This window comes from Hemitrygon akajei, chromosome 6 (genome assembly GCF_048418815.1).
Source record: "Hemitrygon akajei chromosome 6, sHemAka1.3, whole genome shotgun sequence".
In the NCBI taxonomy this organism is placed as follows: Eukaryota; Metazoa; Chordata; class Chondrichthyes; order Myliobatiformes; family Dasyatidae; genus Hemitrygon; species Hemitrygon akajei.
In genome coordinates this window covers 41,704,453-41,929,087 of record NC_133129.1, presented here as the reverse complement: position 1 = coordinate 41,929,087, position 224,635 = coordinate 41,704,453, and the positions used below count along the sequence as shown (strand labels likewise).

The 224,635-nt window shown below is 41.9% G+C and overlaps 1 protein-coding gene across 10 annotated transcripts; it reads right to left on the bottom strand.

Moving 5' to 3' along the window:
* Positions 1–215: 215 nt before the first annotated feature.
* On the bottom strand, positions 216–208,949 carry lhfpl2b (LHFPL tetraspan subfamily member 2b). Of its 10 annotated transcripts, XM_073048224.1 has the most exons (7): positions 208,806–208,949; positions 204,148–204,207; positions 174,438–174,518; positions 74,762–74,867; positions 42,384–42,597; positions 40,509–41,297; positions 216–3,692 (listed from the first exon to the last, which is right to left on the bottom strand). In XM_073048224.1, exons 6-7 carry the CDS (start codon positions 40,936–40,938, stop codon positions 3,436–3,438), a joined length of 687 nt encoding a protein of 228 aa, XP_072904325.1. In that variant the 5' UTR covers positions 40,939–41,297; positions 42,384–42,597; positions 74,762–74,867; positions 174,438–174,518; positions 204,148–204,207; positions 208,806–208,949; the 3' UTR covers positions 216–3,435. The 10 variants fall into 10 exon arrangements, 9 of the variants coding, with proteins under 9 accessions (XP_072904325.1, XP_072904323.1, XP_072904322.1 ...); XM_073048222.1 differs by lacking the exon at positions 42,384–42,597 and having other exon boundaries at positions 204,144–204,207; XM_073048221.1 differs by lacking the exon at positions 42,384–42,597.
* Positions 208,950–224,635: the final 15,686 nt, after the last annotated feature.

Here is a 224,635-nt window from a genome sequence, read left to right as displayed (position 1 = left end):
AGCTTTCACCTGAGTGTTGTGTCTCTTCACTGCTCTTCATTTCCTTAATCACCTTAATAGCTTCTTATTGAGTGTATATGCAAGAAGTGTGATGAAGAATACATCTTTTACAGGATTAACTGTGTTCCCAATATTACTTCCTTTTATAGTTGTTACCCCCAGTTAGTTTCGAGCTGCTGTTGTGAAAAAGAAAAGTTACACAACTGAAAACCCCATTGCAATTATGAAATGCAGAGCTTTAATAATCCAGATTTGCATTCAAATTTCAGCATTTTAGAAACGTAAAAAGAAATACATACAGCACTGCTGAATTTTCTCATTAAGTAAGCGATACGGTAAATGGCCAGCTTGGACAGTTTCTGGGTTACTTTGGCTCAACCACTAAACTAGGTTTTCAGAAATGAAATCTTCATATGTAGTTACATACACAGTTGCAGTGTGGTAAGTGGTTTCTCTAATATTTGTATTGGAGAGCTGAGATTAATTTTTACTTTGGAGTTTGCGTTTAGTAAGTCTCATCAGCAAACTACTGAAGAATAGTAAGAAACTGACTGAGACCGTACTATATAACATTATATCCAGCTGACCATTTAACAATAAACTATCACAGTATTTCATCATGATGGCAGAACTCTTATCATTACAGTGTAAGTAGCGTGCAAAGTAACCTTGAAAGAGAGCTGAATAAAACCATTATTCATTGAAATTTATTACACCAATTTCCCAATTCGTACCTCAGCATCTAACAAAGGTTAATATAGCAGAAATGTTGTTTTATAACAATATTGATTGTTCATGATTAGTGGTTGAATGTCACACCCTTTTCTCAATCATTCTTATATACATATTAAATTTGGTATAATAAAACAAAAAAAGAGAAGTTGAGGAAAACCACTGATTTATCAAAGAGCATGATGGCAGTTTAAAAAAAAGCACCAGCACCTGAAAGGTTCTTAAAGCATTTTTGCTCTTTTTTGGTTTCTACAAATTCTACACCACATCGTAATAGATGCTCCTTACCCTAGGATGGTGGGTATATGGAACAAACTGCCAGAGGAAGTGGTAAAGGCAAGTACAATTACAATGTTTAAAAGACATTTGGACAGGTTCATGGTTAGGAAAGCTAGAGTGATTATAGGCCAAATACAGTCAATTAGGACTACTTCAGGGAGACATGGGATTTGGCAAAGATGAGTTGAGCCACAGGACCTGGTTCCATGCTGGATTAATCTAACTCCAAAGGAAGGTCCTGAATCTGCACCCTAGGTTAGTAAGGGATAACTCAATTAAGGGTTACATCTACCTCCCTTTACTCAGCAGCAACTGTTGTTTGGCAGCTTTGCTCAATCCAGCAAGTGCTTTTGGAAAACCAAAGCACAAAGCTCAGGCGCAGGTGTTGACTGGAGTTTGGAAATCTGGATATTCCACTTTGACGTGACAAAGTGAACACCTGAGGTCACTAGTTTAATAATACTGTTAAGGAATTGCTGGATAAAGGGATATATATAGTGGCTCCCGCAACAAAAATGAGTAAGTTTCTTTGCATCAGCCTGAATCAAAATCTGTTCTCTTTTTACCATGCACAAATGCTCTATAAACAATTTCAATTTCTTTATTAATTATTGCACATATTTCACACATGGTGTAAATTTTAAATAATGGCTAAAATCTTAAAAGACTATGGCACGTGACATTAAACATTTTGAGCTATGTAATTAATACCAGCCAGAATTCTTTTTTATTTAAATGTGATCAATATAGAATCACAGAACAAATAAACACAGGTTTATTGGCACAGATAATATTTGGCGAGCCAGTTTCTGCAGCCCATTCGTTTTTCTTACTCACAATCAGGCAGTAAGTCTTAGGAAAGACTTCCTTCCTTATTTCCTTCCAATTTTCTTCCAAAATAGTTTAATTCTGTGGTTACACCACCTAGTCTTTGATGCATGTTGCCGCCAGTATTTTATTATCACATAACAAAGCCAGTTAGTCATTAAGAATACACTACGGTTGCTTTGGCTTCCCAATCTCCATTCTCCCCATTGCAACACTTTCACAAAATCAATTATGTTGGTAATCTTGAAAAATATCAGTTCTTGAATGTCCATGAAATGATTATAGGGGTGAATTTTTAAAATCAAAATCAACTGAAATTCTTACACCTCACAGTATTATATGTAATTAGCAGTGGATCATAACAAAGTCAATCCAAAGAGTAATTTTGATGGAAATGGCAATGAATATACCCAGTGGCCGTTTGCATTGAAAGTTGCTCATGTAAATATCATTTGAAGTGACCAAATACAGGCAATATTAAAAGGTGTAATGGTTCTCAGACATTCACACTGGTATTAAGCCTTAAATGAGGAAATACTAAAGAGCATCAAAATTGAAGCAATGAAAACTTTTAGCGCTGAGTAATTGGCACTGATGGTAAATACCAACTTCTAAACTTCAAGTTGCTTACTAAACAGGTTGAGGTTTTCTTCAAATAGGGCAGATTCACAGTTCATTTAACGTTAGCTTCATGCTGACCTTGGACTGCTGTTGAGCTAACAAGGTTAAATCTATTATGACCATCTCAAAAGTATTACATAAAGGTGGAGTGCATTAAAACAAGTTTTTTTCTAGCTAATATTCCATTGCCCTAATATTTAAAACAAAATGTCCCACTGAAGAGATTTGTATCTAGATCATATGTGAATTGCCTCCTTATTTTGAACGTTTGTCTTACTCATGCTCCTGGGCACATAATTACGCCATAAAAACTTTTCAGTCAGTCCACTGTACTTACCAAGAAGGGTAATGTTGAACAATTTCATGCATTGTACCTAAATAGTTTGGGTGACTTTCTTACTAAGGTGCAAGCCACTCATTTAATTAAAATATGATATTTTTGCCATGGTGTTCATCAGTAAAATTGGAGATAAGATCAATGCTGCACATGTTATTTCAGAAAGACTCATGGTTGTAAATATTTAATGATGCAGGCTGCATTCAACAGTGAATGAAATTTTAGACTGAAAATTTGTATCCTTTGACAATTTAAAATATTTTCTTAATTATCCATCAGTGTTTGAATGCACATGAAAGAATTTCGATCACCTCTAATGTGAGTTGGCTTTGACTTTTAACTCTTTACATATCCAATACTGTGATGCAGACAGGCTTTTAAAAATGAAATTCCAGAGTCTGACATGAAAGAGCAAGATAATCATTTTCATCATGAAAGCTCTGGTTTGGTATGTGACACTTCCCGTATTATATCAATCTTGGATTGGAAGTAAGGTCCAAATTGTTGCCACTTATGCACACACATACACATGAATTATAAATTCAATGTGGAGATAGTAAGTCACCAACATTTCTGGTCCCCCATTTTTAAAAACAAAGAGAAAAGCTACCCCAAAAGCTGAAATAGAAGGCGTTTTCTCACAGCAAACAGATGAGATTCTTCCCTTCTTCAATTTCTTCCTGTACTTTATCACTTGACGTTGCAATCTCTGCTTGTGCAGATAACACTGCACAAAGGAATGTGAGGACTGTGCCACCAACTGCTGTGTAAAAGGCCCAGCCCAGCGAACAGGCACCTAATTGATAAGGTGAAACATCTGGTCCACAATAGTCCATGACCTTCTGAGAACCCCATCCAGCAGGATACAGGATCAGGCCGAGAATTAGGAAGAGGCCTGAAAGAAATAACAAATGAAATACTTAAATACACAATCCAAAGTATTGCTGTTCAGACATTGTGCTCACATCAAGCTGAATGATATATTTTTCCAAGATTCATTCACTTCGCTCACTTTCCCTCGCTAGACAGAAACAATTGGTAACCATTAGTTATAGAGGCAAAATGACTATATTGTTATGCATAAAGCCATATCAGTATTTTCTTCTTGACTGTGTGATCATTAAAATTTAACACAATCCTGAGCTTGTCAGATGTCCACCATTAATTTCTGCAGAGGCTTCAATGGATAGAGCAGGTCCATAGGCTGAACCGTCCAACAGAGACTGCAATGCAGTATCTCTAGCCCGAAAGTCCAGCTACTGCCCTCATTCGTCTCTGATGCTGGTCACCACAAAACAGCTCCAAATTACCAGAGTTACCTTGCCAAAGGTGCAGGAAAAAAAACTGTTCGTACTGTTAGATTCAACAGACACAGATGCACAAAATAAAAGCTAAAAATTGTGGCCAGAAGCCATAATTAAAATGCCATACAACTTGATAAATATTTGAGGACCACCTGAAGACTAATTGATTTACTTTGATTTAAAACATTCCTTGAATGTATTTGATAGAATCTCCTTCATTCATTACATACAACCTACAACTTGAAGTATTTACATTTCTCAAGCAAATCACTTCAGCAATACTTCTCCTGTAGTTTTCTTGCCTGCTACAGAAAATAAACATGAGAAATATTCTACTTTAAGGGAAATTTATATATAATATTTTACTCCATTTTAAACAAAAATGTTAAATTAAAATAATATGCACCATAATGCTATATGCACTCAGAGGCTACTTTATTAGGTATATCTATTTGTGTATACACCCAGATAAATGTGAGGTGGTTCATCAAATATTGATGGCAGAATACAGTATTAATGGTAAGACTCTTGGCAGTGTGGAGAATCAGAGGGATCTTGGGGTCTGAGTCCATAGGACACTCAAAGCAGCTGTGCAGGTTGACTCTGTGGGTAAGAAGACATACAGTGCATTGGCCTTCATCAACTGTGGGATTGAGTTTAAGAGCTGAGAGGTAAAGTTACCGCTACATAGGACCCTGGTCAGACTCCACTTGGAGTACTGTACTCAGTTCTGGTCACCTCACTATAGGAAGGATGTGGAAACCATAGAAAGGGTGCAGAGGAGATTTACAAGGATGTTGCCTGGCCTGGGGAGCATGTCATATGAGAATAGGTTGAGTGAACTCAGCCTTTTTTCCTTGGAGCGACGGAGGATTAGAGGTGACCTGATAGAGGTGTACAAGATAATGAGAGGCATTGATCACGTGGATAGTCAGAAGCTTTTTCCCAGGCCTGAAATGCCTAACATGAGAGGGCACGGTTTTAAGGTGCTTAGAGGTAGGTACAGAGGAGATGTCAGGGGTAAGTTTTTTCTTACACAGAGAGTAGTGAGTGCGTGGAATGGGCTGCTGGCGACTGTGGTGGAGGTGGATACAATAGGGTCTTTTAAGAGACTCCTGGATAGGTACATGGAGCTTAGAAAAATAGAGGATTATGGGTAACCCAAGGTAATTTCCAAAGTAAGTACATGTTCGGCACAGCATTGTGGGCTGAAGAGCCTGTATTGTGCTGTAGGTTTTCTATGTATATACCTGTTCGTTAATACAAATATCTAAGCAACCAATCACGCGGCAGCAAATCAATGCATTAAAACATGCAAACATGGTCAAGAGGTTCAGTTGTTCAGACCAAACATCAGAATGGGGAAGAAATGTGACTTTGACCATGGAACGGTTGTTGGTGCCAGACGGGACAGATGGAATTTCTCCGAAACTGTTGATTTCCTGGGGTTTTTCATGCACATCAGACTCTAGACTTTACAGAGAATGGTGCGAGAAACAAAAAACACCCAGTGAGTGGCAGTTCTGTGGGCGAAAATTATCTCTTAATGAGAGAGGTCAGAGAAGAATTGTCAGACTGATTCCAGCTGACAGGAAGGTGACAGTGACTCAAATAAGCACGCATTACAAGAGTTGTGATGAACACAACACACCAAATTTTGAATTGGGTGGGCTACACCATAACGGAACATTACTATGAATGGTAATTTTGGAATCTTGTTTGCTTTGTTTGTTGTCTTTTCTCTAAATTCATTTCAGAATTTGAACAGAATACTACCTACAACAAATTTGCAGACATGCACAAAAACAATTGTGGCACAACTGCAATCTGGTAATTATATCTGAAATTCTTGTTAAAAGTTTGTAAGATTTTGTATTGAAGTGTTACATTGCAGGATTGGGGGGGAGAAACATTATCCTTCACATAATGTATTATACTGAAATGCTAAGAGTTTGTGAGATCTAGATGAGTACTGGAATCGTCAAGGTGTAGAAGGCTATTGATCAAGGGCTGTTGAATGCGATTAGTAAATATAGGTACTATATGGTCAGCATGTATACGGTGGCCTAAAGGGCCCATTTCATGCAATAAAACAATAGACAGGTGTATGACACAAAATAAACATTTACTTTAATCTGGTTCTATAAGAAACAGGGAGGAGCTAGTGTTTCTTAAATTGGAATTGAGTACAGATATGAGGTCCTTAGTAAAAGAATAGTGAACTCCAGATTGAGGTGGTTTAGGGGATGGGGGTGGGATGGGGTAATTGTATGCTCTTTATAATAATTTCTTACATATATTCATGGGTACAGAGCCTGATGCCCAAAAACATGCTCATTGCAGACTGTGTGTTCTTTTTAAATCAAGGCTCAGGAGGGATGAAATAACAGTAAAAATTTTACTGTTCATCAAAACTGACAACTTGTAATATAATGAATTCAGTATGGAACTACGCAATTTTCAGTGCTACTTTAAGAAATTTGTGGAGATTGCCCACATCCATTTCGTGTAAAACACACACCACTAGCAGACAAAAGATATTGTTATGTTTTCTTTGGAATCTAAATTTCAGGGGAGAGTACAGCACCCAGAAAGAATATGTCTGCTCCATTCTCCATAATCTAAGACTGATTCTTCACTTTGAAGTGGTTCAGTATCTCATTGTATCACCTTAGTATCTTTTGGTATAATTCAAACATTACAAAACATTGCCACAAGCAGCTTCTTCAACATCTTGACTCAACAAAATCAGGAACATTTATTCCCAAGCAGAGCCTCTGCATTAAGAAATGTACTTAAGAGATTTTGTATTTTATCAAATTAAACACTTCAGAACATTTGGACTTGGGTGCAAATTTAAGAAAAATTCATAAATGTAATCTTGAAGCAAGGTGACAGCCAAGAAGATGGGATTAAAAACTGGCACCACTAAAGTGCCCATAAGGCTATCTGATCAGTATAACCAAGCAAGTTCACCAGTTCTCTTTTCCTGACAGTATCTATCCATTTACGATTTCAGGCTAATACTGCTACTGCGTTCTGAAATTTTTTAAATTTAGCAATACAGCGTGGAATAGGCCTTTCCAGACCAGACTATCTCAGCAACCCCACAACCCTGATTAACTCCAATCACAGGACAATTTACAATGACCAATTATCCTACCCAGTAGGGTCTTTGGACTGTGGGAGGAAACCAGACCACCCAGGGAAAACCCATGCACTCTAATGGGAGGACGTACAGAGTGGCACTGGATTTAAACTCCAGACTCTGGAACATCTCAAGCTGCAATAACATCTCAGCTACCATGGGGTACGCGTTCTTGCAACCTGCCTTAAATTCTGCTCTAATAATACTGGTCTTGCTGGTTATGGCATGCTCAGAAATGAAGAAGAATTTTGTTATAATTCTTAATTGGTGTAATTATGATGTAGTTCCCTTCATAACAGAATTATAATTAAATGGAAAATGGACACATCATGTAAACCCATTAACAGCAAACGTCCTTGTACATATACTTACCACAAAGATCAGTCAATTGTTCACTTCTACTAAAAACAAACATTTGCTAAACAGGTCCCACAGCTAGTAATTTATCAGCTACAATGATCAATAATTAAGCACTAGCATGCATCTTCATGTTCCTATTACATTAAAGATTCAATAAATAATGTTTAGTTTCCAAGCATGCCTTTCTCCTTTAATTCTTTGTCAGAAGACAGACTTAATCACTCATTGGTCTTAATGCACTGATGCAGTGGTTAAGATTCTGACAGAGAAACAAAGACCAACACAATACACAAGGTTCATAAAATTAGAGAAATGTGCAGCAACAGCATATGATATTGAAAAAATATTTAAATAACAGGGCTCTTAGTCCTGTATTTTCCCCCTATTTTGGATGAGAATTTAACCTGATTCAGCTAGTATAGCTGAAGATCAAAGAGACAATGATAATGGATGGGGATATTGTTCATTCAGAAATGGAGGAAATAGTTTGATAAACTATGAACAAATACTTAACAATTAACAGACAGGAAATAGTGATAATGCAATTGTTTAAGATAATTTTTCAAAATCTGCTTTTAACATTAAAAGTTAAACATTTTAGAGGTATAAAACACAACTAAATTCATTAAGATATATTTCAAGTTCCTGCGAAAAGAAACAGATGATGACTTGATACTTATCAACCCTGTAGTTTATCGAAATACTATGCTATGAATGTGTTACTGTGCAGACAGTTGGGCAGTCAGGTGTAACCGCTGAATATCGTAAATCTGCCTAGATTAAACAGAAAACATTACAGCATTGTACAGGCTCTTAGGCCCATGATGTTGTGCGGGCCATTTCATCTAACCTCCTCTACGGTCAGTCCAACACTTCCCTCCTACATAGTGTCCAGTTTTGTAACAACCATGAGCTTCACGTTGCATGTGTATGAGTCTGTACATTCTGCAGAGATGCAAACTCACTGAGTACACACACATATTACAGTGACAATGAAGGTGGGATAGCAAAGAACCACAGTCTTCAAAGTGATGTCAGAGCAATTTGAATGACTGCATGATTATGTTGGTGGGACAAGACTGAAGTACAGACTCTTTCATGGAAGAAAGGTAGCAATGCCAACCTTTGTTCTGGACAAGCTTTGTAGCTAGTGCAGCGAAAGACAGGAAAAAAAAGCCAGTTCAGCCCAGATAACTTGTATTGGAAATCTTGGAGGTTATGGCATGCATAGAAAAATAGAAAACCTACGGCACAATACAGGCTCTTTGGCCCACAAAGCTGTGCCGAACATGTCCTTACCTAAGAAATTACCTAGGATTACCCATAGCCCTCTATTTTTCTGAGCTCCATATACCTGTCCAAGAGTCTCTTAAAAGAGCCTATCGTATCCGCCTCCACCACCATTGCCAGCAGCCACGGCAGCCACCGTTGCCACGCACTCACCACTCTCTGCGTAAAAAACTTACCCCTGACATCTCCTCTGTACCCACTTCCAAGCACCTTAAAACTATGCCCTCTCATGCTAGTCATTTCAGCCCTGGGAAAAAGCCTCTGTCTATCCACATGATCAATGCCTCTCATCATCTTATACACCTCTATCAGGTCACCTCTCATCCTCCGTCGCTCCAAGGAGAAAAGGCCAAGTTCACTCAACCTATTCTCATAAGGCGTGCTCCCCAATCCAGGCAACATCCTTGTAAATCTCCTCTGCACCCTTTCTATAGTTTCCACATCCTTCCTATAGTGAGACGACCGGAACTGAGCACAGTACTCCAAGTGGGGTCTGACCAGGGTCATATACAGCTGCAACATTACCCCCGGCTCAACTGATGAAGGCCAATACACTGTATGCCTTCTTAACCACAAAGCCAACCTGTGCAGCAGCTTTGAGTGTCCTATGGACTTGGACCCCAAGATCCATCTGATCCTCCACACTGCCAAGAGTCTTACTATTAATACTACATTCTGTCATCATATTTGACCTACCAAAATGAACCACTTCACACTTATCTGGGTTGAACTCCAACCGCCACTTCTCAGCCCATTTTTGCAGCCTAACAATGTCCTGCTGTAACCTCTGACAGCCCTCCACACTATCCACAACACCTCCAACCTTTGTGTCAACAGCAAATTTACTAACCCATCCCTCCACTTCTTCATCCAGGTTATTTATAAAAATCACCAAGAGTAAGGGTCCCAGAACAGATCCCTGAGGCACACCACTGGTGACCGACCACCATGCAGACATGACCCGTCTACAACCACTCTTTGCCTTCTGTCTTCTGTGGGCAAGTTCTGGATCCACAAAGCAATTTCCCTTTGGTTCCCATGCCTCCTTACTTTCTCAATAAGCCTTGCATAGGGTACCCTGTCAAATGCCTTGCTGAAATCCATATACACTTCATCTACGGCTCCACCTTCATCATCGTGTTTAGGACCTCTTCACTCGTCTAGCCATTTCAGAGAATGTTGTTAGTTCTAGGGTTAGGGCAAAAATGCTCAGAGTGACACCACATACAAACAACAAAAGGTAACTTTTAGTGGAATGGATTCATTTTATTGATGCAAAATTGTACAATTGATATCCCTTTTTAGTAATGCAATAGATGACAATTTCAACCCAAATGCATCAGAAATTGCAGGAAGTTAAAAATGCGGATTCCACTGCTTGACATAGCGACAGACTTCCAGCAACTCTACATTTTTTCCAAAAAAAAATCTGCCGGAGCATATGGTTTTCGACATGGCATTGTGGGGTTTCTTGTGTTCAGACTAACTTTTGTGCACATCTAGTCCAAATTAGTATACATGGAATATCTAATGCTCAGTTGAATTTCCCCATGGGGATGAATAAAGTATCTATCTATCTATCTATCAAACAGGCATGGAAGATAAGATACCTCCATAGTAATGGCTCCTAAATAACCTAAGGAATTTTAACAGGCAAGCAACTTTTAGTGTAAATGTGGTTTACAGACCCTCAGCAGGGAACTAATAGCAAGACTCAAACTTCTGTGTCTTGTCATGGCCATGAGCAGCATGAAAAGTAGAAGTGGTCAGAATTCCTGCTCTGGTTCCAACGGGAATCATTCAGCTTAAGTATATCAATTTACAACAGCAAGGTGATTTAATTGTAGAAAGCAAGGAAGCATACTGTCAATATGCTGGGAAAGGCAGAACATTCCCAGCAACCATTCATTTTAACTCAGCCCATTGGTGGCGTAGTGGCGTCAGTGCCAGACTTCAGAGCGAAGGCTCCCGAGTTCGAATCCGGCCGACTCCCTTGCACGTTTTCCGTCCGTCCTGGGTTGAGCGTCTAGCTAGCAACTCGGCCTTGTAAAAACAAGAAAGCCTGCTAAAAAAACACTGTCATGACGGCGTCCCAATGACTCCACTCAGAGTTAAGGGCTTTCTTCTTCTTTCTATTGTTATGTACCCCTCGGGATCATATTTTCTGTGGACAATCACTGTAAAATGTCGGGAGAATGAGACTGACTTTTGGACACTGTTTGAGCTGTTACAAAGAGAGGGAGGGAGGTGTCCAATGCAATGAGAGAGAGAGACAGACAGAAACTGCTTGAAAGATTGATGTTATGGTTTCTCTACAAGTTGCTTACCTTTCCACAAGGACACTTGCCTGCTCGTAATGTTCTTACGGAGAGAGGAGGGCGGAGCACATGGATGGACAGCTGGGTCCAACATGTGGACATAAATACCAGGTCCGATGATACACACGGACAGACACACGGTTTCGGACACTGAATGAGCTTTGTTGCACCCACAGGAAGGTGGGGTTTGGCGGATCGATTCGGGGAAATCGATCGGTGGCTCTCGCAGTGTAAAAAGGTGTGACCGGTAGGGAATTATTTCTGTGTCCACCCTTGCCTGGGTGATAATTCCATCACTGAAGAACAGTTGCACGTGTTATGGTCATAGTTGTGACAACAACAGGGCTTCGGAAGACAACGGGAAGATCGACAGCATCAGCTCACCTCTCCCCCTCTCTCTCCAATGTTATTCAAATAACTACCTCGAACTGAACGGAACTCTCTTCATCATCATAAGACTATATCCATCCACCCCTAGGTTTGAAAGAGCCTAGTTTTGTTCCTATTTCCACACATATCATTGCTAACCTTTTTAATATACCTGCATTTATAGTACTGTATTGCATAGTTACTAATAAACACTATTAGTCTATAGCAATACCAGACTCCAATGCGTTTTCCATTTCTGCTGGTTCTTTAACCCGTCACGGGGTACGTGACACTATTCATTTTAATTCCACTTCCCATTCCCAACATGACATGCCAGTCCATGGCCTCCTCTACCGCCATGATGAAGCCGCTCTCAGAATGGAGGAGCAACACCTCATATTCTGTCTGGGTAGCCTCCAACTTGACAGAGTGAACATCCATTTCTCTAACTCCAGTAATTTCTCCACACTCTCCCTTCTCTCTTGTTCCATTCTGGCTCCCCTCTTACTCCTTCTCTTCTCCTCATCTGCCTACCAACTCCCTCTGGTGACACTCCTCCTCCTCTTTCTCCCATGGTCCACTCTCCTCTCAGATTCCTTTTTCTTTAGCCCTTTACCGTTTCAACTTACCACTTTCCAGCTTCTCACTTCACCACCCCTTCACTCACCCACCCACCCACCCACCCACCTTCCCCCTCGCTTGGCCTCACTTAACACCTGCCAGCTACATTCCTCCCCTTCTCCACTTTCTTATTCTGGCTTCTTCCTCCTTCCTTTCCAGTCTCAATGAGGGGTCTCGGCTCAAAACAGCGCTGGTTTATTTCTCTCCATTGATGCTGCCTGACCTGCTGAGTTTCTGCGAGTGTTCAATAAATTAAAGCAGTATCAATGAAGCAGTGTCTCAAAAGAAAGGAAACATTTGTACAACAGAAAACAGCCTGTGGAAAGTGGCTAATGTAAGTACTGCATTTTTAAACAACAAACATAATACCATTGACAATACTAAAAAATAAAGTTAAAGATTAATAGTCAAGATATCCATTTGAGTATGGCACTGTCAGTGAATTCTTCACCATGGAGTGACACCTGTAGAATCACAACAAAAAGCACATTAAGGCTGAGGACATATTTAGATGAGACATGGAGAACATTAGGACAAATATAACATGTTGCCTTTTATAAATGTAGAAAAGGGAAGCTCCCACTAAAGCAGCTAATGATCTGAGCAGACCAACTCGGCTACAGAGAGACCCTCTGAAAGTGTGAACTTGGGATTGCATCTAATATGAATAGTCCATTACCAGGTGTAAAGACAATGTGAAGAAATTCAAGGATATTAACACAGACATGTTAAAAAAAATCAATTTGTTATAAACCAAAATAAATGCACTGCAAGCTCTGGTGTGATACAGGTTATTGGTGGAAATGTCACAAAGAGATTGAGCGATATTTATTGTGGTGCTATTGAAGGCAATCTGGCTTCGTAAAATCTATAAAGTGATTCTTAATAAAACAGGTAGATAATGAACAATGCTCTCTTCTCAAATCTCCAGATAGTCACTGCAGATTCAGTGGGCTGTAGAATACATTTCTATGTAGCATCTCTGTGATTTTTGCTGAATCTGGAAATGTTTCGTACTCTAACAACACTTGGATACCTGGTTATTCTTCAAGTTCAACACAATATCTTCACTCCACATACCAGCATCAGTAAACGTGAGCATCTGCTCAATTCGTAAATACATTACATCAGTTTATTTTTCATTTAAGAAAGGGAAGCAATGTAATATACAGTGCCTATAAAAAGTATTCACCATCCTGGGGAGTTTTCATGTTTTATTGTTTTACAACATTGAATCACGGTGGATTTAATTGTTTATTTTTGACACTGATCAATAGTTAAAGTGAAAACAGATCTCTGCAAAGTGATCTAAATTAATTATAAATATAAAACACAAAATATCTGTTTGCATAAGTATTCACCCCCTTTAAGATGGCACACCAAACCATCATTGGTTTTAGAAGTCTCATAATTTAGTTAAATGGAGATCTGGTTTTGGAGACTGTGTGCAGTCAAAGTGTTTCAATTGATTGTGGTAAAACTACACCTTGGAAGGCCCAACTGCTAGTGAGTCAGTACGCTGGCGAAAACTACACCATGAAGACATAAGAACACTCCAAGCAATTCTGTGAAAAGGATATTAAAAAGCACAAGTCTAGAGATGGATATTAAAAAAAATCCAAGTCACTGAATATCCCTGGGAGCACAGTTAAGTCAATCAAGACACGGAAAGAATATGGCAGAGCTGTAAATCTGCCGAGAGCAGGCCATCCTGAAAAACTGACTGACCATGCAAGGGCACTAGTGAGGGAGGCCACCAAGAGACCTATAATAACTCTGGAGAAGTTACAAGCTTCAGTGGCTGAGATGGGAGCTTCACCAGCCGCAGCTTTATGGGAGAGTGGCAAAGAGAAAACCTCTGTTTAAAAATCTCGCATGGGATCTCAACTAGTTTGCCAGAAGGCATGTGGGAGACCCTAAAGTCAGCTGGAAGAAGGTTCTATGGTCCAGTGAAACTAAAATTGAGCTTTTTGGCCATCAGACTAAATGCTATGTTTGGCTGCATCATGCTGGGGGGGATGCTTCACTGCAGCAAGTCCTGGAAGGCTTGTAAAGGTAGATGGTAAAATAAATGCAGCAAAATACAGGGAAATCCTAGAGGAAAACCTGGTGCATTCTGCAAGAGAACTATGACTTGGGAGAAGATTTGTTTTCCAGCAAGACAATGACCCCAAGCATAAAGCCAAAATTACACAGGAATGGCTTAAAAACAACAAAGTTAATGTCCTGGAGTGGCCAAATCAGAGTCACAACCTCAATCCAATTGAGAATTCATGGCTGGACTTGAAAGGGCTGTTCGTGCACGATCCCCATGCAATCTGACAGAGCTTGAGCAGTTTTGTAAAGAAGAATGGGGTAAAATTGCAGTGTCCAGATGTGCAAAGCTGATAGAGACCTATCCACACAGAGTCAACACTGTAATTCCCTTCATAGGCGCACCTACTAAATACTGACTTGAAGTGGGGGTGAATACTTATGCAATCAATTATTTTGTGTTTTATATTTGTAATTAATTTAGATCACTTTGTGGAGATCTGTTCTCACTTTGACACAAGTCTATTTCTGATGATCAGTGTCAAAAAAAGCCAAATTAAATTTAAATCCACTGTGATTCAATGCTGTAAAACAATAAGCCATGAAAACTTCTGGGGGGGGGGATAGGGAGGGGGTGAGTATTTTTATAGGCACAGTATGTAAATGCATGACATCATTTATGCAGGTTGTCATGAGTGTATTGCTGAGTGCAGGTCCACAGTATAACCTTTTGATTCTCACATGTATTAAATCGATATGTGCAGCAATAAACTTGTTAGAGATTAGGAACTCACTGCATATGCACCTTTCATATCCTTTCTTTTATGATAGAATCTCACTTCTGTTTAACTTCACACTGTTAACTGGTATTGATAAAAGTACTTTTGTATCGACGGACTGACTCCGTGAAATTGATTAAGATGTTGATGTGAAGTAACCGATTAAATTTTAACTGAGTGCACACTAATACACTTCATTAATTTGTTTCTAGCAGGCAGCTGATCCAAGCCAGAAATCATGATGTGAGTGTTACAATGATTAGTCCTAAGCACATAATTAAACTGAATGTACGTCCACAATGATTACATAACCAGTTAAAATAACCTGAGAACCAAATCAGTGACAGCCTTTCAAAACAGTATTGCTGAGGTTTCCCTTCTAGTTCCTCTTGGACTTGAACCAAGATTTGCTGTTGAGTTCTGTGTGGTGTTAATTCCAGCACGAATTTACAAGCTAGAGGTAAGACCACCACCTCATCAGATGATGAATGGTGTTATTTCCTTCATTCTGCCAGGTCATTTCTGAGCAGAAGGGTAAGAGTGGGTACAGACCAAGTGGTTCATTAGCTCTAGCCAACAAACAGGAACTCACCACTGTGGAAAGAATGGAACTACATCAATATGCTAATCCAGCTAAAAATCAGGTTTATTTTGTAGAATACTGTATTTAACAGAGGCCAAAGTAAATGTTGCACCATACTGGGGTATAATGCTTGCTGCCCCATAACCGCAACTCACCTTCAATTTCCCAAAGATAGTGATTAATCCCCGGAATAGCACTAACAATAAGCTGTTGTCCTTGTGTGAACTTCTGTTGAATGCCAAGAAACCTTGGCCAAAAAAAATTCTGTTGCATAGTTGAAATTTTTACACTCAACATATGAATTTTATCAAATTGTCTTCAGATACACGGACTTCCGGATGCATTGCATTCAACTCCTTTAGATATCTGGAGTGCATCAAGAGTTCAACTGAGAGCTGTGAAAATTGTGGACTTCAAATGGTGAAATAGAAAAGGTGCATAACAGTGAAAAAGTTGTCAGCCCCTCAATTGCTGGATGTCTAAAGCAGAAAGATTTCCTTTTTGGAAATAAAACAATTAAGAGTCTTCAGGCTTAGCTGGAAGCACCTGGTTCTTCCATGGGAAAAAAAACACAGCTGCTGTACGCTGAATCAAAAATGTGTAGCAATACAGAAATTATTAAATGCTTAACCCATGAGCACTCAGAAATAGTTCAATGAATATTCACCATAGTGCCGTCAAGAACAATCTACTCATGCTTACATCATGATTTTTCTGACGGAAAAAGCCTTTCCATAGCATCACAACTCTCCCATAAGATCAAGTGTTTAATCGACATGTTTATGAAAGGATGCTTAGCTGCAGTGTGAACTATTTGTCAAGCAAATGTGTTGAGATTAATAAAAAGCTCAGTAGCAGTTCAAAGTACCATGGAAGGAAGAATATTACTCACCCAGAAAACCCAAACAGAAACTGTTGTTTGAGACCAGTGAGCTCTCTTTATTAATGTTTACTCATTGAAGAAATATTGTCAGACCTTTTCATCTCAGTGAAAGAAATACCTGTGGTAGTTACACCACAAGAAGGGTTGCTGCTCAGAAGCCATATGAACATAGAACGCTACAGCACAGTACAGGTCCTTCCGTCCTTGCCATTGTGCCGAATTTTTAACCTACGGTAAGATTAATTTAACCATTCCCTCCTATGTAACATTCCAATTTTTCAATCATCCATGTACCTATCTAAGAGTTTCTTAATTGCCCTTGTTGCATCTGCCTCTACCTGGCAGAGTGTTCCACACACCCACGACTCTCTGTGCAAAGGACTTACCTCTGAAATCCCCTCCCCTATGCTTTCCTCTGGTCACCTGAACATTTGGCACTCTTGTATTGGCCATTTCTGCCCTGGTGAACACGGGGTTATTTTGTGACTTTGCAAGATGAGCAGGTGTTCTTGTGTTTAATATGTTGGATGAATTGTTGGGACAGACAAAGAGGACTTGTTCCCCCCCATTGGGAGAATAAAGAACAAGGAGCATGATATTAAAATTACAACGAGCCTGTTCAAGAATGAAATTGGGAAATTGATAGGGGAGAAATTCATTGGCACCCACCAGCATTAGATGCATGAGAGAATATAAGCCAATGGCTTCACACACAGAAGGATTTGACTTTAATTAGGTTAAAATAGTCTCATGGTACATTATGAGAAAATTGTTGAGAAATGAACATGCACAGATCATTAAACTAAAAAGCTTGAAGCATTTTTTTTCTGTTTCTATCAACTATTGAGACGAGACCGCAAGTTTTTTTTAAAACCACTTTTGAAACTCGAAATCGCTGACCTGTCACCAAGGAAAAGGACAGAAGGACCTAAGGAACATTGCCACCTGCCCATTCTCTCCAGGTTAAATTATGACTTGGAAATAAGATTGCTCGCCCTTCATTACCACTTCCAGTAAATGCTGGGTTTATCCTTATTCTCATATTTGAATTTGGAGTTAACTCTTTATACCCAAGATGTATCTCAGTAAAGCAGTGTAATTTATCCACTTTAAGTGGAAATCCGATTCAGAACCTCATTCTTATTAATTTTTAGTGCCCTAAACAAGCCCAGGTCTCAAGGCAGCTCAGAGCACACAATCTGACTGCTGATGCAGTAGCTCTATTGATTCTGCTTCGATTTCAATGTCTCCTATCCACCTGGTCTTCAATCCACACTCATGATCCATTCAATATCATCGCTTGTGTCCGAAACTTTTTCCACAGTGTATTCCAGAGATGCACTTGGAAAGTCCTTAGTCTTCATGGCTGGCCCTGAGAGGGAGTGCGATACTCCTCCAAGTGACGGCATGCCAGTAATGCACTCATGTGGAATCCATCAATGAAGAGTGGGGACAGATGATCCATCAGCAAACCTTGGATTTCTGCCATCACCAACAAACCTGTGGTTGTCAGAGATTTCCACGGTTTCAGTGACTGAGAGCTGCGGATCAGAACTTCTTGATTTGAGCACTAAGATCTGACTCACAAGGCAATTTTGCTTAATATACTTCACTCTGGAATTTAGTTCAAATTCAGCACATTAATACCAATGCTTACTGCTCGTCAACAAATTCTAAGCACTATCACCCTTTCATGGCACTGCTCAGGGCCTATACTAATGTGGACACTTAGGACGCATTAGCTGGACAACACACACAACATGCTGGAGAAACTCAGCAGGCCAGGCAGCATCTAAAAAAAAAAGTACAGTCGACATTTCGGGTCAAAACCCTGCCCAAGCCCTGCCGAAGGGTTTCAGCCCAAAAAGCCGACTGTACATTTTTCCATAGATGCTGCCCAGCCTGCTGAGTTCCTCCAGCATTTTGTGTGTTTTGCTCGGATTTCCAGCATCTGCAGATTGTTTTCTTGTTTGTTAGCTGGAGTGCTGGCTGAGTTATTGACCAAAACACTGCACTGCTCACTTACACCAAGGTCCTCCGTGGGCAAAAGGAACAGAAAGTCCTCCAAGCTCTGGTTGCAAGCCTGTTAAAATCTGGAGAAAACTGAACATCTTCCAATAAGCTAATTACTAATGCTCACTTACTTCATATATCTTATTTTTATTACTAAATGAAATAAGTGATCTGCTTGGGTGATTTACCCCAGTTATGTCTTTAACCAACAATTCCAGCACTCCCTCATTGAGCGTTGGAAACAAGGGACCAAAGTTGGTATGCAGTTAGAGCAATATCAACATGCCAAGCAAGAAGTCCAAAACTTCCAAATACGGAGGTGCCAACAGTAACACCTAACAAGCAATGTGCAGCGAACTTCATTATTACTTTTCTAAATAATTACTTATGTCATGGACAGGAACTGATCTTATTCGGGTTTTCTTCATGACATAATTCTACAGCATAAAAAAACTCATGATTAGGAAAATGGAGGGTATGTGGGAGAGAAGGATCAACCTCGGAGTAGGGTGAAAGGTCGGCACCACATCCTGGACCGAACGGCCTGTACTGAGCTGCACTGTTTTATACTCCATGATCCACTCCTCTCCACTTCATCTTGTACATTTCCATTGCTGATTAAAGGGAGGGTGGGAACCTACGGGAACAAAAGTTAAAACTGGCCTGCTTCTGCTGCCGAACACCATTAATAACGAGCAGCTGAAGAGTTTACCAGGCTGATATTTGGAGTTAAACGCCGTTCTGTTATTCACTTGGTAACCTGAGGCCACTTTAATGGCCAACTATGGGCACTTCATCTCGTAAATCCAACCGGACATACAGCAGAGACCGCAAAAGAAAGCATAAGGAATTAAAATTATTATGGGCGGAGGCGCAGAAACGAGAGAGAAGAGTTGTGTTACTCTAGATTACATTTGGATGGTTGATATGTAAAATAAAACTAATCTCTCAGAATACATCTTCCTGCCAACTATAATAAAAAGAAAACTGGCTAAAAATCCCTTCAGATATTACAGTCATTTTCAGCTTCATGGGAACAAAGAAGAAATGAATTAGATAAACACAATTTCCAGTCATGCTGTGTCATTCCAGAAACTTAACCAGACATGAGTCACCTTTGTGCTCCTGACAAGATTGCTACATCAGACACACAGGATGACCTTGGAGTGTTGTGGGGAAACTTGAATCACTATCTTCTGGGAACAAATCGTTGGGTACTCACAGGAAAACATGGGAGTCAAAACTGGCTGCCAACTTAGCCTCATTTTTTAAGGCCCTTCTCAAAATGACAGTTGATTCTCTTACCAAATATTGATCCACCACCTCACATGGTTCTCCTGTTTGTACAGCACTGACCACAAAACGGCATTGCACCACACTGCCCAATATCCTTCCCCCATCCATTCATTATTAATAATCTAGTGAGCTCACCCAGCATCACCTTGCAAATCCAAATATCACTGCCCTTCCAAATACCACTGTTCGAATCCTCATCTGTTCTATCTAACCATTGCTGCCTCTACTGTCTTTGTTCATCAATGTGATATCAAGAATGTGCAGTACTGTACTCAAATGATTTTAGGCCTCTGGTGCATATTGCAGATGCAAACGGGGAATGGGAGCTGGAGGGGTCAATGATTACAGTCATTGCTTTCTACTGCTACAGCCACTAGAGTGCACTGGTTTCTCTGCAACTTTTGCTATCTTCAATGGAACCCTATCACCAAAAGCATCTTTACTGCCCCCCCCCCAACTCTCCGCTTTCCACAGAGATCTCACCTTCTATGATTCCCTCGTCCATTTGTCCCTCCACTAAATCTCCCTCCTGGCACTTATCCCTGTAAGTGTAAGAAGTGCTACACCTGCCCATTCACTTACACCCTCACCTCCATTCAAGGTCCCAAACAGTCCTTCCGGGTGAGGCAACACTTCACCAGTGAATCTGTTGGGGTTGACTACTGCATCCAATGCTCCCTATGTGGCCTCCTCTACACTGGTGAGATCTGACATAGAATGGAGGACCGTTTTGTCAATCACCTTTGCTCATCTGCAAAAGGCAGGATTTCCTGGTAGCCAACTAGTTCAATTTTAACCCCAATTCCCATTCCATCATGTCAGTCCATGACCTCCTCTTCTGCCATGATGAGGCCACTTTCCAGTTGGAAGAGTAACACCTTATATTCCATCCAGGTAGTCTCCAATCTGACGGCATGAACAATGACTTCCCCAACCTCTGGTATATTTTCCGCCTCCTCCACACCTCTTCTTCATTTCCCACTCAATCTTCAGTTTTTCCCCACACCTCCCCCTGGTGCCCCTCCTTCTTCTCTTTCTCTCATGATCCACTCTCCTCTCCTATCAGGTCCCTTCTTCCACAGACCTTTACCTTTTCCACCTGTCACCTCCCAACTCTTCATTTCATCCTCTCCCACCCCCCACTTTGCTTCACCTATCACTTTCTAGCTTGCATTCCTACCCCACCCCACCCCCCACAACTTCTTATTATGGTATCTTCCCCCTTCCTTTCCAGTCCTGACGAAGGGTCTCGGCCTGAAACCTCAAGTGTTTACTCCTCTCCATAGATGCTGCCTGACCTGCTGAGTTCTTACAACATTTTATGAGTGCTGCGTCAGAGTACACTGAGATTTCTAAGCTTGATTACCCCAATTTGAAGTATGTAATTCCACAAAAGGTCAACTATGAATACAGAATCTGTTGCATGCTTTATCAGCCTGTGTACTTCGCCCGTTACTGTGTATAAATTCCTATACATTTATAACATTAGTGGTCCACACACACTGTGCTCAGGCTCTGACGATTTCTGTTGTTACGTGACAACTTTAGTAAGCCATTTCCAATATAAATTTTGAGATAAGAATTGACATTGGTTGCCACACATGCGCACAGGTGCATAGTTTAATTAGTTTCCCGGCAACCTGGGCCAGTGGTTCGAGCCTTCACCTGAACGGTGGTCCTTAGCTTGAGGGATGTAGCAGGTAATTACTGGATCATACAACTGGACAACAAAAGCAATCTTCACCAGTCATCATAAACTACCTGCCAATCAGAGCATTCCAACGCCAGTTTAATTGGCCTGTTTTAAGAATAACTCAACCATTTACCACAAAGTAAATTTATTATCAAAGTACATATACAGTACGTCACCATACACAAGCCCGAGATTCTTGCTCCTGCGGGCCTACTCAGTAAATCTATAGATAGAAACTATAACAGAATCAATGAAAGATCAACTAGACTGCATAAGACAACAAACTGTGCAAATGCAAAAATAAATAAATAGCAATAAATAAATAAGGTTGTCTCCCCTGTCACTGTGAAAACGGGGACACCTCGTTCTCCATTATTAGGGAGAGAGAGAGAGCCTGTAGTATGTTGAATTACCGGGTGAGTGAGTAGCCTCTGGGGTACTGCAAGTCTGTGTCTTTACTGAAGCTTTGCTGCACGCTTGAGTGCTCGATGGGGGTGCCGATGCTTTTTTGCTGGTGGGGGGGGGTGGGGATCGTCATTTTACAGCTGTTTACATGTGGAAGAGGGGAGCTGGGGGGGTTTGGGGTTCTAACATTTAACTGTCATTCATTCTTTGGGGCACTCCTCTGTCTGCATGGATGGTGTGAAGAAAAAGGAATTTCACGATGTACATTGTATACATTTCTCTGACATTAAACGTACATTTGAAACCTTTGAGAACATGAAATAACAGTCCTACATCTCAGTGGAAGGGCAAGTGAGCGTACAGCCTGATGGTTGAGGGTAGTAACTGCTCTTGTACCTGCTGGTGCAAATTCTGAGGCTCTTTTACCTTCTATCAGAAGGCAACAGCAAGAAAAGTGCTTTCCTACAAGAGTGTTTCATGTAGATGTGCTGGGTGTTTGGGAGGGCTTTACCTGTTATGTACTGAGCTAAATCCACTACCTTTTGTAGGATTTTCCATTAGAAGGCATTGGTGTCAAGGCATACCAGGCTGTGATGCAGGCAGTCAATACACTCTCCACCACACATCTGTAGAAGTTTGTCAAAGTTTTAGATGTCATGCCGAATCTCCGCAGACTCCTATGAACGTCTATGTAGAATTTAAGGCTCATGTCTTTCGTGAAATAAGGAGGCTGATTGTTTTCCACATTTTAACCTCACCTACATAAAATAGGTTAATGATTACTGTAGTTATAAAATTTAAGTAGAAAATGCATTGCAGAATTCCCCTTTGCAAATGCAGCACTGACCTTTGTAACTTCAGAATGACAGTAATAGCTGTGGAACACATTTCACAACCACTCCAGAGCACACCCAATGCTCAGAAGCAACATGGTTTGCATATGCTGGGCATATTGGAACACGAATTAACACACCACACTGCATTGTAACAGAGTCAGGAATAAGAGTCAATATTATGTGGTGGATTCCTGCATTCTCCAAGTACTTAATCCCACCCATCCCTGCAGGCACTGGGAAAGTGGTAAGCCGCAGGTTTCTAATTGGACAGCGCAGATTCCGTGGAAATCCCTTCTCGCTGCTTTAAATAGAGATCCCATCCAAATCGAGTGCTGGAATGGTACAAACTATAGGAAAGATGTGTCCTGGTTCTTGTTGCATTACACAGGAGGCAGCATTCCAAAACCTCAGCCAGGGGTTAGGCTGCACGTGTGAACTAGTATAATGCTGATTTATTCAGGGCATTATGGTGAAAAACAATTCTGTTCATCAGTGCCTCAGTAGGGGTCTTTTCCTAATGAACACTCACTGTTATTACTCTTTGGGAAGTCATTAGTGCTGATGTTAATTGCAGCACCCTTGTCTTCACTATGGCTTAGGTTAGCTAACTCAACATAAATTAGAAATCAAAACAAGGAAATGTCCAGTTCTGTAAACTATTAAGCAACTGAGCTACCAAAACAGAAAGTAACACAGAATTATTTTTTCACCACTGCACACAGAGCCACTGCAGAATATCTGATTCCTGGCTCCTGAACCAGCATAGATACAATAACCTCAGTTACCTCAACACAGAACTGGTTTCACAGCCCATGGACTCACCTTATAGTCACAGAATTAATTAATTAATCTGTTTATTTATTATCTGTTTTTTTTTGTATTTTCACAGTTTGTCTTGCTTGCAAACTGGTTGTTTGTCAGTCTTGGTGTGTAGTTTTTGGTTGGTTACATTGAACAATACAGCTCAGGCCCGACGACTCACAACATTCTGCCGAATGAATTAGTAATCAAATGGCCAACTCATTGACTTCCATTTTGCCTAGACCACGCCTGTAAGATTCAAAATTAAGATGTGCGTTTCTGAAAGAGGTCTGGATTAAAGTCAAAGGACAACTGTGATTTAATTATGTCCGGGGACAAATGTGATTTAATTATGTCTGGGTTAAAGTCTGTAAACAAATGTGATTTAATTATGAATGCAGAAGCCCTGACAAGATTAACTGTTTGTGGAATCATTGAAGTCCTGAGATATGGACTATTGTTTTACAGAAATGTGTAAAAAAACAACTCCAAATATGGAATGGGATAAGACTATGTACCTCCCGAGTCAGGGAGGGGAGGGGTAAGGAAGAAGGATAAAACCTGCTGCCCTGTAAGGTTCAGGGTTCCCTTCTCTGAAGGGGCCCAGCTCTGCAGAACTGTTAATAAACTTTGTTTCCTTGAATTTGTCTTGAAGCCATTATTCGGGAGCGTGGCTCGTTTCTGACAACTTGGGGGCTCGTCCGGGATCCACACTCCAGCCGTGAGGGGGGCAAGGAAGGACATCGGAGAAGGTGCACCCTGCCGAGTTCGGCAGTCCCTGATTCCTTGCTCGTCGCCCCGCGCGGCTTGAGCGAGTGATATCCGGCGGACTCAAGGAAACAAAGAGGGGTTGTCGAGGCAGTCGAGACAGTGAGTGATCGAGTAATTTCTGTGCACAGGACCCAGGTAAGAAATTGAATTCCTGTAGAGACGTAGTACACAAGAATCGTGGAGCTGCGGGGTTCCTGCAGGTGGATCCTCCTGTAGAGACGTAGTACACGAGAATCGTGGAGCTGCGGGGTTCCTGCAGGTGGATCCTCCTGTAGAGACGTAGTACACGAGAATTGTGGAACTGCGGGGTTCCTGCAGGTGATTCCTCCTGTAGAGACGTAGTACACGAGAATTGTGGAACTGCGGGGTTCCTGCAGGTGGATCCTCCTGTAGAGACGTAGTACACGAGAATTGTGGAACTGCGGGGTTCCTGCAGGTGAATCCTCCTGTAGAGACGTAGTACACGAGAATCGTGGAGCTGCGGGGTTCCTGCAGGTGGATCCTCCTGTAGAGACGTAGTACACGAGAATTGTGGAACTGCGGGGTTCCTGCAGGTGATTCCTCCTGTAGAGACGTAGTACACGAGAATTGTGGAACTGCGGGGTTCCTGCAGGTGATTCCTCCTGTAGAGACGTAGTACACGAGAATTGTGGAACTGCGGGGTGCCTGCAGGTGAATTCCTGGGTGATCGCAGGAATACAGGTTCCGGAATTGGACAGGAGTGACCGAGCTAGGTGGGTCACATTCAAATTAAATTCCTGCAGAGACGTAGTGCACGAGAATTGTGGAATTACGGGGTGCCTGCGGGTGGATTGGAACCGGGCAAGTCCTCGAGATGGGGAATAAGGGGTCTAAGAGAGAAAAGGGTAAAGGAAATCCAGGCGCCAACGATGAAAAATACCCCAGGGTACCCCCTGATAGTCCGTTGGGACGGATGTTAGAAAATTGGGATTATGGGAGGCGAAAAGGGAAGTCAAAGAAAAAATGATACAGTACTGTGAATTCTGGTCCCGCCAGCCGATCCAAGGGTCGGCTGTGTGATGGCCTAAGTTCGGGTCTAGCGAGGATTGGGTACAACAAGCCCTTAATCTGTACGTGAATTCAAAACCTAACGTTAAACCCGAAGAAGGTGATTATGCCCTATGCTGGTTACCAACGACAAATAGTTATAAATTGAAAACGATAAATGAAGGGGGACAGAAAAAGAATACATGGGAGGTGCTCGACCACCTGCCCCCCCCCCACCGCTCCGCAAATCGAAGACCCTGAGACGGAGGTTGGCCAACAGCTGATTCGTGTTGAATTTGTATCGAAAGCATGGCCAGAAAAAAAAACTGGAAAAACTAGAAGATTGGAATACTAAACCCTTAAGTGAACTACTTAGGGAGGCACAGACAGTGTTTGTAAGAAGGGATGAAGAGAAGCAGAAGACGGCAAGGATAATGGTCCAGACAGTGCGACAAGTAACCGCAGATAGTAGAGAGAGAGACAGGGACCATGGTTGGATCGAGGTAGTAGCCAGGAGCAAGGAGGAGGGCTAAGGAAGGCTTTAAGATGTTTTCACTGCAACGAAGAGGGACACTTCAGGCGCGAGTGCCCCAGATACCGACGGGAAGTGCGCTCGTATGCCATGATGGAAGATGAAGACTAGGGAGGTCGGGGGTTCCACCCCTTGGGGATGAATTATCGGCAGGAACCCCTGGTAAATTTAAAAGTAGGTCCCCAAGGGTCAGATACAACTTTTATGGTAGATTCGGGTGCCGAAAGATCTAGCGTAATCCAGATACCTCCCGGCGCCCGAACTGGAACAAAGGTAATGGGAGTATCCGGTATTGGAGGCAAAATAATACAAGTACCTGTTATAGAAAACGTGAAAATTGAACATGAGGATAGGGTAACGGGACAGGACCTACTTTTGTTACCCTCTGCGAGATTCAACCTGCTTGGGCGGGATCTGCAAGTCAGGCTAGGCATCGGGACTGTGCCCAGGAACGGGAAGATAATGGTACAGCTGTTTGCCCTCAGGGAAGAAGACGATAGGAAAATAAGCCCGGAGGTATGGTACCAGGAAGGGAACCGGGGGGGTTTGAACGTCCCCCCTTGCAAATCTCACTATTACCTAACAGTTCGCCAGTACGGAGAAAACAGTACCCTATTTCAATGGAAGGAAGAAAAGGGCTGCAGCCGGTGATTGAAGGACTGATCGCTGACGGACTACTGGAGGAATGTATGTCACCGTATAATACCCCAATACTCCCGGTGCGAAAGCCAGATGGGACTTATCTGATGGTACAAGACCTGCGGGGCCTAAATGCAGTAGTCCAAACCCGATACCCGGTAGTGCCCAACCCTTACACACTGATGAGTAAGATCTCCCCTGACCATGAATGGTTCAGTGTAATAGATCTAAAAGACGCCTTCTGGAGTTGCCCGCTAGAAGAGAGCAGTCGTGACATGTTTGCGTTCGAATGGGAAAATCCTACGACAGGGCGGAAAAGACAACTCCGGTGGACGGTCCTGCCACAGGGGTTCACCGAATCACCTAACCTATTTGGGCAGGTCTTGGAGCAAGTACTAGCAGAATTCCAATGTGCTCCAGAGAGCCAACTGCTACAGTACGTGGACGATCTATTACTATCCGGGCCAACACAGGAAGGGGTGCAGGAAGACACCATCAGACTACTGAACTTCCTGGGGAAGCAGGGGCTACGGGTCTCAAAGAAAAAGTTACAATTTGTAGAAAAGGAAGTAAGGTATCTGGGACACCGGGTCAGTAAAGGACAGCGATGCATTACCCCAGAAAGGATAGCTGGAATAACGGGAATGTCACTACCACGTACCAAGAAGGAGATACGCACCAGTTAATTTGCGATGCACTTGATATCGAATGGAAGTACCATACCCCGTGGCATCCCCAGAGTTCGGGAAGAGTAGAACGAACGAACAGCACCCTAAAGGCACAACTGACCAAGTTGATGTTAGAAACCAAACTACCATGGACTAAGTGTCTCCCTATTGCCCTTTTAAGAATACGAACAGCGCCCCGCAAGGACATAGGAATATCCCCATATGAGATGTTGTTCGGACTCCCGTATTGGAATAAGGTGGAAGGGTACCCCAGGCTACAAGGGGGTGATATCTTTGTAAGGGACTATTTACTGGCCTTGTCCCGTTCCTTTGCAGAACTGCGGAAAAAGGGTCTCTTGGCCCAGACTCCGCTGCTCGATTTTGCTTTACATCAGATCGTGCCTGGAGATTGGGTTCTGGTAAGGACCTGGAAGCCGGAGAAGTTACAGCCACAGTGGGAAGGCCCTTTCCAGGTCCTGCTAACAACAGAGGCGGCTGTACGGACAAAAGAAAAAGGGTGGACACACGCATCCAGGGTAAAAGGACCGGTGAAGCCCGAAAGCCGCACTGAGTGGACCTGTGTTCCCGGTGAAGAACCGTTGGTGGTGAAGCTAAAAAGGCAGCAAAAATGAACTCTATGTGGACTGTAACATTATTGACTGTAATATATTTGATTCTATATGTCGGGGAAATTGAAGGGAAATGTGACAAGTGCAGAACCGTGGTACGAGTGGGGCAGAGGGTGTTCCCAGGATCCTTCGTATCCCACTCGCATGTAAATGGCCGTTGTTATGATAAAAGCAGAAGAGTGTTGGGAAAATGGTAAGCTGTACTATCAGGTCTATAATAAAGGCGGTTGGTGGCGAACAGTACTCTGGATGGTGGGAAGTGGATTAATGAGTCTGATGCTTTTACCCTGCCTCATTCCCTGTGTACAAGCACTAATAAGACGAAGTGTGTCACAACTTCAGGCAATAGCAATACCTCAGCACGGCACTGGCATTGGAGCTGTTGGCAAAACAGCAGAGTCAGATGCGAACAGCAATATACCAGAACAGGCTGGCTGTGGATTACCTATTGGCCTCTGAAGGCGGGGTATGTGGGAAGTTCAATCTTACAAACTGTTGCCTTAAGATAGACGACAGTGGAAAGGCCGTGTTAAAAATATCCGACAAAACTCGGAAACTGGCCCACGTGCCAGTACAAACCTGGAGATCCCTGGGGAACATGAGTTGGCTAGACGGGCTACTGGGAGGTAGTTGGTGGCGCACCGCTCTCCTAGTAGCAGGCGGGGTTCTAATGATTCTCTTACTTTTGCCGTGTGTGATTCCTTGTATACGAACACTGATCAGGCGCAGTATATTCCAGCTCCAGGCAGTAGCGATACCCCAACATGGGACGAATGAGCTAAAGATTATGCTATTAAAGAAGAAAGTTGACCCTCACGAGGGGGCGGAGGAAGGATGGTGGGCCCCCTGGGAGTGAGAGAAATGCTAGCTGAAACGCACATCTTAAAAAGAAAAAGGGTGTTATTGTAAGATTCAAAATTAAGATGTGCGTTTCTGATTAAAGTCAAAGGACAACTGTGATTTAATTATGTCCGGGGACAAATGTGATTTAATTATGTCTGGGTTAAAGTCTGTAAACAAATGTGATTTAATTATGAATGCAGAAGCCCTGACAAGATTAACTGTTTGTGGAATCATTGAAGTCCTGAGATATGGACTATTGTTTTACAGAAATGTGTAAAAAAACAACTCCAAATATGGAATGGGATAAGACTATGTACCTCCCGAGTCAGGGAGGAGGGGTGGTAAGGAAGAAGGATAAAACCTGCTGCCCTGTAAGGTTCAGGGTTCCCTTCTCTGAAGGGGCCCAGCTCTGCAGAACTGTTAATAAACTTTGTTTCCTTGAATTTGTCTTGAAGCCATTATTCGGGAGCGTGGCTCGTTTCTGACCACGCCCTTGCATTTTTTTTGTTTAATGATGTACGGCTGCAAGAAACTGGATCTTGGGGGATTATATGGTGACATATAATCCATGTAAATTGATAATACATTTACTTTGAACTTTGATGTGAACCTCATTAAAGCAAAAGAGAGATAAGCGGTATTCACGTCCCCCAGGTTAAGGGTAACTAAAAAAAAACCCTGAATATTGGGCTCCCTAACTTTCCAAATGCGTTTTCACCTCCCTCTGATCAGCATTGGAAAAGTGATAGGAAGTTCAACAAATTGATCCCTTTGGAAATACAACATTAGGCAATAAGCCACACCATGGTTGTGAAGAATAGATTAAAGCTAATTGCTCAGACTAATGGATCAGGGTATTCAAGTAGATGAATTGGATTGGTTTCAGCCACCATGCCTGAAACAAAGCAGTGGCTTGTCTACATTTACTTCCTCGGTTTCTATGTGAAGGCCAACCCTTGACTACAGCAGTGAATGGTCTTGCTGTGACCTTCCTTTTCTACATGATGTCTGGTCGTTAGACCTTCGCTGGTCACTGTCACTTCTCCATTTCCTGAGTCATGTTGTTGTCATAGGTTAGGCTAACAATTTAGAAACATAATCTGGGAAATATTCTGAAACCATACAAGATTCATACTAATCCTACTGTTCCCATATAATTTTATATCTTCACAAGAAAGTTGTCTTTCCTCGTTATGTTAGCCCACTGGGCTGAGCATTTATTTACTGCTGGCTTTGTTCTATTCACTGTAAGCCACAGAACCCCTTTGCCCATTGGGATTAGTGCTTTACCTTGCGGTGTATTCCTGACACAAACACTCTCCGGTTATATATGCTGCATTCATTTTCATTCTCTGGGGACAGATCCATTTCAGGTATCTCTGCTCCATTGCAATTCCCAAGAATTCATGTACATTACCTCTATACAATGATATTTGTCGCATTTCTAGCCCCCGGTGACATTATCTTTCTGAATCAGGGTCAGTTGATCCCTCCTTCTTGGCCTGCAATTCAGTCTAGTGTAAGATCAAATTTCCACCTCACTCCCCGCCATCCCATCTTTTTCGTGGCCTCGAGGTTTTTTCTAATTGTTCGCACTTTGTGTAGATTTAGCTCATCTCTCTCGTGCCTATTGGTCCTGAATGTACTTGTTATTTATGACAGGATTATTACTGTTTTCACATCAGAATGCCATTCTCAAGTTTCCTTGATGAACTCCTTCCTTCCCAAATATCAGAAGACAAGATAAATGTATTTTTAAGCTTTATTATTACCATTTGCTTTCATTTCTCAAGGTAAATTGCTCCAGCCCCAGAGACAATTTACGACCTCATTGTCCTTTCAGCATGCAAGCCTATCATCCTATGTGCAATCACTATCAGTGTTAAAATTCACTGCCTTTTGAACACAATGCAGGCAATCAACACTGCTTGCTCTAAGCATGGTGTAGTATCTAATGACACAGAGGGAGATCCATCTACAAGGGCTGCCATACAATACCTGAAAAGGCTTCTTGAAAGTCACCCTTTTTTTTCCCACACAGAGCTTTCTGCTTCAAGCATTAAAACAACTCCAATGAAAAGGTACTATTCAATCTAAAATGAAGGATTTGCATTTTTAAAGCTCCTTTCACAATTTAAGGATGGCCCAGTAACTTCATTGTTTTCACAGATGATCTGATTTCTCAAAGCAAATTTTAATTAGAGTCCTTTTTCAACTGGGCCACATATCCTAGGTTCAATGTAACGCCCTCACCTCTGCATTGAAAGTTATGAGCTCAAGTTCTGCTCCAGAGACTCCAGGGCCTTTTCTCAAACTGAACATCAGTCCAGTAATGAGGGAAGCTGCACTGTCAAAGTTCTGCAGAATAAGATATTAAAATCCAAGTCCTGTCTTTCGTTAAGGTGGCAGTAAAAGATCAAGGGCACTTGAGTATACCAACATAATAAAAAAATATTTTTAAAAGCTTGTTTGCATGAGGATTTGTTTGGAACAGACTGGAATAAATGCCCAATTTGAATTCCAGAGTGAGGCTCCCTCACCTCTGCCCCTCAATGCAGGAGCCCCTCAGGGCTGTGTCCTAAGCCCCCTCCCTTACCCATGATTACATCGCCACCCACAACTCCAATGTGCTAATTAAATTTGCTGACAATACTACATTGATTGGTCTTATCTCAAATAATAACGAGGCAGCCTACAGAGAAGAAGTCATCACCCTGACACAGTGGTGTCAAGAAAACAACCTCTCCCAAAGTGTCACAAAAACAAAGCAGCTGGGTGTGTACTACAGGAAAAATGGAGACAGGCTAACTGCTATTGACATCACTGGATCTGGGGTTGAGAGGGTGAACAGCCTCAAGTTCCTTGGCATACACATCACCGAGGATCTCACGTGGTCTGTACATACCGGCTGGGTAGTGAAAAATGCACAACAGCACCTCTTTCACCTCAGACGGTTGAAGAAGTTTGGCATGAGTCCCCAAATCCTAAGGACTTCCTGCAGGGGCACAATTGAAAGCATCCTGACTGGCTGTATCACTGCCTGGTATGGGAACAGTATTCCCCTCAAGCGTAGGAATCTGCAGAGAGTGGTGCAGACAGCCCAGCGCATCTGTAGGTGTGAACTTCCCACTATTCAGGACATTTACAGAGATAGGTGTGCAAAAAGGATCATTGGGGACCTGAGTCACCCCAACCACAAACTGTTCCAGCTGCTACCATCTGGGAAACAGTACCATAGCATTAAAGCCAGGACCAACAGGCTCTGGGACAGCTTCTTCAGACTGATTAATTCATGCTGATACAATTGTATTTCTATGCTATAAATGACTGTCCTGTTGTACATACTGTTTATTACAAAGTACTATAAATTGCACATTGCACATTTAGACAGAGACATAATGTACAGATTACTCAAGTACGTGAATGATGTTAGAAATAAAGTCAATCCAATTCAATGTGAAACACTGAGAAATGATCAGATCCTACCTACAGCGCAAGATTCATCTTTCAAATGTTTGAGGAGCAGTATTTGATATTTTACAAACTATAGCTCCACTATTCCTAGAATATCGGTGTTAAAATATTGTAGAAATTTTAAACGTATAACTCAAACTTTCTAAAAGTATAAATGCACTGACCACTAGGTGAATGACCGACTCCAGATGTTTGAAACACAGCTGGCAAAATGAAAGACAAAATATCTTTAAACTCCTGGGAGTTAGAAGTTTGGACACGATGACAGCAGCAATAGGCAGAACTGCCACTCAGCAGTCAACGTGACACAAGATACAAGTGATGTGATTCATGTGTTCTCAATCACCAACTTGCTGGAATTCTAGGCAATACTGCAAAGAGTTAAAGAAATACAGCGTCATTCCTACACCACCAGGCATTATCTCGACAAATGGTCACTGTTGTTTTCATAACACTCATAAACATAAAAATGCTAAGAGCTTATCTTTTACTTTTCCAGTGGTTTTTATCTTTCCTGAACTTTAGAGAAAATTTCCTGGTTTAACCAATTGGTGTCTGAATTTTTTTACCATATTTTTATAAAATGAACAATATTATCAGATGTGAAAATTCAGAAAACTCAAAATAACAACAGCTCATATTATGAATGGCTTGCATTCATGATGGTTTAGTCTTTATATGTAGTTATTTTATCGTTTTTTGGTATTCAGTGGATTCCAGTTATTTGGGCTAACAATTAATCAAGGCAGCTGCTTATTTGGGACAACTCTTAAAGAACAAAGATGAATTGATAAAATAGCTGGGTTTCTCTTCGGTTATTTGAGAGACTATGCTGCTTAACTGGGACAGGAGACTATTGGCGAACTGTTTCTAATTAGCGTCAGTCACGTGCCATTGTACGGCCATTAGACACTACACCGAGCTTAGAGCAAACACTTTGTAAATAGTGTTGGCTGCACGTGTTTCTGTTCAGAAAGCAGTGATTTTTGACACTGATAGTTGGTGAGAAATAAGCAATAAGACAATTCAGAACTGTTTTGCTCACCGCCGTTCCAAGCATTCAGGTTTGGAGATACCAGAAATGGCGGGGAGTGAAAACGAAACTATTTCTCTACTTCAACAAGTTAGATTTGGATGATGCAATCGTTGAAAGCCTTGTATGGAGGCAGTCCGTTATCTCCATGAGGTGTAGGTGCTGACTTTTTAAATTCACAGTCAATCAAAAGAACACGCCAGCATACTCTGGATTAGTTCCTCCGTCAGTAACTATTAGGAACATAGCACTGTAGTAGTATTAGTACTGTTCTAATTTGTTCTCTGTTTCATAACTAATATATAATTTGTTTCTCAGTTAAATGGTAGATTGTCTTTTTTATATCTTTTAACTATTTCCATGAAGCTTTGACTAATTGGAACAGAATGTACAGGCCCTGATGTGTCCTGATTAACCAGAATCCACTGTAGTAGTATTTGCAAAGGGAAAGCAGAGTCAAATAGCGAATGTGTATATAGCTTTAAGAACTACGTTTTCTGTATGATAACGCCTTTAACACATTGTTCTAACTGCCAATGCAGTCAGTTAGTTGAGTGTTTGCTGTTAATGAAGGACTTTGAATATTAGCTCACTCCTCGTTACTTCTCGTGCTAACCACCCAGAGCTCTAAACACGCCTCAAAAGACAAAACAGATAGAAAAAGCAATGGGAAAGTATGTTGCTTCCAGCCTGCCAGGCACTAAGATCATGGCTGATCCTCAATATCAAGAGGAGTTTCCCATACATACATATCCCACCCACTGTGTGGACTGCTTGTCCCACTCCCTTCAGGGAAGAGGCTACACAGCATCCACACCAAGGCCACTAAATTCAAAAACAGTTACCACCCTCAAGCTGTCAGGCTGATTAACACCTCCACCCATTAGTCCACCCCATTAACCCCACCACCAGCACATACACATCACCTAGTGTCACTTTATGTATACACAAACTGTATGTAAGTTATTTTGCATTTTGTTTTATAGGATTGCTTTTATATTTATTTTGGTTTGTATTGGATCCAGCATAATAGTCATTTTGATCTCCTTTACACTCGTGTACCGAAGACTGGCAATAAGGAATCTTGAATTGTCACAAACATCTGAGCCCCTGGATTCTTCTAAAGAGTGACAACCTCAAGAATGAAGGCTTTTTCCACATTGTAAAGAGCTGTGTTGCTGTCAGGAAACAATGACCCTCATTACCCTGCTAACCACCTCATTGGTCCCTCATACCCTAGCTGGTAGGACAATGGAAACCTCTCATTGTGAAGAAAGTTCCAGTTTAGCTTGAACTAACAACTTCAAATTCATTATGAAAGCAACACACAAAATGCTGAAGGGTCTCGGCCCAAAGCATCGACTATACTCTTTTCCATAGATGCTGCCAGGCCTGCTGAGTTCCTCCAGCACTTCGTGTGAAACATCAAAACGTCAGGCAACATCTATGGAAAAGAATTAACAGTTGATGTTCCGGGCTGAGACCCTTCTTCAGAACTGACTTATAAATGACTTGCTAGCTAAAGTCCTTTGGCAATTGGAGTGAGATTCCCTTGATTATATTTCTCTCAGGCACTCTAATACAGGAGAAACTGATACCACCATGCTTCCCTCTTCACTGTGACGATTGCTAAAACAGGTAGAAAATGCGAGGACTCTGAAGAGATTACAAAGAAGCAAAACAGCAAACGTAGTAGGAACTATGAAAGCAATAATATGCAAATTTTAAAAAATGTAAACCAAGTTTTGCAATTTCACTGTTAACACTTTAACGGATTAAAATTCTTAGGGATAATTATAATCGCTATTCTTGATTGTGGTTCAGTGGTAAAGAATAGGGTCTTTTCACGATTGCAAGGCACTGCTGGTTATCCAGAACAGTGAGGTCTGCCCCACTAGTAAGCTGCCCGATGGCGACGGAGCAGGACTTGCCGCAAACCGTGTCACAGCCCGCTTCAGCCGCCCAGGGAAGATGATGTCGGGTCGGTGCACGATCCAACAAACAGTGGAAACGAATGGCTCGGATGTTCTTATTGTGTTCGTAAATCCCCGTTGGACATCGGTAATGCAGAATACTGCGAGTTTGATTCACTGGTTCAATTGTGAAACCGACGGCAGGGGAGCTGCATGGCCTTGGTTGCGGTATGGACTAGGCCCGCATGCCTCGGGGTTGCCCCTTGCAGCCACCGGTGCTGGCTGTGCGCTACTGGATTCCAGACTGGGTTGGGGGCCAGCCCCACCCATCAGGGCTACCTTCCAATGTCCGCTTGGTAAAAGACAACCTGGAGTACGTTCGTCCGCAGCTGCACCTATATGAGATGAGGAACTGCTGCAGGCCTGTTCTTGCCAAAACGTGGCTCCACAACACCATCCATGCACCATCAGTCTGCAGGCCGTGACACTCAAGGCCTGAGCTACAAAATTATTTTTTAATTTGTTTTTTCGTAACTTGGGTTTTCTGCAATCATAATTATATGTGCCACACGTGTTGTGTGACTGTTGATTCTGTGTTTTGCACCCTGGCCCCAGAGGAATGCTGTTTCGTTTGGGGCTGTATTCATGTGTGGTTGAACGAGAATTAACTTGAATTTGAACTTGATATTGCCATTGAAGGACTAACTGCTACAACATTACTATTCCAAAGTTATCTGGCTGTAACTTGGCAGAGGCTTGCTCTGATAGTGAAGCAATGGGATCCCACACACAGACAAATTCTCAATAGTATTTAAGCTCTCTGCTTCCATATCTTGCATAGTTATAAAAGTACTCCACGTGCTCTCTGCCTGAACCACTGCAGTAGCTTCACAGTCAGGCCGGGAATGACACGATTGCAGATAAATGGCTGGACTGCCATCCAGAATCCTGACTACCAATCTGAGACACGGGTTTGAATTCCTTCATGCCAACTGGGAGTCATCACATAAATTTACAATAAACAAACCGGCATCTGAAATGGTGACTCTGTCGAATCATTGACTAAAACTTCTGGCTCACAGAGGTCAGTGAGGGAAATCACCTCTCCTTATCATAATGGTCCATGTACAATTTGCAAATCAGCAGTGTGGGTGACTTTTAACTGCACTCTGAAATGGTTTAGTAAACCATTCACCCTAGTAGCCAGACACAGATGAACAATAAATGCTGCCCTGACCAGTAGCATGTAAGCCCCACAGATGAATAAAAAAAACTCCTGAGGGAACAGTAAAGATTTGAAAGAACTCAAAAAGCACAAAAATATAGAAACAGGAAATAGGAACTATTCCCTTTAAAGCCCGTTCTGTCAATCAGTACAATCATAGCTCATTCCTTATCAGATTCTCCATTATCTCAGCTATCTCTGCATCCACATGTTTAGAATTCCAAAGATTTACAATCCTCAGGAACAAAGACGTGATTCCGCATTGCAACAAAGCCAGGACCCCTTTATTTTACACTCTCTACATCTACCCTGGCAATCCATCAGAATCTTGTGTTCACATCTCGCTCTTCTATAATTCCAAGGTGTTTCGTCCACCATCCTCGATAACATCTTGGGGTTCACCACAGGTCTGGATGTGACACTTACACAAGCTGTTAATCTACAGACCCTACAGAGTCACAGCGGAAACATTCTAAAGACCAGCATATAACTAGAATCCACAAGAAAATGTTTTAAAATTACATTAAGGAAAAAAATTAAACGAACATGTGGACTTAGTGAATATTTATACAATGAGTCATCAAATCGTACGTGGGAGGTTTATTATCATGGAGATGGTTCATAAGTGGAAAACTGGAGGATCTGACGAAATGTGTATCTTGAGCTTTAACCTGTGCTTAGTCATTTCCTTCGCACAGTTGATTATGTGGCATTGCATGGTTGCAATCTGGGGAAAAAATGTTCTTTAAAGCAAACCGTTCATGTAGAAAATAGAACATAGAAGTCTACAGCACATTACAGGCTCTTCGGCCCACAGTGTTGTGCTGACCTTGTAACCGATTTTAGAAACTGCTGAGAATTTCCCTGCTGCAGAGCCCTCTATTTTTCTAAGTGCAATTAGAATAACAGAAGGAAAGCTTGGAGAAGCACATATTTTTCATTAATTGTTCAGTTATTAGAAATTAGTCCCCTATAATTTGACATGGAAAACTTATTGTGCTCTAAAGACTGAAATAAACATGGAAATGTTCTTTCACACATTCATATATTTGTATTATAAAAAGGCAGTTGTTAGGACCAATTATGAAACTGCCAGAGACCAATAAGAAACAAAATAGATTTATACTGACATTGTCACAATCAATTCCACCACCCCAGACATTCTGCTTTCTCCCCCCTTACACAGAGCAGAAGATACAAAGAGCCTGACAGCATGCACTAGCAGGCTCAAGAACAACTTCTACCCAGTTATCTTAAACTATTAAATGGCCCCTTAGGACGATAAAGTGGACTTTTGACCTCACAATCTGCATCCTTTTGGCCTTGCATACTTCCTCTGATACTATAATAATTTATTCTGCATTCTGTTATTGTTTTATCTCCGGCTACCATTGCTATAATGAGTATGACAGCTGAACTACCCACAGTGCCTCAGTATAAGTGACAAAAATAAACCAAGTTACCAATATTCACGATGCAATATGCTGAAAAAATCTGTCAATTTCAGCGCATTGCTTATCAATACTGCATGGCATTTTCACACAATCTTACAGCACTTGGATCCAACCAGTCCACGTCAGCCATCTATTCCAACTTTCATGCTGAAAGTAGTTGCAATTTAATAGCCTCCCATCTCCTCTAAAAAGGTGGTAGTTCTGCAAGGAAATGTTAGTTTGGAAAGTTAATGATGGGATGGGTGTGCAGGTTGCCATATTAGGTTGTTGTGGTCTGCAACACGGACAAGTCAGGACGACATGCTGGAGATTAGGGTGGTGTAAAGATAATGAATACTTTTAGATGGCAGACATCCCGTCCTGTGTTTCTGGGCAAACCAGGATGCTCCAGGAGTTACTGATTGCTGATCCTGGGAAAACATGGCTTACGTCGTCCTGAAGAACTCCAAACGGAGCTTTGAACAGAGAAATATGCCCTGAGTGGAGATTGTGTCAGCTGTATAGCACTGAGTCCAGCCTCAAAGCAAAATTTCTGAAATGGAAATTGTTAATGCATTTTGCATCAAAAATGTGTTTTATTTCTTAATTATATAATATTGAGAAACAAACAATATGCTAACTACTAGTCACACATTTTAAAACAACTACTTATAGTAACATACCACATTTGGTACCCCATTCCAGGCACCTACCATCATCTGTGTGATAAAACTCGCCCCCCTGTATAATCATATATTATGGACATGTCTCTGTTCTGGCAGTGAAAGTGTTGATCCACCAGGTTTATGAAGTGCATTATTCGTGTTCTGGACAAAATCATTCGGCACCCTCAAATACCACTGCCAGATAGCTTGCTGGAACATTACCTCTTTGTGGCACTTCTCCCCGTGCTGAAGTACTCGACCAACAGCTTTGCACCCACCTCACTCACGGGAGACAAACTGAGGCAGAGTCCATGTTCTCATTCAGGAGTGTGCTGCACATGCTCTCAGCTGGTATGTGGAGGGATTGACCCAGGGCGGCAAAGGAGGGAAATGTGCCGCAACTGATCCAGGGAAGGGGCTGGGGGGTGGTTTAGACATTGCTCATATTGCCTGCTGCAAACTCAGGTGTTGAGTACATCCAGTTCAAATTTACTGAGGCCACAAACAATTGGCACAACTCAGTACTATACCTGGCTCTGAATGAATTCACCTGAGACGCTGAATTCTGAACAGTTAATAATTAACAGTTAGCATCTTTTATTAGAAAAAAAGGCTCCTGATAAAACAAGTGTAATTTTTATATGCAGCACACGCACACAAAATACTGAGAGGAACTCAGTAAGTAAGGCAGCATCTATGGAGGGGATTTAGACTCTCAGTGTGAAACGTCAACTGTTTATTTCCCTCCAGAGATACTGCTGGACTTGCTGAGTTTCTCCTGCAACTTGTGCATGTGGCTCAAGGTCTCTAGCACCTGCAGAATTTATTCTCTTGCAATGTTCTTTGTATGAATATAAATAGAGCGTGGGAAGCACACACTGTACTGATGGAGGAGGGCCGTAAATGCTGTAGCAATGGAGCAGGACAAGTGTCAGTTGGAGCAGAGCAGCTGCAGTGCCATGCTGACGACACCACTGTCACAGGCCGAATCAAAAGTGGCGATGAATCAGCATGCATGAGGGAGATGGAAAATCTGGCTGAGTGGTGGAATAAAAGCAACGTTTTACTCAGTGTCAGCAAGTCCAAAGAGCTGATTGTTGACTTCAGGAGGAGGAAACCAGAAGTCCATGAGGCAGTCCTCATCGAGGGACTGGAGGTGGAGAGGGTCAGCGACTTTAAATTCTTTTGTGTTACCATTTCAGAGGACCTGTCCTGGGCCTGGCATGCAAGTGAAGAAAGCATGGCAGTGCCTCATCTTCCTTAGAAGCTTGTGAAGGTTCAGCACGACATTTAAAACTCTGACCAACTTCTATAATTGTGGGGTGGAGAGAGTATACTGACAGGCTGAATCACAGCCTGATATGGAAACATCAATGACCTTGAACAGAAAATCCTACAAAAAGTAGTAGATATGGTCCAGTCCATCACGTGTAAAATCCTCCCCACCACTGAGCACATCCACATGGAGCCCTGTCGCAGGAAAACAGGACTCCCACCACCCAGGACATAGTCTCGTCTCATTTCTGCCATTAGGAAGCTACATGGGCCTCAGGATTTATACCACTAGGTTCAGGAGCAGTTACTACCCCTCAACCATCAGGCTCTTGAACCAGAGGGGATAACTTCACTCAACTTCATTTGCCCCATCACTTTAAAAAAACTGTATCAGGCACTGCCATCTATGGAATCAAAAGGGCGAGGCACGACACGTTGGAAATACATAAGAGGCTTTATGTCTTAAGGTCATTTTATCTTTCAAGGAAGGAACCACGAACAATGCACATTGTATACAAGGTCAGGTATGCAGTGGAGTGCTGCTCTTGGAAAAAAAAACACGCGTTTTGGAAATCTTGACAGCCTGTGTAATAATGAGAGCAAACTTCAACAAACCCCACAAATCACCTGAGGGTAGTCCTAGATACAAGACAATCGGGTAGTAATTCGCTGCTGAGTTGGGTTAAACAGATGTATATACGATACCACCTTACAACAATTGTTCTGATTGAATGACAGCAGAGTTACTATCAACATGGACAACAGCAGAATTTAAAATTATATTAACAAATTTATCCTTCCTAAAAAAATAAAGAATTCCTAAGTGGTCTATGGAGGTACAGTGACTAATCCCCATGAAGTAAAGCTTACCTGCAATTCCTTGTAGTAATCCACAAATGTTAAAAATACTTTTCTTCAGGAAACTCTGTACGCACATGGTAAAGACGGACACAAAAGCCACAGTGCATAGAATGAGAATCCCCGTCGCCAGGAAAATAGCAGTGGCTCGCCAGAATCCACTGGCAATTTCATTAAAGCTTTCGGCGTACGGACCGCACAGACTCCCTCGCTTTGAGTTGACCTGGTGGGTCACCTTGATGCAGCGGCTGTATATACCCAGAGTGGGGCGGTAAGGATCGTTGAAAGTGCTGGAGCGGTTTGCCGGAGCAGGCGTGCCGTTCGCCTTTGGCCTGCCCACCAGCCAGTCTGCACTCATGAATGCAATCAGTTCAGCAAAGGCCACCACTATACTTAGCAGGGTCCATAGCATTGAGCGGCAGGTAACAATCACATGACACATGATTTAATCCCAACAGGTGCTAGGCCCTTCTGCACACAAAAAAATATCTAGGAAAGTATTTTTCAGCTAATGAAAAAAGAACCAGAATTGAATGTCCTCCAATAGTTGAGATGTCAGTGACAAAGTAAATCCTTACTTCAACAGAATTAAATCAAATGCCACAAATCTCTTCAGCTATGTTCATTGATCAACTGGATCGTCTTTTGATTTGGTGCTCAGTGGTTGCTTCTTCCTCTGATCCTTAGCTTCCAAAGGTCTGCCTCTTTATCAGCGTGCAGGCTGGTACATGATGTGATATTCCACGAGAGAATGTTTCAAGGTCTGCCCACAATTCCGTTCATTATTTGTAATAAACACACCTACAAGGAAATAGAGAGAGAGATTACATGTTACATTGGTATAAACCCCGCCCAGAGAGGGAAATTGATCCAACTTTCTGTTAAATTCTAAAGTATACCCCATGAGGTTTAACGAGAGGTTAACGAGAAAAACTGACTAGAAACCTGCAACACTAAATTGTTTGTATTCTATGCTTGCTTGTTGCTTGGAAACAAGTCTCTGCTGCTTTAGGGATTAGTACACTTCAGAATCATAATTCATTGGACAGATTTTTCCTTATAGTTCTCAGCACAGTATTTTTAAGGTAAATTGCTGTACATAATCAGAGAATGAACGAGTGAACGTTTCTCTTCTATGTGACTCAGGCTCAGGGACTGCCTGCCTTCTTAGAGATCAGATTTGGTGGAAAGGACTAGACTTAATGAATGGAAAGTCCCGCCAGGCTTCATCTCATTCATACTTCGAGGAAGGCAAAATACAGGGAAGTATTCTGTATTTAAAGCCCTCACATTTTTAAAAGATTAACCTCAACCATTTGTTTGCAGGGATTTTTCATCCAGCCAGTAGTCTTACTTTACAAGCTTCTTCCAGATCCAGGGTTTATAATGTGACAGTGCCTTCCAGGTGGAACAGCACGAGATTTTGAGGTTCGTACGGTTGGATCCATTGGATAGCTAATCAAGGTGAAAGACTCAAATTAGCATGCAAAATACAAGTTAGAAATCAGACATTCCAGTTTGAATATTATTTCATAATATGAAATGAGTACTGTTAAATAAGGTTTGTTGTCGTTCAGATGTTGAGTCCAACTCTTTGTGACCTCATGGACCATAGGTTTTTCATGGCAAGATTGGCAGGCCTTTCTTCCGCACAGATACTGCTGCTGCCCAGGTTGGGACCCAGCTGGGTTTGAACTCAGGTCCAGCTGCCTTGAAGTCCAGTACTGCTGCCGCTGCACCACCAGCCATATAGTTCTGCTAAATATACCCATGGAAGTTAATTCTTTGAATGTCTATTTGGATTGTACCTTCCTTTCCACCCAAGGAGGCACTGAATGAGACTGGGTTACATCATCCTTGGTGCAGGCTCATCATCTTGTATCTCACCTAAATGTGTCTCAGACAATCCGGATTTAAAAGGGTCATTCAACTACGAAGGCCATCACGGCTGAATCCATTTGCTAATGCAGGTCATTGGACAATATTCAGGAGAATGCCTGGCTGACTTTCTCCCAACAACCAATACCACTTCCAGCTCAGTTCAGATGAGCTAACTGCATACAGAGCAGATTAGTCCTGAGGCCTTGAGTAATGAAGAGACCTAGATTCAGAAATAAGGTTTATTATACTGACATATGCTCAGTGGCCGCTTTATTAGTACACCTGCTCGTTAATGCAAATATCTAATCAGCTAATCGTGTGGCAGCAACTTAACGCATAAACGAACGCAGATATGATCATAAGGTTCAATTGTTGTTCAGACCAAACATCAGAATAGGAGTGAAATGTGATCTTAGTAACGCTGACTGTTGAATGGTTGTTGGTGCCAGATGGGGAGGTTTGAATATCTCAGAAACTGATCTCCTGAGATTTTCATGCTCCACAGTCTCTAGAGGTCAGAGAGAAAGGTATGAAAAATAACATCCAGTGAGCAGTAGTTCTGTGGGCAAAAACATTCTGATAATGGAGAGATCAGAGGAGAAAGGCCTGACTAGCTCAAGTTGACAGGAACTGAAATAACCACACGTTACAACTATGGTGTGCAGAAGAGCATCGCAGAATGCACAACACATTGAACCTTGAAGTGGATTGGATACAGCAGCAGAAAAGTGCGAACATACACACAGCGGCCACTTCATTAGGTACTCCTGTATATCCCAAAATTTGTCTTGTAGCAGTGGTATACTGCAAGACATAAAAAAAACTATAATCTACAAAAAATAGCACAAAAGAGGCCTTGTTCTGAGATCTTAGGCTCGGATTTAGAAGCCTAAGATCTTGGGGCTCTGAAGACAGACGGATCAAGGGTCGATGACACAGCAGAAGACCCATGTGTCCTCGGGGGAGTCAGAAAATCTACTGCTGTATGTCCAAAGACCTGGGATCTTTGAGATCTTTGGGAACAGAGCTCGGAAAAAGCGACGTAACTGACTTTTAACATCGGAAACCAGCGAGTTGAATGTTATGTCTCCCCGTGCGCTGTGAAAAACAGCGACACCTCCTTTTCCCTTATTAGGGAGAGTGAGCCTGTGGTATGTTGAATGCTGGGTGAAACGTGAAGTCTTTGGGATAACTGCAAATCTGTGTGCTTGGTGGTGGGTGCCGATGCTTTTTTTTGCTGGTGGGGGGAGGGGGATCGTTGCTTGCTGCCGTTTACGCGTGGGAGTGAGGGGAACTGGGGGTATTTTGGGATTCTTACATTTAACTGTTGTTCATTCTTTGGGGTACTCCTCTGTTTTTGTGGATGTTTGCAAAGGAAAAGTATTTCAGGATGTATATTGTATACATTTATCTGACATTAAATTGGACCTTTGAACCTTTTTCCCTGCAGTGAAGGAAATACAGTACATAAAATCACGAAGATAGATAGATAGATAGATAGATAGATACTTTATTCATCCCCATGGGGAAATTCAACATTTTTTTCCAATGTCCCATACACTTGTTGTAGCAAAAACTCATTACATACAATACTTAACTCAGTAATAATATGATATGCATCTAATCACTAACTCAGAAAGCATTAATAATAGCTTTAAAAAAAGTTCTTAAGTCCTGGCAGTTGGATTGTAAAGCCTAATGGCATTGGGGAGTATTGACCTCTTCACAGACAAAGTGAATATTATATTACAGTACAGTACTAGTGCTGCAGCTCGATGACCTTTGGCTCATGAGGGAGAGTGAGGAGGTGATAAGACAAGAGCTACAGGGAGAAGTTACCCCGAGGTTGCAGGGGACAGGTAACTGTAAGGAGGAGGAGGGAAAATGTACACCTGTGGCCATTCCCCTCAACAATAAGTATATAACTATAGATACTATTGAGGGGACAAACTACCGGGGAGAGCCACAGTGACCAGGTGTCTGGCACCGAGTCTGGTGCTGTAGGAGATTCTTTAGTCAGAGGAACAGAGACGAGGTTCTATGGGCACGATGGAGATATCTAGATGGAATATTGCCTTACCACTGCCGGGATCAGGGAAGTCTCCGATCATGTCCATGGCATTCTCAAGGGCGAGGGTGAGCAGCCAGAAATCTTGGTACACATCAGCACCAATGACATAGGTAGACAAGGTGAGGAGGTCCTAAAGAGATATTTTAGGGAGCAAGGTAGAAAGGTGAGAAACTGGACCTCCAGGATAGTAATCTCTGGATTGCTGCCTGTGCCATGTGCCAGCAAGAGCACAAGAATAGGAATGATTTGGCAGGTGAATGCATGGCTGAGGAACTGGTGCGGGACAGGGGTTCTGATTTACGGACCATTGGGATCTCTTCTGGGGAAGTTATGACATACACAAACAAAACGGAGTACACCTGAATCAAAGGGGGTCCAATATCCTTGTGGGCAGGTTGGCTTGAGTTGTTGGGTGGGTTTAAACTAATCTGGCAGGGGGATGGGAACTGGAGTGATAGTGCTGAAGATGAAATGGTTGGTTTACAAACAGCAGCAATGTGTGGTGAGATTCCTAGCAAGGAGAGGCTGATGATAGGGCAAAATTGTATCAATAAGAGTTGCAACGTAAAAGGGGGACAAAATTGAAAAGGATGAACACAGGACTGAAGGCGTTATACTTGAATGCGGGCAGAATACAGAATAAGGCTGATGAACTTGTAGCACAGTTAGATTGGCATCACTGAATTATGCCTGAAAAAAAGGTTATTAATGTCCAAGGATACACACTGTATCAAAAGGACAGGCAGGAAGGCAGAAGGGGTGGTGTGGATCTGTTGGTAAAAAATGAAATTAAATCACTAGAAAGAGGTGACATTGGGTCGGAAGGTGTTGAATCGTTGCGGATAGAGCCAAGGAACTGTATGGTAAAAAGATCCTGATGGGAGTTATATACAGACCCACAAACAGCAATAAGGAGGTGGTCTACAAGTTATAACGGGAGATAGAAAATGCAAACCTAAAGGCCAATGTTACCATAGTTATGTGAGATTTCAATATGCAGCTAGATTGGGAAAATCAGGTTGGTGCTGGATTCCCAGAGGGGGTATTTCTAGAACGCCTACAAGGTGCCTTTTTAGAACAGCTCATGGTTGAGCCCACTAGGGGATCAACTATTCTGGATTGGGTGTTGTGCAATGAACCAGAATTGATGAGGGTGCTTAAGGTAAAAGAACCTTTCAGAACAAGTGTCATAATATGATCCAATTCACCTTGAAATCTGAGAAAGATAGGCTAAAGTCAAATGTATCAGTATTAAAGTGGAGTAAGGGAAATTACAGAGGCATGAGAGAGGAGTTGGCCAGAACCGATTGGAAAAGAACACTGGCAGGGATGACAGCAGAGCAGCAATGACTGGGAATTGTGGAAGCAATTTGGATGGCACAGGAGATACACATCCCAAAGAGGAAGGAGGATTCTACAGGCAAGATGGCACAACCATGGCTAACAAGAGAAGTCAAAGCCAACATGAAGACCAAAGAGAAGGCATATAATATAGCAAAAATTAGTGAAAACTTAAGAGGATTGGGAAGCTTTTAAAAACCAACAGAAGCCAACCAAAAACCTCATTAAGAAGGTAAAGATGGAATATGAAAGTAAGCTAGCCAATAATATAAAAGAGGCTACCAGAAGTTTCCTTAGATTCATAAAGTGTAAAAGAGATGGGAGTGGGTATCGGACCACTAGAAAACAATGCTGGAGAGGTGATTATGGGGGACAAAGAAATGGTGGACGAACTAATAAGTTTTTGCATCACTCTTCACTGCACATGACACTAACAGTATGGTGGAAATTCCAAGCATCAGGGGCCATGAAATGTGTAAAGTTACCATTATTGGGGAGAAAGTTCTTGGGAAACTTGCACTCCCACTCTGTTTCCTGCCAATCAACCAGTCGACTAGGATATAAAAGCAAAGATGTAATGTTGAGACTTTATAAAGAACTGGTGAGGTCTCACCTGGAGTATAATGAGCCGTTTAAGGCCCCTAATCTTAAAAAGGATGTGCTGAAACTGGAGAGGGTTCAAAGGAGGTTCACAAATATAATTCCTGGATTGAATGGCTTGTCATATAAAGAGCTTTGATGTCTCTGGGCCTGTATTCACTGGAATTCAGAAGAATGAGGGGTGATCTAATTGAAAGCGATCGAATGGTGAAAGGCTGTAATAGAATGAATGTTGAGAGAATGCTTCCTATTATGGGAATATCTAAGAGTATAGGACACAGCCTCAGAATAGAGGGACCTTCTAGAATGGAGGTGGGGAGGAATTTCTTTAGCCAGAGAGTAGTGAATCTATGGAATTCGTTGCCACAGACAATAAGGCTGTCTTAATGTATACTGTATGTATATTTAAGGCAGAGGTTGATAAATTCTTGATTGGTCAGGCATTAAGGGATACGGGGTGGGGTGGGGAGAGTGCAGAATTCAGGAGATTGGGGCTGAGAGGAAAATGGGTCAGCCATGATGAAATGGCGGAGTAAACTCAATGGGCCAAATGAGCTATTTATGGTCTTAAAGGGGGCCTGAGGAGTAATTTTTTCACACAGAGGGTTTGGTGGGTATTTAGAATGAGCTGCCAAAAGAAGTGGTAGAGGTGTGTACAATTGCAACCTGACATTTATACAGGTATGTGGCTGGGTAAGGTATGCAGGTGTATGGGCCTTTCTGGTAAATATGACTCGTTCTGAAGGCACCTAGGCTAGGATGCAAGGTTTGGGCTGAGGGGTTGGTTCTGTGCTATACGACTCAACAATTCTGAATACAGTTAATTCAAAACAGTAGAGATAGCAAACATTTAATTGTACAAAATCTATTGTTAATTTCACATCAGCTATGACCTGATAAGGTCAGATAAATGGATAAACAGAGGAACACAATTCACAATTGCAAGGGAGAACACCAACATTAAAAAACAAACCTACAACAATGAGTTCAAATCGGACCATGGGGAAAAAAGATCATCAGCCTTCGTTGCTCAGAGAATAGATCTCAAACAGGAATGACATACTCATAAGAAGCAGACAAACAAGTGGATTTGTCCAACAAATCCCAAGGGTAAGTGCATGGTCACAAATAATCATTGTCTAATGGGGTCAGTGGTTATCAGCACTTCCTGCTGTCTATAAACAGAAAACAAAATAAATGTAAGAGGGAGGGATACCAGAAGTGATGAGTAAGTGGGCACAGCAAAAGGTTGTAAATCACTGGCCAATGTCATCAAAAATCCACTAAGTAGAGTGCATAACACCATCCAGAACAGAACAACGTTATTTTCCATACAACTTTACCAGCTTGGGAAAGATGGTTTGTTTAACCTGATGGCAAAGGCAATATTTTATTTTATAAGTCACAACATTCTCCCTCACGACTAATGCTGGCCAAACTCCTGCGTGTTTCCAGTAATGTCTGTTTATATCACGTTCAACTTCATGGAACATATTTGCAACTGAACAAAACGAGGTTCCTCCCTGCATGATTCACCCACAAATCATATCACACAGAGCACATAAAATATAATTCAAAGTTAATGAAGTGCGGCACAGATAAACAGCAAACAGTTCGCTGTCCTGGTGACGAGATCTCGGTGGTGGCAGGGTATTCATTAGCCGAAGAGAAAAAGCTGTTACCCAGTCTGGCAGTCCTCGTCCTGATGCTCCTGTACCTCCTTCCTAATGGTAGTGAGTCAAAGAGATTGTGGGATGGGTGGTAGGGATCCTCAACAATGCTTTGGGCCCTTTATATACTAAAAATGTCAAAAAGGTGGGAGGGAGACCCCAGTGATCCTCCCGGTGGATTTTACTATCCTCTGTAGGGTCTTGTGGTCTGCTGCCTTGCAGTTTCGGTGCCACACAATGATACAGCCAGAGAGGACACTCTCAATGATACTCCTGCAGAAAGTTGTTAGAATGGGGGCGGGGAGCCTTGCCTGTCTCAGTCTCCTCAGAAAATGTAGACACTGCTGTGCCTTCTTGACTAGTGAGGAGGTGTTGTAGGTCCAGGTTAGATCATCCGTTATAAGCACACAAAAGAACTTGGAGCTCTTCACTCTCTCCACTGCAGAGTCATTGATGTGCAATGGAAAGTGCTCGACCTGAGCCTTTATGAAGTCCATTATCATCTCTTTTGTCTTGTCCATGTTGAGACTCAGGATGTGGTTCTCACACCATTTGACAAGCATCTCTACCTCCTTCCTGTATGGTAATTCATCATTGTTGCTGATGAGGGCAAACCGTATCAGCGAACTTGATGATGTGGTTTGAGCTGAATCCGGCAACGCAGTCGTGAGTCAGCAGCATGAACAGCAGTGGGCTGAGCACACAGCCCTGGGGTGAGGGGAGAGGGGTCACCAATGTTCAGTGTCATTCAGCTTGGAACTTTGCTGCCAACTCAAACTGCCTGAGGTCTTTCCATCAGGAAGTCCCAGTGATAGAGAGGGGTGATGGGTCCCATTGAGGACAGTTCACCCACCAGCCTCTGAGGGATAATCGTTTTAAACACTGAGCTGACATCAATGAACAATATCCAGGTGTTTGGGCGATCATTTTCAAAGTGCGACAGGACAGAGTGGAGGGTCAGGGCTATGGTAATATCAGAGAACTGGCTTGGGCAGTAGGCGAACTGGAAAGGGTCCATTGTAGCTGCAGGCGGGATTTCATATGATCTATTACGAGCCGATCAAAGCACTTCATGATTGTTGAAAGTCAGTGCCATTGGGCGGTAATTATTTAAGCCAGTTACCATCGCTCTCTTGGGTACTGGAATAATAGCAGCTACCTTGAAGCCTGCAGGGACAGTGGACTATATCAGAGATATTAAAGATGTCCACTAAGCCCTGGTAGCTAGGCCGCACAGTCCTCAGCACCTGACCGGGTATGTTGTTTGACCCCAGAGCTTTGCATGGGTTTACCCCGGCCTGGACCCTTCTCACCTTTGCTGGGGCCAGTCAGGGTGCCTGTTCCTCAGGGGCAGAGGGATCTTTCCTCGATATCACATCATTCATTGCATTAAATCTTGTACAGACGGCATCCACCCTATCAGAAAGGGAGGCGTCACTGTCGTTGATGCACAGGGTGGACTTGTAATCTGTTATAGTTTGTACACCTTGCCATGTGCACCGTGTGTTCCTGGTGTCACAAAGGTGTCTATGGACTTTCTGTGCACACTCATGCATTGCCTCCCTGATGGCACGGGACATTGCAGCTCTTGCTGACCCTAAAGTCGTCCTACCTCACGACCTGAAGGCAGCATCCTGATCTCTAGTTAGCGCATGAACCTCTGAAATCAGCCATGGTTTCTGACGTGCCCTGGTAGAGTAGTGTTTAATCATGGTAACATCCTCAATGCATTTTCCTATGTAGCCGGTCACCGATCCCGCATATTCATCAATGTTGACGTCATGATCGTAGGTAATTGCCTCCCTGAGTATACACCAGCCCTGCAGCACTGTGGTGGTACCTTCTGGCCAGGTCCTGATCTCCCTGTAAAATGGTTTGACCAGTGGTCTGTGTGCATGGATTAGCAAAATAGATATACACTCTGAGTATCCAAGGTGAGGATGGGGTGCCTTGTGGGCTCCATGAACATTGGCATTAACCAATACATCTCATATATTCTCTCCTCTAGTTGTGAGGTTGACATGCTGGTCGAACTTTGGCAGGGCCATTTTTAAGTTGGCACGATTGAAGCCACCAGCAACAGTGAAGACACCATCGAGGTGAGTGGGTTCAAGGTTGTGGTTAGTGGTGCAGAGCTCCTGCACCACATTCCCAGCACTTGGGGTTGTGGGAGGGGGTGTAAACTGCCACTGTCACAATAACAGTGAACTCGCTCGTAAGTAGAAGGGCCTGCACTTCACCATTTAAATCTCTAACTACAGTGAGCCATTACTACAGAGGTAGTCACAAAACAGTTCTTACTGACGTAGACACACAATCCTCCTCCATGAGTCTTGCCTGAGGTCACAGCAATTCTGTCTGTCCAAAAGGAGATTAGGCTTTCTAGCTGAATAGCGGAGCCTGGAATGGTTCCTGGAGCCATGTTTCTGTCAGGATGAGTATGCAGCAGTATCTCTTCTTCTGCTGGTTTAGATTCAGACACAGGTAGTACATCTTAGCGTGTAGAATCATTGGGAGTGCAGACATGCAAAGATCTGCTTTAAGTCTCACTTCCAGATACCAAAGTATTCATTGTGTTTCTGTGTTCTCGTGGGCCATTTCTAATGGTCGCTTCCCCGAGAAGCTGTAGGAGGCCGCAGCATGGTCTGAAGGCCTACTCCATGTGATAGATAGATAGATAGATAGATACTTTATTCATGCCCATGGGGAAATTCAACATTTTTTTCCAATGTCCCATACATTTGTTTTAGCAAAACTAATTACATACAATACTTAACTCAGTAAAAATATGATATGCATCTAAATCACTCTCTCAAAAAGCATTAATAATAGCTTTTAAAAAGTTCTTAAGTAGTTTACTTAGATACATTAAATACAATCAACCCCGGCACTTTAACATATCTTACTCCTGGCGGTTGAATTGTAAAGCCTAATGGCATTGGGGAGTATTGACCTCTTCATCCTGTCTGAGGAGCATTGCATCGATAGCAACCTGTCGCTGAAACTGCTTCTCTGTCTCTGGATGGTGCTATGTAGAGGATGTTCAGGGTTTTCCATAATTGACCGTAGCCTACTCAGCGCCCTTCGCTCAGCTACCGATGTTATACTCTCCAGTACTTTGCCCACGACAGAGCCCACCTTCCTTACCAGCTTATTAAGACGTGAGGCGTCCCTCTTCTTAATGCTGCCTCCCCAACACGCCACCACAAAGAAGAGGGCGCTCTCCACAACTGACCTATAGAACATCTTCAGCATCTCACTACAGACATTGAATGACGCCAACCTTCTAAGGAAGTACAGTCGACTCTGTGCCTTCCTGCACAAGGCATCTGTGTTGGCAGTCCAGTCTAGCTTCTCGTCTAACTGTACTCCCAGATACTTGTAGGTCTTAACCTGCTCCACAAATTCTCCATTAATGATCACTGGCTCCATATGAGGCCTAGATCTCCTAAAGTCCACCACCATCTCCTTGGTCTTGGTGATATTGAGACGCATAACCATAACTACACCGCACTTTTGTTATCCCTCTCGCTAGCAAAATAGATTTGCAGGTTTTAAGTGTTCTTTATGATCAGCAGTGCTTATTGCTCATAAAAAAGACAAACAGGATAAGAAACTTCACCAACACAAGAAATTCTGCAGATGCTGGAAATCCAAAGCAACAGACACAAAATGCAGCAGGTCAGGCAGCATCTATGGAAATGAATAAACAGTCAGTGCTTCAGGCTGTGATCCCTCTTCAGGACCGTTGATTGGAGCCGGAGAGGCTGCTGTGACCAATGGCCACAAAGTATCCAGGCAACAACTGTGGCATCTGAATCTCCCATGATCAACACCATGGGCAGATGATGCTGACGAGTGGGGTGATGTAAAGACCATCACTGACCAGAAACTTACTTGGACCTGCAGCCACAAGAGCAAGTCAGAGCCTGGGAATTCTACTGCAATGATTCAATATTGACTCATTAAAACCCAACAAAATTCAAGATGACCCAGATTCCACCTCAACAGGTCATGAGACCTCTAACTGGCAAATGACAATCAAAAGCTTCAGATGCTGGAAACCTGGACCAAAAATCAAAAAAATGCTGGAAGCTCTCAGGCGGACAAGCATTCTCAGTGGAAGACCCCTAATCAGAATACAGCAGGACAGTTATCCTTAAATTGTGGAGGATGATGATTGGATAAAGGGATAACTCTGAAAACGTGAGATCATAGATTGCCATGGGGATAAAATTGTGGGTGAAGTCACCTAGTTACTAGATTAATGAAAAGAGGGTTAGTATTAGTGAGTGTAAAGTGTCACAACCACAGATTTGGCAGCGCAATAGATATGGCAATTGCGCTTGTGAATTTGCACATGGAAGGTAATTATTATTTAATCGTGATAGTATTCATTCTTGTCCATTCTTGTCATCTTAGTGCTTGTCGAGACTTGGACAGAGCACAGCAATGCTTCGCTGCTGCTTTGCATTCAGCCTTCCCTGAGATATTGGACTTTCAAATCAACTGACTCTGAAGACTAGTGGTATTTTTTTAACGTTTAGATGTTCTTTTCAGCTGCAGTGTAGGCTTCATTTTCCTTTTGAGAGTTTTAGTTAACAGCCCTCTTTGCGTTTATCGCTTTATTTTCCCTTTAACACCGTTCGCATTAAAGCCTGTGAACTATCGACCCGCTTCAGTGTCTCTCACTCCGCACTTGGGCCATATCCGAACACGGTAACAGAAAGTGGTCAGCTCAGGTTGATCAGGTTCCTCGGTACGGGGATGGATGTGAAACTTACGTGGAAGCATTGTGTCAATAAAATACTGGGAGATGGAAGGCTGTCCTTAATGTGCTTTGGAGTTTGATGGGGAGGGGGGTTAATAGGGCACCTATGATTACTTTGTACTATGAATTGATTAGAGCAGTGTTCGATTATGGCTGTGTTGCATGTGGGTCTGTTGCTCCCTCACTGCTGGATGTTATTCAAACCCAGGCTTTATGTCTGTGTTGTGTTGCTGTTAGGTCTTCTGTCTCTGCTCTGCAGGACGAAATGTCAGATGCCATTGTATTTGCAAAGATTGCAGAGGGCTATGAATTATTGGGTTCACCTCAGTGGTCATGAGGATGATCATCCAACTATGAAAATATTGAAAGATTATCGAGAACCTTAAGATTGCAAGATTTGCAGCTTTGGGTGGGAAGGAAATGATTAGGTAGAGAACATGGTTCTGTCTAATACTGCCTATGTTCCTCACGTGGCTTTATCCATTATTTCTCCCTGGCTATTTCCTTTACTCAGGGTAGACTTGACTCTTCAGGAGAGACTGTCACAACATTTACCTAGGGTAGATTTGACCCTCTAAGAGAGGCTGTCAGAACATTTATCTAGGGTATATTTAACCCTCTGGGAAAGACTGTCAGAACATTTACCTAGGATAGATTTGACTCTTCATGACAGACTGTCAAAACATCTACCTAGGATAGATTTGACCCTCTGGGAAAGACTGTCAGAACATGCCCAGAGTGTATCTTAATAGGTAGTGGTGAACATACGTGCACCATCAATATTATGGAATGGTTCCAGTGTTTGCAGATGGCTCTAAAGACCAGTGTCACATAACACCAGGATGTCAATTAGAAACATGTTATCTAATATACTTAGACCATTGAAATGGTCTCAATCCTTCTTGCATTGCAGTGGATAGATGATGTACAGCCTAACTATGTTGTCCTGATTTCGTTTCTGTATTGTGTAGTCTTAAGGTGGCTGTGTCCAATAGCTGTCCAGATGTTTTGTTGTAAGTTAGACAAACATTATATAGGAATGTATGTCTGCTTTTTGTGGATCTCAACTCATGTAGGGGTAGAAGAAAGTGAAGTAGTCAATAGGCTGGCAAAACAATCTATGGAAGTCAGTGCTATTCATAATGATATTCCACTAAGAAAGTGGGAGGCAGAAGTTCAAATTAAGAACCATGTTCTCTCGATCTGGCAGGGACTGTAGGACAAACAATTGAAGGAGAGACTTTTATATGAAATTTAAAATAAGGTTACTTCACATTGGAGGAGAGAAGGGCCAGAAGGAAGTTATAATTTCTCAGCTTAGACTTGGCCATACTGGTTTAAATGCCACATTGGTAAACATTCTTCAGGTGAATGCAGACAGTCTCATCTTCTAAAGGCAGTCTCACAAAAGTGTTATTAAAAACAAGGGAAAATCTGCAGATGCTGGAAATCCAAGCAACATACACAGAATGCTGGAGGAGCTCAGCAGGCCAGGCAGCATCTACAGCAAAAAGTACAGAAGACATTTCAAGACCCTTCAACAGGACAGAAGAAAAAAAAGATGAGGAGTTAAAAGATGGGAGAGGGGAGGGAGAAAACAAGGTGATAGGTGAAACCAGAAGGGGAAGGGATAAAGTAAAGAGCTGGGAAGTTGATTGGTGAAGGAGGTATAGGGCTGGAGAAGGGGGAATCTGATAGGAGAAGAGAGGGCAGAAGGCCATGCAAGAAGGAAAATTGGGGAAAAACACCCAGAGGCAATGAACAGGTAAGGAGTTAAGTTGAGGGAAAAGGGGATGGGGCTGGTTATGGGGGGGGGGGGGGGGGGGGGTATTACTGGAAGTTTGAGAAATCTATGTTCATGCCATCAAATTGGAGGCTACCCAGACAGAATATAAGGTGTTTTTCCTCCAACCTGTGTGTGGCCTCATCGCGAAACGTCGACTGTACTCTTTTCCATGGATGCTGCCTGGCCTGCTGAGTTCCTCCAGCATTTTGTGTGTGTGTGTGTGTGTGTGTGTGTGTGTGTGTGTGTGTGTGTGTGTGTGTGTGTGTGTGTGTGTGTGTGTGTGTGTGTGTGTGTGTGTGTGTGTGTGTGTGTGTGTGACATGTATTATTGGAATGTAGAGTATACGAGTGGGGGGGGGGAGAAGGCAGACCCTAGTAAGTAATATTGTTACTTTTGAAAAGTTTAGTAGGGCAAGGGCAAAAAGCACAAGAGAGGCATAAGCAAGTATTTAAATTCTTGGATTGATTAATACAATTTAAGTCAATAGCATTGGGGGCTTATATATTTATTTAATTGGTTATTATTATCCTTATTATATGTAGTATTTCTTCTTAGTGAGCGTTGGTGGTGGGTGTTAGAATCACTCCCCTGAACCCTCCTCCCAGGGTCAGTAGGTGGCAGTAATGCACCTTTTTAGTTGGTCTGACAACCGCAAGTAAAAGCAGTAGGAGGAGGTCAGGTCCGGTCATTTGGGGGAGAGACAAAGTCCATATTATAATAGATGACTTGCAGTGGAACTAGTTAGTTCTGATTCTACAGAGAAAACAAGTTACCCAAGTTCAGAAGGCTGCATTATTTGCAGATGGGAGATGAAAATCTGATCTTCATGCTTGTATTAGGCCTCGTTACAGTACAAAAGATCACAGATGGGAAGTTCAGAGAGGGAGCTGGATGGAGAACTAATTGTGAATAAAAGCCTAGAGAAGTGTAAAAAAGCCCTTAATGCGCTTAGATGGGTGTGATTGAGGTGCAAGAAGGAGATCACTTCAACAAATTGCTTTAACCGAATCTATCTTTAATTGTGGATGTATTACTTATGGGTCAGCCTCAGCAGTGGTCTTAAAGACCCCAGATAAAGTTCAAACTCAGGCATTGAGATTATGTTGTGGTGCTATTAAATTTCAACATTACTGGTAGAAATGAGTTAAGAACCTTTATATGTAAGCAACGCGCACAAAATGCTGGAGGAACTTAGCAGGCCAGGCAGCATTTATGGAAAAGAGTACAGTCGACATTTCGGGCCGAGACCCTTTGGCAGGACAGCTGAGTTCCTCTAGCATTTTGTATGTATTACTTGGATTTCCAGCATCTGCAGATTTTCTCTTGTTTGTGATTGGATTACCTTTATATTTACGCAGTTATAGTTAGTAATGGTTTATTGGGTTAACATAAGAGGACATAAAATTGATCATCTAATATTGGCAATCTTAGTAAGGTGCTGGGAGTACTGTAATTAAAAGGTTATCAGTTTTGGGTGGATGGGAAATGAATGGGCACAAAATCTTGGGTTGTTTAATGTGAAATATGGTCCCAGTGTACTCCTTCATGGTTTTTCCCTTTGCCTGTGGTTGGTTTAAGCTTTCAAGAAAAGATAACAATGAGGAACGATTGTATATCAGTGGCACAGGAAGTTCAGCAATGTATGCAAGGCTGATATAATGGCTTCTTACATATCTGCACAGATTATTCAAAAGATCCAGTGACAGGTCTTACAGATGTTTCTGTTAATGTTCCACAATTTCAGGTGCGTATTCAGAAAAGATTATCAGACAAAGTATCAGTATTCACGTCAGAGATGGTTGATATCATTTTAGCCTTGGAATGGGTTGAAGAAGTACATCCTGATTATGTAAAGTACTTCCATGGTCTGATTCATCAGTTTTTGACATCTATTAAAACATATTTCAAACTGTAGGCCAGTTATTCTTCTGGAGATTGAGCCTTCAGGGTCTGGGCTTGTGTATCCAGTTCTTATGGGTTCCTGCCCGTATCGAGGCTGAGGGAAACGAGATGGGAGACACTCTAGTCAAGCAATCACTTAAAAGTAATGATATAAATATAGTGGTGCCTTTGCATAAGGGTGTGGAGGAGAAAGCTATAATTAAAAATTCTATTCAATCACAGTGGCAACAAAGTTAGGATCAGGAAAAGAAAGAACGGCATTTACATAAAGTTCAGAGGATGGTGGGAACTCAACTGGAAGTTGGGTATAAAAAGAGGGACGAAGTTATATATTTACATATTGGACATACTAGGTTGAATAATTTCTTGTTCAGAGTTAATAAGTATGATACGGCATTAATAGGGAGTTCACTTGTCAAGAAATGTTGCAGCATAAATTGTTTGAATACCATTCATATGAAGTGCGAGGGAAACATTAAACTGTTGAATTAAGATTTTTGGGGCAGACACAGATTAAATGGAAAATTTGCTAGAATATCACCACCATCATATTGTAAATAGTGTATATTTGTCTTTCTGAAAAGCATTAGACTTTTTGATGTTATTTTAATTGTTTGGGGGGGGGAATTTAGTGGGTATACATCCCATCTCTCTGCTCTACACTCCAACTCAGTGGGTGGTGGTAATGCACCCTATGTTGGTCTGCCAACCACCATTAAACTTTACAAGAACTAACGTGGCAAACAACAGCAAGCTCAGTGTGCCCTGTGTAGGTGCTCCAACCAATATTTGCTCGTGTTTTTCTCTCTCCACTCACACTGTCAAACCTGGGCACTTCCTACAGCTCAGTATTTTTCTGCTGTCACTTTCCTTTGTGTTTGCTCTCTGTAGCCCTCATTCATCTAATGACCTTTGTAAACCTGCTCTCCGATTATAAAGATACTCATTTTGCCCTAGCCATTCAGTGATCAATAACCAATTTGTCTCCCCACCCCCCACAGTTCTGAGTATCTTCATTGTGAAAATTTAACTGTTTCTTTTCCCACAGAAACCACCCAACTCGCTCAGTAGCTTCTGTTCTTATTAAAAACAACAAAGACTACTTTTACTTTGAAAAAGGTCCCGTGTTAGATTTTACTATCCTGTGTGATGTCGTCATATGCATGTTCAGGGTCCTCATGCTCATCATCGGAGAATCCTGCTGTTGATGCTGAAGACTGAAGCCCAGCGGCCAGAACCCCGGGGAAGTCGAAGGCCCAATGACTGAGTCCACGGATTGAATGGAGGTTGTAGACCAGCGATCGTGGGCTTGGAAGGCTGTCTGTACGGGTAGATGGGAGGAAGAAACGGGACTTGTGTTGCTGTTGCTCGTGTTGCTCTGTGGGCATGCTTTGTTGGCACTGGAATGTGTGCTGACACTTGGCCCCAGCACATCCTTAGGTTGTGTTGGTTGTTAATTCACTGTATGAACACACAGTGCATGCTCACGGCATGTTTTGCTCTACATGTGGTAAACAAATAAATCGGAATCTGTTGAACTTCTTGATCTGGTTGAGTGATAGGCAGCTGCTGATTCATTATGCACTGGGACAAAGCCACCCTGCCTGCTGGTCATCCACTGCTTGTTCATTTTGATATCTGGCAGAAGTTACTGTGGTACAAACAATAGAAAATGAAAGACTGCTTCATACTGTTACCATTGAAAGGCAAATCTCCAGACGGTTGCAGTAAATACAACAAGAACCTCCACTTCCTGATATGATCAATACTAATAGGTCTAACAAGTCAACAATCCCCATAAATATATATAATCTCTTGAATTCCCATCTTCATATTTAAGCTCAAAGTTCAAAGTACATTTATTATCAAAGAATGTATAAATTATACAAACTTGAAATTTGTTTGTTTACATGCTGCTGCAAAGCAAGAAACCCGAAAATCCAATTTAAAAAAAAGAGACCAAACCCAGCCTTCTCTGTGCAGAGAAAGAGAAAAAAACAAATCATGGAAACAATGGAGTCGAGCAACAGCAGCAGCATTTCAAACCAAACGGAGTCCTTAGATCCAATTCCCCGGAGCAACCCAAAGCCTCGGTTCCCCACATCACATTGGTGGCAAATTTCCACATACAGAAGCTCATTCAGGAGTTCTAAGCAGCTATCTGCTCATAGGCAAACTATCAAAAGTGAGCCAAATCTACTTTTATTTAAAACACACTCACTCACTCCAGAGCGAGGATTGCCAATGTCAATTGAACCTAAATTGATCACTGCCTTTAAGACTAGCTATAAGCAGGCAGGAAATACTTTCCCCTTCTTTCTTAATGGCAGAATGCTTCTCCTTCAAGCTGGCCACTGCCTGATTAAATGTGATGGATAGCTTGCTACTCCGATCATGTGACCTCTATATTGACATTGAGATGAAGGACTAGGGTTGAGAGGGTGAACATGGGTACACATCACCACGAATCTCCTGTGGTCTGTACGTACTGCCCGTGTGGTGAAAAAGACCCAACAGCACCTCTTTCATCTCAGATGACTGAAGAAGTTTGGTATAGCCCCCAAATTCTATGAACTTTCTATAGGGGCATGATTGAGAGCATCTTGACTGGCTGCATCACTGTCTACTTTGGGAACTGTACTTTCCTCAATCATAGGACTCTGCAGAGAGTGGTATGGACAGCCCAGCGCATCTGTAGATGTGAACTTCCCACTATTCAGGACATTCATAAAGACAGGTGGGTAAAAAGGGCCCGAAGGATCACTGGAGACCTAAGTTACCCCAACCACAAACTGTTCTAGCTGCTACCATCCGGGAAACGGTGCCGCAGCATAAAAGCCAGGACCAACAGGCTCTGGGACAGCTTCTTCCACCAGGCCATCAGACTGATTAATTCAGGCTGATGTTACTGTATTTCTGTTATATTGACTATCCTGTTTGTACATAATATTTATTATAAATTACTATAATTGCACAGTTGAACAAAGATGTAACATAAAGATTTTTACTCCTCATGTATTTGAAGCACGTAAGTAATAAAGTCAATTCAGTTCAACGTGTGCATAGTGTTCTCTGATTGTGGGTGAGCTTGGAGAAGATACTCGTTGGATGAGAATAAGAATCCAGCACCCACTCACCTTGTCCACTGCACTGGTCTTAGTGTAAGTGAAACATCACTTCACTGAAGAGACAGGCATCAGGGCATCAATAATCTCCCATATTGTGAAGGATCTTCCAAAGTCAGTGATGGTAAATGAGGCAGCATGGAAACAGGCATCTCTGCCCACAAAGTCCACATCGACCAGCAGAGAGACTCAAGGTTTTGTTGGGAGGTGAACCCAGATGACCTGAATCTAGACATCTTTCTGTCAGCTGCTGTCAAAGATTCTAACTACCAAAGTGCATTTATTATCAACAAATGTATAAATTATACAACCTTGAGATTCGTTAGCTTAACAGGCAGTCGAAAAGCAAGGAACCCAAAAGAATCCAATTAAGAAACTATAAGACCAACCCCATGTGCCCAAAAAGAAAACACAAAACAGATCACGCAAACAAAAGAAGCAAGCAACAGTCGATGGATGGACTTGTGGAGTCTCGCAAAGGCATCAACTCTTTGAGAGGACTAGCTACTGAAGCAAAAGAAATGCTCTATTAGAAGCATAGAAAACCTACAGCACAATGCAGGCCCTTCGGCCCACAAAGTTATGCTGAATATGTCCCTACCTTAGAAATTACTACAGTCACCCATAGCCATCTATTTTTCTGAGCTCCATGTACCTATCCAAAAGTCTCTTAAAAGACCCTATCGTATCCACCTCCACCACCGTTGCCGGCAGCCCATTCCACGCACTCACCACTTCTCAAGGTCTGCACTTGGTAGACTTGTGTCATGCTTCTGGTCCTGTGGTTTGCATGGTTTGTCTGATAATAGGACTTAGTCCCTTTCGGACAGGAAAGGGTGGGTCTTCAGCAAGTGATTGCTCTTCAGAGTGCAGAGGGATGAACTCAATGATGATATCTGCAGCAGTTGAATCTGGTTCATTCAATTGTGACTCAAAGCATTCCTTCCGTCTGGTTCTGGAATCTTTCCTGAAGGAGCATCAACCTTGGGGTGCTGTGGGTCTGAGGAAAGCACCTCACATCACACTTACCTATTCAAAGCTTCAGCTGCCACCACTTACCTTTGATGAAAAGGAATCTCTTTGCGCTTCAACCTGTATTAAACAAGGAGCCCAGGTACTTGCATTCTGAAAGGCACAGAGTTCCGACTTAAAGACTGACGGGTCTACAACGATTTTGTTAATGGTTCCTTGTTCACAGCCGATGGAAAAAAAATCATTTAATCTGAACTTGTCCCCTATGCATTGCTACTAGATGAGAAACTCCTGCAGCTCACACACACTCACAAAGAAAGGAACCATTGTCTTGCTATTCCACAGACACGGAAACAAAGGCAAAGGCATTTGCTAATAGTTGCTGTATAAACGTAGAAAATTACCACCCAGTACTGTATCCAGCCTAAACTATTTTCCCTTGAATTCAGAAATATTAATCCTCAATTCATTAAGCTGTCCATTCTTTGGCCAAGGTCAAAGTGAATGACTTGCCAGTTGTAACAATGAGTGCTATTTTGCAGCTCTAGTGTGTTCGAGGGTACAGAGTTGTGTTCTGCCAATTTTGAGACTCCAGACAAAGAACTGCATATGGCCATCAATGCTACTCTGTCAGCTGACTTACAGTAAATCACAATCCAATTGGTGGTATGGCAGGTTGTCAGTCTTAACCTCACTGAACACTCTTTCAGTTCAAAGCACCCAGTCAAGTTGCCCTAGTCACAAAGAAACTCACTCAGCAAGAACCAGAACATGGGACTTAATATTCAGTGCTTTCTGGTTGAAGATAAAATGCACAGCATCATAAAATCAATGAAAAGAGAGCTCACAGAGTCAATAAATCAACCTGGCAGCAACACCAACATCAGCTGCAAACCCAGCAAATAGAAGAGAAAGGGAGGGTGTTTTCCCTGTGCATTTCCTCAAAAGATGAATTATCAAGAACTGCAGAACTGATTTGGAATTAGGATCCCAGAAATTCAAATGCACACAATATAGAAATGAAAAACAAAATAATGACCATTATTTCATAGGGGTTGGAATTCCTGTCTTTAAACCACTTATCTTTGTGCAAGACAGTGGCACCTTGCTAAAAAGGAAGAGAATGAATCTGGACATTCTCTCAAACCTGTAGTTCAGGTAGCCCAAAGCTGGACATCCATGAGGTGTAGCGACCCATCAACAGCAGTAAAAGATATACCATACCACAACCTGTAACCTTATGATAGATATGGTAGAGCATATCCCCTGCTCTACCATTGCCACCAACCTCAGAAATCCTTCTGATTCACTGAGGGCAGAATGGGAAGCCAGAAGCAGCATTCGCTGTACCCAAGATTGAGGTGACATCCGGTAGAATAGCAGGTATTATACAACATTTACTAAAAGGAGGTGGTGGCTCCAAAGACATCCCCATCCTCAATGGTGTCAAAGCTCAGAATTCCTGTGCAAAAGCTGCTGAAGGATTTACACAGCCAGGTTCAGCTAAAAGTGCCGGGTGGATGATCCATCTTGGATTCTTCCTATCATTACCACCATTTCAGGGGCCACCCTCCAGCCAAATCAAGTGACATCAAAAGATGGTTGAAAACACCGGATACAGCAAGGGCTAAGGGAGCAGGCTGACTGTGGTATATTGAGGAAGTGCTCCTGAACTCTCCATTCTTCTAGCCAACTCGACCAGCCAATTATTATCCTGGAATTACCAAAAAAATGTGCAAAAGTGTAGTTACTTCAGTACTCAACCTTATTGATTGGCAACCTCTTCACTCCTTGATATGCAGTAGCTGTGGTGTGCATAACATTTACAAAATGCACGGTAGTTATTCACCAAGCTTCTCTGACAGTACTTCCCAAATCAGACATGGGCTTTGTGAGTGAAGCCAGAGGGTATTAGTAGATGGTTGCCTCTCTGACTGGAGGCCTGTGACCAGTGGAGTGCTGCAGGGTTCGGTGCTGGGCCTATTGTTGTTTGTCATCTATATCAATGATCTGGTTGATAGTAGTTAACTGGATCGGCAAGTTTGCCAATGACACCAAGATTTGTGGGGGGCGGGGGGTGGTGGGGGAAGGAAGGCTATCATGGCTTACAGCAGGATCTGGTCCAGCTGGAAAAATGGGCTATAAAATGGCAGATAGACAAGTGCGAGGTGTTGCAGTTCAGTGGGACCAACCAGGTTAGGTCTTACACAGTGAACATTAGGGCACAGAGGAGTGCAGTAGAACAAAGTGATCTGGGAATAGAAGTTCATAATTCATTGAAAGCTATGTCACAGGTAGATAGGGTCGTAACAAAAGCTTTTGGCACATTGGCCTTCATAATTCAAAGTACTGAGTACAGAAGATGGGATATTATGTTGAAGTTGTATAAGACATTGGTGAGGCCTAATTTGGTGTATTATGTCCAGTTTGGGTCACCTACCTACAGGGAAGATATAAATAAGGTTGAAAGAGTACAAAGAAAATTTACAAGAATTTGGCTGGGTCTGGAGGACCTGAGTTATAAAGAAAAGATTGAATAGGTTAGAACTTTATTCCTTGGAGGAGATTTGATAGAGGTATACAATATTATGAGGGGTATAGATAGGGTAAATGCAAGCAGGCTTTTTCCACTGAGGTTGGGTGGGACTACACCAGAGGTCATAGATTAAGGATGAACGGTGAAAAGTTTAAGGGGAACTTGAAGGGAAAACTTCTTCACTCAGAGGGTCGTGAAAGTGTGGAATAAGCTTCCAACATAAGAGAAGTTTAGATGGATACATGGATGGAAGGGGTATGGAGGGCTATGGTCCCAGTGCAGGTTGATGAGAGTAGACAGTTTAAATGGTTTGGCATGGACTGGATGGGCTGTTTCTGTGTTGTGCTTTTCTGTGACTCGATCGGCTACCTCTACCACCAAGGCTAAGGGTTTCAGATACACGGGAACACCATCATGAGAGGATTCCCCTGCAAGTCACAAACTGTCCCAAGTCAGAAATGCATCACTGAGTCCAATCCTTGGAACCCGAAACTAACAGCAGCATGGGAGTACTTCACCAGAAGTTGAAGATGGCAGCTCACCAGTACTGGGAGGAGCGCAGAATGCTGGCATAAAGGCAGTGGCCACATTCCGAAAAATAATATTTTTAGAAACTATTATTTTATGGTGGAGAGCCTATCATTTGTTTTTTGACACCAAACCTCAGAAACAATGTATGGGCTTGTGCTCATTCAGAAGTATAATACGAGCGCTTAAAGTGTTAAGTTATGAGGGTATTGTACAAAAATGCTGGCTTTCTCTTCAGTTTGCAAGGTCAAGGGGTGGTCTTAAGACATTTTAAATAGTGAAGTTTTTATTAAAGTTCTTTGTAGTTCTCTATTTTCCATGGCAAAGGGATCCTGAACATGACAGCATAGCATTAAGCACAGACTATTCATAACCAAATCTCTGTTTTCACATGAAGGCAATTAAAATCTGGCACACACATACTCCTAAAATACCACTGTTACTGAGTTAACTACAGCTTTCAAAGGCCACATCAATGGTGATGTGTAACAAAGGCAAGAAACTGCTATTGAGAGATACAGTAGACAAGATCTCACGAAAGGGCAGAATAGGGAAGGGGGCTGGAAAGCCCATTTCTGCACACGCAGTGGAGAGGTTAATTCAATCACATTCAACGTCAAGGTGCAACTTCTGACCAACATTACACAGGTCAGCGAGAGCCAAGTCAGTCCAAAACGAAAGCCATTCCAATCTTCAGAGAGCAGTGCTCCCTCGGCTGTACGACTCCGCCAGGCAGCAGCCTGCCTTTGAATGATAGTCCTCTCTCACTGTAGCAAATCAAAGTTTGTTAACTGTTCACTCCAGCAGCCATATTCTCGCAACATGCCTTATGCCCTGTAACTGTACATACATTTCACGGAGTGCTGACTTGCAGGAAAATAAAATTCTAAACATGACTGTGTCGCTTGCCAGTGTGGTTTTATCAGCATGAAAAAGCTATTTATTTTCCATCCGCATGTAATCCATTTATGGGATACATATGGCTCACACTTACATAATTGACAGCAGAACTAGAGCTTGACCATTCGGAATGCCAAGTGATACGTATTCAAGATTAGACAATACGGCTTCACTACAGCACCGAGTCAGAGCTCGAGGGCAAAGGTGCAACTTACCGAGACTCGGTCAGCTGGAGACGGCGCATGAGCCATTGCGCTCAAATCTGAAGCAGGACGAGTTTATGATGCTGTCTGGTTTCATTACACATCATCAGATAACTCAACTCAGAGATGGTTCACCAAAGCAGCATGAATGTTCAAGGGGAAACCCACGAACCCAGATGCCACATGCATTACATTAAAGCACCACTCCAGTTTACACTGTTTATTGATGTAAATTTGAAACAACTTCAAATACCAACAAGGACAGAAGCTCTTTAATCAATTATATACTGTGCAGTGGAAAAAAACTGCCTAGGAGTAGCAATGGACCATTATTCACTACGGTTCGTTGGTTGGTGGGGGAGGGGTGCAGATGAATCAGAAATGGCAATTTTGAATTCACACTGCAAGTTCAGTATATTGATTTACTGAGTTTAGCAGTTTCTCTGGCAATAAGGAACAGATCAAGGAGTAGGTCCAAAACATCTGCACTTTTCCCAGCATAGCGAGAGAGAGTGAAACCTGCTTAAAGATGGGCAATCTTCCCCCATGTTCCTGTGCTCCTTTTAACCCCATGTAGTAACAGGTTGTCTGTAGGTGCCAAAGACATGAACACGTCTTTATTTCTGTAACTCAAGTTAGGAGAACAGCTTGTGAAAATCAGGACAGGACAGGAGGGAACAGACAAGCCAAGCAAATACCAAAAAAAGGGATAAATAAATAAATAACTAATGTTGAGGACATTAGCTGTAGAGTCCTTGAAAATAGTTCTATAGGTTGTGGAATCAGTTCAGTGTTAAAGTGAGTCAAGTTATCCACACTAGTTCAGGAGCCTGATGGTTGAAGAGTAATAACTGTTCCTGAATCCGGAGGTCTGGAATCCAAAGCTCCTGTACCTCCTTCCCAATGGCAGCAGCGAGATGAGAGCATGGGTGGATGATGGGGATCCTTGATGACGGATGGTCCTTGTAAATGTGCTCAAGGGTGCCAAGTCCTGAACTGGGAAAGGGCCACTCATGTGGCCTGGAATCCCACAAATGCCACACAAGCATTATATGTTAGCAACATGAAGCACCTCGGACTGGAATGTCAACTGTGTACGTTATGTTTTGTAACTCCAAAACTGATGGAAAGAAAAACACAAGAGCAGCAAGAGGTCCCGGCAGCTCTTCCACGGTGATTGTAGCAGCTGATGCAGGAAGTGGTTCTGACAGTGCTGACCACCTTTCTTTTCTAACAATTTACTCTGCCCTCCTCAACTGATCGATGCATCATCTCCAGATGACATCATATACAATCTCCACGGTGCAGGAGAGTGGTCCAGTTCTGTCCTTAACCTTTCCAAGTACCAACTTCTGATCACCTCTGTAGTTCCTCACCAGGACTGCTTGTCCAGAAGTGAAACATCAAACCTCCTTGTATGAGGAGCCCTCACTTTGCTCCGCTGTTTGACTGGCATAGTCCTTCTGAGATTGTATTTGAGGAGACCCAAGCGTGAACACAAAGGATGACCCAGGAACAACACAGCTGATGAGTTACTGCATTGTGAGATGCAAAGAGGAAACTGGTGAGATTCTGATTCAGTGTCACTGTAGTGTGCTCTTTAGACTCTGGACAAACCTTTTTGTCATGTCATTTGTAGCTGGGCGGTACGGTGCAGATGTAATATGTCTTATTCCACTCACTTTCAGGAATGACTGAAACTGTTCCGTAACAATTTGCGGTCCATTGGCACTGGCTAAGTGTTCTGGAACACCAGTCCTTGAGAAGAGGCTTCACAACACATCAGTGTGTGAGGCTGTAGTGGAGGTCATTGGGAACACTTCTGGCCACTTTGTAGCTGCATCCACTACTACCAAGGAATTTGTGTCCATGAATGGTCCGGCAAAATTCACATGAATCCTCTACCAGGGCAATGCAGGGTATTTTCAGTGATGGAGAGGCATTGCTCTTGACTTCTTCTGGATGTGTTGGCATCGCAAACAGCACAAGGCAAGCTGCTTAGTCTGCTGACCAAGCCTAGATGTAGCTTCAGCTCTCTGCTTGGATAGTACAACAACTCTCAATCCTTTCATAAGGCAACCCCCCCGAAGGGCAAGTTCACCTTGGTGCTGGTAAGAATGGGGCTGCACTTTCCAACCACTTTTGGTGACCATGTAGACCTGAGACAGTGTGGAGTCTTTCCCGGTTTCCCTTTGGATCATCCAAAGATGTGTGCGTGGAATGGGCTGCCGGCGGCGGTGGTGGAGGCAGAAATGATAGGGTCTTTTAAGAGACTCCTGGATAGATAAATGGAGCTTAGCAAAATAGAGGGCTATGGGTAAGCCTAGGTAGTTCTAAGGTAGGGACATGTCCGGCACAGCTTTGTGGGCTGAAAGGCCTGTATTGTGCTGTAGGTTTTCCATGTTTCTATGCTTCTATGTTTCTATCCCTGCCCGTAAAAAGGAGACTTTCAATTTGCATTAGAGAGGATATGTCAAGAGAAGTGTCCTTTTATGTAAATTTTTAAGGTATTTCCTTTTCCAAGGGTAAATGGGACAATCCATCAGCATTTCCAAGATTAGTCACAAACACAATAAAGTCTTGAAGATGCTGGAAATCCAAAGCAAGGCACACAAAATGCTGAAGGAAATTAGCAGGTCAGGCAGCATCTATGGAAAAGAGTAACCAGTCGATGTTTCAGGACAAGATCCTTCTTCAGGATTGGAAAGGAAGGAGGAAGATGCCTGAATAAAAAGGTGGGGGGGAGGGGAAAGAGGTGAGATGAAAGGTGATAGGTGAAGCCAGGTGGGCAGGAAAGGTCAGGGACAGCAGAAGAAAGAATCTGAGAATGGACAATAGGAGAAAGGAAGGAGGAAGGGACTCCGGGGGAAGTAATAAGCAGATGAAAATAAGTAAAAAATCAGAGTGGGGAATAGAGGAAGGGCGGGGGTTAATTTGGCCACCGGAAGGAGAAATTGATATTCATGCCATCAGGTGGGAGGGTACCCAGATGGAATACAAGGTGTTGCTCCTCCACCCTGAGGGTATTGGAGTATAAAGTTGCAGTGTTTGCTGTGTAACCAAAACTATGTAGTCAGCTTCGTGTTTACTATTTGCTATGTATGTATCCAATTTAGTAGGAGAATGAAATCTCTGTATTGTCTCTGTACTATTGAACACATCAGTGACTTAAGAATGTAGCCAAATAAGAAGATAATGGTGTGTTAATGAGAGACTAGCTAAGAGATAACTGTAGCCAGGGATGAGGTAACACGTGGCCCAAAAAGTAGATTAGAACATTAAGTTAATGGGTAGAAACAATAGTGGGAAGTCGGGAGCTGATGTACTTGTGATACGCAACTGTAGATATGCTAATGCAACTAAACCAGGAGATTGCTATAAAAAATGCTATGCACAAGGATCGGTGGGCAATCAGCGACTAGCTCACTGACTGTCTCAGCTTTGATTTGCAAATTAAAGTTTATCACTTCTTGAAGAATCTTCTGCATCTCCTGGTCGTTTGTGGGGCACAAGAAACCATGACAAGGGTCGCCTCATCTTGGCACAAGAGAAGGCCATGGATCAACATGTCAGAATAGGAATGAGAATCGGATTTAAAATGTTTGGCACCAGGAAGTCACACTTGCGGCAGATGATGCAGAGGTGCTTGACGAAGCAGTCCCCCAATTTGCGATGGGTTTCACCAATGTAGAGGAGACTGCATTTGGAACAATGGGCACAATAGATGATCCCAACAGATCCACAGATGAAGTGTTGCCTCACCTGGAAGGACTGTTTGGAGCCCTGAATGGAGGTGTACGGGCAGGCATACAACTTAAGGCTGTTTGCAGGGATAAATGACTGCATGATTAGTCATCCTCTTGAATTCAATCCTGCTAATTGTGTCCTCCAGGAAAAGCACATCTCTGCATTTATGCTTCTGCTGTTGATGGAAGACCCTTCTGTGGATTGAAAATGGACACTAGTGGTTGATGATCAGTAATGAGGGTAAACTCACTCACATACAAGTACTAGTTGAAACGTTTTATACCCCAAACCAGACTCAATGTCTCTCTATCAATCTGTGTGTAAGTTTTCTCTGCAGCAATAAGGAAACATGATGAAAAGCTATGGGGCATTTACTTCCGTCACCCATAACATGCGACATGACTGCACCCATACCATAAGATGAGTTGTCACAGACAAGATTCACTGGACGATGTGGATCATAACGTGTGAGTAGTGTCTGATGACACCACTTCCTTTGCATTTTGGAAGGCCACCTCACATTGCTTTGTCCATTGCCATTTCTTTCCGATGTACAGTAACAGGTCCAAGGGCTGGAAGAGTAGCCAGGTTTGGCACGGACATGTTATAGTAATTGACAAATCCTGAAAAGGACAACAACTAAGACACATCCTTTAGCCTTGGGACATCCTCCACTGCTTGAATTCTCTCAGCTCACTTGTGTAATCCTTGTGCTTCGATGGTGTGACCACAGTAAGTGAAGCTTGATTTAAAGAATTCACACTTGTTATGTCATGCTTGGAGCCCATAATCTTCTAATAGTTTTAATGCTGTCTTGAGATTTTGGAAATGTCCCTTGTCACCCACACCACTATCAATGATGTCATCCATGTAGCACTGAGAGCCAGGACAGCCTTGAGGCACTTGGTCTATAGCTTTCTGCTGGAGTGCAGGTGCAGAAGTTACTCCAAATATAAGTCTATTATAGTGATAAACCCCTTTGTGACCGTTTATGGTGAGAAACACTTTGGACTCTTCCACCTCCATCTGTAGGTAGTGCGCTTTGCTGAAGTGTTTCACTCCAGAAAGTTTTGTAAAGATATCCTCTAACTTGGAGTTGCAGTTTCCAACTTGGTTTCAATAGTCACTTCAAAACCCCAGAAAACCAGAGTGGATGCAATTCCAAAGAAAAATTTCCATGAGAAAGACCAAGAACCTCCTGATGACCTTCAGCTCACTACTGATAAGTCACTTTGGGCAGATGAGGCTTGTCAGCCATGGTTGGCAGCTCAGCTAGGAGAAGGAAAACTCTGATCTCAAAGCTCTGCTGCCTTGCGAGTATACCCGCTCATGGGGAAGGTTTCAGGAGTAAATCACAGGGAAAAGTCAGAAGCTGGAGTCCCTAAGGCAGATCAACGCTTACTGGCAACTCCTGCGATGTCTCTGTTGTTCCTCGTGATTCATCAGCTGCACGGAGACAACAGCTTCTCTCCACATTGTACTGCTCTGTCTTGCGTATCATATAGGCAGCTAGAATGCCATATCTACGGTCAACCACGAGCAATGGAGAGTCTCAAAAACACATATATAAAGATTTGTGAATGAAACACATGAACATTTAAGCTGGCTCTACCCACACAAAAAGATAGAGATCTCATGATAATATCTTCATAACAGGATTCAATACTTCTGTGACTTAATTAGGAATTGAGACTTCATGGAAAGCAATGGGATTATATCATTACTAAAAAGCTTCTAAATTATGTTAATTGTAGCACCTGGAACCTTCCCAACTTGTACTCTATGAGCATGTGATTTAAAGTAATACTCCCACAGTTAATCTTCCATTGGTTTAAAAACAAAGTACGAAGAGTGAAGCCATAAATCGTTTCAATTGCCAAGTGTTTTTCTACAAGAGTATGACAAAGGAAAATTCTCTTCTCATGAGCACAGTAGATTGTCAGTGAGAGCCACTGTAAAAAAAAAATCATTCCTGGCATTCGGAAGCTAGTGGAAACATATTTGAATGGTCAGCACTTGAAAAGTACAGGATATGTTATTAAACATGGCAAGAGGAAATGGGTTCTAAAAGTTTCCATAATATCCGGCAGCACCTGCAGCATTTATTTCCTGATCACTGAACCTATTCTGTAGATAACAATTAGGTTTTCTTTATCAAAGCAATCTAATTGGAAAAGATGACCAGCTGACAGAAAGGAAGATTAGCTTCTCAAATCCTGTAGTAGGAGCAAGTTTTATTTCCAGTGACACGAGTCTAAGATGTTTCCCAGAGACAACTGCTCTCCACTATTCCGTATGGTACTTGGCCGAAGGTTCTGCCTCCCATCAGCTCTTCCACAGCCATTAAATAGGCCGAGTGATCTCATCGTCATATGGCTCGCTGTGGAAGTTACGAAGGCAACATAGAATGGTAGTTGGTGCCAATGAGTGTGTTATCATAGAAGAGCCACCTCCAACAAGAGGTGACGAAGGAGCCTAGAGGATATCAGCTGTCTGTCAGTACAAGAAGCAGGTGGCGTCAGTGCCCAGGAATTGACACCCTGGTTAGGAAGCAGCTCACTACCTGGTGGCCACGTGCCTCACCACTCAGCCGACATCAGCTGCTTCACAATGTCCAGTTTGAGTTTTCAGACAAGATGAGTGGAGGAGGTGAAGAGGTGGAAACAACAATATTAAAGAAAAAATATTGCAGCTGTGAGACGGGATGAGATTTTAGTGGAACGAGATGTTATGGGTTGAATTAATAATGTGAAGTTATCCTCTTTGAGAGAAAACAGAGAAGCAGATTATTTTTGCTGTGAGAGATAGACAGTGTTGCATTCAGTAGGACCAGGGTATCCTTGTACACGACTCACCAAAAGCTAACGTGCAGGTGTAGCAAGCATTGAAGACAGACAGTAAGTTTGCCTTTATTATAAGGATATTTGCATAAATGAGTGGAGATATCTTGCTCCTGTTATTAATGGCTCCAATGGTGGCATCACGTCTAGAATACCGTGTAGAGATTTTGTGTCCCCACCTTAGGACGAATAAACTTGCAAAAGAGGGAATTCAGTAATGGTTCAACAGGTTGATTGCTGGCATGGAATGTGTGCTCCTGGAAGACAGACTAAGTAGACTAGGCCTCCACCATCTGAAGTTTAGGTGAATGAGAGATGATCTCACTGAAGCACAACTATTTTAAAAGTGTAACAGGTTAGATGCAGGGATAATGATTTGTTTGACTGATTTGTTTTACGTTGCAGTATTAAAGGGTCAACTGTTCAAATCTGAGATGAGGAGAACTCTCAGAGTAACTTAAAGTTTGAAATTTGGTCACTGAGTAGATTCAAAAAGAGATCACTAGGATTTTCCACATGAAGGAAATCAAAGAAAATCGAATCAGTAGAGGGAAATGTCATCAAGGAAGATCAGCCACTCTCCTCTCTTACCAGATTTCTTTTTCTTCAGCCCTTTACCCTTTCGATCTATCGCCTTCTAGCTTCTCACTTCATCCCCTCCCCCACCCACCTACCTTTCCCCCTCTCCTGGTCCCACCTACCATCTTCCAGTCTTCTGCTGCCCCCTTACTTTTCACTCCTGATGAAGGGTCTCAGCCCAAAATATTGACCATTTATTCCTCTCCACAGATGCTGCCCAACCTGCTGGGTTCCTCCAGCACTTTGCGCATGTTGCTCTGCAAAAGATCAGCCAGGACCTTACAGAATGGTGATTCAGTCACAAGGCCTATTCTGCATCTGTTTTCTTATGCCTCCACACCAGCTTTGTCCTCAGGACCAGGGTTGAGCAAACTTCTTTCTTAGAGGCAAGAAAAATAGTTGATATTTCATGTCAATGAGCAATCATCATGCTTTTGGACTTTCAAACCTGGACCTCTGCCAGGACAGGCTAGTGAAGACAGATCAGATCAGCATAATTCTTTAAATTGTCCTCTGAGACTTCCTCCACAAAGCCACATTGCCGAGTCAAATCTTACAGAAATGAGCAGAATTCTGTTTACCTTGGGACTCATATTTGTCAAACTAAAGTGTCAACTGCTAGTAAATTTCATAGAATTAACCCTACTCAGCCAAAATGCTTTATGCTGATGTTTAGATTCCTCCAAAGCCTCATCCCTAGTTACTTCATTTTACCCTTCTATCGTGTTCCTCTTAAATACACTCCAGTAACCACCTTCATTACTCCACTTGGCGGCAAGTTACTAACTAACATCCTCACCAGGTAAATCAGTTTACCCTCTGGATTCTATTGCATGGTTTCACAAGTAAAATGGTGGAGGCATTTTATGTTTAAGAAAAACCATAGCAACACATTTATTGAAGAGCAAATACTGAAACAAAGTGCATCAAAAATCCTTTACCTTTGCATCAGACCAGCCTTTTAAAGTGAACCCCAACCTAATGTTAGTGGTTGTGAATTCTGTATGTTTCCACCAATTACATTACCCAACACTATAATCACTTACCTGAATGGAAACTTATTTGCAGCTTATGAGTTTATTACTCTGCTGCGCAAATATTGAAATTATACCTCTAACTCTTGGTGCCTAGATTGCACAATATATCCTTGTAGGCACAACTCTCAGTCCTGGTAAGTCTAGTTCCCCCCCAATTTCACCAATGTCTTTGCATAAAATGGAGACTCTACTTAATAGTACTTGTCCTAGCAGAGGTCCCCTTTGAACACCCTACTTCCCATCTTCTCCAGTGCATGCAATGAGTTTTGACCCAAAGCGGAAATGCTAGAAACATTCCGTAGGTCTGTCAGCATCTGTGGAAGGAGAAACAGTTAATGTTTCAAATCTGGATCATCAGAATTGGTTCTATCCATCTACTCACCAGCTTCTCTCTACTGAAAACTAATTCAATTTTCTCTTTCCCAGTTGTGATCAAGGGTCTCAGACCTGAAGCATTCACTGTTTGCTTTTTCAAAATGCTGCCTAACTCGCTGAATGTTTCCAGCATTTTCTGTATTTACTTTTGACCCCTAGAGCCCACTTTGTTGGCAGCTAGCGATTCATTCCATGACTTGGTCTCTAATCCACTTGCTAATGACTTTAGCTACATGTGCCTTAGAGACCTTTGAAAGATCCAATTACGCACCACATCCACTTCACCACCTTATCTGTAATTTCTGTTGCAAATAATACAGATAGATAGATAGATAGATAGATAGATAGATACTTTATTCATCCCCATGGGGAAATTCAACATTTTTTCCAATGTCCCATACACTTGTTGTAGCAAAAACTCATTACATACAATACTTAACTCAGTAATAATATGATATGCATCTAAAACACTAACTCAAAAAGCATTAATAATAGCTTTAAAAAAGTTCTTAAGTCCTGGCAGTTGAATTGTAAAGCCTAATGGCATTGGGGAGTAATGACCTCTTCATCCTGTCTGAGGAGCATTGCATCGACAGTAACCTGTCGCTGAAACTGCTTCTCTGTCTCTGGATGGTGCTATGTAGAGGATGTTCAGGGTTTTCCATAATTGACCGTAGCCTACTCAGCGCCCTTCGCTCAGCTACCGATGTTAAACTCTCCAGTACTTTGCCCACGACAGAGCCCGCCTTCCTTATCAGCTTATTAAGACGTGAGGCGTCCTTCTTCTTAATGCTTCCTCCCCAACACGCCACCACAAAGAAGAGGGCGCTCTCAACAACTGACCTATAGAACATCATCAGCATCTCACTGCAGACATTGAATGACGCCAACCTTCTAAGGAAGTACAGTCGACTCTGTGCCTTCCTGCACAAGGCATCTGTGTTGGCAGTCCAGTCTAGCTTCTCGTCCAACTGTACTCCCAGATACTTGTAGGTCTTAACCTGCTCCACACATTCTCCATTAATGATCACTGGCTCCATATGAGGCCTAGATCTCCTAAAGTCCACCACCATCTCCTTGGTCTTGGTGACATTGAGACGCAGGTAGTTTGAGTTGCACCATATCACAAAGTCCTGTACAGAAAGGCAAGTGTAGGATTCCTTCTTTCCCATTGATAATGACATATAAAGAATTATATCCAAAATTATATCAGGTTAATTTAACATCTTATGAGTAAGCGATAAGAGTTTGGTCAGAGCTATCCTACAGGACCTGGAACCTAGCCAGATATTTTTGCCTTGTTTAAGATTAAGTGAGTGGATTTCAAATACCTTGTAGTTAGTATGTTTCATTTGAAATAATTTTGATTTAAGCTTTTAAATGATAAGCATACAGCCATACCTCACGGGGTACATACAGTACAGACCACTGCAGTGCAGTTCCTCAGGGCAACCAGTTGCCATTAGAGTCTACAGGTCCACAGGCCTCAACTGATACGATGCTCAATCTGTTGGAAGCATAAACAGAGGCACATAATATCAGATCTTTATTCGGAGTGAAGGCTACCAAGTTGAAATATTAACAGTTAATCTGCATGGGAATGCCACATAATTGCATTAATTTTAAAATTAAAACAAAGATGCCTTGGAATATTGCTTTCTTCTGCCTGGACTGGTTCAGAGTTACCCCCTTAATATCCTTTAGACAAAATATTGATCAAATGATTTTGCAAATTAAATCCATGCTCATATTCCTTAACTGTGCACTAAAAGCTTCCTGCTTGCTCAAAAATGTAACATCTACTTTGTATGTTGACTATATTCCCAATTCATGAAGTTTTTATAAATCTTGTCAAGCTGTTTGCCTTAACCTTGTGCAACACACTTATGCCAGCTTTACTCTTCACAGAAGGCCGTCCTGAGTCATATCAATGGGAGCTGAGCATTGACATATAATGAGTTTGTTTTTAAAAAGCATTTGATTTGAATTGCACTTTAATCATCAGTTTTCTTTCTTCATTGACCAGGTAATGATAGAGAGAGGGAGGTAACGAGAGAGAGAGAGAGGGGAAGGTAACGAGAGAGAGAGAGAGAGAGAGAGAGAGAGAGAGAGAGGTAACAAGACAGAGAGAGAGGTAACGAGAGAGAGAGAACGAGAACAACACTAAACATTAAAAACTTGAATGGAAGAGAATATGTGGTTTAATACTGTGGAATTCTGTGATATTAAACGAGTTGGGACATGGGGGAATGATGATAGATAGCAATGTATTAAAGCAATTCACTGCATTAACCACCTGCACAACATAGCATTCTATGTACAACTTCAAAAGATATTCAATGTTTTTTTAAAATGTGTTGCATGACTTCTGTTTGGGCATACTTTTCTAGAATGATTCAGAATCTTTGCCACAATTATTCATGGAACTACTCAGTGTACACGATCTACATGATTTTGACAACATTCATATTTGAATGATATAGGAGTTGATGCTCCTGCAACCCAAATGATCAACCCAAACAAGAGACCCTCTAATTATCTGCAGAAGATTTTAGATAATGACACACAGAAGAGATTGTGGGATAAGGGCTAAACACTTGAAATTAAAGGCAATTTATTAAAACTAAATACAACTTACTGATCTGGATAGGAAATCAATAGGAAGACCACTGTATGGAATGGCCAGATATTCAAGTATTGACCAGTGGATTTGTGGTGTTCAACTATGCACTGCATCTGCAAATGGCCTTGAAAGCCAAGAATACAAGCTTGACAGTGAAACAAAGTAAGCTGGAAACAGAAAACTAAAACAGTAAGAAAATGTGCAAAATAGCAACAGATGAAATTTTATGCTGCACATGCAAGCTAAAACCATAAGACATACAGTAGGAGCAGAACTAGGCTATTCTGCCCATCGAATCTGCTTCTCCATTACAACATGGTTGATTTACTCTCTCTCTCAACTCCATTCTCCCACCTTCTCCCCATAACTTTTGATGCCTTGACTAAACAAAAACCCATCAATCTCCACCTTAAATGCACCCAATGACATGGGCTCCACAGCTGTCAGTGGCAATAATTCCACAGATTCACCTCCCTCCGGCTAAATAAATTCCTTTTCATCTGTTCTAAATGGATGTCCCTCTATTCCAAGGCTGTGCCATCTTGTTCTAGATTCCCCCACAATTGGAAACATCATCTCCACATCCACTCTATCTAGGCCATTCAATATTGGATAGGGTTCAATGAGCCCTCCCCCACACCCCCATTCTTCAGTGAGCACAGGACCTGAGCCATCAAACACTTCTCATACATTAAGGCTTTCATTCCCAGAATCATTCTTGTGAACCTCCTCTGGACCATCTCCAAATTTCAGCGCTCCTTTTCTTAGATAAGGAGACGTAAACCTCTCACAATACTCCAGGTGCGGACCGACCAATGCCTGATGAAGCCTCAGGTTTGGTTTTATATTCTAGTCCTCTTGAAATGAAGGTTAACGTTGCACTTGCCTTCCTACCACTGCCTATCTTTTATCCACCTTTCCTGTAATTCCGTGGGCTCTTATCTTGTTAAGCAGCTTCATGTGAGGAACCTTGTCAAAGGCCTTCTGAAAATCCAAGTTAACATCTGCTGATCCTCCTTTGTCTATCGTGCTTGTGATTTCCTCAAAGAATTCCAGCACTTTGTATGTCAAAATAGCATAGATCTTAAAGAGAATGGTAATTTCCAAATAGTGAAAAGCTATTTTCTATTCTTTCTGCTTCTCTTCTAATAGTTATATCTATGGATTTCAAATGCGACTGTGAAACTGTACTTTTATTTGGGATCAATAAAGCAGCCCTACAAGGAAGAGCGCTCATAGAGACAAGTGACATTGAAAAACAACCAGAAATCTGGCAGATCACAAGGAAAATGAATGGGAAGCCCCGTGGAGATAAAAGAGACTCTGCTTGCTGGAACCTGGAGTAAAATGATGGAAGAACTCAGTGGGTCAGGCAGCGTCTGTGGAGGAAAGTGGAGAGCCAATGTTTCAGCTCAAGACTTTTCATCTCAATGAACAGAAAATACTGCCTGGATACTGAGCCAGCAGTTTAGGTCCTGACAGAAAAACACTTAAGAAAGCTCAGTGTAGGAAAAGTACTGGAGTTACTTGACAAGAATACTTCACAGCACCAGCCAGACCCCTGATCCTTAAAGATAACAAAGACAGCACATCACACGAAGACACTACTGCTAACATTACATCAACCCTCACACCAGCCTAACTAAGAAAATCTATTGTCAGTGGGTTCAAGCGCAGGAACTCCTTACCGGACAGCACTGTAGGAATAGCTCCACTACCAAATGCAGAAGCTCAAGGCATGAGAATAGTCGGATGGACAGCATATGTTGGCCTTGACTGTGAAAGCCACGTCCAATGAATAACTAATACAAATGAAACGTGTTTCTGAAAATGTGCTGAAATAGTACAAAGCTTCCTCAATGACCCCTGTGATAAATGCAGCAGAAATCAGGAAAGTCCTGGCCCCAATCTATGGGGTTTGTTTTTTGTCAATTTCGCTAATCTTATTCAACTCTTCCCAGTGGGCGAGATAGTGAGCTGTTGAACAGAACAGACCACACAGTTCAAGGTTAAATCTCTTGCCTGTGTTCAGTTAGCTAACGTTGGCTGGAGAAGAAAGGAGACCGTGGGGTGGCTATAATTAGCCATAGTGACGCTGTCTTATGGAATGAGGAAAAAGAAGGAGTTCCTGACTGACTGCTATTTAACAATTCTTGTTGCAGAGGGTAAACTGAATGAGAATAGAATTTGGCATCCTGCCAGACCACCATCAATTCTAGTCTTAGCTGGTTACCAGGAGAGAATTTACAATTGCCATAGATTTTCTCTCCCGGCTCATTGAGGAGACCCTTACACATTCCCAACAGAAGAGCTGGTACAGGAAAACCCAGCCAAGTCATAATGTCAACCGTGCATTCAAGATCCACACTTAAGGCATTGGTGATTATGTTGGGAGGCACAGTACAGGGACATGGATTGCTAGTGTGAAACAGGAACAGGGTGGGTTGGCCCTTGTCAGCTAAGCTCCACAACTTGCTGTATGTTCCACTTCAGATTCAGTTTCAGTTTATTTGTTATTTAGAAACCACAAATGCAATGCAGTTAAAAAATGAGAAAACGTTCCTCCAGAATGATATCACAAAAGCACATGACAAAACAGACTACAACAGAAAATCCACATAACGTTTGGCAATCCCCAATCCAGAGTCCGGAGAGGCTGCTGCGTATTAATATCGCGCTACCGTCTTAGCGCGTTCCCTGGAACGGAGCTCCAAATCCACCAGACAAAACAAGACCAAAAACTAAAGCTACAAGACCTGCACAAAACCACATAGTTACAACATATAGTTAAATCAGTGCAAACAATAGCATAATTGATAAAAAAAAACAGACTATGGGCACAGTAAAAATAGTCCAAAGATGTTAAAAGACTATAAGTTCAAAAGAAATCACTACACAGTTTCCACAAGTCCCCGGGGTCCCGACAGACTTGTCATCCCACGCCGGCAGCAGAAGGGAATACCCCCGCTATGGACTTCCACGGCGCCGCCCGACTCAGCCTCACACACGCAGCACACAATGAAAGCTCCGTCGAACCCAGCCTCGCAGACGCAGCACACAGTGAAAGCGAACTGACCGCAGCGGATTCAGAGTCCACCGAACCTCCGAGCCGACGACCATCCCCTCCGGCACAGCCTCTCCGAGCACCATCCTCTGCCAAGCGTATTAAGACGGCCCCGCCAACGCGACCCCGAGGACTGGGGGCCTGTTCTTCCCAGCAGAGTCCCGGACCTCACAGCAGCAGCAGCAACGAAGAAGGTCTTCCTGGAGATATCCCGATGTTCCTCCGTGCTCCCACGTCTGTTTTCAATCGATTATGATTGCGCACGGCACCCCACTTCACAGATAACAGATAATCAGCTCCGGAGTAGCCGCTGCAAGCTGCGTTGCGCCGCCATCTTGGATTAGGATCACTTGCACTTCATTGACCTTCCCATTCAGAATTGTTCTATCAATCACTTTATTTTAATGTACATGATTATTGTGGGAAAAATGCTCAGCTTATAATAACGGCATTTGCATTCGCTGATTGACAGAGAACGGGATATATACCAAGTCAGTCACAATGAGAAATCATCCCAGTGAGAAAGTGTAGGCAATGTGTGCTGACAGCCTCCCCTTCACCATTTGGTTCTCTGCTCACTTCCTGAACCATAAGCACCTGAGACACCAATCGCACCTCACTGCAGATGGGATGAAAAAACACAGAAATTTTCTCTTAAAGTTCTGCAGATTTCTTGCTGTAGCTTTAAAGGATGTGTTAGTTTTTTTTCTGGACTTTCCACACATCTTGGAAAATCCCACCTAAATTGTAAAGTCTTAATATCAGCTTTCCTTGTTATCAGCTCTACCAAATGAAACCTGGGCTCGATTGTAAAGAGATATTGTTGCTTATTAGTCATCCATTGCACAATTCCATGTTGCCCAACAGATGAATGCTTCCTAGCCACAGTTTAACTCATGATAAAGTGTTACATGTCTGCTTCACACATACACGTACAAATTTATTCCCCTGCTTGTGTACACCTTGAAATATTAAACAAAAAGGGCGAAATTCAGCTCACAGAGGGTATGGGTGCTTTTGACAAAACTAGTTTATATTGCCTACTCAGTTGAGTGGTAAGATGAGCCATTTCCGAGGGAAGTGAAAATTCTGCTGTACTTCTGTGGATTTGGAAGCCAGATTGAGCAAGGGCATGAATTTTCACTTCCACAACACCATCTGTGAACCAAATCAAGAATCTGCTAATTTTCTACTCACTATTAGTGACAAATAAAAACATAATTGGATGGCCGGGTTATGGATGCCTATGGTCACGGTGCAGGTCAATGGGAGTAGGCAGTTAAAATGGTTTTGCATGTACTAGATGGGCCAAAGGGCCTGTTTCTGTGCCATACTTTACTTTGACTGTATAATTACTCAATTTCCGGTAGTCACAATGTTGTATTGAGATCAGAGAAGCAGAGCAGCACAATAATTGAGTGGCGGCTCACAGCTCCAGCGACTCAGGCTCAATTCTGACCCCACTGTTGTCTCTGTGGAGTTTGCATGGTCACATGGGATTCCTTCAGGGATTTTGGTTTCTACCCACATCCCAAAGACATACTGGTTGGTGGATAATTGGGCTCTGTAAATTCCCCCTAGTGCGCAGGCAACTGGTATAATCTGTCAAAATCAAATCTGTAATCCTTGACATATGTTGTGAAATTTGTTGTTCTGTGGCAGCGTTATAGTGCAAGACGAAAACAACAATAAACAGACCATCTAAAGGAGTCAATATTTTCAGATGGGATCAACAGTGAATGGTGGTGAGAGGAGCAGGGTGGGGGTGGGGAAAAGAAAGACCAAGATACATGGTGGTGAGGGGACCAGGACTTGTGAAGGCAGGTGGGGGGGGGGGGGGGAGTTAAGAGATGACGACCAGGATTCATGACAGTGAGGGAGGATGAACATCTAAAGATTCAAATATTTTCCTTCTCAATTTTCACCTTTCTTCATTTCCTCCAACTTCTGCACTTGCTGCCGAATTTTAAAAATTAGCATCTTTATTTATCCTTTTTTTAAAAAAAAAAGTTCAGTTCATTTTGAAATTCTTTGAATAGGCATTTACCATTCTATCCAGGATTTCTAATTCTGGGTCTAGCCTCCAAACTGCTGGCTTTAATTCTGCTTTCACATTTCACACTATGTGTACCCAAAGGTCAATTTACCAACACAGAGCCCTTTTTGTGGCATCTCAACAACAGCTGTGGCCCTCACCACTACTGAAGAATAATTCTCCTTAGATTTTACACTCCACAGTAACTTCATTACAAAGGACACCTGCCAGATTAAGATCAGCAGCTTTTCTTTACACTGAAGTTAACATACAATAGGGTAAAAAGGAGAAATCAAATGATTTATAAGTGCTAGAAGACTGGAACATTTAGGTAATAAATCCTTTCAGACTTGGTTAAAAGGAAAGCTGTAAATATGAATGTTCTGCACACACTGCCTGGACTTCTCAATCAATCTCAAAGGAAAATCAAAACATAAAATTTGTTGCACTGTGCAACACTTGTATGTGTTTATACATTGAGCATTTGCTTATTGTCAGGTCAGACTTCAGGCGTGCTCGTGGATGAGCTAATATTCTCCAAATGTCAAAGTAAATTTATTCTTCAAGTACGTATACGTCACCATATACTATCCTGCGATGGACAAGCAACCAATATCCAAACTGTGTAAATACCAAAAAAAAGGGAAAAATAATAAATAAATAATTTTGAGAATAGTCCTTGAAATTGAGTCCATAATTTGTGGAATCAGCTCAGTGTTGAGGTGAGTGAAGTTATCTACGCTGGTTCAGGAGTCCGATGATTGAAGGGTAATAAGTGTTCCTGAACCTGGTGGTTAGGACCCAAGGCTCCTGTACTTCCTTCCTTTCCAATGGCAGCAGTGAGGAGAGAACATGGCCAGGTTGGTAGTAGCCCTTGATGATGCAGCCGCTTTCTTGTGGCAGCACTCCTTGCAAATGTGCTCAACGGTGGGGAGAGCTTTTCCTGTGGTGGATTTTGCCGTTTGCACTACTGGTAACAACTGGTTCCGAGCAAAACATTACAGACCTGAACTTAAAATACTAAAACAGATTTTTAAAAAAATATTAAAAAGTCTTGATGTTCAATCCAAACAAAAATGCTCCACATCACATTTGTGGAGGCTGATTAATTTTAATAATTTTCCTCATTCATTTGCTTGGATAAAATGAATATTTGAAAGGGAGGGGGCCATGTTCCAGGTGTGGGTCAATAGGACTAGGCAAAAAACAGTTGGGCATGGACTAGATGGGCCGAGGGGTCTGTGCTGTAGTGCTCTATATTCTCACTCTCAGTAAGCTTTTTAAATAACACAACACCTGGTGGAACTCAAGCCAGTGAAATGAAAGTGTGTCACGCTGCTGTAGAGTGAAAGGTCAGGGTAAAACCACTGAAATTATCTGTCCCAATACTGCCACTTAAGAAGTGTCCGGTGATTGAGTTGCCTAAAAGCTGAAGGAAGACACTGAGACAAGGTAACTGAAGTCAACCAACCAATTGTACAAACTTATTCTGTTGTTCTTGTGCTATTGGCTGAGTTATTAAATAGCCTACTAATATGAAGATCAAGAAACTGCTCAGCTGCTTTGGCAGATACAATGGTGAATTTAACTATGAGCAACAACACTTTTTCATGTTAAGTCAAGCAAAGACAACTTTGTGAAGGGGAAAAGTCACGAGAGCTGACAAAGAGTGTAGATAAAACCCCATCGTTCAAAAGCAATACACTTGCCAGGGATTCTTTATTCAGAGCAAAATCAGATGGGTTTAAACACAGCATACAGAAAACTTTCCGACTCAGGATGTAAAACACACAAGAGTACCGTAATTCTTCATGTATATAAACACATGGCTATCTTTCCTATACGTAGCACACATGAATTTGCTTTGCTGCAACTCTCCAAAACGCATGCACGCACAGTTCATTCAAGCTGCACGCCTTCATGTGTAAAATGTGATCAATGCGCAAAATAAAGCTGATTCCTCATATACTCATGAGCGATGACCCACCATGTAGGACCACTGTGTATACACATTTGCAAGTTATATAATGATGCATCATACACACATCCATGCAGAAATCCATTACAAACACAGCACTCTGAGATTCTTCATGTATTTATTTACTCATTTAGAGATGAGCACTGCGAGATGGCCTACTGGTTCAATAAGTCCGCACCGCCCAATTACACCTATTAGCCCCCATGTCTTTGCAATGTGGGAGGAAACCAGAGTACCTGGAGGAAACAAGGAGAACACACAAACTGCTCACAGGTAGCAATCGAATCAACTTGGGTTGCCGGTGTTGCAATAGCATTATACTATTCGCTATGTTGCCCTTCACTAATGTTCTTTCAAAAGCAAGAACTTGTATAAAAATTCACAGATTATTTCCTAAACTCTATTCAAAACAATTTCTATGCATTTTGGAAATAAGCTTAGAAACTGCAACAATGTTTTCAACATTTTATCCGTATACCAATGAGTTGGTAATAGATGTTTCTGTTCACAAGAAGCCCCATGCATAGCTGAAATATAGCTATTCATCACCCACTGTGCTGGTGAGCCACATTAACTGACAGACTATGCATTGTTTGACATAGCAAGCCGGCAGGCACAATATAGTCAGTATTCACTAATTAACCATTAATGTTAGTGCATTAAGAACTATTGATTAATAACAGTGTTACCCAATAAGTGAAGGAGTAATTGAGGATATAGATGTGACCAATTGTATTTTTGATTCTTAAGCAAAAGCTGATTCATTGTGCCAATGGTTGGAGTTGTGCTGTGGTAATACACTAAACACTGTGTGCATTCACTTTTTTTGATGGTTCAATAATTACAGAATTAGCAGAGGAATACTTTCAACAAGTCTTAGAAAGCAAGAGTAATACAGCATGGAAAAGACCCTTCAGCCCATCTTGTCAATGCCAACCAGAGTACCTACCAAGCTAGTCCCATATACCTCTAAACCCCTCCTAAGTACTTACCCAAATGTCATTGTATCTGCCTCAACCACTTCTTCAGGCATCTTGTTCCAGGCTTTCTCTCCTATAAAGTGTGTTTGTTCTCGTTAGATTTAGCCAGCTTGTTGCCTTTAAATCTGAATCTACTTTTGCAACAATTTGCATGGTTGTCTGTTGTAACTCCAGATGTCCTTTATAATCAATGGATTGCACTGATAAACTTCACAAAACTATAAAATACTTCAGGGCCAAGTGTGCTAAAGGTGCAGGAGCAGAATTTTGAATGGCATTTGTTAGCTTTAATAATATTTACAAACAATTCAGGAAATTTGAAGTGGACCGGCTTGTATTCAAAGAGCAAGTCACCGATTCCCTCCATTCGAGACAAGATTTACAACATGCACTCAGGGGAGTTGTTTACCTGTGGGTCAAACTCTACATTTACCCTTCCTTTTCCTAGAATCTAGAATAGCCTCCATTATTTCCCCAACAGTACTAGCTCCTTCTGCTGGCCATTCACCTTGTGGTCTTGGATATCCCCACTTCTCCCCATGGGCTACAAGTTGCAACCATCTCTTTTATTGTCATTCGTGTCAAATTTGTTTTCCCAATTTCTTTTATTATGGTTACCCCCTTCACCAAAAAATCATGGGTGATCTTAGAGAATTTTACATGCGCCCCAGTAGTACATGTATATCAAGGAAGTTACCTGAGAGAGCCTACACAACTTCACCTCTATTGAAGAACAGATGAAAAAGCTGCAAGATGAAGAAAAGCAGCAGTGGTGTAGCTAATACAGCTTATGCCTCAGACTTCCAACAACCTAGGTCAATCCTGACCTCTGGTGCTGTCTCCGCGGAGTTTGCAAGCCCTCTCTGTGTTCACACATTTCCTCCAGGTGCTACAATTTCTCCCCCAGCTGACAGAAATGTATGAGTTATTTATCCATTATAAATTGCATCTAGTGTGCAGGTAAGGAATAAAGTCTGGGGAGGACTGATGGTTAGGATGGTATTCATATAAAAACATGTATTGTCTGGTCAGAGGCTCAGTGGGACAAGGGGCTTGCTCCCAAGCTGCATTTCTCTAGGGTTTTATGAAAAGTGACTCATGGCCAAGCTCGAAACAGTCTCACACACACAAAAAGCAGGAGGAACTCAGCAGGCCAGGCAGCATCTATGGAAGAGAGTAAACAGTCAATGTTTTGGGCAGAGACCCTTCATCAAGACTTAGCCAACCTCAAAATAGTACGTACTCTTAATCTGAAGCAAGAGCTAACATGCTGACTGCTTATAAATGGAGCAAAAAACATGGCATTACACTGCAAACCTTTTCACAAAGTCGCCAGTGTTTCTGAATTCATAGCAGTTCTATATATGAAACATCAAAAGGGAAAATGTATAAATTATCCTAATTATATTTAATATGTTACAGTACTTTCAATTTGCAGAATATAAGAATTTACATTTTGCTACATCTGACCAAAGCCAAATTTCAAAATATAATGCTGTGCCCTACATTTTATTTCTGACAAATAACCTTGAAAGCATCCAGAATGATGTTCTGTGTCCTTCCTTGCACCAGCCCCAAAGTAGTAAGTGGTGCTTTGATAATCTTTCTTTTCAAATCCTTCCCTGGCCTTAGTCTCCTCCAGATATACAACCTTCAGATCTTCACACTTCCTATGGCCCTGGCCTCTTGACCATCACCAGTTAATAGAATCAACATTCTTCAGGAGGCAAGCACTTACATAGAGATTTTGCACTAAGTGCAGGATAGATGGGTGGTAGAAGGTCTTGTAAACTCTTGTGACCTGGACAGATATGCTGTAGTCCCTCAAACCATGAGAACTTTGGACCAAGCCAACTAAGCTGCAAATCATTAAACACAATAGATTGTACAGATACTGGAAACCTTGAGCAACACAAACAAAATGCTGGAGGACCTCAACAAGTCAGGCAGCATCTATGGAGTGGAATAAATAGTCAACATTTTGGGCCAAGACCCTTCATAAGGATGTGAGCAAGCCTCAACTTATACCTAAATATGCATCTTAGATCATTCAGCATGCTTCTTATGGCAACTTCTCCCCCATTTATGATGGAAACTGTAGATAGAAACTTGTCACACTGTAATTACACCTCCCCAGCAGCAGCAAGGTATGATCTCTGCTGCAAGTTCATCCACTCCCAGTTTGCAACGTAGAAAATCCAGCCTCGGTAGCTCATGTCTCCCCAAAGTATTAGAAACGCTGAATAAGCTTTCTGTAAAACTGTACACAAAATGCATGGTTTAAAATGGGCTACAAATTGTGGTTGCAGACTCTGTCCAACTCTGCTACATTTTAATCCCACTTGTCTGAAGATTACAAATATTGAAAGATTTATAATTTGAGTAAACTGGTGCACAAATCCCAGATAGAATAAACAAAACCATTGAAAAAATGCCATTTGAAAAAAGGAAAATATGAGAATTAGGACTTTGCAAAGAGCGAAGTTATATAATATTTATCAGATATCTACTCATGGAAATAATCATCCTGCAAACTAAGTTGACTTGACTAAGTCAGAACTATCTGCATATTAATCAATCTTAAGAGACCACCACCCACTTAGAGGAAATATCTCATCTAAAACTTGCTTAATGTTAAGCTTCACCAGATGTATCTGAAGGACCACCAAAGCTTGACAAGTGTGGTCTGTTTATACCCTAAGGTTTGAATGTCTTTCTATCCGATGATGTAACTAACACCCACTTGACATGTGAGCAACCAGAACACAGTTGTTGAACTTTCCATTGCTTTTCATACACCAATACAGAAGGCATTTTAAAAAGGCAAAATATCATCTTAATATCAAAATTAATACTAGAAAGCTTGTATTAAAAATATATGAGCTTAATGATCCTGAACATCTGACCTACTTTTCAAGGGAGAATATGATGGAATCACTAACTAGCTGCATATCAGTGAAGCCAATTTTTCTGTACACTGTGGGAGAGGAATCTCCCAGCTTTTTTTGCCAAATGATATCTGCTGGCAATGATTCATGCTCCTTCGGTGCCCTTAGCCACTAAATAGTTGGAAGCTTCTGGCAGAGCGAGATCCTGGCAAGGATCAGAGAATCCAGCTCCATCTGGGATATTGGGGGGGGGGGGGGTGGAATGGGGCAGGGTGGAAAAGGTATTGTCCTTAAAGACTGAAGTATGCTGTGGCAGCAAAGAGGTTAGGCTTCAGTCAGCACAGGTTCAACACCTCTGCATGAAGATCAATTTGGTCAGAGTCCCTGATCTTCCTCCTAACTTCGAGTTCAAGATTTACCCATGAGCTGTCACAATTGCCCTACGCATTCAGAACAACAGTATAATGCAAAGACAAAAATCTATAACTTACAACAATAAATGAAGAATACAAAGAAAAGGAAGAATGAGATAGTGTTGATGGGTTCATGGTCAGTTCAGAAATCTGATGGCAGAGAGGAAGAAACTGTTCCTTTGAGTGTGGGCCTCCAGGCTCCTGAATCTCATCCCTGATGGCAGTAATGCAAAGGGGGCACGTGTTGGATGGTGAGCATCTTTAATGATGGATACTGCCTTCTTGAGGCACCACTTCTTGAAGATGTCCTCCCTCTACGGCAGAAAGAATGGAATGGGCTCAATATATCACCCTCAGCAGTCTCATGAAATTCCATGTATTGGAGCCTCCATAACAAGCTGTGATGCAACCAGTCAGAATGCTTCTCACCATACATCCGTAGAAATTTGCAGGAGTCTTTGGTGCCATACCAGATCTCCTCAAACTCCTAACCACATAGAGCCCCTGGTGTGCCTTCTTTGTGACCTCAATCAATGTGTTGGGCCCAGGAACTTGAAAGTACACACCCTTTCCACCACTGACCCTTCATTGAGGACTAGCGAGCAATCTCCTGACTTACCATTCCTGATTTCCACAATCAATTCTTTCACCCTGTTGATGTTGAGCGCGGGGTTGTTGTAGTGACACAACTCGAGCAGCCAATTTATCTTACTCCTGTAAGCCTCACCATAGCCATCTGAGATTCTACCAACAACAGTGGGGTCATCAGCAAATTTGTAAATGGCACTTGAGCTATGCTTTGCCACACATGCACAAACACAGAAAGAATTTAGCAGTGAGCCAAGCCCATGCCCATCAGGTGCACCTGTGTTGATAGTTGCCTCCTGAATAACACTGCAACTCGCACTGAACTATCCATTTAGGATTACTTAGCACCAAGTCAGAACTTGATCTGAGAAACCTGTTGACTGACGGGATACTGGGTGCAAGAGGGGAGCAGGGAAGGGGGAAAGCTACCTTTGGGATTGTTTGCACTGATGCTACCAATCTTGCATCCCCAGAGACAAGAACAGTGCAGGATTTAATGCAAGTAAATTCCATCAAAAGCCACCAGGAGTTGGTCAGTCTTTGCAAGGCTTTGTTGAGTGATGAACAATGTGCCCATTACCCTTGGACAAGAATCCAGCAAGACGGGTTGGGCCGGGGGGGCATGAATTCTTCAATCACAGATTTAAATCAGACACATTTCTCTATGCATCTGATGTAGTCAAATCTTTGTAACCAAGATCCAGGGCAAATTGTCAGCAAGAGCTCATGGGAAACTGAATATAATTCAAAGCACATTTTCACTCAAACTACATCATTGCTCATGAAAGCCTCATGACAGATTATCGTACAGTACTTCCCAACACTGAATTAGTGTGTTTATTTACTCAAATGGACTATAGGATACAAGGCTGCAATTATTTACTGGGCAGAAAAACAACAGTAAGCCTGCTCAAAGACAAATGTCAAGTGCAATGTTAGGAAGTATTTAAAGATGATTCTTCATTTTTAATGAAACCTTTCGCAACTTAAGAACATCTGAAAATTCATACAGTCCTGATGGAAGTTCAAGACCCAAAACATCAACTGTTTATTCTGCTCCACAGATGCTGCCTGTGTGGGACTAGTTTGAAGTAGTTCCAAATCCTTCAAGGTTTGTACATACTAGCAAAAGTCAATGGCCTAAAGATTCATCTCCTTGCAGGCAGCCACAGAACAAAGAAATGCACAATAGGCAGTTTAAATGGTTCCGCACTGACTAGATGGCTGCAGGCCAGTCACGGAATCAGTTCAGCGCTGTGCCGATAGTTACAGGCCACATCCACAGTCATTTCAGTGCTGAAGCACCTTGACCAAATCACCCAAATAGTAAAAAGTGAAGTGAAGCAAGCAAAAACACAAGGAACATGAACTGTGGTGACCCAGCTGTGGAGCACCTTCAGCACTGGGACGTGTGAAGCCCATCCAGGAGCCCAATGGCTGCAGGGCATCAGCTACTTCTGAACCCAGCAATACAGGACCCAAGACTCCTGCACCTTCCGCCCACCAGCAGTAGCAAAAGACCAATGAAATCCATGCAGATGGAGTCTGTTGGGGTCATCTACTGCATCCGGTGCTCCTGGTGAGCCCCGACGCAGATTGGGAGACTGCTTTGCCTGGCACCTATGCTCCATGCGCCAGAAAAGTGGGATCTCCCAGCGGCCACCCATTTTAATTCCAATTCCTGTTCTGACATGTCAGTTCATGTCACAATGAGGCTACAGCTCAGAATAAGTGTATTTAGGAGAGTATCTAGTAGTTTTGTGAGCAGTCTGCAGGACTGCAGTCACTGGTGCCATTTTGCCAGGGGAAAAAAGAAATCAAAAAGCAAAAAATAAAGTCTATTTCATTTATCACAGCAAGCTCGCAGAAGTGAAGAGAGCTTTTTGTAGTTGAAGGAAAAGGAAAAAGGGCCTTCGTTGGGGTGTTTGCTGAAGTACTCAGTGGAATTGGCAGCACTGCAAAAAAACCCACATGGCTTTTACTTTTAAAGTCTGATTCTGTCAGGGTTCCACAATATCTTTATGTAGAAGCTGCCGACTGGTAACTGTCAGTGATAGCGTGTCCACATGACCCTTCATCTGGTGCCTGTAAATGTCATCATGCCGGTGAAACTAGTGTGGTTACCCACTGCCAGAAACTTATCCGGTGCCCATCAATCAGCCTTCAGCCAACGAACAACACAAGCTCTCTGGCTCTCGGATTACCGCTTCACGTCAATCCTCCCAGCAGAGTTTCTTTTCCACATCTGTTAATCAGATTGCTTTTAAGCCCATTGGAAAATTAAACCTATTTAGGTGCAGTGTCAAACTCTTAAGGTTAAACTGATCCATTTGTGGTCAGCTTTGCTGTGCAGCGTACCTCAAACCCTCATCTTTCTCCTTTGACCTAGCCTTATGTGGGATTACACACACACACACAAAATCACCAATTGCTGCAGTTGTGCAGAATCAGGTTTATGGTCACTGACATATGCTGTGAAAATTTATTCTTTTGAGGCAGGAGAACAGAGTAAGACAAAAATATACTAAAAGTTAAAAGTTAGTGCAAAAAGAGAGCAAAAATAGTGTTCATGGACTATTCAGAAATCTGACGGTAGAGGGGAAGAAGCAGTTCCTTAAAACAATGAGAAATGAGCACATTTGTGGCTGCGTGATCAACTGGAAGAAACAACAGAAGAATGGGACTCAGAGGAAGACTCCACACACCGCAGTGTGCACTTATTTTTAAAATACTATGGAATTGGCCCGATTTTCTCTATTCAGCATAAACACCAGGCTCTAGGGGTTTAAAATAAGACTATTGTAGAATGTTTTAATACATAAAAGCACACACAATTAGCATTAATACATCCTTCTAATTGCAGCGTAATTGTAGAATTATAGAGAGAGCAAGGAAAGGGTAAAACAGTTATTAGCCAGGAAGAAAATACTCCAGTGGGTGGAGTCCTACCTCACACAAAGGAAAATGATTGTGGTTGTTGAAAGTTAATCATCGCAGCGCTGGGACATCCTGTAGGAGTTCCTCAAGGATTTAGCATGGGTCTAAACATCTTCAAATGCTTCATCAATGACCTTTCGATCATCAGGTCAGAAACAAGAATGTTAAATTCAATTCCATTCACAACTCCTCAGGAAATTACAATATCCTTGCCAACACACAGTGAGACCAGAACCAAACTCTGACCACTTCCAGCTAAGGAGATCCTAGCCAAAGACTCAGTAGCCACTTTATTAGTTATCTCCTGTACCTAGTAAAGTGACTACTGAATGCATGTTCGCGAACTTCTGCTGTTGTAGCCCATCCTATAAGGTTCACTGTGTTGTGTGTTCAGAGATGTGTTTCTGTTTGCCACTGTTGAAATGCTTGATTATTTGAATTATTGTCACCTTCCTGTCAGTTTGAACCAGCCTGGACATTCTCCACTGGCACCTCTCACTTACAAGGTGTTCCCCCCCCCCCCCCCCCCACAGAACTGTTACTCATTGGACATTTTTTTTAATTTTCCACACCATTGTCTGCAACTCTAAAGACTGCTGTGTGTGAAAATCCCAGGATATCAGCAGTTTGAGATACTCAAACTACCCTGTCTGGCACCAACAAACATTCCACAGTCAAAGTCTCTTAGATCACATTTCTTCCCATTCTGATGTTTGGTCTGAACAACAACTGAACCTCTTGACCATGTCTGCATGCTCTTATGCAGTGAGTTGCTGCCATGTGATTGGCTGATTAGATATTTGCATTAACAAGTAGGTGTACAGGTGTACCTAAAAAGCAGCCACTGAGAGTGTTTTAGATTTGCATTACCAATCTCATCGACTGTGCAAGTCCCTTACAATCAATAAACTCAACTGCACCAAGCACAGCTATAGTGCAACCACAAGAGCATTTCTGAGGGTGGTTATTTGCAGTGAGTAACTCACATCACAACAGCTCAAAGCATTTTGCCCATTTACAATCATGAGTCTAGACTTGCTGGAATACTGTCCATTACCCAGCTCAGTACAGCAACTTTACATCTGAGGTGGACAAGGACAGCAGGTGCACAAGATTATCACCACCAGTGTGGGCTCCACTAAGTAACTTGGAAAGCTGTTCTTCACTGAAATGGGATTAAACCTTAGAATCAAGCCAATGGATGGGATGCCATCAAAGCAGGATTGCAGTGGTCCAAGATGTCTCATCCCATCTCCTAAAGGGAAATTAATGATGACCAGTAATGCTCAGATACTGGAAAGCAGTCATGAAGATCAATGCTCAGGACAAAAAAGCCCACCTGAGTGGCACCCCATCAACCACCCTAAATATTAATTCTCTCTCTCTCACTAGTACATACTGGTTGCAATGTGTACCATCTAAAATAATGCCACAATTACTTCCTGAGTATTCTAATAGCACCCCTCAAATTGGTGGCCTCTATCCCCAAGGTCAAGAGCAGTCATGCTCCAAGTCAGGCGACTTCTGAACTTGGAAATAAATCACCATGCCTTCATAGTCACTGTTTATAAATCCTAGGCATCCCTACTCTAAAGCACCAGAAGATCTGCAAGTACTCAAAAAGATGTCTTGCACCATCTTTTCCAAAGGCAATTAGTGACAGGCAATGCAAACAATGCCCAGGTCCTTAACAATGAGGAAATAAATAAACAGACACCAGAAAACATCTGAAAAGTTGTCAAAATGAATCCTTCTGATATTAATTGCCAGTGCAAGTTATAGTTGTGACTGGCTAGTTCTCCATTACTTCAGAACTCCTAAGAAATTTCAATTTTAATAGCCTGTCTGCCTGCCAAACAGGTAAGGTTAACTCAAAGTTTGAGAAAAATGTTCAGGACAAATTTTTATCTTTACTTATTTGAATTTACACATGTTGTAAGTAGGTCTTCCCCATAAAGAAATTGTGACTAAGGATTTGCTTTAGAAGGCACTTGAAAATAATTAAATAATTCATGTTAAACCTATTGATAATTTCAAATGATGTCAGTGAGATAAAAACATTCCACCTTGTTGTAAGGAATTTCATTACATCTTAAATTGAACAGGTACAGACCATGCCCAGGTTTAAAAAAGCAAGTCCAATTTTGTCCACAAGTCAGAAAACACACAAACCATTTTCAATATAGTAACCTTAACTCCACAGTTTTGCAATGGTATCAAAAACATACAAGACCGGTTTTGAAGTAAAGAATTGATAAACGAAAACTAGTTTCTTGATTGGCAAGAATGTCAAACGTTATGGGCAGAAGGCAAGAGAATGGGGTTGAAAGGGATAACAAATCAACCATTATTAAATGGTGCAGCAGATTCAATGGGCCGAATGGCCTATTTCTGCTCTCCTGTTTGATGGTCTAAAAGACCCTGCAATTCCTACTGAAGGAAGGCTCAAGACAGTGTTCCAAGATTTAGTGCCTGAATGTCAGGAGTCATCAGGGAACAGTTAAACTTCTCAGGTTGGCAGGAATCTATGCTTAAGCTCCAAATATTCACAAGCTTATATCAACGATTTGGCTGAGGGGACCAAATGTAACATTTCCAAGTTTGCTGATGACGCCAAACGAAATAGGAATGCAAGTGGTGATGAGAACATAAAGATGCTTCAAGGCGTCGTAGACAAGCCAAGTAAGTGGTCCAAATGGATGAGATGGAGCATCATGTAGAGAAATGTATGCGCAGCTACTTGGTAGAAATAAAGTACATAAATACTGATAAGAATTTAAGATAGAGGAGCAAAATTAGATCATTCAGCCTATTGAGACTAACAGCAGCACTCCATCGTGGCTGAGCTTTTCCCCAAACCTGCAATGTTGCCTTCTTTCTGTAACCCTTAACTGGTGAGAGACAAGAAAATGTTAATGTTCAAAGGGATGAGGGCACCCTTGGGGCTGAGGCGAGGAGAAATTACTTCAAATAGGACGGTGAACCTTAGGAATCACAGAGAGATGTGGTGGTTCAGACAATGAATGCATTGAGAACAGAGGGAGATATATTTCCGGATATAAAAGAATCAAAGGATAGGGCAGGAAAATGATGTTGGGGTCAAAGAAAGGTTGAATGACAGAGCAGGTAAACAGAGGTGAATCAATTACTCATGCTCCTATTTGTTATGGAATGTATTTCAAATCAGTGCTGAACAGCAAAAACATACTTGCATTGGCTCATCAGGTCCATGACAACTCCTATCAGAACAGAACAACTGGATGTTCCAAACCCTGCCTTCTTAATTTCCTATACCCTTTCAACTTATTTCTCTCACACACCCTTCATCTCCTTTGGTTCTTTTACCACTTAGCTAAACTGAAGAACAAGCTACAGTCTCCATTTAACCTTCCAGCACATCTTTAAGTTGAAAGATGCCAGAGTCCCCACAGAAAGCAGCAAAAGATGTGTAAGAGGATATCAGTGAGTCAGGAGGTATCAGTGCGAGGAAATAAACTGTCGACATTTCGGGTCAAACCCCTGCTTCAGTCCTGACCCAATTTTTCTAAATGAAATTCATTAAGCCAATTTTTCCAAGCCCAAAGTGATGGCAGCCTTGGCGGTCAACCACAAGTAATACAACCACAACAACCTCACACCCATAAATTTTGCCTTGCTCGACCAAGACCAACCTCAAACTCCAGGGGTAAAATTAACAGAATTAAAGCAGCCAGTGCCACTCAGCACATCTCACCTAGAAGAGCAGCAGATACTTGCTATCATCTGACAAAACTTCAAATTCTCTTGCACTGACCAGCACTTTTCAAGCAAGACGACAGCAAAGAAATCACTGCCTAAATCGTGCAGGGTCAAATAGCAGGACAATGATTCGGAAGCCAGTAGCCAAAGCCAGGGCCTTAAAATTCTATAGTAACTTAACTAACATAGTTTATTCTTCAAATAATAACATCTTTGCATTTTACGGAGCATATTCCAAATATTTTCCTTAAAATAACACTAATAAGATGACTTGCCAAGAATTATTCATCAATTTTGGAATGATAAATCACAATTTAAAATTGTGGTCCATCCTAGCAGAGAGGGGGAAAATCTGTCACATTCCATATGCAAGCACAATAACAGAATGAACAGTTACAACTAGATATGTTTGCTTTATTGCTGAAAACATTGATACTTGTTTTGACCTCCAAGTCTGTGCTGTTCAAATGCATTAAAGATAGGACTACTGGACTGGACATGCCTTCAGTTAGTAGAAATCAAAGGAGACAATATTGGAAACAACTAGATCAGACAGTACCCTGTGAGAAGATAAACAGTTCTCATCTCTATCCTGAAGCATCATCTCCATTCCTCTCTTGCCACAGATGCTGCCTAACCTGCTGAGCATTTCCTGCATTTTGTTTTTATTTCTGATTTATCACACCTATGTGTTTTTGGCTTCCATTATTAGAGGTAGACTACAAGCTAAAAACTAACAGAACAATAAATTATTGAGGCTTATATACTTTCTTCTTGGGAGTTCAAACCGAAGCAAGTAAAGTGATTCATTTAGGAAAGTTGAATTTGAAAGCAGAAGGTTGAGGGGGGACTTTATAGAGGTATTTAAAATTATGAGGGGGATAGATAGAGTTGTCGTGGATAGGCTTTTTTCATTGAGAGTAGGGGAGATTCAAACAAGAGGACATGAGTTGAGAGTTAAGGGGCAAAAGTTTAGGGGTAACACGAGGGGGAACTTCTTTACTCAGAGAGTGGTAGCTGTGTGGAACGAACTTCTGGTAGAAGTGGTAGAGGCAGGTTCAATTTTGTCATTTGAAAAAAAAAATTGGATAGGTATATGGACAGGAAAGGAATAGCGGATTATGGGCTAAGTGCAGATAGGTGGGACTAGGTGAGAGTAAGCGTTCGGCATGGACTAGAAGGGCCGAGATGGCCTGTTTCTGTGCTGTAATTGTTATATGGTTATAGAATACAGGGTTAATGGCAGGATTTTTAATAGTGTGAAGAATAGAGAGCGCTTGGGGTCTACACCAATAGATTGCGCAAAGATCCTGCTCAAGTTGATTAAGAGGGTTTATGGTGAATTGGCCTTCATTAGCTGGCAGATTGAGTTCAAAACCCACGAGGTACTGTTGCAGCTCTATATAACCCTGGTTAGACCACCTAAAATTATTGCATTCAGTTCTAGTCCCTACATTGTGGGAAGTTTTAGAGAGAGTGCAGAGGAGATTTACCAGGATGCATGTCTTATGCAGATAGGTTAAGCAGCCAGGGGTTTTCTCTTTAGATTGAAGGAGGATGAGAGGTGACTTGATAGAGATGTACAAGATGATAAAAGGCATAGGTTCAGTGCATAGACAGACTCTTTCCCAAGGTAGAAATGGCTAATACAACAGGGCATAATTTTAAGATGACCTGGAGTAAAGTATGGAAATATTTTAAAAGTATATACTCACCATCAGGGGAATGTAACAATAATTTAACAGATTGAGTCCAGAATTGGTGGACTTGCTCTATAAATATAGATTGAGCAGACTATGCCTGTATTTTCTAAAGCTTAAGAATAATATCGGAGATCTCAATAAAAGTTACAATAATTTTTATAAAGCCCAACAGGCTGGATGCAAGGGAGGATATCTCCCTCATTGAGCACAATATCCCAAATACAAGGCATTTGGGAAAGTTGTCTGGAGATAATTTTTTCACCAAGACCTTTAGGACTTTCTACAGAGGATTGTGCAGAATCCGTTATTCAGTTTATTCCAGAGGTGGATAGATTCCTAATTATTAAGAGCATCAAGACTGGAAGGCTTGAGCACACGAGTATGGGGATAGTGCAGGAAAATAGCACTGAGGTAAAAGATCAACTATGATCTTGGAATGGTGCAGCTGGCACATGGTCTACTTCTGATCCAAGAAGCCCACTGGATTGCTCCTGTCCTTTCAGTCACTGGCTCCCTCTGAGCAGAACGGTCTTGCAAACAGAATGTTCTCCATGTACATCACTGGATGGACTGACCAGTGTTGGCGATGTCTGATGGTAAAGTGATACTCAAGGTGCAGTGATAGTGACGGCTTAATGGAGATTCTACAATCTTAACCTCCTGCTGCAGCAACTCTGGAAACATATTGAAAAAGCAACATTTTCTTTGAATCTTTTTGTTAATTATAAACTATTAGGAGATAGAGAAAGCCTCGCTGATAGTGAAGGGCCATCTGAGTGGGTAACAAAGACCACCCACTTTTCAAAGGCGATAGGTATATATCAATAGCAGGATTTTGGAGATGGGGATATCCAAAGGCAGGATTCTAAACATCCTATTCCAGAATAAATAGGAGATTTCTTAGGATACATCCAGGAAGATGTGCAATGCTGACTGTACTGGAGCTGGATGATATCAGTCTCATTCATTTAGAGTTTTTGTTTCAATAGTTACAGCTTGCCAACAACGAGTGTATTGTGTATGTGTGTGTGTGTGTGCGCGCGCCCCAGGCAGAGTAGACTCCAAACTCACCACATCCGGAGCTCACTGCCACACAAAACAAAATACATTGGCTGCTTCATAGAATAACAGGGAGAGAACCCAAAAAAAACCATGCTGTACATTTTCTGATGAATGCATCAGGACCCTGAAAAGAGCACAGATCATTTCATGCTGCTGATAACAAAATGGAACAATGAGATTTAATAAGATATTTTCTATTCTGGTGAAAATAAGTAGATCATTTGGTCCCCTCTCCCTTCAATTATTTCAAAACTCAAAGGACTCCAATTAGAGTCTCTTAGACTTCAATGATACCGCTGCTCCCACATATCCTACCTGTCTGATTTCCCCCCCCTAATCTTTGCAGACACCATCATCCTTTTTGATATTTAACACCACTCACATTCAACCCTTTGTCTCCTTGCCCCAAACCCCTAAAGTTTTACTTTCGTGGGCACCCTGGAAGTGTTTATTTCTGAACTTTCCAGTTCCGATGAAAGGACACCAACTCGAAACATTAACTTTGTTGAATCCTGATGCTTTTATGACCTAAAGGTTCTTCAGAAGTCAAGAATGAGGCATAAAACTTATTGCGTATGGCCATTCTATTAAGCGTTACAAGAGTGGAAAACAAACAAAAAAAAACACACAGGCGGAGAGAACAAAGGAAAAGACAAAGGGAAAAAAATAGTCATGGTTGTCACATGCTCAGACTAGGGGTAACACAATTCTAGTGATAACAATTAACCTATAAAATGGCCAGATTTGAGTGGTGTAACACCTGCTGCTGAAATCTAAGGTTTCTAGAGAAAAAAGCAACTGTACTATAATTGCTAGCAACACACTGAGCAACTACATGTATATACAAGCAAGCACAGGAAAGTTAAGTTACAAGAAAAATATAAGAAAAATACCAAATTTACATCCTAATCCAAGAACTTGCAGCCTCTTGTGTCTCCTATTTGAGATTTATTGCAGATTCCCAGAATCTGCATTATTTTACTTTTTTTTAGACCAGGGACTAAATTATTATGACTGCCTGTTTAGGTTACAGAAGTGATATATTTATCTTGTATTTAAGCCAATTTGTCTTGGCATTAATACTATACAATTCAATTTTACTTTTAAGACCCCTAAAGTCTAGAAAAATATGAATTTCAAAATTCTCTCTATTCCTTCCAGTTCCATTTTACACATCAGCCACTCCATCTCTATAATTGCCACCAGGTCAAGAGCAATCCACGATTTCTGCAGTATCCCAGTTCTAGCCTTCGGTGCCTCTGACAAGTGGACCTCCAGCTGCCAAGGAACTAACCTATGGAACAACCCCAAATCTCTTTACCTTTCACATTCTCAGCATATTTAAATGCATCAAAGACCAACTTATTCTGATGCACTTGGGATGACTTACAATATTCCAATAGCCACAAGGATACAAACTTGATATTTTGTGATGGGATTTTGAAGTATCAGCAACAATACCAATAGTTGCTCTCCATGTGGATTGGTCAGTCGTCCATATCGGTCACTTCACACACACGCCCAGTAAAGACATCAAAAGGTGGTGTCTAGAGCAACGAACAAGAAGCTGGAGGAACTCAGCGAGTCGGGCAGCATTTGTAGAGAGAAATGAATGTTTAATGGACGGAATTCATAATCTTCATCAGAACCAAAAAGGTAAAGGGGAGGGACAGTATAAAATGGTGACGGGCAGGGCTAGCAAACAATAGATGGATCCAAGTGAGGAAGAATGACTGGCAGATGGAGGAGAGAAGAGTGGATCTGTCCAATGAGGCTGGGAGGAGACAGGTGGAAGCAAAGGGCTGGAGATGAAGGAATCTGACACGTATGATATGTGGAGTGTGGGACCAAGGAGGGTGGGGAACTCAGATAGGTGACATTAGAGAGGGATACTGTGGGAGAAGTGCGTGTGTGAATAGGTAGAAGGAATAGGTAGAGGAGGGGAAAGGAACAGTGTCGGAGGAACGGGATAGACCTAGTGAAGAAGAAAATAAAATGACATGGAGGGAACAATTCACCTAAAATTGGAGGATTCAACATTCACGTCGCCAGGCAGAACTTTAGGTGTTTTTCCTCTAGTTTGCAGTTGGACTCACCCTGGCAATAGAGAAGATGGAGGACAGACAGGTTGGTGTAGAAATTGGGAGGGAATTAAAATGGCTAGAAGGCAGGAGTTCCAGAACGTCACGGTGGACAGAGTGCTCGGTAAAGCAGGCACTTAGTCTGGTCTCACCAGTGTGGTCTCCTCTACATCGAGGACGCCAAGATGAAATAAAGAGTTGGAGGAGAGGGCTGGAAGAGCTGCTCAGGGTCTTGGAGAGTGGGGAGGGAGGTGATGCAGGAGCAGGTTGTAGGGGTTAGTGTCTGGGGAAGAGTAGGGATGAGCGGACCAGGGAATCTCAAGGTGCAGCAAATCAAAGAAAGCAAGTCAGCTGGTCATTTCACAGCCCATGCTTCCACAGGCAGGAGCCAGGAGGCCCCTTCACATATCACTACAATACAGTGTAAAATGCTTCCACAGGCAGGAGGCTCATTTGCAGTGCCCCTTCACATATCACTACAATACAGTGTAAAATGCTGACACAGTCCTGATGAAACATCGACTGTTTATTCCTACCCCCCCCCCCCCCCACCATAGATGTTGCTTGAGCTGCTGATTCCCTCAGCATTTTGTGCGTGTTGTTCAGGGAAGGGCAGAACTGGGGCTGGACGGGCACCTGAGTAATATTTAGTCTGAGACCAGACTGCCGGCACTGAACAGCCCCGGAAAAAATTAGCAGGAAATATTTCAGAGTCTAACCGCATTCTGAGCATGTAGTTTAAAATCATGCCAGGCAGAGACCAAGCCTTCATTAGAATTAAAATGGTTAAACGTTCTGAAGAGAAATATGAGCACATTGCAGAAAGGCAAGGAAGGCATTTCCAAAGTAAATTAATTTGTGCATCCAATGAACCATTCTCTGTCCCCAGCAGGAATCCTTCCATTTATCCTGAACTAACCACTGATTTTATTAATTAAATCGGCAGCTCAGACCCAAGTCCTGAGATTTCCACAATGACACTTGCATTAACTTGCCTACTGAGACTGCCGTGGAACTGTGAAGGGTGAGAGACACAGATAAAAATCTGTTCCATTAAGAATCTTTTCATTAGCGTTTGTGAAATATGAATGATAAAAGCTTTTATCATACTCAGATGTCCCAGGGCTTCATAAAGGCATAAGTAAAGACCAGCAGTGAGGCAAGGAAATGTCAATGGAAACAGTTTGACAAGAACAGCTGGCATTGAAAGGCTCCAAGGGGCAGAAAAATGCTGGAAGAAATTAGGAAGGAAATTCTAGTAAGTGGTACTTACACAGAAACAGAGGAGGGGAAATACTGAATGAGGGAAAATATGTTGGATGAAAATTACAGAGACAAAAGTGCATGTAAAGACTTGCATAATAGGAATCAGATTTAATGTCACTGATACATGTGGTGAAATTTGTTGATTTGTGGCAGCATTACAGCGCAATACAAAAAATACTAAAAATTACAATAAGAAACATTAAAATTAAATTAAGTTAGTGCAGAAAGACAGGAAAAACGGTGAGGTCGTGTTCATGGGTTGGATCACTGTCCATTGACAGTGGAGGGGTAGAAACTATTCCTAAAACATTGAATATGTGCCTTCAAACTCCTGTACCTCCGACCTGATGGTGGTAATAAGAAGAGAGCATGTCCTGGGTGAAGGGGTCTTTAATGATTGCCACAGGTAGAAATTAATTAATACAGAGTCTTACAGGATTTCAGAATCTAACACAAGAGAGTTTTTTTTCACTACAGAGTAATACAGTTATACATTCCATTCAGCATCTAAACAGTTAGCGATTACATTGTCACTTCCTTTAATATCTTAATATCTTGTACCTTAATAACTTCCTGTAGCATCAGACTCCAACTTAATAGCCACCTATTTTTATTCCTTTTCTTCAGCAAAACAAAACTAGAGAGTTGTGATCATAGCTTACGTGTATATTACAAAAGTTTATGCAAATACTAATCTTTATTTTACTTTCAAACTTAACAGTCAATCTTCCATGGTGTTGTCTTTATTATTTACATGCTTTGTCGAAATCCCTTAAAACTGGATCCTGTTAATTAAAGTGGCATCCCGTCAACCCTTGCCCCTTTTCCAGTTAACTCCCACGTGGTTAGCCTGCGTACTAGTGTGGAATAGGCTTTTGCATGCTCCTTTCATAGGAGTTATTTTATCAACAATGTTTTTCAAACGTAGCCCATTTTCTGAACGTCCACACAATTCTTTATTTTTAAGCAAGTCGTTAGTTTTATCTTCAGGACCCTTCATTCTATTTGTTGTCAGTTTAATATCTGCAAGCGATCCCTCTTTGTCCAAACAACATTTCAAATTCTGCCTCTTCACAGCACACCCTTGAATAACATTAGCGCGAGGGGCACCTTTACATTCCAAATCAAACTGTAATTGATTCGCAGGCACCGTGTTAACAAGCCATTGTCCCTTCAGCCTGGTTACTGCTTCTGACACCAATCCAGACTTTAAATTTTCTTCATTCTATTTAGGAACTACACTTTTCCCTTTCCCTTCAATAATAATATCCACATCACCACCTTTTATCTCCTCACTAACTTTTAACACACCTTCGAACACAAACAACTGGGAATTCTCACTTCCCACTAGTTCCAAGGTTAACCCTATCTTCACTGAACCAAGTCCATCTGACCCACAAGGACTGCATTCCTTTTTAACTGAATCAAATACCTCAGACTTCTCCTGAGTTTCATTACTAGGTTCAGTACCACGTGCATCCACATCTTGAACACACTCAAACGGGACATCTGCCTCTTCCAGGCTTTCAATACCCGTACCCTTTTCAAATTCTAAGTTCCCCTGATCCTCCCAGTTACTCTCTGGGCAACTCCCTTCCGGAGTAAACTCAACCCTGCGGGCTGAAACAACCTCATCTGCTAACCCAGCAGACTCCTTCAAGGTAAGGGCATCCTTTTCCTCTAGGACTGCCCTCATTTCATTATCGGGAACACCTTTGAAATTTTCAACTTCTTCAAACAGTTCTGTCAAGCCAGACAGATCATCCATGTCCAACCCTGGACCTTCTAACAGCCTTATCTGTTTCTCATTTTTACTCCGTGCCTCTATAAATTTCCTCCTGGCTAAGGGTAGGTCTACCTCCTCTCCCTTACTCTCTTTCACCTCCCTATTCTCCATTTTACCACCCTCTAACCCCTCTTGGTACAGGGTCGGTAAAAACGCCCCAGCCGAATCGATACTGGCCTGAATTAAACTGGTCTCTTTCTCAGCTGCCTTTCTCGACATGCTGCGAGTGGTCACGCATGCGGGATAGATCTTGGAACCTAGGGGCGGGTCCTCAACACTTACAGGCTGGCTCGTCAGCTCCATGGCCGACCAAACTTCACCACCAGCTAAATCGTTACCCAGAAGGACGTCTACATCAGTTCTCGGAAATTCTGATCGCACCCCTATTTCAACTGATCCAGATACCAGCTCACAATTTATAATGATCCTATGCAAAGGCACAGCTTCTGTCCCTTTTCCTATGCCTCTCAAAACTACCTCTCCCATCTCAGGACCAAAATCTAGTACCTTACTGAGAATCAATGACTGCTCAGCTCCAGTATCTCTCCAGATCCGCACTGGAACTGGTGTTTCTCCCTCTTTCACAGACACGGTCCCTTCTGAAATAAATTTCTCACGCCCCTCTCGTATTCAATCTACCTGGGGCTTTCTCGTCGATTTACTGATCAACACAACACACCCTGTAGGGACTGCTGCTTTCCCTTTTCCTGTCTCCTTCCTCGGAGCAAAGCACTTAGATGCAATATGACCCACCTTTCCACAATTAAAACAGGTCAAGCCAGGACCCCTCCTGCCGTCTTGCCTTTCTTCCTCCTTATTTTTACCACTAGCTCCCGGCTGAATCTCTGCCTCAGCCAGTGGGCTTTCTCTACTGTTCCTACGGTCTTTCTGGTAACTCTTATTCGAGGAAAACTTTGTCTTGTGGGTTAGGGCATATTCATCAGCGAACCTAGCAAATTCGGAGATGGACTTATTCGGCTTCTCGTTCAAATACATCTGGATATCATCCGAAACACAACCTTTATATTCCTCAATCAGAATTAACTCCCTTAAACGCTGAAAATCTTCTTCCACCATTTCTGCTGCACACCAATGATCCAAGAGCACACCCTTCTCATAGGCAAATTTTGCATACGTCTGATTCCACACTTTCTTTAAATTTCTGAACTTTTGTCTATAGGCCTCAGGTACCAATTCGTAGGCCTGAAGAATGGCCTCTTTTACTTCCTCATAATTCCCATACTCCTCCTCCTCCACAGACAATGCCGCATATGCTCGTTGTGCCTTCCCTTTTAACACACTTTGTAACAGCTCCACCCACTGATCTCTGGGCCACTTCTGACTCACTGCCACCTTTTCAAAATGTAAGAAATAACTATCAACATCCGTCTCCTCGAACGGAGGTACTAACCTAAACTCCCTACTAACATTGAACCGCTCCTCTCGGTCTGGCCCTTGAGCTCTTCGCTCTTTCCTTAACTTCTCCATGTCCAGCTCATGTTGCCTCTGTTTCTCCTTCTCCTCATACTCCCTCTGCTTTTCAGCTCTTTCCTTTTCAGCTCTTTCCTTCTCCTTTTCAGCTGCTTCCAGCTGTTTTAACCTAATTTCATGTTCCAACCTTAATTTTTCCAACTCTAACTGAGCCGTCCCACTAGCTGGTACCTTTTCAGGGATATTTTCCAATATCTCAGCCGAAAACATATTCTTCACAATATAATACTGAGTTATGGCCCTCCGCACCTCCCGCTTTTTCATTGACAACCTCACCTCTGCGAGATTTAGTCCTTTCGCAATATTTATCAAGTCCGACTTTGTGGCAGCCTCTAGCGCCTCTGGAGTCGGGTTTTTTATAAATTCGTCTACGTCCATCTTTGCTGGCTTCCTGTCTGGTTACCTGCGCAACCAGATCCAAGTTTGGACTTAAAAGCCCGATTTACTGGCCCTCCAATTTGGTATCAAATCCCAGACGAGCCCCCAAGTTGTTACGAACCCCGTAACTGGGTTACTTACCAGCAAAGATAGAGACGTCCGTTGGAGTCTGATGATACTATTTTTAACAGTATTTATTAGTAAAAATACACAAAAATATCAATGCAAATATACAGATAATATACGTCATCAATACTAAACCTAAAAGTGCAGGTATAATAATAAACAATAAGAAATAAGCTCTATCGTTGTCTAGGGGATAATGAATTGTCCGATGGAAATATAAAGTTCGCTTCAGTTCACACAGGCTGCCGTCGTTTGTTTATCGCTGTGTTGCAATTATTGGAGAGAGAGAGATAGGAGAATGGGAACAGTTACCGCTACGGGTTTTTCCAACCTTCCTTTATGATTTCAATCCGCCAGGTGTCTCGTTGTCGTGGCCGTTCAAGTGTGACCTCTCCTTTAGCTAAACCGTTCTTCTGTGATGAGCCCGCCACCCAGGCAAGGGAGGACGCACACGAGCTCCTACCAGCTTTCGCTATAAAACGCTGTCACTGGATTTCTAGCGTTTCTCCTGGTGCGTCTGAGGGGTGTTTCCCCAGACCCTCCTTTTATCCTCACTCACGGGGTCTCAGATGTCAATCAAGTTGGGATGATGCAATCCCTCAACCAGACTACTCTGGTTGTCCCCTGAGGAGTTTCAATGAATAGTACAGTACTCAATACACAATCCCTTCTCCAAGATTCAATAGCAGTAGTCAGTGGTTCCGTTCCGCTTATGTCAGGAGACATTCCACCTGGTTGTGTATTCTGCGTTGTCTATGGCAACTGCCTTTGCTGTGATCCTGCGTCTCGCTCTCTCATTATTGACATATGAGTATCTCACTCATTTCCTGGGTCTCAGACCCGAAATAATAGCGATCTTGCGATTCTCAAAGGGGGGGGGGGGGCGGGCATTGGCGATTCTGGACCCTTCTGTCCATCAGATTTGCTCCTCATTCGTAACAATATAATCATTATCAAATTACTTTTTCTGGTGAACTCAATAGGAGGGGGAAAAGGCCAGCTCAGCCCCTCAAGCCTGCCGTACCATTCAATATGTTTATGATTGATCAGCCCCTGGGCTTCAACTCCTGTATGTTCCCTGTTTTCCAAATCTTTCAGGCAATTCCCAGTGGGCTCACACAACAGAGATTCACCACCGTCTGCAAAAAGTCCCTACATAACTCAAGTCCCTTGATCTTGTAATACACGCAAAATACTAGAGGAATTCAGCAGGTCAGGCAGTATCTACGGAGAGGAATGGAGGGGAACAGTCAATGTTTACGCCGAGACCCTTCAACACCTTGTAACTATGTTCCCTTGTTCAAGATTCTTCCCTCAGTCTTCTGAGCACTGAAGCATATAGATCCAACTGTGCTAGAATGGACAGTCCTCTCACCTCAAGAATTATAATGAGGCTCTCTTGGATGCTTACGATGCCAATATAATCCTCTCTTAAATAAGGGGACCAAGACTCCGCACAGCAGATAGAGCCCCAGATGTACAAAGACATCCTATATTTTCTGCGTTGCAAATGATTACTCATAAAAGTACTTCCAGTGTTGTGAAGTGCTTTGGGACATTCTGACAGTGTGAAAGCTGCCACACAAATTAAAATCTTCAATTTTCTAAGTTCAAAAGGGCTGGGCCACACAAGGCAAGACAGAGGAATGACCAGATGCCTATATTCAAAAATAAAAACTGATTGGTAGCGTTTTATTTGAAATGTTAATGCTCAAAAGTTAACAAACTGTTTCTAAATTGTAGCTATACTGTATGTCAAGGAACATTATAGTTAGGAAAATTTGCATGAAACTTGTTTCTTAAAAACATTAACTCTGCCATAAGCATGTTAAGGTCAAATCTTCAAATTTAGAAAATACCTATCTTCACCTTAAGAAATAATAGCATCCACTAATGGCAACAAACAATCTGCTGGAGGAACTCAGCAGGTCAAGCAGAATTAGTGGAAGGAAAAAAATTGTCACTGTTCTGGGCCAAACCCTCACATCCAGGTTGCATCCATCGTACTCCATCACTGTCTTTTCTTAATGCAACCAACACACACAAAATGCTGGAGGAACTCAAGAGGCCAGGCAGCGTCTATGGAAAAGACGTTCTGGGCTGAGACCCTTCATCAGGACTGGAAAAAAGATGAGACGTTAGAGCAGGAAGGTAGAGGGAGGGGAGGAAGGAAAAGGTGGTAGGTGTTAGGTGAAGCCTAACAGGTGAAGAAAAGAGCTAGGTAGTAGATTGGGCTGGAGAAGGAAGAATCTGGTAAGAGAGGGTAGAAGACATGGGAGAAAGGGAAAAGGGAGGAACACCAAAGGGAGGTGCAATGGGGGGGGGGGCAATAACCAGAAGTTTGAGTAAGGAGATAATGCTGAGGTTTTATAAGACACTAGTCTGGCCACACTTAGAGCACTGTCAACAGTTTTGGGCCCCATATCTCAGAAAGGATGTGTTCTCATTGGAAAGAGTCCAGAAAAGGCTCACAAGGATGATTCTGGGAATGAAGGGGTTAACATGAGCACTGTTTGGCATCTTTGGGCCTGTATTCAATGGAATTTAGAAGATTGTGTGGGGACCTCATTGAAACCTACTGAATGTTGTAAGGACTAGATAGGGTGGATTTGGAGAGGATGTTTCCGACAGTGGGGGCATCCAGAACTAGACGGCACAGCCTCAAAATTGAGGGGTGACCTTTTAGAACAAAGGTAAGGAGGAATTTTTTTGTAGCCAGAGAGTAGTGAATCTGTGGAATGATCTGCCACAGACTGTGGTGGAGGCCGAGTCGGTGGCTATATTTAAGGCAGAAGTTGATCGTTTCCTGATTGGTCAGGGCATCAAAGGATATGGCTAGAAGGCTGGCATATGGGGTTGAGTGGGATCTGGGATCAGCCCTGATGGAATGGCAGAGCTGACTCAATGGGTTGAATGGCTTAATTCTGCTCCCATGTCTTATGATCTAAATCAATGTTCATGCCATCTGGTTCAAGGCTACAGAGATGGAATTCAAGCTCCTCCAACCCAAGTGTGGCTCCATCGCGGTAGTAGGGGAGGCCTTAGACTGACATGTTGGAATGGGAATGGGAAATAGAATGGAAATGGGTGGCCACCAGGGGATCCCGCTTTTTTTGGCGTAGGTACTCGGTGAAGCGGTCTACCAATCTCTTGTCTTTCATTAATGGCTTGTCACCCAACACTACATATAATTATGCACGTAACAAAGAAAACAGCCTCACATATGCCACAGAGACTGCACATAACCGGACATTTGTAAACAGCATCTTTGTCTGAAAAATTTACGTATTTATTGAGGGTTAATTCTGGTTCTCATTTAGCTAGTCTGTTTTATATATTAATGTGTACTAATGCTTAGCATATTCTTTTCTCACCTATAAATGTTTTAACATGCAAGATCAATCCCAACACCTCCTTTGATGGGGATGGGAGGGTATGATGGACATTTCACATAATAAAACCCCAAATTATTGCAAGTGCAGGCAAAAAGGTAGAAACTAAAGAGCATCCTCAACATACTTGATTCTGATGAGCAACCAATCTAAAATGTAGAATGTAATCTTATCTAATGTAACACAATCTGATCATCTCGAAGATAATCTTTAATAAAAGTCTTGGCAGACCACAACCCCCTCGCCAACAACCATGTAGAGATGAGCAAAAACTTGGGGTTTCTGTTTGAGAGTTTGCTTATAAAAACTGTTGCTTCACCAAAAAAGCTTGTGTTTACAAAAAAAATGCAATAAATGGCTTATTATAGAAAAACTCAAATACTTTATCCTTCTGTAATTACTGTAATTCACCCTCAAATGAGGAGAAACTCCAAATTTCAACGTTATGTCAATAGCACAACCACTAATGGCCTCCTATTTAAAAATGTATGTTTCTTTACATCTCCCTGTTGGTTACAGATCACAAGCAAGCATCATTAAAAGTCATTTGAAGGGGAAGTCAGTTAATAATCAGCAACATTATTTCTTTTTCAAAACCGTAATCAAGAAAATAACATTTCTGACCCAAGTTGAAGAGCTTCACACCCTCCAGCTACAGTGAAAGAGTGTATGACAGATGCATGGAGACTCTTGACGGGTATTCTAAATGGGGCAAACTCTTTAAAAGCCCATTACTACTCACCTTGGGCAAGGGAGAACTGGGCAGCTTTTTGAAAGCAAAGTGCAGGACTAACTAGGTTTCTTTTTGAGAATTCCGAGTGTCTTGCTTCTAGTGATGTTCCTAAACATCAAAGGAAGGACATAAAGATAAGAGATTCTACAGATGCTGGAAATCCAGAGTAATACACATAACCTGCTGGAGGAACTCAGTAGATCAGGCAGAATCTATGATAAGGAAAAAAAGAGTCAATGTTTTGGAACGCAACTCTTCATCAGGACAAAGGCCTTGGAGAGGGTATGGATCAGATTCACTAGGACACTGCCTGGATTAGAGAACTAATAGCTACAAGGAGAGGAAGGACAACATTTTCTCTGGAGACTTAGTGCAACCTGCTAGAAATATATAGATTATGAGAGGCTTAGGTAGGGTAGGTAGGCATTTACCACCCCAACCCCCAGGTGCAAATATCAAACACTGGAGGTTGTGGCTATAAGGTAAGGGGAAGGGAGAAATTTAGTTTAGGAGGCAAATTACCTCAGATAGTTGGAACATGCTGCCAGGGGAAGCAGAAATGATAACAATGTTTAAGAGGCACTTAGAGACAGGTACATAAATAGGCGATGGATATAGGCCAAGCGTAGGCAATTAGGATTAGGTTCGATGGGCATCAGCACAAACATTATGAGCGAAAGGACCTGTTCCATGTGTTTATGTTTTAACACTGCAATAATAAAAGGATTTGGCACCATGGGTCAGCTCGACCAATCAGAAAAATATTGCTCAAGACCAACAAGAGACTAATTAGTAATAAACCACTCTGACAGAACGAGCTATAGGAATGGGTAAGCAGTATCCAATTAGGGTTCTAGATAAGCAGAGTGAATCATCTTCAGCTCATTACACAATCAACATTCTCAGCAGTCACCAAGATTCATGCTTTAACACACCTAAGCAGTGAATCTGGGACTGCATGGAATGATATCAAGGTGAACTCTGTTATTTCCCTGCTCCACTGGCCATATCATTACAGTTGCAGGGTCAATAATATCCTCTGCTTTATCTTTTAACAGCTAACAACACAAAGCAGCTGTTTGTGGTTTTTGGAACCATACACCTTTAACAAGAGAAACGTTGTGTGATAGACCATCTCCTGTGGTGCTTATGATTCTTGCAATGTTCTGGAGTGGAGGCAATTCTTGTGCTATTATGGGAAGTGAAAGCTAAAATTCTGGTCCATTGGAATGAAGCAGTCACCAGTTCCCCATTCAATAGTTCCACTTATGCAACGGGTAAAGCCTCTTCATGGATCTGGTCCATCTCCATTTACTTTTCAAGACTTCGTTGAATTAACAAGAGTTGAAAGTCAATTTTTCAGAATGACAAGTCATTCTGCCAATGCCTTTGCCATACAATGTGGATGGATTTGCCAACAGAAACCTACCATTTTAAACTCTTGTTTAGCATTGTAAAGCATAGCAAACAGTCATGCCATTGGTCATCACTGATGAAAGAAAGGATAAAATATTCTGTTGCCTTTAGTGAACAATGGGGAAAACCTTAGGAGGTTTAGGAAATATCCAATTAGAACAGAGATGAGGAAGAATTTCTTTAGCCAGATGGCGGTGAATCTGTGGAATTCAGTTGCTATAGTCATTGGGTATATTTAAACCGGAGGTTGATAGGTTCTTGATTAGCAAGGGCATCAAAGTTTACAGCGAGAAGGCGGGAGAATGGGATTGAGAGGGATGATACATCAACCATAATGGAATGGCAGAGCAGACTCAATGACTCAATGGCTTAATTCTGCACCTCCCTCTTATGGTCTAAATCTTCCTTTTCCTTGCATTCTGCTGTCTGTTTCCAGAATTTTCCAATTCACAAAGGCTTTCTTTCTTTTTGTCAGCTGCCATGTTCCTTTACCAGTTTTTGCTCTGACTCTCAGTGGCCACTTTATTAGGGACACTTGTACACAAGCTTGTTAATGCAAATATCTAATCAACCAATTATTTAGCCGCAACTTAATGCACAAAAGCATGCAGACATAGTCAAGAGATTCAGTTGTTCAGACCAAACATCAAAACAGGGAAGAAATGTAATGCAAGTTACTTTGACCATGAAATGGTTGTTGGTGCCAGAGAAGATGGTGAGAAGGTGGTGTGAGCATGTCAAGAACTGTTGATCTTGTGGGATTTCCATGCACAATCATCCCTAGAATTTACAGAGAATGGTGCAAGAAACCTAAACACTTCCAGTGAGCGGTAATTTTGTGGGTGAAAGGCCTTGTTAATGAGACAAGTCGGAGGAGAATGGCCAGACTGGTTCAAACTGACAGAAAGACAACAGTAACTCAAACAACCACATGTTACAACAGTGGTGTGCAGAAGAGCATCCCTGAATGCACAACGCATTGAACCTTGAAGTGAATGGGCTGCAGCAACCGAAGATCATGCACATACGCTAGATGGCCAATTCGGTAGGTACAGGAGATACCTAATAAAATGGTTACTGAGCATACGTGCTGTGTGAGGCCTCAATCAATTCCCACTGATTTACTCTTTGTAAATAAATTGCCATTTTCCACTGTATGTTCAATCTTGAGCAGCAGAACACAGTCCTGCGAGAAACACACTCTGGGGAGTGCAATCTACCAACTGTCACACTGAATAATCAGAGAGTTATAGGGCAGGAAGTATAGAATTACCAGCAATACTGTGATCATCACTGGCTTCACATCGATATGCTGCATAAGCAGTTCTCGTCATAAAACAGAACTTTTTTATTATACAGTTGAAACCACATCACATGGGACTACATCTCAGGAAAGACTGCATTATGGTTACAATTACAGTTGATTCTGGAGCTTTCAATAGCAATGATAAAACGTGGCTGGATACTCGTAGGGAGCATTTGCCTCTCATGGAAAATTCAGGAATGCGCTTACTTAATACACAGCATTGTGGAAGATTATAAATAGGTAATGCTCTGAAGTTACACATGTACTAGAAAGTAACATGTTTGTATGAAATTCCTTTGTATACAATGTTAACAGTGGTCAATAGTCCATTTATAGATAAACAAGTAGCAGAGCTGCCCATGTCGTAGAATGCTCATCTTGGAGTCAGAAGGTTAAATTTTGAAAGTCTGCCAGGACTGGGGCATACTACCTAGAGTAACCTTTCAACGAAAGAACTGTATTGCTGAAGGCCTCAATGTTTGGATGATATGCTGCATAAAGGTTTGCTAAACAGTTGGGAGTTAAAAAGTTCCATGCCACTATTTGAAGAGAGCAGGGAAAAGGAAGAGAACACTCCATTTGCCAGATGGAGTGAATTTGCCTTCACTGTTAGCCACGGCAACTCTATAACTGGCTTCTCCCCAAGTCTTCTGACATCCCTTCTTCCCACATAAGTTTCAAAATCCGCTTTTAAGAGAGTTGTCTCCGTGCTTTGGCCAATATTCTTACCTCAGCTAAAAATAGTTTAGCTCCTCGTGATCTTTATTGCAAGATATAAGAGACTTTGCTGCACTGAATGGCTGCCTCACACATGTCCATGGAGACCATTATACAAAATAGAAACAAGTCCTTTAGCCCAATTTGTCCATGCTAACCAAGGTCAACTACCTGAGCTCGTCCCATTTGCCACTATCATTCTAAACTTTCCCTACCCATGAACCTACTAAATGTGTTTTAAACATAATTGTACCCGTATCTACTACTTTGTCTCACACACACACACACACACACACACACACACACACACACACACACACACACACACACACACACACACACACACACACACACACACACACACACACACTGTGAAAAAACATGTCTCTTGTGTCCCATTTAAATCTGTCCCCTATCACATTAAAACTATTTCCTTTACCTTGGTATGTCCTTGCTTCCCAACATGTTTCCCTGTACCAGTCGCTTTTAGAATGTATAAAGAACCAAAAGAAAGCATTACATAAATCCGAGTTCACTATCTTCCTCCCAGTGGGCCTTATCATTTCAAGGGCCGAGGTTCATAGATACATTTTATCTTCTGTGGGTGGCACTTCACATAGGCCAGATGAAAACTAACCAGGTCCAGACAAAACCAAACCTTTTCAGAGTGTTTCAAAAATTCTTTAAGGAAAGAGCGGCCAGTTGTCTCGGACTGGTGCAGTTTGCACAAGCTGCCAGTACTGTATGATTTTACACAAAAGTTATGCACCCAACCACAATTGGAAGCAAGGGTCAGAGGTCAAACCATAAAAATATTCTGAACTTGTACTTTAATTCAGCTCCATTTTTGCAAATAAAAGTCCTTCTCAACCCCAGGACTGTGCTCCCCTCTCATTCCCAAACAGTTGCCAATCTGGTGATGGGATACCCAGAGCAGCCACAGAGTTGGGTTTCTGTGTCCTTCTCAGTGGAATGCACCATATCACATTTCAACTTTGGCAACAACTAAAGCACTTGGAAATGGTGACCGAGAAATTCATTAGCACAACTCCAAAACAGAAGTATTTAGATGCTTAAAATTGACTAAACCCAGAGTAGAATAATTTTATGTACATTTCTGTCTGTCTTAGCATGTCTGCCTTTTGAGATTTTCCTTTGCCTTAGAACACCCCCTAACAACATCAATCATGGTTCAACACATTAAATTCATTAGCAGTGAAATCTTTAACCTCTCTGGTATGGGAAAACAAAAGTCCTTATTTACTCAGAATAACTAGGTTTTATAAACATTGTATTTTTTGAAGCCATGCTACTTGAAAGGCCCTTTACAATACACAGAAATTTGTGCTCTCAAACACATCATGTATCCGTACGTTGACTGGTCACAGTGGTTCATTCTCAATTTCCTAGCTCAGTCTGCTGCTGATCTCGGTCACATTCAACATTAAAGCAGAGAAATTTAATATCAGGAAGTTCTTATTCACTCAATGTCATGAACACATAAAATGGACTTCCGTAGAGAACTGGAAATACTGGAATTATTTATTCACAGCTGGCTGCCAGAATGAAGGCAACCGTAATGACATCAAGAGCGCTGGAAATGGATGAAGTAGATATAGGACAAACTATACACTAAAACAGGTTATATGAATCTATAGGCCAACTAATAATGCAAAGAGACTCAAGTTTCAGAGGAACACTATAGAAAGATGCAATCAAGAATTTCAGATATTCTAATCTAGACTGGGATAGTTACACCAAGTGAACTTTGTTTATCATTATATTTCCAGTCCAGTGAGAAAGGAAGTTGTATTAGATCCAAGGCAAATAGGTAGAGAATATTCCATTGGGAACAGTGTTCATAATGCTAGTGCATTTAAACCAGCATTTCCCAATCTTTTTTAGTCTAACTTCCCTCCCCCCACCCCAACTCCCAAGCACTTTCATACTGAGGCACAATATAAATTCCAGCATCCTCATAGTGTATAAACATGTCTAGCAAATGCCAACATGAGTACCTGTGCGCTGTACAGCCGCTTCAATATCAATGTGATCCTTGAGCTTGATGGATTTTAGCAAGAGTTGAAATATCTGGTTCAAGTTGTGACAGCAAAAGCTTCAAGTCCTCATGCATAACAGTGTCCAAGTTGTTCCTGTTTTTGAGCATGTGGTTCACTGTACTGAAGTCTCTTTCAACAAGATAGGATGGAAATGCAAAGAACAGCAGTTTGGCTCTTCTCTAAAGACATGGAAACTTTGTATGACAGTGTAGCCACATGCCACAAAAGCTGACATTTTTGAAAAGCATTTTTGCTGCTTCATCATTCTGAATTTCAATTTCCTCTTGCAAGTTCTCTGCCTGTTCTTCCACCTTGCAAAGAAATGGGTTAATTACCCAGTCCAAAATTTCCCGATCATTCAAATCCTTGAATCAATTCTGTAAGTCCTTCTACAGAGACTACAGGTGTAAGCAGTACTCTTGAAAATCACCATCTGTGAAAGAGTGCCATACTTTTCGTGCAGGGAGACTGTGAGGACATTCTTCTCTCAATGCTTTGCTTATACATTTCAAATTTTCCAATAAAAGTGGACAGTGCACTTTTTGGCTGGATTAACTTGAAATTCTCACTATGCAGTTTCATATTTAGAATGTTCATTTTGTCAAACAGATCGGTTAGGTATGCCACATCTCCACATAGAAGTTCAATCTTGTTTCCCAAGCTCGTGACGACTTTGAGCAAAAATTCAACTAAGTTAAAAAGATCAAAGAAACATTTTAACCTTCACTTCAGTGTGAAAAAGCAAGTGTTCAAACTCTTCATCGCATAGCTGGTGAAATATTCTGCTATTTAATGGATGAGCTTCAATTTTGTTGATAGCAGATATTACAAGAGTCATGCTTGAAAAAAGTTGTTGGCTGAGGCTTTCGGCTGCGAGCTGTTGATGATGAATGCAGCAAAGGATTACCAACAGACTTGGAATTTCTTTTCTCATAAATACCCCTGACCAGCATGGCAACCTGACATATATTGAGCTTCATCTATATCCTCAACGTCCACCTTTATCTTCAATATTCATTTTGATATTTGTTTTTTCAAAAAACTTTTGGACAAGATAATCTCTTCATAAACTTTTCCATTTTTGACAAACTGTACATATGCCATTAGTATTGCCTCATTATCTCACATAGTAAATTCATCCAGTTGTATCCCAAATGCAGTCGGCCCTACTTATCTGTGGGGGGTTGGTTCCCTGCGGATACCAAAATTCGCAGATGCTCAAGTCCCTTATTTAACATGTATCAGTGTGGTGGTCTTTAGGACCCAGCGGAACCCCGGACTTTATTTAACATGTCTCCATGTGGTGGACATTAGGGCCTGGCGGCACAGCTCTGAATCCACAGTATTTCTGTTCACGAAAATAATCACGATCGCAATTGAAAATAAGGTTGAAGTAATAAAGCGATCCGAAAGAGGTGAAATGCCGTCGGTCATTGGAAAAGTGTTAGGCTACAGTCGGTCAACGATCGGCACAATTTTAATAGAGAATGTGAAAGGCCCTGCCCCGATGAAAGCTACAATTATTACTAAGCAACGCAGTGGTTTAATTATTGAAATAAGTATGTTTTATATGCATAGAAAGGTAAAATATGTACTATATACTAAGAAAAACGTTTGACTGACGCTAAATAATACCAAATGTACCTGTTCCGACTTCAAATCCGACTTAAAGACAGGCTCAGGAATGGAACTCATTCATAACCCGGGGACTGCCGGTATTTTCAAGTCATTTCTAGATTACTTCTAATATCTAATACAATGTAAATGCTATGTAAATAGTTGTTATACTGTATTGTTTAGGGAATAATGACAAGAAAAAATAGTCTGTACATACTCAAGCAACAAGTGCTGGAGAGAGAACTTCCGGGTTTTCCCAATCCGCGGTTGGTTGAATCCGCGCATACGGAATTCGCGGATAAGGAGGGCCGACTGTACTGTTTTTGTAGCTCTGTGCAGAGTTGATACTCAATGTCTTCACTCATTTCATCAATACGATGAGCTACAGTGTTACTACTCAGAGGAATTGATTTTAAAATACTGGTATCCATTTTGAGAACAGCAGCGATCACTTCTGATACAGCAGGCACTATTAATCTTTCACCAATTGTATGAGATTTTGCACACTTTGCTTCTTATAACATTTCCAAAATGAGGACTGAGACCACTATCAAGGTCATTTTTAGCTCTCTTGGCAAATGACTCAAGTGTGCAACGCTTTTCAAACGTTTCTTTCATCTTCTGCCTTTTCAGGGTGTATTTTATGGAAGTGTTCCTGCAAGCTTGATGGTTTCCTGGCTTCATTAGAGAGTACAGTATTACAATTAGGACACATGGGGCATTGCTGACCCGATAGGAACGGAATAAAACCATACTCCAGGTATGTAACATTGTACTGACACACTTTCTGTGCTATGTTTCTTAGCACAATTAGAATCCAAGGCTTCGCTGCCTTCAGACTCAGATCATACCATCATTAATGGGGCTAAATTAAAATTTAAAAATTAACACAAACTGGGAATGCCTATCAGATGTTGAAGACAAGTTGACACGGGCGGTTAGGTCTCATGGTCAAGATAGGGTGCCACTTACCGCACTCCCCCCTATAGAACCTTGAAAGCCCCACCAGTGACTTCTATTTCCCCTAATGCCCCCTTAGGACACGCAACTGCCCTCACTGGGAGTCAATAATTTAGACTAATGCTTAAGGAAAAGGAACAATTAAGTGCAAAAATACTTAACTGGATGAAAGTAATCTTAAAATAACAATTTGTCCCGGGTGGACTGAAATCAAAAGCTGGTGGGTAAACAGTAAATAAGTGACATGAGAAGTTTTTCCAAGGAGGAGATGGTCAAGTACTAGGTCATTTCTGATACAGGAAATAGCCACTCAAATTGGAGTTCTCCAGATGACTAAACATAAAGGACAAGATGCAAAGAAAAATACAGAATACAAATACTGGAATTGAGACCCGTACTGAGCACTGGAAAGATGCTGGAGATTCAGCAAGGTAAAATTGGGGAAAAGTGACTGTCTGAGAAAAGATGAACATTTAAAAATAATGAAACAACAGAATTAGGAGCAACAACTGATCATATATAGGCCCTCAGGATTTCTCGACTGCTCATCTGACCCTGGCCCCTGCTTCTTCCACACACTCATCCCCCTGCAACACCAAAAGTCCAATCATCTGTCATTTCTCCACTGCTCTCCGAAGCAAAAAAAAATCCTAAATTTATAACTGCCAGGTGAGACTTTCCTCATCTCCATCAATCCCATATGTTAGAAAAATTTTGTTTTTGCCAATGGAAATCCCCGTTCTAAATTGTCCTGTGAAGAGAAATAGCCTCTCGGCATCTTTCTAGTCAAGCCCATAAAGAATCTGATATGCTTCAACAAAACCTTCTTCTAAACTCTAAAATTATAGGAAAGTTGTCAATAAAATAGAGAGAGTACAGAGAAGATGTACTAGAATATTACCTGGGTTTCAGCACCTAAGTTACAGGGAAAGATTGAACAAGTTAGGTTTTTATTCTTTGGAGCGTAGAAGGTTGAGGGGGGACTTGATAGAGGTATTTAAAATTATGAGGGGGATAGATAGAGTTGACGTGGATAGGCTTTTTCCATTGAGAGTAGGGGAGATTCAAACAAGAGGACATGAGTTGGGAGTTAGGGGGCAAAAGTTTAAGGGTAACACGAGGGGGAATTTCTTTACTCAGTGAGTGGTAGCTGTGTGGAACGAACTTCCAGTAGAAGTGGTAGAGGCAGGTTCGGTATTGTCATTTAAAGTAAAATTGGATAGGTATATGGACAGGAAAGGAATGGAGGGTTATGGGTTGAGTGCGGGTCAGTAGGACTAGGTGAGAGTAAGCATTCGGCACGGACTAGAAGGGCCGAGATGGCCTGTTTCCATGCTGTAATTGTTATATGGTTATAAACTCCAATGAGCAAAGGTTCCACGCAAGACAAACACCTACACTGATGCGTTTAGCCTGGTGAATTCTCTCAGAACTGCTTCTGAATTGTATCCATTCTTCAATAGAGTCCTATAGGTGCAGACTCATCAACAGCTGCAGCACATCGTCCCAACTTCTAAACTCCAACAGTTGTGCAGTGGTCCAAAATTCCACTAGACTTCATTGCTTGCTGAACCTGAATGCCAGCTTTGAGTTCCATGTATAAAGATCCCCAAATCCCTGTGCATCCTGCAGTCTATTTCCATTTAAACAAAATTCAGCTTTATTATTATTCTTAGCCAAGTGGATAATCACACATTTCTCCACTGTATAATTAACCTTTAACATTTTTGCCTACTACTTAAGCAACGTGGATCCCTTTGCAGACATTTTATGTCCTGCTCACAACTTGCTTTCTTACCAGTCTGCACATCAAGAGCCAAAGCACTTGGATCCATCACCTTAATCATTAAAATAAACGCCACCCTCATCCTGTAAAGCGCCTTGAGTTATGGCTGGATAAACTAAAAAAAATACATTTATCCTGTCCTCTGTTAGTTAACCAATCCTCTCATAATTTCTGCCCTACAATTAAATAAAATTCTATTTTTCTATTTTACCTTGTTGCATTTTTGGTATTGGAACGTGACAACAGTGACTCAATTTGTTGATTTATTCAAATGCTTGATTTGCTTGCATTCTGTTTTTGAGAACTCTGATGGTGTCTCCTACTAAATGCAGATGAATATACTTTATTTCAGAATCAGGTTTATTATCACTGACATACATCATGAAATGTGTTGTCTTCCTGCAGCAGTACAGTATAATACCTAAAAATTACTATAAATTACGATAAGAGTATCGATGGAGCGAAAAGAGAGCAAAATAGGTAGCGTTCATGGAACATTCAGAAATATGCTGCTGGAAAGGAAGCAGCTGTTCCAAAAACATTTGAGTGGATGGCCTCAGACTCCTGTACATCCCCCTGTTGCGAGTAATAAGAGGGTGACCATTCCTAATGATGGAGCCACCTTCTTGAGACACCATCTTTTAAAGATTTCCTCAATGTTGGAGAAGCTAGTGCCCATGATGGAGCTGCAAATCTTAGCAGCTTTTGCCATTCGTATGCATTGACGCCTTTAGGCCAAATGATGATGCAACCAGTCAAGATACTTTCTGTGGTATGTCTGTAGAAATATGTTAAGAGTCTTTGATGACATACTAAAGGACGTAGACAGATTAGGAGAATGGGTAAGAGAGTGGCAAATGAAATACTGTGGTGACCCACTTTCCAGCACACTCGAACCAGCTCACAAAATGGCGCGTGCCAGCAGAGAGGCCGGCCCCAAAAAGGGCGCCAGGCCTTCTTCACCAGCAAGGGGAAAAGCCAACGCGCGGGAAGGGACTGTGAATATGCGCCCCCTGCGGCATTCCTGCCCGGGAAGGGCGGAAACAGGAAGGCTTAAAAGCGAGGCCGCGAAGTTTGAATAAATCTTTTACGCAACTGCAACTCACCGTCTGCATGTCGTTATTCTAGCGCTGTGCGTAGCACACCGCTACAATTGGAGACCCCGACGGCCCAAACAATATTTGGACCGGAGATGACCGACGCCGCATCTGTTCATGCAGTTTCGTTGAAACTGCCAAGCTTCTGGACGCTGCGACCTCACCTATGGTTCCAGCAAGCAGAAGCCCAATTCCACATTCGGCAGATAACCACGGATTCCACACGTTACTACTACGTGGTGAGCTCCCTCGACCAGGAGACAGCCGCCCAGGTTGAGGAGTTCATACAGTCGCCCCTGGAGGACGGCAAATACATAGCATTCAAAGCTCTGCTCATAAGGACTTTTGGACTCTCACGGCGCGAGCGAGCTGCCCGCTTACTGCACCTGGATGGTTTGGGAGACAGGCTGCCGTCGGCGTTAATGAATGAGATGCTGGCCCTGGCTGAAAGACACAAGCCCTGCATCATGTTTGAGCAGGCGTTCCTAGAGCAGCTGCCCGAGGACATACACCTGCTGCTGTCCGACGCAGATTTCAGCGACCCCCGGAAGGTGGCGGCCCAGGCAGATGTGCTGTGGAAAGCCAAGAAGGAGAGTGGGGCGTCCATTGCACAGATCACCAGGCCACGCTCCCAGCAGCAAACCAGACCAGGCCCGGCAGCAGAGCCCACTAACCCCAGAGGCAGGACTGAGGAGACCAACGAACAATGGTGCTTCTACCACCAGTGGTGGGGTGCAGAAGCCTGCCCTGCAAGTTCCCGGGAAACGCTGATGGCTACGGCGGCTGGCCATCGGGATAGCCTCCTGTATGTCTGGGACAAGCAGGCGGGACACCGCTTTTTGGTCGACACCGAAGCTGAGATCAGCGTCTTACCTCCGACGAGTTACGACACCCGCAACAGAGAACTGGGACCCACCCTGCAGGCCGCAAATGGCAGGACAATACGGACCTACGGCACCTGTACGGTGTGGCTACAGTTCGGCTCCAGCCGGTTCACGTGGGACTTCACACAGGCCGCCGTGGCCCAACCACTCCTGGGGGCGGATTTTTTGCGAGCTCACAGCCTGTTGGTCGACCTGCAAGGGAAGAGACTGGTTCACGCCGAGACCTTTCAAACGTTCTCCCTGGGTGAAGCCCAGTTGCCAGCCCCTCACCTCAACTCCATCACGCTGTCCGACAACGAATTCACCAGAATCCTGGTGGACTTCCCATCAGTTCTGGCACAGCAGTTCACGGCAGCCATGCCCAGACACGGAGTACAGCACCACATCCCGACCCAGGGACCACCCCTCCACGCCCATGCTCGAAGGCTTCCCCTGGACAAGCTCCGACTGGCGAAGGAGGAGTTCAAGAGGATGGAGGAATTGGGGATCGTACAGAGGTCCAACAGCCCATGGGCCTCCTCCTTGCATATGGTGCCCAAAGCAACAGGGGGCTGGAGACCATGCGGCGACTACCGCAGACTGAACTAGGCTACAACATCGACCGCTACCCTGTGCCACACATTCAGGACTTTGCAGCAAACCTGCACGGCGCACGGATCTTCTCCAAGGTAGACCTCGTCCGGGGATCCATCAAATCCCGATGCATCCGGACGACGTCCCCAAAACGGCACTCATCACCCCGTTCGGCCTTTTCGAGTTCCTCAGAATGCCACTTGACCTAAAGAATGCCGCACAGACATTCCAGCGGCTCAAGGACGCAATGGGATGCGACCTGGACTTTGCATTCATCTATTTGGACGACGTCCTCATAGCCAGCAGTAGTCGTCAGGAGCATCTGTCCCACCTCCGTCAACTCTACGCCTGACTGAATGAATACGGCCTAACAATCAACCCAGCCAAATGCCAGTTCGGACTCGACATCATCGACTTCCTGGGCCACAGGATTACTAAAGACGGGGCAACCCCTCTGCCCGCCAAGGTAGACGCGATCTGCCACTTTGCCCGGCCCAACACGATCAAAGGCCTGCACGAATTTATGGGTATGGTGAATTTCTACCACCGCTTCCTCCCCTCAGCTGCCCGAATCATGCATGCCCTGTTCACCTTGATGTCAGGTAAGGGCAAGGACATTACCTGGGACGAAGAGGCCGCAGCCACTTTCATTAAAACCAAAGAAGCCTTGGCAAACGCCGCGATGCTAGTGCACCACAGAACAGACGTCCCTACCGCCCTCACAGATGACGCATCCAACACAGTGGTCGGTGGAGTGCTGGAACAACTCATCGAGGGTCGCTGGCAACCCCTGGTGTTCTTCAGCAAACACCTTCAACCACCCAAACTCAAATACAGTGCTTTCAACAGGGAACTGTTGGCGCTATACCTGGCAATCCGGCATTTCAGGTACTTCTTAGAAGGTAGGCCCTTCACCGCGTTCACAGACCACAAACTGCTTACCTTTGCGTTGACAAAGACGTCCGATCCCTGGTCGCCCCGCCAGCAGCGACATCTGTCCTACATCTCCGAATACACGACCGACATCCGGCATGTCTCGGGAAAGGACAACGTCGTGGCGGACGCACTATCCAGACCTACCATCCAGGCCCTGTCCCTGGGGGTGGACTATGCAGCGCTGGCGGAGGCGCAGCAGGCAGATGATGAGATCCCTCCTTACAGAACTGCAGTCTCCGGTTTGCAGCTCCAAGACTTCCCCGTAGGCCCAGGTGAGAGGACCCTACTGTGTGACGTAGCTACCGGCCAACCTTGCCCCATCGTCCCGGCAGCCTGGCAGCAGCGAGTTTTCGACCCCATTCACAACTTAGCGCACCCCTCCATCAGGACAACCGTCCGGATGGTCTCCAACAGGTTCATTTGGCACGGACTCTGCAAGCAGGTCAGTGAATAGGCCAAAACGTGCATGCAGTGCCAAACAGCCAAGGTGCAGCGGCACACCAAAGCCCTGCCGCAGCTACAATACAATGTTGGAAAATACATGGTCATGCACTTTGGTAGAGAAATAAATGTACAGACTATTTTCTAAATGGAGAGAAAAACCAAAAATCTGAGATGCAAAGGGGCTTGGGAGTCGTTGTGCAGAACACCCTAAAGGTTAACTTGCAGGTAGAGTCAGTGGTGATGAAGGCAATGCAATGTTAGCATTCATTTCAAGGGGTCTGGAATACAAAGGCAGGGATGTGCTGGCATTGGAGAACATCCAGAGGAAGTTCACAAGGATGATTCCGGGAATGAAAGGGTTATCATACGAGGAACATTTGATGGCTCTGGGTCTGTACTCACTGGAATTTAGAAGGAAGGGGGGGATCTCATTGAAACCTTTCAAATGCTGAAAGGCCTAAACAGAGTAGATAAGGAAAAGATGTTTCCCATGGTGGGAGAGCCCAGGACAAGAGGGCATAGCCTCAGGATAGAGGGGTGTCCATTCAAAACCGATGCGGAGAAATTTCTTTAGCCAGAGGGTGGTGAATTTGTGGAACTTATTACCACAGGTAGTTGTGGCCAGGTCATTGGATGTACTTAAGGCAGGTTCTTGATTGGACATGGTATCAAAGGTTACAGGGAGAAGGCCGGGGAGTGGGGCTGAGGAGGGGGAGAAAGGACCAGCCGCGATTGAATGGCAGAGCAGACTTGATGGGCCAAATGGCCTAATTCCGCTCCTATGTCTTATGGTCCACATTTGCTAAAACATTGCCTCCAATGCAATGAACCCTTAATGGAGTAAACTTTTACTTTGCACCTTACTGAAATATCTTTTGGAAATCCTATTATACTATGTTTATTGGGTCCCCTTTGTCCACTGAAATCAGAACACCTGCAAAGAACTCTAATCAATTTGTCAAACACAATCTCCCTTTCATAAAAGCTTTTAACTCTGTATAATTGTAGCAAGATTTTCCAAATGTCCTGCTACAACTTCCGTAATAATGGGTCCTTGCATTTTCCCAATGACAGATGTTAGGTTAACTTGCCTATTGTTTCCTGTGAACATAAAAGAGAACTCAAAAAGTCCAATATAAATAGTAAAAGGCTATTCACAGGAAGAGGGCAGACAATTAGGAATCAAAAAGGATTTTTTTTGCAAAGACAGAGGTAGTAGATGAGTACCAGGCATCCACATTCACTAAAATTAAGGATACAGCCTACCAATGCAATGGTAAAGTAGGTGGCAATGCAATTGAATATGAAAAACAATGAAGAGGCTATTTAAAGGCTAGCTGCCATCAAAGAAATCAGGCCACCAAGATGCAATAATTATAGATGATCTAATCACAATGCTCATTAGATACAAAGGTTATGTCAAAATAACTAAAATTATTAAATATAACAGAGGTAGTGCTGGAAACATTCAGAAGATCAGGCAGCATCTGTGGAGAGGAGCAGTTAACTTTTCGGCTCCCAGAACTTTCAGATGTGAGAAAGAGAAACAAGTTGGTTTTGGTAAGAGAAGGTCAGGGAGGGTGCCGGGTGGAACACAGGGGATTTCTCTGATAGGGTAGACTGGATGACCCAATGTGGCAGTTATGATTAGATTAAACTTCCCTGTCTTTCCAATACCTGCAGCTTTTTTTGAATTTGAACACACTATACAATATTCCCACTAAGCCCGAGTGATGTTACCCAATTTCCATCTGTCTTCACTGGCTGACAACCACTAAATTATATTCCTGTTCAAGATTAGAGAAATATTTCAACACTGACAAGAGTTACGGCGATACAGCACAGAAACAGGCCCTTCAGCCCAACTCATCCATACCAGCCATGGTGTCACCAAGCTAGCCCCATTTTCCTGCATTTGGTCCATATCCTTCTAAACCAGAGGTTTGCAACCTGGGGTCCCTTGCTTAATGGTATTGGTGCATGACATAAAAATGTTTGGACACCCCTGATTTAAACCCATCCTTTTCCAGCTCTTGCTCAAATGTCTTTTCAATGTTGTTATTGTCCCTGCCTAACACTCTCTGGCAGCTCATTCCATGTACCCATCAACCTCTGTGCGAAGGTATTGCCCTTCAGATCCCACTTAATACTTTCAGCCTTCACTTTAAACCTCTGTCCTTTCGTTCCCCTTTCTTCACAGGAAAAAAAAACAATGTGTGCTCACTCCACCTCTACCCCTCATGATTTTGTAGACTTCCATAAGGTCACCCCTCAATTTCCAATATTCAAGGAATGAAGTCCAAGCCTGCCCATCTCCATATAACACAGGCCCTCAAGTCCTGTCAGTATCCTCGCAAATCTTCCTTACACGTAGTCTACTTTAACATGGGCCCAAAACTGTACACAATGCAGTAGTGATGTAGGTCAACAATCTGGAAAGAAATTAATTGTGCGATGGAAAAATGCAAGATGTACTGATGTAGACACAGGAAAAAAAAAATCACACATTGCAAAGTAATTTCCAGGCCCAGATCCCCTTGGAAAGTCCCCTTTGGCAACATCTGGGGACTGGCGTTTTATTTGGGGAAACCCTTGTGCAGACTAGTCAAGGAACAACAAAACCATAACTTACTGTAAATGTGCTAGACTCATTCATCAGAATATAAATAGAAATCTCTGTAAATACTCAGCAGGTCAAGCCACATCTGTTAGAAGAGAAACACAGTTGTGGCCTGATCTGCTAGGTACTTACAGGATTGTCTGTTTTTAATTTTAAGACTTTTGCCGCACCTGCAGTTTAATCTCATTTTCCTCTATCACAAGCCCTGGGTGTAGCCTAGTACCACAGGGAATGGCAGACCAAGCAGGTAGGGCAGCACAGTGGCATAAAGCAAGAAGGTAGTGAGTGGCCTCTGGGGGGCCTCGGCACTGACACCAGAGCTCATGAAGTCTCATATCAGAGAGAAATGTGGGTGTAGACCAATTCCCGTTACCACCAACCACACCCCACCCCATCTCCCGCAGCTGACGAATCACTCCTCCTCCACCATTACAAACAATCATAGGAAACGCCAAAAGCAACTGAGGATAGTTTGGGTGGGATTTTTTTTTTTTTTTCTCCCCCATTATGGAATCCCGGAGCATACGCCAATTATTTTTATTGTTGTTCATCTCCGCCATTTTCGACTACCCTATCCTGACATGCGTCTAACTATTGTTTTTAGATACAAAGTTCCATGATGATATCTAAACAGCTAAATGTTTTAACTTGAAATGTTCGCGGTTGGAATCATCCTATTAAGCGTAAGAAAACATTTAAAGTTATTAACTGATTCCAGCCTGATATAATCTTTGCTCAAGAGACACATATCAGGTTATGTGATAAAAATCGATTTTTTAAATGATGGAAGGGTTCTCAGTTTCACGCAAATTCCCAGAGTAAAACTAGAGGTGTTTCTATTTTTATTGATTCCAATATTCCTTTTAATCAGGAGGATATTATAGCTGATATTAATGGTAGATTTTTGATTGTTAAAGGAATCATTTGTAATAGGAAAATGGTTTTGGTTAATATTTATGGACCAAATGTTGATATCCTTCATTTTTTATAACTGTTTTTGCTCTATTACCCGATTTAAATGAATATATGTTATTAATGGGTGGTGATCTTAATACTTGTCTAAATCCTTTAATGGATAAGTCATCATCCTAATATCAACTTCCTAACCTATCTGCATCACTTATTAATTCCTTTTTAATTGATTACGGTTTAATTGAGGTCTGGAAGCATATGCACCCTAGTGATAGAGAATACTCCTTTTTCTCACATGTTCATAATAAATATTCGAGAATCGACTATTTTATAGTTGACCCTTGACTTTTATTCAATGTTCAGAAATGTGAGTATGATGCGATTGCTATTTCTGATCACTCTCCTTTAAACTTAATACTTGAACTGAAAGATGTTGTTTCTACCAGACCATTTTGGTGTTTTCCAGAACATTTATTACAAAGTTCAGAATTTGTTGAGTTTATCGAAGCTTAGATAAAAATTGGTCTAAATTTATTACAATTATTAAACACAAAAATAATTGATTTGCATAATTACTCACCCCCTTTAAGCCAGTATTTAGTAGTTGCACCTTTAGCATCTAGAGTCCGTGTGGATAGGTCTCTATCAGCTTTGCAAATTCAGATGCTGCAATTTTTCTCCATTCTTCTTTACTAAGTTGCTGAAGCTCTGTCAGATTGCATGGGAATCGTGAGTAAACAGCCCTTTTCAAGTCCAGCCACAAATTCTCAATTGGATTGAGGTCTGGACTCTGACTTGGTCACTCCAGGACATTGCCTTTGTTGTTTTTAAGCCATTCCTGTGCAACTTTGGCTTTATGCTTGGAGTCATTGTCTTGCTGGAAGACTGCAGCAAAATACAGGGAAATCCTGGTGGAAAACCTGATGCATTCATTTTACCATCTACCTGTACAAGCCTTCCAGGGCATGCTGAAGCCACTACCATGCTTCACAGTAGGGATGATGTGTTTTTGATTATGTACAGTGTTTAGCTTATGCCAAACACAGCATTTAATATGATGGCCAAAAAGCTCAATTTTGGTTTCAGACCATAGAATCTTCTCCCAGCTGACTTCAGAGTCTCCCACATGCTTTCTGGCAAACTCTAGCCAAGATTTCATGTGAGATTTTTTTCAACAGTGGCCTTCTCTTTGCCTCTCTCCCATAAAGCTGCAACTAATGAAGCATCCAGGCAACTGTTGTTGTATGCGCAGTCTCTCCCATCTCAGCCACTGAAGCTGGTAACTCCTCCGGGGTTGTCACAGGTCTCTTGATGGCCTCTCTCACTAGTCCCCTTCTTGCAAGGTAACTCAGTTTTTGAGGACGGCCTGCTCTAGGCAGATGTACAACTGTGCCATATTTTTTACATTCCTTGATGATTGACTTAACTGTACTGCAAGGGATATTCAGTGACTTGGAAATTTTCTTGTATCCATCTCTTGACTTCTGCTTTTCAATAACCTTATCACAGTTGCTTGGAGTGTTCTTTTGTCTTCACGGTGTAGTTTCTGCCAGGATACTGACTCACCAGCAGATGGACCTTCCAGATACAGGTGTATTTTACTACAATCAATTGAAACACCTTGACTGCACACAGTGATCTCCATTTAATTAATTATGCGACCTCTACAACCAATTGGCTGCGCCAGTGATGATTTGGTTGTCATATTAAAGGGGGTGAATACTTAAGCCATATATGTCAAACTCAAGGCCCGCGGGCCAAATCCGGCCCGCGGTGGAATTATCTTTGGCCCGCAAGATAATATCTAATTACTATTAAAGCTGGCCCCAGTGATCGAAGCGCCTATGGCGTATGATATGGCTAATGCTGAGTTTATTCAGGTACCAGGTTTTCAGGGTTTTTAGTGTTTATTCGGTTTCCCTGGTTTATTTTCTGAATATCATTAATGAATAAAATTTTTTTCTATTAGAGCTGGCCCGCCGGTATATTGCATGCACCACTAATACTACAAATCCCACAATGCACTGCCAGTGCATTGCTTGCGCTTGCCTTACTCTCTCATCAGCATCCTTATGGCGCTAGTCACGTGTGGTCAACTTTCAGCTATCCCTCACCCCAAAAATGGCTGAACGAAAGGTGGACTTTGAAAACAGGGGTTTTCAAGGCAGGTGGGAGGCAGAGTATATGTTCGCAGATATAAAGGGCAAACCTGTTTGTCTTGTGTGCGGAGACGGTGTGGCTGTAATTAAAGAATATAACGTAAGACTACACTATGAAATGAAACACCACGACAAATACGAGCATCTGGACAAGAAACAGAAGCTCCAGAAGGTAGAAGAGTTGAAAAGAAGTCTGGCGTCACAGCAGGCTATGTTCACAAAAGCCAAAACACAAAGTGAGGCTGCTGTAAAGGCTAGTTTTATTGTGGCAGCAGAGATCGCTAAATCAGCCCGGCTCTTTACCGAGGGAGAATTTGTTAAAAACTGCATGATGAAAGTTTGCGACGTCGTGTGCCCAGATAAAAGGCAAGCATTTTCAAATGTGAGCCTGAGCAGAAACAACGTTGCTGACCGAGTACGTGAGCTTGCCACCAATCTACAACAACAGCTGGTGGGGAAGGGAAGAGATTTCATCGCATATTCCCTTGCTGTGGATGAGAGCAGGGACACTTCTGATACTGCCCAATTGTCAATTTTCATTCGTGGAGTGGACTCAAGTCTGTGTGTAACAGAGGAACTTTTGGGATTAAGATCAATGCATGGCACAACTACTGGAAAAGATCTCTTCGATGAGGTATCCAGATGTGTAAATATAATGAGGCTGCCTTGGGATAAACTTGTGGGACTGACGACAGATGGAGCGCCCGCGATGTGCGGTCAAAAGAGTGGATTGGTGAGCAGGATCCGGGAGAAGATGCGGGAGGAAAACGGCGCAGGTGAGCTGACAGCTTATCACTGCATCATACACCAGGAATCGTTGTGTGGCAAAGCCTTGAAAATGGAACATATAATGAGCACCATAACACGAGCAGTTAACTTCATAAGAGCCAAAGGTTTGAATCACCGCGAGTTCAAGTCGTTTCTGGAGGAGTTGGGTTCAGAATATAATGATTTGCCCTATCACACAGAGGTGCGATGGTTAAGCCAAGGAAAAGTGCTGAAAAGATGTTTCGAGTTGCGTGAGGAGATCTGCCAGTTCATGGAAAGCAAAGGGAAAGACACAACAGAGCTCCGGGATAAAAAGTTGCTTTGTAAAATGGCGTTTCTGTGTGACATCACGAGCCATCTCAATGCGCTCAACCTGCAGCTTCAGGGGCGGGGTCGTGTGATCACAGACATGTACGCTGCAGTGAGGGCTTTTAAATCCAAGCTGCGCCTGTGGGAGACGCAGATGAAGCAAGAAAACTTGAGCCATTTTCCGTGTTGCCAAACTATGAAAGAGCAGGTTTCTACCGCAGTGTTCCCATGTGCAAAGTTTGCTGAAAAACTTAGCATACTTGGTGCCGACTTCACACGGCGATTTGCCGACTTTGAAGCCCAAAAAAGCAGGTTTGAACTGCTCAGTAATCCATTTGCAGCTGACGTGGAAAGCGCACCAACCAACATACAAATAGAGCTGATTGAACTCCAATGTAGTGACACACTCAAGGCAAAGTATGACTCGGTGGGCGCTGCACAGTTTCTACGTTTCATTCCCAACACAATGCCCCAGCTGCGTACCCAAGCTGCTCAAATGCTCTCTATGTTTGGCAGCACATATCTGTGTGAACAACTGTTCTCTTTGATGAAGATAAACAAAACATCACACAGGAGTCGTCTTTCTGATGAACATCTTCACTCAATTCTGAGGATTTCCTCAGCTCAGAGCCTGACTCCAAACATTGATGAACTTGCATCCAAGATGAGATGCCAAGTATCTGGCTTAGACTAGTGTGAATCATAGAGTGTTGGCCTGTGGAAAAATGTTTTCATTAGAAATTACTCCGGAAAAGCTGCAGATAAAGCCATAAGAAATAAATGCAACTGATTTTTTATTTATTTAATGTTCAATGTTGTTTTTGTAGGCAATAACCTAAGCTTTGTTAGTTCCAGGTTAATATGTGTAATAAATTCATTTCAATAAGTTTTGCAATAAACGCTGAACCAGTCCGGCCCTCGACTTGTACCGATTTTTAAATTTTGGCCCACTGTGTATTTGAGTTTGACACCTCTGACTTAAGCGATCAATTATTTTGTGTTTTATATTTGTAATTAATTTAGATCACTTTGTAGAGATCTGTTTTCACTTTGAAATGAATAAGTCTTTTTCTGCTGATCAGTGTTAAAACAAAGCCAAATTAAATCGACTTGATTCAATGTTGTAAAACAACAAAACATGAAAACTTCTGGGGCGGGTGAATACATTTTTAGCACTGTATTCTGTGTTTTTGCCAATCTTTCTCATTTCTGTATGCAAGGTAGGGGGATTTGGGGTCAATGTGCCTGTTCAATTTTTGGTTAGTGTTTTTGTTCAGGGAGGGGGGTTTTAGTGGTTGCTGATCGTGCCGTCATTCTTTTCTTTCTTGGGTTCATGACTATCTGGAGAAGAATAATTTCAGAGATATATACCTGGAGAATAAATGAATCTAGTTGACCTCATCCTCACCAATCCACCTGTAGCTACTAAATAGTCCTTTTGCAGACAAAGTCTGATTCACACACCAAGGTTGGCTTTTGTGTTGTGCAGCAGCTGAGACGTACTGAATGGGGGCAACCTCAGCTCTGATCTGGTAGTCCAAAATAGTGCATTCCTAATTACCTCTTGAGAACGACCTCTGGCCAAGCTGCTTGTGCTTGGTGAATACACTGGCATTTGGCCAGCTACCTGATAGAAACCATTTCTCAAAAAAATAATAGGAGAAATCCAATCTAGCTAATTGGCATCAAATCAGAATACTCTCAATCAAACTAAAGGCGGCCTTGTCCATAATCTTATCAAAGGGCTGCTGGTGAGTAACTCACCCAGTCTGACAAAGGGTTACAGACCTGAAACATTCACTCTTTCTCCTTCTACAGATGACGCCTGATCTGTGGAACATTCCCATAACTTTCTGATTTTCTGCGTCTGCAGGTTGTTTTGTTTTCATCATTAACTCAGCAGCCACTCAGCTACACACCCCATCAGTGCTCAAACCAAACATGAACCAGAACATTGAACTCAGGTGGTGAGGTGACAGTGACTTTCCTTCTCATCAAGGCAGTACTTAACCAAACGTGGAATCAAGGTAAAACTGGTCAATGGGCATCATGGGGGGGAGGGGCAAAGGAAGTCCAGTATCCGGCCATTGTAGGCATACCTAGCACAAAGGATGACCGCTGTGGTGGTGGGACAGCAATCATCCCAGCCCCAGGAGTTCCTTGAGGTAATATCCAAGGGCCCCAAGCATTTTTCATTTGTTTCATGAATGCTCTTCAAGATCAGAAGCAGCAACTTCACGAGAAATGAAACAACCCCACCAACATGTAGCAAGGCCTAGACAACACCGTCTGATAAAAGACAAATTTTGCACCATGTAAGTGCTAGTCAGTGACCATCTCCAACATGAGAATCAAGACACATACCTCTGATACCCAATACATTATTACCCTAAAATTGTCCACCATCAATAGGTTGCCACTGACCAGAAATTCATCTGGACCAGCCACATAAACATTGACTGCAAAAGCAGGCCAGCAGCTAGAAACCGTGTGGTGAGTTACTCACTTCCTGACATCGCAAGGCCTCCCTGGCATCTATGTTATAAGTCAAGAGTGTGATGGAATAATCTACGCTTGCCTAGCAAGTGAAAGTAAACTTGCTATCAAAGTACGTACTGTATATGTCACCATATACTACCTTGAGATTCACTGAGGGATTTACAGGGAAAAAAAAGAAAAATTATGCATTCAAGACTGACAAACAGCCAATGTGCAAAAGAAATGAATTGTGCAAATTAAAAAATATTGAGAATGTAAACTGTAGAGCCCTTGAAAGTGGGTCTGTAGGTTGTGGAATAGTAAGTGCTAATTCTCAGAAAGCTTGGCTCCACCCAGATGGACAAAGCAGCCCATTTGATTGGCTCCTCAACCTACACTCATTACCTACAGAATATCACTGGTGCATAGGGTCATTGACACACGGACAAAAGACATTACAATTACTGTTAACACTTGCCAAACCTACGGCCGCAATGAATGAGAGCAGCTGGCGAATGGAGACCAGCATCTGACTACAAAATGTATTGCTGGCCCTTTCTCGTTGCTGGGTCTAAATCACGGACCTGCCTCCCCAACAGCGCTGTTGGAATTACCTGCCCCAAGATAACTGCAGTGGTTTCACTGGAGAGGGTGCAAAGTTGATTCACCGGGTTATTGACTAGGATGGAGGCCAGATACAAAGTGACAGGGTAAATAGTAGGAAGCTATCCCAACAGTAAAGGTATACCAAACTAAAGGGCATGTATTTACGGTAAGTGGTAAGAGGTTTGGAGAAGATGTGAAGCAGAACCTTTTCACCACGAGGGTAATTTGAATCTGGAACACACACACACAACATGAATGGACAATACAAGCAGGTACTTCACAACATTAAAGCACCTAGATGAACAACAGAGTCACCAAGGCATGGAAGACTACAAGCCAAGTGCTAGCAAATGGGATTATAATAGACAGGCAGTTAATGGACACAGTGAGTCATCATTTTCATGACCATAAGTTTCCTCCAAGTCTTCTGGTTTCTGCCCGTATTCCAAAAAAAGTGGTGGGCAATTGACTATTGCCAATACTCCTAATGCAGGTTAATGACAAAATAAATCAAAGTTAATGGTTATGTGTGGGAGTTGATAAATTGCAGGGGTGGAGATAAATAAGTATAACGAATAGGACTAATAAGGTTGCTCCCCAGGGAGACGGCATGGACACCAAGAGCCAAATGGCCTCCTTCTGTGCTATCATACATGACTAAGATATTGACAAGTGGATTAGCTTGGACCTTTATGTTTGTAACAATCCTGCGAACATAGGTAATCAGGAAATCTTTATCCTGTGGTTCAATCTCAGAACACTTCCTTGGAATCTCAACCACTTGTGATCATAGACCACAATTATTCCCATCAAACAGGAATCAAGGGTAGTTAGTTAGAGGATGTACTTAGCAGTTAATTAAGTAACTGTTTCCAGTAGTTTGCGGGCTTAATAATGCAGTATACTCAGTCACACACATTATACATAAATGCAGGCATGCCCATAGCTTGACCTCCTGAATCACAACAATCTTGTGATGAAAATATAAAGTTTGGGACTCCAGTGACAATGAAGGAATGGTGATGGTTGAGACTTGTTGGGAAGTTGGAGATTGTGTTTCCAAGCCATCGCCTTTATAAACATTAGCTATCATGGGTTTTGGAGATGCTGAGGAGTCTCTGACAAGTTTTCGCAGTGCAGTATGTAGATAGTACACACTCCAGTCTGTGTCTGTGACCCTTTGTTATTGTCAGGGTGTTTTGGAGGGTTGCACATATAGCAAATAACTTCAGCCACCAACCTTCGAATCTAAATACAGACTGTAAATGAAATTATAAATGCAGCTTTGGGGGACTTCCGGTAAGATGGCGATTGTTTAGCTGCTCCGAACTTTTGTTCCGTTACCGTCGCTACCTTTGCACTAAATGTCTCCATTTTTTAAACCTTAGTTAGGAATTATTTCGGTATCTCTTACTTGCCTGTGAATATATCTAACTTACAATGTCTAGCAAGAGTTCTAAATCCGGGAGAAAAGAAGCTATGACCCCGTCGGACGAGACGCTGGTTGCGCTTGGAAAGCTCCGAGACGAAATCTTAAAGGAATTTAAAACCGCTTTCAAACAATTAGAAGACAAACTGGATCGGATCAACGATAAAGTGGACAAACATGTTGAACACTTATCTCGCATCGATTCAACTTCTGAAGATTTAGAAAGTTGTGTTCGATACTTGGAGACTCTCTGTTCCAGCTTAGAGGAAAAATCTAACAAACTTCCTTCCAAAATGGTGGATCTCGAAAATCGCAGCAGACGCTGTAACATCAGAATTCTGGGATTACCAGAGGCAACTGAAAAGAGATCAACCGTGAAGTTTTTCGCCGAGTTTCTCTGTGAGTTATTCGGGAAAGATTTGCTTCCGAAGCCGCCCGAGCTCGAACGGGCACACAGAGTTTACGTTCCCCCCGGAATTCTGGGCTCCCGCCCGCGACCAGTAATCTTGTGTTTCCATCAATACCAGGTAAAACACAGTCTGATCGTAGAGGCGCGTTGCAGGGGGTCGCTTCCTATCAAGGATACAACCATTCACTTTGTGGAAGATTTTGCACCCCAGACCTTAAAGATGCGCGCTGAGTTTAAAGGCGCAATGAAAGTGCTTTTTGATCGTGGTTTCAAACCTTCCCTTCGTAACCCTGCTGATCTACGAATCAAGCTTAATACCGGGAAATATAAGTGGTTCAAATCAGCGAAGGAAGCTGAAGCGTTTGTGGCAAGTCTTCCGGCTATCTAGCCATTTTCGGAATCTGATCGGACCTCATAAAATGGTGGATAAGTACTCCTCGTAGTAAAATTACTTTCTCTGGACTCAGAATTCACTTGAATCACTCAGACATTATTCATTGAAACTTTAAGGGCTGTTGACAATCTCTCCCGGGATTTGGTGTGTGTGTAATCTATTTTTATTCTTGTATAACTTTACCTACAGAGTTCTGCAACTAATTCTAACTTGTTTTGGTGGTTCGAAGTCTTTAGTGAAGGCCTCCCTGTTTGTCGGTTCACAGTTCGACTGCTGATTTATTTTTCCTTTGTTTTAAATATTTATTTATTTTATCTTTTTCTTTTCTTCACCCCTTTTTTCTAATCTCTGAATTTTTTTCTCCCTTCTCTGTAAATGGTTGATAAACACTCGTCTTGAATTTATAACTTTCCCCTTCCTCTTTTTTTTCTTTTTCCTTCTTACCTTTTTTTTCCCTTTCTCTTACTTTATTCTTCTATAATGTTTCACGGGTAGGTTAGTTTTGGTTTTCTTTCGATTTTCTCTGTATTAAGTTGTATATTTCTGCAGAAGGTGTTCTAATCTGTAGTTATGTTTTCTAGTGCATAAACTAGTTATTATTTGCTATAATATTTATACGGAAATGTTGTTAATGACACAGATCTGGAAGTTGTATTTGGGTTAATTTTTTTGGTAGAGCTAGCTACTTGTTTTGGTAGCCGTCTAGTTTTGGGTTGTGCAGATGGGGTGGGTTTTCCAGTTCCAACATCTCTTTATTGTTTAGGACGTGTTTTTATATTTTGACCTTACGAATCTATGTTTACATCTCTGCTCCCAGACTGCTATTGTACTGCTTGACCTTTTATATGCCTGCTGCCTTTTATGCATTAGTAATTGATAATGGCTAGTGCACTTAAATTCATGAGCTGGAATGTAAAGGGACTGAACCACCCTGTTAAAAGGAGGAAGGTATTCTCACATATCAACAACTCAAAGCTGACATTGCTTTCCTTCAAGAAACTCATATCCATTGTTTTGATAACTCCCGGCTTCTGTCAAAGTGGGCGGGTCAGCATTTTCATTCATCCTTTGCCGCTAAAGCTAGGGGAGCTTCCATTCTTATTAATTCAAATATTCCTTTTGAACTCCATAATAAAATATCTGATACAAATGGCCGTTTTATTATTGTTTCTGGTAAACTATATAACACTAAAGTTGCACTAGCAAACCTGTATGCCCCCAACTTTGATGATGTTAACTTTTTTGAACGGTTTTTTTCCTCACTACCAGACTTAAACTCATACTCTCTTATATTGGGTGGTGATTTTAACTGTTGGTTGGATCCTAAACTGAACCGATCGTCCTCTGTTACCAGATCACCTACTAAATCTGCCTTAGCTATTCAATCGGTTCTTAATTTGGATCTAAAGATCCATAAGGTCTGGGGACCTTTTATCGAGTACTTTCATAACCTTCCTCTTGACTAGGGTTTTTTTTTCTTTTCGGTCCCTTGCTTTCAGCTCCCTTTTTTTTCTGGTAGTAGGCATTATTATCCTCTGTTGCTAAGTGTATTCACAGTCTGGGAGTTCGACTGTCCGGACTTATACTCTTTATACTGTGTGGTGGTTGGTCTGGAGTTGTTGTTGTTTTTTTCTTGTGCTGTGGGGCTTGGGGAGGACGCTAAGCTCACTTGTCTTTAATTTAGGTGCTTTTTTTGTTAAATTCTCTTCCTTTGTAGCATATTGTTATTGTATGTTTAATCTTGCACTGTATTAATGCTCCTCATTGGGATTTGGGGTTTTTAATTTTGTAAAATGTTTTGAAAAACTAATAAAAAAAAATTTTAAAAAAATTTAAAAAAATAAATGCAGCTTTGAACAATGGGTTCCTAAAAGCCATGAATCACAGTTATTGGGAAGAACAGACAATGCAGATTAAAATACTTTTAGCTGCTGTGGTGTGGGTCCAAAGTGGTAGGCGTGAAGTTTGTGTGTAGTCCCAAGGCAGCATTGTAAATATGGAATTGTCCTATGGTCTTTAGCATGTAAAATGTCATGTAGTGATGGGTTGAACAGGCCTCTTCCTCCGAAAGGATCTCTGTATGATGCCCGCTGTACCTCATTTTGTCTAATAAGGACACTATTTCACATCCACCAGCTAAGTCTCTTTGGTGACTGTTCACGGGACAACAGGGATGATCAACTTCTGTAATAATGGGGTCTTTCCTGTGATTCATGAGATTGAACATCTGGAGACGTGATTTTTTTGTTGTTGTTAATACTAGAGTTTCCAATACACGTGCACCAGTTAATGAGAAAACCTTATGCAAGATTATATTGAATGAACAAACAGACTCTGCTTTTTCCTGTTGAAACCAAAATACATATCACTTAACACCTGGTTACCTTTTAGCAAACTGTTTAAAACAAGAGCTCAGATCAGCCAACGGGCTCTGTTCTCAGAATTATCAACATCTCTTTCTCTCTCTCACTCATTAAATGCTATGTTTCAAATGCTTCAAGTGCACAGTCTTTCCATTACTGAATATATCACAGACACCATTATGTTTTGATAATGCAAGTCATTTTTTAATGCAAGTAATCACAACTGTTAACAGCTCTGTCCAGGTTGCCACTGCCAAACTCAGCAGGTCAGGCAGCATCTATGGAGGGGAATAAACGGTCGATGATTCGGGCTGAGAATTCATCAGAACTGAAAAGGAAGGGGGAGATTATATTCCGTCCCCTCCCCCGCCTTCTTATTGTGGCATCTTCCCCCCTTCCTTTTTAGTCCTGATGAAGGATGTTGGCCTGAAACATTGACTGTTTAATTCCCCTCCAAAGATGCCGCCTGAACTGCTGAGTTCCTCCCAGCATTTTGTGTTTTGTTGCTCTGGATTTTCAGCATCCTAAGAATGCCTTGTGTTTATGATCCACTGTGCTCCAACAGTCATCTTTTCTCAAGGCCAGCAATAAGGCACAACTTCCCAGCAGCTGCATGAGGTAATCAGCTGCCAAAACATACAGGGACAACATTTATTACAATGGAGAGGAACGGCTGCAAGAGAAAGCCAATTTCAGTCAACTTGCAGCTAAATTATCATTCAGTTAAAACATTTCATTAGCCGAAATGACCATAAACTGATTCATTGTTTGTTCTGTTTTTATTAACTTTCATAATTTTAGAGTTTAAAGTGTAATTTTTAATACCTAGGGAATCATAATGAATGCCTGGTATGACCTGCTTTAGAGCAGGAAATGAGCGAGAGAGAGAAAGTTGTCACAGACATCCACTCAAGCACTATTCCCTGGAATAACTTCTGTAACAGAGATTTGGATTCTGAATAAATACTTTCATAGCAAATTAGCAATATGTGGATCTGGTTCAACTTAACTTAGTGCCAGTGCTTTCACCTTTAAATCTCAAGTAGGTTCGAAATGAGGCAACTAAAGGAACAGTCTTTGAAAGAGGTTTTAGTTCAAAAGGAAGTGTTCAGTATAACCCGGCCAGCTTCAAACTAAAGTTTGCAGGTCATGTTGGCAAGCAGTTTACACATGTAATTTGCACACTGTATAATGTTTCAGCACTTGAAGGGATTTGTTGAATCTGTCTGGAAAGCCTCCTTTTGGGGAGATAAAAGTAAATGGATGACTGTCAGAAGTGGCTGCCCAAGTGTTCACATCACTTGTGCTAAAAACTGCAGAAACCGTGGATGTGGCAGAAAAAGGAGTTGGAAGATAGCATAAGGGCTGCTGGCATGTTTACTGGTAACAGGAAGACGAGGAGAAGAGGAAAAACAAAAATAATCACACTATTTTGGATAAAATCCAATTGTGTATTTGTTGCAACACAAACAGGTGTGGATTACACCCATGGACAAAAGGACGGAAGTCAAGGGCTAAATGTGGTTAATGTGACTGACCTTTCACATAAAATAATATTCTCAGCAATTATCACCACGGCTTTCTGCACAAAATGTCCTTTCATGTACAGATTTGTTGCAACACATACACACAAAGCAGTTGGAGTGAATAAGGTACAAGACAGCAGAGAAAATAATACGAATCTAACTTACCACTCGTAATGTTTAACTCCACCATCTAATGCAAACTGAAGCAGTGAAAGTGGAAATGAGTTCAGATAGAAAACATTCTACTGCCACCTGAAATACTAACTGCTTTTCCCCCCACAGTTACTGGCTGACCTATGAGTATCACCTATATACTTTGAAAGATTTTAAGGCTTTGTCACATGTACATTGAAATGTACAGTGGACTGTGTCTTTTGCATCAAATCAAATCAGCAAGGATTCTGCTGAGCAGCCCACAAGTGTCACCACGTGTCCAGCACCGACTCAGCATGCCCACAGCTCACTATCCCCAACCGTGTGTGTTTGGAATGTGGCCAGGAGAACGTACAAACCCCTTACAGAAGGCGGTGGGAATTGGCCCCCGATCAGTGGTACTGTAATAGTGTTTACACTAACTACACTACTGTACTGCTTTTATTTCAGCATTTTTGACATCTACAACATTTTGCTTTTTGATTACATACTACACCACCTACCTAGCGTTACAATGGAGTGGATTTTTGGTTTTTTTCAAAAATATGAACCAATAGTTAATTAATATGCAGTGTATTATCAGAAAAGACCATGAATTAATTATTTTAAGTCAGGTTCAAAGATGGTTTCTCACTCAGTGCTTCACTTCCTCCAAATTCAGAAAACCTTTCTACTTCACAAGTCATCCACTGCTCATGCAGGCTGGCACTCCTGTGCAGAACTGAGCAAGTGCTACAATTGTGAATCAGAGGCATGGTCTTTCCGCTCAAAAGGTGATCAAAGATTATGTATTTCAAAACATGGGCAGGGTACTTTTGTCCCAATATTCAACCCTTAACCCACGTGCAGGACAGGGTGGTTCACTATCACATAACCATTTGTGTGAAAGATTGCTTTCCTCGCCTACTATATAATAAAAAGTCATTGTACTTCAATGATATTTCTTTGCTCGTACAACAAATTAGGTCCTCCTGAGATCGTAAGTGTCTCAATCGTTGTCTATTTGCTGTTATTTTCAGTCTGGGCTGAGGTACATAGAACATGGAGCAGTGCACCTCAGGAACAGCCCACCATGGATGCCAATCAAAACTCATCCCCACCTGCCTGGACACGGTTCCTGGTCACTTTATTCCCTGCCTAATCAATATCTGTCCAAATGCCATTTAAATATTCCACCACCCTCCCCTGGCAGGATGTTCCAGGCACCTATCACTCTAAAACCTTGCGTCACACTTCCTCCCTTTTACCTGAAACCACTGCCCTCGAGTATTTGACATTTCCACCCTGGGGGGGGGGGGGATCTAATTATCTTCTCTTAGTTATATAGACTTCTGCCAAGTTACCCCTCAGCCTCCAACTCCAGAGTAAACAATCCTGGGTTGTCTGATCGTTCCTGATAGCTAATACTCAGCAATCACTTCCTCAGGAAAAAAAAATCCCATCAAATTTGAGAGATAGGACTTCTCTGGCACATTGGTGTCTGTTTATGTGCAGTGTTTCAAAAAATTCTATTGTATTTTTTTCCTGCAAATGCCTCCAAGAAAATGAATCTTAAGGTAACATACAACTTATGGTAATGCACACAACACTTTGATAGCAAATTTCCTTTGAACCATCAGGCAGAAGGTACGGAAGCCTGAAGTCCCAGGTTCAAGAATAGCTATTTCCCTTCAACCATTCAGTTTGTGAACCCTGAATCACTGCAGTTTAGCAACACTTTGTCTTTGATCACTTTGCACTAAAATTGATGTATTCTTGTTCAAATTGCATTTTAAAAGTTATTTATGATTTATGGTTAATGTACATTTTGCTTGTGAATGCTACTTCTGTGATGCTATGTGCCTTTGATGCATACATGTACTTGTGCATATTACAATAAACTCACTTCCTCTGAAGATTCTCCAGCTTAAAGTTTAATGGGCTGCCTTTCAGGGAAACAAAATGACCGTTCTCTAATGAACTGCACTTGTGGCTAAAGAGATATAGAGACCTCCATCAAAGACCCAGTAGTCTCCTCCTTTGCTCCCTCGTGTTATCACATTATTGTGGACTCGGGCTATTTTAAAGGTTTTGTTGAAAGGTCTTTGGCCCGAAATGTAAAATGTATCGCTCTCTCTACTGATGCTGCCTGATCTGCTGAGTACTTCCATAATTTGTTAATATTTCATAATTACAATAACAGAAGTTCTACCGTTAGAGTAAATTTTAACTTTGTCTACTTTGTTGGCAATGCCAAACTTTAAGCCATAGGCAAGCATGACAGATTTACTTCTCTGAAGGATATTAGCCACATATAGGGACAACTTTTCCCATCTACTGCATTTGTGAAGGAGATTCAGGAAAAACTTGAGGAACATGGGAGGGTTTAGCCTTAAAGAAAAATTATGTATCCTGGGCTGTCTTTCCAGGATACACAAAAATGCAAGCTAAGCAATTCAGGAACAATTCTGAGCACAGCAGGAGACTTAAGTTAGAGCACAGAGGTAGTATTTACAAAGTGTGCGATGAATTTTCAGATAAAATAATAAATGGAAAAAAACATGCATAGATTTGAAATCAATTTGATAGTCTGCACGAGAGATCGCCAGATCTTTCGGGGCAAATGACCACAGATGGGTTGAACTCTTCATCCATAGTCTTATGCAAACATGGAAAACAATGGATTATTTTTCCCGAAGAAATCAGAACTGCTCCAAACTAGAGGATTGTTAAGATGGTCATGCTTATAACTCGTCATTCCATTTCCATTTAAATGGCACACAGAAAAATGTATGAAGTATTTTACAATGTGTATGTATGATATCAGAAAAATCATTTTCTTTAAATACAGCATTTGCTGAAGCTAGAAGCTACATTGAGGACATACTACAGTTAATATTTCCTCGCCCTAATCAGCAGTCTGAGTGCAATTTTACAGTAACATTGCTCTAAGATTATCATAATTGAAGATGTGTTTATAGCAGAACTTCAACATTTATGCAAGCACTCATTTAGAAGTAGAAATAAAGTCTTGCTTTAAACTCAGGCTTTGAAAGTTGCCCAATTTTGAAGATGCCCTAAGCTGGAGTTGCTCTCACATCACTGTCCACTCCTGAGGCCCTACAGTTTTAACTACAAGCCCAAATTTGCCTTCACTGGGTTCAATTCTCAGCTTTAGTGTTCAAGGTGAATGCTGGGTTTTAGTAGGTGGGAGAGGGTCTCTGATGGTTAGTCAAAAGAGAGCAAGGAAGAGTAGAAGTACGGCACATTGTTCTTGATTCCCTTTTGAAAAGATCTTGGATCATCTGGTTCAGCTTCAAAGCCACTTTTCTGAAAGATTCTTAAAGTCCTCAAATCCTTTACACTCCAAAAATCCATTTCATTCTTAAATACTTTAAATAACACCATCTCCTCAGCTCTCTGGGGTAGGTAATTCCAACATATTCAGTGAAGTTACTCATCATCTCCTTATTAAATGGGTGATTACTTAATCTGAAATTACGTGACCTAGTTCTACATTCTGTTTTAGTGGAAGCACCCTCTCAGCATCAGTGTTGTCACACACTCTCAGAATCTTGCTCACTTCAACAAACTCATCTATCATTCCTCTAAACCCCAGTAAAGATCCGAGCCACTCAATTGTTCAAGGCAACTCCTCATCTCAGAAATCAACTCAATGAACTTTCTCTGTACCACTTCCAATCAACTTATCCCTCCTTAAATTCAACAACCAGAAGGTACACAGTATTCCAGACATGATCCTGCCAATGCTCTATATAGTTGAGACAAAACTCCCCTACTTTTGTACTCGATTCCCCTAGCAATAAAGGCCAACATTCCACTTGCCTTCTTTCTTACTTGCTGTACAAGTTTGCCAACTTTGTTTCAAGTACAATTAAACTCTGATCTCGGTATAGCAACATTCCACCTGTAGACAACATTTGAATAACGTACTGATTTTCTATTCTTCCTACTAAAAAAGTGGATAACCTCATTTCCCACAGGTATATTCAATCAAACAAATCATGTAATCATTCTAGGTCCACTCACCAACACTGTGTCCTGTCACAATTAGCTTTCTCATCTATCAATAGGAGGGAGATTGAAAATCTGGCAAAGTGATACCTCATACTCGATGTCAAAGTGCTGATTATTGACTTCAGGAGGAGGAAACTAGAGAATCATGAGCCAATCAGTTCAGTTTCAGTTTATTGTCATTTAGAAACCACAAATGCAATTCAGCTAAAAAATGAGACAACGTTCCTCCAGAATGATATCACAAAAGCACATGACTAAACAGACTACACCAGAAAATCCACATAATGTTTGGTAATCCCCAATCCAGAGTCCGGAGAGGCTGCTGCATATCAATATCGCGCTACCATCTTAGCACGTTCCCCGGAAAGGAGCTCCAAATCCACCAGACAAAACAAGACCAAAAACTAAAGCTACAAGACCTGCACAAAACCACACAGTTACAACATATAGTTACAACAGTGCAAACAATAGCATAATTGATAAAAAACAGACCATGGGCACAGTAAAAATAGTCCAAAGATGTTAAAAGACTATAAGTTCGAAAGAAACCACCACACAGTTTCCACAAGTCCTCAGGGTCCCGATAGACTCGTCATCTCACATAGGCAGCAGAAGGGAATACCCCCGCTATGGACTTCCACGGCGCCGCCCGACTCAGCCTCGCAGACGCAGCACACAATGAAAGCTCCATCAAACCCAGCCTCGCAGAGACAGCACACAGTGAAAGCGACCTCTCCGCAGCGGACTCTGAGTCCATCGAACCTCCGAGCCTCCGACCATCCCCTCCGGCACAGCTTCTCCCAGCACCATCCTCTGCCGAGCGTATTAAGATGCCCCCGCCAACGGCCACCGGCAAGGCGACCCCGAGGACTGGGGGCCTGTTCTTCCCAGCAGAGACCTGGACCTCACAGTAGCAGCAGCAACGAAGAAAGCCTTCCTGGAGATTTCCAGATGTTCCTCTGTGCTCCCACGTCCATTTTTCATCAGATGAGGATTGCGCACGGCACCCCGCTTAACAAATAACAGATATCAGCTCCGGAGTGGCTGCTGCAAGCTGTGTCGCACCACCATCTTGGCTAGGATGATGATCCTCAAAGGATCAGAGGTGGAGAGGGTCAGCGAGTGTAAATTCCTAGGTGTCATTATTTCAGAGGGCTTGCAGTGAGCCCAGCATACAAGCACCATTATGAAAAAAGAATGGCAGCACCTCTACTTCCAAATATTTGGCAAAAACTTCAAAGTACTTCTATAGATATGTAGTAGAGAGTACATTGACTGGCTGAATCACAGCCTGGTATGGAAACACCAATGCCCTTAAACAGAAAATCCTACAAAAAGTAGTGGATATAGCCCAGTCCATCATGGGTAACGCCCTGCCCTCCATTGAACACATCGAAATGAAGTGTTGTTGTAGGAAAGCAACATCCATTATCAGGGAACCCCATTACCCAGGACACACTTTCTTCACACAGCTGCCATGTGAGGTACAGGGGCATCCAGACTTACTATAGGTTCGGGTACAGTTATTATCCCTCAACCAGTGGGAATAACTTCATTCGCTCCATCACTGAAATGTTCCCACAACCTATGGACTCACTTTCAGAGACTCTCATCTCATGTTCTCGCTATTTATTGCTTATTTATTTATTATTATTATTTCTTTCTTTTTGTATTAGCCGGGTTTGTCATCTTTTGTGCACTGGTTGAACACCAAAGGTGGTGCAATTTTTCATCAATTCTGTTATGGTTATTATTCTATTATGGATTTATTGAATATATCTGCAAGAAAGTGAATATCATGGTTGTATATGCTGACATGTGTACTTTGATAATGAATTTACTTTGAACTTTGCACCAGTGGTAAGTTTGGCCCAAAAAAACTTGGACCATTCAGCAGCATCATTATAATTTGTTTTTAAACACATAAGCCCCAGTTGAATCCTATGGCTCACTGATTACTGCATGCCCTCTTATTCCATTAAAGAAGTTAATAAAAATATAAAGCAACACGTTATGCCTGACACAAGATAGTGTCCTATAGGAGAACTTACAAAGTGGCAGCTTGTTTCGGAAATCCAGATACACTACATTTACAGATTCCACTTTACTCACATTATTCATTACATCCTTAAAAGACAGACATTATAAAAAGAACCAATGCAATTCAGTGAAGCCAACATAGTCTTGTGAATGGGGAATAAGGGAGTATGATTTTCTAAATGTCCTCATACATTTAGCACTTTCACGGTGACATGTGTTAGACTAACTGGTTTATAATTTCCTGCATTCTCGCTCCCTCCGTCCTTCAGAAATTTACACTTGCAGCTTGCCAATTTGTTAGGACATGCTACAATTTAGACAATATTGGAAGATAAGACCCTAGGTGGCACATTATCAGTTTCAGGGGCACTGCTAGCCTTTAGAGCCATGTACCGTATATATTTTCTTCCCCACTAATCATGATCAGCTTAAGTTCTTCTCGTATTTGAACTTTTAGTTTCTTTTGTATTAACTTCATTCATCAGTAATAATTCTCCAGTCATGTCTACCATAATGCTTAATTCAGCTACTCTGGTCCATTCCGCATAATCTTAGAAATACCTACTGTCAGTTTTGTTATTTTACTTTAAGTATCCACTTTGTGTCTTCTTCTCTCCCCCCCCCCCCCCACCCCCATCATCTTTTGCTGGTTTCTAAAACATTTCTAAACTTCTGATCTATCATTGATCTTTGCATGTTTTTTCTTCACCTTGATACCAAACTTAAACAGTTTAAGGCCCAGGATTGAGGAGTAGAATACATCTTTCACTAGAATCATGAGATATTTTCTTAAAACATCTGCTGCTGTTCACCTTCCAGCGAACTGATTTCCAGGTCCCTTTTAACCAGTCCTGCTTCCATATCTTTGTAATTGCCTTTAAGTTTAAGATACCAATTTCGGATCCAAGCCTCCCACTCTCAAACGGAATAAGAATTCTATCATATTATGATCACAACTCTCAGCTGAGTCTTTCTATTGAGATCATAATCTATCCTGCATTTGTTGCACATGAGAAGCCAAATGCAACTGTCTACATTCCTTACATCTTTTAATTTCCACCCAGCCTAATTCTATATCTCTATCACCTTATTCAATATACCATCTTTTCCTTCTGCTTATCGTTCTGAAACACTGAACGGAACCCAAATACTCCAAAACTTCCGGCATCCAGTGCTGGCTACCTGCCATTGACTTCTCCGCAATGTCTGTTCGATCGTAGCTATTTATTTCTGTTTCTATCAGCAGCTCATCCTGTTGCAAATCTAATGTGCATTCAGAGCCTTTAATTATGCTCTTACCATCTGGCCCAAGTCTGACCTGATGTTCTTGCACTGTCACACTTCCTGTTAATGATAATCATACCCCTATACCTCATCTCTTTAACTTTCCAAATCTCCCCTCACTTGCATCCTTCTTTCTCAATTATAAAGCCCTATTTTCACCCTTTATTACCCAAAATTGGTGCTGGTAAGCCATAAAGTAATTGTCATGTGGCAGCCAGCTTACTTTTGAAAACCTGCAAAGGGCAGGAGTGAAACAGTCACAGGGAGATGAGCTGCGATCACCACTGGCTCACTTTAGGAGGACTGTTTCTATCTCAGAAGCTTCAGATTGTATTTGTTGCAGTGAACACCCACGAAGCAGGGAAACTAAAACCCAGCTCTCCTGTAATTCCCTGCCAATGTTGCAGCTGTCATTCGAAGTGCAGGAGGAGAATAAATGAAATAGCTGTTTTATTATTCATAACCTCTGCTAACAGTTTTCTGTCTTTCTTAACAATCAAATTAGACAATGCATTGAAACTAAAGCTCAAACTGATACGAAACCTTTTTCAGGTAGCTCCCAACTACATCCTTTCTCCTGAGAAGCTGTTTTAAAAAGCAGAAGCTCTCCCAAACAAACTCATCTCTTCCACAATCCCTCTAGTTCAATCCAACAATCTCTCAGAAACGTCCACTGTGCCAATCCACGTGGTAGTGGTTCTAGCTGCTAAACAGTGACCACCTCCTTCTCTTTATTTCCCACCGGGGTGCCCAGGACAGAAGGTTTTGCCCATAGGCTGGGACAGCAGTCTCAGTGGGAGGATTCTGGGGACTCAGTGATCCAGTACTTGCCCTAGCAACAAGCCCACTCTGCTCTCCGGAGCAAGCACATTTCTATGCAGCTAAATGCAGTGCCAGAGGCAACAATTCAAAAAGGGTCTGCCTTTCAGTTTTTGATAACATTTCCCACTCTGAAGGTCATGTGACTAAAGAGAAACAACCAAATGAAATGATTGCCCAAGGCTCTGCTGCCGGCATATGCTACTGTGCAGATGTCCGGCAGCAAAGGATTACTTTGCAGGTTCAATCCTGACTGCCTGCTTATAGCTTGACCTTGACAACTCACTTGAATAATAATGCTGCACATGACCCCCACACTGCTCCTTTGAAGCTTCATGACTAATGAGTACCCATCGACAACATGTCATAGATGCAACTACCTAAATTGCAACTTTAAAAATTTGAATGAGCCATCTGGTTTGTGTTATTAGTGGTGCCATTCTCTAGGGGGTGGGGATTGGTGCCTATAGATCTCCAAGTACCACTGGCTTCCATCAAAACCAGTCAATCAACCCAAACAAAGCAGACCACTTTCCTAAATAAAGAAACCCTATACATGTTCACATGACATAATTCTGTAAGAAAAATGTGGTTCAGATTATATATTTTTTCATCTCATGAGTAAGAGTGTTATACTTAACATCCTTTGTATATACAGTACAAGTAGTCTTCATAAATACTATTAGGCAGTGATATCTAACCATTTTATTTATGAACTGTAGAACCCCAGATGGAGCTACATGTATCTTAAATTTTAAACCTATTGTCATTCATTTGTAGACATTCAAAGTCTCTGCTACTAATATTGGTGTTCCACCAATGGAACAACTACCATAAAAACATCCTCAGCACTGTTCGAAAAAGAATTAACCTGATTCTTGTCCAGTGAGTACTATTCCACCCAGCCAATTGGCTTCTTTGAAATTAAATTATTAAAACAGTTTCCTGTAAGTGCATTTTTTTAAAAATATGTCCTTATACTTCCATTGGAAAGCAGAGGCAAATGTTTGTCGTGACATCTCCTGGTGTTGTTAATCCACCCTTGTGTTGGGAATTCAATCTTTGACATCGGTACTTGAAGAGGAGAATACCCATCAGCACGATACCTGGCACAATTTAGTGCAACGTTGTAGCTTACCCCTTCTCATAATGAAAGATCTGAACTACAACACATTTTGTACAATGGTTTCCACTTTCCAAACGGGAAGGTGCACACTTATTCAAAAACACTACTGCTCCCATTTACTTTGCTGTGAACTTGCTCTTTAAAGCAGGATTCATATTTTCCCAGATCCAGTCCAACCTGGCACAGTTCACGGTTTCCTCACAGCATGCTCAGACTGCAAGCAGAACTTTCCAACTCTGTGGCTTCTCCTTTCTTCAGAATTGGGAAAATGCTTCTCCTACTCATATTCTAACTTGTCCTACCCAAAGCCATCACTAATAATAATAACAGAATCAATTGCCATTTCGCACCCCCTATGCTCACTGGAGCAGACTTTGTACACATCCTCAAATTTTTTTCCCTTTCACATTCTTTTGTGCCTTTCATCATTTCAGGCATACAAGAATAATCTGCCATCATCAACGTCATGATAACTGGCAATAAATGAGTGATTGATGCAGAACATGCCAGTATAGCGGGAAATGTCCAAACTGAGATTGAGGGAAAATGACCATGGTAAATCATTTTAAACTGCACAAACTAAAATTAATTATGTTATGCAATGTAAATTTCCACGTAGTTATTCTTTTCTCAGCTTCCAAAAAGCTTACATCTTACAAATATGTGGCCAACATACCCTCAGTATTTGGGATCTTAATGTCACAGCCAAAGTTTCCTCAATTTATCTATTTATTTATTTTATAGCTGTGCGGTCCAACCATTGCTCTGAGCAGGAAATTTCTCCACGGCCTGAAAACTGCGTGGCACTTTAATAAAACTTTATATAAAAAGTTCCAGCTGTGCAGCAATGAAGGCTATGTGCACAGGAGCATTTCAGTTACTGCGTGGCCATGCACCCGTGCAGCAGTGGCCTCAGCTATGGTCTATCGCTTTAATAAGAACCGCGTGCCCAGACGTGGGCTGTCAGCTGTTCTATGATGACTGAAACCACACTTTGACAGTCTTTCTGAAAACCTCAGGCATTACACACCATTAAAGATTAAAATAACTGCCAGGCAGGAAATATTCAAGAACCATGTAAAAAGCCAATTTTTACACCCTACCTAATTGTACATTTAGTCACTGCTGAAGTCTGTTTAGACTAACACTTGTATCTAATCCCATCGGTGACTGAGGAAGAGTTTAATTAAAACCCTCTTCTCAGAGATGGGTGATAATGAGTTGACGTTCTTACCTTCCATGCTGCTCTATTTCCAGGATAAACGTACACGTGCCCAGCTTTCCTTCCAGCTCGTGCTTTATTGGCTTTCCCGGAACAGTAACCAGGAAAGAAACCACCCCGTGCTGATCCTCTTTCCACTCACCTCCTTGGATTCAATTCAGCTGCTGAAATGGGGCACTCAGTAGAGCACACAAGTCGTAAAACATGCAGGCTGCTCCACTATCATACTCTAGGCAAAGCTCCAGAATACCGATCCCCTTACCTTCCCGCACAGCATAGAACAAGCTACGTGTGTTGCTAATTGCATGGAATAGGGGAGTCACTGCCTGAACTAAAGCGCAACCTGTTACAAGTTTTTTTTAAATGATCTCTGACCTTGCTTTCAATGTAACACTTTTTTTAAAAATGCTGCACTGTTGGAATCCTCATGTCCTCATTATTTATTTAAAATTTGCGGCAGGTGAAGTATTATTCATTCCAGTCATTTTTTAGCCTAATGGGAGCCAGGCTACCCAAATTCGAAAATCTAGAAGAAGGGAATTTTAGCAAAGCATCAATCTGAGGACTGTGTGTTTGTGGTGAACTACATATACCAGTGTGGTTTGCTCCCAACAGACCCCTGCTGACTGCTCCTGTGGCTCCTCCCACAAACCCCTGTATAAAGGCGAATGAGGCCTGAGCCCGGCCTCATTCTCCAGGATGTTGTGTTGTTCATTCTTCCAGTCAATAAAAGCCGATATCTCACTTCTTACGTCTCAGAGTGAGTTATTGATGGTGCATCAGTGTTACAATCTGATTTTATTCATTTATATTCAAATCTATATTTAAACACTAGAACATAGAACAATACAGCACAGTACAGGGTCTTTGGCTCATTGTGCTGACCTTTGAACCTGCTCCTACTCTTCCCTTCTACATGGCCCTCCATTATTGTTACTGAAGCTTCATCAAGCCTCCCTCATGTCCTCACCATGCAACAGGAGACCATCATCACATGTCTGACACTTTTATAGAGAAAAAAATTATGCACAAAACATATCCTAGCCGTAAGAAGATGCCCAGGAGTTTCTGCAACACTTTCCGTTACTTCCCAGCCATTCTTAGCTTCATGAGCTAAGAAGTGGTCAGCTTGGTCTCCAAACCAACTCAACTTTTAAACAAAGTTTGCCAGTTTCCTATCAGACCTTTCATAGACAAGGAAATCCTTTCCAAAAATACTTCTGGCACCTGCCCCAACCCATCCACTCCAACCCCACCCACCACTCTCCCAACTCCCAAACCAGCTGAGCTCCTGCAAACTCATCACGGTTCAGGGGAAACCCAGATGCATACTTGTTTACCTGACAAAAGGCAGGAAAAGGGCAAGGTGGAGTTAGTGAGGTCCAACAGGGGAAATTACAACAAAAGGTAGCTTCGCCTTTTGTCTTGAACATTTGAAAATAAGGAAAGGTTGTGTTAATTTTACTTGTATTAAAGGAAACAAACTTAGCATAAACAGGAGACCGCGCATTTAATCTTTGCTGCTCTCTTCTTATAGATAAGTGACAAAGCTATGCTTTCTTTCTTTGCAGGAATATCAAGGACTATGACAAAGAGGCTCTGAAAACACCAGCATAACTGATTTAGTTGCTGCTCAGTTCCCCCAAGTCCGCTTTGTAAGGAGAACAAAACTTCGTATTATAAGAGAGGAGAGAAAATCCAGTGGTGTGAATCAAAGCTGGAGTGGTGAAACCAAATATCTCAACATTCCTCTGTGGCCTCGAGTTCAATCAGTCCTTGAAAGGCCCCATTGAGGTGCTAAGTACGTGCCCAAACTAACTACACCTACAGACTCCTCAGAGCTGCATTCTGAGCTTCAGCGTGGGAGTTGCCATTCTTCCCAGCTGCTCCTCGTACTTTGCCAGTACAACTTCCAAACAGAAAGTAACCGTTTCTTTGCTGCATTACCAGCAAGGCTTAGACTTAACATGGTTCATCTCTTTAACAATTTAAGAGCATAAGAAATAGGAAGAGGATCAAGTCATGCTCGATCGTAGAGCCCGTTCTATTATTGAGAAGGATCAGTACTGCTGCTGCACTCCCTCTTTAGCAGGGGGTTCCCAACCTGGGGTCTACAGATCCCTCGGTTAATGGTAGGGGGTCCATGGTATAAAAAAAGGTTGAGAACCCTTGCTCTATAGCATGTATATCCTTTCTTTCAGCAAGGAGTCCAAAATTGTACACAGTATTCCTGGTGCAATCCCTGCATGGTCCCATGCAATTCCAGCGGGACTTCATTAGTCCTGTATTGAAACCTTCACATAATAGAGGCTATGCCTTTGTTGCTCTTGAATATAAGCACAGCACGCTAACAGTAATCACAGCATCCCAATGACTTCGTTCAGCAGTAGCACTCTCATCTGAAATCCATGAGTTCAAGTTCATTGTCATTCAACCATATTCCAAACAAAAACAGAAAATATAACTCCCACACACTATATAATATATTGGCATCCGTTAGTCTCGAGAGACCATGGACCTTGGAAAGTTTCCAGGGCGCAGGCCTGGGCAGGGTTGTATGGTAGACCGGCAGTTCCCCATGCTGCAAGTCTCCCCTCTCCACGCCACTGATGTTGTCCAAGGGAAGGGCAAGGACTGATTCAGCTTGGCACCTGTGTCATCGCAGAGCAATGTGTGGTTAAGTACCTTGCTCAAGGCCACAACACACTGCCTTAGCTGAGGCTCGAACTAGCAACCTTCAGATCACTAGACCAATGCCTTAATCACTTGGCCATGTGTCAACACTATATAATATATTACCATAAATAACTTAATAATAGAATATTCCAGAAGATTGACATTCAACCATTATTTAGAACATAATTGAACAGAAGGCCCTTTGGCCCATCTAGTCCAAGCTAAACTGTTAACATCCTTAATTATTAAAAAATATCTCTACCTGATATCTCTGACAAATGACACGACATTGATCAGTCTTATTTCTAGCGGTGACAAGACAGCCTACAGAGGAGAGGTCAACATCCTGACACCTCTCCCTCAATGTCCAAAAAATAAAAGATCTGATTGTGGATTACAGGAGGAACAGAGACAGGCTCGTCCCGATCAACATCAGTGGGACTGAGGTTGAGAGGGTGAGTAGTTTCAAGCTCTTCGGTATACACATCACTGATGATCTCAACTGGACTGTACACACCGGCTGGGTGACAAAAAATAAAAAGCACAACAGCATCTCTTCCACCTCAAGGCCCCAAATCCTCAAGACCTTCTACAGGGGTACAATTGAGAGCGTCCTGACTGGCTGTATCACCGCCTGGTATGGAAACAGCACCAACCTTGATCACTAGGCGCTGCAGAGAGTGGTATAGACAGCCCAGCGCATCTGTGGATGTGAACTTCCCTCCACTGAGGACATTTACAGCAGCAGGTGCTTGAAGAAGGCCTGGAAGATCATCGGGGACACCAGTCACCCCAACCACAAACTGTTTCAGCTGTTTCTGTCTGATGAATGGTACCGCAGCATTAAAGCCAGGACCAACAGGCTACAGGACAGCTTCTTTCAACAAGCGATCAGACTTATAAATTCACACATCTGTACATTGCAATGGAGTCAAAATGCAAAGGTTTTTACTCCCTCATGTTGTGAGATGGTTGTAAGATTTAAATTCAAATTTCACATCATACAAACCAAATTGATTCCCATTTATAGCCACTTTTACCAAAACGAATTTGTAATGGCAGGTGCTCCCATTTAATATAAACCAGTTTTAAGTTCTTCGAACTACTTCCTTGGAATTAGTCCATTATACAGTCTCTGCACCACCATACCCTGAGAAGGCATCATCGGAGCTGTACGGTGTTTGCAGGCCGCACGCCAACTACGCCCGAGACAATCAGAACAAACCACATCACTAACAGCGCAGCTGTAACAGTAAAACTGTTTTGGGCACAGATCATACTGCCATATTCAGAAAACATTACACAGTGATGAGCACAAGTTCTTGGATCAAATCAAGAACTGTTGCCCTCTTACCTAGATGAGGAAGTTCTCAATTTTTGAAGAACTGAATGGGGCATTTTCCTGGTATCCTGCCACGTCCCTTTGCCAATGCTGAAAATAGACTGCCAATTTTTTTTTTGAGAGACTTCACTTCACTCCTTTCAAGTATAAACACTTCACAAATTCACTTACTCTATTATTTTTACTGAGAACACAAATGAGAACACTCTAGACTCCTTCAAATGTTTCAATGGGATGTTTGAAATTAACTGAAATGAAGACTTGGCCAACAACTTGGTCTAAACAAGTCATCTAAAAGATAATAGTTCTAACTATGCAGTAGTGCTACAATACTCCAGAGCTGTGTCTGTTCTCCAGTTACTGACCCATTTGACACTGGAAACACTTGTTATTTACTTAATCAAGTAGAACATGCAAATAGAAGCGAGCAGCAGCAACAGCATTCTGAACTAAATTGAGTCCTAAGATCCAAATGCCCAGATCCCCAAAGCCTTGGTTTCAGTCCATCAGTTTAGCTGGGTAAATCGCCGTGAAGCTTGCAAGCACGAAGCACAGCAGCCAGGGCAATCTCGCAGCCTCAGCGTGAAATCGGCCCAACCCTCACCTCCAGACCCTGCTTTTCCAGTCTAAATTGTCCAAACAGTGAACCGTGCCTCGCATTAGGGCCTGGGCCCTGCCACAGCAAAACACTCTGGGCCTAGACCATGCCGCCCAGCAATTTGCTCCAGGCCAATACTTTGCTGTCCAGCCCGAAGCCATTCTCAACCTCTCCAAATTGGCTCATTGCTTAGAGCGATCCAACCTCACACCCAGGTTAGTAGGACAAGCATCAAAACTCCTCTGGCCTCGGTGACTCCTGTCCAAGTCACTCACTCCAACTCCACCAGAGTCAATTTTGCAATGCACCAGCATGGACTGTCGCTCGAATTCTCTTTGCCTTCGCTCGCCTCTATTATTTACGGTGATAGTTTATCACAATTTACTTCAGAAAAGGTGTTATTAGCAATGTTTTTTAGTTGAATTTCTTGCCTTTCAGACTACTAGTGAGTTGTCACACGCTTTCAGTAGCAACATTGTAAACCAGAAGTGACATGTCTCCCAGTTGCCTGACCTGCTGAGTTCCTCCAGCATTTTCTTTTGTCTGTGTGTTGTTCCAGTCTCTTAATACAGACACACATCGCCGTTCACATTCTGCTCATAAGTCAGGTCCTTAAATCCCACCATTTGGTTCTTAACCTGGCACCTTCCATCTCAGTCAAACAAAATAATCAGCAATTCACTGCGAATTCACCTTAAATATTCTTTACAAAAAGTGAGTTTACGTTTCCAGGAAACACACTAGATAAATCATCAACGAATACTGACTGAGTTACAGGGTGGATGATGGACCTTTGATACTGTGCCCAGCAGAAGGAATGGAGTCTACAAGTCTGTAACAAGGAATACCTCTGTGGTTTTGTTAAATAACCCCAATCTTACACATGATTATAAAACCAGCTTGCGTCTGGAGAAGAGCCACTAAAGCTCAAAAAATTGTCAAACAACAATCTGCCTGCATGTTAGGCATTAGCATACATGCTTCCAGTCGTCAGCACACACAAACATAATTGCACTAAAATTCATAATGCAGAAACGAGTTAGTTGGCCCAGCCAGTCGGTACTGTGTCAATCCTCTTCACAAGCAGTGAGCCAAGTCCTGCGCCTGCCTCGTTCTGCATGTCTTTATTTCCTCTACCTGCAACCAATCTGAACTATCAGTGACCAACTCCAGTCATCCACGTCAGAATGACTTGTAGAGATGTTTCTTTTGCTCGTTCTTCTAAGCCTGTGCCCGCTGGCTTAGATACTTCACCTTTTGGTAATGGATTTCTTCCTCTTAACTTTGAACCATTTTCAAATAAAACAATGTGATAAATGGGAGCAGCATAGGAAAAAGCAGGTAAGATTACATGGTGTACAAGATCACGACCTGTTAAAATAGAGGGAACCTCTTCTCATTAGCAAATGACGTGAACGCAATTATTTATTAATACACTCATTATTTATTCATTTTTTCGTATTTGCAAACCGTCTTCTTTTGCACATTGCTAGATCGTCAGATTGTGTAGTTTTGCTTTGATTCTTTTGTATTTCTTTTTTTCTACTGTGAATGCCTGCAAGGAAATGAATCACAGAATAGCATGGGGTGACGTACATCACAGGTCCTTTGATAATGAATTCACTTGGAACTTTGAAGAGAAAAATTCCAGGGCCATGGAGAAAGAGCTGGGAAATGGAACTAATAGATTATCATACATATTACAAACTGGCAGAGATTTGAAGGACCAAATCGTGTCCTTCTGTGACATGGCAATTCTATGGTTCTGTCTTTTAAATTGCCACGATATACCATTTGTGTTCCTAATTTTATTTGCCCTTACTTTATGTTCACTCTCTTTGAGGGCATGCTATGTTAGCCCCTAGAATGTCTGGTGACTCTTGCAGGCTGCACCCAGCACAATCTCAGATTGTTTGTTAATGCAAATGACGCATTTTACTGCATGTTTTGATGTACATCTGATTAATAAATGAATCTAATCTAATAAATAAACCTAATCTATGGTTAGTAGCATTGTCCAATTTCTCTATACAACACATTAATTGTAGATCAATTAACATATATCCCGCTTTTCTGTTTTTCCTTCTGAAGTGAATTTTGTTTTCTCCCTAGCTCTTTATAGTTCATCTACAACCTTTATAGCCTCTCCCTTAATCTATCTGCTTTGCTCTGTATCACCCTCACAGATCACTTCCCCATCTAGCTTTGTTTTGCGAGCAAACTAGAATAGATGAATATTTCCTTTTCCATTTTTGGCATGGTCTAAGATTTAGACAGCAGGTCATTCGCACAAAAGGTGAAACAGAGCTTGCCACGAACTCTGAAGTATAAAAGGAGTGGTTAGAAGCTTCACTGGATCTGAAAATATTACTCAGAGCTATCCATGAAACTCTGCACTATGTTAGAGGGAACTAGAAACATCTGAACACAGACCATCGCGATTTCACAAATACTTGAAGTCATCAGGACAAGTTGATAAAAGCTGATTAAGGAAAAACATTCAGGATTATTTGGCTTCCTGAGTAAAAAGCAACAAAATTAATACAATTGAATTTAAATTATTCATTAAATTCAGCCCAAGTTTTCTGCGCTGTTTTGAGCACCAAGCATTAAGTAGCATCTTTAGGGTTTGAAGAGCCTACAGGGAGAAAGACCAGAGTTATGAACAGTTATGCTTGCTTGTATTAAGAGACTGATATTGATCTTCCTTAGTGTAAAATGGGTTAAGGGGAGTACAGATGGTGGTATCCATAAGGATCAATGATCTTGATTAGAATGAATAAAGAGCAGGCATTTCCAGTGGTTTACGGGTCAGAACACAGACAAATGAACTGACCGTAATGCTCCAACCATAATGCTGACCATAGCCTCCAACCTGATGGCATGAACATTGATTTCTTGAACTTCTGGTATTTCCACCTCCCCCCTTCACCATTCCCTCTCTCTCCTCATCTCCTTACCTGCCTATCACTTCCTAGTGCTCATCCCCCTTTTCTTTCTTCCATGGCCTTCTGTCCTCTCCTATCATATTCCCCCTTCTCCAGCCCTGTATCTCTTTCACCAATCAACTTCCCAGCTCTTTACTTCACCCCTCCCGATTTCACCTATCACCTTGTGTTTCTTCCTTACCCTTCCCCACCTTCTAACTCATCTTTTTTTCTCCAGTCCTGATGAAGGGTCTCAGCCCGAAATGTTGACTCTACTCTTTATCGTAGATGCTGCCTGGTCTGCAGAGTTCCTCCAGCATTTTGTGTGTGTTGACCATAATGCTAGGTGAGAGGTGAGAATTTCTCCCTCCCAAAACACAGTTGTCATGATCAGGAATGTTTTGACTGAATAGATGGTGGAATGTTATATGTTACGAATTTGGAAACATAATTAATGAGAGACTTGGGCTTGAAAATGCCAAGAGATCAGCAGTTCTTGAGATACTAAAACCACCCCGCCTTGACACCAACAATCAAAGTCACTTGGATCACATTTCTGCCCCATTCTGATGTTTAGTCTGAACAACTGAACCTCTTGGCTATGTCTACATGCGATTATGCATTGAGTTGCTGCCATGTGATTGGCTGGTTAGATATTTGTATTAACCACCAGGTGTTCAGGTATACCTAATAAGGTGGCCAGAGTGGAAATCTCAATGAACTCATGACTTTATTATCCATTTCTAGTCTGAAATCATGCCCTTTTTTAGCACTCTAATTTGCCAGGTCATATATTCCCCAGAATCTTACACATTTATACAACTTCTAGCCAACTGATCCTTACACTTTGGGTGAAATCCATTTCACTGATGAATAATTTCCACTGCAGCTCAACATTACACAAAGTACAGATGATCAGTGAAATCTGGAGCTTTCAATCTGCTTTTCATTTAAATGCATTATCAGGACTGTTTTTCCAATTGTAATTGCATTAGCACAGCATATTAATCCTGGGAGTATTGAAAATAGTTTGTTTGGTACTGAAGCAACCTACAGCTAACCATTAACTTGATAATAAACCACAGGACACTGAACACATTTTTAAAATAGAACTTGGTAAGTGTATCCAACAAAGTTTTTTTTTAAGGCAATATGTAGTACTAGAGACAATGTACTATATGTCATTCTCTTAGGAATTGAAACTGGGCAAATACGATGGGGAACATTTTGCGAATAGTGACCATAATTCTGCAAGTTTCAAGGTAGTAATGAAAAGATATAAGATTGGTGTTCTAGTTGCTACACAACGAAATTGCCATAAAACAGGAATGCAGTTCCTTGCTCCAATACAAAGAGCACCACCCCTTCCTAAATCGTCAACCTCTACCATCGAGGAGCATAACAGCAACAGGCACATTGGAACAGTGTCATTGGCAGGTTCCCTCCCAGATCAACACCAGCTCAGTCCTTCAGTGTCACAGAGTCCAAGTCGTCATGCATCCCACCAAAGGAGGAGCCCCACCAAAAGAAAAAAAGCATTTCAAGACGGAGCCTCATCACCATCATTTAGGTACGGCAATAAATGTAAAACTTGCCAACAATGCCTAAATTCTGAAAAATTAATATAAATACTTAACTTAATACATAATTTTTGTTTGTACTTTTGACCTGTCAGCGAAAGATGCTGCTAAAAGTTCTAGATTTGTTTTGATCCATAACACCCTCGCACAGAAATATACAAGCTACTTTAGTAATCATGGCCACACTTCTTTGCATTTTGTAAGCTCCTGAAAATTAGTTCCCCATTTTTGGACTTTTTCTTTAAATAACTTACGAGCCCTTGACTACGGAGAAGAAAAGCCAATTGATTTGTGTCTGAAAACCAAATCAAAGTTTACTTAAGATACAAGTAACTGAAATGAGCAAAGCAAAATAATAGAACAAATCAGAGCAGATGTCTTTAATTTGCATTGCTGTTGAAATCAAAACATTTCAAACCTTGCTACAGATAAAATGGAACTGTACTTGCTTAAGAATATAAAACTGCATTGAACCTTACCCCCCTTTTAACTGTTCAATCGTTGTGAAAACACTTAGCTGCTAAGCCACTGAATTTGCTGCTCTTGTGGTCAGATTGCCGAGTGACTGGAGAATCTCAAGAATGAGCTCAGCCTTTGGAATTCAAACCTACTGGGGTCAACAGAACTCACCAACGAAATCCAGGCCAAATGGTCAATACCTCAAGTCCATTCTCCCTCATTCGCATAGCAAGTGCCTCGTCTGACAATCTCAGCTCTCAAACAATTTCAGTAGATCTGCCTTCCCTGGCCTTTCGATGGGGTGACTGCACATCTCCCCTTCCCCAAAGATGCGTTTTTACTTCAACATTTAATTCATTCCTCGCTCACAATTTCATGTCCAGTCACTCACTTCCGCTCTGCTTTTTGGCTTCTGAGGTGACTCACAAGGCCACTGTGGTAATTGTAGACTTTCACCAACAGGGCAGTGATGGCTGACAGAGAAGGCGAGTCAATAGTTTGTAAGCTGGTTCACACCTTCAACCACTTACGTAAGACCTTGGTGTGTTCTCAGTGTCATCCTGAGTGCCACCGAGTGACCATGCACCGTTCTGTTTGCCCCTCTCCCATCAGGTAGAAGATACACAAGCCTGAAAGCACGTACCACCAGGCTCAAGGACAGCTTCCATCCCACTGTTATCAGACTCTTGAATGGACCTCTGGTAAAAAGGACTCCTGGCCTCTCAATCCACCTTGTTATCTCGTACTTCATAGTATACCTGCAATGCGCTTTTGTGGCAGCCTTTACACTTTAAATCTGCATTGTTTTTGTTTTACCTCAATGCACTGTTGACATGATCTGTATAAACAGCAAGCAAGACAGCCTTTTCACCGTAATCTTGGTACATATTACAAGTATAAACTAATACCAAATCTTTTATACAGTGAGAACCCCAAATAGAGTGCCCGTATCAGGAGACTAGTTTTGGGCATGGCCTCTCAATTGAGTCATCCGAGTGTAACTACAGTCTTAGTGTTTGGGAGAAGTCACTTACTCACTGAAACTTCCGGTGAACTTTGAGAAGTTAGTTGTCGCACATGAAGTCTGCCATTATCACAGCAGAAATTCACACCATGATTATGGACTAAATTATTTATTAATTACACACCAGAAATGCTTCAATTAAACCTTTATGATTTGAGATTATGCAGCCTACCGGATACAAAAGATCCCCATCAAACACCTCCGGAGATGAGATTAAGTTTCTGACACAGATACAAGATAGCTCATGGGATGCCTGGAAGCTATCGGCAAAGGGCACGGCTGGAAGCCATCAGGCTAAAGATAACATGCCAGCTGCTTAAAGAAAGAATGCAATTTGTCACAACAACCTGGCTCTGCAAACTCTCAAGGCAGTTCAAAAAAATGCCTAAAAAAATGATAACTATAAGTACAATTTCCCACCAGCTCAATAAAGTCGTAGAAAAGGCACCAGATTCTAAACTTTGCACCTCCCATTGCCACTGGAAGCTACAGAGATAGCCAGCCTATAACAGAACAGCCGGCAATGGCTCTTACCTTTTCTTTCTTTTACTGGTCTCCCAGTATGGCAGGTGATTTAATTTTCCCTGTAAACAGAAGAAAACCTGCAGATGCTGGAAATCCAAAGCAAAGCAACACACACACACACACACATTGCTGGAGGAACTCAGCAGATCAGGCAGCATCTATAGAATTGAACAAACTCTTCAGGCTGAGATCCTTCTTCAGTACTAGACAGGGGGAAGACGCCAGAATGAAAAGGCAGGGAGGGTGGGGGGAAAGGGAAGGAGGATAGCTAGATGGTGATAGATGAAGCCAGGCAGGTGGGAAAGGTAAAGGGCTGGAGAGGAAGGAATCTGATAGGAGAGTTGACCATAGGAGAAAGGGAAAGAAGAGGACACGGAGGGGGGGGGGTGGTAGGCAGGTGAGAAGAGGCAAGAATTCAGAGTGGGAAGAGAAGAGGGGAGGGGAAAGGATTTTTTTTTAAACCAGAAGGAGAAATCTATATTCATGCCATCAGCTTGGAGGCTACCCAGACTGAAATACAAGATGTTTCTCCTCTGCCCCTGAGGGTTCTCTCATCACAGCACAAGAGGAAGTCATGGTCCAAAACTTCGGAATAGGAATCAATTAAAACGTTTGGCCACCAGAAGTTCTGCTTTCGGTGGATGAAGCAGAGGTGTTCAACAAAGTGGTCCCCCAACTTACAACAGATCTCACCAATACAGGAGGCTGCCTCAGAAGCATCAGATACAACAGACAACCCTAGCAGATTTGCAGGTGAAGTGTTGCCTCACTCGGAAGGACTGTTTGGGGCCCTGAATGGTAGTGAGGGAGGAGGTGAATGGGCAGGGGCAGCACTTTGACTGCTCGCAAGGGTAAGTGCCAGAAGGGAGATTAGTTTCCTTGCTACCTTTTTATAGGTATGTAGGAACTGCAGCAGGCCACTTAGTCCTAAAAACAAGTATGACAGTAGTCAGATTGTGGTCGAACTTTATATCAATCCCACCCATCCAGCTTTGCTTTCATAAGCCAGACTGTCGTTGCCCAATGAAAACCCATGTATCTCTTTGAATCTGATAGTTTCAGCTAACGAAGCCTCAGAAGTTTCAGAGGCAAGAATTCCGGAATCCCATTCCCTTTGTGTGATTGAGTAGTTCTCAACATCACCCCCTGAATAGAAACAGGAGAAAATCTGCAGATGCTGGAAATCCAAGCAACACACACACAGAATGCTGGAGGAACTCAACAGGCCAGGCAGCATCTATGGAAAAGAGTACAGTCAACATTTTGGGCCAAGACCCTTCAGCACGGTCCATATATCCTGCTGGCCTGCTGAGTTCCTCCAGCATTGTGTGTGTGTTTCCCCTGAATAGACCCAGCTTGCAACCTACTCTTCAGTACAATACCAATTTCAAATAAACAGTCAGTCCGAGTGTGATTTCACATAGCACTCAAGTAATTTTGTTAAACTTTTGTCAAAAGGCTCAATCCAGCCTAAGAGACACATCTTCAACGATGGAATGTAAATGGACAGCACTTACAATCTTGGAGAAAAATCTGCAATGTGGACATGTCCCAATCTACATTTGATACCTTAAACACAAAGTCTTTCTAAATATTTATGTTTTGTGGCTCCTCCAAAGAAAAGCAGATCATGGCAGCAAGGAACCAAAAAACAGTTTGCAATTAGAGAATTGTTGGTATCAAATGTCAAATACACATGGCAAATTTACGTGTACATAATATTGGAGGCAATCTTTTGTAGTAGTAAGAAATCAGAAATCCTACCCACAATGATTTGCTCCAAGTTTTGAATTTGCACTATGGTTTTGCCAGAATTAAAATACAGTTCAATTTGAGTTTTAAATCATTATAGCATTTTAAATTCAGGCTTGATCCTTTCCGGGAGTCTCAGAGCCTCAATCACTCCATTGGAATAATTTGAAGTGCACGGACACATAAATAAAACCAAAACAAATCGTATTCAACATTTTGATAAATGAAACTCTACAAATGACGGAAACCTGAAATGAGAACAGATAATGCTGCTGATGCTCAGCAAATCTGACAGGAGCCAACAGAAGAGAAACCAAACAAACATTTCAAGTTGATGACTATGATGTAAGGTCACTGACCTGAAATATTCTTATTTTTCTCCCGCAAAAAAAAACTCTTGACCAGATTATCTCCGGAATTTATATTTTGTACTGTTTGATAGTACTGATAATTACTGAAATTACCATATACATTTCAAAGTTCTAACCACTGATAGCAAAAAGTCTTATTACCCATTAACATATCACTAAAAATATTAAGGTTAACTCAAATTTTTAAACTACCAGGGGACTTGACCGCACAAGACATCAGTGTCTGACAGATTGTTTACTAAGGCGTTCAAAGGGTTGCCCGTGAACTAAATTGTCATGCCTGTGACAAGTTATGCTGGGGGTTATAAAGTGCATCCAGGAAAGGGAAAAGGAGAGCTTAGATATAACAATACTCTGCTTTCACAAATAATGTATTGTGTTAATCTGTGAATGTGAAAGCCAGAAACAATACCAAAATGTTTACCGTGACAAACAAGCTTTTGTACTTTTCTTGTAAAAATATTCACTATTGTTTTACATGTATCAGTGGGAAGTTCTGCTGGCAGATAACTGAAAACATCCTAGGCCTTGATCAGTCTTTGTTAATAACAAAGTTGTTAGCACACTAATTATAACATTATCTGAAAGCCATTGGCTGCTGTTGTAGGGAGTAATAGTAGCACTTTCCTGCCACAACCAGTATGGAGATAAACTCCAGTGGAACTGCATGTTGTTGCCCTTTCTGAACTATTGTTAGATGTTATGCCACGTAGAATGACTTTCAGCACAGGTTGGAAGCTGCAGTCATCTTAAAGAAAGCGCAAGGTTTTCCTCCCACACATCAGAACATCAACTTCTCTCTTCCTAGCTTCTAGAGAAGCTCCAAAGACAAACTGCATTCAATGAACACACACACACACACACACGCACGCACGCACGCACGCACGCACACACACACACACACACACACCTTAAATATACTGAGCTGCACGGACATAAAGTCCTGTTCTTAGTAGTCACTGTCAAAAAAATTAGTAGCCGATTAGACAATATGTAAAAAGCAAAACATTCCAAGCATAAAAAACTAACTAACTAAAGGGCATCCAAATGCAGAGATACCAATACCTCAACATCTACTTTCAAAGGACAAAGGAGAATTTAATTCCACACTATAATTAAAATCTAACAAGTCTAATGTGAACTTCTGCCTCAGATTGACTTAATAGGGAATATTTCCAAACTTTCAGTTCATAAAATTGAAACTGGAATTACACTGCTCACAACTATTTGAGTCACTAATATCCTTTAGGAAAAGATGTCCTTGCCCATTCTGGCCCCCATGTGACTCCAGACACAACAATGAGGCTGATTCTCAACTTCCTTCTCAGTCTGGCATAAGATGGGCAAAAAAGTGACAGCATTGCCAACAATAACCCATGAACAAATAATAAAATCACTTCAAGTATCAGGATTATAAGCATACCATTTCCTATTTTAAAAGTGAATGCAATTTGAGAATTATTTTACTCTTTCAAAGGACATGGACTTCACAAGCTGAGCAAGCATTCTTTTCCCATTCCTAATTGCCCTTGAAAGGCGGCAGTAAGCTAGCTGCCTTCTAGAACCACTGCTGTCCATGACATATGGGTATACACACAATGCTGTTAGAGTGGGAGCCTCAGGATTTCGACCCAGCAATACTCAAGGAACTGGAATATTTCCCCGCCAGGATGGTGTGTGGCTTTTTGGAAGATTATAAGATTAGCTTTTTGTCTCATGTACATAGAATTATACAGTGAAATGCATTGTTTACATCAACTACCACATAGTCTGAGGATGTGCTGGGTGCAGCCTGCAAGTGTGACCACGCTTCCGATGCCAACACAGCATGCCCATCCTTACTGACCTTTACACGGACATCTTTGGAAAGAGGGTGGAAACACAAGCCCATGGAGGAAACCAAAGCAGTCACAAGGAGAAACAAGAAATTGAACACCCATCACCGGCAATGTTTCCATGTGCTTGCTGCCCTTGTCCTTCTAGCCGGTAGAGGCCATGCTGTTAAACCCAGTCTCAGGGAGATGCTACAGTGCATCGAGAAGTTGCACAGGCTACCTCCACACTGGACCGGATAATTTTGAAAACGTCGGTTTTGCGTAAAAACGATAGGTGTCCACACTATGCATTTTTAAAAATATTTCTGTCTACATTAAAACGGATATTTCGGCGAATCTCCTCCTACTGCGCATGCGCAGGACACATCTCCCGAAAACAAGCAACATGTTTGGTGTCCAATCACGCTATGAAAGATGGTGCGTGTTTGTGTAGTTACAGACTAGAAAAACTTAAATGATGGACAGCTGTTGGGTCTCGTGCAGGAGAACTTAAAAGTAAAAAAAACAAATACTGGAGTGTACAGAGGCAACCGACAGGGAGACATAGGCAGCATGATCCGGCTGATGACGAACATTGAAAAACTGATTAATTCTGTTGCATTAATAAAGCACCTTGTTAAATGTATAAAACATGTCTGCAACAGCATTATATTGTATTCCCATACAATGTTACACTAGGCTGTTACACATCTGTTGTCAGAGAAGTACTTGCATAAATAGGGAAACCACCTTCATACAAGTAAGGACAGAAAACAGGGCAAAGTGAGTATACTTATTTATTCAATAAGTTATGGGTCAAAGTATTTGGTGAGTACATTTCTAACTCTTCTGGCTTCAGTCTCGTTGCTGTCTGTTCTGAAATTGTTAGGTTGCATTCAAGAAAACAATGAAATGGCGCGCTGCCGTCTGACAGCATATTCAAACGTCTCCGGTTACCCCATCCACACTGATCTGCCCCAGCGGCATTTTCAAAATTACACACTTTGGAGAGCGTTTCTGAAAAGCTCCGGTTTCGGGGGACGAAAATGCCGTTTTAGTGTGGATGGAGGGTAAAAACAAAGAGAAAAAGCTTTGGTTACGGATTTATCCAGCGTAGTGTGGACGTAGCCACGGACTGCTGCCACTGTGCACTGGTGTTGGACCGTGAATGGTTGTGGACGGAGAGCCTATCAATCTGGGTGTGAATGTCCCAAATAGTGATGAGCTTCCTGAATGTTGTTGAACACTCATTCAGACAAGCAGAGAGTAGCCCATCACATTCCTCACTTGAGCCTTGTGGATAGTGATCAGGCTTTAGTGAGTTAGGAGGCAAGTTACTTGCTGCAGGATTCTATTCTCTTCATGCCTCTGTAGACCTTATTGTGCATAAGGAGTAAGAGTTATGCAGCACAGAATCATGTCCTTGCTGACCGACGAGCTTCCCAAGTTAGTCCAATTAGATCAAAATTGGCTCATCCCTCAAACCTTTCTTAGCCACGAGCCTGTTCAAATGCTGTATTTGCGCCACTTCCTCTGCAGCTCATTATATTTACCTCAACACTCTCTACATGGAAAAAAAACACCACTCAGATCCCCTTTAAATCTTTCTTCTCTCACCTAAAACCTCTGCCCTCTAGTTTTAGACTCCCCTGCCCTGAAGTGAACATAGTAAACAAAAATGTACAGATAATTTATTTCCATAGACTGATTACATGCACTGCACATAAAGTGATATTAGGTGATCAGTATAGAGTCATAGAACACTACAGCTCAGAAAAAGGGCCCTTGGCCCATCTAGTCTATGCGGAACCATTAATCTGCCTGGCCGCATTGACCTGAACTCATACCATAGCCCTCCATAGCCACCCCATGCAAATACCTTTCCAAGTTACTCTTACGTGTTGAAATCAAACCCCAATCCACAATTGCACTGGCAAGCCTGTTCCACGCCCTGAGCGAAATTGTTCTCCCTCATGCTCCCCTTAAATACTTCACCTTTCACCCTTAACCCATGACCTCTAGTTGTTGTCTCATCTGACTTCAGTGGAAAAAGCCTACTTTCATTGACCCTGTATCTCTCATAATTTTGTATACCTCGATCAGTCATCTGGAACTCCAGGGAAAAAAGTTCCTAACCTATTCAACATTTTCTTGTAACCCAGTTCCTCAAAGTCCCAGCAACATCCTTGTAAATTTTCATTGTGCTCTTTCAATCTTATTTACATCTTTCCTTCAGGAGGGTGACCAAAACTACACACAATACTCCAAATTAGGCCTCAAATATCTTGCACAATTTCAACACAAGATCCCAACTCCTGTGCTCAATGCATTGATTTATGAAGGCCAATGTGCCAAAAGCTTTCTTTAAGACCTTATCTACCTGTGATGCCACTTTCAACGAATTATGGATCTGTACTCCCGGATTCCTCTGTTCTACCACACTCCTCAGTGTCCTACTGCTCAACCGTGCAAGACCTACCCTAGTTGATCCTCCCAAAATGCAACATCTCACACTTCTCGGCATTCAATTCCATCTCCCATTTTAAAGCCGATTTTCCCAGATCATACTGCAAACTTTGATTGACTTCCTTGCTGTCCACTACACACCCAATTTTGGTGTAATCTACAGATCTACTAATCCAGTTCGCCACGTCATCCAGACTGTTGATACAGATGACAGAACAACAGACCCAGCACCAATACTATTGCACACACTAATCACAGGCCTCCAGTCAGAGAGGCAACCACTCCCTGGCTTCTTCATGCAAACTCTATGCTTAATCCAATTTACTACCTCATCTTGAATGCCAAATAACAGAATCTTCTTGACCAACCTCCCATGCGGGACTTTATCAAAGGTCTTGCTAAAGTTCCTGAAGACAACATCTACTGCCTTGCCTTCAACTTTCCTGGTAACTTCCTCAAAAAAACTCCACAAGATTGGTTAGATGCAACATGCTATGCACAAAGCCATGCTGACTATGTCTAATTAATCCATGTCTATCCAAATACTTATACCTGGTACCTTATCAGAATCAGATTTATTATCATTGGCATGTGACGTGAAATTTGTTAGCTTAGCAGCAGCAGTTCAATACAATAGATAATCTAGCAGAGAAAAAAAAGATAAAAAATAATAACAAGTAAATCAACTGTGTATTTTGAATAGATTAAAAAACAGAAATACTGCATTTTTTTAAAAAAAGTGAGGTAGTGTCCAAGGGTTCAATATCCATTTAGGAATCAGATGGCAGAAGGGAAGAAGCTGTTCCTGAATCACTGAGTGTGTGCCTTCAGGCTTCTGTACCTCCTACCTGATGGTAACAGTGAGAAAAGGGCATGCTCTGGGTGCTAGAGGTGCTTAATAATGTATGCTAACTTTCTGAGACACCGCTCCTTAAAGATGTCTTGGGTACCTTGTATGCTAGTACCCAAGATAGAACTGACTAGATTTACAACCTTCTGCAGCTTCATTCAGTCCTGTGCAGTAGCCCCTCCATACCAGCCTGTCAAAATGCTCTCCACGGTTCAACTATAGAAGTTTTTGAGTGTATTTGTTGACACGCCAAATCCGTTCAAACTCCTAATAAAGTATAGCTGCTGCCTTAGAATATCTTCCAATAACTTTCACCCTAGTGATGTCAGGCTCACCAGCCTATAATTTCTCAGTTTATTCTTAGAGCCTTTCTTAAACACCTCCTCCTCTGTAATCTCTATAGGGTCCACGACCTCACTGCTTCACATCTATGGATTCTGTGTCCATCTCCCGAGTAAATACAGACGCAAAAAAAAATCTATAAGATCTTCCCCCATCTCTTTTGGCTTCACACATGGATTACAATTCAGATCTTCCAGAGGACCAATTTTGTCCCTTGCAAGTGTTTTGCTGTTAACATATCTGTAGAAGTCCTTAGGATTTTCCTTCACCTTGTCTACCAAAGCAATCTTATGCCTTCTTTTAGCCCTTCTAACTTCCTTCTTAACTGTCCCTTGCATTTCTTATACTCAAGTACTTCATTTTTTCCTGTCTGCCTAAACCTGCCACATGTTTTTTCTTAACCGGGAAATCATCTCTTGAAAACCAAAGTTCCCTATACCTGCTATCTTAGGCTTTTATTCTGACAGGAACATTTTACCTTGTACTGTCAACATTTCACTTTTCAGTACCTCCTGCTCACCAACTACACCTTTGCCAGAAAACAAACTGTCTCAATCCACACTTGCCAGATCATTTCTGATACCAACAAAATTGGCTTTTCTCCAATTTAGAATCTCAACCCTTTTCCATAATTACATTGAAACTAGTGGCATTATGATCACTAGATACAAAGTGTTCTGTCACCTGTGCTATCTCATTCCCTAAAATGAGATCTAGTATGGTCATATCCTCCTTATTCCTCAGATCTACTCATAATACCTCCTGACTGAGCACTGCCGTGACATTTGCCCTGACTAGTAACTTCACCTCCCCCCTGTGTTCCCTCTCTCTCTATCACATCTAAAACAATGGAACTGTAAACCACTGGCAGTCCTTCTCCTGCATCCAAGTCTCACTAATGGCTACAACGTCATAATTCTATGTGCTGATCCATGCCTTAAGCTCATACGTCTTTCCTAAAATACACCTTATACTGTTACGACCGTGCCACAACTCTGAGGGGCCGAAGGGTACAAAGTAGCCCCCTCCTTTTTGAGAATCGCCAGATCGCTATTAATTCAGGTCTGGGGACCCAGGAAATGAGAGAGAATCCTCATGGGCTTGGAATGTGTGTCCTGCCCTCAGCGAGACAAAGCCACGGATAACGGCCATTGTCTCTTGGAGACGGACTTGTGTATTGAGTACTGTACTATTCATGGAAGCCCTCAGGGAACAACTCTGAGGGGGCTGGTTGAGGGATGGCCTCATCCCAACCTGATTGACATCTGAGACCCCGTGAGTAAGGATAAAAGAGGGTCTGGGGAACAACCCCTTCAGACGCACCAGGAGAAACGCTAGAAATCCCGTGACAGCGTAATAGTGACAGCCGGTGGAGGGCCCACGTGTGTCCTTTCCCGTTGCCGGGATTGGGGCCTTACCGCGGAAGACGGCTTAGCTAAAGAAGAGACCACCCCCAACGACATTTCAAAGGATCGACATCATAAAAAGGAAAAACTGGCAAGTTCTAACAATCCGTCTCTCTCTCCGACCAAAAGCTGCAGCCTGAATGAACTTGAGTGACTTTTATATTTCCATCGGACAATACATTATCCTCTAGACAACGATAGAGCTATTTCTTATTGATTATTATTATACCCGTACTTTTAGATTTAGTATTGACGACGTATATTATCTGTATGTTTGCATTGATATTATTTTTGTGTATTTGTATCAATAAATACTGTTAAAAATAGTACCATCAGACTTCAACGGACCTCTCTATCTTTGCTGGTAAGTGACCCAGTTACGGGGTACGTAACAATACTGAAATATGCACAGCTCAAAACATTAGTCCCACGATGCTCAACTTTTCAATTCCTGAATTTGTATGTAGGCTTAACAACATCTTCCTCCATTATCTGCTCTGGTTCCCCTCCCCCTTCAACTTTAATTTCCCCCACCCCTGTGCAGCACTAGCAAGCCTTCCTGCTAGGATATTAGTCCCCCTCCAGCCCTCCAGTTCAGGAGCAAACTGTCCTTTCTATACAAGTCCCACCTCCCCTTGTAGAGAACCCAATGTTCCAAAAATCTGAAGCCCTGCCTCCTGCACCAACTCCTTAGCCATGTGTTAAGCTGTATGATCTTCCCATTTCTGGCTTCACTAGTATGAAACATGGGTAGCAATCCTGAGATCACAACTCTGGAGGTCCTGTCCATTAACTTCACACCTCTCTTCCTGAATTCTCTTTGCAGGACCTCTCACCCATCCTACTCATGTCACTGCTACCAACATGGACAACGACCTCTAGCTGCTGAACCTCCAACTAAAGAATACTGTTGACGCGATCCGAGATGTTCCTGACCCTGGCACCCAAGGTCATCCAGGAATCTCGTTCTCATCAACAGAACCGACTTTCTGTTCCACCGGCTAACAAATCCCCTATCACTACAGCTCACCTCTTCTCCCCCCACCTTTCCTTTCTGAGGAACAGAGCCAGACTCAGTGCCTTTTCTCTGTTAGATCAACCCCCCCCCCCCAAAAAAAATATCTAAAAGCAGTATACCTGTAGTTGAAGGGAATGGCCCCTGGGGTACTCTGCACTGGCTGCCTATCCCCTTTCCCCTTCCTGGTGGTCACCCAGTTTCCTGTGTCCTGCGCCTAGGATGTAATTACCTCACTGTATGTCCAGTCTATCAACCACTCAGCCTCCCAAATAATCTGGAGTTCATCCTTTTCCAGCTCCAGCTCCAGCTCCAACTCCTAAAGGTAAAATAGCCAATAATATCACCGATACCAAACATTTTTCTCAGATATATAAAGAGGAAAAGAGGGGCCAAAGTAGTTATCAAATTGCTGGAGAACGACGCTGGAGAGGTAGCAATTGGGGCAAGGAAGTTGCGGATGAACTACAGAGATATTTCATCCATTTTCACCGTGGAAGACACTAGCAGTTTGCCAGAAGTTTAAAGAGTGTCAGGGGGCAGAATTAAGCACAATTGCTATTACTAGGATGGTGCTTGGGAAGTTAAAAGGTCTGAAGGTAAAAAAGTCACCTGGACCAGATGGATTATACCCCAAGATTACGGAAAAAAACCCACTATATTCTGGCAAGGTTCCAGAGGTCTGAAATTTGCAAATGTCACTCTGCTTTTCAAGAAAGAAGAGGCACAGAAGCAGGGAAATTATAGGCCTGTTAGCCTGACCTCAGTGGTTGGGAAGATGTTAGGGTCTATTATTAAGTATGAGGTTTCAGAGTGCATGGGGACACATGATAAAATAGGCCAAAGTCAGCATTGTTTCATTAAGATGTCTGACAAAGATATTAGAATTCTATGAGGAAATAACAAGCCTGTCAGATAAAGGAGAATTGATGGATGTTGTGCATTTGGATTTTCAGAAGGCCTTTGGCAAGTTGCTGCGCACAAGGCTGCTTAACAAGAGCCTATGGTACTACAGGAAAGGTTCTAGCATTGGCTAATTGGCAGGAGGCATAGAGTGGGAATAAAAGGGAGCCTTTTCTGCTTGGCTGCCGGTGGCACGTGGTGTTTCAAAGGGATCTGTGTTGGGAGCTATTCTTTTTCCATTGTATGTCAATGATTTGGATTACATAATTAATGGTTTTGTGGATGATATAAAGATAAGTGAAGGGGCAGGTGGTGTTGAGGAAGCAGAGAGGCTGCAGAAGGACTTGGACGGATTAGGAGAATGGGCAAAGAAGTAGCAGATGGAATACAGTGTCGAAGTGTATGGTCATGCACTTTGGTACACAGAACATAGAAATCTACAGCACATTACAGGCCCTTCGGTCCACAATGTTGTGCCAACTATGTAACCTACTCTGAAGACTACCTAGAGGGACTGGTAGAAGGAACTAAAGTGTAGACTAGGTTCTAAGCAGGCAGAAAATTCAAAACTCTGAGGTGCAAAGGGACTTGCAGGCTAAGGAAGTTCAATGCATTGTTAACATTCATTTCAGGAGGACTAGAATATAAAAACAAGGATGTAATGTTGAAGCTTTATAAAGCACTGGTGAGGCTTCACTTGGAGTATGTGAGCAGTTTCAGGCACCTTATTTAAGAAAGGATGTGCTGACGTCGGAGACGGTTCAGACGAGATTCACGAGAATGATTCTGGGAATGAAAAGGTTATTGTACTAGGAACATTTGAAGGCTCTGGGCCTGTATTCGCTGCAATTTAGAAGAACAGGGAGGGGGAGATCTCATTGAAACCCACCAAATATTAAAAGGCCTAGATAGAGTGGATATGGAGAGAATGGCTGAGTCTAGGACTAGAGGGCACAGGCTCAGAATAGAAAGATGTCCATTTAGAATGAAGATGAGGAAGAATTTATTTAGCTAGAGGGAGGTGAATCTGTGGAATTTGCTGGCACAGGCAGCTGTGGAGGCCAGGTCATTGTGTGTAATTAAGGCAGAGTTGATAGGTTCTTGATTAGTCAGGGCGTGAAATGTTACGGGGAGAAGGCAGAAGAATGAGGTTGAGAGTGAAAATGGATCAGCAATGATGGTGTTACAGTCTTAACACGGTCTGTTGGAAGATCAGCGGGATGCACCTCGCAGGTGTAGTTGTCAAAGACACTGGAGGTCTCCCTGCCTTCTCACATCCTGCAAGAGGAGCATTTCACTATCCTGCCTGGCATCCCCACTGCTCAAAATGTGCAATAGGAAAGAAAGAAAAATTAATTGAAGGAAAGAAAATTAAGGGGAAAACAGCCTCCACCTGTCCTTGTCAGAGCCTTGAGCCAAAGCATCAACTCCCCACTCCAACCGCTGCTCTGCTTAAACCTAACCTCTGCTTGTCCTTGCCAGTTGCCAAATCGTGCGCAATTCTATGTCTCCTTGGGAACTATGGTGCGCAAAAAGTGCTGACCGTGCCCACTCATTTCTTCTAAACTCTCTCTCCCTCTACACAGTCTGGTTAGTCCTCAAGAGTGCAGTGCATGCATAGCCCCCCTTATTTTGTAAACCCCTACTGGGCAACAACTCGGCCTTCCTCATTCTAGGGAAAGCAGTCCCTGCCTAACCAGCCCTCTCCTTATAACTTACGCCTCTAGTCCCAACAACACTTCGGGCAATGTGGCATGATAAGACTTGCTGATTTGATACAAAGAATGCATTTTACTGAATGTCTTGATGTGTATGTGATAAGTAAAGCCCATCATTTATCTTTCCATTGATCTATCCCACTAAATGACCACTAAATATCTGCTGCCACTATTCTAAACTTTTTAAAAGAATTACATTTTATCAAGTGCAAAAGGCTGAGCTCGGAGTTTCGTTCATTATGCTCCATATACATTTCATTTAATGAAGTATTTTTGTCCTGAGAGAACACCAAGTGTTGGGTTCAACTGATGGTGCTTTGTTCATGATGCAACCCTAGTAGGTTAATGGCTCCTGCCAGATCAGAGAGCAATGGGAAGAAACAGTGGTGACTTACTCACAGTCATGTAGCTGGGCCCACAGATCTGTGAAAGGACATCGAGCTGGATGGAATGATATGCAGATACAGCACAACAATCACCACAATAACTGTATGATGGCACTTACCTTCCAGATGAATCTTCCCCCATTTTAACTCAGACATGGCAGAATATTGATTGTTCCTCCCACAAATACATCAACTCTGTTCACTACGGTTAATCCCTCTAGGTGTAAGCTCCACACTCCAATCACTGAGTGAAAGTTTCTTTCATATTCCTCAGCTGGTTTGTTACTAAGAGATCTCTGCCAATTAAACTTCTGATTCCAATATTCACTTTTTACATTAAGTACCAAGTCTAACTCTTCCAGAAGTAAACTTATTGAGATGCATGGACATAAGATCCAGCTCTTCTAATAATTACCACCAAAAAAAAAATTAGCGACTGATTGGAGAATTTGAATAAAAGTCGGTCATTCCAAGGACAAAGATCTAATAATCACATGGGAAACCAAAAGGTAAAAAGGCACCAAGATTTTTTAAAAACTTACAGAAGGCACTGAGGAGAATTTAATTTCAAACTGATTAAAATCCAGTTAGAGTTGTATACCAATTCATGGTTGCTCCCTTATGACTTAATCACTTTTTTGTTACACCTACCCAGTAAAATTTCTTTATTAATTTTAAAGAGTTTATTCCAGGAGATGATTAAACATTCAAACTGAGAAAGTTCTCACCCTCAATAAATAATGGTTAGCCTGTCCTCCATCAACACGAAGACAGTTTATTGATGTATCCAGCCAACAATAAACTGTGTCCCTCCCAAACAGCAGACACCTGCAAGGGGATCAGCTGGCTTCACTCTCCTCTCCACCACATCAGCAAGGGTAGAAGGGGAGATAAGCTGATAGGTGGCTAGGTAGAAGTTTTATATTGACCTACAGATAAGGTATAGTGCACACACTAAACATTGTCCCAGCCTCTACAAAACAATGAGAGGAGGGGATATAAACAATGAGATGTGATTCCAACTTTTAATTGCCCCACTCAATTGGACTCTTAAGTACTGAAGCAACAGTCAAATAAACTTATTGATGGCACTCCCCCACTGGAGCCTTACCTTGCACTGGTCACACAGGAGAGCCAAGGTAGGAAAACATTAACTATGTTGTCAGTGATGTGCAAGGTCAGAATCTGAATACCTGCGGGAAGTATAGATCAAGCCAATTCTTCCACTCACCTCCTTCCTCTCCTTAGTAGAAAATGGAGTTTGCTTGCAAGTCACTGAGAATGTCTTTGAAAACATTAGTGAGCCAACAGCCTGGGTGGAACAGACAAAAGATTTAACAAGTCAGACATACATTACATTTAAATTAAGAAAGAAGAATGAGAAATCTTAAAGTGACATTTCAGATCAACTGGCTTGCAATTAAAATTCACACACTTATGCCGTCCAATAAATCAAAGCAATGCATTCATTTCTAGACAGATACAAAGCACAAATATCCACTTGTTATCCAACTGGCCGACGCGTGCCAGTTAAGTAGATTTCAGACAGAGGCCAGTTTCCAATACCAGCAGAACTTCATTGCCATGACAACAGGGGTTAAATATACAATAAATGCTTTCCTTTCTATGGCATCAGCCATGGAGCTTAATCTCCCAAACAGCCAACAAATTACTGGTCAATTAAATATTTATTAATGAACGCATTTGCCTACATCTGGAGTCTGGAAAATTCCACATTGGTGAATGAATGACTCTGAAGCATCAGCTAACATTACAATGGTCTGCATTACTGACCAAATCATTGACTGATAAAAGTAACAGGCTGAACTTTATAGACACCAGTGTCAGTTCTTTCTCAGAATTAATTGCTCGGGCGTGTATTGTAAATAAATGGTCAATTTTTAAAAGTTATACAAGAGTAAAGTTTGACAAAGGATCAAGTTTAATTAACAAACATGTTGGGTTTTAAAATAACTCTTAACTGAGTCTTTGTAAATGTGGCAATCAAAAGGCGGCTAGGTTTGTACGGGAAAACAAGGGGCATCGGCCCACTACACAAAACTGCTGTGTCATAAGAGACAGTGGGGATGAGCAGATTCTAATCTTGTTATCACGCGCGAATGGCCAAAACAACAAAAGGAACAAGAGTTTCAGATTGAATCATTGACTGTTTTTGGGTGTCAATCCCCCATCTCTCCCTGCAAGCACAGCCAGAGTAAGCCACACTCAGCATGGAGCTCCAGTGGCTCTGCTTGTAGCTGACAGCTCTAAGAGAACTAATCACAGTGGGGGAGGGGAAGTGCAAGGGTACAGAGAGCAGAAGATGACACTAGCCTGTGTAATCTAACCATTACAGCCTCTTCCCACCAGGCTGCTTCCAACCAGATAAAAGCAAGCCTATACTTCAGATTAAGTGGTGGTTTAGAATTTTTGCGAACTCATTTTCCAATCTGCAAAACGATGAAACCCAAGTCTGCTCCACTGTGAGCTGGCTTTTGTTTTAACACTCAGCCAACTATGAAGTAATGCTCAGGTTTTCAGCAAGTGTAACTGCTGCAAGTCAAAAACATCGTTCATGCATAATCCTGTAATAAATGCATAGGGATTTTTAAAGTCCAGGAGTCATTAAAACGTGGAACTTGTTTCTGCAGGGAAAGATAAAGATGAGCTTTGTGTGTCACATATACAACATAGTGAAATCAAATCAAGTTTACTTATCATTGAAACCATACGTAGGTACAGCTGAACGAGACAGTGTTCCTCTGGGCTCACGGTGCAAATCATTCAAAATAGCAAGCAAACATTTAAAAAAAGCGAGTAACATAATCAAATTAGTGAGCAAAGAAGCATATTTACTCAAAAGAAAACATGTATAATCCAAGACCTTGAGCAACAATCTATCACCATCAAGTTTATTGACACCAGCATGTGTTGTGAAATCTGTTAACTTAGCAGCAGCAGTACAATGCAACACATGATAATACAGAAAGGAAATAAAGAAGTATATATGTATATTAAATAGTTAAGATTCAAAATAGTGCAGAACAGAAAAAATATTTTTTTTAAAGTGAGGTAGTGTTCATGGGTTCAACGTCCATTTAGGAATCACATGGTAGAGAGGAAGAAGTTGTTCCTGAATCATTGAGTGTGTGCCTTCAGGCATATGTACCTCCTTCCTGATGGTAACAATGAGAAGAGGGCATGTCCTGGGTGATGGGGGTCCTTAATAATAGACACCACCTTTCAGAGGCACCACTCCTTGAAGATGTCTTGGATGCCTCGGAGCAAATACCCAAGTTGGAGCTGCTAATTTTACAACTTCCTGTAGCTTCTTTCAGTCCTGTACAGAAGCCAAGCCCCCCAATACCAGACAGTAATGCAAGTTGTCAGAATGCTCTCCACACTACGTCTATAGAAGTTTGATTGTTTTGGGTGACAAACCAAATCTCCTCAAACTCCTAATGAAGTATAGCCACCGACTTGCCATCTTTATAGCTACATTGATATGTTGGGGCCAGGTTAGATCCTCAGAGATATTGACACCCAGGAATTTGAAATTGCTCACTCTCTCCACTTCTGATCCCTCTATGAGAAATGTTCGTGTTTCTTCATCTTACCCTTCCTAAAGTCCACAAACAGCTCTTTCGGTCCTACTGACGTTGAGTGCAAGGTTGTTGCTGCGACATCACTCAACTAGCTGGTATATCTTGCTCCTATAGGTCCCCTCATCTCCATCTGAGATTCTACCAATAGTTGCATCATCAGCAAATTTATAGATGACATTCGAGCTACACCTATTCACACAGTCACGGGTATAGAGAGAGTAGAGCAGTCAGCTCAGCACACACCCGAGGTGTGCCAGTGCTGATCATCAGCAAGAAAGAGATATTATCACCAATCTGCATAGATTGTGGTCTTCTGGTTAGGAACTAGAGGATCCAATTGCGGAGGGAGGTACAGAGGCCCAAGTTCTCGAGCTTAACAATCAGGACTGTGTTAAACACTGAGCTACTGTCAACAAACAGCATCCTGACACATTGGTGGAACAGTCTCCCGGTAGTGAAAAGATGCACGTAATCCAGCCTGTCATTCCATCACTCGAACCCGGGAGGGCAACACCAACGACAAAAGGCAGGCTCCAGCAGAGCTCAACCATGCCGTCGTGCTTCCACGTCTCTCACTAGGTCTGTGGCATCAAGCACGACTGAGGCCTGAGGCTGCACAGTTCCCATGTCGACTCTCCCTCCACCAGACAAGTGTAACAGGCCTGCATTGTCCAACAGAGACTGGCAATCGCGAGTGAAGTGTGCAAGGCAACCTCCCATGGTCATACTTCACCGACTCCGATGCTTCCGAGTAGCATGCGGCAACACAATCTGCAGCCAGGCCAGCACTTCTGAATCCAAACCAGCACCTCCGATAACCCGGCTGGGCCCTCCGATCAACAAGCAGCCCCCTGACAGAGCAGCACTGCTGTACCTGATGTTCTTAGAATAGAATTGTCTTCAGATTGTATAAAATCAAAGCTTACAAGAAATATTTGTGCCACATACATCAATCAAATCAGCGAGGATTGCACTGAGCACCCAGCAAGTGTTGCTGCACTTCTAGAAACAACATAGCATGCCCACAATTCACTACCCCTAACCATACATTTTCGGAACTGGAACACCGAAAGGAAACCCATGGGGTTACAGGAAGAACGTACAAACTCCTTACAGACTACGGTGGTAATCAAACCCTGATCTTACAGCAGGTGCTGTAAAGACCATTGCTAACCACCACGCTACCATGTCGCCCCAGAATTGTTGAGGCAGCAATACAGATGCATTCAAAGTTAAATGGGCCAGGGACTTCCAAGAGCCAGAGGGATGCTGCCCTTTTTCCTCAGGAGGCCTTAAACATCCTCGAAGGTTTTCCCTCTGTTGGCTAGGCTAATCTATTCCCATATCAGAGTATAGACAGGAGCGTTTCAAGAGTCTGATCACACTACAAAGCAAACACAGCTGGGAATTGCCAAAGAAAGAGAGATTTCAACCAATGGAGAATAACAAGCTCAATATTAGGATGTAGATTCAATGACATTTCAATATAATCTCTTTAAAATTCATTTGTCAAGGATAGTTTTCTCTAGTACTGTAAAAATAAGAGTTGAATAGCTAGTGCATTCTACTCAACTTTAGTTACAGAAGCAATTGGAAGTATAGTTTCTTTACATGCACTCTTTCCATGGAATCTCAGGAAGCAGGTCACTGAAATTCTGTATAATTAATTTTCCAGGAATCTGCAGACAGCTTGGTTGCCTTGGGCCAGATACACAGATTCTCACCACACACCATATGCTGTAAGGGTACTGTTCCAAACCAACATACTCTGAAGCATGCAAGCCCCAGCTTTGAAAATGCTGTGGAGCACAGCATTTAAAAAGTGTTGTCTATGGCATTCTGAAGCAAAACTGCAGCACAAACTGGACCTTCTCAAATCTTTCTTGGTGTGGCCTCATGAAAAATACTCTCAACTTTTCATAGCCAGAAATTATGGGTGCAAGTACATGTGAAATTATTTTTACACCAAACACAAGGTACGTTTTATGGTTTGAACTGACTGAAACATTGCTTGGTTCAGTATTGGTAAAGTTGGTGGTTGTATATTCAAATCCCACTGCTGTTCATAAGGAGTTTGTATAATTTCCCTCATGAGCATATGGGTTTTCTCTCTGTTCTCCAGTTTCCTCCCACATTCAAAACATGTGGGGTGTTAAGGTTAGTAAATTATGGGCATGCTATGTTGGTGTCAGAAGCATGGCCACACATTTGCAGGCTTCCTCCAGCACCTCCTTGGACTGTGTTGGTTGTTGATGCAAAGCATTTCACTAAGTTTTGATGTTTCCATAAATATATGGTAAATAAAGCTAAGTTTTAAATCTTCCGTACTTGGGAACTAAGGCACTGTTGTTTTGTCCAGAGGTGCATGTTCTCAGGTACACCAAGCCCTGTCACTACAGTAGGGAAACAAAATCCAAGACCATCCCTCAACACAAGAAACTCTGCAAATGCTGAAAATCCAGAGCAACACACACAAAATGCTGGAGGAACTCAGTGGGCCAGGCAGCATCTATGGCATGGAATACATGGTCAATGTTACAGGCAGAAACCCTTCATCAGGACAATTCCTCAAGTTCCTCTCCACAGATTCACATACAAAATTCATAAACTACTGAGTGACTGCTTCACTGTCAGAGGTACTATTTAAAAATTCAATAGGTCATTCCACTCCTCAAAGGCATCTGGGTGAGGAAGTCTCTCCTCATCTCAGTTCTAGATGGTCAACCACTTCAGTGAAGACTGACTCCTTGTTTTAGACACTGTAGGCAGTGAAATATCAATTCCACATAGAGTTTAAAGACCAAAGAAAAGGCCAATTCAGGCTGACCAAGATGCTCAGTAAACTACCTCTGGTCGTCCATTTTTGATCCACTCATTCTAAACCATTCTTGCCCAAGTATATCACCAAATATCTTTTAAACATTGTAAATGTATTCGTCTGGTACCACTTCCTCTGGCAGCTTCTGCATTCCACTCACCATCTTTGTTTGAAAAACTTGCCCCTCACGTCCATGTTAAATCTCACCCCTCTTAACTTCAACTTTAATTTTGGACTTCCTTATCCTGTGGGGGGAAAAGTCTGTGCTCATCTACCTCATGATTTTATAAACCTCGTCTAACTCAGCATTTAGCCTCCTTCACTCCAAAGAAAAAAGAGTTCTAACCTATTTAGCTTTCCTTTGTAACTTAAGCCCTCCAGTCTCAGAAACATCCTCATGAATCTATTCTGCACTTTTGCCAGCTCAATTACATCTACCGATAATGTGGCAATCAGAATTGCACACACTAGTCTAAGTGCAGTCTAACCAACACTTTGCACAATCCTGCATGGTGTCCTAAACTTGTAGTTAATACCATAGTTAAACAAGGCAAGCATCACCACTCTGTCTACCTCTATTCCCATTCACAGGGAACTACTTATTTGTATCCCAAAATCTTTCAGTTCAACAAAACTCCTTGGGGCTCTAGGTTTAACTTCACAAATTACATCACACTTCACAATAGGGTTGAACTCAATCTGCCACTCCTCCACTCACTTTCACAGTTGATCAGTAACTTTAGACAACCTTCTTCACTCTCCACTAAACCACCAGTTTTGGTGTCCTCTTTCCTGCCAAACACTAGATGAATTTTATTTCAAATACTGTTCTGAAGCGCAAGGTTCCAACCCAGTCACTTTTCTCTCCCCAGACAGTGAACCATAATTCTGGCTCGCTCCCTATATTACAAGGATATACAACACTTCCTTGGGTATGGAGATCAGACCTGTACACCAAATTCCAAATGCTCTTTCACCAGGATGCAATACAATTAGAACACGACACTGTGATTCTTGGTCTGTATGTAAATGATACCAAGTGTGTATTTTAAAGTCATTCCCAGCATCCTGATATTTGAATTTTATCCCTAATTAACAAGCATCAAAATAAAATACAAGAAACTCGAAATCCAATGCAATACACAAAAAAAGCAGAAAGAACTCAGGTCAGGCAGCATCTATGGAAAAGACTGAACAGTTGACATTTCAGTCCAAAACCCTTCTTTAGGACTGAGAAGGAATGGCAGGGGGTGGGGGGGGGGGGGGGGGGAGAAGAGAGAAGATGCCAGGATCAAAATAGATCTGCTCATTACCATTTTTTCTGTATTATGTTCCCTACATTACTTGATTGTGATTATTGGCTGTGAATTCTCTTAGTCCCTTAGTTAACACAATTCCTTCCTTCAGTATCTTAAAGAATCACTCACTGTGACCAGCCAGCTATCAAATCACGTAAAATACATATTATGATAAAATTACAAAAATAGACCACCAAGAACTGCACTCACTGGGAGCACATAACAATTAGCACTTACGCTCTGCATTAAAATCCTCCACTGGTCACTCTTTATCAACATGCAACAAGGTATGAAGGTAAAACTTCAGCCTTCCCTTATGATAAGGACAGTTACAACTATATCCATAGCAGCAAAAATAATCATTATGATGGCCTGCAAGCACGATTAGTGGACTAATATAGACATTCCCACCAACTTAACAAAATGCGCCGTGGGCTAATAGCATACCAGAGCCTCAATTTTCACCAACAGTGGTCCCCGGTTTTAAGCTTGTTTCACAGCCTGTGACCTACCCCTCACACCACAGATGTGGGGCTCAGAGTTAAATCCCTTTAAATTATTCAAACACAGGGTTCCAAACAATGGCCGGGATTTACATAGGAGGCAGATGGCGGCTAATTATAAACCCAAGGCCCGCTTGATATTATTATTGTTGCCATGTCAGTTTTAACAATGAAGGAGAGACAGGCCTCTGCTGTGAGGTTCCCAATAACTGCAGTCAGGAGTAGCTGATTTCACTGGTGGGTATTAAAGGGATAATTGCATTGGACCCTCACCATGGTAACTGGTCCTGTTTCTCGCCACATACCCCCAAACTCTAGTTTTTCCTGCTATGGTCCAAACCCAGAGCTCCTTCCCAGCATCAGAATAGCCCCAATGGACTCCATGTGGTAGTCTGACAATATGCTCTTAAATCAACTACATCCTCAAAATGCTGCATATTTCAACCAAGTTCAAGTTTTCAGGCACCATTTCATGACAGCCCAACGTAAGGTGTGCAGAAAGAAAACTTGTATTGGATCTTAGTTAAGCAACTCAAATACTAATGTTTTTCACTCTTGTGTCCAAATCCTTTGACAACTTCTCTGTAACTCTGAACTTTTCTGAGCCTTACAACTCTCAAAGATAAGTGTATTCATTCACTTCTAGGTTCTTAGACATCCTGAAATGTTAACTTCTTTTAAAAAAAAGCTATAGGCACTGGAATTTCCTTCCTAAATCTCCAATTCTATTTTTTAAATGCTCCTAGAACTTCAGGTATTGACCAAGCATTTAGTAATCTGACCCTCAATCTTTAGCGATGCACCATAGAAAGCATCCCATCCAGGTGCATCAAAGCTTAGTGCGGCAATTGCTCTGCCTGAGATCACAGGAAGCTAGAGTTGTGGACACAGCTCAGCACATCAGCGAAATCGGCCCCTCCCCTTCCGTGGACTCCACTTACACTTCTCACTGCCTTGGTAAAGCAGACAACATAATCAGGGACCCCGCTCACCCTAAACATTTTCTCTTCTGCCCCCTATTGGGAAGATGGTACAAAAGCAGGTATAACCGGGCTCAAGGACGACTTCTACCCTGCTGAAATAAGTGCTTTGAAATGTCCACTAATACAAGATGGATTCCTGACCTCACAATCTACTTCATTATGGCTTTGCATCTTGTTGTCTACCTGCACTGCATTTGTGATACTTCATTCTGCATTCCCTTATTGTCTCCCCTTGTATCACCTCAATGTGCACCGTTATGATGAAATACATGGATACTAGAAATGCCAGAAATAATAAGCAGGCCATTCACATGAACTATTAAAGATTATTGACCTGAAATATTTACTTTCTTTTTCCATTGATGCCACCTGACATGCTAAATGATTCTAGCATTTTCTGTTCTTGTTATATATTTCCAGCATCAGATTTCTGCTTCTAGATAAAAAAAAGAAGTATTTTGTTCCATATTTTTTGGATAGCTCCCAAAACAGCATGGCTAACTTCAGGCTTCAAGTGAAGGACTTTGGAAATTTGGATCTCCAACAGGTTTTGGAGGAGACAAAGCAAAAAAGATGGATTTTAATATTGTTGGATCTAGTGAAATGATCCAGAGGGTCTTTGGAAGTCAAGAATGAGGCATTCCCCAAGTAGTATCCCAGTTACTGCCATCTCCCTGGATGCCAAAAAGGCCTATGACAGGGTTGAGCGGAGATTTTTAACCACAGCCTTGTCATTCTTTGGGTTTGGCTCTGTCTTTAAATCATAGATTAGAATTTTGTATAAAAACCCTAAGGCTGCAATTATTACATATTGTATAATATCCCTGTTTTTCAACTTTTCATGGGGTACATGCCAAGGCTGCCCCCTCTCCCCACTGTTAGTTACGATTTTTTTGGAACCGTTGGCAATCATGATTAGAGCAGATCCAAATATTAGAGGAGTGAAGGGAGGAGGAAAGGAGCATAAGTTGATGCTATATGCTGATGATACTTTATTACTGATTAGTGACCCTCCTAATTCCTTACCCCCACTAATGAAAACAATTCGATTATATTCTGAAGTGTCTGGTTATAAAATCAACTGCAGTAAATCTGAGGCTATGCCAATGTCAAAATTGTGTTATTCAAACTCAGTATCTCAGTTTAATTTCAGATGGGTGCCAGTTGGAATGAAGTATCTAGGGGTCAAACTCAGTCAGAATTTGGATGTAATAATTACTTTAAATTATGATCCATTATTGAGTAGGATGAGAAATAATCTGGATAAGTGGGGGGGCAATGAGACTGTCACTCTGGGGTAAAGTCAATATAGTTAAAATGGTCATAACACCTCAGTTTAACTATCTTTCTATGATACTTCCTTTAAATATTTCAGATTTGATCTACAAGCAATACAACAAAATTATTAGTGATTTTCTATGGGATAAAAAGAGGCCCAGAATTAAAATGAGTAAGATGTGTATGTCCAGGGACATGGGTGGGCTCAGTCTACCAGAGATCAGGGCATACAAATTATCCTTTGAAATGACCAAGTTAGCTAAACATTGGGACAGAGCTGATGTTGATTTCAATTGGGTAGTTATAGAACAGAGCTTGGCTGCACCACATTCTCCCCTTAACATTCTCTCACAACATGTGGAAAACAAGACTAATCTAAATCCTATACTATTTCACTCAAGAAGTGTGTGGAGTACAATTCATACAGCTTGTAGAATGTCACATTTAAATCAGTTATACTCCTCGCTCTGGAATAACCCTGCGATATGCATTGGGAAAAGAATGGTGTACTGGAAAGAATGGAAGATTAAAGGTGTAAATACAGTAGGTGATCTCTATGATAATGAGATTTTTATGTCGTATGTGGATTTGCAGAGGAAATATAACTTTGTAGATAAAGGGAATAGCTGGAAGTATTTACAAATAAGACATTGCGTTAGTAGCATATTCAAGAATGGTGGCCCACAAAGTAACCCTTTAACTGAATACTTTACCACAGGAAGTTCATAAAGCATCAGTGTTTTATAAAATGTTCAAGCACTCTGTGGGTGAACTGTGTAACAATCTCAAAGCAGTATGGCAGAAGGAGCTTGGAAGCGATATTGAGGGTAATGAGTGGTCAAATATTTTAGCAAATGTGGGTAGACATACTGGGGAAGCGAGAGGGAAATTTATTCAGTATAAGATAGTACACAGATATTATTGGCCACTAACTAGACTCTACAAAATGGGGATTGTTGATAATCATTTATGCTGGAAATGTAAAAATGAGGTGGGCACATATTTTCATATGATTTGGGAGAGTTCCATGGTTCGTCCATTTTGGTGTAAAGTTCTTGATTTGTTGGGGAATTGGTCGGGTCCTACACTGCCCTTGTACCCACGGCTTTGTCTCCTGGGTGACAGGACAATGATACCTAATGCAAACAATGACAAATTTACTATTTTAAAGGTGGGTCTCATCACAGCTGCAAGAATTACCGTATATTGCAAAACTGGAAAAACCCAGATGCCCACTGTGAAGGAATGGACTGAGGAAATGGTTAAGATTTCATCATATGAACACATGTTGGGAAGAATTAACAGTGAGGGAAAAGTGCAAGACGCGTAGGATCAATTTTGGTTGTATGTTAATTTAAATTAGAAGTTTTTTTGTTTCTTAGTTTTATATGTTTTCCTGTCATGGGATGGCTGTGTAAATATGCTGTGTAAATATCTGCTCTATGATATGCTGTGCTGCTTTGTAAAATAAGAATAAATAATAATAAAAATTTGAATTACCAAAAAAAGATTGGTGGTCAAAGCCATTTTATTAAGCGTTACAAGAATAAACAAAGAAAAATCAATCATTGTCTCCTCATACTCAAGACTAGAGAGAACAACATTCCACCGATGACAATTAACCAATGAAATAGCCAGGTCCAAGAGGTGTGACACCTGCTACAGAAAAAAACTGAATCATCTACACTACAGTGACTAGAAATTAACTGAACAATAGCTGAGAATTATACATATAGGAAAGTTAAACTACAAGAAAAACATTCTGCACCCTAATCCAACAGCATGCAACACTACAACATCTCTTAAGACTTTGTTTTCATCATTCTAGCTACTACTCCGACTCCCCTCCCCACCCCAGGCAGTGTTGACTTCAAATGCTTAGGTCAATCCAGTTAGTCCCATTACCTCATCAGCACCAAGGGAAAAAAAAAACTAACAGATGGTCATATTGTTTGAAATGGTCACATTTGGCCAATGACCTACACTTTATAAAATAATCGCTAGTAAAGCAGATGCCCAGAGGATGTCATGTACATTACTGAGATGATTTTCCTTTACTGCTAGAAACTTTAGATGCTCACCTTCAAAAGGACATGAGTATGGCAACAAAAGAGCATGAATGATCCCTGAACTAATGCTCCAAGTTATGAAGGATGACTCACAGAGAAATATTTGTTTTCACTGGACAATGGACAATTGAAGGGGGCATGATCTGGGATTTTTAAAATGCCTCAAAGATTAAGTCGAAATAAGGGGCTATTTAACCAGAGCAGTGAGCAAATAACTAAAAGGGCAGGAGTGCACAATTAGCAAGCTTCAATAAGACTGAGAATCTGAAGACATTTCTTTGCCCAGTTTTTAACAAGCACTGATATATGCTGAGGTCACTCAGCTTACTTTAAAAAGCCAATCTGATTAGAAGTTGGATTGAAATGAAATGGAAAAAATAGATAAATGAGAAGAGATAATTTATCAATCTTTGGAAAACAATGGCCTCAGGGATAGAGATAGATGCCTGTGAAATATTAAGTATACTAATAGCTTGGTGGGACATGTTGCCTGCTATTTGAATGGGAACCAGTTTACTTTTAAAGCTAAGGATTCTCTCCCTGAACAAGGTGAAGCAATCACTATTCCACTTTAAATGCTAACCTTATCACCAAGAAATAACATTATCATTTAAGATTACCGTCAATGACGAATGCCAGTTTGTGTAGACATTGGTGTTAGTTCAAGATTCATCTCCGCTTCTTTACAGTATTCATCTCCACCACCTCAAAATTTCCATGATTGTCTTTAAGGGGTTAAGGGAACATTATATCTGCTTGAGAATTTTAATTGTATGCGTTTTGTGGTTGGAAAAAGATTCAGCCAATTTATAATAGCCACAAATATTTTCAGAGCTATTTTGAGGCATTTATAATTGATGCAACACAACATAATTAAAAGCCAACAAGCTATAAAGATCAAAAGCAACAGTAAAATATATTACAGTTTTAACTATGAACATCAAGTAGAAGCTATATTTTGCCTGAATGATGTTCAGACACCGTCTAATATTAGCCAATGTTTCTTACAATATTCAGTGAATTCTGGTTAATTGAGAAAATAACTAGGATTTGAGGCACTATGCTGCTTAACTGGGACAGGAGACTTGCCGAACAGCTTTTAAACCAGCGTAGTCGCATGGACTTGCGTGGATGTTAGTCTCTGCACCATGCTTAGTGCGCGCAGTTTTTAAATAGCGTCAGTTGTGTGTGTTTCAAAAAGCAGAGATTTTTGTCACTAATAGTGGGTAAGAAATAAGCAGCAAGACAATTCAGAAGTGTTTTGCTCACTGTGGTTTCAAGTATTCAGGCTTGCAAATGCCAACAAAATGGCTGGGAGTGAAAATGAAACGATTTCACTACCTCAACATGTTAGAAACTACTAAGAATTTGAACATATTGACGGTCATCTTGAATGTTACAATGGAAGTTAAGATTGAGGATGCAACCATTGAAAGCATTGTATGAAAACAGCCCATTATCTGAATTAGGTATCTGTGCTGATTTAGTTCACTTGCAGTCAAAAGAATGCGACACAGATTAATTCCTCTGTCAATAAACATTAGGAACTAACAGTTTTATAGTGCTGTAGTAGTATTTGTAGTTTTCTAATTTGTTCTGCATCTCACTTAAACACAATTTGTTACTCAGTTCATCTTTTTGATACCCTTTTAACTACTTCCACGAAACTTTGATTAATTGGGGCAGCCATTTAATTTGGCCAAAATGTATTGGTCATGACTGAGCACCAATTAACCGGAATCAACTGCATGTTCATCAGGGGAAAAGAAACACAAGACTTCAAACTCAGGAAACTGGATCTTGTTGGGTAAAACCAGTGTATCCACAGGCAGGAGGAACAGCAGGCGATCTTAACACCTGGGCCTCGTCTAAAATTTGGACAAGCAGCAGTAACTAGCAATGGACACAAGATTGTCCATTAGCAAAGGCAGATCGGCTGGGAAGAAAACAACTTGCTTCTATAGCTGAATTGGCTGCCACTGCTCATCAAAATTGCATCAGTGTAAATCCCAATGCTGCCTCGCTCTAAATCAGGGTATTATTGGAATAGAATCAGAGAAAACAATTCTCACTATTTTCTCTTTAAATGATACTACAGACAAACACAGGTACTCATTGGAGTTTAGAAAAATGAGGTGGGAGTTGAGATTTCATTGAAACATTGAGATTTCCTATTGAAAAATAGGAAGACCTCGTTGGAGTGGATGTGATGAATTTGTTTTGTATAAAGGAGTCTAGGACTTGAGTGCACAGCCTCAGAATAGAAGGGTGTCCCTTTAGCACAGATGAGGAGAAATTTCTTTAGCTAGCAAGTGAAGGTTCTGTGGAATTCATTGCCATGAATGGCTGCGAAGGTCGTCATTGGGTATACTTAAAGCAGAGGATCATAGGTTCTTCATCAGTTAGGGTGTCAACAGTTATGGGGGAGAAGACAGGAGAATGGGGATGAGAGGAATAATAAATCAGCCATGATGGAGTGGCGGAGCAGACTCAGTAGGTTGAATGGCCTAATCCTGCTCCTATGTCTTATGGTCTTATAGACACCCTTGCTCCACCCTGACTGAGCTTCCTTAATTCAGCACAGACCAGGCATTAAACATATTTGATTCATTTAGAGTTTCAAAAAAAAATTCTTCTGGCATCTATGATCAATGATTTCATATGACTGAATCTCAGAGGAAGAAATTCCTGATCCATGAGATAATCCAATATATTTAGAGTCGGGGTCTCAAATGGTAGAGATAGCTAAGTCAGTGCCAAGTATTCCAGCAGGATAGGTGGGGGCTTGTCTGCTTCTGTGTCATGGATATAGGTTTGTGGTTAGGAGACTATGCACATGCTGGTCAAATGTGCATGTGTTATAGGATGGCATGGCATGGCATGTGGTGGCTAATAAGTTGTGCTGCTGGTGGGTGGATATGGCTACATCCTATGCTGTAGCAAGGGTGTGTCAGACTATGCAATGATTTAACTTGTATGTTTAAAAACACTTTTGGAGTCTATTAAAATCGGTTCTAAAGTGGGATTACATCACATAGTAAAAGAAAAATTATAAATTGTATTCAATTTTTGACAGATCCTGTGCCTAATCTTAGTTTTGCTTAAACAGCAGAAACTGGCAAGCTTTCCTAAGTGTCCTATATTTAAACATGTAATTACCAGTGTTGTATATATTCATAGAATCCTAGAGTTTACAGCCTAGTCAAAGATGATATTCAGTCAATCACACCCGATCTTGTGCTGGTCTTCCATTGAACATATGAAATAGAAGCAGGAAGCCATTAGGCCACTAAGGCTGCTTGGCTGTTCAGTGTAATCTTGGCGAATTAGCCCCCTCATCTCCTCTTCTGTGCTAGTTCCCCAATTTTTCAAAAATCTATCTACCTCCTCTTTAAGTACTCACAATGATCCAACCTCCACAATGATCCAGAGAAGCAAATTTCAAAGATCCACCACCCTCCGCAAGAAATTCTCAAGCACCTCAGCTTTAAAAATAGAACATAAATGTAGTATAGTAACAGACTTTTGGCCCACAATACTGTCATCAAATGCCCAGCTAATCCCTTCTGCTTACATTGTGTCAAGATTCTTCCATTTTCTATACATTTATATGCCTAAGAGTATCTAGAACGCCTCTATTGCATTTGCCTTTGTCCCCACCCTAAGCAATGCATTCCAGACACCCGCCACTCTAAACAAACTTGCCTCACACATCTCCTTTGATCTTAACCTCTCACCTTAAATGTGCGTCCTCTGAAACTTCCCTCTAAACTTGTAACTTAGTCCCTTGTCACCATCTAGCCTGGAATCCCCCAAAAAGACCTTGTAGTACATTTCAGTAAGATCACCCCTCAATCTTCTAAATGCCAAAGAATGTAGAGTCAATTCTTTAGCTGCGTGTGACAGGACAATCCTCTCATCCCAGAAATTAACCCAGTAAATCTATTTTAGACTGCCTCGGATATAATACCTCTTTCTTAAACAAGGGAACAAAATCATGCACAGAAATCCAGGTGTGACCTCACCTGAACACTGTAGAAGAGTAACAATACTTCAAACCTGCTTACAATGAAATACTTCCCTGTTTCTGAACTCCAACCCTCCTGCAATAAAACATCATGGAGTTCTCTACTCCAATCATCCCCCATCACAGTTTTCAACATTCCTCTTTTCCAACAGATAATGCTTACTTTATTAAATGATAACAACTACTGTCCAAATATCCTCTTGGGATAGAACACTTCATTCTTTTAACTTCACTACATTTAGTAGAAGGCTTGAATCTATTCTTCCCTCCTTTGCGTGCTTGGATGATGTAATGAATAGTGTTCCTCACAGTTCAGTTCTCAGTCCCCTATTGTTTACTATTTATATTAATAACCTAAAGCAGGGAAAGAAAATTCAATGTTCAAAGTACATTTATTATCAGAGTATGTATATTATATACAACCCTGAGATTCGTCTCCATACAGGCAGCCACAAACCAAGAAGCCCAAAAGAACACATTAAAAAAAGACCAAACACTCAATGTGCAGATAATGCAAACATAAAACTAAGAAAATAACTCAGAACTGAAGCTCACAGCCACAAAGCCAGTCATCATTGTAGGCCACAACTGTACAGAAATGTGTAAATCTTGCAGAGCAGCAAGCTGAACACCGACCCCAATACCCTGCCCCAGCATTTAAATCCGCAATCTCTCTGTTGGACCCAGCCCTTCACCTTGGTTCTGCCACATCAAATCACCTCCAAGTCCACTCCAGCAGCAGCCAAACGTTGGTTCATCCTCCGCTCTCGGGCTCGGTCCTGCCTCCCCCAATCAGCCTGTACCCACCCAGCTGCAACCGCCCCACGCCTTCCAGACTCCAGTCCACTCCACACAGAAAAAACAGGTTGTATAGGCGGTTCAAAAGCTCAACTCCAAAAAGTAAGTTACAGGCTATTGACGGCAGTGATTGTGTCCAAGAAAAAAGTGTGATTAATACAGCAATTTATAGTTTTGTTTTGTTTCTTACCAGCAAGTTGCCACTATGCTTCACCAGTGCCATCTTAAAACAGAAAGGCAAGCTGGAAATGCCAGGTTTCCGAGATCCTCAGTGGGACAAAAATAAATGCAAGGACACGCACACACTATGGCAAGATTCAGAATCAGAATTATTATCACTGGCACGTGTCATGAAATTTGTTAACTTAGCAGCAGCAGTTCAATGCAATACATAATATAGAAGAAAAAAATAAGAATAAAATAAAAATAATAATAAGTAAATCAATTACAGTATACATATATTGAACAGATTTAAAAAACACAAAAAACAGAAACACTGTATATTTAAAAAGTGAGATAGAGTCCAAGGGTTCAATGTCCATTTAGGAATCAGATGGCAGAGGGGAAGAAGCTGTTCCTGAATCGCTGAGTTTGTGCCTTCAGGCTTCTGTATCTCCTATCTGATGGTAACAGTGAGAAAAGGGCATGCCCTGGGTGCTGGGGGTCCTTAATTATGGATGCTGCCTTTCTGAGACACTGTTCCTTGAAGATATCCTGGGTACTTTGTAGGCTAGTATCCAAGATGGAGCGGACTAAATTTACAACCTTCCTGCAGCTTCTTTTGGTCCTGTGTAGTAGCCCCTCCAAACCAGACAGTGATGCAACCTGTCAGAATGCTCTCCATGGTACATCTATAGAAGTTTTTGAGTATTTGTTATGTACCAAATCTCTTCAAATGCCAAATGAAGTATAGTCGCTGTCTTGCCTTCTTTATAACTGCATCGATATGTTGGGAGCAGGTTAGATCCTCAGAGATCTTGACATCCAGGAACTTGAAACCTCACTCTCCCAACTTCTGATCCCTCTATGAGACTATGAGGTATGTGTTCTTTCGTCTTACCCTTTCTGAAGTGCACAATCAGCTCTTTTGTCTTAACTGACATTGAGTGCCAGGTAGTTGCTGCGACACTACTCCGCCAGTTGGCATAACTCGCTCCTGTACGCCGAGAACGGATATCGACAGGTGGCGTAATTGGGCAAAAGCCCGGCAAGTGAGTTTTAATGTGGAGGAGTGAGAGGTCATGTATTTCAGCAAGGAATATCAGAAGACAGATTGTTTAAATGAAGAGAGACTGCAAAAGAGTCAATTTCAGAATGATTTAGGTCTTTTAGTGCATCAATCACAAAAAGTTAGCAAGCACTAGCAGTTAACGGGGTAAATATGTTATTGACCTGTATTGCCATGGGTTGGAGTTGAAGAATATGAGGCTTTGTTACAGTTGTACAGGATGTTATTCAGGCCACATTTCTGCATATTTTTGATCCCTTTATGCAGAAGGACACAGTAGCATTAGATTAGATTAGCTTCACTGGCTACACGTATATTAAGACATCCAGTGTAATGTGTAGCTTGCATTCACGACCAACACGGCGTGAGGTTGTGCTGGGAGCAGCTTGCAAGTACAGCCACGCCTCTGGTACCAGCATAGCAAGCCCACAATTTACTAACCCTAACTCGCGCGCCTTTGGAACGTAGGAGGAAATGCAGATGGTCACAGGGAGAATGTCACACTCCTCACAGGGAGCAGCGGAATTGAACCCAGGTCACTGGCGCTCTAATAGTGTTTCGCCAACTAGTAAAGTGGTTTCAAGAAGGGGTACGTGGATAATCTGTCGCGGGTGGAAGAAGTGCAAGATGTCATGGATAAATTGACAAATCCACAGGGTCAGGTGAGATCTATCCCAGGTTACAATAAGAAGCAAAATCACCAGGCTTAATTCCTGGGATGTGAGAGTTATCCAGTCTAGTAAGGTTAGACAGCAAGGAGCTATATTCCTTAGAGTTTAGGAGAATGAGGGGTAACCTAATCAGAGTTACACAGTACGGAAATAGGTCCAACTAGTCCATTCCAACTAAGATCTCCCACGCAGGCTTGTGCCATTTATCTGCATTTAACTCAAGTATATAAGGCCCTAAGGGGCTTGAAAAGGTAGATGTTGAAACGTTTCCATTAGTCAGAGTCCTGAACAAGGGATACAACCGGAAAATAAGAGGGTATTCATTTAAAACAGAGTTAAAAGAAATTTCCTCTGAGGGTCGAGATCCATGAAAATTTTTTGCCAACCCCCCCCCCCGTGTGTGGGGGTGGCCAGATTACTAGATTTAAAATGAAGACAGGTCTTGTATCTTTCAAATATTTATCTAAGTCCTATAGGAAATTGGCACAGAAGAAAAAAACTGAGGCCAGCATAGATCAAGCATGACCTGGAGTATTATGTACAATTCTGGTCTCCCCACTATAGGAAGGATGCTGAGGCTTGGAAGTGGGTACAGAAGAGGTTTACCAGGATGCTACTTGGTTTAGAGGGCATGTGCTGTCACGAGGCTTTATAAAGTTAGGTTGTTTTCTCTGCAGTTGCGGGGGCTGAGGGGAGATCTGATAGAAGTTCATAAGATTATGATAGACATAGATAGACTAGACAGGGAGTATCTGTTTCCCAGGATTGAAATGTCTAATACCTGAGGGCATGCATTGAAGGTGAGAGGGGTAAGTTCAAGGGGGATGCAAGTTTTTTTTAAAACTCAGTGGAGGATGCCTGGAATGCACGGCCCGGTAGGGTGGTAGAAGCAAATATATTAGGGTATTAAGAAATGTTTGGATAGGCACATGGATGCAAGGAGAATTAAGGAATATGGACATTGTGTGGGTGGAGGGATTAGTATTTGGGTGTTTTTGATTTGCTGTTGAGCTCTGTTGGCACAACATTGTGGGCTGAATGGCCTGTTCCTGGGCTGTACATGGGGCAGGCACAAGGGTTTAGTGGCCGACTCCTGCTCCAATTTTGAGTTCTTCCAATAGGTACATTTATTAAAAAGATGATGTTTTACTCTAACCTAGCTGTTTATTCTCAACTTGCCTGTCTGCTGACTTATTTCAAGCATACAAGAGATGCATTAGGTTAAGCTGCTGGCCATATGAAGCAAGGAAACTTTTCAATCAACTGATGCAATAATCAGTATTCTGTCTGATCACACTGCAATTACTGGAAAGCTTTCTGACTACTTCACCTGTGCACAATTAATATCCTTTCACTTTCAGGTCATCCAGGCACAGAGTAAGGAACCATTACATGAAATGCATTACTAAAGTACCCATGAGACTGGAAAATGTACCATACAGGAACTTATTAATTGCCTATTAACCCAGGAAATCTGCCACACAGGCACTGTCTACAGACTCAGTGGATTACAGCTTTTTTTTTAAAAAAAAGAGTACTGCTTCACTGAGATAATCCAATCAACTCTAAGCAATGCTGAATATTATGTCCAAAGTGACACTTAGCTGAAGTTCTGAAGTTTTTGCACAGCACATCAGCCTCCTTAACTACACACACCATCGCAAGATATGATTGCAATACAGTTTAAATTGAATTTATTTAAATCCTACATGCATCCAAGAACATGAGGAAGTAAATGTCCTTGCTTTATGACTTTGTCGCAATGTACAGACATATGAATTTACAAGTCTAATGGCTTGTAGAAAGAAGCTGTCCCGTAGTCTGTTGGTCCTGGCTTTAATGCTGCGATACTGTTTGCCAGACGGAAGCAGCTGAAACAGTTAATGGTTTGATGACGAGTGTCCCCGATGATTTTCCAGGCCTTCTTTCTGCACCTGCTGCTGTAAATGTCCTCAATGGAGGGAAGGTCACATACACAGATGTGCTGGACTGTCTGTGCCACTCTCTGCAGTGCCCAGCAATCAAGGTTCAGAATCAGATTTATTCTCACCGGCATGTGACATGAAATTTGTTAACTTAGCAGCAGCAGGTTCTAAATTATAAATACAGAAGAAAAAAATAATAAGTAAATCAATTACAATATATGTATGAATAAATTTTAATGTGCGAAAAACAAATACTGTATATTAAAAAAAAGTGAGGCAGTGTCCAAGGGTTCAATGTCCATTTAGGAATCAGATGGCGGAGGGGAAGAAGCTGTTCCTGAATCGCTGAGTGCGTACCTTCAGGCTTCTGTACCTTCCACCTGATGGTAGTGAGAAAAGGGCATGTTCTGGGTGCTGGAGGTCCTTCAAAATGGACACTGCCTTTCTGAGACACCGCTCCTTGAAGATGTCCTGCGTACTTTGTAGGCTGGTACCAAAGATGGAGTTGACTAGATTTACAACCATCTGCAGCCTTTTGTCCTGTGCAGCAGTCTCCCAATCCCCGTCCATACCAGACAGTGATGCAGCCTGTCAGAATGCTCTCCACGGTACATCTATAGAAGTTTGAATGCATTTGCTGACATGTCAAACCTCTTCAAACTCCTAATTACAGTATAGTCGCTGTCTTGCCTTCCTTATAACTACATTGATATGTTGGGACCAGGTTAGATCCTCAGAGATTTTGACACCCATGAACTTGAAACTGCTCACTCTCTCCACTTCTGATCCCTCTGAGGATTGGTATGTGTTCCATTGTCTTACCCTTTGTGAAGTGCACAATCAGTTCTTTCATCTTACTGACGTTGAGTGCCAAGTTGTTGCTGCGACCCCACTCCACTAGTTGGCATATCTTGCTCCTGTGCGCCCTCTCATCTCCGTCTGAGATTCTACCAACAATGACTGTATCGCCAACAAATTTATAGATGGTATTTGAGCTATGCCTAGCCACACAGTCATGGGTGTACAGAGAGTAGAGTGGTGGGCTAAACACACACCTCTGAGGTGTGCCAGTGTTGATCGTCAGCAAGGAGATATTATCATCAATCCACAGATTGTGGTCTTCCCGTTAGGAAGTCTAGGATCCAATTGCAGAGGGAGGTACAGAGGCCCAGGTTCTGCAAAACTGCTCAATCAGGATCGTTGGAACGATGGTATTAAATACTGAGCTATAGTCGGTGAACAGCATCCTGACATAGGTGTTTGTGTTGTCCAGGTTGTCTAAAGCCGTGTGGAGAGCCATTGAGATTGCGTTTGCCGTTCCCGAACCGGGCAGTGATGCAGCCAGTCAGGACTCTTAGAGAGGTACATGGACCTTAGAAAAATAGCGGGATATGCAGTAGGGAAATTCTAGGCAGTTTCTAGAGTAGGTTACGTGGTCAGCACAACATTGTGGGCTGAAAGGCCTGTAATGTGCTGTAGATTTCTATGTTTCTTTGTTTACCATACACTGTCTGTGTCATTGTTGCAGAGCTGTGACTGAATTTTGTCATTGTGTTGCCGTTTTGCCACCTTGATGGCCCTACGTAAATCATAGTGGCATCTCGAGCTCCTTTTGGTCTCCGGAGGTGAAGGCTTTATCCCTTGCTCTGACAGAAACAAGCACTGAACTATTTATCCAAGGCTTCTGGTTTGGGTAGACCCAGACCGACTTTGGGGAACAATATCTTCAATGCCCTTCTGAATGAAGCTTGTGACCACTTCTGTGTATTCAGAAACGTTCTCTACTCGAAATACCTCCCAGGTGACGCTATCAAAGCAGTCTTGTAACATTGAGTCTGATTAGTTGGACCAGCAGTAGATTGTTTTCAATATGGCTGCTTCCCTGTTTCAGTTTCTGCCTGTAGGCAGGCAGGAGCAAGATGGAGGAACAGTCACACTTTCCAAACAGAGGCGGAGAAGTGCTTTTAACACACTCCTGATTCGTGTTCTATTCATCTGGCAATGGAATCCAATAGGAAGAGAGATGAAACACTTCTACCTTTCAATCTGATCTGTACTTCAAATCCATTTCACTTTCCTTTGATCCACATCCCATGCGATTCATTTCCTTAACATTTATTAAATTCAGCCTTGACAATTTCAATGGACTCAGAATCTAAAGACATTCGGGAAATGAAATTCCTGCATCATTTGTTAAAGTGTTTCCAGATTTCATCTTAAGTGACTTTGCTCTAAGTTTATGATTCTGGTCCAATTTTTTTTCTAACTTTTTGTAAAATTTGTTAAACTGCCGTCATTCTTCACCACTTCCTTATTGTTTGTTTGATAGAGTAACTCGCCGATTCCTTTTACTTATCTTAATTACTTAGACAATTCAGCTATGGAAAGAATTATTACATCACATTAACTCTAAGGACTTAAATTCATTCCAAATCTTTTTTTAGTTTAATAAAGGAGATGGTTATCAATTTCAAGAAAACCTTCACCACTCACCCTTACTTCATACTGAGAAGACAATCGTGGAAAATACGAGTGGTTTCAAACTTCCGGGAAAGCACATCTCACACAACCTCTCATTGTCCCAGAACACAACCTCCACAGTCAAGAAAGCTTACCAATGCCTTTACTTTCTGACGAGGGTGAAGAGAGCTGGTCTATGCACACCAATATGACCAGTGGAGTGCATCTGAACATGCTGCATCATTGTGTGGTACAGAAACTGAACTGTAGCACACAGGAAGGCTCTACACAGAAAGTCAAAATCGCCCAACACCAGTCTACCCAAACAACAAGGCAATAAAGGGTAAAAGAGAGTCGAGGGTAGACATAGGACCAATAAAGTGATGCTGCAGATATTGTAATGAGAGATGCAGAGATGGCACAGGAACTGAAAGCGTATTTTGCATCAGTCTTCACAGTGGAAGACGTCTGCAGTATATCGGACATTCAAGAGTGTCAAGGAAGTGAAGTTTGTGCAGTGAAAATTACAACTGCCAAGTTGCTCAGGAAGCTTAATGGTCTGAGGGTGGATAAATCTCCTGGACCTGATGTAATGCACCCTCAAGTTCTGAAAGAAGTAGCTGGAGAGATTGTGGAGGCATTAACAATGATCTTTCAAGAGTCGATAGATTCTGGAATTGTACCGGATGACTGGAAAATTGCAAATGTTACTCCACTATTTAAGAAGGGTGGGAGGCAGCAGAAAGGAAACTATAGACCTGTCAGCCTGACGTCAGTGGTTGGGAAGTTATTGGAATCGATTGTTAGGGATGAGATTACAGAATACCTGGAGGTACATGACAAGATAGACCAAAGCCAGCATGGTTTCCTGAAAGGAAAGTCCTGCCTGACAAACCTACTGCAATTCTCTGAGGAAATTACAAGCAGGGTAGACAAAGGAGGTGCAGTAGATGTGGTGTACTTGGATTTTCAGAAGGTCTCTAACAAGGTGCCGCACATGAGGCTGCTTAGCAAGATAATAGCCCTTGTAATTACAGGGAAGTTACTAGAGTGGGCAGAACATTGGCTGGGCAGCAGAAAACAGAGAGTGGGAATAAACGGTTCCCATTCTGGCTGACTGCTGGTTACCAGTGGAGTTCCACAGGGGTCGGTATTGGGACCGCTGCTTATTACGATGTATGTCAATGATTTGGACGATGGGATTAATGGATTTGTGGCTAAGTTTGCCAATGATACCAAAGATAGGTGGAGGAGTGGGTAGTGTTGAGGAAACAGAGAGCCTACAGAGAGACATAGATAGTTTAGGCAAAGAAGTGGCAAATGAAATACAATGTTGGAAAGTGTATGGTCATGCACTTTGGTGGAAGAAATAAATGGGCAGACTACTATTTAGATGGGGAGAGAATTCAAAATGCAGAGATGCAATGAGACTTGGGAGTCCTTGCGCAGGATACCCTGAAGGTTAAACTCCAGGCTAAGTCGGTGATGAAGAAGGCAAATGTAATTTCTGGAGGTATAGAATATATTTCTGGAGGTATAGAATATAAGAGCAGGGATGTGATGCTGAGGCTCTATAAGGCACTGGTGAGACCACACTTGAGTATTGTGTGCAGTTTTGGGCTCCTTATTTTAGAAAGGATATATTGACATTGGAGGGGGTTCAGATAAGATTCACGAGAATGATTCCAGGAATGAAAGGGTTACTGTATGAAGAGTGTCTGGCAGCTATTGGGCTGTATTCCTTGGAGTTCAGGAGAATGATGGGGGATCTCATAGAAACATTCTGAATGTTAAAAGGCAAGAACAGATTAGATATGACAAAGTTATTTCCCATGGTAGGGGATTCTGGGTCAAGAGGGCACAACTTCAGGATTGAAGAATGTCCACTTAGAACTGAGATGCGGAGAAATTACTTTAGGAATAGGGTGGTAAATCTGTGGAATTCGTTGCCACAAGTTGGAGGCCAAGTCATTCAGCGCATTTAAGGCAGAGATAAATAGGTTCTTGATTAGCCAGGGCATCAAATGGCCTACTTCTGCTCCTATATCTTATAGTCTTATGGTCTAGCATCCTCAGAGTGCAGGGCATGAGTGCAAAAGACAGGGCTGAAATATTTGCAGACTCTCTGACAATCTCGTGGAAAGTAGCCTCTGGCCTGACTGAATATGTGGCAAATCCATAGCCAAAGCACTCATAGATATCCCATCAGCAGCATGGATTTGAATCCTGAGGCATCTTAACACATACACAGGTAGACAAGGTTTCCACTTCTCTCTGTTACTGCCTTCATGCTAATTTGAGGTGAAGAATAGTGAGTGTTGGACACATCTTTGTAGGACATCATCACTGTGCAGAACTAGTACCTTTTGATACCAGTCCCTTATGTACACAAATGCAAACAATTCACCATTCATCCTATAGTCAGCCCACAGATACCAATGTGATACAGCACTTTATCAAAGAGTTGTTGAAATTGACTTTTTTTTTTAAAGTGAATAACTTTATTGATGATAAAGCTACATTTTACAGCAACCCTGCAATGCAACTGTAAACATACAGTTTAACATCTTGCCTAAACTGGCCCAAGCTTTGGACCTGTTTCAAAATTACTGAGCCTTTTAAACAGAAGCACTGATTGGAGGTCTCTCTGGTCTGCATAAGCAATCACAGCCCTTAATAACTGTTAAATATGAGGCATTGTTTTGCATAATAGTCCTTTTCCTCTACTTGGGGGGGGGGGGGGGTGATTCCATCAGGGCCAGCTGGCCAATCTGCTTTCAGACCTTATTCTATTGAGGGCTATTTCTGCATCCACTTCAATACATTCAGGTGTTCTCCTCAGGGCATTGTGCATGTGAGAGTATTTGCTGACAATGGCATCAATGGAGGGAAATAAACAGCTGATGTATCGGACTAAGTCGCCATCAAATGTTTATTCCTCTGATACTGCCTGACCTGCTGGGTCCCTCCTGCATTTCGACATTGGTTGCTTCTCGTCTTTATTTTTGACTTTGTAGGATTGTATTCCAGCACACGGAGTAGCTTAGAGTGTGAACACTTACCTCTTCTATTTACTACTGTGTACTGTATCTCAAAATAAAGTCTGCTCGTCAATAGATTAAAGATATATTGCACAAAAGAAGAGTGTTTCCAAGCAATTTGCGGTCTGACTTGAATTGGCAGATGGAAATGAACTGAACGTGCACAGACTGTATTTGTTTCTCCTGTTGTCCTGATTCTTATCTGAAGCAGCATTGAAGTGCCAGGTTAGGACATGCTCTTTCTTTTAGATTTCCATTTGAGCTTTTCCCAACAGCCTGGGGCTAAATCTGCTGACACATCACATTTGTATATGGTGTGGGCAACTCCTCATTTAGATCTGATTGCTCAATACAATTATTTAACACTGAGGTTATAGTTTGTAATGATACATGTTTCAATTGGTGTTACAATGATTAGTTGTATGATCCCTGTGTTCTTCCAAACTGTGCTAACCACATTCATTTTCTGTTAGATTTCCTCCACTTATTTCGGAGATATTAAATTTGAGCAAAATGAGGCAAAGGTGTGACAAGTCGTGCTTAATGGACGACTGGCAGAAAGGGTAGGAATTTACTGTTTTATAAATTGTATAATCACCACAGTGTTAGGTAACTTCTTCCATAACTGAACAGGCAAGGGGAAGGAAGAGAGAAAAATACAAGATTCAAAATTGTTTATTTCCATTCTTCAGTACAAGTGTAAAGGAGACTGAAATGATTGTAGTTCCAGATCCAATGCAGCATTAAAAAGCACAATAAGCGTAATGAGTACATATATAAAAACAAAGGACAACTAACTTATATACCTAGACTGATTGTATGTACGTAAAGTGATGCTAGGTGATGTGTATGTCATGGTAGTGGGTGCTATAATGGGTGGAAGTATTGATCAACTTTAGTGCTTGGGGGGACATAAATGCTTTTGAGTCTAGTGGTCCTGGTGTGGATGCTGTACAGCCTCTTCCCTGATGGGAGTGAGACAGTCAGTAAGCAGGGTCTGCAAGGTCCTTCATGCCATTGCTAACTTTTTTCCAGCACCTTTCTGTACATTAGACCATAGATATAGGAGCAGAGGTAGGCCATTAGGCCCATCGAGTCTGCTCTGCCATTCAATCAAGGGCTGATCCAATTCTTCCAGTCATCCCCACTCCCCTGCTTTCACCTCATACCCATTGATGCTCTGGCTAATCAAGAGCCTATCTATCTCTGCCTTAAATACACCCAGTGACTTGGCCTCCACAGCCACTCGTGGCAACGAATTCCATAGATCATTCCTCTGTTATTGAACCAGCATTGGCTTGCTTGGTGCCTGCCGTGGTCAACGGCAAAGAGATATGCTGAACGAAGAAGTTACTCCGAGCTGCGATACAATCCAATCACTAGCTCATGGCATCTCACATTCTAAGCTGCTAGGGTGTGTTCTGAAGCCAGTCTGTTGAAAACCCCACACCAACAAGTTGGAAAATGTCCACTGTGTATAGAGAAGCCTTCATCTTCATAAGGATTTTGCTATTGCCACTCCTAGTAATACCGTTGCAGTTAGTGCATTTTCAACAGACGTCTGGTGAAGTAGTTTTATATCCCACATTGGCTCAGTCGTTTGTGTTACAAATGGCCGAAACAGTTCAACTTGTTGCTGACCACTTGTGTCACCAACAGATAACCAGGACTCAGCCAGTCCCATTAGTGGCAGTAGCATCAAGCCAGTTTTTTTTCTTGGATATAAATTCTGCCACCCAGAATAATCTATATCCTTGCCTCTCCATTGCCCTTCAACATGTAGAGTACCAATTCATAAAGGACAGTCAGCTACTTGCCATCAGAATCTTTCTCAGAGGCTTAAAAAAATTCTGTCCCCCTCCACACCTCTGGTGGATGCATCTTGCCTGAGAAATAGAATACATGCTAAAATAACAATGGATGAATCAGTACTAACAACAGGATTCTGCAACAGTGTCAGGTTGATGATGGACACATCAGTGAGACAACACTTGCATTTTAGGCATGTCTTTGTAGTTTATGAGATTGTCAAATCAGATACTAAGGGGTAAGTTATTAAACTAATGATCTGGACCTACAAGTACAAAATTTAAATTATGGTAATCAATCAAATCCAGAATAAATTGCTATCATCAGTAATGGTTACCATGCAACTACTAAATCATTAAAAATACATCTAGTTTCTAATACCATGTAGGAGAGAAAATCTGCTATTCCTACTTGTTCTGGAGCCTTGTGACTTTACACCCTGTAACTTACAGCACTGGAGTTAACAGCAATTAGGAATATAAAATGGTCTTGATTCTTATACTAACAATTCAAGAATGAATTCAGAGTAGATTAGGATATGCAAGGACAATAGGTTTCAACTCAACAATACAGTATTCCACTGTCATTGTTACAGAATATTTCATTTGATTCTACTATGGCTAATATTTTATTACGGATTTAGTGAGTATGCCCACAAGAAAATAAATCTCAGTGTTGTACATGGTGACATACATGTACTTTGATACTTTATTGATCCCAAAGGAAATTACAGTGTCACAGTAGCATTACAAGTGCACAATATTAGAAGAGAAGCAAGAAAGAATAAAAATATGTTACCTCAAGCAGTTGAACAGGTCACAACTTCCCCAGCTCTAGGTTGACTCATAATAGAGCCTAATGACAGAGGGCAAGAATGACCTCACAGCGCTCCTTAGAGTAATAAATTTACTTTGACTTTTCATTCGTTTTTTTCCCAATAAATAGCTGTATCACTGCGAGATTCAAATCTCTAGAATTCTAACCACTCTGTTAGTGCCCCCAACTAAACACAGATATTGCATCAGTAAACTTGAAAAGGAACGATGGGCAAAATGAACCTGTAACACAGGTATTGTAGTTTTATTCTCCACCGGACTCAATTCCCAGTTACAGCGAGAGTAACTGCTCGATACCAAGAAGCCCTGCTCTGAATGAAGTCATTGAGAATCATGTGGAGAGCTCTCTACTGACCAGACTAACCTGACTACAACACCCTAGAACTGACAAAAGCTTAATGCAATGGCTACATTGGGACATCACGGGAGCATAGTGGTTAGCACAACACCTTACAGCAACAGTGACACGGGTTCAATTCCCGCTGCTGTCTGTAAAGGGTTTGTATGCTCTCCCTGTGACCACGTGGATTTTCTCTGAGTGCTACGGTTTCCTCCCACAGTCCAAAGACCAAAGTTAATTGGTCATTGTAAATTGCCCCATAATTAGGCTTTACTTAAATTAGGGGTTGCTGGGCAGTTCAAATCAATGGACCGCAAGGGTCTACTTGATGCTGTATCTTAAAGTGTGTAAGTTAGATACCCCGTGGGACTACTGCAACCTACTTGTTCTCTCATATGCCATCTCAAGTTGAAAACACATCCTCTTTTCTTTACTCCCACTGGATTTAAATCCTGGAACTCATTCACTATCAGGACTGCATCAATCCTTCTGGTGATTCAACCACATTTTTTCCAAGGACACAAAATCTATGCCACCATTAATAATAAAGGATACATTTTGATACTTTTCCTGAACTTAAGCAAATAAGTTTTACTCATTACCAAACTCATGATGTACTGACCCAAAAAAATCCCTCAGTGTTCTGATTGAAGCATGCACTGATTAAAAATTGCTTAATTCTGTAAAGTTGTCAACCAGTCAGTTCTGTAGAGTTTTATCATTTGGCAGCTACAAGTAAAGGGTCAAGGAGAAAGATAGGAGGACATTCCCCACCCCCCCATAGCTGATTCTACCATTCTCCTCTCTCACATACAAAGCCTTACAAAAACATTGGACAATGTTTCAAACACAAGACCTAAGAGATTAAATGTATAACAGGTTTTTAAATGCACAATGCATAACTAAATAAACATTCACAAAAACTCTAGAAGGATATCTGTTCTTGATTTTGTATAGGTTCCCTCAGTAATCGCCTCAATACAGTTGCGTTCAATGACTGTATTAATGGTTGGCAACTTTTCAATAATACATTGATACACATATCAAAATATGGAAGCAATAAGAGATCACAAACCCTGAATCATCAAAGATTTCATATTGCTGGTTGTTCCTGTTGGTACTTAGCTTCATTTTGTTCCAATCAGCAGAGGCCCAATTACATGAATGACTTGGTAAATGGCTCAATTTCAAACACAAGCCAACAAATTGACAGAGCAAACAGAATAATGTATCAGCTGGACACCTTACCAACCTTCCATCAGTCATGTGAGAAAGGTCTTCATAATTTTCTTCGGTCTGTGTCATTCCAGAGCTGTGAAACATCAAATAAACATCACTGTATATGCTGCACTATCTAACTTAACACAATACACACCATTATGGTATTGCTATACACACACCTGACTGTATAGCCAGACACTCAAGCTATCACATCAAGTTCACTGATAACACAACAGTGTAAGGCTCGTCACCAACACCCATGAATCAGCCAGCCTACAGAGAGATGGTGGAAGAGCTCAAGGCCTGGTACCAGGCAAAAAACTTGATCCTTAATGTCAGCAAGACAAAGGAGATGGTTATTGACTTCAGGAGAACTCAGACCCCTCGCACCTCTTTCTATTGGCAGCACCCCAGTGGAAACTACAAGCAGTTTCAAGCTCCTGCAAGTGAACATCACAGATAACCTCTCGTGAGTCCCAGAACAAAGCTCACCAACACCTCTACTTTCTGAGGAGGGTGAAGAGAGCTAGACTTTGCACATCCATTCTCAGGTTGTTTGACAGACGCGCTGCAAAGAGCATCCTGACAAACTGCATTACTGCTTGGTGCAGAAACTAAGGCTGGACAAGAGGTAGTCAAAATGCCCAACACATCACTGGCACTCGTCTACCCACCATCAAGGACACATATACAGAAAGGCCCCAAAACAAAAAAAAGAGCCAGTAACATCACGAAGGATCAGATACACCCTGCTCATGGACTGTTTGTCCCACTTCCATCAGGGAAGAGGCTAGGCAGCGTCCACTCCAGGATCATCAGATTCAAAAACAGTTACTTTCCCCAATCAGTAAGACTGATCAACAGCTCCGCCCACCAACTTCACCACTACTTTATTATTTCCTGTCAGTCATCTTAAGTACATCCCAGCATCACTTTATGGACATACAATGTATATAAGCTATCTTATATATTTATACAACAACACACATTTATTCTTTATCTTTTGGGTTTGTTTTGTGCTGCATCAGATCCTGAGTAACCAGTATTTCATTTTCCTGTCACTTGTGTACAGGAAATGACATTAAACTACCTTGAATCTTGACGTTGCTAATCAAATGCAAACAGCTTATCACTCTGCCAATGTCCTTAAAATAGATCATCTGATTATTATCACATCTCTATGCAAGCTTGAGGAAATCTGCAGATGCTGAAAATTCAAGCAACACATACAAAATGCTGGTGGAACACAACAGGCCAGGCAGCATCTATAAGGAGAAGCGCAGTCGACATTTCCGGCCGAGACCCTTTGTCAGGACTAACTGGAAGGAAAGATAGTAAGAGATTTGAAAGTAGGAGGGGGAGGGGGAAATGCAAAATAATAGGAGAAGACCAGAGGGGGTGGGGTGAAGCTGAGAGCTAGAAAGGTGATTGGCAAAAGGGATACTGAGCTAGAGAAGGGAGAGGATCATGGGACGGGAGGCCTAGGGAGAAAGAAAGGGGGATGGGAGCACCAGACGGAGATGGAGAACAGGCAGAGTGATGGGCAGAGAGAGAGAAAAAAGAGGGGGGAAATAAATATATCAGGGATGGGGTAAGAAGGGGAGGAGGGAAATTAACAGAAGTTAGAGAAGTCAATGTTCATGGCATCAGGTTGGAGGCTACCCAGCCGGTATATAAGGTGTTGTTCCTCCAATCTGAGTGTGGCTTCATCTTGAGTCCTGCTTTCTCTGGTGGACAGAGCATAGGTGTTCAGCGAAACGGTCTCCCAGTCTGCGTCAGGTCTCACCAATATATAAAAGGCCACACCGGGAGCACCGGACGCAGTATACCATACCAACCAACTCACAGGGATCGCTCCCTACGCGACTCCCTTGTCCATTCGTCCCTTGTCTATTAGAGCCTCAGTGACCTGGGCTCAATTCCCACCACTGTATGTAAGTAGTTTGTACATTCTCCTTGTGACCGTGTAAGATTCCTCCGGGTGCTCCGGTTTTCTCCCACGTTGCAAAGATGTACAGGTTACTGGGTTAATTGGTCACATGGCTGTAACTGGGTAGCACTAACATGTTGGGCTTGAAGGGCCAGCCTGTTACTATGCAGTGTTTCTAAATCTCTAATTGTCTATCTTCACTGTACTTTCGCTGTAATGCAAAACTTTATTCTTCATTTCTTTATTGTTTTTTCCCCTTGTCCTTCCTCAATGTGTTGACATGATAAGTAAATTACCAATATGGATGGTATAAAGTACAGATTATTACTGTACCTCGGTACAAGTGACAATAAGCCAATGTACCAAAAGGATATAAAAGTGCTTTTATAAATGCTTTAATTGGTCATTTATCATTCTTTTAATTTATCTTCCAGATTGTTTCCCTTAAATAAGGTAAGTGAAATACACTCAAGGACCAACATTATCTTCCTGTAACACCTCAAATAATTTGCTAGGTTGAGAGAAACTGCCTTTTTCTTTATTTATGTGGACAGCCAGAGGCTTCCCCCCCCCCCCCCCCAGGGCTGAGATGGCCAACACAAGGGGGCAGTTTTAAGGTGCTTGGAAGTAATTACAGAAGGGATGTCACACAGAGAGTGATGGGTACATGGAATGTACTGCCCGTGATGGTAATGAAGGTGGATACAATAGGGTCTTTTAATAGTCTCTTTGATTGTACATGGAGCTTAGAAAAATAGAGGGCTATGTGGTAGGGAATTCTAGGCAGTTTTTAAGAGCAGGTGACATGGTCGGCACAACATTGTGGGCCGAAGGGCCTGTAATGTGATGCAGATTTCTGTGTTCTATCAAAGCAATTGTCCAATGATCACATTCAAAAACTGAATGCTTATTTTAAAACCATATTTTGTGACTTGAAGTTGTCTAATTTCTTGCACCAGATCCCATCATTAGGGCTGTACACACAAATACGGAAATGACAGTCAAAATGAACAAATCACTATTTGTCATTTTCTTATTTGTGTGCGTACATCTAGCTACTCCCCCAACAAGGGTCAAGGAAAGGAGGCAAGCAGCATGAATTCCAGTGAGCCTCCATTCCCACTGCCCTCAGCTGGGTCCAACGAAAACCGCAGCAAGCTCGCATCTTTCCCAGAGAGGGGAGCGCCAGGTAAAGTTCCCCTTATTAGAAAATAAGTCTTTGCATTAAACCTCGATTTATTGAATCTCTAATCCTTTGGAAGCTGCGCATCTTGTTTGGGAAAGGGGAAAAGGCCTCAGGTCGATGCAAGTTACCTTCTAAAATTGAAGTTAAATGCGGGAACTGCCCTCCTGTGTCATTCTCAAACGGTCTTTTTCCAAACATGGTTGAGTTTTAGTTTGGCAATCCGTCGTTGATCCGCGGTGACTTTCGTGCCACAGAATTAATTACTATCAATAGATCAAAGATTAATCTGCAGGAAAATCCAGGTCCAACATAACAGATGGGAGATCTTTGATCTACTGCTTCCTTATCTCGAGCTGGATTCTTCGCCATCTATCTCCCCCCACCCCACCCCCCCACCACCACACACACACACACAAAGCCCCTTTGATGTTGCCAGGCAAGTTTGTAATCAAATCAACCCTTTAAGTGGCCCTGCGGTCTTCAGATTCCGAAGTATCGATGCACCACATCAAACGACCCGGTGACCAGACTCAGCGTGGGCACAGTTCCCTAGCCTCTGCCTGCACATTAAACCTGCTTACACTGCAAACAGTCAGCTGGAAGAACTCAGCGGGTCGCGCAGCATCTGAGGGGGAGGGAACTGACGGCGTTTCGGGTCGAAGCCCTTCATTAGAGCCGATGCAGTCGCTGCCTGCCCCCGAGTTGCTCCTCCAGCAGTTTTGTCCGTAACTCCAGCATCTGCCGGTCTTTTTACGTACACGTAACAGCCCCCCTTCGTGAAACTGCCCCAGGGACTAGACGGGCCTCGGTTACCCCCGAACTGTCCCGCGCTTAACTACAGCAGCCTTTCCCCTCTCCCAACAAGACGCACTGGTCACCTCCTCCGATCTAATGCAAGCAGACGTCAGAAACTCCATCTCCCTAGATCGGATACAGTCTCTGCTCTGATCTGCTCCGCAGCGAATCGTGGCAAGAAAAGAGCAGATTGCGACGATATTTTCTCTTCTCTATGAGCGTACCCGCCTGTGCGAATTTCCAGATGAAAGGAACCCCTCTCTTCCTCTATTGTTCGTCCCCGGGAGCGCTCCGGACTGTCGGTTCCGCACCGTTGCTGCCGGTACGGGAACCCACCCCTGGAACGCTCCAGGTAGATGGAGCGGAGACTGCGAGCGCGGTTCCATTCATTCCCCCGGCGCCTTCGGCACACGGCGCATCCTAACCCCGGGACAAGGTCGCTCCCCAGCTCAGAGATACAGACTTGCAGCGACTGCCCAGGCTGCAAACTTTCACCCCGGCTTCTTCGCGCCTTTCACTTCATTATGGTGGATTTTCAGCCTCCAGTCCTCTAGCTCCTTCATAGCTCCGGGACTTGAACAAAAAATAAAACCCTTGCTCCAGTCCCTCGGCACCTTCTGACAGTACCAACTTCCCAGCCTACCGGGACGGGCAAAGCGCTCCTGACACGGTCCCAGTCTCGGCGCTCGCGCCTTTCACACTCCGAGTTCACTATTACCGCAATATACATCTCCCTGCCTCGGAGTTCAGTTCCAAGACTCAGTCCAGCCTCACTTACCTTTTGCCCCGGGGTAATAGAGGGCTCTTCTCGCTTACACCACCTCGATGCCCTCTCGCCGTCGCTCTAAGCGCTTCAATGAGTGGTTTTCGCCGAGCAGACCGCCCTCTTCCCCACCTCCTTTCTTCACTCTCCCAAAACACACATGCAGGCTGGGGTGGAATCCAATGAAGTCATTGCCCCGCCTCCGCCTCCCCTCCCCCTCCCTCCCTCCCTCCCTCCGGACACGAGGGGAGTTCCCCGGGAGACTGACTCGCAAGCTGCTCAGCTGGGAAACGCTCTGTATCCTTGTAGTTCAGCCAGTCGGGGGAAATCAATAAGGCAATTTTAAAAAAGCTCTGCTTCGAGTTACTTGAATGTGTGTGACATATATGGGAATATAATTTAGGAATATTGAGGGTAAAGTGGTCTATTCCAATATTTTGATCACTGATTATTGACTGCAGCTGCAGGAAAGGCCGAAATACCGTTACACTTTGACAATTAAGTTTTATTTCCAGATGATGCTTTTCAAGTTCTGCTTAAAATGACAACTTTCCTTCAGCAGAGAATATGCTGCAAGAAACTACGTTTCCGTGCCAGGAAATGAAAGGAACAGTGAGGGTTCTGGTGTGGCATGGGTTGTGATTAAGTAAATTTACTGAAGAGCAGCCCATTTGACCAAACACTTCGAGCACTGTCAAAACAATCCAAAAGTCACTACCTTACCTGTATAAAGAAATTATATAAAATCACACCTTGACTATTCTAATCAGTCCCTATAAATTTTTAACCACAAGTCATCCCAAATTTCTTCTTCAACCTGAAACATTAACTGTTTCTTTTTCCACAGATGCTGCCTGACCTGCTGAGTGTTTCCAGCATTTCCTGTTTTGTTTCATACTTCCAGTATCAGATGTCTTTGACTTTCCATGCCAAATCCCATTACTCTTTCAAGCACCCAATATATTCCCAATTATATTCTTCAAAGTTGACATGGTTCCTGTTCCAATCATTCATCCTAGAAGTGCATTCCAGCATTTCACAGTTCTCAGTGTGAAGTGAAATTATCCACGCTCTTTCAGATCTCCTACATTACAGCAAGTTTGTTCTTAAGTCTATAGTCCACAATCTGCCGTCCTTCCTACTTTGTAAGGTTTGTTCGTCTTAATGTGTGTAAAGATCATCAGCTAAAGCACAGAAAGGGGAAGTAGAACAGTCTAGTCATGTCTTCATAGGAAGACTGGTGAAGAGGGTGAAATATATTTAGGACTTTGCGAGCACAATGTTTTAAACCAGCTGGATGCAGCACAATGTAATGTCTGACATTTCTAAAATTAATTTAAAATATTAAAACACATTAAATATAACCAGGATAATTGAGTCTTCCAAGTTAATGACAAAGGATAGACAACTGAGAAAAGCTAATATCTATGATGTGTCCTGAACTGATACATCTGCTTGTTTTTTTTCACATATATATTCTTCTGAAGTTTCATAATTCAGAAGTTTTTGCTTTTGTTTTCAGTTTCCAGTGTTTTGATTTTGTTTATTTTGTTTCTACGAGTTACATGTTTCAATTTTATAAGCACCATGTTCCTTTCTTTCATACAGGAAAACAAGGTTTCCCTATATGAAAGAATGCTACTGCCACTTCCCTGCAGTGTCAAAAATAGCTCAATGCATGTAGTTCTGAAACTTCTTTTGACCAAGTTCTTCCTGTTATGTGACATATATGGTGTAATCTTTGCAACTTTACCCCTGCAATGGTCAGGTGTTGTGGTGATGCTGACAATTAGTGCTGTTCCCAAGAAAACTATGAGTCAGATGGCTAGCTAATCTTGTGGTCTGCTAAAACTTGCTAGAATCATGTTTGTAGTTAAGTTGTTCATTAACCCCCCTTCAACAGTGACCGGGGTCTACATATCAAGAAAAAGGGAGTTGAGTGAGATAATAGAGTGAGTCCATGAGCAATGTAACAGCCTGTGAGAGAAGGACTACGCAAAGCTCTGCTGTCTGCAGAGGCAGGAGTACATCATTGGTCACACTCATTTAGTCTGCTATGTTTGGTTGACTGTTAGCTTAGCTAATTTGTCATTTAGCTTGTAACTTATCCCACAGTCTGGAAAGTGGTCACCCAAGGGAGAAATAGAGCAGCAGAATTTTAGTCATATATCCTATTTATTTAGGGTTCATTTCAACTGCTCAAATACAATTGCCAATTATAAAAGAATAAAGTGAATACATCCAGCAGGCATGTGCTTGATAAACAGCATCTGCCTCTGAATCATGTTTAATAGCACTGGCATTCATCATAAAATTTGTTGTTTTGCATTAATAAAAACTATAAATTACAATAAGAATTATACATAAAACAGAAAATTAAATAATGATTGCAAAAAGAGAGGACACGTTAACATACATTCGGAATTTGTTGCCATGGGTTGGCATGAAAAGCAACAAAAGTAACATTAAACAATAATAAAGAATTACAAAAAAATAGAGTTAGAGGACAGATTACAGAGATTGGATAAAAAGGGCCTAAATGTACAAATACCAACATGCTCTTACAATGTAAACAACATTATAAAAAGTGGATTGAAGTGTTTACAGTGCAGTGCATTAACAGGGGTAACAGGGGACAAACTATAATGGTAGATCAGATTAACTGCCTGGTTATGTTAGAGTTTGGTATGGTAGATTACCCATTTGGGATTATATTATACAACACCCAATGGTCTGTGAGATTTAGAGGAGCAAATTTGTAGAGAGATCGCAGACTGTCGTAAGAAACATAAGATTACGATGAAAGTAGGTGATTTTAACTTTCCACATATTGATTTGGACTCCCATAGTATAGGGATGGATAGCATAGGGCTGGATAGGAAAGAGTTTGTCAAATATGTTCAAGAAAGTTTCTTTATTCAGTACATAGAAGTCCCAGTTAGATAGAACACGATACTAGATTTCCTCTTAGGGAATGAGACAGGGTAGGTGACAAAAGGTTGTGTAGGAGAACACTTTGCATTCAGGAATCATAATCCAATTAGTTTCAAAGCATTTATGGAAAAGGACAGGTCTGCTTCTTGGTTTGGTATTCTAAATGGGAGAAAGGCCAATTTTGATTGTATCAGTAAGAATCTGGCAAGGATAAGGTTTAGTGAAGCTTGGTTTTCAAAAGATATTGAGGCCCTGTCTAAGCAAAAGAAGGAGGTGAGCAGCAGGTATAGGCAGGTAGGAACAAATGAAGTATTTGAGGAGTATAAGAAATGCAAGGAACACTTAGGAAGAAAATCAGGAGGGCTAAAAGTCGGCACAAGGTGGCTCTGGTAGACAATTTTAAGGAGAATCCTAAGGGCTTCCACAGATATATTAAAAGCAAAAGAATAGCAAAGGATAAAGTTGATCCTCTGGAAGATCAGAGAGGTATTGATGGCTGGAGCCAAGAAGAGAATGGGGAAATCTTAAATGGATTTTTTGCATCTGTATTTACTCAGGACACGAACACAGAGTCTATAAAAGTGAGTCAAAGCAGCACTGAGGCAATGGACCCTGGGCAGATCACAGAGGAGGAGGTGTTTGCTGTTTTGAGGCAAATTAGGGTGGATAAATCCCCAGGGTCTGACAATGCATTCCCTTGGATCCTGTGGGAGGCAAGTTTAGAAATTGCAGGGACCCGAGTAGAGATCTTTAAAACATCCTTGGCCACGGGTGAGGTGCTGGCAGCAATTATTATTCCATTGTTTTAGAAAGGCTCTAAGCATAAGCCAGGAGATTATAGGATGGTGAGTCTGACATCAGTAGTGGGAAAGTTATTGGGAGGTTTTCTAAGGGACCGGATATACATGTATTTGGATAGACAGGGACTGATTAAGTATTGTCAACATGGCTTTATGCATTCTAGGTCACATCTAACCAATCTTACGAAGTTTTTCGAGGATGTTACCAGGAAAGCTGATGATGGCAAGGCAGTGGATGCTGTCCACATGGGCTTTAGCAAGGCCTTTGACAAGGTCCCTCATGGGAGGTTGGACAAGAAGGTTCAATCACTTGAAATTTAAGATGAGAGCATAAATTGGATTAGACATTGGCTTCACAGGAGAAGCCAGGAAGTGGGAGTAGATGGTTGCCTTTCTGACTGGAGGCCAGTGACCAGTGGATTGCTGCAGGGATCAGTGCTGTGTCCATTATTGTTTGTCATCAACGATATGGATGATAATATGGTTTACCAGATCAGCAAAGTTGCAGATGATACCAAGACTGGTGATGTAGTGGACAATGAGGAAGACTGTCAAAGCTTGCGGCAGGCTCTGGACCAGCTGGAAAAATGGCAGATGGAACTTAATGAAGACAACTGTGAGGTTGGATGAGACTACAACTAGAGGTCGTGGATTAAGGGTGAAAGGTGAAATGTTTAAGGGGAACATGATGGGGTACTTCTTCACTCAAAGAGCGTAGAATGAGCTGCTAGTGCAATTGGTGGATGTGGGTTCAATTTCAACATTTAAGAGAAATTTGGATAGGTACATAGATGGGAGGGGTATGGAGGGCTATGGTCTGTGTGGAGGTCAATGGGACTAGTCAAGTTTAATGGTTCATTACAGACTACATGGGCCGAAGGGCCTCTTTCTGTGTTGTAATGCTCTATGACTCTGAGATTGTAGACTCTTCACACGTAGCAGGATGACAAACAACACTGTGCCATTAGGTCATGGGTTATCATAGTAAATATTTTCATGGATGGTCTTGCTGATACATCTTCTGCCTCTGTTCTCAGGTCCTACATTTGTCATGTGCTTTGTCCCCACTTCCCATCAGGCATTGTGCACTGCCACCTAGTGGTAAGAATGCAAGTAGCAGCATGTCCATTTCAGTTACCTCTGAAGACAGCAGTGTCCTGAATCTTCCCCATGGCTCTACTTCCTGCATCACACTTTTCCACCTTTCTCACTTGTCTAAAATTCTTCTCATTCACCAGGCTTTGAACATCATGAATGTGTTTCTAAAAATAACTGCAAAAATGTAACCTTTTTTTTGCAAACTTCGAAGTTTAAAGTAAATTTGTAATCGAAGTACATATACGTCACCATTTACAATCCTCAGATTTGCTTTCTTATGGGCATACTTAGTAAATCCAAGAACTATAATAGAATCAGTGAAAGAACACACCCTACAATGAAGACAAGCAAGCAAAGTGAAAAAGACAACCCACTATGCAAATAAAAATACTAATAATAAGAAATAAAGGTATAAAAGCTTCCTTTAAATCTTAAGATGAGCTTCCAAACATCCTGCTGTCATCTGGCATCTTCTCCATCAAAGACTGTTGTAGGCCGAATCAAAGATGGCGATGAATCAGCATGTAGGAGGGAGATTGAAAATCTAGCTGAGTGGTGTCATGGTAACAACTTATTACTCAATGTCAGCAATACCAAAGAGCTATTTAGGAGGAGGAAACCAAAGGTCCATGAGCCAATCTTCACTGGTGGATCAGAGGTGGAGGTCCTTAGTGTTATTATTTTGGAGGACCTGTCCTGGGCCCAGCACGTCAATGCAATTACAAAGAAAGCATAGCAGTGGCTCAACTTCTGAAGATTTGGCATGACACCTAAAACTTTGACGTGTAGTTGAGTGTGTATTGACTGGTTGCATCACAGCCTGGTATGGAAACACCAATGCCCTCAAACAGAAAATCCAAAAATAAGTAATGGGTACGGCCTAGTTCATCACAGGTAAAGCCTTTCCCACCTTTGAGCACATCTACACAAAGGTTTCTAACAAGAAAGCAGCACCCGTCATCAAGGCCCCACCACCCAGTACATGTTCTATTCTCGCTGCTGCCATTAGGAAGAAGGAATTGGAGCCTCAGGACTCAGACCACCAGTTCCTAGTCTTAACCATCAGGCTCTTGAACCAAAGGGGATAACTTTACTCAATTTCACTTGTCCCATCGTTAAGATGTTCCCACAACCTTTCAGGGACTTTTTATTTCATGTTCTTGATATTTATTACTTGTTTATTTTTAATTATTATTTCTTCTTTTTTGTAGCTGCACAATTTGTTGCCTTTTGCACAGTGGTTGAACACCCAGTTGGTCTATGATTAGATTCATAATAATCATAATAATATGGTTATTATTCTATTTTGGACATTGAGTATGCTTGCAAGTAAATGAATCTCAGGTTAGTATATGGTGACATAGATGTAATTTGATAATAAAGTTACTTTGAACTTTGACTACCTCCACTCCACCTCAGCCCTCAAACATATTTCTGTGCCCTTTGAAGATCTTGCTGTTGTGGACTCTAGTGTATTCCCTGTTATTACAGAGCCAACTATAGTAGCCAACTTGAGCATGGCTGTCTGACTGGACAATCACTTTTAATGCTGTTTCATCTAAACAAGATAACATCAAGTAGCCAAATGTTCCTCAGCTGATTAACTGAAAGTGTGACTTGCAGACCCCCCCCCTCCCCACCACCACCCTTTCCATCTAATGGACCTGTTATTTCTCATTTGCAGCCTAATGCAATTCTGTGAGAAGTTAGAGACACAAATGGATAGATGATAGAGTGAGCATGCCATTACTTATTATTAGGTGAAACCTTACAACATAATTGGCAGTGACGCTTTACCCCCAGTCAGATCAATGCCTTTTATATACTATACATTTTGAAAAGGAGAATAATACTACACCTGTGCAAATCCCCAGAGCATCTGGCGACCCTATGATCTCTGTCTCAGAGGCCAATGTTAGAAGATCTTTCAAGAGGGGGATCCCTCTTTTCAACCTCTAATTTCTATAGGCAGAAATTTCCACTTGCTTCAAAAAGGCAACAATTATACCAGTGCCTAAAAATAATGTCAGCTGCCTTAAAGACTATCGCCCGATAACACTCACATCGACAGTGATGAAATGCTTTGAGAGGTTGGTCATAACTAGACTGAACTCCTGCCTCAGCAACAACCTGGACCCATTGCAATTTGCCTATCACCACAATTGGTCAATGGCAGATGCAATCTCAATGGTTCTTCACACAGCCTTGGACCACCTGGACAACACAGACACCCATGTTAGGATGCTGTTCATTGACTATAGCTCAGCATTTAATACCATCATTCCTACAATCCTATTTGATAAGGTACAGAGGCCCAGATCCTAACCTCTGCAACTGGATCCTCGACTTCCTAACTGGAAGACCACAATCTGTGAGGATTGGTGATAATGTCTCATCCTATACTGACGATCAATACTGGTGCACCTCAGGGGTGTGTGCTTAGCCCACTGCTCTACTCTCTATATACCCATGACTGTGTGACTAGGCATAACTCAAACACCATCTATAAATTCGCTGATGATACAACCGTCGTTGGTAGAATCTCAGATGGTGACAAGAGGGCATACAGGAGTGAGATATAACAACTAGTGGAGTGGAGCCGCAGCAACAACCTGGCACTCAACGTCAGTAAGACAAAAGAGTTGATTGTGGACTTCACGAAGGGTAAGATGACGGAACACATACCAATCCTCACAGAGGGATCAGAAGTGGAGAGAGTGAGCAGCTTCAAGTTCCTAAGTGTCAAGATTTCTGAGGACCCAACCTGGTCCCAACATATCGATGCAGTTATAAAGAATGCAAGGCAGTGACTATACTTCATTAGAAGTTTGAAGAGATTTGGTATGTCAACAAATACACTCAAAAACTTCTATAGGTGTACTGTGGAGAGCATTGTGACGGACGGACTGCATTACAGTCCGGTATGGAGGGGCTGCCGAACAGGACCGAAAGAAGCTGCAGAAGGTCGTAAGTTTAGTCAGTTCCATCTTGGGTACTCACCTACAAAGTACCCAGGACATCTTCAAGGAGCGGTGTCTCAGAAAGGCAGCGTCCATTATGAAGGACCTCCAGCACCCAGGGCATGCCCTTTTCTCACTGTTACCATCAGGCACACACTCAGCGATTCAGGAACAGCTTCTTCCCCTCGGCCATCTGATTCCTAAATGGACATCAAACACATGAACACTACCTCACTTTTTTAATATATGTTATTTCTGTTCTTGCATGATTTTCAATCTATGTAATATACATACACTGTAATTGACTTATTATTTTTCTTCTATATTATGTTTTGCATTGAACTGCTGCTGCTAATTTCAAGACACATGCCGGTGATAATAAACTTGATTCTGATCCCTCATAAGGCATCAGGCCCTAATGGAATACCTGGCCAGGTACTGAAAACCTGTGCCAATCACTGGTTGAAGTGTTTAAGAACACCTTCACCCTCTCACTGCTACAGGAGGAAGTTCCCACCCACTTCAAACAGGCAACCATCATACCAGTGCCCAAGAAGAGCAGGATGAGTTGCTTCAACTATGAGTTGCTGGTAGCACTCACACCTACTGTGATGAAATGCTATGAGAGGCTAGTTATGGCGATAATGAAACCCTGCCTGAGCAAGGACCTGGACACTTACAATTCATTTACAGCAGCAAAACAGCAAAGGGTAGTGAATCTCTGGAATTCTCCACCCAGGGTTGATCAGAAATAGAGCAGCATTGTTACATTTAAGGTGTTGGTGAGGCTGCCAAAGGCGGGCTTACGAATGCACATACTGGCACTGAAAGCAGTCCAGACAGCTAATTCCTGGGGTGTCCAATTGTGAATGGTTAAATAAATCAGATCTGTACTCTTTAAAGCTAGAAAGAATGAGGGCAGATCTTATTGAAATGTATAAGTGGCATGAGAGGGTAGAAGTTGAGATGTTTCCATTAACGGACAGTCTCAATCAAGGCCATATAGTCACAAGTAGTTGATGGTCATTTAAAATTGAAGCGTGTAGGACATTTCTCTCACAGAGGGTGAGGTAACTGTTTGGAATTCTCTACCTCGGAGCATGGTGGGAGCTAGAACACTAGAAAAGTTTAAAGAAGAGGTAGATACATTTTTGAAAGATCAGGGAATTGAGGAGCATGTGGATCTGATACTGAGGGAGGGGAAGGCAGATCAGCTAGGATCTCACAGGCTGCAGACCACAAAGACCATTCTTGTTTTTATCCTCTTGTAATTCTAAGTTCATTTGATGTCTATATTTTCTCCTCTTCATTTTACTTCAAATGTACATAGAGGACCCTGCTTCTTCTGCACCACTCCCCTCACCCTTTCTACTGCCTCTGATTGTCAGACATAATTTCTGGAAATGGCACAGTTACAATGAGAAATCCAAAGTCAATGTTGTCATCCCTCAACATAAACTCCACTACCATTACCGTTCACCTCCCTGGCAAAAACCACCAGTTGAATGCAAAATGTTTACAATCTTGGTGTCTCCCATGATGATGGGTTGTGCTTTGATCCCTGAAACCTCTCCACTGAAAGGATTTCCAACTTTTCACATTGCAACATGTCTTGAATCTAGATTAAGCTGATCTTTTGTTAACCTGAAATATCAAATGTTTATTCCTCTCTACAGATGATGCCAGGCTTGCTGAGTTCCTCCAGCATTTTGTGTGTGTGTTGCCTTAACTGATATCCTCCTTTCAAGACCTCCACACAACTGGTCTATAACACTATGGAAGTTTAACATCATCTAAAATTTTCTCTTCGTATTTAATGTTGGACTAAATCTGATTATAATTGCACATTGTACATTTAGAACGTAACATAAAAAATTTTACTCCTCGTGTATATGAAGCATATAAGTAATAAAGTCAATTCAATTCAATTTTGAATTCTGTCCCCCAAATCTCCCACTGTACATTCTCATTTTCAATGCCTTCTCCTTGATTTGTCTATGTATGTAACAGTCTTAAGATGGTTAAAATATCCCAAATTTCTTCTCAGGAGTGATATCATACAGAGGTACAAAACCACATAAGGAGAGATTAGGAAGATGAACAAATTCTTATTCCTGGAGGTAGCAACATAATGGAGGATAGAGAGGCAGTAAGGGCTATTACGTTGATGATAATAGATTCTAGCAGTTATCCCAGCTAGAAACCCTTATAATCGATGAGGTAAGTCATGAAAATCTTTGGTTCTTGTACTACTGAAGCCATTTCCCCCCATGTACCTGCGGTCACGTCCTGTCGAGCCCTATAGCTGATTCTCGCATTGCTGAAACGACTCTGGTGCTTTGTCACCTTCACCCTTTTCCCCTTTTGAAAATGTCTTAGATGAGTTGAAAGGAAAAAGAACCAAGGGTTGGCAGAGTTCAGGGGCAGGAGAAAGAGTGTGCAAATATCACCCAAAGGAGTCAAAAGTAACTACTGGATAAGATTATTGAGAGAGGAGCACTCAGTTTCAATTACTTCAGATCTACCAGAGGCATAGCCGCTATGATTGATTCTCCTTTGTATCAAAGCCAAGCTTTTTCTCCTCCATGTGTTTTAAAAAGTACAGGCATTGTTTGTGGTGTCCAGGTTTTATTGTTGTGTTATACTATTCTGGCCTCTCGTGTTTACCAATTTCACTCCACACGTTTTTGGTGTCTGACTCTCCACTATCAGTGTCTGGGCATACAAGTCAATGAATCTTTACTGTTGTGTCCATTTGTTGTTATGAATAGCTTCTGGTGTGTGTGAGACCATTGATCTGTAACACCAGGAGAAACTTGCTGTGGGATCTGAAACTTCATTGATTTTGATGCAAAGGACAAAGCAAGTTTTTCATTAGTTATTTTCGGTTTTTTAAATTAAATTTAGTGGTTTCAATGGTTCCATTTAATATCAGAGAATGCATATACAACTGAAAATCTTACTCTCCACTGACATCCTCGAAAACAGAGAAAAACCCTAAGGATGAATGACAGAAAAATGTAGCGCCCCAAAGCCCCTGCCCTCCCTCCCATGCACAAGCAGCAGCAAATAGCATCAACCCTCTCCCCACTTATTTAGCATAAAGCATCAGCATTCTCACCACCCACCATGCCAGCAACAGCAAAGCCTCCAAAGAGAGACCATGGTCTACAGTCCATCAAAAACTAGCTGTTCACTCCAACATTTCGACATCCCACAGTCTCCCTCTCTCACTAACAAGGGAGAGACAGATATCACTCATTCCACAGCTAGAGGGGGGACAACTTCATTTTTTATTTAAAAGTTTAACAATTATTTATAATGTGTTACTTTAATTTCATTTATTAACTGTTCCTGAGCATTTAATAACTTTCACTGTTCTTGACAGCATTGACCGAAGGCAGAGTTCCAACCCCAGCTTTGCAGTACAGGGGCAGGGCCTCAGCCTGAGGCCCAATCGCCACCTGCAAGTTGCTGCCTGCCTGGGCCTCTGCCTGAGGCCTAATCTCCACCTGTAAATCGCTACCCAACCTGTACGTGGAAGGTCACTGTGATTGACTCTCTGTGTCCAGTCTGGGTAACTGAATTTATGGTGCATCACAGATGACTCCAGGCACAATCAACAGCCATGAGTTTGTTGCATAAGAAAGAAATAGAAGCAGGAGCAGGCCCGAGCCTGAAACCTTCCAACTAAATGTGATTCTTTTTAAAAGTAACAGCTATTCTTTCCCAGTGCAGTTTAGACTTTCAGTACTTCTCTGAAACAGTTACTTTGGAATCATCTTGAACACTGGAGTTATAAATCTCATTAAGTTGTCACATTAATTTTGCATCATTGGTAATATCCACTCTTGGCCACAATGTTGTAGTCTCTTGATTTTCATCAGTGAACCTGCGCCAAAACTAATTTATCACCTGAATAGCTGGAAAAAGATTGAATGACTTCAGAGAAAGGTTTTAATAATTCTCCTCCCAAACAGCTCCTATCAATATTCCCTCCAGCTCCATCCCTACCCTTAGCTGACATTTCTTTGAGCAGCCATGTCCCCTCACATAAATCACATCATATTTCAACTGCAATGCTTGGCATACCTTTTCATGCCACATACTGGGATATCATTAGTGCTGGCACTGAGATTTATTTATTTTCATGCCTTACTGTTTGAACAATTATTAATGAATTGATGTGATGCTTTTTTCTTTGTCCATTCTTCGAAACAGGATCATAGATACAGAGCACCGAAGGAGGCCATTTGGCCAATCATATTTGTGCTGGCCTTAGTCCTGCACCCAACTTTTTCCCCATAACCCTATCATCCATTCACCTTTAGGCAGTCAGATGATTTACTTTTAGAGGTTATTTATGGAGACAACACTTTTCAGGTGGAGACAAACACCGAGTGGAAACGCCCCTTACCGTTGTTTTTTTTTTGCCAGAGTTTTAAGTCTATGATATTTGGCTACTGACCTTACTAGAGTGCATACTTTTTCTCAATTCAAAATCATCTTTCAACCTGAAAACCACCATTAATTTACTACTTAGCCTTTCCTGTTCCAAGAAGAACAGGCCTAACTTTAACAATCTTTCCTTATAAATCAAAGTAAAATATTGCTGACGATGGAAATCCAAAATTAAAATAGAAAAGGCTGTAAATACAGCATCAGTTGATAAGAGAAACCAGGTTAACATTTCAGGTTGATAACTTTCATCTGAACTTTAAAACTACAGAGAGTTAAGAGCAGTTTTAAGTTGCAAAAAAGGGAAGGGAAGGATTGTAAAAGGGTGGAGAGAACCAAAGAGTTTGAATGGTACAACAGGTGGCCATGGCAACTAAAACAGGGTATAAAAATTAGTGAATCTTTATTGCCTTTATCTTTATTTAAATATGTTTCTGAAACAGGTATAGAAAATGCTGAAATATAAAATTAATAGCAGAGGAGGGAGAAAAATGTGAGATAAAGGATTGTAATGACTGATGATCAGAAACTGGCTCAGAGTTGAGTCCAGAAATCAGTAATGTATCAAGTCAGAAGAGGAGGTGCTGTTCCTCAGACTTGTATCAAGTATCATTGGAACAACGTAAGAGTTTAGAGACAGCATTTGAAGAGTGGAATGGGCAACTAACAGGTAACCAGAAATTCAGGATCATTTCCACGGACTGAACCATCCACTCAGTCTGCAATTTGCTTTGCAACTATGATGTGATTTCACCAAATCCAGCACTCTAAGTTGGAAAAAGTTCAAATAAGTCATTGCTTCACCTGGAGAGAGTGGTTGGGACCCTGTGGTGAAGTGCAAGCATTGGGCAAGTATTGTATCTCCTGCAGTTGTATGGAAAAGTGCTTTGAGGGGTTGAGTGGATTTTGGTGGAGATGGAAGAGCGAACGGAGTCTCAAAGAGAACAGTCCAGTTGTAGTCTTAAAAGGGAAAAGGAAGATCTGCCTGATGGTACCTTCATGTTGGCTGCAACAAAAATTATGGAAGTTAGTCGACTGAAAGGTTAGGAGGAAGGAGCACTATCTTGGGTCAAGAGGTCTGTCAACTACAAAAGAAGGGTAACAACGGTTGAGGAGTGAAGGAACTATCCGAGAAGCACAGGTGCGACAGCTGGTTGCTGCACAAGAGAGGTGGTGCAGAGAGATAAACTGGGAGAATGGAATGGAGAATGTACCCATTTGAAGCCCATGGACTCTCACAGCTGTCTTGATGAGTCTCCCTCTCACCTTACTTTCAGCAAGGACTTTATTTCATTTCCTTCTACTGCACCCCCAGGAAGTGCAGTACCTGCCCATTAACCACCTTCCTTCCCATTGTTTAGGGAGACAAGCTCTCTTTCTAGGTGAATCATCAACTCACCTGAAGTTCTTCCAAAAGTATATACCCTTCAGTGCTCAGTGTCACCTCTTGTGCATTAGGGAACTGTAGGCAGAAATGCTCACCCATCTCCCTATCAATTTCACTGTAAAATCTGTAATAAATGATTCTAGGAGAATTTTGGGAACTAAGAAGCAATATTATTTATCCTCAAGGCTTTCTTCGCCTTTCTTCAGCTGATGGGGGGGGGGGGGGGTGGGCGGGGAGAGGAATACAAGCTGGCTGGTGATAGGTGAAACCAGGTGAGGGGGAGGTGGGATGAAGTGAGAAGTTGAGAGGTAATAGGTAGGAAAGGTAAGTCACAGAAAAAAGGAATTAATCTGATAGGAGTGCAGAACATGGGAGAAAGGGAAGGAGGAGGGGAACCAGAGGGAGGTGATAGGTAGGTGGGGAGAGGAGAACTGTTAAGAGGGGAGCCAGAATAAGGCATGGAAAAGACAGCAGGGGATGGGGGGAGTCATTACTAGAAATGAGAGAAATCAATGTTCATACCATCAGGTTGGAAGTTACCCAGACGAAATATGAGGTTTTGTTCCTCCAACCTGAGGGTGGCCTTGTTGTGGTAGTGGAGGAAAAATCAAATCAGTCAAGGTAAATCAAATGCCAGTTGCTTCCCAGGAGCGGGTTTGCAGCTAACTCTTTGTCCTTCCCAAGTAAAACCATCTAGCAAGCCGTTGGATTAGAACCGGCTTTTCCACACTCATAATTTTATGAGTTAATAACTCAGAAGCAGTTCTCACTTTGTCATCGTTTATCATTGTGATGATCATTGGGGACATTTCACAAATGATCACGGCAAGTGAACATGTCAAACTATGTGATACATCCAAACAGTCTGCCTGGACCCTATTGCACAAAATCACCCGCATTATAATTCTCAGCATTTGGAGCTTTGGTCTAATTCTTCATCAAAAGTACCCAGTTTCATTTCCCCATTGCTTAATTCTACAGAAATTTGTATGCTCTGGGCATGTGCCTTATCTGGATTCTTCATTAGCATTGCAAGCGTTTTTCTAATCTGACACAGATTTTGACTTCTGACTCATATACTTTCACATCTCATTCTATCTGAGTTCACACTAGACTTTTTGCCAGCAGCTGCCAAGCCTGATTCACGCCAATCTGTGCTTTGTACTTTCTCCAAGAGATGGCTTCTCACCAGGTTCAAACCCACATTCTACTCTGTGTGAAGTGGTTTTATTTTGGCACAGGAAGCTTGTAAATATCCAGTACATCTGAAAAAATAGTGGAAATAAGATATAAATGAACCATATCCTTACCTCTGAAATTGTCATGTACTGCCATTTCTTCTTTATCTTTACTGTTACCCATGTGATTTCTAGAATATCTGTGAGGCCATATTTGGTCTACTGTACGGGTTGAATTGGAAGCAATTCAGGGAACATTTACTAGACTAATACATGGTATGTTGTCTTATAAGGGAAGGTTGAAGAGACTATTGTTGTACGGAATGGAGGCTAGAAAAGACACTTGTTTGAAACTCAAGATCCTGAAATATTTTCTCTTGTGGGTGGATTTAGAACTTAGAATCACTGATTGAAAATATGGGTTTGGCAATTTAAAACTGATATTTTATTCTGAGGGGGTCTGAGTTTTTGTAATGCTTTTCCTTCCATGGCATTGGAAGGCAGAGGCTGATATTTGACAATCTAAGGGTTGAGAGATGTCATTTAACTTCTCCTGCAATCCAGAAAGCTCCCCTTTTGTTCTTTTCTTCTTTCACCACTTCCACCTGCCTTTTTTTTCTAGCTCTGGTGCAAGTCATTCATATGAAATATTATCTCTTCTCTCCCCCATCTTGTGTCGCTGCCATCTCTCTCTCTATTGCTTCCCCGCCTCTTCCTCTTCCCTCTCCCTCCAGACGAGAAGTATTTCTGACAGTTTCTGTTTCTATTTCTTTTCTATTTTCAGCAAATGCAGTATTTTGCTTTTGCATTTCCAAGGATGAATTGGAAAAAAAAATACTTAACAGTGTGGCAAGCTTTTTTATCTGACAGTTCTTTGTTGAAGATTGTTTAATAATCTTCAGGCCAATCTTGATGTTACTTCTATAATATTAAGGAAAACTTGCAAGTCTGATAGATACAAGCATTAGAATCAATTAGAGACTGCATTTACTCCAGCAAAATGGTCTGTTTGTATTTTCCATACTGCATA

Excerpts from the sequence above, each read along its gene's own strand:
- lhfpl2b (XM_073048222.1), bottom strand. The coding sequence starts at position 40,938 with ATGTGTCATGTGATTGTTACCTGCCGCTCAATGCTATGGACCCTGCTA. Across the intron at positions 3,693-40,508 it reads ATTACTACAAGGAATTGCAG|GCCTCTTCCTAATTCTCGGC; the intron begins GTAAGCTTTACT and ends TATTTCTTTCAG.